The sequence below is a fragment of the Equus quagga genome, chromosome 19 (genome assembly GCF_021613505.1).
Source record: "Equus quagga isolate Etosha38 chromosome 19, UCLA_HA_Equagga_1.0, whole genome shotgun sequence".
Taxonomy (NCBI): domain Eukaryota; kingdom Metazoa; phylum Chordata; class Mammalia; order Perissodactyla; family Equidae; genus Equus; species Equus quagga.
In genome coordinates, this window is record NC_060285.1 from 19,559,705 (window position 1) to 19,848,062 (window position 288,358).

Below are 288,358 nucleotides of genomic sequence, written 5' to 3' on the forward strand. Positions count from 1 at the left end.
AATAAGGGCCTTATCTTAGTTTCCTGATTTGGAAAAGTGGGGTGAATGACATCTTCCCACCTACTAGAAGGAGTCCACTCTCCAGCATCCAGCACTCACTCCTAGCCCATCCCCCTATTTTCTTTTCTTCAGAAGGCTTAGTGTCTAAACCTATTTGTTTATTTTCTGTCTTCCTTCTAGAATGGCAGCATGCCGGGGGGGAGACAGGGTCCCCTATTTCATTCACTGCTGTATCCCCAATGCCTAGAATACTGCCTGGCACACAGTGGAGGTCCTCATTAATTATTTCTTATCACCTACTTTTAAACAATATCTGCTATTTATCCTGTTGAACTATATGACAGGAACTGTACTAAACATTTAATGAATTACTTCATTCTTATTCTTACGCATATTCTTAAAATATCCTGGCAAGGCGGCTCTACCATTCTCTTTTGGGTGCTCCTAGCAGTTACGAAAATAGCTGGAGGACACATGGCTGGATTTCAGTCCAGGTCCCGCTCTTACTTTTGGTCTTTAGCAGCTGTGCTCAGTGTTCATAAGGTCACCTATATGTAGTTTCCTGAAGCGAAAGCACAGAAAGCTAGTCTGCTTAGCGGTTAACAGAAAGGACCAAAAAAAAAAAAAACCAAACATATCTAAATTAGGATCCTGTCTCTTCTTCTATTGGGGGGGGGGGGGGGGGTGGGGCGGGGGAGAAAGGATTATTTCTCATGATTGTAATCATCAGGCGGTGGCAAGTTTCCTCCAATAGCAGAGAACCCCCTTCCTAGGCTTCCGAGAGTCCGGGAAATACTAAATCTGTCTAATTGCCAGCGCACACGTGGCCTTCTCCCTGCTTAGCCTCTTCCTCCATCGAGGGAGGGCAGCCAAGGCTCGCCTCCCCGCCCCCGCCCCTCCCCTTTGGAGGACCCAGGCCAGGTGACCTGACCTGGAGCCACTGCGTCAGGACAACGCCCCCCAGGGGGCGTTCCTGTGGTCCTTCCGCGACAGGAAACACCCTGGAAGGTCTCCCGTCCTCCCTAAGGCCAGGTTAAAAACCTCTGCACCACGTGGTGTTTGCAAACCTGCCTGCTCCCTGGAAGCCAGCATGTCAGCTGTGGTCCTAGAAAACCGAGGCTTCGGCAGGAAATTCTCCGACTTTGGACAGGTGAGCCAGGACGGAGCGGGCCTCCCCTGCGCGGGACGGGAGTTTGGCCTCCGGTGGAAAGAGGGCTGAGGAATACTGGTGTTTCCTACTTCCGTAAACTCACCACGAAGCCTGAATTCATTTGAAGGTGATGAAAATGTCCAGGAAATCAACAGATACCACATGTACTCCACGATTGTTTCCAAGTGGGAGGACATCTATCCTGTGTGGCTTTCAGGGGGAAAGGCACTGCCTTAGGAGTTGGGGTTCTAGCTTCCAGAGCAGCCACAAACTAGCTGTGTGTCTTTGGATAAGTCACTATCCCTCTCTGTTGTCTGCTTTTTCTTTTGTACCCTGAAGGATCTGGTCCTTAATGATCTTGACCAGGGGATGGGGTTCTCCTAGATCCGCTCTTCTGTGATGTTTATAAAGTGCCCTCAGCCAGGTATCGAAATGGCAACATTGTGAGAAATTGTATCCTTTTCTCATCTTTGGGAGAAAATGAGGCATGAAGAGGTCTCAGACTTACTCAGACCTGGGAAGGAGAAAATTAGAGACAGAGGGAAATGAACAAGAGCTAGCCCTGGGCTGGAAGGTGAGAGCACTCCAAATGTGACTTGGGGATAATGCCCAGGGTGCATGCCAGTCTCGGGGGATTGTTGCCTTTCTCTTAAGGTAAACATTTGCCAGATACATTCTTTAATTGTGGCATCGCATTCCTGAATTCCAGGGTTCAGATTTAAAGCCCAGCCAGGGGAGATACTGTGAGTCCACAGGCATCTGTCATCTGTAGGATTACTGAGAATGACCCAGACAACTGGAGGCTGGAGAGGAGAAGATGGTTGCTGTTTTAGTGCAACTAGAGAGGCTACAGGACTTTGGACGGACTTTTTTGTGTCCTCAGAGAAAGTCTACCTTTGAAAATGGTATGCAGTGCTGGGGAGACAGAACTTGATGTGAAAGAGGGGTGGTGTGGGCGTCAGACAGATTCCAGAATAGACCCTGGCTCTGTCATCATATATTTTCTGTGTTGCTGGCAGTGGGGCCCCCACAACCACAGGAAGAGGATAGGGGCAGAGATTTCGTCAGGGTACTGTGGGAGCTTAAAGTTTTCTTTATAGAGCACTTAGGAGATTGAGAACCACGAATTGTCACTATTGATGACCAGCGGTAAGAGCTGAGTTTGGAGCCTGCTCCGGTACCTCCAGTGCTTCGAAAACAGGTTATTTAACTTCGCAGAACCTCAGGTTTATTCATTTGAAAAATTGGAACAAAAATACCCACATCCTAGGGTTGGTGTGAGAATGAAATGGAATAATGTCTGCGAAGCTCTTAGCACAGTTCCTGGGGCATAGGGAAGTGCCAGTGGTGTTACCCAGAGCTGATTTGTTTGTTCAACAAAATGTGTCTGGAACACTGGCAGGAGGGACAAACACTGAGTCAGGTCCAGTGGCTGGTACAGCTTCATCATGGAAGGATGCTGGACATCAATCAGCAGACCTGGGCTCTCATCCTTGGTTTACTTAAGCTATGTATTGGGAAAGTCGCCTAACTGGGGTGAGGAGGCTCGGTTTGGTATCTGTAAAATTGGAGGGAGGGTTTGGACTAGAAAGGTCTTTAGGATTCCTTCCAGCTCTGATAGACTGCAAAAAAGACACAGTTTATGCCTTCTGGAAGCTCCCAACCCAGATAAACAGCACACACTGGACGTAATTCTGCTAGATGGTTAGAAGGCATAGGATAGGTCAAGTGGTCTATACACACAACAGGCACAGAAATCCAGCAAGAGGTATTGGGCTCATTCATTTACCCAGCAAAGACTTATTGAGCACATACTGTGTGCCAGGCACAGCAGAGATTCTGCTCTGGTGAAACAGATTCTAATGAAGGAGACAGACAATAAAAACATTAACGAAGTGAACATATAAGGTCATGGGGAGATAAGTGCCATGAAGAAAAATAGAGCAGGGCGATGGAATAGAAGATGACGGGAACTCAGAAATCACAGCTATGAATGGTGAAGCTGGGGTTCAAACTCTGCTCTGACTCTGATGCCCTGCATGTCCCCCTATCTCCCTGCTTCCTCCTGTAGACAAATGCTGGCACAGAGGTATAGTGTGTCCATGGCAGGATGTCTGCATGTTGTTTTCAGTTGTCTTGCACTGTAGCTGTGTGTGTGTATACTCACACATGCAAATGCACCCCTCCTACCAAGTCCGCTAAAAGCAATAAGATTGAAAGTCAGTGTCCCTGGAATATCCTTGCCAAAGAGTCTTACTGCTTGTAATTTTGAAAACTATTATTTTCCAAAGATAATGAGTATATTTGTTAGACACAACCAAAGAGAATATATTTCTATTGTGACATGTATTGCTCAATGTTCAAAGTTCTTTCCTTCCCGGTTCCTAGTAAAGTTCTTTCTCCCTGTTCTATTTCTTCCTATATAGTTTCTAAGCTGCTCTTCTCTATCTTTATCCACACTGGGTGTACATGTGTTTCTAAGTCAACTCACATGTCTATTGGAAACAAATAAGGTATAGGTTACGAGCCAACAGAAACATATTCTGGAAGAGATTTGCTCTAGGTCCCAGGATGGATTAACAAAGCAGGGTTGGAATCAGAATCCATCTAAGGCCACATCATTTCACAAACTTCCATGAACTTCCTTTTATTTAATGTCCCTCAGTCTTTGAAAAGGGGAGTTGTTGTCCCAGCTGGGTCTGTCACTGGGAGGCAGAATAAAGACTTTGGAGTTTTGGGACTTGGGGTCAAGTCCAGGCTCTGCCACTCATTTGTTGGGTGCCCTTGGACAAGCCACTTAACCTTGCTGAGACTATTTCCTCATTTGCAAAATAACAGCACCCACCTCATGGGGCTATTGTGAGGACTAAATGAGCTATTACATGTAAACTCTTAGAACAGCGCTTGTTGCTACCAATGATGATGTTTATTAACTGTGGAAAGTGCCAAGAATGGCTCCTAGCACATAGTGGGTACTCAGTCAATGGCAGGCTGTACTATTAATAGTAACACTAAAGAGTAGTGACATCATATGGTGAATGTGAGTTTGCAGACACATTTGAGAAAAGTCATAATTTAAAAAAAAAGGGTGTGGGGGCCAGCCTGGTAGCGTAGTGGTTAAGTTCACGTGCTCAGCTTTAGCAGCCCATGGTTCGTGGGTTCGGATCCTAGGCACAGACCTACACACTGCTCATCAAGCCAGGCAAAATAGAGGATTATTGGAACAGATGTTAGCGCAGGGACAATCTTCCTGAAACAAAAAGAGGAAGACTGGCAATAGATGTTAGCTCAGGGCCAATCTTCCTCACCAAAAACAAACAAAAAAATAGGCTGTATATTTATTAGTAGTTTCAAAATCTTCCACAGTTAAGAATCATCTGGAAAGCTTTTGAAAAATGCAAAGTCTAAGGTCCTACCCCAAATATTCTGATTTGATAGGGTTAGGTGGGGCCAAGGAATCTGCATTTGAACAAGAGATCACCAGGAAATTTTGGAGTGGAGATCCAAGGGACACTTATTGAGAAGGCTGATTTAGAAAGTATCTGGGGAGAATGGAGAAAGTGAAGGGGGAAAGGCATGGGTGACATGTAGGCTGTTAGGAGTGGTATTGAGTAGCTGTCTGGTAATTAGACCAGAGTAAGGCTCTTACTCTGCAAGAAACAGAGACCTTAATAACGTTATGTCCATAGCAGAGGAAATTGTATAGATTGACTGCTATTTAGGAGCCTGAGCTCTTAACCTCCTACCCACTACCTACGTGACCTCAGGTGAGTCGCTTTCTCTCTTTGCCCCATAGTTTCCCCACTTGCAAAATGAGGGAGTTGAGGTTCTAGGCACTCTTCATTTCTGATTGGCTCTTTTTCATATTTTCTAGTTCTTTGTTGAAGTTCTCACTGAGTTCATCCATTCTTCTCCCAAGATCAGTGGGCATCCTTATGACTATTAGTTTGTGCTCTTTGTCAGGTAGATTGTTTATCTCTGTTTCATTTAGTCCTTTTTCTAAGGATTTGTCCCCTTCCCTTATTTAGAATGTATTCCTTTGTCTCTTCATTGCATCTTTCTCTGTGCTTATATCTATGTATGGATAAAAGAAGATGTGGTATATATACACAATGGAATACTACTCAGCCATAAAAAGGATGAAATCTTGCCATTTGTGACATGAATAGACCTTGAGGCTATTATGCTAAGCAAAATCAGTCAGAGGGACAAAGTCAAATGCCATATGATCTCACTCATAAGTAGAAGATAAAAGTAAGAACAAAAAAATCACATAGAGACAGAGATTGGATTGGTGGTTACCAGTAGGGAAGGTAGGGGAGGAGGGTGAAAGGGGTGATTGGGCATGTGTGTGGTGATGGATGGTAATTAGTCTTTGGTGATGAACATGATGTAATCTACATAGGAAATGAAATATAATGATGTACACCTGAAATTTACATGTTACAAACCAATGTTACTGCAATAAAAAAAATGAGGGGGTTGAGCCAGATGAACTCTAAAAACGAGTTCAGCTCTGTGAATCATTATCATCAAGTCCCAGGTGGGCATCAGAAGCCATATCGAATGCAAAGATCGAGGAAGGATTGTCCTCCTTGGCTGAGTACTCACGTTTTCTGAGAGAAGTGAGATCCAAGAGGACTTTTGAGTAAGGGTGAGATATTTGAAAGAAGGGTGAGAGGGATGCAATGCATTTACTATAATGAGGAGTTGAAAAGGCAAGGAAGAAACCAGTTTGCTGGAGAGGAGGTTCCTAGGACTAAGGGTCATCAGTATCCATGCAGAGCTTATTATACCAAGTCACTGATGGTGCCGGCCCAGCACAGCATTCTCACTGAGATGATGTAACATCCATTCCAATAATTTTATTAACTTACTTACAAGAGAAGCATTGCTGTGCATGTTTTTTTCTTCCTAGTTTTAGGTACATGCTGTGGGTGGGTGGGCCTCAGGAGGTGAGGTACCAAGGAACTCTTGAATATCAAAAAGAGATATTTTATCCTGTTGGCCATGGGGAGCCTTTGAAGACCTCTGAGCAGAAGAAGGACATGAGAAAATTCTGTTAGGGCTGGATCAATACACATCACGCAGAGCTGGATTGCTACGGTGGTAGTGGGAACTAAAGAAGGACCTGACCCCCAGAGTCATTTCTGGAGGAGGTTAGATTGGACTTGGTAATTGGCTGGACATGCACAGGAGTGGGGAGGTGGTGGTGATGGAGTTTTGAGTATGGTGCATTCGAATCTGAATTGCCCCAGTCGTAGGTGACATCTGTTGAGGTGTATCAGGAATATGTTACTTTTCTTGGAGGCCAACAGGAGAAGAGTGTTGCCAAATGAACTAGAAATGGAAATCTTTTGTCATTTCAAGGAAACTGGAAAGGGCTAAGGGCTTAGTGTTCTCTGGACAAAGAAGAAGACTGATGTCAGAGGCTCATTTACATATTTCAGCAGGGTTTAAAAGAGGGAGAAGGTGGGGTGGAGTCCGCAAGAAGTTGTGATTCATAGACAGTATGCTGGTGTTGAGTGGCGTGGGTTTCGATCCTGGCTCCTCTGTGTAACATGGGCAAGTTACTTAACTTCTTTAAGCCTTAATTTTGTCATCAATAAAAGGGGGCATTTGGAGGATAATAAAAATTACCTTCCAGATTATTATAAAAATTAAATGAGATAATTCAAATCAAGTGTTTATTACAGTGCCTGGGGCATTTTAGGTTCATAATAAATGGTAGATTTTTTTTTTATGAAAGGTAACATCATGGTCTATAAAGAGAAATATCTAACAGTTTGGTCTTCCAATTCATATGAAGCCCCTACTAATCATATTTACTGATAATTTTGAGTCTTCCCACACATCTCTGTTTTAGATGAGGTTCTGGAGGAATCTGAATTTCCTGAATTCAAAGAATGTTGTACTGAAGGTCATCAGTATTCATGCAGACCTTATTATACTGAGTCACTGATCGAGCCTGCCCAACACGGCGTTCTCATTGACATGATGTAACATCCATTCCACTGATTTTATTAACTTGCTTACAAGAGAGTAGTTATTCTACATGGCTTTTTCTTCCCAGTTTTAGGTACATGCTGTTTATTTGTGGGTACACATAAAACTTTATATTATTTTAAAACTTAAGCAAATGTTTCATCAAACTCGTCCTGGAATGCCGGCTCTAATCCCGCCTAGTTTGCTGTTACATGCATGTAAAAAGTACTCGATCCTTGACAGTATTGTGTGCTCTTACGTATTTTGTGACTGTTCTTCAACAGTTGGGTACCTCAGATCCCAGCATATGGGAACAAGTTTCTGCTTCCCTGAGATCCTTGCCAAAGGCCAAGAAGCCTTCTTGCGTATTTATAATATTTCCATCATTTTTACAGACGTCTCTTAATATTCTATTTAAACTATTTTACCTTTGTCTATTTTTTTCGCTATCTGAATACTGTTTTGACCCAGTTTATTATTAGCATGATTTTACAGATGAGGAAGATAAGAAAGTTAAGTGGTTTTCCCAAAGTGCTCCAGCTGGTAAACGGAAGAGAGAGGATTCCAACCCAGGGCTTTGGGCTCAAAAGCCTGTGTGTGTTCTATTTTTAGTACTTTCCACCTTGTATTTCTCCGTGTTTTCCTGGGATGCTTTTTGAACTGTATTATACCACCTCTAATAAGGATCTTTCTCTGGTTATCTGGTTTGTTGTGTATGAATGTATCAAGCTAGATTTTGAGCTACTGAAGGATAAGGCATTGTCTTATTCATCTTTGTATCTCTCAGAGCCCTGTTAGCACCTAGCACCTGTTAGGTACTCATTAAAAGGTATTGAATTTGTTGGATGCCTGGTGACATCAGTGAATAATTGAAGCGTCCTAACATGAAATCTGACCTAAGAGCATCATTGAAAATATCACTGCCCTTGACCTACTTATTTTCCATCACACAGTCTATACTTCTATATAGAATATATGTAGCTCATTGTATTCCAGCGCTTAACCAGAAGAGAAAGTTCGTGCTTGCCTCTTCCTTGGAGATTCCTGGGAATGAATTGCTAAGCTGTGGGAAACATTTTAACCAAGTGCATTTAATCCTGTAGGAAACAAGCTATATTGAAGACAACTCCAATCCAAATGGCGCCATATCACTGATCTTCTCACTCAAAGAAGAAGTTGGTGCTCTGGCCAAAGTCTTACGCTTATTTGAGGTAAGTGCTTTGTTCCTTTCTGCCTTATGTAAGCATACGGGACTTTGTCATTTTTTAGTTGGATACAGGGAAAGGAACATAGGATCGGGAACTGAAAGACTTGATTTTGAGCTGAGGCTCTTCCATTAACCAGCTGTGTGAGCTTAGGTAAGCCTTTCATTCTCTCTGAGCTTCAGTTTCTCCATTCGTAATCTGAATCATTCAGAATCACTGGTGGCACACACAGAAACCAGCACTGGCCTCAGACTTCAATTATAGAGCCTTCCTTGAACTACGTACTATCTTCTCAGTGTTCTCAAAGCACGTTTGATTTTTCACTGCAGCACTGGTTTGCCTTGTTAAGTGTGTAGATTTCTGTCTGGGCCTGCGGATGCTTTCTTCAGGCAGAGAACCTTGGCTCGGTGGTCTTTATATCCTCCACAGACCCAGTTTTATATATTTTAAGTGTCCAATTAAGAATGAGATTAAATTTAAATATGACCAAAGAAAATTAAACTTTTTCTTACTCTTTTGCCCTGGATTTTAAGAAGGAATATTTTTGAGCCGATTAATTTTTACCATGAATTCTTTAATAAAATTAAATCTGGTGACTGAATATATAAATAAATGGAGAAGAGACAAATCTCCCATGCAGAAGAATTCTAATTAATTTGAGGAGACATTCTGTACTCAATGAGGAGAGCATAACTGCCCACTTCTGGAGTGTGGGTGGTGCAGAGTGACTTTCCTCCAAAGAGGACAGGATGGAAAGCCAGGGAAAGAGTAAGGTTTCAGTGGAGAAACCAACAAACAGCAGCTTAGGCAGGTGATCAAGGTCAACATCAACAGTGGTAAGTCATGTGGATAGTATGTACCTTTGATACGATGTGATGAAAATGGCACTTTACTTCTGTGGTCTTCCTCCCCAAAACCCATAACCTCAATCTAACCATGAGAAAAACATCAGACAAATCTCAATTAAGGGACATCAGATGAAATACCTGACCTGTACTTCTCAAAACTGTCAAGGTCATCAAAAACAAGGAATGTCTGAGAAATTGTCACAGTCAAGAGGAGGCTTAAGTCCATGACAACTAAATGTAATGGGGTGTCCTGAGTGGGATCCTAGAGCAGAAAAAAGACATTAGATATAAACTAAAGAAATTCTAATAAAGCATGGTCTTGAGTTTATGGTAATTAATCAATATTGATTCATTCGTTGTAACATATGTTCCACACTAAGTATAAGATGTTAACGGTAGGGAAACTGGGAGCAGAGTCTATGGGAATTCTCTGTACTATCCTCTTAATTTTTCTGTAAATCTAAAAATGATCTAAAAAAAATAAAGTCTATTTAAAAAAATTAAACTTGGCTATCCAACGGGGAAAAAATGGCTGCCTCAATGAGAACAAGCAATGAGTGCACAGAAGAGAGACAAGTACTTTCTGAATGACTAACTGTCCATGAGTAAGAATGTATCTGTGAAATGCTCCTATGTAACATTTTACCCTTATGTTACAGTTAATCAGCATTTTCTTCTTGAGAGGTCAGGACTTAGTCAGAGTTAATAAATTAAATAATAGTAAATTAACAATGTGTTTTCTATCTAATAAATAAACCATAAGTAACTAAATTACCAGGACTGCATAAAATGCACCCAAGGGGTGTTTGTGTGTGTGTGTGTGTGTGTGCATGTGTGTACTCTGGGTGAACTTTTAAAAGCATTATTCAAAATCTCAACTGCCCTGGTCCATAAGTCTTGTAATTATACCTAATTTACAGAGGAAGAAACAGAGGTCACTGTGTTGGGTGATTGGTGAAATGTTGTTGTTAGTGTATATTGATTTTTTTCCTAATCTATTACAGAAATTGCTCTAGACGTTGTAGAGGCCAGCATACCTTCCACCCTTATTAACAGCCTGGCAACATGCAGTTAAGTTATAATCATTCAAAGTGCCAAGGGAAGGGAGAAAATAAAATTCTCGTATTTGTGGAACCACATTATATGACAAGCCAGGCACGGGTGATGCTTGATTTGATCCTCATTTAACTTGGTGGAGAAGGTATTACCCCACTTTATGGATGAGGGAACTGAGGTTCTCAGAGGCTGAGTAACTTGCTCAAGATCACACAGCAAGTGTGTGGTAGGGAAGGGATTGAATTCTGGAGCTCAGGTTCCAAAGCCCACAAGCTCTTCCTGACCCCACACCTCTGCCAAATACAGCTGTCTCTGCACATCTGAATCACTTCTGGAATTTTTTAAAAATGCAGATATTTTGGCCCCATCCTCCCAGTCTCTGGGGAGAGGGGAAACTGTTACCAGGTATTCTTTCTTTTGAATTGAAAAAAGCAATTTCAAATTTCAAATTTTCAAACTGAAAAAGGTACAAGAAAAATAACTACCTATATTTCCACCACACACAACCACCACTGTTAACATTTTGACATATTCACTTTCATTTTTTTTATAAGATTCACCTTTTTTTTTTTTTTTAAAGATTTTATTTTTTCCTTTTTCTCCCCAAAGCCCCCCGGTACATAGTTGTGTATTCTTCGTTGTGGGTCCGTCTACTTGTGGCATGTGGGACGCTGCCTCAGCGTGGTTTGATGAGCAGTGCCATGTCCGCGCCCAGGATTCGAACCAACGAAACACTGGGCTGCCTGCAGCGGAGCACGCGAACTTAACCACTCAGCCACGGGGCCAGCCCCTCACTTTCATTTTTTCATGTTTGATTACGGTTTCAAAAATTACAAGTGAACATATTGTTCCTTGATTATACAGCTATAGTCCTTTCTGATTTCCCCTCAATCCTGTCATCCTGCAAACTTCCTGGCCAAGGCAACATTATGATGAGTTTAGTATATTTCTTTCCAGCCCTTCAAAAAACGATATTGATACTGACATGTACCGTGCTATGCGCCTTATTCTGCAGCCTCTTTGAGTCAGTTCAGTAGAGCGGTCAAGAACACAGACTCGGGAGGGCAGGGCTGTGGCTTTGAGTCATTTGACTTCTCTGTGCTTCAGTTCCTCATCTGTAAAATGAGAATAATAATAATGGTGTCTGCTTCCAAGGGTGGTTCTCAGGATTAAATGATTTAATGCATGTAAAACCCTCAGGGTCCGTGCACATTGTGTTCAGTAAGAATTGCTATCTATATTTTTCTGAATGCAATGTTTTTGAGATATCTGCCTGTTAATACATACAGATCACATTCATAACCTTTAACTTCTGAAGAGTAGTTCTTAATATGTGTACCATATTTTATTTATCCATCTCCCTATTTTTGGCATTTATGGTGTTTGCTATTTTCTGCAGCCACAGACAATTCTGCAGTACTTATCTTTGTTATTATTATTATTATTTTTCCTATATAATATGCAATATTTCTGTAGGATTGATACCTAGAAGTGGAATTGTGCAATTGCCGGTCCTATGGGCATTTTCATACTAAGAAACTACTAAGTTGTTCTCCAAATATCCTGTAACAATTGATATTACCACTCGTTCAATATGGGAATACTCATTTCTCTATACCTTTAAGAATATTAACTTATTACTGCTTCTTAGTCCTGGGCAATATTATAGGTGAAATGTGTTAATTTATTGTTTTAATTTTCATTTCCCTAATTATGCGTGAGATGGGATGTCTTTTTGTATTTCACAATATTAGATTTTTTCTTTTATAAATTGTGACTCGTCCATTCAGATTGCCATTTTTTTCTGTTGCAAATCTCACTGATTTCTTGACATTTTATATAATCTGAATACTGTTATGTGTGTGACAAATATTTTCTCCCAGTCTGTTTCATTTTATTTGGGTTTATGCTATCATTTGTCATACTGAACTCTAAAAATCTAATGTAGTCAATGTTTCAGTCATTTCTTTATGGGTCTTGGATTTTTGTTTGTTTGTTTTTGAATTTTTTTTAATCCCATGATGACTCTAATGCCCAATCAGAAATGAGAACACCTGCTCCCAGCTGTTTCCAGGGACAGAGCCCGTCTTGTCACCGGGACTGTCCTCACCACTTTCCGTGAATCACGTCATACTTAATACCCAGCATACTTAATACTTTCAAAGAATTAAATCCTATTTAATACTCAGGGAGGGTAGGTGATACCTAGCATTTTAGGGACGAGGAAACTAGAGGTCAGGGAGTTCAGGAGCTCGCCTGAGGTAGACACTTAACGTGGTAGAACCACAGAAATTGACTTAGGTCTCGGATTCTAAAACCTCAGCCTTATCATTTTTATCAGAGAAGAACTGATTGTTTATAAGAAAGCAGAACGACACAACAGTTATTTTGCCTTCACCTTTAAAGGAGAGTAATCTTTAAACTGGCAATGCTGGAATAAAGTATTGAGAGCCAAGAGAGCGTGACTGGGTTTTAGGACTAGCCCTGACTCAGGGTTCTGTGTCCTTGGGCATGTCATGTCACCCCATCGCCAATCTGTTACTTCCAAGGAGATGAATTAGAGAGTATCTGGGGCCAAGATTTTATGAGGATTCAAGGGATCACTTATTTGTCTTTAGAAGAGGTCATATCTTTGGTTCCAAACATCATAGTAGCCACGTTGTGGTCTAAAGACTATGAGGAGGACAGACTTTGTCTTGGGGGGTTTGAATCTCAGATCTCACTGACTTTAGCAGGTCATTTAACTTGTGTGCCTTTGTTTACTCCTCTATAAAGTGGAGCAAATGGTGTAGACCTCCAGGGGGCCGGGAGATTACATGTGCCATGTCAAATGCATGGTATTGACTGAGCCCACAGAAGATGCTCCCACGGTGTTTGTTTCTTTACCCTTTGATATGTGACCTATGAACCCTGTCAGAAATCTCTGAGAAAGCGTGAAGATGACAAAGATGTTAGAAGACTGGAAAGAGTAAGAAGCCTTGATTTTTTGAAATATTTTTCCCCCAAAAGTAAAAAATCTGGAATATATTACTTAATGTAGTTTGTGAACATTTACAGGCAAGTGGTAATGACCAAGACTCAGGGCAGGGCCATTAAAGAAAAGCAGAGTAGCTTGCTGAACAGGGGGATTGTCATGGCTATAGTGCATTTGCATACTTAGACCTTTAATGAAATCTTTGTGAATGAGGTGGAGAAGCGAGTGGCAGATGAAAATACAGACAAAACCTTTATATTGTGTAGTTGACACTAAACTTCTGGACTATACAAAATGAAACCAAAGGTAACAAAAGGCAAAGCAAATGAAAGAATCTAAACTATACTTTAGAGCAGTGTTTCCTAAACAATATTTTATCGAATTTTACATATTCGTAGCTGTTTTATTAGAAAAGAGTTCCAAGGGGAACCATGTCTGGAAAATTCTCCATTTATATTTTGGAGAGCCATCACACACATAAACACATTAAAAACCATGGTACGCCCTGCAGTGAGGAAACTTACTCAGTGTTCCCTCCTCAGCATTTCCCAAAAGTATTTGCCCACAGGAACTTGTTCAAGGAAGACCTATTAATATCTTGCAGGCACTAGTGTTCCACTGAACTTCTGCCGTTTTAGAGTTATGAGCTCCAGACTACCAGTTACAACCTGGGTTTGGGGCCCTGAGGAGTAGACCAGCACCAGGGCTAAGACTGCGCTGTCCAGAACCAAACTATTTGGGTTCAAAACCCAGTTGTACCACCTATGAGCTGGATGAACTTGGGAAAGTTATTTAACTTCTTGGTAGCTTAGTTTTCTCATTTTGAAAATGAAGGCAATAATAAGCCTGTATTATAGGGCTGCTGTGAAAATAAAGTAAATTAATACTAAATAATAAATAAATATTAACTTAATTATTATTAAATAATATTAATCAATAACTAACCGATATTATCATTAAATAATGTTGCTTAATTGTAATATTAATTAACATTGATGCATGAATTAATACATGTAAAGTACATATAACAGTATCTGGCACATAGTAAAGGTTCAATGAATGTTTGCCCTCCTCCTTTCTATGCACCGTATTTTCAGAGGGTCGTGGAGCATCAGGGATTCTTAGATTCTTCGCTCTACGAAAAATAGTTAAAGTACTAGGATTGTTTGACTTGAGGAGGGAAGATGGGGTGAGGAAACAATGGTTTCATTCAAATGTTTGAAGGACCATCATGAAAGAAGAATACTACTTATTTCCTGTTACTTCAGAAGCAAAAGAAGACGGTGCAGAAATTACAGGGAGCATATTTCAAATCACTTAAGGGCAGCATCTCTACTGTGGATAGGTCCTGGAAGACATTCCTTTCAAGCATTGTTACTATCAAAACAGCCCACAAAAGGCAGGGCAGAATCAAAGCAAAAATTATGGTATAAACATGCTTACTTTCCTCAGTGGAGACAAAACATAAAAATTTATCCATCTCCTCCAAGATGGGCAATGGAGGGAGAAACATTCTATTTGGGAGAATCGCTTGCACCCTGTGAATCCCTTTGCTAAGTACTTAATAGAGTCACCTCCACATTTAATGAGCAGGAGCATCCCTTGATGGCTTGTAGCACAGCAGAGATACAGCTGGGACATTGAACCAAATCTTGATAAATGCTCAGAGTAATAAATGAGATACTAACAGCTATGTGAACCCTGGACGTCTGGCTCCCCTGGCCTGACCCCATACAGTGGAAGCTTTCTTAGCCCTTAACCAGTAGAAGCACATAGAAGGCATCCTAGCTCCTCAAAGGAAAAGCAAGGTCTGCAGAGCGAGGGCAGACTTCTCCCAGCATGGTCAGGTTGGTTCCCTCTGAGAGTCCATCTTTTCCTCAGATGATTAGCACTAAAATCACCATCCCAGTAAAGAATGGCATTCATTGCCTGCCAATGGGCATGTAGCTGTGTAGACCTCAGCCAGTAACAACATGAGAAAGCAATGCAATAGGTTTGATGTTTATAATAGAGGTACAGAGGTGCTGTGTTTCCATGTGTTGATGGGGTGGTGGGGACAACGAAGCAGCAGTTTTAGTGAACTGGGGCCTAACGATTAGGAATACACCAAAACTTCTACCTGCTAATCTGCAAACATCCCACTGTCCTCAGTTGATTGTTCCAACTCTCAATTCTTTGTGCATTTATTTAAACATTTTCCATAGCTCTCTATATTTTCAGCCTCTGCTAGCTCGTGTCCTGTACCTTAGAAAAATAGTCTTCTGAGAGTCTTTACTGCAAGTGGCTTAGTAATGGGCTATAAAATTAGAAGCAGGCTCCTGGGGAAAGTTGCAAAGAAGAGATCTCCTTTCCTCTGCCAGCGCTCCGCTAATCACCTTACTGTGTGTTCTCCAGGGAAGGGAACAAGCATACAGAGCTCCGAAGTGCATGGGTATGCTCAATTTGCATCATTTGAGTGATGGAGGCACAGAGGTTCAGACTAAGCAAGCTGCAGAAGGCTAGACACTTAGAGCTAGCAATTAGTTCAGAGTTCACTCTCCGTTTTCACAGTAGCCTAGCCTTCTGGAAACAAATGGAAAAGGCGCAATCTATACGTGTCTCATTCACTTCCTGTGAGCTCTCCTTCTGCCTGTGACCCACTTCTTCCCCTCATCAGATAGTCAATGAGCTCATACTCTCTCATTTATGCATTCGGTTAACATTCTTTTAGTACATACTATTGTCAGATCCTATATAGGTGCTGGGGAGCGTGGGGTGAGCTAGATAGTCATTCTTGCCCCTTATAGGAGCTCAAGTTTCCATGAGCATTCTTAACCATAACTTTAGACATAAGAGGCCGGGGGAGTTTCTTGCAGACATAGTTTAAGCTGAAAACTGAAGAAGTTGGCCAGAGGAGGAGAAAGGAGAAGTAAATTCCAGAATGAAGAAACAAATGACTTGAAGTGAGAAAATAAACAAGTGATCTGGTCACAGAATCCTCAAATCCTTTACCATCTGCCAACCTCAGCGTTCCTGGGGACAGAGGCTGGATTGCGGAGGGGACATCTGGGCAGATACATGATATTTATTGCTCTGAAGTTTGGACTTGAAGGCACTGCCTGTGACCCCCGGGCCTGGTGAACACGACAGGATCAAGAGTGAATCACGAGGACTGCTTTGACTTACCCCTCTGGCCTTAGGTGCTGAGCAGCCATGAGCAGTAAAATGTTTACAGGGAACATTTCTTCTCTAATCAAAATAAGAAGAGCTTTGAGCTCCCCTGGAAGAAAAAAAAATGCTCTTACAACCCTGATCACTTTTTCATTTTATTTATTCCCCCAAATATAATGATATGAAGAACACTCATGTAACTCACTCCCTGCTTGAGAAACAAAACATTGTGTAAGTGACTGAAGCCCCCGGGTGCCCCTTCGCCATGCCCTCCCTCCTCAGAGGTAGCTATTCATCTGAATTTGATGTATGTTATTCCCATGCATCTTTATATACTTTGTTATACAGAGAGATCCATTAATGACATGGCATAGTTTCGCAAGCTTTTAATCTTCATAAAACTGGAATCATATTGTAACTTTCCTGCAGTTTTCTTCCTTGAAGAGAAGGTGGTGACTACTGCTTTTGAGATTTGTCCCTATAGTTCTTGCTCATTCACTGTCCCCTCTGTATGTTCCATCATGTGATGATGCTTTATCCATTTCCTGGTGGTGGGATTTTAGGTTGCTTCCATTGTTTATCCACACAATGCTCCTGCACTAAACACTTTATGTAGGTTTGATGACCTATTTTTTGAGTAGAAGAACTTCAAATGGAAAACCGGCACTGTTTTTAGCTGCTAAACAGTTCAGAGAGGGGCATATTTGAGAAACAGTAACACAGAGCTTACTTTTTAAACTTTCATTATGAAGTGAGTTCTCACATTGTGAAAATTTAGACAGAGTGCTGTGGCCCATTGTTGGCATGTGAGTTGTGATTGGTCATTGGTAACCTGAGCTGAAAGAGGCCACAGGGCCTTTTTGCTCTTATTATTCTGGTGGCAAGAAAAGGTGTAGAAAGAGGAACACAAGGACAAGAACGTTCTTTTCTCTAAAGCCTTGAAAAGAGCCTGGATTAAGCTGCTCCCCAGCTCTGCCCCAGAAGGGATCTCCTCTGAGTTGGACACAACCCCGACTACATGGAAGGGAGGATGCAGAAGAAATAATTTAGTAAAGAGGCAGAAGACTGAAAGAAGAAAAGGCCAAGAGATTGCAACAGAGACACTCCCAGGGGAAGCAAGAGTGGGACCCCAAAAGATGGGCCAAGTGGTGCAAATCCTACTGAAAGTCCAGGCTGAACCCTCCAAGAATTCCTCCTCCACCATAGAGTGGAGGAGAATCTTGAGCTCCCTCTAGAATTTAATTGTGCTCCTCATACTTTTGGGAGCATTTTTGGTTTCCTGTTAATCCCAGGGGATTTAATTTCCACACTCTTGGTCACCCAGTGCTGTTCTGACCGTCACACAAGAGGAGATTAATGAAATATGTAAGAAGCCCTGCCTGCACCTCCGTGAGCCTCTTCTCCAATCTGTGCACCTGTCATTTCTCATCCCAAATATTGTAGTAGTAGCTCCCTTTAAAACATGAGTCAGAAGATGTCTCTCCTCTGCCTAATTACCTCCTGTGGCTTCTTATCTCACTTGGAGTAAAACCAAAGCTCAGATAACGGCCAACGATGCCTTCCATGGTCTATTCCCAGTTACTTTCCTGCCTCATGTCCTGTTGCCCTCCCTCTTGCTCACTCTGCCCTGGTCGCACTGGCCTCCTTGATGGTGCTCAGTCATATTGTGCACCATCTTACCTCAGGACCCTTGCACTTGCTGTACCCTCATGCTTATTCCCCCATTGATTTCAGGTCTATGCTTAAATGTCACCTGTTTATTTTTTGAGGCCTTCCTGACCACACTGTCTAAAATAGCTCCTCTATTTCACCCCTGGAATATCCAGTCCCTCGTTCCTGCTTTATCTTTCTCCATTGAGTCTGAAGACCGTATATTTTATTTATGTATTATAGTTACTGTTTGTCTCCTTCTTCAAGAATGTAAGGTCCAGGAGGGCAGCAAGTTTCCTGCTGTGTTTGCTGTTGTATCCTAGCACCCAGAACAGGGTTTGGCACATGGAAGGTGCTCGACAGGTTGAATTATTGAAAGCCTCTGTCCGTTTCCTTGAGACCAATGATTTGGGACATTCTTTATGAATGTTTGGTGTTGCCCCCAGAAACCTCTGGAATAGGCCAGGACATAACTTCATTTAAGCCTACTCTGAGGCAACAGAAGTGGTCCAAGAAGCTCTCCCTGCCCAGTCTAGTCTCATATGAAAGTATGCTCAGTTTCCCTCCTTCTTTTTGAAACAGGCATTCAGGAAAGGAGCTGAGAAAAGTTCAGGGTAAAGCAAATATTAAAGAGTAAAATGTCTCATAAAACTTAATGTGTTTCACCTCCCAGGGAAATGCGTATCTATACCAAGTTGAGAGATGAGTACTTAGTGAGTATCTGTGAATGAAGACAAAATTGGGCTGGGTGCTTTCCCTCTTTTTCTCACAAAGTTGCCAGATAACATCATTATCTTTGTTTTAAACACAAACAAACAAAAGTTTGGGAGGACCAGCTAATGTATCCAAAGGCAGCGAGTAGCAGAACCAGAATTTCAGCTCAGACTAGTTCCAAAGCCCACACTTTTTCACTATACCATTCTCCTTTTCTCAAGGAGTGAATGGAAGAGAGGAAGGGACTCTAAGCTTGACGTCAAAAAATGATTCAGAAGGACAAATCCATTTTTCACATTGTGAATTCTGTGTATCTCTGCTTTTATCTGCTTGTGACCAATCTCCCTTTGGAAAGATTTTTCTCAAGGATGGGAACAGAAAGAGGTTTCTGGTCAGTCTTTATTAAAATAGACTATTCATTTCATTTTGTTTACTCTGCTCAAGAGTTCTGATGAATTAAGATGTCACACTGCTATCTTTTATGCATAAATTAACTATTGGACAAATCATGAAATTGTCTTTGAAATGTTCACCTCTAAACTTTGCTTGCCTCCACCCTGATGTCCAGGTGGAGTAACAGAAAGAGTTCCTCTTTCTTTATCCCTCACCCAAAGATTCGGTGAGTGTGTATGGGTCAATTTGTAAACCTGCATAGAGCCCTTATTTAGAAATAAAAATTCTTTTCCTAAAAGGCAACTACGATCATAATCAAATTTGGAGGTTCATTTCTAAAGCCTCTCTTAGCAACCCAAATTATGGGTATCTAAGGATCCACACTGATAAGCTGGAATAACTCCAATAAGGAAATTGCCTGCCAAACTAGAGAGTTAATTACTAACAAATTGATTCAAATGGGAAAGAAATAGTTTAAAGCATTTGGCTGGGTGTTCTTAGCCAGAAACTTCACTCAATTTTAAAAGATATATTTTTCTTTTCGTTATATTGGTAATATTATAAGACTTTTGGCAAATAAATAGAAGTTACACATTGTCTCATCATAACTCATTTTGATGCGTTTCATTCTAGTCTTTTTATTTCTTTTGGCCTGGGCATATTTTTTTTAAACTTGTTTTAATTATCACATATCTCTATCCATCATAAATATTTCCCAAGTGATTGTCATTATAACCATTTAAGAGATAAAGTGAATTTTATTATAAACGTAATAAATGTTGTTTTTAGACAAGTTGAATTATGATAAAAAAAGAAATAGAAAGAAGGAAACAAAATCACCCCTAGGCCCATCATCTAGAGAGCACCACTGTTAATATCTTACAGTGATTATTGACACTTTATTTCATGCATGTTGTTGTTATTACTTGCTTTTTAGTGGTCGTACAATCTCCACTGAGTGACTATACTACAATCCACCTAACCAATCCCTTATTATGGGAGTTTAGTTTGCTTACAAATTTTAGTGAAAATTTTTCCCATAACTTAAGTCTTCAAAATTCTAAAAACTGAGTCACAGGGCATAAATTGTTTTACGGCCATTCCCAAAGTGAGAGGCTTCTCTCTGGAAGTGCTGTTGCGAGGGGTGGGGTGTGGGTGGTGAACATTAACAGCCTACGATCTGCCTTCCAGCCCTCTCCATCCTACACCTGCTCCCACCCCCTACACCACCCGCCTTTCTGTACTCTTCCCCAAGTAAGTGTGCCAGAGGCGTGTCCACTCCTGGTTCTTGGTTTGCTGTATTCTCTGCTTTACACAAGGCAGGGATTGGTTATCTCTTCTTTTGAGGTTTCAACTTAGGTAAATAGCAGGTGGAACCTACCCATTCTCTTTCTTCCGGAGCCAAGAAGGATGACATTGCTCTTTGCTTTTGTTTGGAAAGTTACCTCTGTTTGCCTAGAAGGCTTCAGAGCCACCGCAGTCTCACTGGCCTTCCCTCCTCCACGTTCTGTCTCTCTAGTCAGGGCCCTCACATTGGGTTACCTGGTCATCGCTGTCAGGGGTGTGTTCTCTGCAGCTGGCGCCTGTAAATAATGGTTCCATCATGCACCCTTGGGGATTATGAAGAAGAAAGAGCAGGAAGGGTGCCTGTGTGGGGTTACTTATTACTGTGTTTAGTATACCCAGAGGTTTTTGTTTTTTGTGGTTGGCATAATAGTAACAATAACGATAAAAGCTGATACTTGTAGAATGCGCACTCTGTCCCTGGCGGGAAAGGCAGTGTAGTTAGAAGACCAATGATCCTGAGATTAGAAAAAGTGGGCTTCTCTCTCCCGCTACCTGTAGCAAAGCACTTTCATCTCTGATTTCATTTTTTACGTCTCTCTTAAGCTCCTCAAAGGATTGTTGGGAAAGTCATAAAAAATAAGTCTAAACTGTAAAGTGATATTCAAATGCGAAAAGGTATCCTTATTGTAATTATTCATGTTCTCTTCAACCATATGCCATCGATAATCTAAGGAAAAGATATACCTTTTGAGCTACAAGGTTTTTGAATTTTGTTTTCTGAAATTGTAAAGCTGGTTAAGTTAAATATTATTTTTTCAGGGTACGTTTTGTCTGTTTAAATGTTTGCAGTGACCTCCGTTATTTGTTTGTTTATTTTAATAATGTGTAGAGAATGCTCCTTGATTTTCTCCACAAAGAATCGTACTGTCAATGAAATCAAACTTTCTGAATAAGTAGCAGATGACTGGCACACATTTAAATTTGTGGACCAGTTTAAGGAAATGATTCTCTTATTTTTTCATGAAAAACTCATAATAGCTAAAATATCACCAGCTAAAGACATTGAAGTCCAGTAGCTGCAGTAAGTGATCACTATTTTTGCAACATTTAATAAAAGCAGCCTGTACGTGAATCTTCCCTTCTCAATGAAGCCCCATGTGTCCACCCTATTAAATACTGCAGTCTGCCCCACTCCACCCCAGGACTGCCTGCCCCCTTCACCCTACTCTGCATAGTATTTTTCCTTAGCCCTTATCATTATAAAATAATACATAAATCAGTTGTTTTTTATGTTTGTTGTTTGTCTTCCCACGACTTGAGTGTAAGCTTATAAAGGGAAGTATCTTTGTCTGTTTTGTTCACTGGTGTATTCCCAATCACCTAGAAGAGTGATGGGCACCTGGTGGGTGCTTCATATACATTTGTTGCATAACTCGAATGAAAAGTAATTATGTAACAGTATGAATGGCAATTATACCAGAAAATTTTTACTAAGTATCTACCGTGTAACTGGCAGCGTGTATATATCGTCTCATCTGATGTTCCCAATAAATTTATGAAGCAGGTAGCATTCATTCCGCCAAATTGCAGATGGGGAAACTGAGGGTTAAAAACAACAAAGTAGATCCCCTAAGGTCTCATAGCCAATACAATTAAGAACTTTGATTTAAACTCAATAAGCCTGGCTCCTGTGAACCCTATTCAAGAGAACAATGTTGCTTCTACATTATTTATTTATTGAGATATCATTATTAAGATCTATGGGATTTCATTTGGGAAAGGAGGTTTTCCTATGTAAACATTTTTGGCAACCACTGTCCTAGATATTTGAACCAAACCAAAATCTTGTGGTTGCAACTCCAGGACTTTAGCAGATTTCCATGTAATTAAATTTCTGTGGCGTTTGAACTATTTCCCCCACCTCCTGCCATCTGTTACTTGGTTTTGCAGAAGAAAAAGTAAACAACTTTTGCGAATTTAAGGACTTTCTTTTGCTCTCATAAAAAAGAATCTTGTTCCTCATCTCTCTGTATTTCGTTGTGTTGTATGTTTTGCGTATGTGGTCTGTGTTAATTTCCACCACTGTCTCCTTCACATTCCCAACTCTCTTTTCTAGGAGAATGATATAAACCTGACCCACATTGAATCCAGACCATCACGTTTAAAGAAAGACGAGTATGAATTTTTCACCTATCTTGATAAACGGAGCATGCCTGTTCTGGCAAACATCATCAAAATCTTGAGGCATGACATCGGCGCCACGGTGCATGAGCTTTCCCGGGATAAGAAGAAAGACACAGGTAAGAAGTAGGACAATTTTGCAACACAAGAGACTCATAAAATAACGGCAAAAATCATATCTACCCTGGAAGACCACTGGGGAGATTAAACTAGAGGATGTAGGTTAGGGACCTAGATGAGTGCCTAGCATAATTTAGACGTTTGATAGATGTTAGTTCTTTTCCCCCTTTCTCAAGATAGCTCTTATATTAGTCCTTTTCTTTGTGTTGCTGCAATTTTTGTATATTTTTTGTTCCTGGGTTATTATGCTCTCAATCTCCTGTCTCCAGAGTGGGGCTGGTTAGGGTGTCCAGGATGCTTTCTATGTCAATACAACTTCAAGATAAATTCCCTAGTTATCTCGATTCCAACTAGAGGGCTCTCCCCATGTCTTTCTCATGATACGCCATTTCTGGAGCTGGGGATTTCCTGTCTCCTTGTTCCTAGGGCTTTCATTGTCATCGGACATCTCTTGATCTGTCTCTTCCCCTAGATTACGAGTTCCTCGCTCATAAAGAGAGTCTCTTACTTTTATTTGTGTCCTCAGAGTGTAACACAGTGCTTGGTACAGAATTTGTGAATGAACAATTAAATAGAGGATCTGTTGAGACTTGCTCTGCCCCCTTAGCTACTTACTGAAATGCTGCCCATTGATGTCCCTGGAGGGCAGTAGGGCAATAGAATGTAGGAATTACAAGTATGGGCTGGAGTTGGACAGACGTCCGTTCAAGTCCTACTTCTTCCACTTATTGGTTTTGAGACCCCTGACAAGCCTCTTTAATTACCCTAACTTCAATTTTGCATACAGATTTTGTGAGGATTAAACGAGAACACACCATTTAGAATAGTGCTTAGAACAGTGTCCGGCTCGATACATCACAGTATGTGGTTGTAGTTATGATTATGATTAGCCTAAAAAGAATACGGATGAACGAGGTGATTGCTTTTTAGGGTCCAAAGCATATTCAGATGAAGTATTTTTTTAATAGACTTTATTTTATTTTATTTTAGAGGAAGATTAGCCCTGAGCTAACATCTACTGCCAATCCTCCTCTTTTTGCTGAGGAAGACTGGCCCTGACCTAACATCCGTCTCCATCTTCCTCTACTTTATATGTGGGATGCCTGCCACAGCATGGCTTGCCAAGCAGTGCCAAGTCCACACCCAGGATTTGAACCGGTGAACCCCGTGCCGCCAAAGCGGAACGTGTGCACTTAACCACTGCGCCACTGGGCTGGCTCCTAGACTTTATTTTTTAAAGCCGTTATGTTCACAGAAAAATTGCGCAGGAAAAATAGAGAGTTCTCGTATGCCCCATTTCTCCTGCCTCTCCCTCCCTCAGTTTCTCCTATGATTAACATCTTACATTAGTGTGGTGCTTTTTTTTAAGATTGGTGAGCCATATTGATACATTATTATTAACTAAAGTCCATAGTTTACGTTAGGAATCATGCTTTGCATTGTACACTTCTGTTGGTTTTGACAAGTCTCATATCCACCATTACAGTCTCATGCAGAGTGGGTCCACTGCCCTAAAAATGCCCTGTGTTCCACCTGTTCATCCTTCCTTCCTTACCTGCTTCCTCTGGAAACCACTGATTTTTTTTACTGTGTCCATAGTTTTGACTTCTCCAGAATGGCATACAGTTGGAATCACAGAGTGTGTAGGCTTTCAGATTGGCTTCTTTCACTTAGCAGCATGCATTTAAGGTTCCTCTGTGTCTTTTTGCAACTTGATAGCTCATTTCTTTTTATCACTGAATAATATTCCATTGTATGGGTGTACCACAGTTTACCCACTGAAGGGCACCATGGTTGCTTCCAAATTTTGCTGATTATGGCTAAAGCTGTTATAAACATTCATGTGCAGGTTTTTGTGTGGACATGAGTTTCCAACTCATTTGGGTAAATGCTTAGGAGTGCAATTGCTGAGATGAACTATTTTTTTTTCTAAATAATCAAAAATTTTTACCATTGTAAAATCAAAAGGTTTTTTTGCCACAACACTTGACTTTAGGTCAAGAGGATTTTAGGCTCTGCAGCTGAAAATAGCATTTTAATAGGCAGAGATGTTTTTAAGTGAGACAAGACACCTCTTTGCACAGACCATTGAAACATTTTCTAAAGGATATCCCCAAAGATTTCCTAGGAGATCTCTCTTGTTTTCCTGCCCTCAACCCCCCGTGGCTATAACTGAGACAAGGAAGTCTATCCCAGGGTTCTGTCCTTGCTGAGGGTGGACATGCACCATGGCTCAGGTCACTCAGGGCGGGAACTTGGAATTCCAGCTCCCATCAATCCTATCTGCCTTCCTTCCCCTTCCACAGCCCGAGCTGCTTCCTGATGACTGCCTTCTTTTGCTTTTCCGGCCACCTGCTCCCGACAGGAGCTGCAGGCCCTCAGGACAAAGGGCCTGCCGGATCCTGGGGCAAGCTCTGCCTCTGCTTGGAGCAGGTGGAGGCCAGGCCAGCTGGGCTCCTGGGGTATGAAATCAAAGCAATTGACAGGCAGGCAGGCAGGCAGCCCCTTGGGGAGCCAGAGAAGATGTATGTAGATCATCTGAAGGGCTGGCAGCCTGAACTGGAGGCTCAGAAAGGAGGTTCTTAACAGGGATGTGAAGGAATAGCTAGGAGCCCAGAATTCAGAACCAAGGCACATCACACTTGGTGTGACTTTGGGCAAATTACTGACCTTCACGGTCTCCCACTGTATCAAATGAGAGTAACAAGAGTCTCTGCCTCATAGGATTAATGAAATAACACCAGTGGAGCATTGAGAACAGTGCAGAGCATGTTCAAGGGCTTAATAGATGCTCTCTATCCCTACCATTACCGTCACTGTTATTACAAACACTGGCCTGAGCACAGGAGCCATGAAAAGCCAGCCTGTGCACAACTACTTTTTCAGAGATCATGAGAACTGCAAAATGACCTCAGAGGTCATGCAACCCAACAGACTCCTTCATTTTTCATTGTGAAAAACAGAGGCCATGACTTGCCTCAAGGCACCAAGTGAATTCTGTGCAGTTGTGGGTAAGCGTGTGTCGAGCGCTGCTCTGTGCCAGGCACTGTGCTGGGAGCTGGAGAGAGAGGGGATTCAACACTGCCTGTTCTTAAGGAGCTCACAGGCTGACAAGGGCGACGAGACACCCAGGTGAATACAGGAAAGGGACAGGTGCCTTAATGGAGACAAGGCTGGTGGAATTTGGCCTCTTCTTCACTGCTTAACTCTGAGGACCCAGCAAGTGTGAAAGTGAAAAAGCCAATGTCTTCACACAGCGGTATCATGTGATCAGTGTTGGGCTTATCAGAGGCTGAATGTAGCACAGGCTTGATTCCCTGGCAGGGCTCAAAATGGCGGGGCGTCGATATCTGAAGTTGGGTTGACATTTTACCTACTGAAGAAAAAACTGCTAAGACTAACCCTTTAAAACAACACATGTTTTGTGACCCTGATTTCTTCAGAAGATTGGTTGCTCCATCCCACACTGGCTCCCATACTCACATCCCTCTCCATGCCATATGGTTTCCTAACTTCATGTCCACATAACAGAACAGCTGCTAGAGATGCAAGTGATGCTGAAATAGCACAGCCTTGCACCTGCTGAGAGAGGTGGGCCCTTTGGGTTTCTGGGGTAGTTTTTATGGACTGGAGTCTGAGCCCAGAAAGAGATCTTTTTAGGGGAAAAAACCATCCCTTTTCAGAGTTTTTCTTTCTGTAGAACTCAGAGGGAGAATGATTAAAGGAAGAAAAGCATCGTCATAGATCAGAACCTTTGATGCTTTCACTCAACAAAATGCCCTTTCTATTGAGGGTCTCAAAGCTCAGGGGCGAGTCTGACAGCAGGTTGAAGTGGGAGATCTGAACCCCTCAAATCAATTAGGCTAAACCACTTTCCATTCTAGTTTTTGAGCCATTCAAAAGGCCATGTGGGTGTTAGAAAATGAAACTTTTCAGTTTCTTAATTGCTAAAGTTCCCCACCCAAAACAGCTTAAAGGAAGGTTAATTATGGTGACATGGTAAAGAAACCCCAACCTTCTAAAATGCCTCCTGGAGAAGCTGATGTGAGTTTAATAGGATTTTAATCCAGAGAGTCTTTTGAATACTTGAGGTCTATTCTCCTGCTATCCTCTCTCCTGATGACCTCAAATCCGTCTTCAACCCAACATGAAAGAGCATTAATATCTTCCATCGATCAACCTACTAATCCTTTTACCTTTCCCTTTGAGTCTTCTGCATGACATGACATTTAGAGGGGGATGGAAAATTCCTACATGGAGACAGATTGCAGCCAGGAGAAGCAGACGGATAAAATGTCTTGGGTAGATGGAGGTACAGGATCGTCACCTTTTGAGAAATTTATCTGTTTAGAGTTATTTTCCAAGAGCAAATGGACATTGAGTGGATTTGCGTGTGTGTGTGTGTGTGTATGAGGAAGATTGGCCCTGAGCTAACATCTGTTGCCAAGCTTTCTCTTTCTGCTTGAGGAAGATTTTCACTGAGCTAACATCTGTGCCAATCTTCCTCTACTTTATGTGGGATGCTGCCACAGCGTGGCTTGATGAGCAATGCTATGTCCATGCCTGGGATCCAAACCTGTGAAACCCAGGCCGCTGAAGTGAAGTATGCAAACTTAACCACTATGCTACCAGGCTGGCCCCAACATTGAGTGGATTTTGTTCAAGTTGTGGTGATTATAAGGGTCCTGGTATGGAAGCAAGGGAGTCCAGCCTACCAGTACAGGTATATTTTCTATGGGGAGAAGAAAGGCTGTTTATTTATTTATTCATCTATCTGTCTATCTGTCTATCTATCTATCTATCTATCTATCTATCTATCTATCTATCTATGTATCCATCTATCTATCTTTCTAGCCTGGGGCACTTATGATTTTATTTGTCTATTTAATTTGGATCAACTCCTGAAGCAATGATTAAAGGGAAAAAATTATTGTGAGAAAACAAAAGCAATATCATTGGACTTATTCCTTCTGTCTTATATGCCCCCCACCCCCAGCCCTCTTGAGTTTTTTCTGCTTCAGTGTTGCTGCCCTGAAAAGCAGCGCTGTGATGAGACTGAACTTTCAACTCCATTGTGGGAGCAGGAAGGATAGGATTCCTTGGAGGAGTCTGGAAAGCCCCTAGGATTGCGGGCAAAATGGTACACATGCTTGTGCATGAGTATTTTTTAAGACAGAAAATTTTCAAAAGGGTCGCGGTTCCCACAGAGTTGAGAGCTCTTAGAGAGAAGCTGCTTGGTGTGGAAGGGGGCTCCAGATGGTTGGGGGCTTTCCCCCTTCCCACCACCTATGCCTGCTTTCTCACTGTCCCTTCTCCCCTTTGACCTCTTCTCAGTTCTATACCTTGTCCTGTGCATGCATTTCACTTGGCCCTGTGTGTGCCTCTCGGGGCTGTAGATGCTCGTGGCCCTGGGTCTGCAGGAGACCACGAATCTTCGTGTTTTAAAAACACACAGGATTGATGGCCTTTTTCAGTCTACCTGGATGCTTGCTGGATGTGTGGATGTTGCCCTAGGGCCTGGCAGCTGAGGATGGGACTTTTGGTTCGGCAGACTGCCTCATTGAGTCAAGCAGACCCGCAGCTGAGAGGATAAGCCCATTCAGGGGGAGGTGGTCCGAAGCCTGGAGCTGGAAGCTGGTCTACGGCTTGTTCCTTTGCAGTCTACGTACTGGCAAGGGAAGATCCAGAGCAAGTGCTTTTTTTGCAGCCCAGTCTGTTTACCAGGTCGCAGCTCTTTAAGCTAAGGAAGATCATAAAATTATAAGCAAGCCCTCATTCTAAGAGAGATTCCTCATTTGCATGCCAAATCCACTGTTTTCAAAATTCTTTCCCAATTAGCTTGTATCATGGAAGCCTTGCAACAGCCAGCTCAGATAGCTAGAGCAAGCAGATAACATTATTCTCATTTTCATCATTAGGAGATGAGACAGAGAGGTAAACTTGAATGGCAGCGTGGATTTTGGAGTCTTCCATCCTGGGTTGTAGCTGTTGGGCCAAGTTGCTTGCCCTCTGCAGGCCTCCCTGTTCTCAGCTGTAAAATGAAGATATCTGTGTGCTGGTGGTGGTGTGTGGACTCTAGGATATAATTCGCATAATATGCCTGGGGCAAAATGGTCAGCAAACTTACCCCTGAGTCTTTCCTAAGGATACCCAATGAATCTTATGGTTGAGGCAAGGCCAGAATCCCAAAGTCCTCATTGTTGAGAAGGAAAGGCCACCAGGACATGTTATTTGGGTCAATCCTAAAGATTGTGAAAGTTATAGGGAATTAGACTGGGGACGCCTTTTCTCTGAGTGACAGGTGTGCTCCCTCAATTGAAGGAGGCAGTAAGAAGATATGAAATGATTGTAATTGAATGTCAATTTGCCATTCATGTTGGGTTGAGGGAGTGTTATAGTGACTCAGAGAGAACAATGAATTTAGAGGTAAGAACCAGCTGTACCCTGCTAGCTAGATTTGAAATCCATCTGATCCCCTATCGGCTCTACCAACCCCCTACCCTCATTACCTGTTCTTCCTCATCTGTGCAATAGAGCTAAGATCTACTCTGCCACTTTCTTGGGTCATAGGGGGTAATCATGCAAGATACTCTGAATGTTATGGGGTTTGATGAATTGAACTTTCTTGAGTTTGAATAAGTCCCTGATCTTAGATATACTTAGGCCTCAGTAGGGAGTGAGCTCTATGATATATAACCTCAGCCTAATATCAGCCTATTTGCCACCACCAGCAACATGGGTATAGACACTGGGCAGGCTAATAATATATAAGGAGTTGGTGGCAGCCACCCCCTCATCGAGGCCAGCCTCCCCTAGCAGCCAGGGTGACAACTTCATGTATGGGGTGATATGAGGGGCCTTGGGAATAATCTCCCATTTCCAAATATTACTTCCTGTAAACACAGTTTTGATGCTTAACGTTGTTCATTTGGCTGTGTGTTATATTGGAAATAGCTTTGGTCTAGGAAATGGAAGGCCAGCTTCTCATGTGGGTTTCCTTCCTTCTTCCCTCCCTCCCTCCCTTCTTCCTTCCTTCCCTTTTTTTCTTCTCTTCTTCCTTACCATTCTGACAGCACCCATTACCAAAACCAGTGGCCTCTTTTTATTTCATCCTCTTTGAATTTTTTATAGCATTTGAGACCATTATCCCTACTAGAATTCTTTAGTATTTTATAAATTATGTGGCCCCTATTTGTTAAAATCCTAACTATTGGGAATTTCTTCCTTTTTCTCTTACTACTCCTTCTCAAAACCCACAGAGTCAGCTTTGCCACGTTCTTCTCTTTCATTCGCTTTTATGCCCTAATTCAGCTGATCATTCCTTCATGCAACTTACATTTATTGAGCACCCATTCGATGTCGGCTACATGATAGGGATGCAGAAGGGAAAAACACTTACATGGTGCCTGGACTCACATGTCTTAGAATCTAGCAGGTAGTTGCTATATGGCGTGATATACACAGGGATGGGGCAGTGTGGCATGCCTCAGGAACACTTAGGAGGTACACTGAAGCCAGTCTTGGTTATGGGGGGAAGAGGGGAAGCAGGGACAGGCAGGGACTCCTGGACAGAGATAGACATGTTATGGAAGAGGCTGTATACATTTCTACATATCTGTTTCATCCAGTGTAGGTTGGCCATAACTCCAGTTGTAAGTGGCTGGTAATCAGATCTCATTGCAATGTGAGCCCTCAGAAAACAAAATTTGGTGTTTGAGGATATAGTGGGCAACCTGCCAATAGATATGTTTATGAGACGTGGGGCATCTTAAAAAGGATATTGGGAAGAGGGTTCTGACTTAGGTTGCTGATTGAAATAAATGACCATGCAGGTCATTCTTTTATTTATTCATTGTTTAACTCATATCCATTCATTCACTCCATCCACTTGTTCATTTCAGCACATCTTCACTCTTTACTTCCTGCTAGGTCCCTTTTATTCATCTGATTCTCATTCTCATTTTCACACGTGGACAGAGAGATCAAATATTCTGCCTGTCATGTCAGCGATAAAAGTAGGCCTTGAACCTACCACACCTCTGCTCCGTCTAAGAGGAGGAGGGAGACAGCTTGGCACCATCAGCCAGCGTTTGACTCACCCATTCTTGCCAAGACCTTCCTGAAGGGCATTCCTTCTGGCAAAGAAAGTAGAAGCTCATTAAAAGAGAAAAATAAAACCCTCAAAAGTCTTCATCCTGTAGGATGTTGGCACGCCATCTCTTCTCCTTTTGGGAGAGCATGGCCAATGCTTCTCTGCGGGGCTGGAGGCCATTGCCTCAGAGAAGACACCCAGGAGCCTGGGAGGAGGGGCTGGAAGCACCCTTCTATTTTGGGCCTAGGAAATGGAGGATTTATTGCTCTCCCTGAGACAGACTGGAGGCAGAAGTCTGGGTGCCTCATTGGCTAAACCCTGGGGCTGATGAACGTCTGGTGGAGGGAGGGGGTTAGATGAGACTCAGCCTGCACCTTGAACTGCTATAAACTTAATAGGGCTGCTCTGACCCGCTGGCCAGGAAGCAGGCTCCAGCCTGGCCTGTGGGGGCCTTTTGCCCAGGAGCACTCCTGAGCCAGCCGCCCTTTGGTGTCCGGGCTGAGCAGTTGACCCCGACTTAATGAGCCCACGACGTGGGTGTCCAGGGCCAGCTCTCCCGCGGGCTGCTTCCCTAAGAGCCAAATCAATATTTATTAATGATCTGCGCCCCCTGGGTGCTTCTGGCTTCACAGAGAGCCTCTGTTGCACCAGCCTGCCCAAGTCATTCATTAACCGCCGGGCCCAGCAGCCCGCAAGGCCACAGAGGGGCTCACAGAGGCCAGCCCACCACCGAGGTATTTGCAAAGGTCATTAATGAGCTAATCTGATTTAACTTTTCAAAACAGAGGCCTGGGTCGCTGGGGTCAGTCTGTATTCCCAGCATTGTGAGCGAGACCGGGTTGGGGGGGAGGGTGGTGACCTTTGCTGAAGAAGAGAAAGGACATGTGAAGATGTCTTTGAGGCGCCGAGAACTTAAGCATTAAAAAGTGACTACCCCTAAGTTCAGGGAGGCGTGGGGTGAAGGTGGGGGCGGTCCGGGCTCTCTATGGGATTTTTTCACGTCCCTTTGGCTTCCTGTTGTACTGCACCATCTCCTTTCCTTCTCCAGGTAGGCGAACAGGAATCTAAAATTAAGGACCCTCCCCACGGACACCTCCTTATTCTAAGGCAGCCCAGCACGGCAGTTAAGTGCACAGCTGCAGAGTTCTCGTTCCGGCTCAGCGAGCTCAGTGATCTTGGGCAAGCCCCTTCGTCTCTTTGAGCCTCAGTTTGCTCATCAGTAGAGCAGAAATCATAATGGCTACCTCCTAGGATTGCTCTGAAAATTAAAACAGACAATGGAAGCAATGTGCTTAGCCCAGCATCTGGTGCATTGTAAGCTCTCAAAAAAATGTGACTTTTAAAGGGAAAAAGGTAGCTATAACTTTTTGGCTGGGAAGTGAACTCCAGCCCTGCCACACACAGTAGCCTGAGTGACCTTAGTTACCTAACCAGACAAGTGTGTCTGCGTGTGTGTGTGTGTGTGTGTGGTTCAAGGTTGACCTACTGTGGATCAGTTGCTTCTCATCTCAACCAAAGAGGCAGGTGAGGGATTGGCTGCCTCACCCATTTCACAGATGAGAAGCCAGAGATGCAGGAATGAAGTAACTGGCTCAGAGTCACATAGTTTGTGGGTGGGAGACATGAAACTAGAACACAGACCTGCTGGCCTCAGGGCCAGGATGTGCATGTCCTTTGTGCAATATAAAGCGTAGGTACAAATGTGGAGGCTTGGGCTTGATTTTGTCTGGGGTCCTCTGCAGCCTCCCTGCCTTTAGCCCCTGGTGTCCTCACACTACTTGCTTCACACCCTGCTCAGGTCGGCCTCTTCTCAGGAAGTGAGCCGTGTCAGGACCTCGATGTCCCTATCCCCCAACACCTAGAACTTGCTTGGTTTCCTTAAGCTTTGTCTCTGCTCTCCAGGGTCATAGCTGGTGAACTTCTCTTAGGCCTGGCCTGGGTCCTGCTTCTGCCCAGATGGCTGTACCCAGGGCCCCTGGGAGACGATGCTTTAGCCTCAAGTAGGTCTGGGGAGGGGATGGGGGAATAGATGCAGGGCTGGGCTGCTGCCTGGAGAAAGTGTGTCCCAGGCTGTCACCCCTTGTCATCACTTGGCTCCTACAGTGATGATAATGATAATAGTAACAACTCTACCCTATCCTTATGAAGCACTTGGGGTGTGTCAAGCACTGTTCTCAGCGCTGTTCATGCATTAGCTCATTTTAATCCACACAAAGTCGCAAGTACATACTATTGTTATAGTGGTTTTACAGATGGGACACTGGAGAACAAAGAAATTCAGGAATTTGCCCCAAAAGTCCCCAAGTTAAGATGTAGCAGAGGCAAGATTTGGACCAGGCAGTCTGGCTCCAGAGTCAATGGGCTTAGCCACCAAGCTGTGCCACTTCTCCAGCCTGGCTGTGTTCTGGGCCTTTTCTGCACGATGACAGGGCCCAGAGCCACTGGAGGCCCCTGGACTTGGGTGAGTGCCCCTGGCCTCACAGTGCCACCTAGGGTCCCTCACAGTCTGTGACAAGGACCTGGGACTTGGTGGGCTGCTTCGACCTTTGTCCCCTCTTTGCCAAGACTTGAAGCCTTCAGGTCTTTGCAACCTTCTCAAGTTCTTCGATTCCTCCCCCTCCCCCACAAGAGGTCTGAGCTAAGCCATGTGGTCCTGTTAGTGTTTTCCTTTTGGAGAAAGAAAAAAAAAAGTCACCCTGAGCTGAAAATTAGCTGGTTCTGCTGCCCTCTGGCGTTCAGTTGGGAGACAGCCAGCAGGCTCAGCTCTAAATCCAGCTGGGTGCAGAAAGGCTTCTATCTGTGGAGTAGAACCTTGTTTCTCTGGTGAGAGGAGAATGCAGAATGGTAGGGGCAGTGCATTTTGGGAGCTGGACATATGTAATGACTCTACTTCCAGAAACAAGTGAGGTTAACACATTGGTTGAACTGGAAGTGTATCTTCATGTGTCCTCTGGCCAGCCTCAACCCTTCACCGGATTCCACAGGTCTCGGAGCATGAAACCCAAAAGGGATTGCAGCAACAATGCATCCAACACCCTACATTTTATGGAGGGGGAAACTGAGGCCCAAGATGAGAAAGCCTGTTAACATCAGAGCTGGACTGAGAACTGGCTTCTGACTCCAGTCTCCCTTCTTTCCTCCTCCCCTTCCTCCTCCTCAATTTCTTCTTTTTTATCATCCTCATTAAAATCTTTGTCATCCTAAGTGATGAGCGCTTACTGTGGGCCAGTCACTGTGCTAAGATGGGTCCCATTTGCTAAAGCATTTCATGCAGGAATAATGCAGTGATACAGAAAAATAATTTCAATCCATTTTGTGGACAGAGAAATGAAGGCTCAGGAGATAAAACACTTGCTCAATTACACAGCGAAATAAGTGGCAGACTGTCTGGCATTGCTGGAAGACTTTCTACCCTACTCTCTGTGCTATGTTGTGGCAAGGGCAGAGTGACAAAAATTCCCTAGGGCCTGTAGCTGAGCAATAATAGTGTGCCAGGTCCTGGCTTCGGCAAATCACATGCATTAACTCATCTAACCTCATATTGTTCCTACAAAGTGGTGCTTTATAGTGCTATTATTATTTCTGTTTTACAGATAGGAAGACTGAGGCACAAGGAGTTTTAATAATTTGTTCTGACTGCAGAGACAGCATTCCAGCCTAGGCTGTCTGGCTCTGTGGCCCAGTCCATTAGCCATTGCTGGACTGACTCTCCCTGAGACAAATGGGGAGCCAGCTCGGGACTGAGGACGGCCCCTGGCTGTCCCAGATCCCCTTGAACTGTGGCAAGTCAGTGTCAGGTCACCAAGACACTCACCTTGGGGTCTGGAGCCAAAGGATGTCATATGAAATAGTGTCCCCATTCCGCTTCATATCCTTACAATATTTTCTCCTTCTTCAGGACCTTCCTGGCATTGTTATGTATTTAAATTTATGTATTTTGTATTTCTTGCCGCCCCCCACTAGAATGTAAGCACCACAAGGAGTGAAGAGTCCGTTGTGTTCGCCTCTGAATATCCAGGGCCTGGTTGTAGTAGGCACTCAGTGCATGTTTGTGGAATCTCCTTTGGCAAGTCTAAGGTTCCTCTGAGTCAGAAAGTGGTGCAGTGAGAAAGGGCTGGCTTGCCCTATTTCTGGGGGCAGCTGCTACTGCCGGAATTGTGGTTGATTCCCAGGCAAAAGAGAGACAATGAATGAGTGGGGAAGGGAGGCCTTGGAAGTGAGGTGATGGGATGGCAACGTTCTGGAGAAACAGGAATGGCCTCAGAGGAGATCCTGAGCCCTGGTTGACTATAATAGGATGTTCTTTCTCAAGCCCTTGCAAACCTGCATAGGAAATAGACCCCATTTTCAGGGCTGACAATAGAGGTCCATTGTGCAAGGCAAAGTGCTAGACTCAAGGAGAAAGGAAAGCTTGGGGAGAAGATTAGATGACAAAGTAGGAAGCCAGGTTCCCTGCTAGGTGAGCAGAGCCTGGTGCTGAGTCATCCCAGACTCCAAAGTCTAGCAGATGGGACCAAGGAGATCTGTGAAGAGACTTACGCTCTCTGTTCCTCAGTTTCCTCATCGGTATAAAATGAGGATAATGATAGCACCCACCTGTTGGGGCTGTTAGGGGATTGCGTGAGGTAGTGTATGTGAAGTGTTTAGGACAGTGCCTGGCACACAGCAAGTCCTACATAAGCCTTTGCTGGAATTACAGTGACAGCGTCTGCTCCCAGTAGTACTATCACAGGGAGCTGATCTTGAGAAGTGGACTGGCTTAGGGGCAGGGAACCTGCCAAGAGGGCAACTGCAAAGACAATCGGGCAGTCAGGCTCCAGAGGCGGCCCTCCTAACAGTGTGCTCTGCTCCCTCCATAAGTGGCAGGATGGGTTCATGGTCAAGACCTGAGACCACTGAGTCAGCCATGCCTGAGTTTGAATCCTGACTCTGCTGTTTCCTAGCAGTGTGTGTTTGGGTTTGCCACTTAACCTCTCTGTACCTGTTTCCTTGTTTATAATATGAGACCAATAGTACCCACCAGTACTCTTAATTTGGAACAGTGCTCAGTGCTGATTTTTATTATTAACATAGGCAGTAGAGAGCTTAGCATCTCAGGTCTATGGAAACAGGCTCTAAATAGACCTTTATGGATGCTGTTGAGATAAGAATCTCATTGTTTTGGTGGAATGCAGCTGGTTCCTGTCTGATGCTGTCATCTATTGACCACAGATGACATTTTTCCAATCTGGCCACTAGGTGGCAGGCATGTTCTTTCCTGCCCAAGCTGAGCAGGGCCAGAATTAGAAAGCACATGCATGAGATGGAAAGCAACCTTTTATGGGCCCGACCTTGGGCTGCACCCTTTGCCTACATTCTCATTTACTCCTGGCAGCAATCCTCAGATCAACGGAGATATTCCACCAAAAATGCTAAGCAAAGTACTTCGCGCATGGTAAGACTTCAAAATATGTTAGCTGTTCTTCCTATTGTTGTTGCTGTTATTCCAAAGTTTACAGAGTTGGGACTGAGGCACAGAGAGAATAAGTAGGCAGATTGAGCCGAAATTCCAAGCCAGAGTTGACTGACTGCAAGTTTAGCATCTTTTCCCCTAAACCTCACATCAGGGGAAGCATTGGACACCTTGGGCTCATCTCATGGCCCCCACCATGTCTACTTTTACTGTCTGGTTTCTTTCGGGACCTACCCCTCTCCTAGTTCCTGTGTAAGTCAATTATTTAGACCTTCAGAGCCTCAGTTTCTCATTTGTACGGTAGAACATAATGCCTTCCTTGTTTTACAGATACTTCCACAACAGCAATTAGACCAGAGTCGACACTCTGTGGGCGGTGGTTGCTATTGGTGCCTTACATCTTAACATAACAGAGTTCCTTCCTTCCTTCCTTTCTTCTTCCTTTTTGCGCTCCCTTCCTCCCTCCTTTCCCTCTGTGCACCTGGGAGTACGCTCATGTCCTACTGTCCACAATGTCCTAGTCTCTGTTCATTCCTGGGATAGTTCCACCCCCGGTGTGTCTTCTTTCCTGTAGGCCATAGGAATTTGGGTGCTAACACCTGCTCTTCCCTCTGAGGTCCCTCTCTGTGCAAGACCCAGTCACTGTAGGCCACACAACTCAGGCCCTGTCTTCTCCCCACTATGCTGATTCAAAAGCAAGCCCACAGATTCTTTAGGTCCTGCAAGGCACCGTCATATCCCAGACTACCTGACTGCATTCCCTCCGCTTCACCAGTGGCTTTCAAATTGGCTTTGGCATCAAAATATTTTGCTGGGGTGCCTGGAGGCCTGTGGGAGGGAGGCACAAGGTAGGAAGATGGGGCCACCAGATGGGGTCTCATGGGCCCACCCTTGTTTACACTAGAATAGCTCCATTTTTATCTAATTTATATCCTGGGGTTACATGTACTATTCTGCTGCTAAAGAAAATCATCAAAATACTATGATAGGTGGGAGGGAGATGAATTTTGAGATAATTCAGAGAAAATCTCCAGGAAAGAGAATATGTTTGGGAATGCTTTATACAGCTAGTTTCCGAGGTGCCAAGTGAAATAAGCCAGACAGAGAAAGACAAATACCACATGGGATCACTTATACGTGGAATCTAAAAACGACAACAGAGAAAGTTAAACTCATAGAAACAGAGTAGATAACTGGTTGTCAGGAGCTGGGAGGTAAGGAAATAGGGAGAGGTTGGTAAATGGGTGCAAACTTTCAGTCATAAGAGGAATGAGGTCTGAGGATCTAATGTTCAACATGGTGGCTATAGTTGACAACACTGTTGCATAATTGAAATTTGCTAAGAAAGTAGACCTTAAATGTTCCTACCCCTCAAAGAAGATAAATATGTGTGAGGTGATAGATGTGATAATCAACTATATTAAGGAATCCTTTCACAATGTATACATATATCAAATCACAACAATGCACACTTAAATATCTCACAATTTTATTTGTCAATTATACCTCAATAAAGCCGATATAAGAAAAAGAAATAAAATCAGTTTCCAAGGAAAATGGGATTTAACCTTTGAATTTGAATGATTTGGGGGTTATCAGAGACAGCACTTGCCACCGCCATTGACTTGACTCGTTGGGACTGATGCCATGCTTCTGACCCTGGTGAGGCCTTTGCCTGTACCCTGCCAGTCTGCCGCTCAGTATCCTGCCCTTTCTGTGTTGCAGTGCCCTGGTTCCCGAGAACCATCCAAGAGCTGGACAGGTTTGCCAATCAGATTCTCAGCTATGGAGCGGAACTGGACGCAGACCACCCGGTGAGTCCATGGCCCCTCAGATGAGATTCTCTCACTTCCTCCCCTCCCCCATACCACTCTCATCCCCTCTTTGGAACAACATGTCTTCCTTTGTTTGCTTGTACAGCAAACATTTATTGAGTGTCTACTCATCCATCATCACCACCATCATTATCATGGTCATTATGATTGTAGGAGCAAATATGGATCACTGTCCAGACACTATTGTTTATATATGATATATGTACGTAAGTGTGCATACACACACACACACACACACACACGTAAACTATCTTTATTTCTGACTTTGTACAATTACAGAGGTTTAATTCAAGTGCTTTGGAGACAGCAAATTTTGCTAACAACTCTACCAGGTACAGGGAGACAGTGGGGAGTGGTGACACTGGAACTAGATCTTAAAAACTGAGTAGAAGATGCTAGTCAAATAAGGAAAAGAGAGGGATTATAGGCTAAGGGAACAGTATCTGCAAAGGCTCGGAGTCCTGAAAGTATGAGGAATACTGTGGAATGGCTGGCTGGTGCATTGGGTGTGAGGGTTAGATTCTAAAACGTCTGATGTACCAGACAGTGAAGAACTTGGACTGTGTCCTGTGTCTGTGGACAGAGGAGTGGATCCTTGAATGGTTTCTGAGTAGAGGACCAGGGTGGGAGATTTTATCGGTCTTTTCTGTAGGGCAGAGGCTTCTGGGGAAGAGCAGCCCAGGCTGGGCTCAGGGCCAGTTCTGACAGCCTCTGTAGGGGAGAAGTGCCTCCATCTTGTTGACTGTCCTTGATTTTCTGCCCAGGAAAATGGCTCCTTGATCTTTAAGTGACTTGGAAGATGTTTTCATTGGCAATGGCTTAGTGCGACTCAATGGGGGTGTCAGCATGCCATCAGGAGTTGTTTTCTCCGCACACTTATGTGGGTCTTTATAGTCGCATAAGTTGGGAACTTGCTCATCACAAAGGCTCTTTTCAGTAATCAAAGCAGTTGTTCCCATTTTACAGACAGATTCATTGAGGCCCCTCGCAAGTAAATGACCTTTCTAAGGTTCCCTGCTAAGCTTTGTGTCTATAGACTCTTAACCGAGCACTCACAGTGCCTGAAGACAAACGTCTAGCCAGTGGCAGAAATTCAGGCCTTTTCACAGAAACAAACAGAGAGCTATTTCAGGAGTAGGTGGACAGTTTCAAATATGAGCACTTGTTGCTTGTTCTAATTCACATAGTAAGCCCCTTAGCGTGGACGTGAAAAACACAGAAAAGCATGAGAAAGAAAATAACGATAACCCCTAATTTCAGTTATTTCTCGTTTTCTCTTGGTAGTATTCTGCAATTTTTTTTTACAACAAGAATGTATTTTATAAACAGAAACCAAGGTGAATTCCCTCCCCATTCCCAGCCTTCAAAACAGAAAAAGAATCGTGTATAATCACACTGTCTTAAAATAATATTAACATTTTGGTGTGCTTCCTTCCTCCTCTCTCCCCCTTCCTTCTGTCCCCTCATCTCTCTCTCTCTCTCTCTTCTATTTATACATATATACGTGTATATATTTGTGTGTGTATGTGTAGAGATTTTTTTAATGCAGTGCCACAACTTACTAACCAGCCTCCAATGGCAAGTGTGTAGAGGTTTCCAATCTTTTGTTATTATAATAACTCTGCAGTGAATGTTCTTGCCTGTGCATCTTGGTGTGGACTCCCCATAGCTTCTTTGATACTTACTTGTGAAATCACTTAATCTAGGAGTAGAAATTGTATTTAAGGCTCCTAATATACATTACTTAAATATGCTCTCCCCCCAAAAAACCAAAGGTAAGGTTGGAGGACTTTGATCCCTGTTCCATCTTCCTGGGAATGGTGTAGCCACTTCCGTGGAGCCTGCGAGTACAGACGCCCCTCCAGGAGAAGCTCTGTATCTCCTTTGCCAGGTCTTCGTCTGGAGTCTCTTGTCTGTGGGGTCTGGGAGCAAAGCACCTCCAAAGATATCCTTTCTCTGGAAAAGCTGTCTTGCTGCCTTCAACCCGGTCCATGAGATCAGTCCATCAGGGTATTTTCTCCTCGTACAACCTCCCATCCTCCTGCCCCTTCCATTGGCCACCTCGGCTTATTTGGAACCATGGGGGATAAGGCCAGGCCACAGACATGGCATTTCCCTCCCTTATCCTTGTGTCACCTCCAGGCAGATGGGCCTGGCCTTAAAACCCTCTGGAATTGATTTCTCCTTATGGACCCAACCCATTTCTTTGGCTCCCTGGCCTCTCAGTGTCATGAATTTTATCATAAAAATACAATTTTTCCTGTACACAGTCCCTCCGATGAGGAGGCCAGGCTCTCTCTGTTCCTTCCTGTGGATTCTCATCAGATCCTGAGAACGGTTGGGCCAAGGACGGAGTAAACCATCCAGGGTGCTTCCCCTGGCCCTCCAGGCCCCACAGGCCCTGGCCTCAGTGTGCGAGGAATGATGCTGGTGTTCTTCCTGAAAGGACCCTCTGTTCCACTCTGTCCCCTGGTGTTCAGACTGATCTCATCTTCCCCTGACCCCTGCCCTTGGCAGGATGCACTGATGTTTGACCCAGCATCTCAACTTCAGGGCCTCCAAAACAGCCACGTTGAGAAATGAGACCAAGGAAGGTTGTTCCCGAAACAGAAGGTAAAAGGCATTTGCCTTCTAGTGTTAGTCAAGTGGGAAAATGAAGTAGGGTAGCTGTATTCTTGTCCGTCCTGTCTTCTTTCCTTTGCTGCCAGTCTCTTGCCTTCCCTTCTTCCCCTCTCCCTTTCTTCCTTCCCCAAACATTTATCAAGCAAATGATATTCATAACGAACGTTTCTTGAGCAGGGACTGTACGTAAGGCCTTGTGCTAAATGCTTTACCTGCATTTTTAAAACTTAAGTGTTAAAACCATCCTGGGAAGGTTGTACTTTCTCATTTTCAGATGAGAACTCTCAGGGCTGTGTGGCCTCACGGGTATGTGAACTGTGTCCGGGGCCAGGTAAAGGAAAGGGGGTTGACATGATTAACGAAACATGATCTCTGCCCTCCAGGGGCCTCCAGTTGTGGGGCAGAGGGAGGAAGTGTGTCTACTATTCCCAAAGGGAGGCCAGAGGGGACTGGGATACAACTGGAAGCTTGGCAGGCAGAATCCCAAAAGGTCTGCTTGGTTTCCATTTCTAAAGTTGCCTCTCCTTTCTCTGACCATTTTCCGGCATCTGTGCTCCTGCCCATGTTGTTTTCTTTACCGGGGTGCTCTTCCTTATCCTTCCACCTGTTCTCTCCCTGTTGGCAAACATCTATTTGAGGCCTAATTCATATATCTTGGCCTCCCTAAAGCCTTCCACCTACCTCTTCCCCAGGACAAGCTTTTCACACTGATGCTGTGGAACTGTGTGCATTGGGCTTTATACTTTTGACTTTTATATTTTTGACTATGATATTTGACTTTATACTTTGAGAGTATCAGAACAAAATATATTCACTACCTCATGACTTGCAACCTCATAGGAGGTACAAGATATGCAGTCAGCCCTCCGGATTCATGGGTTCCACATTGAAAGACCTATGATGGTTGTGTCCGTACTGAATATGTACAGACTTTTTCTTGTCATTATTCCCTAAACAGTACAGTATAACAACTATTTACATAGCATTTACATTCCGTTAGGTGTTATAAGTAATCTAGAGATGATTTAAAGTATATGGGAAGATGTGCATAGGTTATATGCAAATACTATACCACTTTATATAAGGGACTTTATTTATTTGTTTATTTATTCATTTATTTATTTCTGAGGAAGATTTGCCCTGAGCTAACATCTGTGCCAGTCTTCCTCTATTTTATATGTGGGTCACTGCCACAGCATGGCCACCAACAAGTGGTGTAAATCCATGCCCAGGAACCAAACCCCAGCCACTCAAGCAGAGCACGCTGAACTTAATCACTAGGCCATGGGGCCGGCCTATAAAAGACTACATAAGGGAACATCCGTGGATTTTGGTACCCATGGTGGGAGTCCTAGAACCAATCCCTCACGGATACTAAGGGATGACTATTTATACGGGTGAAGGGTCATATGCATGATTCCCAAACTGTAGTCTATAAAAAAAACTCATGACCAAAGGGAGAAATGCTGTATTCTAGAACCCCATTTTAAGTGTATACAAGTCCCATTATCTCCTTAGAGGCTTTGAAAAGTCCTGCAAAAATGAAGCCCCTTCAAACTAATGTTTCTCAAACTCATTTATCTATGGCACCCTTTTTTAATGGAGAACCTAGCAACATTATCTTGAATGGTAGTGTTCCATGGAATACAGTTTGGGTAATATTTGGCTAAACCATAATGCAAAAAAGTACATGATTAAACACCCAGTTTAATGAATCAGATGGCATGTGTTTTTAGTTCTAAGATCTGTATGGACTGGAATAGTTAGAGGGGACTTATGCAAAGAGGGAGATCTGAATTGAGCCCTCCAGCAACCAGGGTAAGCTAACAGTTTATCAAACAACCTCCAAATCTCCATGGCCTAACCCAATAAAAGTTTATTTCCAATGTAAGTCAATAGGGAAATTGCTCCACAAAACCTTGCAGAGATCAAGTCTCCTTCTAATGGCTGTACCCTCCTCCAAGTCCTTGGAACCCTCTGCATTCTGTCAGCACTTGGGAAAAGAGAGAGTGAGAATTGCTCCTGGAAGGTTTTTATGGGCCCAAATTGAAGGTTATGACATCCCTTCACTCAAATCCCATTGACTACAGCTCAGTCACAGGGCCGTTACTAACTTCAAATAAGACTTGGAAAAATAGTTTAGCAATGTTCTCTGAAATAAGGAGGGAGGACAGATCCTGGGGAGCTCTGGCAGCCTCTGCCATGCAGACCCTAAGCCCAGAGCTCCCTAGTCCAGTTTCCCTAACACCTGCACCTGTGACTAGACTGGAGATCTGCACTGGAGGGGCTTTCTGGTAGAAAAAATATCAGCCAAGACAACCATGCTTCTGTGTTTACTTCTACTTCTTGATCCAAGTCTCTCAAACTGCTTTTCAGTCCTTCAAAGTATGGGTGTTGAGTTTCTCTACTCTCCAAAAAGAGCCTTGCTCTTCCCCAAGACTGGGGCTCTACTTCCAGTACTTCTTTCCTCTTCCTTTTCCCTCCCAACCTTCTCCACTTGAGGGCTCTGTCAGAGTCTATTCTTTTTTTTTTTTTTTTAAAGATTTTATTTTTTCCTTTTTTTCCCCAAAGCCCCCCGGTACATAGTTGTGTATTCTTCGTTGTGGGTTCCTCCAGTTGCGGCATGCGGGACGCCGCCTCAGCGTGGTCCGACAAGCAGTGCCATGTCCGCGCCCAGGATTCGAACCGACGAAACACTGGGCCGCCTGCAGCGGAGCGCGCGAACTTAACCACTCGGCCACGGGGCCAGCCCCCAGAGTCTATTCTAAGGGTCACTTGGCCAGTTGAGTCATCAAAGACTTGTTGCTCTCCTACTAAGTTGCTCCCTCAAAGCATAATTTTCAAAAAGTTAAAAACAACTGTCATACAGTATATAGTGAGTGTCTGTCAAAGATCCATTGACTTAGTGGTGAGGGAACCAGCAAGATGACAAAGATCATGTAAAGGAAGTTACAAGAGACCAAAGTACATGTTATCATAGACAAATAGAATGCTGGAATATGATCACAAAGATGGATACACAAATTATTAATGCCCTATAAGGCAATCAAGCCATAATCACAAGTGATATCCTTTCTACTGGACAGAAGTCATTTCAACTTGATCATAAAATAAATATTTTGCAACTTATCATTCTTCTATAAGTCAGCATCTAACTTTGAAGAGTCACTAAGTAGTAAATTGCACATCGAACAAATATACAACCACCTAGAGCATACAGTGTCTGTGATCATTAGACAATGACCTACTATGACTTGGAAAAGGCACACAGTAACTTGTTTTGTCCTTTTTCCTAAGTTTTGCATAATTTTTCTTAACAGCTCCTACTCAGGAGTATGCTGAGTATGCTATGCACTGAAAGTCCAGTGATACGTAAGACAAATAGCTTCCTGAGTTTAGTAATTATTAACAAGTATAATGATTGTCTGAAAGGAGAAACACAGGTTGCTGAGAGAGTGTATTGTAGAGGGAAACCAATAAACTTTGGGAAAATCTTTGGGACTAGTTTGGACAAATTTGGAGACATACTATGAGGACAAGAGTGGTTTAGCCCAGAGTTGGAAATGTAGGCGGGGCCAGATCACATTAAGCCTCATGGACTCTGTTAAGGATCTTGGACTTTATCCTAAAAGTAATGAGAAGCCTTGGAAGGTTTTAAAGGAGGGGAGTGACCTCACCAGATTTGCATTTTGTAAGTCTGCTTGGGCTGAAGGGAGGGGATGGGGAGAGGAGACAAAGAAAGACTATTGGGAAAACAGTTATAATAGTCCAGGCAAAAAATGATGAGGGACTGAATTAAGGTGTAGCAGTGAGAATAAACTAAAAAAGATAGACTCAAGATATTTGAAAGGAAGAATGGACAAAAAATGATTATTGGATGTGAAGGAAAAGAAGAGGAAAGAAGTAAAACGACTTCCAAGTTACTGGCTTGGGCAACCGAGTATCCAGATCCTGTCTAGTACAAGCTCCTTGGCCTTAGTGGTGGTGACCATGGCCAGCAACACAAAGTGGGCAAGGGGAAGGGGCATGGTCAGCACCATCCTTGACTATTAGTTTGCAAATCTTTGGCTAGTGTCTACTGGATGGCAATGGCAGATACTTAAAAAATACTACTTGGAACCTTTTGTCTCCTGTGTACCATCCTTCTTCCAGTTGGCTTGGAATGCAAAAACCTCTCATTATTGGCCTAGATGAAATGCAAATAGCAGTGTAAGAATTCTACAGATGCTATTTAGAAAGCCTAAGGGGGGGCGATGGGGTTCAGTAACTGATTCCAGAGTGTATCCTATGTTCCGAGCCAGACTTCTCAGCTTTTGGATTTCCCATCATTTTGCACAAATGCTTCATTCTTTGAATGTCTCCTTTGTACTCAGAATTTCACTTGAGGCCCTGCCTACATTACCTAATCTAATCCACCTGAACCTGTGAGGTAGCTACCATTAACTGTCTCATTTTGCTGATGAAGGATCTAAGGCTCTGAGAGGTGAACTGACCAAGCCCAGGCCTTGCTGCTAGTGATTGGATGGCTTAGTAATCCAGCTCAACCTGTCTGATTTCTCCTCGCTAGTCCAAAGATGGCATTTCTGAGGTTTATCCTCAGAAATGATGAAATAAAGATCTCGGTCTAGAAGAATACTCAGAAGACTTTTCCATATAGTAACCCTCTCCCCAAAACTCCCACAAACACAAAGTCATGCACTTCAAAATCCCAAGTAACAAAAATTCTGAGATTCAGAAAAATGATTGCATGTAGACTGCAGGTGATGTTATAACTTTGCATCCTATAGAATTCCCTCCACTTTCTCTCATCCACCCCTCCCCTCTTCCCTCTCCCCCTCACCACTCCTTCACCAACAATATATTTTCCTGTCAAAACATACTTGGTTACATGCGGTGCAACCAAAATTGCTGCTATTAGCTTAATTGAGACAGAGTGATTACAAATAAATTACATGCAGTGCTACTGAAATTGCTGCTATTAGTCTAAATTGAGACAGGATGATTAGTCATCCCCAACTGTAGCTTAGTTCACAGGATACTCCACAGAGCTGCAGAGGCCCTGTGGTCACCTGGCAGCCCAAAGGATGCAAGGTCAAATTCCCAAGAGACGGACTTCGAGGCTACAGTTCTCTTCCATTGGTGACTGAGAGGGCAGAAATCCAGGCAGCCTAGTTGTTAGGGTCCCCTTGCAGGCTGATAATGAACTCCTTAGAAACTTTGAACTGGAAAGGACCATGGTTAGAAATCTTCCCTTCCCATATAGAAAATCTGTGTAGCACATTATATGTGTGTGTGTCTCAATGTATGAGTCTGCTGCCACATCCCATAATGATTTGAGATGTATTTTTAATATTATCTTACTTTTTTATAATTATAAAAGAAATCCACACTCACAGTAAAAAACTTCAAAAGTATAAATAGTGTAGAAGAATAAAATAGTCACTGTTTCTTATTTCCATGACATTGTTAGACTTTGGTATATTTCTTCCATTGTTTCATTTATATATATATATATTCCTTCTGACATAGTACATACTGGATCTACAATTTTATATTAAGCTTTTTTTTTTCACTGATGGAAAAATCTTTAAACTACCTAGACATTAAAGTAAATTAAAGATAAAGATAAAGAGCGAAATGAGGAAGAGAAATTGTCATGGGCATCCCATTCCTGGAGGCAGCATGATGAAGTAGAAATCCACTGGTTCAGGGAATTCTCTTGTCTCCGTGGTTACCTGCCTCAACCCTCAAACCTCAACTCACCAGCCTGGGTAGGACCAGAAAACTCGAGTGGAGGTGCTGGTTCTACAGTTAAAGGCCCTTGGCCAAATGGCTCTGTGGGCTTCACCTTCCTCATATCTAGATCAAAATACAGAAAAAGATGTTCTCCACGGTGTCTTGCAAGTGCGGAAGTCTATACTTTATACTCAGGGGCTAGAGAAAGCTATTTATTATTGACTGTTAAATAAGACTTGTTGGTAAGCCTTGTAATGGTCAAGCCTTAATGATTGACAAGCATTAAATGTGTATCTTGAGTCCTAAGTATGGAGATGCGTTCTTCATGCAGCCTGGTAGATAGGTTCCTAAAAGGGTGTGTTAGTACTGCTTAGAAATCAAATCATGGTGCCACGTTTTCTTACTGCATCATCCCAAAGCAACTTATCTTCACCCAGGAGAAGTGGGCCCAACAATAATGTTAAGTTCTCAGATTCCTAAGCTTTCCTACCAGTAATTAATGATTCGAAACCATTCAGTGCTTTAGAGAAAACAATGAAGTTATACTTTGTAGTAACCGTGTCATAGAATCTTTTCTAAATTGAATAATCACTCAATTTATCTTAGATTTAGGTTTGGAGCAAAAGAAAAATGTATGGTAATTTTACTTTGCTTTTCCAGTGTGAAATATTTGGATTTCTCTATTTTTCAAAATGTATCCTAGGAAACTCCTTTCTTCCTCCCTCCCTCTGATCATTCCTCCTTCCCTCTCTCCTTTCCTCTCTTCCCTCTTTCAACAAGTATTTGTAGTTCTTTCTGTATCTCAGACTCTATGCTAAAGATTCTCGGGTGAAATTACGTTATATGTCTAGATCCCTGGGTCTCTACTGGTAGAACCCGATTTAAAAAAACAATCAGCCAACCAGCCAACCAATCAAACCAGACAAAAAATAATATCTGAAATCAGGGAACATTTATCCTTTAAAAAGACTCCTTTAGTATATTAGGCTCCATGATACAAGCCCGTTTTGTATCATTCACACCTTATGTTCATTAACACCTTGGTTTGGAGGGATGATGGGGCAGAGAAATTGTAAGCTGAAGTGGTAGATTTCATGGCTTATTGGGAAATGCTTGGAGGGAGCAAAGCAAAGTTCTACAGTCATGATGCTAGTTTCTTGTCTTTCTAAAATTCAGATTATAATCAAATTTTTTGTAAAATACCATTTTTTCCAGCTTTATTGAGATATAATTGACATATAACGTTGTGCAAGTGTAAGGTATACAACATGATGATTTGATTCAGATACATATTGCCAAATGATTACCACAATTAGGCTGGTTAACACATCCATCACCTAGCATAATTACCATCTTTGTGTGTGTATGTCTGTAATGAGAACATTTAAGATCTACTCTCTTAGCAACTTTCAAGTATATGATACGATATTATTAACTATAGTCACTGCGCTGTGCATTAAAGTCTCAGTACTTATTCATCTTATAACTGGAAGTCTGTACCTTTTGACCAACATCTCCCCATTTCTCCCACCTCTCAGCCCCTAGCAACCACCATTCTACTTTGTTTCTATGAGTTTGGCTTTTTTAGGTTCTACATATAAGTGCGATCATACAGTATTTGTCTTTCTCTATCTGATTCATTTTACTTAGCATGAGACCCTCACAGTCCATCCATGTTGTCGGAAATGGCAAGACTTCCTTCTTTTTATGGCTTTTCATCCATTGACAGACGCTTAGGTTGTTTCCACATCTTAGCTACAGTGAATAATGCTGCACTAGACATGGGAGCAGACACCTCTTCAAGGATTTTCATTTCCTTTGGATATATACCCAGAAGTGGGATTGCTGGATCATATGGTAGTTCTATTTTTAATTTTTTGAGGAGCCTCAATACTGTTTTCCGTAGTACCTGTACCAATTTACATTCCAACCAGCAATACATGGGGGTTCCCTTTTCTCTGCACCCGCACCGATACTTACTGCTTGTCTTTTTGATAATAGCCATACTAACAGGTGTGAAGTGATACCTCATTAAGGTTTTGATTTGCATTTCCCTGATGATTAGTGTTGTTGAGTATCTCTTCACGTACATATTGGCCATGTGTATGTTTAGATCCTTTGCCCATTTTTTAATTGGATTATTTGTTTTTTAGCTGAGTGGTATGAGTTGCTCATATATCTTGAATATTAACCTCTCACTGGATATGTGGTTTGCAAGTATTTTCTCCCATTTCATTAGTTGCCTTTTCATTTAGTTGATTGTTTCTTTTGCTGTGCAGAAGCACTTTAGTTTGATGTAACTTTCCTTGCTTATTTTTGCTTTTGTTGCTCGTGCTTTTGGTGTCATATCCAAAAGATCATTGCCAAGACCAATGTCAAGGAGCAATCCTAAGAAAGAAGAACAAAGCTGGAGGCATCACAGTTCCTGATTTCAAACTATATTACAAAGCTATAGTAATCAAAGCAGTATGGTACTGGCATAAAAATAGACACACAGACCAATAGAACAGAATCAAGAGCCCAGAAATAAACACATGCATATACAGACAACTAATATTTGACAAGGGAGCCAAGAATACTCAATGGGGAAAGGGTGGTCTCTTCAATAAATGGTGTTGGGCGAACTGGACCTTCACGTGCAAAAAAACGTAATTAGACTCCTATCTTACACCACTCACAAAAATTAACTTGAAATAGATTAAAGACTTAAATGTAAGACCTTAAACAGTTAAATTCCTAGAAGAAAGTGTAGGGAAAATTCTCTTTTAATCAGTTGGGATTTCCTCCAACTAAAGGATGCCCCTCCCTACCCAACACTGAAAGATACACTTAAACTCTTTTCACTCAGAAATGTGCTGCTTACAAATTGTTGGGGAAAGGCTGCCTGTAAGTCAGCCTCAGAGAAGAAATGCTTGTCATCCACATTATGTACTGAGAGATTTCTCACTTGAGTCCCTGCCACATTGTAATTGTTAACGATAGTAAAGTGTAGTGCAAAGAGCATGGAACTGAGTAATTCAAATCCTGGCCTCACCTTCACTTGACTCCACTTCCCTGAGCCACTGTTTATTCTAGAAGGAAGAGGATAATCATATGGGTCTACCTTACAAGATTGTTGTGGGAGTTATAAATAAAACAAGTTCCTAGCACAGACAGACTGGCACATAGTAGGCACTCAATAAGTGATATTTTTATAAATTGCAATAGCAGCACGAATATCCCTGTTAGTCTAGCAAGAAATTGGAAGGCAGTGCTAGATACTTGCCATTGGCTAGGAATTTAGCAGATACTGTATATTTTCATCATAGACGTCTATCCACTAACTTTGCCTAATTTAGCAAGTTTACAAGTTAGAAATGCTGTAGGTGAGATTTCTCTTCTTTTTTATTGAGGTCACATTAGTTTATAATGTTATATAAATTTCAAGGGTACATCATTGTATTTTGACTTCTCTATAGACGTGTTCACCACGAAAAGTCTAGTTTCCATCTGTCACCATACACATGTGCCCGCTTACCCCTTTTGCCCTACCCCCATTTCTGTCCCTTCTGGTAACCACAAATCTGTTCTCCGTATCCATGTGTCTGTTTATCTCCCACATATGAGTGGAATCATATGATACTTGTCTTTCTTCTTTAAAATCTGTACATCGTTTGACTTTGGAATCCCATGGCAGAAAGGCTCACACTGAATTGAAGGTGCTGCCACTAATGTGTCCTTCATGATATCCAGTGGGAGAGTTTACCCTCAGTTTAACTGAGACTTTGTTTTCAGAGGTGCACGGTCAGACCTCAAGAGCCCCCATTCAAAGCACGTGTAGGTATGCCAGGCCCCTCCCACCCAAACCTTGAGAAATCAAGCGTCTCCTTTCTCCTAGGGTTTTAAAGATCCTGTGTACCGAGCAAGGCGGAAGTACTTTGCTGACATTGCCTACAACTATCAACAGTAAGTCTGCTCTGCTTGTTGAGGGGAAGACAAAAGAGCACCGGGGCTACCCTACCTGTCCCTTGCTCAAGGTTGGAAAATACCAGCATAGAGTGTCCAGCCTTCCGTGTGTAAGTGCGTGTATGTGTGTTTAAACCCTCCCTTTAATAACACGTGTTAAAAAAAAATTGCCGCTAGACAAAACAAAATTACCCACTGAGCTGGGCCCGGCTCTCTCTCCAGCTTTGTTACATAATTATGCAGTGATGTCTGAGGTAATTATAAAAGGCCCCAGTCCCGAATCAAACAGCCTCTGGTATTCTCCACATTAAACAGGGAAGAAGGAAAAAGAGAATCATTTACATTCAAGAAGGAGTTGGCTGCTTTACTGAAATAATGAATCATCTGATGTTTCAGGCAAGCCAGGCCTCAGCATTCGTTCTGCTTTTATCTGATCTGACCCAGCTGCGAAGGGCAATTTTAAGATGAGTTTATTTTTTTCTGTCTGGGATTCTCTACTCCTCCTCGATGCTATTTTAGCCAAAGGAAAGCGCAAATATCTAGTATGTTATTTGGGAAGAGAGCTGTTTTGCTATTTTGAGTCCTCAGGAACTACAGAAATGTTACTATGGGGAACTTAGTGTTTGGGGGCCTGAGCGCCATCCCTGAGACGTGCACAAGAAACTTAAAAGTTGACCAGAACACTGAGGTAATGGTGTTTGACAGGTTTGGTAGGATATGAGGGAGATAAAAGAGATGCTAGGGCTCTGTATACAGAATACAAAGTTACCCTCCAAACGGAAAGACTTCCAGAGAAAATGAGAACGTTTCCTGCTCTGAACGACTCCTGTAGTGGAAGAATCCAGAACTGTGATGACCTTGGTCAGATCCAGGCCCATCTGAGTCTTGCCTCGTGGCAAGCAGGAATCACAGAACATGGTGCCCCCTCTCCGCTGTCCCCATCTTTGCCCTGCGTGGTCAGGTGGACACCATCAAATCAGGTACACACAGGAGTCCTTCTGCAGATAGTCAGTAACAATCAGTCATATTTATGATCTCCTTGCTATGTCTGGGGCTTTGCTAAATGCATTGTTTATGTTATTTCATTTAGTTTTATTGATAACTCTCCATTTTTCAGCTAGAAAAACTAAAGCTTAAAGTAGTTAAGTAACTTGCCAAGGTTGCATGACTAGTAGGTGTCATTCTCCAGTATTGAACTTAGGTTTCTTTAACTCCAAAATCCTTCTTAACTGCTTCCCTGAGAGTGTGGGAACTCAGAGTCAGGAGACCGCGCTTCTCCATATAACCAGCTTGGCAAGTGCACTCACTCACTTCTTGGCTGTTGGCATTTGAGGAAAGAAACTGATCTTCCTCAACTTGCTTTCCATAAAAATGTTAAACTTAATGAAGAAACGTGGAATCGATCGAATGCCTCACCATCCCGGATGTTAAGCAAATAAATTAAATTGATTATTGGAAGCCATCCACACATGACTGGCTCTCAGAAGAGCATTAGAGATCTGCTAATCAATTTCCTACCTTTTATAGATGATTCCCAGGTGGTTAAGTGATGTGCTCAAGGTCATGTGGCTAGTTAGGGGCTGAACTTGGTCTCGAAGTCTATTTCAGACCTCACTTGAGCTCATCTCTTTTCAACTTTTGAAGCTGTTTACCATCCTTTCCTTCTTCGAAAAGGTCTCTTGTCTCGATATCTGGTACAGTTGATTCTCATTTTTCAAAGATTGCTTTCTTAAATTTATTTGAGACCTCCAAATCAATATGTGCGGTACTGTTCACGATCATTCCTAGACATGCACAGGAGGGGAAAATATTTAAGTCGCCTGATGCACAGGTTCCCGGCTGAGACAGAGCAAGGCCATACTAACTTTCTTCTTGTTTCAGCTCTTATATTGTAAACAAGTATCCTTTTTGAGGTCTAGTTAGAATGACGTTTGTCGAATTTTTGTCCTTTTTGTTGGTAATTTTGCTGTTTAAAATGCACCCTCTTCTCAGCACATTGGTGAGGTGCTGTCTAGAGGTCCTAAGCACAAGGGATGTGCCTGATGGAGAAAGCATGTGTGTTAGAAAAGCTTCATTCAGCCATGAATGATAGTGCTGTTGGCTGCGAGTTCAGTGTTAATGTCTCAACCATAGATATTCAATGAGGTACTTTAAATAGAAGCACACACAAAACAAGGTTATGTATTATCAGTTGAAAATGTTGTTACCAGATGCTCATGGGTCCCTAGCCCTGTATTTCCCCTAGGCACTATGGTTCAGTATTCACAAACTCAGAGTTCATGGTAACTTTCTGGAACATAACTACCACAAGTAACAAGAATTGACTGTATTCCTCCCTCTGCAGATTTCCCTCCTTCCTTTCTGAGGCTTCTTCTCAGTCTCCTCTGGCCTCTTCCACCCACCTCCAAAACTGTAACATCTTTCAGGCCTCAACTTTGGCCCTCCTCCTTGGCTTCCCCCACCCTCCATGCCAACAGCTTCCATATTTGGTCTCTGGAATCTTCCCAGGCAGTATTCCACATGGGGATCAAACTCCTGCTTCATGAGTCATAGAATCATAGGATCTTCATCAATTGATAAAATATGTCTGCTAAGTTCCAGAACCTACCCCAAGAGCAAGACCAACAAAGTCTATGTCCCCTGGAAGAATACTTGGAAGACAGATATAACAATAATGCAACAGGTATTACCAAAGTCAAAACACAAGTGTATGATGCCATGTAATTAGGAGCTTTGCTATAGAAGGGGGCAATGGATCAGAAGGAAGTGAAGGAGACTGCAGATGGAGTAGGAGTTTACCAGCCAAAGAGAATGGGAGTAGTGGATGAGAGGGTGGGTCTGGTTAGCTACAGGGCTTTTGTTTTGAGACGTGTATACTTGGGTCCAGAGCTGAATTACTGTAAACAATAAGGAAGCAGCTAGACCCTACCAAGGCTAGCCACCCTCTTCTCTGCCCATCTGCCAGGCAATGCTCTCTCTCTCCTCCTGAAGAATATTTAAGAATAAAAGTCTTAAAACATCAACTTGAAGAGGCACTGACAAATTACTATTACTATTGTGTTTGCAGCACCAAATTATTTATCTTGGTAATAGTTACATGTGTGTGGGGACTATGTTATTGGGAGGGAGTTGGGCTTTGAAATTTTATCTAATAATACACTAAATGGGTTATAGAAATTTGTATCTTTCAGCTACAAGTCAATTCAAACAAAAAGGGAGACTTTATTGGCTCCTTTAAGTGAAAAGTTTGAGGGGGGTTAGTTTAGGCACAGGTGGATCTGGAAATCAATGTCTCATTCTCTGTCTCTCTGACTCTGGTATCCTCTGTGTCGGCCTTGGTCTAAAGCATTGTCCTCATCTCTCTTGGAGCCAGACCCCAGCACCACCCAGCTAACATACCAACCCAATTAGAGATTCTGCCTCTTTCCAACAGAATCAACAAAAGCTCTCTAATTGAGGCTCACTGGCTCTAATTAGAACTTGGGCCAATCTCTCAGCAGTCACTCTGGCAAGGGGAATGAGACACTCTAATTGGCCAGATCTGGTCACATGCCCACCTCTGAAGGTAGGAGTGGAGTCTCCCTCCCAGCTGAACCTCACAGACTGAGACAGGAGGAGGGTACATTGCTGGAAGAATGGAGAGTGAATAGCATTGGAACCCTAAAATAGCAAATGTCAACGAGGGGGACATTTCAGTGCCCAGGATGTCACATAGCAATTACCTTTCTTTTTAAATAAGAATCAGTTATAATGATAATTGCCAATTACCCAATGGTTTTATTTGTCAGCACCAATGTTAGGTACTTTATATGTAGTATTTCACTTAATTCTCCACACCCTGTGAATATTTACTTATTATTATTCAACAACTGCACGAACTAGGCTCAGAGAGGTTTACTAAATTGCCCAGACCATATAGCTGAGAAATGGCAAAGCCAAGTATTAAATGCATCTCTGCCCATTTCCAAAGCCTGTTCTCCTCCCTCAGTACTTTGCCCTGAAATAATGGTGCATCCTGAGGCAGGAACTGACTCCATGTTCTTCTCAAAGTCCCTGCTGGCCATTACAGGACCTTCTGAGCTTGCCTTACTTTCAACTCTTAAACAAAAATCTGTCTTTTTTCCCTAATCCCTGCCCACCATTGTAGAACATAACAATGACTTTGCTTTCTTGTCCTTGGATGAGCTACAACTCTGAAAGGGCAGGAAGAGACCGAGTTTGGAGCCTGATGGTGATCCATAATTCTGAGGTAAACAGTCTCGCCTTGTCCCAGACACTGTGTACCCTATTAGGGATCAGGCCTGCAGCCCAGAGAACAATCACTGGTCCTTGGAGTCAGGCTTTGCTTGGTTTTCGTTTGTTTTCCCTGTTCAGAACACAGCTCATTCTCAGATGGTTTTCGAAAGGACTTTTCGAACTGATGACTCTAACTAGTGTGTCACCAGGGAGCTTATTGGAATCCAGATGCCTGGGCCCTCCCCTTCCCCACAGATTCAGGATCTATGGAGCAGGGTCTAACACATGCATTTTAACCAGTTCCTATAGTTCTGTTTTGTCATAACAGAAGATTCTAGGTAAGTGTATCTTATACCTAGCATGCATTTAAATACCTTTATAACTTCCAAGGGGAGAAATATCAAACCCAGAAAGGGCATGCCCACGAAACAAGGGGTCTCAAACTCATGTGCATGTATTAGACCCACTTTAGCCCACAGATACAATTGCTCTAGTTGACGTAATACAAAACACAAGGTTGCTTTACTTGAACTTGGATGCCTCTGTCTAGAAAGAGGCATTCTTCAGTTGTCTCAGCCCTCCTGTTGTCTATACCTGCTACTTTACACATTTATGTTCCCTGCCTGGCCCCTGAAGATAAGTGAATTTCCACCCTGGGTAAACAGTTGGAGAAGAAGGACAGCAGAAAAGCCAAGTGATTTCTCAAAGTAACAGCAAATCCTCAGTGCGGTTGGTGAGGTGAGAACTTGTGCTGTTGCTTAACCAAATCAGACAAATGTTTTCTATATCCTCCTTCAAATGACTTATGCAATCCGCTGTGTCTGGGTGGTGGCAGCTCACAGACTCTGGACCTGTCTCCCTCTGCTCACGTTCCTTTGTCCTCTACTCTGTCCCTGCCCTGCTGGAGAGAAATATTTTGTGCCTGTGTTCTAGTGGGCAGCCCATCCCTCGAGTGGAATACACAGAGGAAGAAAAGAAAACTTGGGGGACGGTGTTCAGGACCCTGAAGTCCCTGTACAAAACCCACGCTTGCTACGAGCACAATCACATTTTCCCACTTCTGGAAAAGTACTGTGGCTTCCGCGAGGATAACATTCCCCAGCTGGAAGAGGTTTCTCAATTTCTGCAGAGTAAGTCCACATCAGGGTCAAAGGCCAGGGGGCTGGGGGAATGGGAAGGGGAAGAAAAATAAACCGAGGCCAGCATGAGTGTGTTTGTGGTAATGCTCGTAGGTTGACTCTCCCAGGAAAAGGGGAATTTCACTGCTGTGTTCTGCCTTCTCTCGAGCCTCCGCCTTTAAGCCACTCTCATCCAAGGAAAGACATCAGGCGTGGGTTTTGCCATATCCATGTCCCTGAAAAGTATTTTTTTCATACTACTTAAAGTCCCAGGTTCCCAGATAGGGTTCTCCTTGCAACTCCTGCTCTGTTATGAGATGGCTACACTGTGGGTTTGTGTAAGAAGTGTGCTATTTGTGGGGCAGAGCCAAGAACCCTGGGCTCTAAGTCTATGCATCCATCTGATACAGGTATAGAAACCAGAGAGATAGTGAACAAAATGTCAGATTTATTATTGATAAAAGCAATTTAGAGAATGTGGCACAGACGTGCAGCCACAATGGACTTCCTATTATTTCACCCCTGGATTAGGTAAACTTACTTGCCTATTCATTGGCACCGCGTATAGTCTACTGCATGGCGAAGAGCAGACCAGAATGTACTCCTCTGTCAACAGACAGTCAAGAGAGAAAGGACAGAAAGAATCACATTGAGAATATTCATTTGTTTTCCCAAAGGCTCCAATCAGGGAAGTCACTGCTCCTCATGGGGTGGACTGTGTGAGGTGCAGCATAGAAGCTAGACGTGTTCCTTCTATATGTTTCCTTTCTGGAAAGTGGAGTGAAAATTCTCGCTGCACTCTGGACACAAGAGAAGCAGAGAATATGTGTTCCACTTAACAAGCAATAATGAAAGCTAAATTAATTGGGTGTTTCCAATGTGCCAGGCTCTGCACTAAGTACTTTTTATTTACTAGCTCTTTTGATTCTCAGAATAGCCCTAAGCAGAATCTATCCATAATTTGCAGATGAGGAAACTGAGGCTCAGAGAAGTGAAGTTACTTGGTTCAAATCACCCAGCTAGACAGTATTGAGGCAGAGATTTGAAGCCAAGTCTACTGCTTCCCTGCCCAAAGGTCTTCAGACCCCTCTGGCTCTGCTATGATGGGCTTTGAGTTTTCTTTCTTGTTTGCTTCTCAGCTTGCACTGGTTTCCGCCTCCGACCTGTGGCTGGCCTGCTTTCCTCTCGGGATTTCTTGGGTGGCCTAGCCTTCCGAGTCTTCCACTGCACCCAGTACATCAGACATGGGTCCAAGCCCATGTATACACCTGAACCGTGAGTATTGTCCTCCTGCTGCCAGTTGCCAGCCACAGTGAGTGTCATCTCTCCCTGCTCCAGGAACAAGGTTTGGGTTCACTGTGGCCGATCCACAAGACAAAGGATTTTCTCTGTCCAAATAGATCACACTGATTGGAAATTTGGGAATCTTGTGAATCAAAGATTCAGATCTCTGGGCTGGCCTGGTGGCATAGTGGTTAAGTTTACTTGCTCTGCTTTGGCAGCCCAGGGTTCACAGGTTTGGATCCTGTGTGTGGACCTACAGACCACTCATCAAGCCATGCTGTAGAGGCTTCCCACATACAAAATAGAGGACGATTGGCACAGATGTTAGCTCAGTGACAATCAAGCAAAAAGAGGAAGATTGGCAACAGATGTTAGCTCAGGGCCAATTTTCTTCACCAAAAAAAAAAAAGGGGGGGATTCAGATCTCTCTTGATGGTGGAAATAAGAGGTCACATTCAAGTTCTAAAAGAACTGTAGGAGTCAGAGCTATGAAGTTCCAAATGGAAACAGGAACAAGTGGCAGCAAGCTATCTCAACACCTCGTGAATATGTATCTAGATGATTCTCATCTTTCTATGCCTAGATCATGTCTTGGCTGGAGGTAGAGAATGACTGGCCACTATACTTCTTCTTTTGCATTTAGCCATCTTCTCAGGCAAATAGAACTTATGAAATTTATACAAAAAAGTCAGTAGGAGATCCAAAATGATTTTTCCCTGTTCACAAAGTTCATTACTACAAATCTGCAAAGACTGTTCGTAATAGACCTGGCACAAAAAGTGTTAAATAAATGTAAATTTTGTTCTCTGACTGACTGCTGTCCCCCTCCAGAATAAGAGAGGAGTGGCACTATTTTTTAAATTTTAGTTTTATTTCCCATGGGGAGTAACTGAGCACATTGTACCTACCCAGGACGTCAATACCACGGTGAAGATTTGGGATGGGAATTGTTCGTGACACACAGCTCATTCAGGTGTATGGGAGGAGCCCATAGGAGTATTGGCTCTTCTGTTCTGTGCCCCATGGGCATACACCTCAGACTCCCTGGCTGCTGTTCCATGCCCTACTCCTTACTCTTCTTTCCGCTTCTCTTTGGTCTCTTGTACCTTACCTCATCTGACCCCAAGCTTTGCACACCACTTATGCTTGAGAGTGAGGTCATAAGACTGAATGAGTTACTTCCTTTCTTTTTGCCCATTCCTCCTATAGAAAGACCGAGTCTGGCTTGGTTTATGACCCTCCTCCCCTCCAGTGTCTATACGTTCTGTCTTTCAGTGACATCTGCCATGAGCTGTTGGGACACGTGCCCTTGTTTTCAGATCGCAGCTTTGCCCAGTTTTCCCAGGTGAGAAACAGATCTCTTCAGCCTCCTAGTTACAGAGTTGAGACCTGGATTGCTCAAATGAATTGAACCCATTGAGGGGCCCTCATGTTCTCTGCAAGATTCAGTTCTATGATCCCACCTGAGATGGGTGGTTTGGTCCCCTGGAGATGACTAAATACCCATTCCAGGGACCACAGCATGGGATTGGTGAATTACTCATCCTCTGAATTATACTGTTAAATTCACTAATTTCACTTGCCCTTCCAGGTGTAGTTTAAGAGCTTTTCATCTGTGGAAACGTCCCTGATCCCCGTGCAGAAGTAACCTTGCCTTCTCCCAAGTTCTCCTAGCACATTTTCCATCCTCTTTAGGGCCTTGCCACTTCCTACCTTGTCAGGCAGTCACTTTTGTATATGCTTTAATTAAGTAATATCATATTTGCCAAATATCCAATGTCAATAGCTTGACTCATAGTTGGAAAAAAATAATGAGCCAGGTGTCTTGTCACCAAGATCAAAGCAGTAAGCTAGACCTTGATTCATCTATCATAACAATGAGGAGACTCAAAAAATGCTTTTTGGATGAGTGAAAGAATCCTGCTAATTCTCTTGAGCACTGAGAGGCAGCTTAGAACCCTGGTTGGGTAGCTGGCAACATCAGAGAGTTGAATGATGCACCCATAAGCCCCACCCTGCCATCAACCAGCTGTGTGGCTTGGGGTAGGTTGCCGGACCACCCATCTGATGCACAGATGTGAATCAGTACAAAGTCCTCCCTGCCTTTCCTCTTCCTCACAAGGAAAAATGACAATCAAATAGAATGATCCATGAGCAAATACTGGGCCAACTATGAATTTCAGAGTAATGGGATTGTGTGTGAATTTTACAAGCATTTTCCCTCAACTGGAAGAAATAAATATTGCCTCTGTTGGTTGAAGAGGCTACCGCTTAATATCTGAAACAAACAAAGAAAAAGCTGGATGAACTGCTTCCTATATAAGGGAGAACAGTACTTGTAAGATACAGCCTTTCCAAATAAAGAAAACTCGTGCTTTTATGTGGGGTTTTGGGGACTGTGATGTCCAGAGATTGTTGGACTTTTAGAAGTGGGTGTGTTCAAGGATTAGTTGAACTTTAACTGTGAAAGCGTCACCACTGGACTGAGGCTATTGGTGACCAGGTGACTTTCATAAGCGTGGTTCCTGCTACCAAGGTGTTGTTGATTGCTTGGGAAAGCTTTAAAACTGGGATATGTACTATGGCCAAAGAAAAATCAGTTTTTTCCTTGGAGAATAAAAGTTTTTTGTTCTCACCACCAGAAGCTATTCTGCCCAGTCAGAGGCTAAGTGGCAATCCTCTTTAAGCTATTTCCATCTTGGGGAGCCCCACAGAGGAGTGGACAATTACCTGAGTCAACGGACAGAAGCTACTGGGCCATCAGTGTCACATGAGTCCAACTTTGACCTGGCCAGTGCCAAGGCAGGGCATCATTTTGAAAGTTCCCTGAACACATTCTTTTTTGATCTAAAAGCAAGACTTGCTTTCCACTAGAGTGCAAGATGGGATGGGGATGAAGCACAGGGAAATCTTGAGACCTCTTGTTTTAGGCAAGCTCTGCCTACATGACTATGATGGCTTGGTGTCTATGAGAACAGAGCATCATTTCAATCATAGATTTATGAATGGCTTCTGTTAGACTATGGCATGTCTGGACGTTGACTTCTTTCCCTATCACATGCGGACAACCAATCTTTCAGAAAATTCCATGTATTTTACCTTCAAAATTTGTGTAGAATCTGTCCATTGCCCATCATGTCCACGGCAACCAACCTGGCCTCAGTCACTATCGTTTCTCAGCCCGGTTACTGCAGTGGCCTACTAACTGGCCTCCCTGCCTCTACCCTCGACGCCCATGATCTGTTCTCACTCAGCAGCCAGAGTAAAATCTTTGATGACATAAACCAGATCTTGCCACGTCTCTGCTTAAAACCTGCAATGGCTCCTCATTTCACTGAAAGGAAAATCCGAAGCCTTAAAATAGCCAAAAACGTCCTCCATGATCGGGCTCTAGATCCCTCTTTGATATCACCTGCCCCCGCTCTTACTCTGCCATAACTACACTGATCCCTCTCTGTTCCTTGAACCAACCAGTATTTCCCCTCCTTAGAGAGTTTTCCACTGGCTGTCCACTTGGCCTGTACACTGCTCTTCACCAAGATGTCAACAGAGCCAACAACCTCACTTGTGTCAAGTCTTTGCTCAGATATCACCTTCCCAATGATGCTTACCCTGGAACCCTATTTAAAATTGCAGCCTCCCTCTGCTCTCCTGACATTCTCAATCCCCCTTGTCCCATTCTTCTTTTGTTTCTTCTTTCTAAAGAACCTATCACCTTCTAACATACCTACATATGTATACTTATTATGTATTGTCTGTCTCCACCCACTTAAATGTAAACACCATGAGATCAAGGATATTTATTGACTGTGTACACTGCCAACCACATAAAAGGCACTCAATAAATAAATAAATATTTTTGCAATAAATGAATGCATATAATAGGGAAGACAAATACGTACATATACACACACGTACACACACACACACACTCATACTCTGTCTGATTCATGCCAGGCTGAAGCAAATGGTGTAACAGAGGCAAGGAGACCCCTAGAGGACTTCTGCAGTTGCAGCTGTGATGATAAGTGGTCTGTGACATTTCAGACTCTCCAAGTATCTATATACCTGTGCTGATGTCAAGTACTTCTCTGCAGTTCTCCGGTGGTGTCTTCGGGGTACATGATTAAGACTCACATAGTGCTCCAGGAATGTTCCACTTGAGCTGTGGAAGAATAACCACTGAGCTGGAGTCAAGAGATGAAGCTTTTAGACACGACCTATTATGTGGCCTTGAGCAGGTCATCTCCCTTCTCTGTGCCTCACTTTTCTCATTTGTAAAATAAATACAAAGAACCAAGTGTTGAGAAAAGGTTTCTCCTGATCTATATGTCTGTGATTCTATGATATGTGGTCAGGTAAGACTTGACAGAACAATCAGGGTCTTTCTGGGCCCTTCGGAAGGCATCTGGTCACCCATCACTTTCCTGTGGTCAAGTACCAGGCTGGGACTGAGGATATAGTTTGAAGGGCAGACCCCAGCCATACCAGTGACTTTGTTTCCCCACAATTACAGGAAATTGGCCTTGCCTCTCTGGGGGCCCCTGACGAGTACATTGAGAAACTCGCCACGGTAAGTCCCCTCTCTCCCTGGTGGATGGTGGGAGTGCCTCAGGTCTTTGAAACTTTGCTCCTCTCCTGAAAACCAGGTCATTTGGGAAACGAAAATCAGGATGCACTGGGTTACACTGGCACAAGTGAAATTTCACATTTTGACTTCTCCTTAACAGTTTGATTTTGCAATCAGCTGCATGCAGATGTTTACATGTGACTTTAAGCAGAGTGTCTTGAAAACACCAATAGGCTGTAATGATAGCCATTGAGAACCCTTAGGCATAAAATGTATGTGAGAAGTAGTCTGGATTCACTGCCTTGAAGAGGGAATATTTACTCTCTCCCTTTGTACTTGGAGCCAGAATTAGGATCTGTCTTTTCTCAGAACCAAGGTAGAAATAGGAGTGGGCTTTCCTCTTCTTACTAAACTCTTCCTCCTCCCCAGAGAATGTGATGGCACTCGTCCATTGAAAGATGGAAGCAGCAACTCTGCACACCAGGGGCTTATCTTTCCTATAGACTCCTTTCCAACTTGAGTACCGCATCCCCCACCAGCCTCTAAGCCACATTTTTATAATGTGCTCAGCCTGGAAGATAAAAAATAAAACTTTATAATGGAATTAGGGACCACAAAGGAATACAAATCTATCATTAGGATATATCAGTCTGGAAGTTTATGAGTTCAATTTATCAGAAGGCCAAAAATTCCCAGAAGGTTCTATCTCCCTGACCAGCTGCTCTGAGACCCGGAACGGTGGCTTTTGCTTCCCCATTTCCAAAAATGGATACAATAGTTTGTATTCTACCCATCTCGAAAGTATCATAAGAGTCTAAAGAGCTAACTTTGTGTGAACATGAGTTTTTTTAAATGCCAGATGCTATAGAGATGCAAGAAGCAGACTTAAAGAAGCTGCAGAGCTTGATAGAATGTCTCACTTGTAAGAAGATAATAAGCTTGGAACTCAGAGCATCATGTTACCTACTGTAAGAATGATAAAAGTACCCATTGCCAACCTAACTTCTCAAAAAAATCTTATTGTTGATATACTGGGCTGAGAACAGTCCTGGGGTTCTTGTGCCCTAGTCAGTAGGGTTATGTCAGAGTTCCAGGACAGTCTTCCCCAAGCCAGGCATCTAGGACTGGGAGCTGTTGAATATTTGGGGAGGATAAGTGCGGAGGTTGACAGGGGTAATTTAGAAACACCTCGAGTTTTAACATGGATGACAGGATGCCCTGTTATTGATTCTTTCACTACCCAGTCCCCTACTTCCCACTGCTAAGCCTGATGGGATTGCCTGGTAAGTCCAACCAACTTAGGACATCTCACTCTAGTGGATGCCACAGAGAGGAAGGGAAAAGTGGTATAAGAGTTCCTGTCATGGAGAGAGGAACCTGTTGGGGGTATCCTTTTGGGACTTCCTCAATAATCCCCCTCCACTGCTTCCCTTCACATCTTGCATTCAGCCAACTCTTGATTCAACAGGTGACTGGATAAGGTAAGACCTCGGACAGGACACAGAGAGGTAACCCCAGGTCATGCTGATTCAGAGAACAAACCTGCATAAACACCCACCTGGGCAATCCTTTCTTTGGCCCTGGGGGATCTGCTTCCCCTTCCTTGAGGTGTGCTCTCAACTTGACTTTCCATTCCAGATTTACTGGTTTACTGTCGAGTTCGGGCTCTGCAAACAAGGAGACTCCATAAAGGCATATGGTGCTGGGCTCCTATCATCCTTTGGTGAATTACAGGTAGGACCCTAACAGGAACCAAGGATGGATTTGAAAGTGATTGGTATAGGAGACCATTTTTTCTTCTCTTAGTGCTTTTTACACCTCATTTACATCCATTCTGAAATGCAACCTGAGGGCTCATCCTCAAGTAATTGGTACCTTAGCAGCTATGATTTGGTCACGACTGGGTATTAGAGGTAGAAATTGAACTGCAAGTATACAGGTCACCAGGGCAGAAGGATCTCCTGATCCCAAGGCTGAACGTGCATAAGGATGTATGCAAACACATGCCAAAAAAACGTGACTGGCTCCAACATCATCTGTTGATCACATTACTTGAAAATGGTTGCAGTGAATTACTCCTTTATGTCTTGACTGTGGGTTTTAGATAGGCTATGAAGGGTAGGATCTAGTACATGCACAATAATTTAGTTTACTGAATTTGGTGTGGAGGGAATCAAGGTGAGATGGGAGAAGGTGCAGCAGGGACCACTGACCCTAATTTAACTATGAAAACTTTCCACTTGGGGCCTGCAGTACTGCTTGTCTGACAAACCAAAGCTCCTCCCCCTGGATCTGGAGAAGACAGCTGTCCAGGAGTACACCATCACAGAGTTCCAGCCCCTGTATTACGTGGCTGAGAGTTTTAATGATGCCAAGGAGAAAGTGAGGTGAGATGGCGACCAAGGTGGGCCAGCAGCTCTTGGGACCTCTTGTCTTGGTCTGGTGCCACTGATCTGTGGGTGGTTGGCCAGAAGAGTGGACTCCAATGCCTACAGCAACAGTGGGCAGCAGATGGTTATCTCCCCAGCCTCCTCAGTCTCATCCCTTTCCACTCTTTGTTGGGAGATGTTCCCCAGCAGGACTTCATTTCACGGCTGATTGTCTGGACATACTGACCCCTGCAGACAACTCTGCCACCTGATCCTTGTTTATTGCAGCCACCAAGTCCAGGCCCTGAACTCTCTGATGTACAGAATGGCCACAGAAGTCCCTCCACCAAATCAGTCTTAGGAGTCTTCTAACCTGGTGCAGTCCCTTGTTCACTTTATTCTTCCAGACATCTGCATAACTCGCTCCCTCACCTCCTTCAAATCTGCACCCACATTTAACCTTCTCTGTGTGTCTTTCTCAAACCAACTTCTTTAAAATTGCTACCCAGTCCCACTCCCAGCACTCCTTACAGCCGTCTGTGATTTATCTTTCTCCTTAGAACTTACTAATGTCTGATATATTATATGATTTAAGCTCCACGAGGGTAGGGATTTTTGTCATTTCTGTTTCTTGCTCTTCCCCAGGCCCTAGAACAGCACTTGACACATAACGAGCACTTAATAAGTAATTGGTGAATGCACCAAATTCAGGAGCAGGTCAGCAAGAGGCTGACGAAGAGGTACCAGGACGCGGATACTCTCGGTCCTCTGAGCTGATGGCCCTGCCATTAACCTACTTGAGCAACTCTCCTCCCAGCAGGAGATGGGCAGGGCAGAGGGTCTACCTGAACGTGGCAACCCTGATACTCACCGATCGATCACCATTTCTTTGTTATATCTTAGCAGTAATGGATGATAGACATAAGGTGTATAGGCCTCTGGGATCCCATGAAGCTGGGCATGTCAACTTTCAATGCATTGAGCTTAGATAATGAAAGGTAAAATGCTGGCTACGAGTCTACTTGCTTTGGCCTAAGATGACTCCCTTTCTCTCCTGCTATCCAGGGCTTTCAAGTCCCTCCCCCCACTCTCTTCTAGTTCTCTCCTAAACCTCTGCCCCTTACTGGGATCCTAGCCTTCCTCTATCCCTAAAGACTCCACTCTGCCATTCCTAGCACCCCTTTAGGGTTATGTGGATTAGTGCGTTACAGCAACTGGGTAATAATAGCAAGTAAGATGCCCAGTACCCATTATGTGCGAAACATTGTTCTAAGTACTTTTCGTGTATTACTTCATTTAATCTTCAAATAAGACTCAAAGTTGCAGGTGGGGGTGCAGAATCATAGACACGGTAAGTAACTCACCCAGGGTCATACAGATGGTAAGTGGTGGCCCAGGGTTTGGACCCGGGCAGTTGGGCTCAGAGCCAGTACTTGTAACCGCCGTGTCACACTGGGATCACATGTGGGTGCTTCCTTCTGGAGACAACTCCACAACCCCAAAAGTGATCAGTCGCAGACCAGCAGGGGAGAGCTTGCCATGACCTGGGCCTCCCAGGCCTTTGAAATTCCACCTGCTCTGCCAGTGCCCATAGCCCAGAGGAGACACCCACACAGCCTCCATTCTGCTGAGAAGTGACTCACAGAGTCAAAGAGAATTCTAAAAAACAAAGTTAACAAAAAGGAAGGGATCTGGGCATCTCTGGGGTTCCCTCAGAGCACCTGGCTAAGAGAAACCAATGCCAACTATTTTCAGTTTCAAGATTCAAATTCTAGAAAGAAATAAGGCTGAGTTTGGTCATGTGCTCACTCTTTGGCTAGAGAAGGGCTGGGCCCTGAGACCGACTGCCCAACTGCAGTACATCCAGTAGGGGTACAGGCAGATTTTCCAAAGCAAGGATGAGGTGCACTATGAGAGGGAAGAGGTGCCGAGCGGGCCAGATCACAGATGCGCATTACATGCTTCACATCATCACCTGCGCTGAGAAGAAGAGGTGGAGAGATACACCTAACCACTTATTCTTCCCGAGTCCCCAGTGACTAATAAAAGATGAGAGCTCATGCTCTTGTAGGACTTACACTATGCTATAACAGCACTTGCTACAACCCTCTGAGCTACTCTTGCTCTTGTTCTATTTTATAGAGAAATAAGAAACTGTGGTGTAGAGGTGCCCTTGCCAGCGGCCAAAAGGCTATGACTGGCAGAGGCAGGATTTGAACCCAGGCAGTCTGGCTCTGGAGCATGGGTTTCCAGCCACAGTGCTATACTACTCTTGCCAAACTTGGAGAGAAACCGACTAGCCTCCCTTTTAATTCTCAGTATGGTGGCTTCTACTCCCACCAGAAGCCAACTTAGTACTATCATTTGTGATGTCTTTGCATTTGATAGGCCATTGGAAATATCTTGTTAATTATGTTGTTTGGTGTCCCTTATAAAGGCTCTCATGGTGCATCCCTCCCAGACCAGGAGTCATGCATCAGGAAGGCAGGGAAGTGAAGAGCACAGGTCATAATCAGACTACCTGGGTCCCTTCCCAGCTTCACAATTTACTGCCAGCATGGTCCTGGTAGTCATTTAGCCTCCCAGAGCCTCAGTTTCCTCATCTGTAGAGGGAGGATAGTAATAGTATCTTCCTCCTAAGGTTTTTATGAAGATTAAATTAGGAATGATAGTTGTAAAGACTATACAACAGTTAGAACTTAACATAGTTCTTGGTACATAGGAGGCACTCAATCCGTGATAAATTTCACCAAGAACATAGTGTTTTCTTCAACTCTCGACAGCTGTGTTTCCTTCTTTGCATTGATTGTCAGGCATCTCAGAGCTTATTTTTTTCTATAGCATTCTTTGCATAGATTTTACTTACTCTTTTGGTTTTATATAATGATAAGAATTTTGGCCTTATTGTATTCTACGCTTCTATTGTAGGCTACCTCTGTCTTGTTGGAGATAGATGGCTAAATAAATATGCACATATATGTGTTTGTGTATACGCATAGACACACACACAGCACACAAAGGCTGCCTAAGAGGACCTCATTAAAACACCACTGCACTTCCCAGCCTGGTTTCCGAAGCCTCTGTTCTAGTGAGGTTTCACCGCTACTAATAGCCAAGTGAAATGCCACAGAGAAGTCTTTTAAAATTATCTTTCCCCAAATGATGCCCTTCCCTGAAGTCTGTGATTTTGGTTTCAGGAATTTTGCTGCGACAATCCCTCGGCCCTTCTCAGTTCGTTATGACCCATACACTCAAAGGATTGAGGTCTTGGACAATACCCAGCAACTTAAGATTTTGGCTGACTCCATCAACAGTAAGTAACTTATACCCTAGGAGGCCACTCTCTTTCCCAGAAATAGAGGATTGTGTTTTCTCATCTTCTTCCTATAGGGACAATAAGAAATTTATTAAATATTGAACTAAGGAGAAAAGCATCTCCAGTAAGCCACTGGTTTATTGAGGGAAAGAACCTTGGCAGAAAGACCAGATTGCCTTTGAGTGTCCTTTCTTCTTTGACCTTCCTAGATTCCACCCCACCTCTTACCACCATGCCACCTTCAATATTGGGGGAGGGGTCCCCACACCAACAAGCAATTCTCAGGACACCAGCTGGGTGTCCTACAATTCAACTCAATTCTGACACTATCTACTCAGAGATGGCATCAGATTCCACAGGTTAAGGGTTCAGTCCTACAAGACAGCCCCCCTTCAAATTCAGACACCAGATGCAAGCCCAGGTTGTTACCTGTGCTTCTGACTGACCAGCTGTAGATTGGAGGTTCCCAGGACCTCCTCCTTGGACTTCTAACTCCAGTTGCAAGTCCAGGTTGTTACCTGTACTTCTGACTGACTGCTTGTAAATTAGAGGTTCCACGAGCCCCTCCTCAGATTCAATTCATTTGCTAGAGTGGCTCACAGAACTCAGAGAAACATTTTACTTACTAAGATACTGGTTTATTATAAAAAAGATATAAATCGGAACAGCCAGATGGAAGAGATGCATAGGGCAAGGCATAGGGAAAGGATGGGAGCTTCTGTGCCCTCCCCAGGTGCACCACTCTCCCAGCACCTCCACGTGTTCACCAACTCAGAAACTCTCTGGACCCAGGACTGGGTTTTATGGAGACTTTGTTACATAGGCATGATTGATTAACTCTTTGGTCGTTGGTGATTAATTCAACCTCCAGCCCAACCCTCTAATCATATGGTTCTTTCCACTGCAACCAGCCCCATCCTTCTGTGCTTTCCAGACGTGGCCTCATTAACATAGCAAAAGACACTTTTATCACCCTCATCACTTGGGAAATTCCAAGGGTTCTAGGAGCTCTGAGCCAGAAACAGAGATGAAGACCAAATATATATTTCTTATTATAAATCACAATATCGCATCACCTTTCCACCTGGCTTGTCACTGCCATGTTCCTCTTTCTCCTTTGCCTCTATACTCTTTTTCCTCTAAGTGTCTAACGGATATTGCTTTGCCTGGAATCTCAGCTCCGAGGTGACAGGCTCTGTTTACTTTATCAGACTTCAGCTCATCTGTTTGCCTTCCAGTCTTCCTAGACAATGAGGATATTATAATAGTTGCTTTTAAAAAAATCTCAGGGGTCCTTTGTCATCACCTGATTCTCTCTCTAGACCTTCAGACTCCCCTCTAGTAACACTGACTAACTCTTAGTTCCCATGCTCTCTCCTGGCTGCGGCCTTCGCTCATGCAGTTCTTTTTGTTCAAAATACTCTCCTTCTCATTCCCGTTTAGAGGTCCCAAACCCCGGTTCATCTTTTAAGTCTTTCATGGATATCTCTTCTTTAGGAAGCCTGGTGTAGGTATCCCTCCTATGTCTTGGCATTCCCACGGATCTCTCTCTCAGAATGCTTATCGTTATATTGTTTTGTAATTGTTTACTTTGTCTCTCCAAACAAAACCTGGACAGAGGGTCATGTCAGGTTCACTGTCAAATCCCCAGCATCCAGCCTTATTCCTAAAAATTGTGTTAGGTACTCAAGAACTATTGAATAAATGGACAAAACCACCAAAGAAATGAGCCCAAAGGGAGAAATTCTAGGTGTCAGGGGAAGGGCCTTCTACCTTAAGTAATGCTAATGGAGACTAAAAGGGCAAGTGGGCTTGAAAGTATCCCTCTAATACCCCTCTGATATCGCCTGAGGTCACTTCCAATATGTAGAGCTGGCCCTAGCCATTATAATCCTTCCCCATTAATGATGGCCACTTTCCCCGTTAATGGTCCCCCATTTTGAAAAAGCCCAAGGCTGATTCACCCCCATAGACTCTGTCTTGGATACTCAGCTGGAGTAAATCTGTTCACCAGAGGCCAGCCAAGCGCTCCAGAGTCTGAGATATAAGACAGGGATCAGGCCTTAGCTATTTTCTCTGAAAAGGCAAAAATAACTCCATAGGCTATTGTTTTTAAGAGAATTTTTAAAATCACATAATAACAAATTTAGAAACTGAAGCATCCTTAGAGCCATATGACCTTACTTAAGCCCCCATCACCTTGTTACACTTCTGTTCCCTCAGGATCTGGGAAGGAGGGAGGCTTGTCCATCTCCAAGGCCCCTTCCACTTCTGTGAAGAGTCTGTGTCCCTGTGGCCCATTGGCATGTGAAAACATGACATGAATCGGAGTGGCTCCATTGTACCTTAGTCTAGTGGTCTAACAATCTAGTCTGAGTTATCTGCTTAGACTGTGCATTCTCAAACCTAGTGTGTATCAGAACCAATTGGAGAGCTAGTTAAAAATTAATAGTCTTGAATCATAGCTCAGACTAAATTTACTAAATTTGTGGTAAGGCTTAGGGGTTTGTATTTGTACTAAGCCCCCAGGTGATTCTGACGCAGGAGGTTTGTGTGAACCACGCTTTTAGGTTCAACGGCTTAGCTCCTTGCAAATACCTATCGATGGGCATGTAAAAAAGAAACAGAACAACTAGTGATTTCCCTGGGGAGAAACCTGTTACTTACTCCCCTGAGAAACAGTGTAAGGAAAGAGGAAGCTAATTACATTAAATCTGTAAGCCCCTATGACATAACTGCCCAAATACTGTCATTGTAGCTAAGCTGTAAGCTCCTTGAGGGTTGGGGTGGCATCTGGCTTATCCATGGATGCCAATGATCCCCTAGGGCTTTGCACATTGTGGACACTTGAAGGATGTTTGTTCAAGATGTGAGTGGCTCATTTATTTTTCTTTGCAGGTGAAGTTGGAATCCTTTGCAGTGCCCTCCAGAAAATAAAGTGAACCATGGACAGAATCTGATCTGAAAACTGAGAATCTGTTGATGGAAATCCAATTACTTCTTTCATTACATCTAGAAAAGTCTGAAAAATCTTAATTTGATATGATAGCCTTAAATCCTTTTTGGCACAACATGGAGAATCAACAAAAAAATCAAAATAATCTGAAATGACAGCATATTAATGCATGCCCAAAAGCATAACGGTGTATCTTTTGGGGTCATCTTTGATTTAGAGATAGTAATCCTATACTCTCAATTGAGTTGAAATCAATAATCTGTCACATTTCATCAAAGTTAATTAAAATTTGTGACCTGCTTCATTCAAGCTTTATATAGGCTTTTGTTATTTGCCATAGAGAATTCCTAAAGGAGGATATATTGCTCAATGTAAAACACAAGACTGTCATTAGAATTGGGTTTTTGGACTTAAATCTTATCCTACAAAGGTCATTTTCTGTTTCAGTGAATTATGATTCTAATTACTGATTTGTTCTTTTGCCTACATGGGTTTCCTTTAATTCAGGAGTCCATTAAAATAGTTATAAACATTAAAGTCATAGCATAATATCAAAACATTTCTGTATATTTTATTGTAATCATAAATGCTGTTGTGGAAGGTGATACACCTCCCTACCTGACTCCATAAATTCTAGTATCATTTTCTGATGAATCATCAAGCTTGTTTTGGGAGACATTTTGAAGACAGTTATGACGCAATAGATGTTAACTAAAGGCGTGGCTGGTAAATATTCATGGGAATACATTATTAAATAGCAAATCCTCAACAAAAGTGAGAATTTTAATTGTATTAAAAAGCTTTAGTGGTAACAAAATTTTGCAGTTTCAAATTTTCCTTGGAATGAAATATCCTTCTTGTTGCCTTAGAAATACATTAGCTGGATGATCTTGTGACATAAAAGAGTGACCAGTCTCAAATTTCCAACCCAGTGCTGGGGCTCATTATGATAATCTAAGTAGTGTCTGAATAGTCAACAGGCTTTGACTTTTGTTGGTTGTGCATTTTACATGAACAGATGAATATCTGAGAAACAGTGGGGGGAATAACAATGTCTTTAAAGCTGTGCTTTGAAAATCTCACACCACTTTAACATTTTATTTTAGAAATAGTTATATCTTAAAGGATTTGCTTAGTATTTCTTCAAGTGTGATTCTCAGACCAGTTGTATTATTATCAACAGTAAATCCTAGGCACCACCCCAGCTCTACCTGACTAGAATACCTGGGGATGGGGCACAGAGGTCTGCATTTTTAAGTACTCCAGGTGATTTTTTTTTAATGCTCAGCCAAATCTATTGGGTACATTAAGTTTGAGAAAACCTGACTTCTGGTGGTCAGTAGTTATGCCACTTGCCAATTATGTCACCTTGGATAAGTCACTTCCCCTCTTTGCACCCTGGTTTTATTCTAACAAAGAGGGAGTTAAATTGGATGAATGAAAGTTCCTTCCATCCTTGAAATACGATTCAAATGCTAATGTGTCTTTAAACAGCTGTCCATAATCCGCTACTAGTGTGTAATAATACTCGCCTAATTATGCCAGCTGGGCGGAAAGAACAATTTGGTCTGAATGTGTCTGAGGTTTTGTTGCTTTGAAGTTGAGGTTTTCAAGTCTGTATCTATTTTGTCATGCCTTTGTAGAACCCATTGACAAGCACTGATTCTAAAAGTAGAAATGGACTTTTTCTCCCGTGTTCTAGAGCCCAAACACTCTCCAATGCGACTATTTTGATAAATGTTTCTTTACTTTACATTAAATTTAAATTAGAGAATTTCTTGACTTTGGAATGGAAATATTATATAGTATTTTAGGCTGGGTATTTTATTTTATAGTGATTTTTAGTTCTACTGAAGATAAATTATCAGTGTATTTAAAGTCAAAGCTTAGGTTTAGATTGTAATTTTGGCTGCAAGAAATTACATACTGACTGGAAGATAATTGAATTTTTAGTAATGTGCTACTCAATACTTAGCTCTTTTTATATGAATATAAAAGCCCAGCCTACAACAATGGGACTCAATACATTTCCATATGTTAGTATTATTATCTGTTTAATATCTAGTAAGTGAGCAGCTTTTTAGAAATAGGAGTAATGTTTTACTGACAGTTAATCCTGCTGTATCCAAACAGAAGAAATATATGTAAGAACATTACAAATATGTAGTATTAGTGTTTAGTATATTTCTGAAAGGAGAAATCTAAATTTTAATTTCAGATTTCTAAGTCATGTAATTTAGTTTTGTTTCAAAGAATCTACCACTAAAATGTCAGCTTCATATAAACAAAAACCTTGACTGTTTTCTTCACCTCTGAAAACCTTACTTAGCACATAGTAGGTACTCAATAATTTTTTTAAAAATTTTGACTGGAATCACAGAGAGTGTAGTGAAGATTATATCTCACAAATAAACTATTTTGCAAGAAAAAGTTAACAACTGTATTTGCAACTTTCCCTCTTAAAAGCTGTTGAAAATTTTGCATCTTAGTCTAAGTTATGATTTTTTAAAAGAAAGATATTCCCCTTTAACCGAATTTAGACTAGATTATGACTAGGTAGTTTGTATTTACACTGGTTCAACAATAACTGACATATGGAAGTGCTTAATAAATGCTTGTTAATTAATAAAAGAAACAAAATTGCATCAATGAAACTTCTCGGTTCTCTATAGTGGAGCTGAAATGATCAGAAAGCAATGAGTGACTTGTCTAACAATTGCAAAAAATCACAGAGGAGACAAAATAAGAAAGCCTATAAAAATGGACTTTGCAAAGGAAAGGGGGAAAAAAGTGATCAAAGCTTCCTCTTTACAGTGGAGTGTGCACCTACACAGACACACACACACACACACACACACACACACACGATCACTGCCTTTTAATAACTTGCCTGTGCAGTTTCAGAAACTATAAACAGTAGTAGATTTGATATGTGCTGGAAATGGCTCTAATAGCTTCTGTACTGTGAATTTTCTCCGTGTTTATAATCTTACATTCAACTCCACTAGCTTCAAGGCACAGTTTACCTTCTCATCTGTAGTAAGCATAATTCCTTTAGAGAATAGGCTCAGAGTGATAAACAATTACAGAGAAGATTGATTCTAGCTCCCCAGTGCATGTATACAACTCTCCTCTATAGCATTATTCATAACTCTTTAATAATAATTGTTTTGTATATTTCTTGCACATTGTTTTTTTAGGACAACAATCTATAAACAATTGAACATTCAAGAAAAAAAGAAAGACAAGCAGACATGCCTCTCTGAGAGACAGATGTGTTAAGTCTCCAAGAAGAAGCTGTTACTGCAGGAAACATAACACCTGCTTATTTCCCAATTTGCCTAAATGGATTAAAAAAGATGAATGACAATTAGCTTGAAATGCAGTCCTTATTTTTTCTCAGATCATTCTTATGAGACGGGTGATGCCCAAAGAAAGTAAGTGGATCTTCACTGAGGTTATTAAAATCACTTCATACTTTGGATGTGTATGGTTTACTCTTCCTAGAAGTAAATTAAAGATTATCAATTTAAAAAGAAATAAACTTAGTACTCCCTGAAATCTCTTTCTTCCTAAAGCTTCTCAAAGAAATATCGGCTGCATCCCATCCTTTTCTGCAATCACCTTGCAAAAGGAGACGGTGGTGGCAAAGGGCAGATTTCTATTATTCCTTGTGAGTGATCAGGCAGAGTGGAGCTTGGACTTAGAAAGGAGTGATTAGAACTGCATCTTACTTTGTGTCTTTGAGTTTCTCCTTTATGTCTCTCTTTTCAAAAGTGTGGCCCTTGGGTTTCTTGGAAAAGTCAGTCATCATCTCTCTCTCTCTCTCTCTCTCTCTCTCACACACACACACACACACACACACACACACACGCAACATTCCTTTGACTTCCAAGGAGCCACAAGATGAGTTTGGGCTCAGTTGAGGACTCCGCCAGTGAAGGCACAGAGCGGCCGGCTGTTCCCCTGAGCGTTTACCCACTGTTTGTGGGAGGATACATTTTAAAACTTTTCCTTAGAAGCTCTCCATCCCTTGGCACCACTCAGAAGTAAAGAATCAACCTGGAACAGCAGCATTATATGCAAAGGGTAACTGTTGGCCTAGGAAGATTTTAGAGGTCCTCCAGTGTCTGAATACTCCTACCCGCCACCAACCCTGAATCTGTGGAGCCCAATGAGCTCCGTTTCCTTGGCCTAACGAAAAAAATCAAATTTAGGAATGGGGAAGGAGGAAGCAGAACCTTTCCCAAACTTCCATTCCCAGAATGTCCTTGGAAAAGCCAGGGAGATAAAAGTCTCCTTTGCAGAGTCATTCGTGGGAAAAAATTTGCTTCCTGGCACAGAGGGCAGTCTGGAATTACAAAATAGCGGTTTTATGAGGGCGAACTCTACCGTAAGACAGTGTACCTGAGGCTGGAGAGGAGGGAGACAAGAGGAGAGTATTCACGCTTCCCACAGCCAAGTTTCTCAGCACCGCGGACAGCACTCACGCCCCACACGTGTATGGCGGGCGGGAGAGGAAGAAGGTGACAAAGCCCCCAAACCTATCCTTTTATAGAACAGAAGACAGGAGAGGGTAAGGGTCGAGAAAGAAGTTAGGGCAAAGACCAGGAAACACGATGCTGACCATTGTCTTGTTCATTGCAGACTTTAAATGAATTTTTGTTGGGTAAAGGAAAGACAGAATGGACAAGTGTGACATTAATCCCCTTGGTGACAAAGTGCAGCTTTTTCCAGTTTATACAGAGGAAAGCCAAGTACCGTATTTTCTTTAGCAATGCTCTCCCACGTGGTAGTATTTGAGACCGGGGAAGATATAGCATCTCTCAGTAGCACTGCTCTGGCGATCCTGATTCAAAGGCCAGTATTTCCATCAAGCTGAACATACTTGGACAGACTTTTAATCTTCCTGAGCCTCAGTTTCCTTCTCTGTAAAATGGGGAAGACTCATTACTACCTCATAAGATTGTCACACAGATCAAATAACATATTGGGTGTAGAGAAGCCTGTCAACCACTTTAAGTAGCATCTAGCAATTGTAAATGTTTATAATTCTGATATAAAGCACAAATGAGCTCCCATAAGAATTGGTTGTTATTATTCTGGTCATCTTGGTCCAGCAACATGATCCCAGTTGATCCCTCTTGCCGAAAGGATAGACAGTTGTGGGGATGCCCTACATAAAGACCCTCTGGCTTCCATTTGAGAAAAGAGTTTAGCCAATGCAGAATATAAACCTTTCAACACAGTTCAAATCTATATATACATATAAATTAATGTGAGCAATAAAATAATGAAATTTATATCAACTTGAAGCTACAACTGTACCTTAAAAAAGACAACTTTGGAGATTGAAATAAAGATGTGCTATTTGAAGCTAAAAGCAATAGACTTTCACTCTCCATTCCCATTTCTAACTATCACACATCAGTTTGCATTTTCCTTCTCTTTCTGGAGCTGTAACATCACCAGTACAGTTTTAAGTCATAATCTTCAAAAACCCAGCACTCACTCTGCTGCTGAGGACACTTGTTTCAGCTGGGAATATCATGTTGTGCTCATTTTATGAAATGATTAACATAAACAAAATTGTTTTAAAAATCTATCATTCTCCAGATGTACTGTTTTACTGAGAAACCAACACAAGAAAACATGGCTCTACTTTGCTGCCCAATTTTAAGGTCGCCTTGGGAAGTGAGAGTTGGGAGGCTTTTTGTCTTTCCAGGGGCAAGAAGTAGAGACTAATTTTTAAGATAAAGGTCGTTGGTACCACGGTCGAGCCATTTTCCCCTCTGAGCACTTAACTCCAGAGCCGATCCTAGGAAAAGCCAACGTAGTGGGCCAAATGGAGTTAATTCTTGTAAAATAAGGTAGGACAAACTGATCCCTCAAATACGCAGATGTGATGAGAAAGAATCCTGTTCCTCTAAGAGTGTTGCTCCATCCCCACAAATTAAAGGATTGTAGAATAAATATCACCCAAATCTGCCATTAGCTCCATAGTTTGACAGGGGGAAGATAGAATCAATTAAATTACAATGATTAAAAGTGCAACTTATTGAACTTTTCAGGTTTAATTCAACAAATATTTATTTGGCCATCTACTTCCTGCTCAGCGCGAGACCAGGAGCATTAAAATGGTTACTGTGGGAGCCACACAGCAACGCCTCTGTCGTCTCTACCGCGGGGACTTGGTTTAGCAGATCTATGTTTCTCCCTAGGCAGCATCCCATTCCTCGACTTCCTTTTCTCTTCCCTCTCCTGGAGCTCTCAGAACTAAAAGAGAGAGCCTTCCATTTCTCAGTCCTGGCTCAGAATCAGCTCAGATGGAACCGCAAACACAAGCTCCATTTTAAGAGGTTCAAACCTCACCGTTCCAAAGATCCAGTTTACATTTGAAGAAACTAAAGTTCCATCCCTTCGACAGACAAGCCAGGGCAGTGGGTTTTAAGCTAATCCCATACTCAGCCTGCCCTGGAACTACCAGAGCCAGCCTGGCGACTTGGAGATCAGGAGCAAAACTGGAAATGATCACGTGGCTATGCACCCCTCACCTTGCGCCGTTTCCGCCTAGATCAGGAGGTGGGGCAGGGGAGGGAGGGAGTCGGAGGAGGAATAGATTCCGGGAGAGAGAAGGATGAAAGTGAGGGAGGCATCAAAATAGTTACAGTTTTTTGAGTCCAAAAGGGAAGATGGCACTGAGGAGGAACATGAAAAGAAACTTTCAGATTCGCCCAGGTAATGACACGCTCAGGATGGTGCGGAAACGCAGCTCTCAGACCTTGCCTGCGAACCAGTTCATTAAAACAAATTGCTTCTCCACAGCCCCAGACAGATTCCATCATGAACTTTGGCAGAAGAAGGGCGGGCTGCTCTTGACCTTAGATACCCACCCGTTGACGTCGGCCAGACCACGGACAGCTCCCGCCCCACAGCTCTTCTGCCCTCCAAGCGCTGGGCAGTCTCCAGTTCCAACCGGCAGGACGAGGAGGTGGCTGCTCAGATCAGCCTCCTCTTGCTCTGCTCCCTCCCCAGTCACCCCTCGGGTGTCTTCTGGCAGCCTGGAGTCCGGCCTTGAGCTAGGTGTCCCACGAGGTGTCAGAGACAGAACCAAGAAAGGGGCGCCCAATGAAGACCTAGGTCAGCAGCCGCTGGGAGCTCAGCTTCAGCGCCCAAGAGGCAGCACCAGGGAGATGACAGCGGGGAGAAGGCGGCCGCGGCCCCCAAGAGACGACAGGGCGGATGTGGCTTTACTTTTCTCCCTGAGGGAGGCTGGCTTGTTAAAGACAGCCCAAGTTGTCAGGTACTGCTTCGCTTGGGGTCCGTGTTTGCTTCTGAGTGAGGGAAAGGTGAAAGAGTCTTGTCAGAAGCCTCTCTGCACATTGGAGGTGAGATTTCCCAAGGCGACAAGCTCAGTCACCCTCCGCTTTCCCCTCCACATCCCATCTTCAGTGCCTCCTAACCCAGATCTTTGGGGGGAGGGGTTGGCCAGATGTGGAATTCCCTCACCCATAGTCATCCTTCTCAGTGTCCCCATTTTGCCAACCACTGGGTCGTCTCCACACTCCCCTCCTCCCCTATTACCAGATTTGCCAATCCCCAGGTCCTGTGGAAAGAGCTGAGAGGAAGGTTGGGCTACCAGGGTCCAGCTGGGGTTGAGGTCTAGGGGTTCTTGCCTTTTGTTGGAAGGTGGAGAGGGAATGTGAGATCCTTCTGCTTCAGATTGGTCTTCTCTGCTGGCTTTCCTTCTAAGTATGGAGGAAGAGCTTAAGAGCAAGAAGTCTTCCTGCTCCTCCAAGACTGAAGAAGCTTTTCACAGGTAGAGCCTTTGTTCAAGGAGCTTGACATTTCTTTGTGTATGTATGGTTGGTTGGTAGGGGAAGACGGGGGGGGCATATTTCAATTCAACTGAGCAACACCTTCTAAAGCTTTGGTGAACTCAAAAAGGACTCAGGGCTAGCCCAGGAGACAGTGATCAGGGTGGAAGACTGGACTTATGTGAAGGTGGGAGAGGGGGAGAGAAGATGGGAGAGGGAGGAGGTTTTCTCCCTGATTGGATATTAGAATGGGAATACGGACACGCTGTTGCCTTTAGGGATTTATAGTTTCAATCATTGCTACTGGTTGTGGGCACCTAAACCAGAATCAGGAACGGGAGAATTTGTGGAAGGGTGACTAGGAATCTGAAAACTAAATACTCATTTAGGCTTTACCTGCGTAGTTCAAAGGGGGGAAATCCAAACCAGCTGACACCTTCAGGCAAGTGCTAAATGCTCTAAAAAGACACTAATTGAAGACTGTAAAAAATTTATTAGCAAATATTTTGAAACCACCCAAATGTCCCTCAATGAGAGATTGTTTAGATGAATTATAATCTATATACTGAAATACTGTGCAGGAGCTAAAAACAAAATGAAGTAAATCTGTAAATATTGACTATCAAGGAAGTCTAGGAGGTATTGTTAAGTGAAGAAATATGATCATATTTTCATTTTTTAAGAGAAGCTGTTAAGGGTGTATAGTCTATAGGTGTATTTCTATGACACGGAGGAATAAAAAAGACTGGTAAGTACCAGAATGTTGACAGTGATTACTACTGCAGCTGAGATGGGAGTTGGAGACTGTTTTAAAGAGGAGAAAAATGATATGATTAAAGGTAATTTGAACTTAATTCAAATTAAGTTTGAACTGAAAAGCCTCTTGTTGTTTTTATTTTATTTCAATGATTTCTGTAATAAAAAAAAAGTACTACTAAAATCAGAAAAAGCAAGTAGATGAAGATATCAATTCCTGATCCATCTATCCCTTCTACTCCTTTGAAATAAAGATCCACCATCTACAAGCCAGATCTGCTCCCAGGGCCAAGGGTGCTCTGTCCCAGCTGAAAACTTACATGAATATGACATTCCTAAGTCCAAGGTCAGCCTGTTTATTGATACCGAAAAATAAGAGCTTAGAGATGTGCCTGCTCACCCAGAAAAAAGAGGCATACCCTCTTTCTCTATGCAGACTTTCTGAATCAAATCTGAGCAGAGGTGAAGTTCTGCCATTTCCCTGGATTGGCTGTGCTCACTAACCATGTCTCATTTTAAAGGTACTTCCTGAAATTTCCAAGCGCCGCAGTCTATTCAAACTTTTGTTCTTTTAAACCTTTCTGTCTAAGGAGACAGAAGAACATAGTGATTAAGCAGGGGAGTTGAAGTCTGACTGAACCATGGTTTTCTCATTTACTGATTATATGACCTTAAGCAACTTATTTACTACCTTGTGCTTCTGTTCCCTTATCAGTAAGGTGGGAATACAATAGCACATAACTCATAGGTTTGATAAGAGTATTAACTAAGATGAACCTGTGAAGAGCTTAGGAGACTGCTAAGTGTCAGCAGTTATTATCACTAACCCTGTCTAGAAAACTGCAAATCAAGGGGCAATGGAAACCTCTTAGAGGCAGCTTGAATCTTCCTAGTGTGGGCAGGAGGGATGGAGCTGCAGAAATGGGAATAGATTAAGGATACTTAAACTACAGTCTGTATACTTAGATGGAATAAGATGATGAGTTTTAGATTCATACTTCCTTGGATTCAAGGCTGGGATCTACCATTTACTAGCTGTTTGCACATGAATAATTATATTACCTCTCTGTACATTTTGTTAACTACAAAATGTCAACAGTAATAGTGCGCATTTTATATAGTGGCTCTGATAATTAAGTGAATTCTCAGCATTTGTAAGTGTTAGCTTCTATTTATGTTTTGCCTTCTAAAAGCAAAATTGCTTCAGATGCTGTCAGTGACCCACTCACATCCCTTTGTCCTTTACACTTCAGTGCAGCTGCCAGCTCCTGTATTTTTCTTCCTGAAAGTTTTATCGGGATTCTAAGGCACTTTGCCTACACTTATGGTAGGTCATAAGTGCCTCAAAATTAATAATCACTCATCAGCCTTCTACCAATGACCAATATGAGTTGGTAAAGGTTTTTTTTACACTGATTCCCAGAGCTTCCTCAGAAGGATTAAGCTCAGTTGCCCACAATAATAGCTGCTTGATAACTTCTCCTTCCCTGTCTCTCTTTCCCATTTCTCCATCTTCAATTCACCAATAAACTATTTGCACTGGAATTCTTTTCTCAGGGTCTGCTTCTGGGAGAACCCAAACTAAGACAGAGGTCCATAGTGTCCTGTGGTGATGATGATGGTGGCATGTGTTGCTCATACAAGCTTCTGCCTTATTTCATTCCAAGATTGCCATTCAGAAGCCCATATCCTATGAAATTATTAATTTTAATGTTTGGTTTTGCTCTCTCTTAACTCAGATATCCCCACTTCTCTTTCTTACAGTTTCCTGGTTTCCAAGGAAAGTGCAAGATCTTGATAACTGCTTCTAATTGGTAACCAAATACGGTCCCCTCTCACCGTGTAAGAGAAATGCCCTTGTTTGTCTGAATTTCATTCCAGAACTTACTATTTACACTCTCCAAACTTCCAAAAGAGGATACCAGGCAGCCTTTTCCTCTGCAGTGAAAATAAATACCATCATGCAGGAATCTGACAGGCAGTCCTCTATCTTTCCAAAGAATATGGCTGGAAATGTGGTTATAGATTTAGGCCAATGGACATGTGCTGCAAAACCTCTAACCCAAGAGATACAAAGAAAGGTAAACTAAACTCTCCAGTTCATGAGTGCCTTGGAAGGAGCAATTCTCGTAGTAGAGTGGGTAGCCTGGAGTCAGACAGGCTGGGTTCTTATCCTGGCTCCTCCACAACTTAATGTGTAACCTTGAGAAATGTATCTAATGTTGCTAAACTCTGGTCTTCTCATTTGCAAATTGGCGATAATAATAATGTATACACACTTCACAGTTTTTTTTTCAGGGCTTTAGTATGCTAATTCACATTAAGAACTTAACACAACGGCATATCGTAAATGTCTAATAAATGCTAGCCCTCACTTTAAGTATTGAGAAAAATGACAACAACAGCATTTTGTAGAGGAACCACAAGGGACTATATGGTACACACTGAGTTTATAGAATCTGGAAGCTGGAAAGAGATCCTAGACACCCTCCAGCACAGCAACCTCCTAATCAAGGTAAGGTGAGGCAACATTCTGCAGAACACACAATTGGTTTCAGCAAGCAAGCAGTGATTTTTCAGTACATGTTAGACATGATTGTTGGTATTAGTATTGTTGCTGTTGGAACTGCAGGCAAAGCGGAGAGCTGGTTTTGGAAGACATTAGGGTTATAGGTCAGTGCAGAGCCTGTTTCTTGTCACCTAGTACGTAGCCACAGGTAACACCTAACACCAGCTGAAAATAGGGGACCATTTCTATCCTCCAGGCCAAGAATGTGGATAGGGACCTGTCTACCTTGGAAAAGGAGGTGGGTCTTCCTGGGTGCAGTTTGCCAGAGGGAAAAATAGGTGTAATTAGTATGGCACTGGGAGGAAAATACATAGAGACAGAGAAAAGAGCATGGTTTCTGCCTAGACAATCTCAGTGGGTGAGATCTAGGTTGGCAGTTGGTCAGTTCCCAGGGTAGAATGAGTATCCACAGTACACAGGTCACATTGCTGAGCAAACGCACCAGTGGAATTTGCCCTAGAAATTTCTGCCCCTTATCTCCAAGAACGCACATTGGAGGCTCTATCCAGAGTGAATTGCTGGAGTTCTTTTGGAGATTGTAACTCAAAGAAAGCTGGGCTGCCTTGTGGTCTATCTTATCACAGTACAGTCATGCACAAAATAATGACATTTCAGTCAATGAAATGTATGACGGGGGTCACATAAGATGAGTACCATGTAGCCTAGGTGTGTAGCAGGTCTACCATCTAGGTTTGTGTAAGTACACCCTATGATGTTTGCACAATGATGAAATTGCCTAACGACACATTTCTCAGAACATATCCCCACATTAAGCAATGTATGAAGGTATTGCTTTCTAAAGAAACATCATTCTCATGGCAAAGAAGCGTTGTTGGCAATTTAATTCTTGACTGGAATTTTTGGAAAGGGTGTTGAAGGGAAATTCTATTTCTTTCCGTACAGCAAAATAAGTACACTGAACTCCAGAAATTTCTCTCCTTCCTCTTCCCTGTATTTTCTGTCTCTCAAACTTCCAGCCTATGAGGGTTTTCTTTCTCTCTCTCATATCTACCTTCCTATCTCTTCCTGACTTTCTAGCTTTAAAGATAACACAGTGTTATGGTTCAGAGTGTGATCTCAGAATCAAATCGACTAGCTTTGAGCACAGCACTGCCCCTGTTTGTTTGTGGCCTTGGAAAAGTTGCCTAATAATATTAGTTGACTTTGTTGACTTTTACCTTGTGCGAGACAGGTACTCAGTAACTTGTCCAATGTCACTTAGCCAGTGAGTGATAGATCCAGGACTCCAGCTCAGGCAGCTTGATTCCAAAGTCCACACTCTTGGAAACTATGCTATTCCTCAGTTTTATCATCTTTAAAATGGAGATAATAATAATACCACCTCATGGCAGGGAAGGCAATATATCACAGAGTGGTAAGGTGGTAAATATATTAATTTCCCCTTGACATCAAATGTTCTTAATGGTTCCATTTTACTGAGTCAACTGAAGTTCGGAGAAGTTCAGTTACTTTCTTATGGTTACACTGGGAAATTGCTAAAGCTGGCTGGATTTCAATTCAAATCTAGACTAGGCATTTCAATCCTATACTCAGCCATCTGTGAATGATGTGATAGCGGGCATGTTTCTCTGCCTCCATGGGCCTCAGTTTCCTCATCTTGAAATTGAGGGATGACAATATCTGTCATGCCCACTTCACAAAGCTAGGGTAAGAGTAAAAATTAAATATGAAAATGAAATTTATAAACCTTCAAGTGGCATGGAAATCTAAGTTAAGTTACCATAGAAACGTTCTGCTAAGTGACATACAGCTGGGGAATGACCAAAGTTTGATGGACACACCAGACACACTAAGAATCACCTGAGGACACCATCGGTGGCCATTCAGTCTACAGGGGGATCTGCTAAGAGAACCTGCTGAGGAGTGGACAGAGGCATAGCTCCCAAGGCACCTGGAGCCAGAGACGCGGGAGAATAGGTGAGCTGCCCCTGCTGCACATTTGGGGATGGGAGGAGAATCTCTCTTCTACTGAAACAGTTCTGCAGAGAGCCTATTCCTGGGGACAAAGGAAGCCATAACAGTTGAGCTAATGGAGAATCCAGTTACCTACACATCCAATCTCCTCTCATCCCCTGTCCTAACAGAATCACTAGAATTGCCTTTCCTGGGGAGCAGTTGGCCTCAGTCATTTGTTCAACAAATATTTAAGTACCTATTATGTGCCAGATTCTATTCCAAAGAATACAAGTAACTTTCCTAGCTTTCACGGAGTATGCATCCTGACGTGGAGGAAGAGAGGCAGGAAGGGAAACACAAAGAAATAAAGAATATAATTCTTTTGTATGATAAGGGCTGTGAAGAAAATAAGCATCTGATAGTTCATTAAAATAATTTCTGATGATAGATCTCTATACACTTTTGGCAAATAATCTGAAAGTGTTCAGAGAATTGACATCACTATAATAAATCTATAAGTCTCATTTACCTATTTATGTCAATAAGCTTTATCAGCACCTACAACTATCAAAAATTTTTTGTATAGTTATGGTTAATAATTATTTGTTGTGGTGGTATGTTTTTGTGGTGGTGGTATATTTTTTGTATAGCTGTGGTTAATAATTATTTATAAATTGTGTATGAGTAATGTTTGTAAACTTTACTCAATCCAAAAGAAATATTTTAACATTTAGGACCCCTGGCCACAGGAAATTTTTTAAAATCAGACTTACTTTTAATTTATACTCATATTTTTATTGCAAAAATCAATAAAATGCTTTAGAGATAAAATATGTCACATTGGGATAAAATTCTATGTGCAATTTGGAAGGGAAATAGGATTCCAAGAGAAAAGGAAAAATAAAATTTCTAACTATTAAGTGTTTATTTGTGTATTTTGAATGGATTATGGTGAATATCAAATTGCGATGGAATTCAGATATCATTGGATACCTGTGGAAGAATAATCTACAGTTTAATTTTAAATGTTAATATTTTAATACACCAGGAACTATATTGTTTGCAACACATGGTAAAAATTTTCAGATGATAACTTAAAAGTATACGAAGGGCAAAAAGTTTTACAAACTTCTTTCAAGGAGTGTATGAGAGAAGTTTGATGACCTTGCATGTAATCTGTAGGCTGCACTATGTGTAGTGGCCCCTAGAGGGAGTCTCTTCTCGCTCATTGCCCCAGTTCTGCTTCAAGGACAATCTGCGGAGGCGGAAAGAACCTGGAGGGGAAGGAAATGTGGCCCGATGGAAATAGCACTAGGCCTAGTGTGAGTCTTGAGTCTTCTCCTAAATAGCTCTTTGCTCGCTGAACCATAGTTTCCCCACTTGGAATATCGGCATAAGAAAACCTGTCCTCTCTAATGCACAGTGTGGTTGAACATAGTGGTAAAGAACACAGACTCTGCGATCTGACTGTCTGGGTTCAAATTCCAGCTTTGCCACTTACCAGCTGGGTGACCTGATGTACGTTTTTTATTTCTCTGTGCCTTCTGTCTGCCATCTAATAATAACCATAATAGGAATAATAATAGCACCTACTGAATAGAGTTGTGATGATTAACCAAATTAATATTTATAAAGTGCTTTGAATAATGCCTGGCACATAGCTATTATTATTACTTATTACCTTAACTATTACTGTTGTCATAATCATTCACATGGCTGTTGAGAAATCGAGTGAACAATGCATGGGAAATGGTTTAAACCCTCTGGTTGTTACACAAATAAAAGAAAAACTGATAGAACTATATTGGTTATAGGGCTTTCAGGAGCAGATTACAAAAAAAAAAAAAAACTCTGCTATAATCTATAAGGAGATTTATTATTTCCCATAACAGTAAGTCTGTAGATGTGACAATCAGAGCTCCAATGCCATTGATCTCGTCTCTGCCCTATGAGTTTTTTATAAGAAAACTCATAAGAAAGTGACTTCTCTCATGCTCACAGGATGGCTGCTGGCAGAAGCTGAGGCCAAGTGTTTTCTTTCTGTTATGGTATGAATGTTTGTGTCCCCCCAAAATTCAGATGCTGAAACCCTCACCCCCAAAGATGACAGTAATAGGTGGTGGAGCTTTTGGGAAGTGCTTGGGTCATGAGAGTGCAGCCCCCAGGCATGAGATTAGTGTTCTTATAAAAGAGACCCTACAGACATTCCTCTCCCCTTCCCTCATGTGAGGACAAAGCAAGAAAGTACCAGCAATGAATCAGAAGGAAGACCTTACCAGAACTCACCCATGCTGTCACCTTGATCTTGAACTTTCCAGTCTCCAGAATTGAGGGAAACGAATATCTCTTGTTTAAAAGCTACCCAATCTGTGGTATTATCTTATGGCAGCCCAAACAGACTAAGATATCTTCCATCTAATTGGCCAACTTAAGTCGGGTGCCCATCTCTGGATCAAAAATATTTCTTAAGAGAATACCATGCACTAATTGCCTTAACCCAGGGTATCTGAACTGACTATTGGCAAATGGAATACTGTGACTGGATTAGGCTAATCAGGATCCAGTTCCTGAAACTGGGAATTGGAGTCACGTGGTGTCTTAGTCAGGGTCCCAGCAGGAAGCAAATGACATATTAAAACTAATTAAATGAGGAGAATGTAATAAAGAGACTTTTTAAAAAGCTGGGCAAAGTTTAGGGAACTAAACTAGGGATGGTGCAGTCCAGGGGCTAGCAATAGCATTACTACTCCTCAACCAAAGGAGTAGGGAGCTTTTACTAGAATATACGCATAGAGAGTAAGATGGAGAGGGCCACCCAAGAGGATCTTTGTCCATCCTTAGAGGGATGCTGTCAACCTGGAACTACTTAGCAAGGGAGGAATAAATACCCTAACCTCACTCTTCTACCATTTGCTGAAAGCCACAGTGAGGGAGCCATTAGTGTCATCAATGCACACCCATCACCAGATCAAGCACCCAGGCCCTAGGTCAGAGTGGAGAAGGATACAGATGCATTTGGAGGAGCAAATGGAATAGTGAGCACAAATGAATATTGAGCACACATGGGCTACGCAGGAGAGGGAATGATATCTAAACAAAATCATGTCCCGGTACGAGAGAGGAAAGAGGTGCTGGATAGACATCTAACAAGATTCGCTATAAGTATCCTTGTTCAAAATAAAATTCTGTTTCTTCTTCAAACAGAAATTATCTAAAGTTGCAGATGTCTGTTATTTGTAAGTAACATCCATCCTCCAGGGAGAGGCACAAGAAGATAACAAACGGCTGACTTGCCGCTACTTGATGAGAGATTCAGGGAAAGAGAGATATCCTGCCCTTTCAGGGAAAAGTGAAGAAACCCATTCCCATGAGGGGTTGCAAAGAGAAGTGGCTGTTCCCTTGATAAAGCCAAAGAAGACAAGCCTAATGAGGCCTAAGCCAGTTACATGGTGTAACTTACTAAACGGTGTTGGCTGCCTTGCAATGTTTTAAGGCAATTTCTTTGCAATACATGATCAGTAGGAAAAGATTTGGATGTTGCCATTTTCCGAAGGAAACTTGACTATGCTTAGTAATAGAGAAAAATGTTCTCCTTGGAAAGTCTCATATTTCTATGCAAAGTGGTACCCCAAGTCAGAATTTACACAACGCTTATTGTCTTGTGTATGAGGATCAGTTGATTAGTTCTGAACTAAATGTCAAGATAAACAAACAAATCCCGAAAAGACTCCAGGAAGCTCGATGACTAAGTGGCACCATCAAGGGCCCACCAAGGGCGAGGAGAGTCTACTCAGTGGTTCTCAGCACTGGCTGCACTTGGGGAACTTTAAAAAATTTCTGTGCCCAGACTCCACCCCAGAGCAATTAAATAAGAATCTTTCAGTAAGGTCCAGGAATTGTTACTTTTTGGAAAGCTCCCTAAGCCATTCTAATATTCTATCAGGGTTGAGAGTCCCTGGTCTATAGGATACTTACATCTCTGATACATGCAGCATGTCCAAATCAATGAGATCTCTTGCATTGTTGATTAACTTATCAGTTCAATCCAAATAGCCATCCTGACAATGTGTAGCCTGTGGCTTTGTTTTGCTGTGTCTTCCAGGCAGATAGCGAGGCAATTCAATAGAAGGGTTAGGAATGGGGGCTCTGAGATCAGGCTGCCTGGGTCAAATTCTGAGTCCATTCTTGGGCTATGTAACTTTTGGAAAGTCACTCAACCTTTTTGATTATTAGTTTCATAATCTGTAAAATGGGGGCAATGGTAGGAATTTGCAACATAGATTGTTTTGGAGATTAATTTAGAATTACTCTCATGTTTATGGAGGTCTTAGTGCAGGGCCTGGCACAGAGTGAACTCTCAACAAATGCAAACTATTATTATGGGTATAGATTTAAGCCAACTGGAAGTCTCAGAAGGATCCCTACATTCTGCTCAATTCGTTTTGTAGAATTCTCTCTGGCATGGGGGTAAGGAGACAGGGATGTTGAAGTAGCTGGATCTTATGGCCCCATCCAACTCAGAGTCTGTGGATCTATGAGATGCTTCAGAGTCACTCTACATGAAAGGCAAGGGCATTAACAATTAACAAACAGAAAACTATGGTTATTCTTGCCCATAACAGCCACTACTTATTGAGTGTGCCAGGCACCATGTTAGGTACTTTCCGTCGTCTGTCATTTAATCCCTTACAAGAATCCTACAAAAATAAGAAGTATCCTCCACTTTATTAATGAAGATCTTTTGGCCCAGAGAATACATATAGCTTTCCCAAGATCACCCAGCTAATAATTGACCAAATTAGGGTTTCAGTCCAGGTCTCTCTGGCTTTAGAGCTCATGCTTTGTCAACTGGGCCACTCTGCTTGTCTTTAATGACATTCCTCAACATTAGGACTGCTATAACTTTTTCTCTTGGAGAAAGAAAAACACCTTGCTGAACAAATGGGGCCATGTCTTAGGATAGATTCTCTTTAACTAGTCTCTTTCTTTCTAGAACAACACAGATCTGGAATACAGAAGTTAAGGGCAAACACTGTGGAACTGGCTTTGGGTTACAGAGAGGAAGTAAACCCCTCAGACAGTGTTGCTGGGTCCAGAACTTTCCCTGGAAAAAGAATTATCTTCCCCATGGGAATATTTTTTTATCCTGCATGATGGGCTTGTAGGAAGTGTAGTCCCGTGGGGAAGAAGGGGTAGCGTCTGCCTCTGGTGTTCTTCTGAGGACCCACTCTCATCAGTGGGGGGTGTTCAGTGGGTGGAAGGGCTTCTTACAGCCCACTTCTGAGATGTTGATATGAGTCAATCCATTACCACTACAACCTACTGCTCACTTGCTACTGGGCAGGGCACGAAAGCCATAGTGATCTCACTTTCCCCTACCCCAAATGAGGACATTTGGCCACACATGAGTTTTTCCTGATTTTGAAAAGTGCTTATGTGCCGACTTTTACAAAGAACAGTGTTGTAAATTGCATTTACATATGTATTTTTTAATAACCTCATTTCAAAGACAAAATGATGATAATAATAGCCTGGTTTTATTAAGGGTTTTTTATGGGCTAAGCTTCACATGTATTAACCCATTTAAGCCTCATCATAACCCTGTGAGGTATTGATCTGACCTTTCAGCTGCAGAGACTGTAGCCCAGAGAGATAAGTAATTGCCTGATGGATTCTGCGGTAGATCTCTCGTATCTATCAGGTACCAGCAGGAAAGAGAAGAGACCGTCAAATTGGGTAAATTGGGAGAGTTTAATATTAGGACTGGATACAAGGGATAGGCAAGGTGTAAGGAAATCCAAAGACATAAGCAGTCCCTCTACCCTACACATGAAGGGAAAGACCTCTGACAGAAGCTATAACCTTGAGTGGAGAGGGATAGCCAGGCCTCATGGCCCAGCAGGGAGGGAGCTGGGGGAGCAAATGCTCTCAATCACTCCCCTCCCTTCTTCCCTCCAATCTTCTACAGTGCTCTCCATCAGCTGAACCCAACTGGAAGTCAGAGGACAAGACGCTTGATTCAGTTCGTATAGGTTGACCTCCCTGGGGCACAGAATAGGGTCGAGAAAGGTGGAGAATAGACCTGGAGAAGCAAACGCAATATTTACATGTGATCTCACTTTGGTCCATCAGTTCTTCTCTCTCTAGAATTTGAATTTGGAAACAAAGAGAACCAGAAACTGTCATTAGAAGTGAATACCATTAATGTTCTTGACAAATGGCCATGAATTTCTGCTGCTGAGGAATTTTGAGCTCTTCTGCTTTCATTCCTTCTCCACATTGGGTGCTCAGCTCCCCAAGATGTTTCTGATAAGTCCCTTCTGCTTAACCCAATCAAAGTCAATCACTGTCGCTTGTAACCCAAAGTCTCTAACTAAACAAAGCCCATGGTTTCTCTCAGTCACCTAGTCTTCTCTAGTATTAGCATTTAGATCACAGCAGTTATACGTATATTCCCAACTGTTCTAAAAAAAATAGCTTATATTTAATAATAAGAATAAGGAGAAGAGAGAAGAAGTGGGGAGGAGGAAGTGAAAGGGGACAAGAACAAGAATGATTTTTAAAACTCTGAACATAGTTAACTTCTTTGACGTGATTCTGTTGGGAAACACTAGTCCCATCCTCCATTTCCTCATGTTGCTGTTCCAGAGAAAAACTTAATTTATAGGGTTGGAATTTTTATAGAGTTGGCTACTCTGGTTAATTGAATTTCCTTGTTAACTGTTCAGCACTTTTGAATTTTAATTCTAGATGATACCTTTGTTAAAATGCTGTTAGCTTATTTTCCTTCTTTAGTGAGTATTGAATCATCCCATAGAAAAGGGCCCAGGCCATATTGCCTGGAATTTTGTGTAGATCTGCAGCAGTTTCTCAAGTCCCCTAAACAGCAGATTGGAGAGACACTACTCACTCGGATGTGCTGCTCTTCCTTGTAGAGAAATCAATCAGCCAGTCATTTATTCTGCGAATATTTGTGGATCACTTACGTTGTGTCTTTTCATGGGAGCAATTTACAATCTTATCTTGTCTTCAAATTATTTTAAAACACATCTTGACAGAAAAATCATTTGTTTGCTTGTTTCGTTGTCTCTTAACTGTCCCTGTGGAGAGCTTGAGTTTTTAGACTCTAGGTTTCTGGTCAAAACCTTTCTGTCCACCCGGGGGCAGCATACCCTTACATAGAAAAGCACCTTGAAGGACGACAGCTGGCTTTCTGAGTGCCTGGCTTTCAAACACAAGCCTTCAGAGTATTTCCCAAATAATTGATCTCATAAATATTAATACAGAAAAATTAAACTTGAAGACAGCATTCCACAGTCAGATAAATTTGGGTGACTCTGGGTTAAGCAAAGTTAAAAGGTATCTTCCCTGCAGGAACCTTTAATATGCTTTTTCTTCCCTCTCAGAACCTTTAATATGCTTTTGTGGTTCAAAATTAACACTAGGACATGTTCACACTGTGCCTGGCACTGTGCTAAGCACTTTACCTACATTGACCTATTTAGTCCTCACAATAACCCTATGAGGTAGGCACTAACACTATTGTCCATTTTACAAATGAGGAAACAGAGGCACAGAGCTCCTAAGTGGTAGCTGAGTTTCAAATCCAGGCCATCGAGCTACAGAACTTGCATATTTGACCATTAAGCTAGAATGCTTTGCGGTGTGAGATGTCAAGAGGGGAAACTTAATAGTCAGTGTTTCCAAAATTTATTTGGCTTTGGAACTCTTTTCTTCCTTCTGGTCAACATAGAGGACTCATGTTTAACAGAGCACACTGTGAGAAATGCTTTTATAATGTGATGACTAACGTCATCCCTCTTTAAAATTTAACTGAAAATGTAAGGCCACAGGCCCATTATGTAATTGAAAGGTTAACATTTAGTTGAATTCTGATTTGGTGGGAAGGCTCCTGTCGTGTCAATCTCTATTCTCAAAGCTAATGCTATGGACCCTGGACTATTCACTGTAATTAAAGTCTGTCAAATACCAGTCAGAATTGGGTCTTCTCAAGAAGAGGGAAGAAAAGGTATGCAGTAGAGCTGTAAGAGTAGAAAGCCACAGGCTTTAGCAGGAAAGCTAAATATAGGTGGAATGCTCTGGGAAAATGAGGAGGTGCTCATCTCTTCATGAGAGTCCAAAATAAGACTGAGATTCTAAATAATGTGGAAGAATTAGAGCTGGAACAAGAGTGGCCCCTCTGACCAACATAAGGTCTTTCTAGAACAAGGTTAAAACAGCTGAGGGATAATCTCCCAGGAGGTTGGATACCAGAGAAGATTGGTGGTTATTTTAAGCAGTATTTTCTACACCTTAGTCATTTTTATACTAACTTCATGATTTTTTTCCTCTCAGGATCCCACTACTTTTATTTATCCAGTGTTTTCTACAAATTTTCTTATACTTTTGTATAAATTTATTATTATTATTATTATTATTATTATTATTATTATTATTATTATTATCATTGTTTGCTGAGGAAGGTTTACCCTGAACTAACATCTATTGCCAATCTTCCTCTCTTTTTTTTATGTGAGTTGCCGCCACAGCATGGCCAGAGACAGATGAGCAATGTGTTTCTATGCTCAGAAACAGAACCCAGGCTGCTGAAGCAGAATGCGCCAAACTTTAACCACTAGGCTGTTGGGATTGGCCACGTAAATTTATTTTTTTAAGAAGCTTAGTATTTGAGAATTTATGGTTTTGAAAGAATAATTATATTTTTCTAATATATACATTTAAAAATAAAGAAATAGTTGTCTGTATTCTGTCTAACATGCTGTGTGTTTCATTCTTTGGAAGTGCTTTTCTGAAGGATAAAAATCTACCTGTGTTGTGAAAAAAGAAAAAGGCAGAATTGAGACTGAGTTAAAGAAGGTGAGAATAAATTTGAAGAATAAAACAAACGGCAAGAGGTGAAATATATCTGTCCCTACTCTGAGATACAGTTTCAAGTTCCTTTCTCAGATTGTTCTAAAAATATTGGTAGTTCTTTTGCTTGTATTGTAACACAGTGGTTGAATAAATAGATTATCTACTTTTATAAACAGATTATCTTTTTCTTAGTTCTGTCTAATAACTGCAAGAAAAACATCAAATACACTTGATATAAACTGTCAAACCAAAAGAATGTTCATGATATGGGATATTTTATTTATGACAATCTATATCGCAGCTTTGTGTTGACATTAGCTTTATGGCTTTTTAGAAATAAATTTTGAGTTTTGAAAAACTCATATTTTGCTTTTAACAAGTAAAACATATATTAATATGCTGCAAAATCCACTTCATCAAACAGCATTTCATCAATCTGTAGGTTACCCATGGCACCAAACATTCTTCCATATCAGTATTGGACACAGAAATTCAAACACAGATAATTAAACCTGTTGCAACAAAATATGAACCAGAAGGTTATTTAATAAAAACAAGAACATTCCCTATAGCAATATTATCCAAGAGAACTTTCTCTGGTGATGGAAAAGTTCTGTATCTGCACGTGCAGCAAGTAGCTATTGAATTGGAATTGGCATAGTGTGATGCGGCCCATGTCCAAAGCATGAGCAATGATAGTCATGTACAAATCACACAATGGCATAACCAAAACTTTACCTGAATAACCTACAAATTTTCCGTTATTTTCTGTCTGGACCCCACATAGATAGAATAAATGCCAAGCTGATTTGGTCAGAATCATATACCTCTCTCTCGGTAATGCTTTTCAGATTTTCTAGTAGGCTTAAATTCTATTTCTTTTCTTTATTGCCACTTGGTATAAAAATTGCAAAAGCAACTCAAGTTCATTCATTGGATAAATGTTTTGCAAGCCTACTCTTGGCAAGATCCTGAAGATGCAGTACTAAACAGGACAGATGTGGTTCCTGCCTTCATGGAACTAAGATTCCAGCTGGGTGAGCCTTGTTGTACCATAAAGCTTCATCAGTGAGACAACAGCTTCATGAGAGCGTCACTCAGATAATCCAGAAATTAAGGTGCACAGAACTCCTTGGACATGTGTACCTAACTCTGGTACCTATGTGGGAGGAAACTAATCTAAACTGGAAAGTAAGAATCTATTTACAAAAGCTTTTTTTTCTCTTTTCCTACTTTCCAAGTGATGACCCCTTTCTGAGGGTGGATTTTACACCCCAACAGATTTCAACTTGGTGAACATATCACCTCACTTCCTTCTTTCTCTCCTTCCTTCCTTTCTTCCTTCCTTCCATCCATCCTTCTCTTCTTCCCTCCTCCCTTCTCTCTCCCTCCCTCTCTCTCTCTTTCTTTCTTTATTCATTCATTTATATAGATTGGCTTTACACTTTGTGAAGAAAGTTTCTAAAATTATCATGAACATATTCTTTGTATAACTTTTTGTTGATGGCTCTGCCATGCAGACTTAAAGAATTTGTTGCCCTGGCCTGGCCCAATGGTGCAGTGGTTAAGTGGGCATGTTCTGCTTTGGCGGCCCGGGGTTCACTGGTTCGGATCCTGGGTGGGGACATGGCACTGCTTAGCATGCCATGCTGTGGTAGGCGTCCCACATATAAAGCAGAGAAAGATGGGCATGGATGTTAGCTGAGGGCTAGTCTTCCTCAGCGAAAAGAGGAGGATTGGCAGCAATTAGCTCAGGGCTAATCTTCCTCAAAAATAAATAAATAAAAGAATTGTTGCCCAATAAATCAATCCCCTCAGCCTTTTAAAGTAAGTGAAGTCTTTCTCAGGGAAAAGAGGAGGATTGGTAGCAATTAGCTCAGGGCTAATCTTCCTCAATAAATAAATAAATACATAAATACATATATAAGTAAGTAAATAAAAGAATTTGTTGCCCAATAAATGAATCCCCTCAGCCTTTTAAAGCAAGTGAATAGGAAGTTAAGGCTTAGATCTAGCCAGACATTTACTGTTTATCACAGTGGATAATCTTAAATGATCACTTAGAGCATAGCCAATTGTGTACCTCAGACATACTAGCCAATTTGATGTGCTAGATCTATGCTTTGTAGGCGGAGAAGTTATAATTTATAAAACAATAAGATTTGGGGCTGGAAAGCATCGTAACATTTTTCTCATGGTGGATAATGGGTAACAATTGCAGGGCCAGGTAAGTAATACAAATGTGTGAAATGGACAGCACTTAAGACCCCAGAGGCTAAGCTGCTTGTATTCCTATCAAGCTAACTCTTGATTAATTTCACTGTCCGCTAAAATATTCTGTTGGCCAAACAAAATTAGGGCAGTTTCATCTATCAGGTGCTGCTAAAGACATAATATCTAAGACCTAAGATTTTTTTTAAAGCCTGTGAACATGTTTGAGACCTAAAAAAAAATGTGTTTTGGCTCCAAAACATAAAAAGAAAATATCAAAATTAAAATTAAGATTTAATCAGATGCTTATAGAATGTAACATATAAACCAATCAACTGCAATTCAATCATTTGGTTGCTAATTTCAATTATATTTAATGTGGAATGTGGAATATGGTTAATTTTAATATGTTTGATAGATTTGATGGGCCTACAAGCATAAGATTGCCTAGAGCCCTGAAAAAATAGAAATAGCAAACTTTTCTGGATGCCATGTTGAGTTGCCAAGTTGCCAGTTTGCAAGCCCTGAACTATGTGCTGGTTGTCCAGATCAGAAAGTTGTGTTCAGGGAGGTCATGTGAATTGGACAAGTTCCCACACTTAGGTGGAGGCATGTTCCTGACTAGAACTTTCATCTCTTGACTCTTGCATGAGGGCTTTTGCACCCAATGTCATCTGCATCTAATTCATCAGGATACTTGTTAAAATGCATATTCATAAGCCATACCATAGCTCTACTGAATTAGAACTCCCAGGTTCAAACCCAGGAATGTGTATTTTGCCCTACCTAAAGCTCCTTGTCATTTTATCCTTTTTCAGTGACATATTTAGCTATTTAGCTAGTCATCTCTGGTTAGTTCATTGAGTCAATGTATTTCCAGTGAGTTGATGAGCTGGATTCAGTTGACCAGATGACATAACGTGTATGTGATAAGTCTAAAAGTGGTTTCTTTTTTTTTAGCAACCCTAGAATGGATAAACAAGAATTTTTAGATTCTTTCCTCAACTGTGCCATTGGATCAAACATTTTAAAGCTCTCTTGGAAGAAGAACCTGGGACCTGTTGATCAAAATGCCAAGAAACAGCTCTGATGGAGGGGAACTAAGGACAGAGATGGAAAAGCTGACTCAGTAAAAGCTCAGGGATAACCGCTGCAGCCACCCAACCCTTTGGCCTCTCTACCTTTTTGACTTATTTCTTCTGAACACATTAGTTCAAAATGGTGGATGTACAGATGCATGGCATGTTCCAAATATGTGAGTGCCAGGCACTGTCCTAGGTGCTGAGAAATCCATGATGAGCAAATCAGACACAGTCCTTGTCTTAAATTTGCTTACTGTTGGCTCAGAAAAGAGCAAACAAGGATTTAATCTCAGCTCTGCCACTAACAAGCTGTGTCACCTTGGGTAAGTCACTTCACCTTTCTGACTTTCTGTTTTCTTATTTTGACCTTTAGTTCAGCAGAACCCCTATAGGAGCACCAATGGCTTTAGAAAGTGGTAGGCTACCATCTACATTGAGGTTTCATTGATGCTTGTGCCTCTATCCTCCTACCAGTCAATTCTTGTTTAATTCAGAGCTAGGCCGTGCCAGACCAGTGAGAAGGCTGTCTTCTCCACATGGCCCCACCCAGGGTCCCTTGGGTCCAATTACATCAACCCTTTCTCGAAATTCACTCACCAAATTAGCTGTTACGTGCTCTGGCCGTGTGAGTGGATCACATCCATTACCTCACAGATGTGATGGCTCCAGCAAAGCCCCCAGGGAGCTGTGCAGCCCACTGCAACCTCCTTCAAGGGCTTTCAGAGGAGCAGGAGCAGATGCTTCCCCTCTGCAGTGCTACTGGTCCATAAAAAGAAAAAAATGATCCCAGAGTCAAAAGATTCACTTTCAAAAGAGCCCCAGGGCTAAAACAAACTGTGGTGACAGACTGGCGGGAAGAAGAAGCTAGAACGATATCCACAGAAAAACAGAGACATTTGTGGATATTAAGAGAAAATATGCATTCTTCTGATCACCAGCCTAACCAAGTCTGGCAGATTCTGATGGGGGCATTTTTGTAAACATTTAGGTTTAATCTGCGCTCCCTCATTACTAAATTAGTCCGGAGTACGCACTCTGGGTGACACATAGGAAGAATAGTAATACATCTCACTGTTAATTTAATTAATATATATTGAGCAGCTATTGTGTGCTTGGCATCATTATGGGCACTGGGGATACAACAATGAACGAAACAGTGCTTGCTCTCATGGTACACATTCTAGTTAGGCAAGACAGAAAATAAAAACAAACTAATTAAACAAAAAGATATATGTGATATGATTCACGTAGTGACAAGTGCTATGAAGAAAAGGGAAGTAGGGAAGGGGACAGAGAACAAAGAGAGAAAGGACTGCTCTTTAAGTTGGGGGCAGGAAAGACTTCTTGACTGGGGTGACATTTGAGCAGAAACTTGAGTGAAGGGAGGGGGTGATCTAGGCAGATACCTGAGGAAAAAACATTCCACACAAAAGAAAGAGCCTAACCAAGTATCTGACAGGGGCTGGCTGCTATGTATTTTACACACCTTATAAATATTTTCTCAATTAGTTCATAAAATATGAGACAGGTATTTTCACTGACGTTTGAGAAAACTGAAGTTCAAAGAGTTTAAATGACGTGTCCAGGCCACACAGCAAGTTAAGTGGCAGAGATGGAAGGTGGCTCTACCTCAGTGTTCTTCACTCTTACGCTTAGCTGTTCCTGGCGTTAGTCATTCCTAAGCTTCACTTGAATCTGATTCTCTGTTGCCCCATATAAAGCACACTCTCCCACCTTCCTAAGCTTCTTCCAGCTCTGAGTTCTGGAATTTGACGCAAATTCCCTAGAGACAGAGTTTGGTATTATTGCCTGACTCCCATGAAAGGTTAGATGAAGAAGCCCCTGAGAAACCAGCTGAGGCATGTGCCCAAAGATGGCTGAGTCTAAAAACATCTGGAGGCATAGATGGAACTGTCCTCATCACGCCATGGGGAGGCCAGCCTCTCCCGGGCACTTACTTAGGTTGCTGACTCCATGTCTTTCTTTCTGGGGAGAATTGGGTATGGGAGGGTGTCAGTTACACCCGCCCTGACTAAGGAAATGTGCAGAATGGAAAGACAGCCATTACCCCAGGCTGGCCATTGCCTCCTTAGCAACAATAGCCATGTACACATTCACACACAAACACTGCACCAAAACAAGCAAAGGTCACTCTCTCTGGGCACTTCCAAGAATGATCTCAATTTTTCATAAAACAATGTTTATAAATTAGATGGAACCCCAGAGCAGTCCGGGAATAGAAATAACCATTTTATGAGGTTTCCTGCCATTACATTATTGCTTGTTTGCTTTGAATGAGCAAAATACAGTTTACGGCCCACCCCTTGCAGAGCCAAGCAAAGACATTTTTACGACGGCTCCAGCCAAGCGAGCCTGAATGGGGAGATATCCTTGGTACTAGTAGGGGCTTCCATTCATGGTCTTTTGACTGGAAGCACCTAAAAGGCAGGGCTGTGCTCTACTCATCTTTGCATCCCAGCACCAAGCACAGTCCCAGCACAACATAAACATTTAAGAAATGATTTTAATTGTTGAATGAGTGAATATGTGACTGAATCAATGAATGAAAGCATGATTGAATAATCTGATTGCTGGGGCTGGTACTAAAGAATGTGAGATAATTGACAAGAATACAAACACTTTTGAGCCCTTGTTAGATGTCAGAGCTTTATAAGTGATGACATCAAAGAAGTGTCCCATGTTTTTCAACCTACTTCCTGCTCTTGCTGGCTTTTCCTCAATCCCTCAAGGCCTCTGTGCTGCTTGCTACAGCCCCCGACCCCGGTTGCTCTGCATCCCTAACTCCAGAATTTACTTTGCATCTTTACCTATAAAAATTCCCATATCTCAGTCCCCCTGATGTAACTGGCTGGCATGAAGAAAAGCACTTGATAAACTAAATGCCTTAGTTGAGTTCTCTCAGAAGCAGACGCTGAGGCAAGGATTCAAGTTCATGCGGGTTATTTGGGAAGAGAGGTTGGAAGGTAAGACAACCAACAAAGGGTGTGTTAAGTGAGTTACCTCTATGGGCAACTGGACCTTAGTCCCATGTGGAAACTCTGAAAAATAGTGTGGGAAATATACCACCTTATTCCAAGTTATCCCATCCAGGGGCAAGGGAACCGGGGTATTTATGCACCATCTTGTCAGTCATAGATTGCGGGGTGTTAATTCTCTGGCGCGTCAAGATTCCTTGCTCATGGGCAGATTGGCCTTTCTCAGTTTCAGAGAAAAGTTAGGCAAAGTAATGCTGATGCCTATGGTTGGAAGTAACTGGGGCAAACTGGAGAGGAACAGCTGGAGGAATGTGGGTGGGGCACTGACAACATTGACCTCCCTAACTCTTACAGGGTGAAATGGCTGTTCACGTCTACCACAAATACCCTCCTAGAGGGATCTGACTTTCTAAAGAAGAGCTTGAACTGGATAATGCTCTAAGTCGAATGAATGCCTGTCATATTCAGTTCCGAAGTTGAGAGAGGAAGTTGAGACTTGGTGGTGGTGGGAGGGGGCAAATGAATCTCAACTTAGACATGGCAGAAGCATGAGCTTTTCTTGAGATTCTGGGTGAGGTGAGCTCCACTTTCATAAAGAAGTGGTAATGTAACTGGTATTCTTTCCAGGAGAGAGGTTAACCAAAGACTGACTAACCTTTATCGAACCCATGCCTGTAAGCTGTACCTGGATGCCTTTCCGTTACCAGAGAAATCCTGTGACTTCTCAGAGGACCACATCTCTCAGCTGCAGGATGTATCTAGACTCTTAAAAGACAAACTTCCTTCCCCTTTTCCCCCTTGCTTGCTCACAAATATACAAGAGAAAATTTGTAGTTTCATGGAATTTTACCTACGTTAAAACTAGAAGGAATCTTAGAGACCATCTCTTCCAAACCTGTCATTCTACAGAGTGGACACTGAGATCCAGAGTGGGGAAGTCACTTGCCCCAAATCACACAATGGTGAGTGGCAGGCTGGTTTTATCAGGCAGAGTTCAGCCAATAAAATAAAATCACTTTAGGTTTGTTAAGCAAAAAGAGATTTAATGTGGGGAAATAAATACTTACAAAACCATTGGAAAGGCTAAAAGGGCGAAAGTCAGGAGGATTGCACTAGCTTTTAAGCCATGGTTACAACAGTCCCAGAACTTCTGAAGCTGTCAAGAGCTTGGAAACCAGTTCTTTACGCAAGCCTGTGGCATGTAAATTTCAGAAGGCCACAACAAAACCTCTTGTGCACTGCGTCCCATGCTGCTCCTTCCAGAAGAAAATGATCTCTTTGATCTCTCCTCCACCTTCCACGTCATATGCTGGTACATCTTGCTGGTAGACTGGAAATCATATTTAGACTAGAAATCATGTTTAGACACCCTGGAGGTAAAGGAGTCTGGGAAATGTAGTTCTCTGGCTTCTAGTCCTGAGATTAAGGAGAGAGGATAAAATGGGTAGAAATGAATGTAGATGGCCACAGATGAAACAAAACAGTACCTAGCACTGTGGTGAGCACCAGTTTGTAGGTACACTTGAGAACCTAGAGGGGGCATCTGCTTGGTGGTATACGCTTCTCCCAATGAACAAGAGGGAAAGAAGGTCGGGAAAGAGGGCCAGCACTGGCCAGACTTCTGTACCTGGTCCCACCCTTGGCAGCAGATCTAGAGACCCTGACACAGGAGTAATTCCAATATCATCATTCAGTCCATCATGTTCATTGCCTTCATTTTGCTACCTCCCACACACGTCAGTCTACAATGCTGTATCACGGGTGTGCAGTGACAAACCTCAGGAGGAAACTGAGGGTTCTCAGGACCTGTGGTGGCTGCGAGTGGAAAAACTGGATATGGACATGCAGAAAACCTGCATTGGCAGAAGCTGTAGATGCTCACCAGGAACTCTCATTAGTACCTCACTGATGTATAGGCATTTGGAGTAACATGACTTCTTGATATCCATAGATTTGGGCTAACTCGGTTGGAGTTATGGCTCTTACATTGTTTTGATTCATGACTTTGGACAAGTTACCTCAGTTTCCTCATCTCTAGGGGGAATATTATTGGGCTACAATGTTCCAGTCCTAACATTCTACTATCTTGATATCAAAGCATCTTAATTGTAACCTTGTAAAACTCTCCTGAACCCCAAAGTATGGCAAAGTTTCACTCAAATCTGGAACTTTCTATCTTAAGCGGAACAGTTCTGTCTAGACAGTTCCTTCCCAATCCTCTCTCCCTCAACCAGAATTAGGACTGACCCTTTGAGGCCAATAGGGTCACTATAGTGTTTGGATCACAAATGTGTAAATTATAGTACACAGCATAATTGAGAGTTCTCCATCAGAAACCACCCAAGGCCCTGAAACCCGTTTTCAGAGCAATCCTTGCACCAGACTTTGAGAAAAGGCTTTTGAGATGACAAGATTTCCACTTTCTTTCAGAAATCCCATACCCTTCTGTTGTTTCCCTGTTTCAAACTCTTGTGGATGGAGGCATCTCATGTTCCTAGTTTCTTTCTCCCTAATCAAAGCTTATCAAGTGTCGCTCCTTCCTAGGCTCTTGTCCTTTGTTCCGATATGAGAGTGGCATTGTTGAGATAATCAAATCCCTGCCAGCTTACTATCGAACTAGTGTATTATCTCAACTAATTTGCAGAATATTTGAATCAATTTAAAATGTGGCATTTGTGGTGGGTTTACTACTATTACTATTATTGTCATTATTACTAAATAATAAATTATTACTATGGATGATGATAATGATGATAGCACTTTATCTTTGTAGAGAGTTTTGTGGTCTTCAAATTGGTTTATTACTAATTTTCTAAGGAGGGAACTAAAACTCAGATCAGTTCAGAGATTTGTCCAAGATCATCCAACCAATTAGTGGTAGAACTGGAAATAAAACCTAAGTCTCTTGGCTTCCAGTTGATGCTCTTTTCACTGCATATCTCACTGCTGGGAGGAAAACCCTACAAAAGTCTCAGAGCAAGGAGAACTGAGGAAGATGGATGAACCAAGCAAAAAGACTGATGCCATGGTGTGTCCCAGTGTGGCATTAGACAAACTTGCAGTCCTTGGCAGCAAAATACACATCCAAGAACAAGACCAAGTGGCTGGTTCACAGCATGGTCTGATTTCTGAGTTTTAGAGATAGTAAAACATTTATTTCTAAATAAATCAGTCTGTTTTTCTGCCTTAAGAAGCACGGCCAGGGCCCCCATCTTTGTGTAGGTTGGACCCTGCATAACCCTAGATGGTATCATTTACCCAATAGGCGCTGTAGATTTATATAGGTATTGTCAAAATTTCTGGAAGATGAATGTAGAATGTCTTGTTCTAACAAAATCAACATATGATGACAATTTTCTGAGAGATGGAAGTGAAGTGTCTTGAAGAGGCGAGCTCTTTTTTGTAATTCACTCAAAGCCAGATAGGTGAGCGAGTGTCAAGGACACAATCTAGGGTCCATATGGATGGAAGATATGAAATAGAAATTTGGCTTTTATTTGTTTACTTATTGATTGATTCATGGTTCATTTATTCATGCATTATGCCTTCATTTAAAAACCCGACTTTGGGGGATAGTCTGTACTACACATTGTGCCTGACCTTGGATGCTTAAGACTAAAATCTTGCTCTCTGAGACCTGTCTAATGGGAGAATCAGACAAGTAAATAAAATACCTTATATTAGCGTAGAGTTTCATGGGAACCCAAAGGCAGGAAATATAATCCAGCCTTGTATGGGATAAGACAAGCAGGATAGGGAGAGTCAGCGAAAGTCATTTTTCTACCTGAGTGGCATGAGGGTGTTCTAGGTTGAAGGAGCAGCGTGCACAAAACCCTGAAAGTAGTAGACTGTGTCCTCAGAACTTGCTATGTATTTGCTCTTTTAAATCTCAGAACAACCTTATCTGGCAGGCACTATTATTATTCCCATTTAACAAATGAGAAAACAAAGGCATAAAGAGATTAGGTAACTTGTTCAAGGTTACACAGCTGTTAAAGAACAAACCTGGTATTTGAACCCGGAGAATACAGCTACCGAGTTCACCTATTTCCTTCTGCCTGTCCAGAGAGCATGGTGCTTAGGAGAGCCCACTTTGGCCCATGAGTGTGAGGTAAGGGGAACCTTGGTGCCTGGGGGTGGTCTGATCCAGGGCTGGTTGTAAGAACACAAGCCACCTCTCTTCTTTAGCTCTAGCTGGCAACTCTACCTTTTCCTCTGGCTGGTCCTGGAATCTCCTGCCCAGTCCCCCAAGGGGCATATACCTAACAAATTGTGAGGACCCCAGGAAATTACTCATCTTTCCCATTCCATGTTTGTGCTGACTCCAGAGACATTTTCCAGAAGTTGCTTTGTCAATTTTTAAACTAAATTTCCATTCACTTGTTTTCTTGCTACGAGGCTCTTTTCCCTAAATATTGAGGGATGGGAAGGGTGACCCCAAAACTGAATTTCAGTTATTTGAGAGCTTGGGTTTAGACTGATTCCAGTTAATTGAGAGTTTACTCTATTGTGCTATTGTATTACGTAAATTCCAAAAAAGCTGGAAAGAATGCATACATTTCAAAAAATCTGCTACTTGCTCTCTCAGAACTTTTGGTCTATTTGGTCAAAGTCAAAATTTATTGTTGAGGGGTTATTAGAAAGAATTAAGTTAAAACTTAGCTGAAAAAAATAACCTATTCTGTACATGTTTTAAGTGTAACAGCCCATTAAAGTCACTATGCAAGTTTTTGCCACTGTTCATAGGGTTTGATCAAATGAGCAGAGAGCCCTTTTCTTGTTTTGGCTGTATCTTGGGTTCAACGATTATTTAACCATCAGATACAAATACTCAGCCGCTAAAACACCAGATCATTGCACGCACAAGTTACAAAATATGCTTTCATGAGCACTAGAGTACTTCCACGCAAAACATAGCAAAAAGATCTTAATAAAAATGTCCTTTCTGAAAACCAGTTCAGTGTGGGTATTTTGCTATTGATCATGAGAGCAAAGCTCTATCTGTGGCTTTGGTTCATCAGCTGTGGGGGTGAGCTCCCTCGTTGGAGAGGCAGGCACTATTGGAGAGGCAGGCAATATGGTGGAAAAGGCACCGGCCTGGGCATCACGGGGTGGGAAGGAGAACTTAATACTCACCCCAACTCTACCGTGGTCTAACCCTGGATGAGTCCCTTTACTGTGGGAAGCTCAGTTTCTTATCTAAAATGGATCCGACTCTGTGATCTCTGTTTGCCCCATTCCACAGTGAAACTAGACCAAAGCTTTCATACTGATATAGAAAGGCAGGCCTTGAGTAACCGTACATTTTCTTGAATCAGGGCTCTTAAACTTTGTAAAGGACCAGGTTGTGGACATGTTAGGCTTTGCAGGCCATATTCTCTCTGTCACAACTGCTCACCTCTAATGTAGCAGGAAAGCAGCCATAGACAGTCCATAAGTGAATAAGTGTAGCTGTGTCCCCAAAACACTCTATTTACCAAAGCAGGCAACAGACAAGGGGCAGGATTGGCCAGCAGACTCCAGTTTACAACCCCTGATTGAGGTGATGGCTGTAACAGAGAGTTGGGGGGTCAGCAGTGGGACCGAGCCTTGGCCTGTCTCAGAGACCTGATCGGGACAGGGGAGGCCACAGGAGTCTGCTCCCACCTTGCAAAGGCCACCAAAGCCACTCAGCCCATCCTACCTCCCCAGGGCTAGAGAACAGGCTTGAGTGCATTTCTCCCCCGGGGATGAAAGAGTTAAGGAGGCAGGGACAGACACAATCGTTTCTTTCTAGGGAAACTATTCAGACTGGGAATTTGCTCTGCCACACAGCTGGAACTCATTACTGCTGAAGTTTTTTAAGTTAAAAAGTTTTATTTAGGCCCCTGTGAAGGTTTTCTTAGGCCAAGAGTGAAAGCCTATGCTTACCCCACAGCTCTCCCGGCCAAGTGCCCCGGTCAGTGCCGCCCAGGGGCATCATTCTCCTGCCCTCCTTGCCCTCCAGCTGACCCTCCTGCCACCTTCCTGGTCCCTTCGGTCTTCCTTCTAGACTCTTTCATAAACTGTCAGTCCACGCAGATCCTCTCTGGCAAGCAGGGCTGGCCTGTTTCAGCAATATGGAAAATTGCATAACTGAACAATAGAAACATTCACCTTCTTGTAGGCTGGGATCCTAAAATGCTAATGTTTTAGGTGAACTCTAGAATCTCTCACCCAGAGCCTTGGGTACAAGCACAGAGGGTAGAGTTCACAGACCATCGAAGGTCAGGTACAACATACCAATTGAAAATCAAGTAGGAAAAATAAACTCTATTCCCTTCTTTCGGGTTGATTCCAACCAAGGAGGCAAAGGGGTGGTTTGTCTTGTGTGAATGAAGCAAAGGCAAACCTTAGATAACTAAACCCAATGTGAGCAATAGCCCTTAGTTAACTAGCACCTTCTTTCTTCTTTTCTTTACTTTTAGGATAAAAATTAAGGATAAGGAAACAGCCGGCATCAGGGCTCAATAAATAGAACGTTTATAGTTAACCTCCTAGCATCATTGTTTCTGGGACTCCATCTACAGGACCAACTCAGTGACAGTTGGGTAGAATGGTAACACTTTAGGTTCAGAGTAACCCCCTTCAGGCTATAGGTTTAGAATCATAATTCAATTGCATCCCCCATCCTGTGCATCATCTAAGTGAGAGGGGATCCCCAGACTCCTAATAGAATTGTCCCTAAGACTTTGGACAGAGGGCTTCTCTGGTGAGCCCCCTAATTCATCAGAAAACTGCTAAAAGGAGCAGCCCTTTCTCCAAGCACTGTATTAAAGACCCACTAACTTTAGGCAACTGTGGACAATCCTGGTCAGGTCAATCGTCCTTTTGGAAGTTCTGTGGCAGGGCTGCATATGGCTGAAATAGAAATATGGTACTGAGGTTCGAGAGGCAAAGATTTGGGTCTGAACTCTCATGGAATAAATTCAGCATTCAGTATGCAAATTTGGAGTAAACCCACTAAAGTATTCCAGAGTTAGGAAGGAGATAATAATAGCAGTTGTGTTAGTGACGACTGATATTTGCTGAGTTCTTACAATGTGCCAGGCACCACGCTAAGCACTTTCCAGGCATTATGTGAGGCATATATAGCTGCTCCCATTTTACAGATGAGGAAACCGAGGCTCAGAGAGATGAACCACCTTGCTCAGTGACTCACAGTTACACGAAGCAGAACCAGGATACAAGCCAAGGGCTGGCTGGTTGCAAAGCTGATGCTCCTAATCTCCACGCTCTGGGCGGGCAGGAGAAAGGATGCCTGAATTAGAACTGGGACTCAGATTCTAGTCGAAGCTGTGCCACCCAGTAGCTGGGCAAACCCTTTCTCTTCCCTGGGCCTCAAAACGCACCCTTACAACAAGGGGCTGTCCCAGCAGATCTGAGAGTGGTGGTGGCCTGGGATTCTGTGTAAAAGGTCCAGCTCTTCCTCTTCTCCATGTGCAGATGGAATGGACTTTTAGCTGTAACCACTGCAGGACTGCGGTCAGCTCAGGACTTCCTTGCCAGCCTTACTTTTCAGTTCCTGAGCACCCAGTACATCAGATACCCTTTGTCCCCAGTGCAGTTTCTTGAGCCATAAGCGCCAGGAATGGTCACCCTGCCACTGCCCACTTTGTGCTATGCATCCTTCCAGGGCTGAACCCACAGGCTGTGTCTGTGAACACTCTCCTAGGAAGGGCCATGGCCCTACAGGGATACCAGGCAGGGCGGTGATTCAGACAAGAGCCAGGATAGAGATGTTGTGGTTGTTAATATACTTAAATACATCTGAGCAACGCTACAAGCTTTCTGCAGTATCCACTATGATCTAGCCACTCTCCTGGTGCCCCAGAACATTCTAGAATCCAGCCACTGAAGAGTTGATGCCTGGTTCAGTGATTTGATCCAGTCCACTGCTGACATCAGAACTCATGGGTATATGCTGCCATAGCAGTTGTTAAATATTTTGAATATCAACCCTCGCTCCAAGCATGGACAGAGCAAGTGGCACTCTGAGAAACCTTTCCAGGTACATCAGAAGAGCAACTTTCTCCAACCACTTTCTAATGCTTAAAATCAGACAGAACGATTCTTACTACAGTTAGAAAAGAGTCTCATAATTTATTCGTTTATTCCTCCATCAGTGCTATCTTCTGAATATTTGTGTCCTCCTAAAATTCATGTGTAGAAATCATAACCTCTAAGTTGATGGCGTTAGGAGGTGGGGTCTTTGGGACATAATTAGGACAAGAGGACAGAGCTCTCATGAATGGGGTTGGTGCACTTATCAAAGAGACCCCAGAAAGCTAGCTTGTCCCTTCCACCACGTGAGGACACAGTGAGAAGGTGCCATCTGTGAACCAGAAAGGCTACACCAGACACCGAATCTGCTGGCACCTTGATCTTGGTCTTCCCAGCCTCTAGAACTGTAAGAAATATATTCTGTTGTTTATACATCACCTGATTTATGATATTTTGTTATAGCAGCCCAAACAGACTAAGACACTCAGATATCTGATGCACTCCTAAGATGTGCCAGGTACTGGATTACGTGCTGAAAACACATAGCTGGATACAAGGAGTTCAGAGAGAGAGAAAGAGAGAGACAGAAAGAGAGAGAAACAGGGAGAGAGAGAAAGATAGAGACAGAGTGAGAGAAGGACAGAGAGAGACAGAGAGAGAGAGAGAGACAAGGAGAGAGAGGAAGACAAAAAGAGAGACAGAGACAGAGACAGGGAGAGGGAAAAAGAGGGAGACAGAGACAGAGAGACAGAAAGAGAGAAATACATCACATGTGATACAGCATGACAAGTGCTTGAGGAATGTACAAGATTCATTTATTCGACAATAGCTTAGCCCTAATAATGGAGCAGGCTGTGTTCTAGCTGCCAGGAAACTGCTATGAACAAGACGAGGTCCCTCCATGCCTGGAGCTTCCTTTCTCATGGGAAGAGACAGACAGTAAACATGAAACACGTATGTAAATACAGCAACCCTAGAGAGTCATGGGTGTCATGAAGAAATTAAAATAGGATTAGGGAATCACTGGGGGAGGGGCCTGGAAGTTCAGGCTGTTCAAGGAGGGCCGCTCTGAGGAGGGAATATTTAGAATGTGGATTTGTAAAAAAGAGTCAGCCAGGAGATCTGGCGCAAGTGAGGGGAGCAGGGGACACTTGGCATGTCCCTAATGCTGCCAGAACCCAGTGGAGGAGCAAATCACTCTGCCCTGGGCTGGGTGCCTCCCAGCCTGCACAGGAGAGGTGGCATTTATCTGGGCTGTCTTGAAGGATGGATGAAGCTCACCAGGAAGAGGACGTGAGGGGATTGGGGGCTTGGTGAAGGGCAGCAGGAGGGGTAAGCTTCTGGCAGAGGGAACAGAATTGAGGCAGGCACAGAAGCCCAGAAGGGTATTATCACAGGGAGCAGTGTATGGGGTGGGGAGGACCCAACTCCTCCTTAGGAGGTTAATATTGCCTTAAATTCACACCAAAGGATAAATTACTGGTACCAGCTTAACTGTAAGCCCTTTTTGATAAAGGGGAGCATCTTGAGCATTTTATGGGGTTTGTGGGGGTAGGGGAGAAAGTAATGAGAAGGCTAGAGAAGAAAGGGGAGGCCAGAGGCGGCAGAACTAAGTGACCCTCTTCCCACACTGTCCTGTTGAGGCCCCACTGAGCCCATCTCAGGGTCCCTGCTGCAGGCCAGGTCACTCTGCACACAGCTGTGTCTCCTCTGGTGTCCTTGGAAGCTTGTGAGGGGACTCAACCCCATGGCCTGAGGCATTGAAGAGTTCCCGGTTCTTTCTTCTGGAAGGTTTCCTAGAAATCATCTTCAACTCTCCTTCCACAGAAGGGGGAACTGAAGTTCCTCGAGGTACACCACTTGCCGGAGATCCCACAGCCCAGCCCTGGGTCTCCCCTCAACACTCTCCCCTCACGCCACCCCTAATACCCCTCCAAGCTGCTTATTATCCAAACTACATGTTCATTATGTAAAGCAGTAGTTCTTAATTACTTTTTCCTGCCAAAGCACACATGGTGAGTGTCACTTACGTTTTTGACAGATGCCCTGGAACGTGCCAAGATCAAGCACTGTGAGATAGACGGCATCCATTGTGGGATATGTATAATATATGTATAATTCATTGCTGAGACTCAGACTCCACCCCTGCCACACTCCAGAAAGCACATTGCTATGCAAATGAGTGAAAGAGAGGCTATTATAAAAGGGGCCAATTTTGAAAATTATTAATGTGCTTTTTCTTTGCATTCTAATTGCAGCATTCTTAATTTCTCCTCTCTGCAGATGGATATGCTAAGCCATGTACTGGGAAATGCAAGAGTAAAGCACATTGCTTTTCAAAATATTACCCCCATTTCACTCTCCTCTCTCCTTGGTAAAGTTTTGCATACCCATAAATAACCTTTGCTTACATCTAAGGGTCACCCTTTTCCAAGTTGATTGGGCTGAGCTCTCTATCTAAAATCTGTTTTTCTCTCCATCCTGCAAGCCCTCCAATCCAGCCAGCATGTTCCTGGCCTCCAATGCTAAACATTCTTTGACCTGGGAAATGCCCTTGGGGAGAATTGTTCATTCCCCTCTTTTCCAACTTGGTTTCGTCTTGTTGCCCAGATGAAAAGGCCCACCCAGCATCAGCTACAGGATCATTTCACCTACCAGAAGTAGAAAAGACTCCAACACAAGTCTGTTGGCTCTCAACTTCATGTTTACCCCAAATGGGAACAGAAGGTAGCTTCAAAGAAATCTCAACTCAAGGCCACCTTCAGCCTGACCACAGTGCCCTGTCCAGCCCACTTTGATGTGGTGATGCCTCAGGATGATATGGGGAAGTCTGTGACTTGGCACCTTCCCAAAGCCTCAAATACGGAGTTAGAGACAGGAAACTCCCTTCTTTGATCAGAGCTATCTCTACTTCCCTAGTATACTTTCCCTTCTCCAGGCCAAGGTGGGAGATGGGAATATCGAGACACATACTCTACGTGCTTTGCTTTCTATCTCTACGTCTCTTACTCTTGAGATCAGTGTCTGGGTGTATAGAGACAGGGACGTGACTTTTATTTTGCACCCTTTTACGTCATATTCTATTACTATGAATTGTCAAGCTCCTGTTACATACACAAGGAGTACGTTCACCAACCTACGGGAGAAGTCTTAGAGTTGGTCTTCCAGGAATGGCCCGTACTAAAAGGGAGACAGAGGGATAGAAGCCCTTCTGAACAAAAATCCCAATTTCACGCCTTTTTTCTTGCTTTGAAATCTTATTTTGAATAAACATTATCTTCACCTTTTTTTTGTTTTAAAGATTTTATCTTTTCCTTTTTCTCCCCAAAGCCCCCCGGTACATAGTTGTATATTCTTAGTTGTGGGTCCTTCTAGTTGTGGCATGTGGGATGCTGCCTCAGCGTGGTTTGATGAGCAGTGCCATGTCCCCGCCCAGGATTCAAACTGACGAAACACTGGGCCGCCTGCAGCGGAGCGCGCGAACTTAACCACTCGGCCATGGGGCCGGCCCCATTACCTTCACCTTTTAACTGTGTACTCCTTTGTGACAACCCCACTTCCTCAGCAAATGGATGACCAGGTCAATTAGAGTGAAGGTCAAGTACATAGAAGGAAAAGAGAGTAATGCACATTAAACTTTTTAATGTTATCATCTCTGTTTTGTTATGATAAAGATGATCTTGCATCTACCTTCAATAGTTTAGCTGTTATTAGTAACAAACCGTTTGTTAACTGATAATGTCTACCAGTGTGACTGTTACGCCGGGGGAATGTGTTACAATAGTTTGTAGTCTAGCTGTGTAAAACCTCATAGTCTTCTCACTCATCACAAGACATGATGCAAAGTTTTCAAGAATAAATTGTGTCTATTAACTTTCTAACATGCATGAGGAGTTGGTGAGTGCCTGAATTTCTGATGCCTCTAAATCCTCTATGAGGATCAAATGAGCCATAGCTGCATTATTCAATTGCACTGGACACTGAAAGTACAGAAGCCTGAGCTGAAAGGGTCACCAGTTCAGTCAATAATCTTAGTTTTTTTGCTTCTCTCTGGTTATCATGCTCTGACTTGAGAGGGGAGCTTGAGAAAGAGTGGCAGCTTGGTTCTCCCAACTATGAATTTGATTGCTACACCTCCATTCAAGTGTCTGGGTTACTAAAGCAGACGTCCTATTCAAACAGGATTTCCCACCATGCCTTTGGGCAATCTGATGTTTAGAGCATAGATATGAACCTAGTAGCCATCTGACACTGTGCTGGAATTCTTCCCTTTTAGCTGCAGGTAAAGAACACTACTGAGCAAGGTAAGGCCTATGAGAACTAGTTTTGCCAACAACTTCATTCTTAAATTACCTGAAATTTGGGTTATCTGTAGGAAATGAAAATTTCTTTTCAAGACCATCAAACTTGGGTTGGGTAATCTCTCTATTGACAGCTGATTACTTTGAACCACCAGGAAAGTGTACTCATTCACTCAAATGGATACAGTATTTTATTTCTGCAATGTTCAGAGACATGATCTATAATCTATAAGTGTATTTTTATTATCTATTCCTTTTCATAAATATTGGAATCATTCAGTAAATAGTTTTTGAAAGCCAACTCTATGCCAGCACTGATTGCAGGCCAAAGATTCTCAAACTTTTTGGTTTCAGGATCTCCTTACACTCTTAAAAATTACTGAGGACCCCAAAGAGCTTTTGTTTATGTGGGTTATATTTATCAGTATTTACCAACTTAGAAATTTAAAAAAATATTGATCAATTGGTTTTAAGTTAACAATAATAAATCCATTACATATTAGTATGGGTAATATTTATAAACATTATAAAATGGCTTTATTTTTCAAAATGAAAAAACTAGTGAGAAAAGTGACATTGTTTTACATTTTTGCAAATTTCTTTAGTATCTGGTTTCATCTGACAGCTGGATTCTCATACTCTGCATTCAATTTGTTGTGGTATATGTTTTGGTGAAAGTATATAAACAAAATCTGTTTCTCATATAGTTATGTAGTTGGAAAGGGGAAAGTATTTTAATAGCCTTTTTAGATCACTGTGGATAATCTTCTTTGATGCTAAAATAAAACTCAATTAGGAGTAAGTTCCTAAAAGTTAGTTGCAAAGAGGAATTGGAAACTGTATCAATTAACTCTTCACACTCTGTTACATTAGAACACTTTGCTCTATCTTGCATTGGGAATGGATCTTTTAACCATGTATAGAAATAACCATAGTTTGACTGTTGGGCATTCTTTCAACTAACAATGGTGTTTCATGAAAAATACAGCTAGTGCAGTTCATAATCACTTGCATAAATGCTTTTCCTCAAGACAACCTTTATACTCTGTTAATGGATGCTTTCCTTTTATCATATGGAATATTAAAAAGATGTGTGCTCAGGGGCCACAATTTTAAAACAATAATTTTTATTGTTTCATCAAGGACATTCTTTAAAAAAATTTGCTTTTTGAACAAAGCTGGAGGCATCATAATCCCTGACTTCAAAATATACTACAAAGCTATGGTAACCAAACAGCATGGTACTAGTGCAAAAACAGGCACACGGATCAACGGAACAGAATTGAAAGCCCAGAAATAAAACCACACATCTACAGATAGCTAATCTCTGAAAAGGAGCTAAGAACATACAATGTAGAAAGGAAAGTCTCTTCAATAAATGGTGTTGGGAAAACTGAACAGCCACCTGCCAAAGAATGAAAGTAGATCATTATCTTTTACCATACACAAAAATAAACTCGAAATGGATCAAATACTTGAAAGTAAGACCTGAGACCACAAAAATTCTCGAACAAAATATAGGCAGTACACTCTTTGACATTGGTCTTAAAAGGATCTTTTCGAGTACCATCTCTACTGAGATGAGGGAAACAAAAGAAAAAATAAACAGGTGGGACTTCATCAGACTAAAGAACTTCTACATGGCAAAGGAAACAAGGATCAAAACGAAAAGACAACCCACCAGCTGGGCGAAAATATTTGCAAATCATATATCCGACAAGGGGTTAATCTCCATAATATATAAAGAACTCACACAGCTGAACAACAAATAAAACAAACAACCCAATCAAAATTTGGGCAGAGGATATGAACTGACATTTTTCCAAAGAAGACATACAGATGGTCAACTGACATATGAAAAGATGTTCAACATCACTAATCATTAGGGAAATACAAATCAAAGCTACTTAGATATCACTTCACACCCACTAGAATGGCTATAATCACCAAGACAAAAAATAACAAATGTTGGAGAGGATGTGGAGAAAAGGGAACTCTCATACACTGCTGGTAGGAATGCAAACTGGTACAGCCACTATAGAAAACAGTATGGAGATTTCTCAAAAAATTAAAATTGGAAAAGCCATATGACCCAGCTATCCCACTACTGGATATTTATCCAAATAATTTGAAATCAAGAACCCAAAGAGACTTATGCACCCCTATGTTCATTGAAGCACTATTCACAATAGCCAAGATGTGGAAACAGCCCAAATGTCCATCAACTGATGAATAGATAAAGGAGATGTGGTATATATATACAATGGAATACTATTCAGCCATAAGAATAAACAAAATCATCCCATTCGCAACAACATGGATGGACCTTGAGGGTATCATGTCAAGCAAGATAAGTCAGACAGAGAAAGACAAACACCATATGAGTTCACTCATTTGTGGAAGATAAACACACGGACAAAAAAACAGTTTAGTGGTTACCAGGGGGAAGGGGGTTGGGGGGTGGACACAAGGGGTGAAGTGGCACATTTATATGGTGACTGACAAATAATAGTGTACAACTGAAATTTCACAATGTTATAAACTATTATGACCTCAATAAAAAAAATTGCCTTTTTTTCTGCAAAGACGTTATAGTGAAGAACGCAATGACTATTCGCAGAGCTTGATGCCACCACTTGATTCATGCTAAGAAGCCAGCAGTTTTACCCACCATTGCTTTCACATAATCAATTGCAAAATGTCAATACAGTGAAAAATATTTAATGTCTTAGTATTATTATGAATATAGTTTGATCAGGAGTCCATGGACCACACTTTTGGAACTGCTGTTGGAAGCACTGAGAATACTCACAAAGTCCCTACTGTCGGGAGAAGACAACACACAAATAAATGAATAAGCTAATATCAGAGCAGTAAGTGCTAATCTGAAGATATAGCAGAGTGGTGTGCTAGAGAAGAAAGACTAGAACAGAGGGATGACCTTCTATTGGATGGTCAGGGAAGGCATCTTTGAGGTGATGATCCTGGAGCTGAACCCTAATTGACAAGAGTCAGTCACGTAATGATCTGGGGGAAGAAATTCCAGACAGAGAGAAGATTGTAAAATCCTGAGATGGGATTGGATTTGGCGTGTTCAAGGAAGGCAAAGGAGGCTAGTGTGACTGAAACCAGCAAATGAGGTGCCTAATGGCAGAAGATGTAGCTGTAGAGGTGACATCCATTCATAGGTCCACCTGCCAAGCGGCAAATTGGTGTGATGACAGCACGGCATTTGCATTCAAGTTCTGGTTCTGTTATTTGCTAGTGGGGTGACTTTAGTCAAGTTAATTAGAGTCATTAGGTTTTGGGTTCCCAGGAGTCAGGCTCTGAGGCAGAGATATGTGTGGAGGATGTTAACTGGGGAGGGCCTGGGGATCCACACCTAAGAGAGAATGAGGGAAGTAGGACGGGGAAGAAGCAAAAAGCAAACCGTGATGAAGTTGCTACAGGAGGTTCAGGAACTATGAATCTAGCATGGCCCTTTGGAGATGCCCTGAACTAAGGTAAAGGGTTGAAGATTTCTACACTTTAATTGACAATTCAGTAGATGTGGGCCACCCCAGGAGGGGACCTGACTTTGGGCAAGGCAATTCCCTTCAGCAGAGGTCTATTCTTGGGGAAGAACTCAGTTTGAGCCATCAGCAGCCTACAATTTCAGCTGGAGAAAGGGGAGCCTTGCTGCTGAGGGGAATCTGAGTGGCACACCACAACACCCACTACACTTAGCATCTCTGAGTGTTTTCCTTATCTATAAACTGGAGATGAAAATCAGAATAGTTGAGTGACTCAATGTGATAACATATAAGAAAGGACTTTATTGACAATATGGTTATGCAAATGGAGGTTGTTGATTTTAAGGGAATTTACATGACTTTAGTGCTTTTGTTATAAATCATTTATGACATTTGAACCTATTTGTGCAAATGTAGTAATATTTGTTTTAAATAGGAATTTATCTTCAGACTAGCTGGACTTTCTGAGATAATATTATTTTAACCAGCTAGCAGGTGAGCTGCTCTGGAATAATTTCTGAACGTCAAAACATAAATCATGTTTAGATTTTTCCACAGATTGCCCTCAATAAGGCCTTTCCTATGTGACTACAAACTATATTTATCACTTCTTGTTTTTCTCCTCTAGAGACCGCTGTCAAGAATTACTGGATCATGTTCTCATGTTAGCAGATAAAGCATTTGCCCAGTTCTCACAAGTAATTATTCTTTTGTTTTTCACCCGTTATTTTCTTACTGATAAATATAGAAAAATTAGGCTGGGAATTTCTCGGGGGAAAAAAGCATTCCATGATCAAATAAGTTTGAGCAACGGCTGTTTAAGCAAAGTTTAGTTTCTGCAGGACTTCTTGGGGCCTTTAATAATTAGCTAGTTGATTGTGATCTCTAAGTATGGGATGTAGTACGAAGTATAAAACCGTGTACAATGCAAGAATGCATAGACTTTTTTCTCCTAATAACCAGAACTCTCCAAAGCTGACTCTGAGACATTTTGGTTAAAATTGAATAAAGTGACTATAGGGCTTCAAAGTATCTCAAAGGGCATCCTATCTTCCAGTTCACCCACGTACCTACCCTCCCTTATGTTATAGATGTATAAACAAAGGCACATCCAAGAGTTTAGTACAGTGAGGTAATTCTGTTTCCAGGAAATAATTTCTAGAGAAACATATCTTGTGTCCTAGACTGAACACCATCCAGCATTCAGCCCATCCCACCGTCAGCCCCATCATCACCTCTTGGTCCAGAAAATCACACTCCCATGTGGTTCCTGGGCCATGTGAAGGGACAACATTTTCACTATCAATTTATATTTGGCTCCTCTCAGTACACCAGGCAAAAGTTTAAATTGTATTTCAAGATGTGAACTGTAAAAACAAATTTTATTCCAATCTGGTCCTAATCTATTCTAGTTTCTTTAGAAAATGCTTGGCTGTTGGCAAGCCACGACCTAGTCTCAAGGCTCAGACATGGTGCAGACAGGGCCTGGGATTAAGACCTACTGAATGAAGAATGAGTGAGGAGAAGAAGTGGAATTTGAAGGGAAAGTGGAGCAAATGTGAAAGAAAAGCAGGTATCATGTAATTTCAGGCTATCAGAAAAGCAAGCATGGAGGCTTCTGTTTCGCTCACTAGATTACTGGACTAAATTCTGTTAGGTCATCTAATGCTGATATTAAAATGTAGCAGCAGTAAGCGTGCATTGCCCATTCATGGTTGGTTTACATGTAAGGAGATAGGATAAGGGATATATGTTTTATGTCTCATAAAATTAGTCATGGATGTGCTGCCCTAGTATGAAGATGACACGATGGAGAGAATACCAGACTAGGAGTCAGAGTTGAAGTCATAGTTTTATCATGGATTGACTGGTCTCTTGGGCAGGTCGCTTCATCTCTCTGGACCTCAGTTTCTTCCTCAGTCCCAACTGGAGGCTGAACTGGATGAGGTAACTTCCAGCTCCTATGATCCAGTTTTCTTTGACTCCATGTCATTTTTATGTTCTTAAACATTGACCCATTCCCCTGTTTCTTGTAAGATCAAGGCCAACATTCTTTCAACTGTTCAAGGCCCTCTAGCTTCTGACTCCATCCTTCCTTTTCAGCCCCATCTTTCAAGCTAACGTATTCCTCTAATGACCTGTCTGCTTTCCTGCCACCTATTCAAATCCAGTTTATGTGTAAGGCCAGCCCAAAGTATTACCTCCTTTCTGAGTCCTTCCTGACTGACTGCCTCTTCTGGGAAAGCTCTCTACCCGCTCCAGTGCTGGTGGCCTTTGCTGTGTATTTGCCTCTCCCCACTTACTATAGAGTGCTCTTAGTATTTTTTTCCCATATAAATCTTTATCCCCACAAATATACTAATATACTGATAAGATCCAAGAGTACTTTTTAATTTTATGTTAAATATTAGGACCTGGTAATGAAGAAAACATAGTGGAAGTTTGTTAACTGATGTTTTTGATTAATGGATGATTTGATGGTTTCCTGTTATTTTTAGCCGTGGTGATGAATTCATTCACACATTCTAACCTGGGCCAATGTGTCAATAGTGGATTCTTTTATTAGTTAGGTTTTCTGGAATCAAGAGTGTGATTTTGGCTATGGAATGGTGATAAACTGCTCAGTTCGTGTGAGCCTCTTTAGATCCCTACTCTTGACAGTGAGGCCACCATCTCTCATTGTGCCTAAACGTTCTGTGCATTCTCCTCATATTCACCAATGCTTCATGAACATAATCTCATTCATTCACTATAATCACTTTCTGTGGTAAGAACTACTTTATAGATTAGGAAATATTGCCAAAGAGGTATTTCAGCAGCTTGCCCTTGGTCACACAGAGAGCATACAGGAGAGTTGATATTTGAGCCAGAACTTTCTGAGTCCACGGTCAAAATTCTTACTTGGAGTGGTCAGGAAAAACATGCAATAAGAAAACTTTATAAAGTACATTTCATATCCAATATGCTATAGGAAGTCTACTTAGAATGCTCTCATTTGTAGGATTTCTTTTCAGTATCTAACTGGGCTGGTTACAGGAAACCTCCTTATATCATTGGCCCACTCTGGGCAGAGAGTGAGCTAGAGCATAGAAAAGTATGGCTCTCCACTTTGGAAGGCCTAAGAGAAATTATGGTGGAATTCTGATAACTTCAGTTTGTAGGAACTGGTGTGGAAGGGACTACGGATTATGAGAGGTGGGAGGACTAGACCTGAAAGCTACTGATTTTAGGAGACACAGTATTATGGCAGGAGAAGCAGTATAAGGGTGCCCTGCAGTAACTGGTCAAGTCAGAAAGAGCAATGACTGTCAATGTGGCCTTGAGCAAGTTAATCAACCTCTCTAAGCCTTATTTTCCTCGTCTGTGAGGTGGATGTAGCAGAATCTGCTTCACAAGTTTGCTGAGAAAATTAAATGATACAACATCTACTGAACACGTATTGATGTGTGCTTATTATACGTCAGACACACTTTAGATCTTGGGGATTCAGCAAGGAACAAATTAGGCAAAATTCCTTGCTCCCAGAGATTGTTGATCCAATAAATGAAATAAATAAGCGTATATAGTATGTTAGAGATTGATAAATGCTAGGGAGAAAAATTAGGCAAGGAAGGGAGGAGGTAATGCTAGTATGTTAGGAAGGGTCACAGAAGGTCTTACTGAGAGGATCACATTGGAGCAAATCTGGAGGATATGAGGGAGCAAACCATGTAGTTAGGCAAAGAAAAAGTAAGAGTGAGGGCCCTCAGGCAGGAATGTCCCCAAGAAACAGCAAGGAGGCCAGTGTGACTGAACAGAATGGGTAAAAGGGAAGAGTAGTAGGAGATCAGGTTGGAATCAGTAGGGTCTTGCAGGTTACTGTGAAGTCTTTGGCTTTTAACTCACTCTGAGCAAGATGTGAAGCCTTTGGAAGGTTCTGGGCAGAGCAGTGATATGATCTGACTTAGGTCTGAACAGCATGACTTTGGCTGCTGTGTGGAGACGAGACTGAGGGGACAAGGTGGGGAAGTAAGGAGACCATTAGAAGATTGAGACAATAATACCAGCCAGATACAGGAAAGAGTATCATAGCAGCTGCTCTGTAAAACAACATAATTTCCCCCACTGTATTGCATGGACAGCTTCTAGGTACATGCCAATTTCCACATGCATCAGAGCACACTACACAGCTGTGGAGACAGACTTCCCTTCCTATTTTGTTGGGGCCAGATACAGGACCCCAAATGCCAACCCCAAATAAAGAAAGTTCTCTGAGTCAGCTAACCACTGTCAAGACGTGTTGGTGGCTTCAGAGACATTCATTCAAAGCAGGGAAGTTTCACTTCACGTGTAGAGGGGCCACACTCAGAGGGTTGTCTACTCAAGCCTTTCTCTCCCTGGGGCTACATGAGGGCCTTATGTTTGCTCTAGCAATCAAGCAGATCACCTTATAGATCAAATCAGATTTCTGGTTCACTCTGGGTCTAGGTTGGCACCAGCATCTTTGATGTAGTGCATCCTGGGAAGTCCCAGCCTGATCTCTCTTGGGAGCATAGTCACTGGACCACGGAAGGAAACAATGTGTGCAAGACAGTTTCCACTGGAGTGAAATTCTCCCTAGTTACATAGACTTGGCTCTTCTGCTACTGAGAAGCAGGTGGAAAGTTCTTTTATAAATGAAATTTTTATTATTAAAAAATATTTCAGATTACCTTAAACATAACTAGCTTCCTCCCACACTGACCAGCCATCTGGTCTGACCAAGTCGTTCCATGCTTTCAGCTGGACATACCTTGCATGAGGTCTTTGACATGGCAGCTATGTAGTTGGCTTTGCCAACCCTGACCGAAAAGCCAGGCACACTTACCCCGTGTTCCCTTGTTAAAGCACTTCATTTAAGGATTTGGTGAGCAATGCAGTGTGCCCCAGGTTATCCCAGACCTAGCAACCCACAACCATGCAAAAACACAGAGGCTCCCCCAGAGGCCTTCTGTAACAGTTCCATGGCCAAGTGCATTTTTGGCACCTGGAAACACAGCCTTCTACTGGAAAAATTTGCTTCCACCCACCCTTTAAGAGCTGGAAAATAAGGTCAAGGTTGCAGAGAGGCTGTACCCATTGAAAAGCAGCCATCTCAACTATCTCCCAAAGGGATGAATGTCCAATAACTAAAGTCCACATGGCACAGTCACTAGTCTATCTTTCCTTTGGGAGCCATCAGTCTCCTACATTGTTTTGAAATGGCTCCCATGTTGATTGGCCCTCTGTAGCCTCTGTAGGGTGGAGTGAAGAATGCAGCCCCATTTTTAGGACAGCAATTCTTAAGAGAAAGGATCTAGATTGCTTTTGTGTCCAAGACTGTAGCTGGAGAAGGCCAGTGGTTAGCGAGATGGCATCACTGTGTTTCTTATCCAGTAGAAGCAAGATAGAGATAGCTACAGTGGCAGCAGCAGCAGGATTGGAGGATCAACATAGACAACATTTATTTCTTCTTCCTATGGAAGTGTGCCATAATTAAAGACCACAGATAAGCTCATTTTAAATTCTGCTTTCTGGCTTAGCACACTAGCCTTTAAAATGATCGCTCTAACGTGCAAAAGTAAAGCGTGCACCCCTCCTGATGCTGCTGTCCGCTCTTAGCTTCCACACTGAGACTCCTCACAAGATCAGAGTATGCCTCATCTTCACTTCTACATGAGTCTCTCTTCTGTGGAGATTATGTGACTAAGGTTTTCAACATTTCCAAATCGAAGCCCTCAGCAGAGGATTTGATATTTTTCCAAGACAACTGTTACTTATCAGCTTTGCAAATGCAGGCACTCTACCTAGCAAACTCCGAAGCAGACATGTCCCTCTGTCCAAACCCATTTTTCACTCTGAGCCTACTACCTTCGAATGGAAATGGATTGTGCTTTGATATCAGACAGACGTGAGTTTGAATCTTAGCCCCTCCACCTACTAGCTGGCTTACATTGACGGTTTTATTACCTTTCAGGAGCTCCTCACCTGTGTCTTAAGGACAGTAATACCTACCATTATGAGTTGATTATATTAAAAGTACTCAGTATATGTCAAGTGTTTGCTACAATGAGTGGACAACTAAGTACTCAATAAACCTTATTATAACTTTCAGAGGTGAGTTATCTTTAAAGCAATCTTTAATAATCATAAAACTCAAATATGTCCATACAGAGAAGTATTTAAGTATGTCAGAAATAATTACCAGAGTGTTACTTAGGCCATGTTCAATGATAAAAGTCATTTGAGTCTTAATAATGAAGAAACATTCATAAGATTATAGAAACTAGTTCCCAAAGCAAGATGATTGAAGGATTAATACCAACCTGGAAGCAAGTTTCTAGAACCACTTGCCTGTCAATGATTTGGATGAAGATACAGAATGCATGTTTGTCAAATCTATAGATAGCTAGAGGCTCGGAGAGAGAATGAATATTTTAGGTAACAAAATAGAATCAGCAAGCACCTTTGCAGGTTAAATTGATAGGCCAAGATGAAATATAGTAAGGATCACTGCAAGCTCTTCTACTTGGTTACAACAGAATGAAAAATGTCCATCCATGTTGTTGCAAATGGCAGGATTTTCTCATGGCTGAATCATATTCCGCTGCATATATATATATACTGCATCTCCTTTATCCATTCATCCTTTGGTGTACACTTACGTTGTTTCCATATCTTGGCTACTGGGAATAATGCTGCAATGAATATGGTTGTATAGATACCTCTTCAAGATCCTAATTTCATTTCCTTTGGATATACACCAAGAAATGGTATTGCTGGATCAAATAGTAGTTCTATTTTTAATTTTGGGGAGAACTTCCATACTGTTTTCCAAAGTGGCTGTACCAGTTTACATTCCCACAAACAGTGAACATGGGTTCCCATTTCCTCACACCCTTGCCAGTATTTGTTATCTCTTGTCTTTTTGCTGATGGCCATTCTAATAGGTGTGAGATAATATCTCATTATGATTTTGAATCTCATATCCTTGATGATTAGTGATGTTAAGCACCTTTTCATGGTTTTATTGACCACTTATATGTCTTCTTTGGAAAAATGTCTATTCAGGCCCCTCATCCATTTTTTAATAGGATTATTTGGTTTTATTTGCTATTGAGTTACATGAGTTCCTTACATATATTTCGGGTGTTAACTCCTTATCAGATATATGATTTGCAAATATTTTCTTCTATTCCATATGTTGCCTTTCGTTTTGTTGATTGCTTCTTTTTCTGTGCAGAGCTTTTTATTTTGATGCTGTCCCACTTGTTTATTTTTGCTTTTGTTGCTTGGGGTTTTGGTGTCATATCAAGGAGATGTTTCCCTATGTTTTCTTCTTGAGGTTTACAATTTCAGGTCTTATATTTAAGTCTTTCACCCATTTTGAGTTAATTTTTGTGAGTGGTGTAAGACAAGGGTCTAGTTTTATTCTTCTGCATGTGATTATCCTATTTTCCCAGCACCATTTATTGAAGAGACTCTCCTTTCCCCACTGAGTATTCTTGGTTCCCTTGTCAAGTATTGGTTGACTGTATATGGGAAAGTTTTACTTCTGGGCTCTCAATTCTGTTCCATTGGTCTATGTGTCTATTTTTGTTCCTCCATACTGTTTTGATTACTATAGCTCTGTAGTATAATTTGACATCAGGAAGTGTGATGCCTCCAGCTTTGTTCTTCTTTCTCATGATTGCTTTGTCTGTTCAAGGTCTTTTGTGGTTTCATACAAACTTAAGAATTCTTTTTCTTATTTCTGAGAAAAATGCCATTGGGATTTCGATAGGAATTGCATTGAACCTATGTATGGTTTTGGGTAGTGTGGACATTTTAACAATATTAATTCTTCTGATCCATGAACATGGGATACTTTCCACTTATTTGTGTCTCTTTCAATTTGGAATTATACCAAGTGAAATAAGTCAGACAGAGAAAGACAAATGCTATATGATCTCACTTATATGTAGAATTTTAAAAAGCCAAACTAATAGAAACAGAGTGTAGAATGGTGGTTGCCAGGGGCTGGGGGGTGGGGGAAATGGAGAGATGTTGGTCAAAGGGTACAAATTTCCAATTATAAAATGAATAAGTTCTGGGGGTCTAATGTACAGCATGATGATTATAGTTAATAATAGTGTATCACATACTTGAAAGTTGCTGAGAGAGTGGATCTTAGATGTTATCACCACAAAAAAGGAATCATAATTATGTGAAGTGATGGAGGTATTATTTAACACTACTGAGGCAATCATTTTGCAACATCTGAGTATATCAAATCAACACATTGTATACCTTAAACTTACACAATGTTATATGTCAATTATATCTCAATAAAGTGTAAAAAAAGGAACATTATCTACCAGAGGAAAAAAACTCAAAAGAATGAATAAGATGATAAATGATGATATAACACTGGTACAGATGCAAAAAGCCTTAAGAATGTTAAAACCGAGTGAATTCTTTAGAAATACACACAGCAGTTTGACTGCCAAGAAAGCAAATGAAAACACAGATTGTACTCATAAAATCAGGGCATATATAATTAGAGAGTTGTATTTGAGACTGGCCCCCCAAACCTAAATGGGCACGCAGATAAATTGGAGGCAAATAACCAGAGTAGAAAATTAATTTTGCATAATGATATACAATTGAAAGGACTGGGGATGTTTGTTCTAATGAAGGCTGTGATTGTTATTTTCATATACTGTATATAGAGAAAGAACATGTATGGTGTTTCCCCAAATGGGATGGCTATACCACCACTGATACATGGATAATAATGTTAATTAATAATCCATTAATATAAATAATACACATAATTAATGGTACATTGCTAATGTAATTAGAAAAAATATAAAACTAACACATCAAACCTTTGATTTCACAGATATTATTTCTCAGTTTTGAGATTAAAATAGGTGTTTAAGTTACAATGAGTTGAAAGAAAAAACATCAAGTGCATGATAGTCTAAGTGTGTGGTATGACATCAGAGCATAAGAGCAATATGGAAACTCTAATTATGGGGATAGCTGATCAGATTTCTGTGTGACCTCAAGGGAGAAAATGAAAACCAATGAGTAGAAGACACCTGAAGCAAGTTTCAACTCAAAATATAGTATATTTTCCGATCAGCTCATTCCAGACAAAATGGATGACCCCAAGCATGAGTGAGTTCTCCAACCCCAGGGACATGAAAGCACAGGCTAGAAGGCCTTTGGTGGGGACAGAGCAGAGGAGATTCATGCATCAAGTAAACAGTTGGACCAGGTGAATTTCAGGCCCCCCTGGCCCTCTTATTGTGTGACTGAGTTCACACATCAATTCTCACTCAGCACAGACACTGGCTTTTCGGTGTTAAGGAAATCTGTTGTTTGTTTCACTTTATTTGGAAGATGGTGGGAGGGAATCAAGACTGCATTATCAGAAATGCCCAGGGTTCCTATTAGGCTGGGACTGGTAATGATTGCCTTCAGGGCACTAATTTCAGCTAATAGCCATGGTACCCACCTCCAGCTGCGACACATTAGGTAGAACTCATCACTTCATCCATTCTCACTTAGTTTAGTCTGGAAAAGAAGACTGTGTTCCCCAATAATAAAAATGGGGTCTGGGGAAAGAATGAGACTTCTCCTTAAAAGAGAAGGAAAATGGGGTGTATTCTCAGGCCACTGGTTCCTTTACTATCTGTGCTTATAGTTTTGAAGCCTTGGGCAAGTTACTTAATAGCCTTGAACTTCACTTTTTTTCGCATCTCTAAAATGAGAATATGATACCAAATGCCATGGTCACTAGGAAGACAGCAATTATATTTATCACATAACAGGAGCTTATTAATTCGTACATGTTCTTATTGATCCCCTTCTTTTCATCATGACTTTTACTTATGTAGCAAATGAAATTTCAGTAACAATACGTCTAATTAATTCCTCCACTCATTAATTCATTCAGCAGACATTTCTGAAAGTGCCAGTGAATCCAGGTGCAGGGCTTAGTAAGCCCAATGATATTCTCCATTCCAGAGACTGGAGGCCAAGCTTGGCAGCAGTACTGTTGATGAGTTGTTAAAGTATAATGGTAATGTACATTTACCCAGCCCTATGTGTCACAAAATACATTCGCATAACATAATTTTACTTAAATCTTCTTCCAAATCTGGAACATAGCAAGCTCCAGGAGGGCAGAGACCATACTTGTCCTGTTTATTACTATATTCCCCATTCCTAGCATAGAATCTGGCACATAATGGGAACTCCACAAGTATTGGTTGAATGAATGAAGGGAGGAATTGATGAACCAATAAAATAAACCAAAAAGAGAGATATTGGTAGCATTGTTTCACAGGTAGAGAAATAAAGTGTTGCTGGCTTTGGTATTTACCAGTCACTGAGTAAAAGGTAATTTCATCAACTAAACCACTTTTGGGTGAGATGGCATCTTACCCTTCTATTTTCTTGGACAGCAAAATGAGAATAAAGTAATGCAAAATAAATATAATATATAATAGCAGTAGTAGTAATAACAACCACAATAAAAGCTAATATCTACACAGTTCTTACCACGAGCCAGGCTTTGTTCTAGGAACTCCATGTGATCTTGGTGAGAACCCTGTTGGATGTGTTCCACAAGACAATGTATTTGCGACTCAGTGTATCTTCATCTGCTGAGGTCTTCCTGAGAACAAAGCGTGTGTAGTCCCCTCTTCACGTCTTCCCCCACCGGTAGAAATTGCAAACTCCTTGAGTGCACTCTCTGTCTTTTTCAGATCTGTATTCCCAGCATCCTGTTGTGCGTATAGCAGGTGTTCAATATGCTTCTGAGGACTAAGTGAAAGGATGATCTAATTGAAGGTCAGAAAAGGAAGTGCTCGATGAGGCCTAGAGTCGTGAGAAAATTTGAAGAAGGGCATACTTGAACTATGCTCAGCCTCAGTTGAACTTTGACAGACAGAGTGAGTATGACACATTGGGAGAACTGTAAGAAGGTTACACATCCTGCCTAAAGACTGGGACGGAGTGTGGGATGGGGTGAAGCTGGATGACCTCTCAGCCTCTTGTGGGATCTTCCAGTCCTTGGCACCATTGACTAGATATTTGGTTTCAGTCATCACCCTGTTCTTTTGCCCTTTTGTACCTTGGTCAGCTCTATTGATTTACTATTGCGTTCAATCTTTGCAAGTAAAGTGGAGCCATCAAAGCCTATGGGACAGCCCTTCTTTCATCATATGTGGAGCTTAAGGTAGGAACTTTGTGTTTTTTCCACTAGCATTGTCCAAAGTCTGCTGCACAAGCAGTTGTCCCAGGGGATGACATGGATTTATGAGAAAAGAAAACAGAAAAAGGTTCAGTGGTCAAATATGTGTGGGAAATGGAATTTCATCACTGCATAACTTCCCAGAGCCTTTACTAAATACTCTGATTCTGTAACAGGGAGCACGATGTGCAGAGGACTCCTAGCTTATTTAACCAAGGACCCTTGAAGGGGGTGTGTGAATGCAATACCACATGGCACTGGTGCTTCGCAGATTATATTCTATGGGAAGCACTGTCTTGGACCTCTTTATTGGGGAAGCATTTGCATATTTCTTAGAGCACTTGCATATTTATTAATCCATGGACCTTCTGCAGATACAACAATACCTTCCCCAGTCTTCTTCCAGCTGAGTTTGTTGTGAACACTCTCTGATCCCCACATCTGCCCATTTTGTACACTAGAGGGTAGTGTTGAGCCTGTTTAGAATTCCCCACACTTGGGACTGAGAAAAAGTATGATGAAATTGTCCTTCCTTTTCACATAAATCAGGGGAACTAAGTACCCAGCAGTTGTTGCTCTTACTGTAAAAACCATTGTGATGGGCAGGATTTTGTTCAAAATCCCTAAATTCAGAAGTTCTCAAAAACCACAGGCCAATTCTCCTCAGAAATTTCTGTCTGTACTTCTGTGCCTGAGAAGACAAAGTCGTCATCTGGGTTCTCTAGGGGCTTGTGAGTGGGTGCAAAAAAATGACAGAGTATATACAAAACTGAAAAAAGAGAGAAAAAGGGATTTTCTTGTTTTGTCCTGTCTGGGGTATTGGTAAAGGTTGGAATGGAATTGAAACATCCAAGAGTTCAGCCCCTGAACTACTTCTTAGTCTTTCTGTAGCTGCTGTATAAGCTCTTTTTCTTTAGCTGTCCTCAATTCTAGCCTTCTCATCTCCTACTCAATCTTCAAGACTCAGTTCAAACCCTACTCCCTCTTAAAAATTTAAAACCTGAGGGAGTCACCATCTCTGAACTCTTATGCTCAGCCCTGGATTCTTAGTCTTAGTATGATCTTTTAAGAGTTCTCATTGATGTTCCTTTTTATATCAACTATATTGTGCGGGCTTCAAGAATACGGGCCACATATTAATTACACTTGTCCATATTCCCTAGTAGGGATTTAGAAGCTTCACTGAAAGAAACAGACATCCATGGAGTTGCTACCATGTCGCAGGCAGTGAACTAGGTTCTTGCATGCTTTAGCTCAATTAAGATGGAATTTGACTGGCTGCAAAATTTTTGCCCTTTTCACAAAATTGTGGACCACTCAAAGAGTACATCTGAAAGGACAGAATACACAGGGCGACCTTATGTCCCAATTTACATTTGTTGTCCAGGCATAATTGTTAATAGTGTCTTCTTTCACTCTTAGAAGTGCCCCAGCTTGGTCCATAAATACTATGATAAACAGGCTCTGGGGTCAGATCTTCTAGCTTTGGATTCTGGCTCTGCCACCCACTAACTGTGTAACTTTGGGCAAATTACTTAACTTCTCTGGGCTTCAGTTCCCTCATGTAGAAATTGGGGGTGATAATGCCTTCCTAATAGGGTTATGTTAAAGGTTAAAGTTAATACAGTATGGTGCTTAGATGAATGGCTGTCACATAGTAAACACTCAAAAATGACAGTTATGATTGTCAAAGTGGACTTGATGATGGGAGCAAGCCCACAGTGACTGCCGTATGAAGTGACTCAGGGATGAGAGAGAAGCTAAGGACTGAGTGCTGATCTAAGGAGAAAAACAACGTTATGGGTGGTGAGTAGTGCTTTACAGCAGTGCCTCTCAAAGTGCCAAGCTTGGACCAGCAGCATCAGCAACATCTTGGATCTTGTTAAAAATGCAAATTCTTGGGCCCCACCTCAGATCTTCTGACTCAGAAACTTTGAGAATGGAGCCTGGCAATCTGTGTTCTAACATACCCTCCAGTTGATTCTGATGTGTGCTGAAGTTTGAGAACCACTCGTCTGGCACCTGCAATCAGGTCATCCTTTATTGGAGCTGAGGGGTAGTCAGAACCTTTGGTTTTCCTGGAAAGGAGATGGAACAGCAGAGAAGCTCCAACTAGTTACAGAACAACTTATTAAGCCAGAGAGGTTCAGGGTCAACATATCCCAGACCCCTGATGCTGAAGGCTACCCTAGGGAACTCTCATCCAGAGATTCTAAACGTGGACTCAGCCTGAATGTACTCCACATGTATTTTGTTCAGCCTGTTAAAAAAATCAGCCAGAAGTTAAAAATTGGAAAAATTTACACAAAAATCCAAATTTCTGGAATCCCTTAAAAATTCAGAAGCCTTGGCCTCTCTGGGTGGCATTGCCACCCAGCTACAGTTGACTGCCATGGAGGAGCAGCTGCTGCCTTAATGAGAGTATGCAGCCTCCAGCTTCTACTAATGCTCATCAGGCCAGCTGCACTCCTGTATATATGTTACCTGTCCTGTCCCTGTTTCCATTCATGACTTAGATGCCACATCCTGCTTTTAGATGAAAAAGGGTAGGACTGGAGAATGTAAGTGATTTGTGTAAGGTGCGTGGCTCAGGCCCTGGACATGACACTGTGTGTCAGGGGAGAGGGGGTCTCTGATCTTTTGAGCAGGGTCTTGAAGGAGGAAGAATTTGGTAAGCCTGAAGGGCTGGTCTTGCTGAGGTTCTCAAACTGTCCTGTGTATCAGAATCGTCTGGGTCAAGGATTAAAAATACACCTTTCAAAAGTCGCCTCCGCCTGAATCTGGTTCATCAGGGTTGGGGGGACTGGGACCAGGTATCTGCATGTAGAAAAAATCTCTCTTCCTTCTCCTCTCTCTTCACCCCAGAGATTCTGAAGCAGATGGTCCAGGGAACACACTTTGGGAAACACTGAGCTATTTGTAACATGCCTGGTGGGAGCTATACCTTGGCTAGGTAGGGAGGTGTGGGAAGTGCGGGATGAGATCTCATCACAGGCTGCGTGTGCAGAAGAGAGCTGAAGGCATGAGCGGAAGCTGGGTAGAGAGATTTAAGTGTGGTAGGGACAGAAATAGTTGGGTTCTAGTAACCTGAGAAAGTTGTAACCCATAAAATGTAAATGCCCCTGAGCCAGATAGGCTAGCCTTTGAGAGAAAGTAAAAGAGTGATAGGAGCAGAAAAAACACAGAGGTGAGATTTCATGGTGAGAGATGGCAATGAGTTATTAGAGCTGAAAGATGACACCAAAAACGTTAGTTGTTGAAGGGCTTAAGAGGAATATTATGCAAGTACTCTTGTAGGGTACTTTGATCATCCTTAACTATAAAGAATCAAAAAGAAGAGGGAGCCCTGGCCTGGGGTCTTCCCACCCTCCATCCTTGTCTTACTTCCCATCTCCTTTCCCTGCTGTTCTCTACTCTTTCCCATCTCCTTAAAATTGTGTTTCTTCTTCTTCTTCCTCCCCTTTTCTATCTCTTTGTCTCTCTGGGTCTCTCTCTGTCTCTTTCTGTTTCTTTCTCTCTCTCTCTCTCCCTGTTCCTTTCTTTCTCTGGATCTCTCTCCCAATATGTAACTTACAAACCACACAAATAGTCATAGCATCAAAAAATACTCAGGGAAAAAACCATCCATCACCATGGAAGGAGAATCCAGGGGAAGAAACCAAACCCCTGAAAAAAGTTTCTAAAGTAATAAGTCGTTGTCAGATTCCAACCAGCCTGGGCCTCCACATGGAGAGGCAGAGGTATTTTTCTCTTGTTCCAAAGCCATGAGCAGAGTCCCATAGAGCTCTTCCGCTCCCACTGTGCTTTTTCCTCTGACCATTGCTGTCAAATGTGCTTTGTCATGTCATTTTCACGCCAGGCCTGGCGCATTTCTCTATATAGTAAAAGCTAATGAACTGTACGGCTTTTGGCAACGTTGGGCAATATACATGCTCCATTTGGAGCAGAGCAAGTCCTTGGAGTCTATAGCTGTGTGCACAACCTCAGGCTGTCCCTTGTGCTTCACGGGTCTGTAAATATCATAGCTGTGATCACTGCTCAGAATTATTAATATTCCAGAGGCCTGCTTTGACCCTACCCCCTACAGAGGCGGCTTTGGTCACACACAGCTTCGCATTGGACCCCATCCAATTGGAATTTATGACTGGAAGTGGCAGAAGGCCCACATCATAGCAATGTCTCACCTTCAACTGGCTCCACAGCTTGGACCCTAAGGACACCATGGTATTTAATATTCAATTCAAAATCCATTTATTGTGTTAACGTGCTGAGCACTGAGTTTAGATGTTAGAGATGACAAAGATCTAAACCCTGCCCTGAAGAAAAGGATCTGGTAAGGGGAGAGGGACATGTAAATAAGATCCTTGTATGCTAATAGATTTCAGGTACAGTCCCTGGCAGTTTTGAGAGAAAGGCCACCCTTTCTTTCATTGGCAGTCCCTGAATCTTTACTACTCAAAATGTGGTCCTCAGACAGCGACAGTCCTTGAAGCTTGCTGGAAATGGAGAAGCTCAGGCCTCACCCCAGACTGAATGAGATTAAAGTTTGAGATGCCCTGATCTAAATCAGGGCTGCTCAAACCTGGTTCAAAAATCACCTGCTCCTTCCATTTTTTGTTTGTAAATGCCAGGAGAATTTTTTTCCAGTACCTATTCTTGTATCTAACTCTTAGAAATTCTGATGCACTAAGTCTGATGTTGGGCTGAATTTCCTTTATAAGCCTGCCAGGTACTTCTGATACAGCTGATCTGTGGACTGCCACGTGGGAAGTAGCCTCTAAACCTGTGGTCCTCAAACTCGTTTGCACATTAGAAGGAGGAGCTTTTAAAATTCTTGCTGCCCAGCCTATACTCTGAGCAATTAAATCAGAAACCGTGGGTGTGGGGCTGAGGAAGCAGTAATGTTAAAGCTCCTCCAGGTGACTCTAATGTACAGCCAAGGTTGACGACCATTGCTCTGAACCAGTGCTGCAATAAATTTTAAACTGCCTAAGAGCCACCTGGATGCAATCCCATAGGGTCGGCAGAGTCCCAGGGGTTCCTAACTGAAAAGGAGGTAGAACTATGGCTAAAATTCGACTTTCTCAGCTCCTAACCAGGGTACTTGTCACCTGCAAAACTGCCAGGAAGTATAGTGAAGGGCTATGTTGGGACTAGCTCTATCCCTAGTGTGGGACAAGTTAAGAAAACTCAGACCCCATAGTTCAAAAGCCTTAGTCCTTCTGGTCTTAGCTTGGACACAAGTTGCAATGGCTTGATCCCTGTCTTGTCTTCAGGGTAGAAGCCAGTATCCATAATCCTGCCCAGAGTCCAAGCTCCCTCAAAACAGTAGAATTTTTCTCAGCACACTGGGCTCTAGACATGTTGGCTTTCTTTCATTTTCTCAAATGTATCCTTTTCCTTCCACCTCAGGACATTTGCACAAGCTGTTCCCTCTTCCAGAAATGCTCACTCTCCTTTCCTCTCTTCAGGTACTCCTTTAGGAAAGTCCTTCCTGACTCCCTAAATGAGACCAGATTCCCCAGTGACACATGTACAGCACCTCGTACCTTTCCTTGGTCATACTTTTCACAGTTTTAAATTATGGATTATGTTAATATTTGAATAGCTTCTCTAAACAATTCCAATTAAGACAGAAGCTAAGTCTCTTTTGCTCAGAACTTGTATCGTGCCTGGAATACAGCAGGGACTCAATGAATGCTTGAGTAAACACACACCACTCTCCCCAGGCATTGGAGGTCCCAGGTCCCTTACATATTCCCCCACCCTACCTAAAATGATCAACATTTGCCTCAAACAGACAGGCCCCATTCTCATTCCATTTGTCAAGATGAACACTTCAGCCCCTACCAATCTTGGGGGCATATACCACCTCCTTCTTGGATCACCACCTGTTCCCAAATTCTAGACACTGTCAGCCTATCTGAGGCCCCTCCTCCATGTGTAGATGTGGGTACTAGCATCCCCACCCCCATCTCTGCAAGCATTCTGAGCCTCTAATGGACCCTTCTTCTTGATGCCACTCTGGCACTGGCCTGGCAGAGACCTCCAAGTCTTCAGTCTTCATCACAGCATTAAGCAGGAAATATTATTATCAATGCTAAGTGTCCAACATACCTTATGCCCCTCATGTATAAAATGAGAATAATAGTACCCACCTCAAAGGTTGATGGACAATTAAATGAGATCATCTGCCTCACTGCCCAGTCAACAATATTTCGAATTTTTATTACTACTAACAACTTCAAAAATCCCACTGGACCCCACGAAATGTATCAGTGCCGCTGTTTGTACTTATTGAGTAAGATGATGGGAAGCTAGTATGGATTCAATAACAATTTTAAATGAGCTCACATTTTAGTGGTTATGACAGCATTGCAATCCAATAGTACATCTAGGAGTGGAGAATAATGCTTATTTCCATTTTCAGAAAATATGTGACATGTCTAAGGATTTAAGGGTCTGTGACAAGTCCATGCCCACCTCCTCCCCATGGGTCCTGGCTTTCAGGTGGAGAAACAGCTTGAGACTGTAAGCTGAGAGTACACACTTTGGGAAATGTCACACATACATCCTCTCCTCTCTTATTTTATTTTTCTTTAAGTACACTCCATCAAACCAGAAAACAAGCTCTTTGATGCAGAAGTTACTGCTGTTGAGCCCTGTGAAGATCAGGACTTTCAGCCCATCCATTTTGTGGCAGGGAACGGGGAAGAGGTCAAGGCTGAGTTCTAGTAAGTATGAGGTGGGGGCGGGGAGGAGAGGAAGGGAATCTTGGTGTGGCTTCAATTCCACCAGAGAGGGTGTGGGCAGACTGGAGAGGAAAGTAACTCACCCATTTATTTTTCACTCAATGAATCTTTACGAAACAAGACTTCCTAGTTGTATGACCTGAGGCAAGTTAATTATTTTTCTCATCCTCAGATTGTCACCTGTGAAATGGAGATAATAACAGGGTTATAATAAGTATTAGCTGAGATAATATGCACAAGAACTGGCATGAGGTCAGTGTGCGATGAGTGTTAATTGCTGCTGCTGCCGTTCATGTTGAACAAGGTGAACACAGTGTTGCCATCATGATATTTTGAACCAAATGGGACCCAGAGAAAAGTACACTGGAAATTACAATAGCGATTGATGGGAGGAGTAGAGGGGGTGCTCTGAGCACGTAGGAAGGGCACCTAATTCAGACATCCTGGAGGAAATTTCAGGTTTAAACTGAGACATTAAGGGTAAGTAGCAGTGTTAAAAAAAATTGTTCTGGCGCTTAGTAAAGACAGCAAGGAAAACTTTATTCAAGAAGTACTACTGCAATGAGGGTTTGCAGGAGGAGAGAGACATCAGGCCCAACTCCGAATACCCAAGGGAGGGAGGATTTATAGCCAAGAAACAAGTGGTGGGGTTGGTGGATAAGAAATTTCTAAGGCAGTAGGATAATTCTTGCTAAACTAGCCAAACAGGATTCTTGCTGAAGGCACACCTAGGCGATCAGGTATCACCTGGGTGTGGTGGGGTGAGGAGGGTGATCAGATATTGAAGGTGACCAAATATTGAGGGGGACGGATTCTGGCTAAATTGACTTGCCAGGATTCCGGCTAAAAGTGAACTCTACAAGGATAGAGATGGAAGCCCCAGTCAGGCCTAGACGAGCAGAGGGCTCAGAGGGGCCTGACTAACGTTTGGCCAAAGAGAGAATATTTGGCAATAGTTACCCAAGTGAAGACGGTCTAAGTAGAAAGACTATCTCATGGGAAAGGCTCAAGGCGAATAGAAGCACATCCTTTCTTCTCCCACAGTGAACAGCCCATTTCCAAGGAAGAGATTAACCTTCACTGCACATTGGAGTCACCCAGGGATCTTTAAAAACTTCTGGCACCTAGATTCTACCCACAGAGATTCTAAACTAGTTGGTATAGTAAGGACCCTGGGCTCTCTGTTTGTTTTTTATTTTAAGGTTTATTGACATATAACATTGTGTAAGTTTAATGTGTACAATGTGATGATTTGACACACATATATAGTGAAATGTTTACCACAATAAGGTTAGTTAACATATCCTCATCTCACATAATTATCATTTTGTTCTTCTTGTTATGGTGAGAGCATTTAAGATCTTCTCTCTTAGCAACTTTCAAGAATATAATACAGAATTGTCAACTATAGTCGCCATGCTGTACATCAGCTCTCCAGAACTTATTCCTTCTATAACTAGAAGTTTGTACCCTTTGACCAACATCTCCTCATTTTCCCCACCCCCCAGCTCATAGCAACCACCAATCTACTCCATTTCTATGAATTCAGCTTTTTTAGATTCCACATGTAAGTGAGATCTTACAGTATTTGTCTTCTGTCTGACTTATTTCACTTAGCATAATGCAATCATAGTCCATCTGTGTTGGCAGGATTTCCTTCTTTTTATGGCTGAATAATATTCCATTGCATATATATATACACCACATTTTCTTTATCTATTCATGTTTCAATGGACACTTAGGTTGTTTCCATGTCTTGGCTATTGTGACTAACGCTGTTATGAACATACGGGGGCAGATATCATTATGAGATAGTGATTTCACTTCCTTCACATATATACCTAGAAGAGGTATTGCTGGGTCACACGTTAGTTCTGTTTTTAATTTTTGGAAGAACCTCCATACTGTTTTCCACAGTGACTGTACCAATTTGCATTCCCACCAACAGTGCACAAGGGTTCCTTTTTTCTTTACATCCTCATCAGCATTGTTTCTCCTGTCTTGTCTTCCTAAAAGGTATGAGATGATATCTCATTGTGGTTTTGATTTGCATTTCCCTAATTATTAGCGATGTTGAGTACCTTTTCATGTACTTATTGTCCACTTGTATGTCTTCTTTGGGAAAATGTCTCTTTAGATCCTTTGCGCATTTTTTAATCAGATTTTTTTTTTGCTATTGAGTTGTATGATTTCCTTATATATTTTGGATATTAACCACTTATCAGATATGTGGTTTGCAAATATTTTCTCCCATTCCATAGGTTGCCTTTTCATTTTGTTGATTATTTCTTTTGTCGTGCAGAAGCTTTTTAGTTTGATGTAGTCTCCCTTGTTTATTCTTGCTTTTGTTGCTTGTGTTTTTAGTGTCAAATCCCAAAAATTAATTGTCAAGACCAATGTCAAGGAGCTTTTTCTCTATGTTTTATTCAAGGAGTTTTGTGATTTCAGGTCTCATGTTTAAGTCCTTAATCCATTTTGACTTAATTTTTGTGGATGGTGGAAGATAGGGTCCCATATCATTCTTTTGCATATGAATATCCAATTTTCCCAGTGCCATTTATCGAAGAGACTATCCTTTCACACTGAGTATTCCTGACTCCCTTGTCAAATATTAGTTGACCATATATGTGTGGGCTCTCAGTTCTGTTCCATTGCTCTATATGTCTGTTTTTATGCCAGGAACATACTGTTTTTATTATTATAGCTTCATAACATAGTTTGAAGACAGGAAATATGATGGTCCAGCTTTGCTCTTTCCCAAGATGGCTTTGTGGGATTTATCCCTGGGAGGTAAGGATGGTTCAACATATGCAAATCAATAAATGTGACACACCACATTAATAGGATGAGAGATAAAAATCATATGATCATCTTAACAGATGCAGAAAAAGCATTTGACAAAATTCATCATCCTATCATGATAAAAACTCTCAACAAATTGGGTATAGAAGAAACACACCTCAACATAATAAAGGCCATATATGACAAGCCCACAGCTAACATCATAGTCACTGGTGAAAAGCTGAAAGCTTTCCCTCTAAGATCAGGAACAAGACAAGTGGGCCTACTCTATTCAACATAGTACTAGAAGTCCTGGCCAAAGCAATTAGGTAAGAAAAGGAAATAAAAGACTTCCAAATTAGAAAAGAAGAAGTAAAATTATCTCTGTTTACAAATGACAGGATCTTGTATATATAAAATCCTAAAGACTTCATCAAACAACTGTTAGAACCAAAAACTTAATTCAGTAAAGTTTCAGGATTCAAAACCAATATACAGACATCAGTTGTGTTTCTATACATTAACAACAAACTATCTGAAAAAGAAATAAAGAAAACAGGGTAGTTTACAGTAGCACCAAAAATGATAAAATACTTAGGAATAAATTTAACCAAGGAACTGAAATATTTATACACTTAAAACTATCAGACATTCACGTAAGAAACTGGAGAAGACACAAATAAATGGAAAGATATCTTGTATTCATGGATCAGGAGAGTTAATATTATTAAAACATTCTTACTACCCAAAGCCATCCATAAATTCAATGCAATCTCTATCAAAATTCCAATGACATTTTTCACAGAAATAGAAAAAACTCCTAAAATTTGGAATCACAAAAGACCCCAAATAGCTCTGGGGTTTTTAAAGCTCTCCAGATGATTCTATTGTGCAGTTATGGCTGTGAACCACTAGGTCTTTTCATAGCTAGAATTTGGCCTTTGCCTTAGCATATCAAGCTTTCTTAACTTGACTCTTATTACATCCAGAGGTACAGAATTATTATTTCTTTGGGGAGCCAATGATAATCATACTATAGTGGCAGAGTTCATGATTCTCAGGCTTTAAAGGGCATAGAATTCATCTGGTCATCTTGTTAAAATGCAGATTCTGATTCAGTAGGTCTGGGGTTGAGCCTGAGATGCCGTGTTTCTAACAAGCTCCCAAGTGTTGTTGATGCTATGGACCTCAGACTGGAATTTAAGAAGCAAAGACCTATATCTGAAGTTTTTCTACGTTTCCTAAATTTGAAATAATATGTTTTTAATTACATAGAAAGCATAACTGAGATAGAAAATTCCTAATGAGTGCTGGAAATACAAAGACAATAAAATATGGTATGATTATCCCTGTTCAAATGATATGCTCTATTTTATGAAGGCTAGTTACTAGTAAGTTGGCTGTAAAATGAATACTTATACAACAAACCAGGTTTGGGTTACTGGTTTTCATTAGAAAAGTGGAAACACATTCTCAGGGAAGAGCTCTCCATGGAATGTCTTGAAACGACTGAGGAAGAAGAGGTTAAGAATGCAGCCACAGAGAGACAAATATAGCATAATCATTACAAGTTTTGTCTCTGGATTCAGACTCCCTAGGTTTAAAACTTCCTTCTACCATTTTCTACCTGTGTATCCTGGTCGAAGGTAATAAACTTCTCTGTTTCTTAGTTTCTTCACTTATGAAATAAAGACAATAGCCTTTTCCTTGAGTTGTTGTGGAGATTAATCAAATAAATATTTGCCAGAAGCTGAGAAGAGTGTGTCCCTGGCGCACAATGTGCGATCACTAAAAGTCAGCCATGATTACCTGGCTCAGCCTGGGTATCAGCACTTTGTAAAATCGTAATGCTGTGATTTTTGTAAGTTCTCTGCTGGTTCACTCCCTCTTTGACACAGCAATCCACCCTAACTCTCCTTTATTATGGCTGCTCCTCTATCTTTCCTAGGTTTGGATTCTTCAACTCTTTGCCACATAGCTCTTCATTTAGCTACTACTATATGCCAATCGCTGTGCTAAGCACCAGGCTGCAAAAGACACATCTTCTGCTATCAAGAAACACAGGAAGGGAAGGTGAAAGAGCAGCAAGAATAATCATGATGTTTACTTGTGATTAGAGTGATCAGATAAGAATGGACAGAGGATTGGAGGGTCACAGAGCAGCTACTCATTCTACCTTATGTAATGATTGCCTTTGGCTTTCAAATTCAGAACTGCAACAATGCTTCATTATAAATGGTTGCCATTTGATCTATAAACTCCCCTTTATTTGCAGTTTTAGCTTCTGGAAAATTAAACAGCGTCACATTTTATTAATACTCTACTATTGAAGTCCCAGATTTTTAGTCTACTGAAAATTATGGACATAAGTTAATACCCACTTTCAGAGCATAATTCTATTTTCTCACTGTCATCTAAATCAAGGGTCAGCAAACTTTTTCTGTAAAGAGGCAGATGGTAAATATTTAGATGTCGTGGGCCATACATCTACTCAACTCTACCCATAGACAATCCATAAATGATTGAGCATGGCTGTGTTCCAATAAAACTTTATTTACAAAAGCAGACAGCTGGCCTACAAGTCTTAGTTTATTGACCCCCATCTAAGTGTTCATATTCACTTGACACTTTCTTCACTCAAATATTGTTGACAAAATAGTTCAGCACCTGAAAGATAAAATACTCTCACTATCTCATTTGCATTTGTTATTTTCATTTATTCATGAAATGTTTGTTTACATAAATCTATAAGATGCTTTATCCAGGAAGCAGTATTTCTAGCATTATTTTCAATACTATAATTTTGTTTAATATGTAGAACTGTTTCCTACAGTGACCAGAAAAACTGAAGAAGAAAAACTGAAAATATTTGTAAAAGAATTCATTTTTTTCTGGAAACTTAAATGAGAAAACCACAGAGAGATCACTTACCCTGACAGGCCTCAGAGAATAGTGGTTAAGAACGTGAATTTTGCTAGACCACCCGGGTCAAGTCCTGGCTCCACCATTTACTAGCTTGTAACCTTGGGCAAGTTCTTAACCATTCAGTGCCTCAATTCTTCATCTATAAAATGGGGATATTAGTATTCCTACTTCATAAGATTATGGTGGAGATTATCAAATGACTTATGTAATACGAATAGAACAGCATACGCAAAAAGCACTCAACAAATCGCTTTTGTTCCTTTCACTCCTGCACATGAAGGGCAACCTTACCTTGTGTTTACTTTTCCTCTGCCAAGAATATACTCTGAAGATCAAAAGGACCTTCTGGGCATGCTACAATTCCATCAGCTGCAGCATAGATGTGTTGGACTCAACCTAGAAAGTCAAGATGGTCCTCAACCAAATGAAAGTGAATTTGTAATAATTCTGCTTTGACCTTGAGAAAATTTCTTAAGCTTCAGCTACACATCTTGGGGTAGTTTTCATCTACCTTGGGATTTTTCTAAGGCAGTTAAATGAAACATTGGGAGGGTCATGCATGTTAGCACAAGCCCATGTTGAGTATTTGATGGATATTCTTACAGGTTTGTTTTCATTGTTATTGTTGTTAATTTCTCTTCATTTCTACTCTCGTTATCTCTACTGAGACACATTTTGTGGTTGGAGTCAAGGCCTCTTGCATAAGCATTTGGTATCATTTAATAAAGGCCCAGAAATCCTCTCGGTATACTCTCCGATTTTCCAGCAATCACCATGCTTTGTAGACTTGAACAGGGTTAGAACATCATATGGAAAGACAGTTTTGTCCAACAGACTGTCAAAGGGCATTCCAATTTTGCCGGATAGATAGCCCTTCAATCAGATATGCGTAGTGCTTTGACAACTGTGAAGCAGGAGGCAACAGTTATGTGTAAAGTACCTACTTTGTGTCTGGCAAATTCTAGGACAGCACTGTCCTATAGAACTTTCCCCAATAAAGGAAATGTTCTGTATCTGTGCTGCCCAGTACTCTAGCCACAAGCCTCGTGGTGCTATCGAGCACTTGAAATGTAGGTAGAGTAACTGGGGAAATAAAGTTTTAATTGTATTTAAGTCATTTAAATTTAATTGGCCACAGCGCAGTTAGAGGACACGTGGCATGTGTTAAAACAAAACAGCCTTGTAAGGCAAGTAGTATATGCCTGTTCCCCTTTAAAAAGAGGAGGAAATCTCAGAGAAGTTAAGGAAATTTCCAAGCATCACAGAGCTAGCAAGTGGCATATGGTCAGGCAGGATTTATACACCTCTCTCTTTCTCTCTCTCTCTTTCTGATGCCGTGCCTGGGGATTTTTCTTCCATAGCAAGCTGTATAGCACTGCATTGTAGTGTCATATTATATGTATTATATCATACTATATTACTATTATTCTTTTGAAATCCATCATTACATCAAGTAAATATTATTATATGGAGATGAAATTACTTTAACCCATTGTCTCCAGCAAAACAACGTTAGCTAACATGACTTGTATCAATGGAGAAAATTCATAATTGCCTACAGATAACTCACTTATCTTCTCCCCTTTGAAGACACTTCAGAGTAGGTCTTACCCTTGTTTTTCCAACCTGACCACTAAGACAATGGACGATGACCTCAAAAGAACAGTCAGCTATCATAGCACGCTGGTAGTTTGGGGGCAGCAGCTCATTTCTTCCAGAAAACTTATACTGAATTGATTTCCCAACACATGTTTATAGATTTGCTCTCCTGAGTTCCACACACAGAGAGCCATTTCCTTTGAACAGCTTGTCTGGTTACATCTTGTAGTAATTTATCTGCGTGCTCCCTGCCAACTGGTTCGTAGGGAAAACATGTTTGATGCATAACAATAGATCATTTGGGGATAAATCAAATTCTTAATGAAGTCTTGCTTCTCTTCAGCCAGGCATTTCGCTCAGAAGTCTCTCTTGGGCTCTAGTGACTTGAGGAAAGGGAATGTGGGTGCCCCAATCTGCGAGACAAGGAGGCGCATAGAAAGCTGATTTTCTTCAAGACAAGACTAACGACACAACATCCCTGGGGTCCCCGCTCATGGAGTCCAACTGAAACCACTGAAGTTGGATTGGAGACTAGTGCCTGGAGACAGTTCAGATTAGACCTATGTTTGGAAGAAATGAGAGATCTATTTTGCCCAAAGCCTCACACTTTCCTTGGAGGGACGCCATGGCCGCCCACACACCCTTGTCTTTCCCAGTTCCTGTAAGGAAAAAGAAAGTTACAAGGAGATAGAAAGTAACAAGAAAAGGGGGAAAGAGAGAAGAACGGACTGCACAGAAAATCTAAAAGAAAAAAGAGGAAAGAGAAATGAGGAAATAGTGGGGAGGCAGAGAGTAGGAAAAATGGAGAAAGAAAAGAAGAAATACATCCAAAATTTCCGTTAAAAATCACATGTATCATAAACATTGTTACTGATTCGTTCTAGCTGAATCCCTGTCATGTGCCAGACACCATACTAGGTGTTTCTAAACACTGCTAAGGATCAAATGAGGGTTAGAAAGCTTGAGAAAGCAGTGGTTAATCCCTGCAAAGCCCTAATTCTGAGCATCTATCCCACACATGCTACTAAGAAAGTATAGTAGCTGTCTTACAGCCATTTTACTTTGATTACGCAGAAGTGGAGGAGTCGGAGGCTGAACAGTGGGGTGGGTGGGGGGAGGAAGGATGAGAGAGTCAGAATAACTGATATAAAATTTTTAATCATATCAGCCTGTCCTCATTTCAGGACACACATCACCCTTAGACGTGATTAAATGCCAAGTAAAACACATCTTGCACTTTGAGTCTGAACTCATGAACTCCCCCCGGGAGCCCTGCAGAAGCTGGTATATGCTTTTCACAGAGTTGGGGGTGCATTTAAAGCTAGATTCTGTGATTGTTTTCTAAGGAGAAAAATGAGCTGTGCTGGTGCTTTTCTTCAGTGAATGAGGAACTCTTTCATCAAGTCAACCCCTTTCTCCAGTCTTCTTTGGCTCCCACTGCCTCTAGGATCAAGTCCAAACCCTTTGTCCTCAAATCCAAGGCCTTCCACAGGCTGGCTCCAGACGGCCTTATCAACAGTGTTTTTCCAACACTCTCCACTGTGAACTATCAACTTCAGTGAGACTAGTCTGCTCACTCTTCCCTCCCCCCAAACACACGCATACTGCCCCTGAAAGGACAATGAACGGCTCCTTCAGCTTCCTATGCATTTGCTCCCGTGTTTCCTTTCACCTGGAATGTGCTTGCTGCCTCTCACCTTCTTCTAAGTCCTATGTAAGTTTCAAAGCCCCATTGAAGGCCAGCCTCCTTGGGAAGGATTCCCTAACCACCCAAATCTACAGTGTCCTCTTCCTCCTCTGCCCCTTTATGATATCCAGTTTGGGTCCTACTGTAATGGCAGCTATGGGTTGTCATTCAATGATGCCTCAAGTCCCCGTGAAGGTGATTGTTCTCTCTGTCTGCTATGCTTCCAGTTCTCTTGTATTCCTTTTTGGTTTCTTCCCTTCACATCTGTCAACATTGTCCTGTCGTCAGTGCCTCCTTGTAAACTGCTCCCCTTCTATCATCTCTCCTGCTCATTTGCTAGGAATCCAGATTACCAAGCTGCTCCCAACCCCAATTAGCGAGAATCACTTCCTCCCCTCTCTTCCCTAAGGACTATGAGGATCAACAAGTATTTACTGTAGTGTTTATTTCACTGTGTTATTATGTTATAGCAGTTTGTGTACATTTCCTGTCTTCTCCATTACATTGTAAGCTCCTCAAGTGTAGGGATTTTGGTCATCTTTGTTTCCCTCTCGGTGCCTACCACAGTGGACCGTATACAGATGATATGCAATAAATGCTTATGAAATGTATTTTCATCATTATTGCATTTCTAAGTTATGCCTTAAATAAAGGCAAATATGCTTCATGAAGGCTTAGAGAGCCTGAAATATTTGGGGTAAGGGTCTTTTCTCCCCTGTACATAGCTCCTTCTCAGATGGACTTGTCTCTCATGGTGGAATGGCTCCTTAAGGAAATTCAGGGTGTTATTTCTCTAAGAAGAAGAATGGATATAGGACAACTGGGACAAATTTCCCTTAACTCACGGACATAAAAGGACTGAAAACCAAGTATGTCAGGTCTCACCAGAACTAGAATTGAGAATGACATACAGGGGCCAAAGCTGCACTCTTAACCTTTCAGGGCCACCTGGTGTCTTACTGATGCCTTTTTTGGTGCACAGTTTCCATTCTCCTCTCTCAATGGGCCTGTTCGACCCCACAGCTCATCACGTGGAGCTTTGGCTTTATGTGATGCTAAGTGCATTTCATAATCTCTCCACCTGTCTCCCGCACTGGCTGGCAACAGCTGCTCGGTTGTCTAATTCCAACATTCTGAGTGAAGAATGTGATTACCTTTTCTCACTTTCCCTTGCTGGGCGAGAAGTCGTTAGCAAGCTTCAGGATGGGCCACCTTTGAGTCAGGTGCCATCCCTGCTGCAGTCAGCCTCTGCTGAGAAGTGGAGGTGTTGAGGGAGAGGTACCATCATAGAAAATATGGCTGCCTAAGCCTGCCCCATCAACAGAGCTGAGGGCAGGTACAATTCCCCTTTCATTGGACTTGTCTATGAAGACAGATGCTTTCATAACAGGTAGAAAGCACAAATTCTTACAGGGGTCATACAAGCAATATAAATGAGTAAAGCAGTCTGGTGTAAAGCAATGGGAAATGGTGGCTCCAGCAACTGTTAACACAGGGGAATGTTGCCAGATCTTTCCGTTTTTAAAGAGAAGCCTTAAGTATGCATTTTGGTGTGAAGTGCCTGAGTTTTAAAACATGATGCAAGCCCAAACCAAACCTATCTGTGGGCCAAAGTAGGCCTGCAGGCTGTCAGTTTGTGGACTCCACTTTAAAAACTAATGTACAGCACAGATCTCCTAAAAGTAAGGAAATGTCATATGAGCAACTAGCCCATTATTGTAATTCATTTCCTTTCACTATAGTTATTTGCTTATTAATCGCTTATTAGGTATCTATTGATTGACTTATTTAAGTTATTTGCTTCAGATTGTCTTGAGAGATTAGCACTTGCATTTGCATCATTTTAGAACTGCCCGTCTTCTTGCCCAAGTTCATGTGATACCATCTTCAACCAGGAGAAGACAAGGCTCCAGGGGGGTTTTAGCTTGAGGCTTCATAAAACGTCACTTTGGGGAGATGATCCCTTGTTAATGAGCTTCTCCTCAGGTTTCTCAAAGACCATCCAGGCCTCTGACTTGAAGGACTATGAGCCAGCAGAGTAACCAGGAAAAACCAAACCTCATGTTTTGGGAGCCGTAGGGTAGATTTTGCAAGGTTGGTTTCAGAAGCCAGAACAATGGGCATGTTTATATGTGTGAGGAGATGGCAGATGAATGGAGAGTGGAAATATGATCACTGAGTTGACCAAGTTGTTCACAGGATTGATCATGCTTTACTGAGAAATCTCTGTGATGCCCATTAGTTAGGGCAAGTCTCAGAGGCAACGAGCCTTGGTTGTTCCTCCCAATCAAGAATAAGACTACTGCATGGGGTTGTATGATGCTTAAATATTTCTCCAAGAATATGGATGTGGCCCATGGACTATTTTCTACAGAAATACCTGGTTTGGGAAGAATCAGTGTCATATCCATTTGCCAAACATTGTTTTTATACCATAGGATTGTGGAAAAAGAAATCCATGAGTGCCAGTCAAATGTCATATTGCAGAGATGAGCCTTGAGAAATGGAGCCAATGCAAACCTCACCTAAAGCATACCTGCGATTGTGGTCCTCCTCCTTCTTTCTAATATGCGCATGCGTGTTTCTGTGTGTGTGTGTGTGTGTGTGTGTGCGCGCGTGCGCGCCCACATGTGTGGGTTGTCTTGAAATATATTTGTATAGGAAAGAACACACATTTGTTAAGTGTACTGCTGAATAGATTATCGTAAAATGAACACATTCATATAAACACTACCCAGGCTAGGAAATAGAACACCATCAGTAGTTCAGGAGCCCCCCTAACAAGCCTCCTTCCAGATATTAGCCCCCTCTAAGTCCCCAAAGATAGTCACATCTTGATTTCTAATACCATAGATTAGTTTTGCCTGTTTTTGAACTTCATATAAAAGTCATATTATGTAAATACTTTTGTGTCTATTTGTTGCAATAGTTGATTCATTTCATTGCTGTATAATGTTCTATCACATGACTCTAACGCAATTTTTCTGTTCTACTATTGATGAAAATCTGATTTATCTCTAGTTTGAGCCATTACAAATAATGCTGCTATGAAATGCTTGTTCAGACTTTAGGTACCTTAGTGTACTAATTTCTGTTTGGTTTATATCTAGAAGCGAAATTGTTGGGTCATAGAATGGGTCTATTTGATGAGTAGATACTGTCAAATAATTGTCCAAAGTGGTTGTACCAATTTACACCAGTGCACAAGAATTCCTGTTGTGTTGCATGTCCACCAGCACTTGGTCCTGTCAACCTTTTTAACTTGAGCCATTCTGATGTATGTTTGCATGCAGCAACTGAGAGCACAGCAGTTTTTCAGTTTTATCAAATTGTGCAAACTTCTGGTTGTACGTGGATTTGTTGTCACTCAAGTATAGAATCAACATTTTGTTTTCGCTTTTACTGTAACGTTTTTAGATGACCCAAGTAGAACATGTTTACACAGCATTGCAAACAAAATCCAGTAGGCCTCAACCTGAATATCTGACAAAATGAAGAACTGACGTCCATGCTCTTGCTCCTGCGCCCTCTTCCGCTCCCTGTGTTCTTCCCACGGTCTTTAAACCCTCTCGTTCTTTAAATATAAACTCTACCCTCTACCTCCCCTTCAAGCCTTCCTTGATTACACCAGCACTCATTTATTGCCTTCCCTTTGAAAGTCCTATAGCACTTCTAGTGCTTTCCAAAATTTTCTGATTTTGAGTCACCTGAAGTATTTGTTAAAATTAAAAACTTCTGGACCCTATCCTGGGGAAGGGTCTGGGAAAACTGCATGGTTTATAAGTGCTCCAATCAATTCCGATCATCAGAGGAATCTGAGGACCAGAGATGCCATAGAATTTAAGAGAAATAGGTAAAAGCAGTCCCAAGTTATGACTACTTCAGTTAGGAACAATACCTAGATACGACTGGTTACTTATTCAGCTCCACTAAATATTATCCTCCTGACATCCCCTCACCCTGCCCACCCCCAGCCCAAAATTTCAGAAGATGCAGAGTCTAGAGGCTTCACCTGTTAACCAACCAGTTGGACAACTCTGTAGCGTTGCTGCTCAAAGTGTGGTCCCTGGACCAGCGGCATCAGTGCCACCTGGGAACTTGTTAGAAATGCAGAACCTCAGGCTCACTTTGGACTTACAGAATCACTATCTGAAATTTATCAAGATCCCCAAGTAATTTGTATCCACATTAAAATTGAGAAGCATTGCTTTATTATGTGCATGTGGGGAACTTTACCAGGTGGTCTGGGGATCCTAGCACCTCAGGAATATAGAAAGGGCATGAGCTTTGGAAACAGACAGTCTTCAATGAGTCCCAGGTGACAAGGAAGTTACTTAATTTCCGTATCGTCTAAGGTCATCTGTAAAATGGAGCTAATAATCCCCACCACGCTGAGATACTTTGAGGATTGATGAAGTAACCTAAGTAAAGTACCTCTTAGTTAGTGCTCACAGTTAGTGCTCAACCATTTTGGCAATTTGCTTTGCACAGTGCCTGGCACAATGACAAGTGCTTGAAATGCTGTTACAGCGGCTGGTCTTGGAGGAGGTGGTCTAGACAATGTTGTTCTTTTTAACCTCAAGGAATTTACAGTGTAGGAGAAGGGGATGAGGCAAACACATAAAAAGTTTAAAGAAGATGAAATATTATTATGACAAAGGGATCCTTTTCCAAGTTGGAGATTCTATAAGAATTAAGATTCTAAGCATGTAAATATTAAATAAATTTCAAGGTAGAGCAACTAACATATCCAAGCACTTGGCTTATGCCAGGCATAGATTAACATTATCTCATTCCATACACCCAACTGCAAGTCAGGTAGATACTATTCAAATTGCTCCCATTTTATAAATAAAACAATTGAGCCTAAATAAGTTGCCCAAACTCACCTGAATATTAAGTGGTGGAGCCAAAATTTGATCCACTGACTCTAGAGCACAATATACTCTTAATGGTGGTGATGCTGAACAATTTTCTTAAAGTGACTTAAGATTCTTCAAAAGCTTAAGGAACCACTGTGGCTGGAGTGAGGTGTGGGACTTCAAAGAGGAGACCATGCGCTGTACAGACTTGGTAGAATCAAACAGAGCAGTATTCAAGAAAGACACATGCTCATAATACTGGTAACACCTCAGATATATGCTTACGTCTTGGTTCACAAAGCGTGTTCACAAATGCTTACTCAGGGCTACCAAGATGGAATGCAAATTGCCCCTGCCTTGATGATCTTAATGTCTGTAGCATCTACTTAATCCTGCAAGTACCACATGAAATTGGTATTGTCTCCATTTGGCAGAGAAGGCAAAGAGACATCCAGTGGTTTGCATAAGATAATGGAAACAGTAGGTGGTGATGCCGGAATTTGAACTGAGACCCTCAGAATCTAAGTCTAAAGCAACTTTATCATTTGCTCCTTTAGGAAGATATAGAGGCTAGAGTGACCAACCGTTACAGTTTGCTTGGAATGGGAGAGTTTCCCAGGATGCAGGAGATATAGGAAAGTCCTAAGTAAGCCAGGATAAGCTGGCCTCCCTAATAGAGACCTAAACACAAAATCCATGCTTGCAGTAAGATACTTCCTTTGGCTGAACTGAAGAGTTTAGTGTGCTAAGGTAGGGTGTGCTGTTCTCATTAATCAGAGACCCAGTACTCCGCACCTTGCCCACCACCTGCTTCCTGCTTAGTTCCCAGAGACAGGATGGCTACAGGGACAGGCTTTCCTTCTCTGAGCACTGACTGCACTCCAAATTTTTCTTTCTGCTTGCTCGTTCCCTCAGAACTTGCTGCAGTGTGTGTGTCTGGGGTGTAGACCCGTGTTTCTCAACCTTTAGTATACAGACAACCACTTGAGGGTCTTGTTAAAAGGCAATTCTGATCAAGTAGGGCTGAGATAAAGTCCCAGACTGCATTTCCAACAAGCTCTCTGATGCGAATGCTACTGGCTCATGGACCACACTTTGTAGAGAAAACAACATCCATTTTGACAACGGGAACAGGAGCCCTCAGTCTTACACAGTATTTAAATTGGTTGAATCCAAGAAAACAGTTGATTTCACTCTCCTCTGAGACCTGCCTCTGGTGTCTTATAAGTACAAACTCCTTCTCAGACAGATCTGGAGTCAAGCCTCCCACTCACTAATTGGGTTACCTTAGGCAAGTTATTTAATTTCTCTGAGCTACAGGTCCCTCACCTGTCAAGTCAGGCAGTTATCCCTCTCACAATCTTATTGCGATGAATAAAGATAATGTCTTTTAAGGACGCACCACATTCCCAAATAAACATAGATTATCTTTACTCTTCACAAAAAGATGGTGGTTAGTGTTGCTGTCAAAAGTTTCCCTTGGTCAAAAGGATGAAATGCACTTCCAAGACCTACAGGGTCATGAGTTGGGAAGGCCAAAAGTGATACCCATTTCTCAGAAATGTTTGCCTCGAAGCTCTGATGACCCGAAGAAATAAATCTCCAAATGGCAGCATTTCTAGTTTCCTTTATCTGTTTATTCAGCAAGTATTTACTAAGGCATGCAAACACAGTAATGGACAAAACAGGTAAAATTCTTGCTTTCACAGAGCTTTCTTTCTTAGCTGGAATTTAAAAATTGCAGAAGGGGAGAGACTCTGGAAGAGAGAGAGAGAGCCTTCAAATCATATTCCAAAGACTTCCTGAGACCCAGAAATGCATCCTGGTTCTAATATTGGGAGTGCCATTGCATAAAAAGACATCATCCTTTGATTGCCTCATGGTTTGACTACTGAATGTTCCAGTAGAGTAGTCAACAGGCTGACCTTTACTTTCTCAATAAGTTCTGATACATGTGAGGCGAATATAGCATCTTAACAATGTTGAAAAGGAGCCACTTCTAGAGAATGTTTCTTGGGAGAAAATTCTTTTCTTAGTCTTCACTGCACAACACATGTATATGGGCATGCCAGGTCATGCTGGATATGTTTCCATGTGATAAATGTCACCAAAACTAGTTGAGGTGCTAATGGGTTAGGTAAACAGTGGTATAGGCAGGGGACAGTGATGAGAACATCTCCACAGGGAGGTCAAGCTGCCTTGGTTCTTCTACCCCCACCCCCCCAGGAGTTTTGGGCTTAAAAATATGACTCCCACAATGTCTTTATGGATGAGGATTGAATGATCAAATTCATGCATCACTGGCAGCAGCATGAGCGAACATCCAAAGGACTCATCCTAGCAAATAGGGAGGATCCATTTCAAGTTCTACAACTGACTAAAGCTTGGCACTCCCTCACAAATGTATTCCAGCTGGTTCCAATCCACACGAGACACGAGTGTGTGTGAGTGCATGCGTGTGCACGTGTTTATGTGTCTGCATGTGAAAGACAATGCACTTGGTAAGCAGGAGAGCTTTACTTCATTTTCCTTTTGCTGAACAGCTATCTCCCAGGAAGGAAGATCCATTAAACATCAGAAAGCATCATAACTCCAGGCGATCCAAGGAAATGAGGTAGGTAGCTGGCTTTTGTTTTAGGGAATTTAGAGGATTATCAGATCACCTAATTAGAAGAGATTTTGTTAAGCTCTACCTGCCAACTTTTCTGTAGATAATGGTCAAGCTGTGGGGCCATGCTCTGGACCGTGAGGAAAGCAAGCAGCCATAGCCTCCTCTCAGCATGACGCATCCTCCAAGTTAGTGGAATCTAAATAAACAACCGATTTTGCTAATCTCAGAGGCCTCCCTCTGGTGCCTAATAAGTACAAGCTTCCTCTCAGCCTTTGCCTCTTCTCCGTGGCTCCCTTATGAAATGTGATGCTAGCTGTAGAGTTGGAAGGACAAAGGGACTGAGTAAGTGTAATTTATTATCCAGGATTGTTTTCAACCTTTTTCCAATTATACACATTTTTCTCTTGGCTTTGGCAGACCTGGGTTTACGAGGCTGTTCTTCTGGTCACTAATAGGCTGAAAAAATGGGCCCCAAGTATTCCTTAAGGGATGTGTTACTAGCCTTTAGAAATTTGCCTATGGCATTAGCTCTGTTGAATGCAGTTAATTAAGTGAGAAAACTAATACTGACTCCTGCTTCCCCCGCCCCCCTTTGTCAGCCCTCCCACCTTCCACGTACACCAAGGCTTAACATGGGATCGTTTCACTTAGGGACTAGAGAGCTGTCAGATCAACAGAGATGGAAGCCCAGATTGGGTTGGAGTCCTCTCCTTGGAATTGCTTATTTGTTCTCACCTGCTGGGGAGAAAACATTGGGCTTAGGAAAGACAAATGGCCTTCACTTTAAATCTGTGGGGCAAAAAGCAAGGGGGTCAGGGACAGGGACCCTGGTTTATGCCTAGGTTGCATGGTGATTTGATGTATGACCTTGAACAGGTCACTTAGCTCTCTGTAGTTCAGGTTCCTGATCTGTAAAGGGGATCGGAAATGATACCCACCTCTTGTCTACTGGATTGGTTATGGATCGGAGGCTTGTTTCTTTATCCCTCCCGCTTACCTGTGGACATTCTCCATGATTCAGGGTGTGTGCTCCATCTTTCTATGTTGCCCCTCAGTGATCTCACTCCTTCTCATAGCTTTAGGTCCGGCATCTACGCAGGTGACCACAAAATCTGTATCACCAGCTTCGACTTCTCTCCCAAGTTCCAATCTTATAAAGCCAAAATGTCAATTGGATACCTTCTAGACGGATGCTTTGTTTATAAAATTTCCTCTTCTATCAAAACTCAATTAGGCCATGCTTCACTCTTTATTTAAAAACCACAGCCATGGCATAACAGGATGTAGGCTTTGAATTCCAATCTGCTTGTAACTCTGTGACTTGGGTGAGCCACCTGTGCACAACAAGCTTGAAATGGTAATGGTCAGGCTACCATATGGACAAATCTTGGCAAACCACCTGTTATATCATAGACATTCAATAAATAATATCATTCTTCCTATCCTTGAGCTCTTTCAGAATTTCTGTAATGCCTTTAACTCTCAGATTATCTTTGATGTCTATTACACAAGGTTTTCAAATACAGAAAAAAGAAGTACATAAAAAGTTGACTGTCCAGGTACATTCTAGACATGGAGCCTTTGTTGTCCCAGTGAGTTCCACTTTTAATTCGGAGATAAGTTCTACTGGAGACAAGAATAACTTTAAGTTATCCTGAAACTATACGTAAGAATGCAGTGAAGTTTCTTAAGTACAGAAGAACCCTGAAAATTTTGTGATAAAACACTAGTATTAGTGCTGGTGGGAATGCAAACTGGTGCAGCCACTATGGAAAACAGTATGGAGATTCCTCAAAAAACTAAAAATAGAACTACCATACGATCCAGCCATCCCACTACTGGGTATTTATCCAAAGAGCCTGAAGTCAGCAATCCCAAAACTCCTGTGCACCCCAATGTTTATTGCAGCACTGTTTACAATAGCCAAGATGTGGAAGCAACCTAAGTGCCCATCAACAGACGAATGGATAAAGAAGATGTGGTACATATATACAATGGAATACTACTCAGCTGCAAAACAGAACAAAATCATTCCATTTGCAATAACATGGATGGACCTTGAGAGAATTATGTTAAGTGAAATAAGCCAGCGAGAGAAAGACAATCTGTGTATGACTCCACTCATATGAGGAATTTAAAACTATGGACCAAGAACAGTTTAGTGGATACCAGGGGAAAGGTGGGGTGGGGGGTGGGCACAAAGGGTGAAGTGGTGCACCTACAACATGACTGACAAACATTAATGTACAATTGAAATTTCACAAGATTGTAACCTATCAATAACTCAATAAAAAAATAATAAAAAAAATTAAAAAATCAAAATAAAATTACAAACCATAAAAAAAAACACACTAGTATTAGCATTCGAAAATTCATCATTCACATAAAAGCATATGGAAACTGAAAATACCATGTCCAAACTGTGGAAAACGATGCAATACAGAACCATGCAATTCTTCTTATTGACTTTGGGTAAATTTCTTATTAATTTTAAGGTGCAGTAGCGCTGGTGGTTTTATAGCTAATCAAAGCACAGTTTATATCAGCTTTTTTTCCCCAGCTGCCTCAGACCTTGTACAGTAATGGCCTCTCTTCAGAAGCTGTGCTTATACTTTTGGACACAAGATATAGTAAAAAAACAAACTAAAGACCCCCGAGGAGGGAAGTCAAGAAACTCAACATGCAGAGACAAGCAGAATTGGTCTGGAAGGCCCAGAGCAGTCACTCAAGTGTGTAAGTAAAATTTCTAATGCTCACCTGGCCTTCTGAGAGCCAGTGCTGGGGACGAATGCCTGTCCAGGCATTGTCTGTCTTTGCTACTGTTGTTGTCGTTTTGTTGTGATTTCAGAGCTTCGCTGTTTACAGAAATTCAGTGCTCCAGCATTGACAGTAAAGCAAGTAACATCATACAATAAACATATTTCTTTCAAAGTAGGCTCTGCTCTGTGCTGTGTATGCAATATTGTAATAGAAATATAAATATTGACACGAGTGAGATTAATGAGCGCTAGTGGTATCGTAATCTTTGAAATTTCCCTATGGGAGACAGAGAAGATATAAATTACTCCTTTTTGTGCAGCTAGGAAAACAATGAATGACCAGTTATATTCTTCACTCACAACAATGAACATTATGAGGCCTAAGTGGTACCTTGCTGGTATGATCAACCTGAGAGTCATAATTTTTCTGTAAGAAAAATACGTGGAACACACACACGAACATCCTTGCACATATATCCCTAACCAAGATATGATGGCTTCAAGGAAGAATTGATAGAATAACACAGACTTGCTTCTCTAAGAGATGAAAGACCTTTTGACACTGGAAAGTTCTAACTTTAGATCTTCTAAGCTCTGATGGGTCTAAGAGCCATTTGGCATACGGTAAATAGACTAGAACCTCTACATCGAGGAAAGGAAAGTGTATTTACAGAATCTTCCATAGAGATTCTCTAGTCTCTAGCTTAACTTTGATCATCTCTCTCTGTATTAACAAAAAATGCATCCATGAAATTTATGCTAGAAATCTCCTGTTTCTCTGTCTTTTACACAGTTATTGTTGCCAGTACTTTCTTATATTCTGGCGGGAGACGTTCAAAGAGTGGCTGGATATTGTACAAGTGATTCAAGCATTAAAGTTACTGGGTTTGATGAACTTGGAGGTCCTTGTCCACCGTAAGAAGCTGTGATTCTATGGCTTCCTTTACTTTTTCACTCAGCTCTGATGACAGCATTCATGCTTCCACGTTCTAGAATGTCATTCCTTTAGTAGCATGAAAAGTGGAAAACGTGTGTGTGTGTTTGTGTGAAAATCATTTAGGAGAAAAATAACAAATTTTTAGATTTTCTAGGAAACAACTGATTAATAAACTAACTTCTCTTGGCATTAGAACATTCAACTCCACAGGACACTGTGTAAACCCATCCTTGTCAACATCACCCAGAAATCTATGTGTCCAATACAAGACAACCAGAATCAACACTTTTTGGGGGGCTTTTTTTGTTTTTTGTTTTTTTTGGTGAGGAAGAATGGCCCTGAGCTCACATCTGTGCCAATCTTCCTCTACTTTGTATCCGGGACGCTGCCCCAGTATGGCTTGATTAGTGATGTGTATGTCCGCGCCTGGGATCCGAACCCATGAACCCTGGGCCTTGGAAGCAGAGCGCGCAAACTTAACCACTACGCAACTGGGCCAGCCCCCCAGAGATAATACTTTTATTTTGCAATTAGAAAAATGAAAACTAGAGAGGCAAGAGTTAAAGGCAAAGGTTACGTGAGGACCCAGGTCTCTGGTATTTGTGTTCCACAATTTTCTTGGTAAACTCCCATTTCTTCATGTTGTACTACATCTGATTTGTTGAGAAAGATCATTTAGGGCCAAAATTCCAAATTGCATAGGATGGTCATCATGATGGCATGTGGGAACTCAGGACAAGATGGTATTCACTGTAATACAAAGGAAGGTAAGTCGTCTTGAGTATATTTCAGTGTTATTTACATTTTGTCCACAAGATGGTAGCGTACACTTTCCATTTAACTTAAAGCTGGCCTGCGATCCTAATTTCCCGTAAAGTAGAGAATGGTTTGTGTTGAACCGAGGTCAGCCACTCTGGATATCATTCAGTATTTTTTTGTTGTTGTGATGAATTGTTGATTTAGAGTATATTTAGCTCTGCTATAGCAAGGCAGAGATTCATCTGAAATAAAGAAAACCCAGAAATGCATTACATTCCAGCTTCTTAAAGGGAATTTGAGAAGTGGGAATACTTTGGACATCTAAAACCACACACCAAGGATCAGATACTGACATTTTTCAAAAACACTACCTTAGTACATCATGCAAAAGACATTCAGCACGTCAAGTTCGATTAATCTTGGGTGAAATTTTGCACAGTAACAAAGTTCCTTCCATGAAACTGGTTCAAGTGGGCTAGAGGTGGTTTCCCCTCAAATCCAGGGGGAAAGTTAGACTTCAGATGCTATGAAATTTCCATGAGCTAAATAAGAGGGCAGAATCAGCAAATTGGCCTGCTTTTCTGTTGTGTGCCTCCCTCCCTCATCTAGCCCTCACGCCAGAAGGGACAAGACACAGATGGGGAAAACATCTGGTCTCATCTGCCTCCATTGACCAGAGGGCCTTCTTTGAGGTTCAGGCCCCAGACTCACATTGTGTTTTTTTTTTTTTTGAACTCTTTTAAAAATGAGGAGCTCAAGTGGGATTTCCTTTCATCTTACTATATTATTTTCAAATTAAATTAGATCTAATGCTCTGTATCAGAACCACAAAAGCAAAGCTCCAGGGCATTTAAGTGACTTCCTATTCTGTTGTCCAGAACAGCTGAGCTCTCCACCCACAAAGGAAAGAGGGAGATGAGCCAGGAGCAGAAGTTGGGACAAGATAATGACAGGGGGACAGGAGGGGAACTCTTGCTGTTGCAACTCTAAGGTTGCCTTTCTCATAGGCTCCAGAACCAAGTCAAGACTTCTCAGCCCTCAACAGTCCAGGCCCATCCTAGCTTTCCATTTTATACTCCCTACTCTCCAACAAGCATCCTCTGATCTAACCTAGAGAGATTGCCTCACTGTCTCTTTGATTCTCACTGCCTTCAAGCTGGACCGTATCTTTCATATTCTTTTTGGCTCCACTAACTCCATCTTGAAGCAGAAATCCCATGGCTCCAGCTGGCACAAAAGGAGAGTTCATGAATCAATCTTTCTCCAAGAAGCAATGCAAATGGTGGATGTGGTGGATTTTTTTTTCAGGAGATAAAAGAATATAGAGTGACGATTAAGAGAGAGAGAAAGAAAAGAGTACTTTAAGACATAGAAATACGCAATTTTCAAGACTAACCATGATTATGATTAACTCTTCCGTTCTCCATAAAAACTAGATATCTTCTCTAGGTTAACATGTTTCATCATTACATCTGCCTAATTATATGGCAAATTCAGTGTAACCTGGTGGGGTTTTCTGTTCCTCTTACTCTTGATAGGTGTGTTTTGCTATAATAATACCTTAAATACTTTAGAAAGAGGAGTTTACTTTGACAATGCCCTGCTCTGAAATCTCTGGAAGCCCTAACCCTGCTCTTGTGGAGGACTGTAAGGATCTCTAAATGCCAGGGTAGAGTTTGGATGCTGCAGAAATGTGCAAGAGGATGGAAAAACCATGGAGATAGAGAGAAAGCAAAGAGAGAGGGGGACCAGAGAAGAAAGAGTCCCCAGTGACCATCCATGACTCTGTGAATAGACTGGAAGGAAATAACAGTGTTGTACCGTCCTCTGAATTCTCTGAGTTTTGTGTTTGAGTAATAGAAAGATTGTTTTCCTTGTAGAAATGCATTGTCTTTCTAGATAGTATAAAGCAAAGCAGAGGGTTATAGAAACACATCTCCTGAGGGTGGAGTTAAGTGTTTTAAGGAGCTCTTTAGTGTTTTGAAACACTCGTCATCCCTCATACCCACTCACTCACTCTCTTACTCACTCACTCACTCTATCTATCTATCTGTCTGTCTGTCTGTCTGTCTATTATCTATCTATCTTATATCTATCATCTATCTATAGCTGTCATCTATCTATCATTTATTTATCTATCAATCACTTATCTATCTATTATTTATCTATCATAAATCTGTCTATCTATCTGTCTATCTACCTACCTATCTATCTATCTGGATTGTACTATAGTGATTCAATAATTGTTTCTAAACTAAAATCTTAAATAGTTGCATTATATTCACTCACACGGAAGCACCAGTTGTTTTATTAGCCATCCCTTATAGTTGGGAATTCGGATGTTTAGCAGCAAATTCAGTTGATTGAAGCTGTCTGAAGACAGAGTGAATGATCTCAAAGGCACTGCCATCTCCTTGCCCATGGAGAAGGGAAAACATAGGCTAGGCTGCACATGTTGAGGAGGAACATTAACCCTGGATGGGTGATGGGGCCACACTTTTCCACTCTGAGACCCCGAGACTCCAGCTGACTGAATGAGCTTCCAGTCACCCAAGCTGGAGCACTGCAGGAGGAAAAAGCAGACTGACATCATGACCATGAGCTGTTGTTCAAGCCTCAGAATTTGTGGACTTTTTCCCATTGGAAAGGGAGGTCTTGGTTTTATGTTCAAAAGGACAACATGTGCTTGGCCTCATAGTCACCTATGAACACAAGTATCAGTTGACCTAAGTCCACTCAAAGATTTATGGGTGGGAAAGTGGTCCTGCATGAAGCCCACACTTAAGATTCGCAGATGTTCTGCATATAATATCATTCCTTTATGTGGTGGAAATGAAGAAAATGTTCTGTTCTTAATTGAGAATCTAGGTGGAGTCACTCAGCAGGAGGCATAGGACAAAGAGCCCATGTATGTGGGCTGTGGGCTGGTGCCTGGACACAATCACTTGTGCAAAGGAATGAGAGCAGACTTCATAAGGCTCTTTGTGCTATGTGAAAGGTGGAACAGATTCTAAGTCTTCTTCTTATTATTATTAGATGCCCTCATTTCCTCTTTCACCTCAAATTTTGTCTTTTTCAATAAAATATAATTTTTTCTTCCATTGTTCTTGAGGTGAGGCATGCAAACAGATCAATAGGTTCCCATCTATCTATACTATCCCTCCCCCAGGCACCGTGCTGAGGTAGGGAACAAGCAATATAGGAAAGTCCAAGTGGGCTTACGAAGGTGCTTGTACTCACTCAGGAACAGGGAGGGGGGGTTAAAGTTCCAAGAAGAATGAACCAGAATGTGCCTTCTGCCACCACCCTCATCTTTTAAATCTGAGGTCCAATTTAAATCAATATTTACCAAGCATCAATTCTATGCCAAGGACTGCTATGGACTTGATGTTTTGTCCCCCCCCCCAAACCCCAGATTCATATATTGAAACCCTAATCCACAATGTGATGGTATTTGGAGATGCGACCTTTGGGAGCTAGTTAGATTTTGATGAGATCATGAGGGTAGAGCTCCCAGGATGGGATTAGTACCCTTATAAGCAGAGGAAGGGACCAGTGTCCTCTCTCTCTCTTTCTGCCATGTGAGGATATTGAGAAATAAATGTTGATTGTTTAAGCCACTCAGTCTACAGTATTTTTGTTATAGAAGCCTGAGCAGAATAAAACAGACTAAGCATAATTAAGGAGTGATAACCAAAGGCAAATTCATTTATTTATTCATTCTACAAATATTTATTGACTGCCTACTATAAGTTTAGGCACTGTGATGGCCAGGCGTTGGGAAGACAATGGTGAAAGGAATAGGTGTAGGATCTAGGCTGTCAGGAGCCTTTCAGTCTAACAGGCACTACGGATATTAGATTAAAAATAATTTTAGCATTTTAAGAAGTCATATCTTTATACCACTTTCTTTCTCACCCAAATTCTGAATCATTTAGAGAGATGAGGAGTCAGGCAGGTGGAAATCTGACAAAGGACCAACTTTATGGCTGACAAAACAGGTGCATGTGGCTTACTCAGTCAAGAGAGCTTTCTAACATGCCCTGGGACTGAATTTTCTCCACAAAACTGCAGGCCTTCTTCCCAGGAGAGCATTTTAATCACGTGACTGAGAGTCCTTTCAGAAAGACAGAGCCAAAATAATTTAGGTCCTCTGCCAATAGCATCCACTCGAACAATCTATGACCGTTTTCACCTTCTCCTGTCTGACCAACGGCTAACCCAGGATGGACCTGCCAGTTGGCTGGTCTCTTCCCCTGAGGGTAAGAGCCACATCCTTGGCTAAACCCAGTTGGTTAAGAGAGCAAAAAGCTGAGATGGCACAAGAGACCAAGATTATTACTCTAGTGGATATCCCACCACATAAAGCCAAAAAGTGAGGGCTAAACACTCTCCTTATAAACGTGATGAGTGCTTCAGAGGGGGAAGCCCAGGGTATTATGGGAGATTACAAGTGGCAACCTAACTTACACCAGGGGTGGAGTGTGTGAGCAAAGCATGGTTCCTATTCTCAGGTCATTTGTAGTTTCACTAACAGGGAGAGAGGATCATCATAAGACAATGCTGATGAATTCTGTACTAGCTGCATAAGTAAACGAGGGACACGGAAGGGGCAAACTTAGATGTTTAGTCACCATTGTTTACTCTGCATCTTTTCAGTATGTCTCCTACCTCTGTTCTCTATAGTATTAAGACAATATCACGCAGAGGCTGTCTTTCTATTATTTCAATATGAGAATAAGTCAATTATAAAGATTTCAGTGATATTAGGAACAAACTCCAAGTCTCGGTGTTTGGAGTTTTGGGTTTGTTTGCTTTATTTTGTGTTTTGTTATTAGCTCCTATGCTTGTCTAAGAAACCAAATCAATTGAGCTTTATGACATCTTGTAAACAAAACCCTAAATCCACTCAAAGTGCAAGCACATCTGAAAATACTTTTAAAAAGCTGTTTTTTATTATAAAATTAGTGCATGTTGGTTAAATATTTTAGAAAATGCAGAAAAGTCCCACCATTGAAGCTTATCCATGCTTATCACTTTTATACCTCCTTTGCTTTTATTTATTTTTTCTTCTATGTAGTGTTTATTTTGTTTTCTCAGTGGTTTTGTTTTGTGTGCATAACCAGCTCTCAATTATCTGCGGTCGATTAACTAATCTGTAGATTGTCTATCATTAAATCTAAGACAAATAATATGTGGGAAAATATTAAAGCTATCACAGTTCAGTGAAAAACTGTTATTCAACAGATATCTACTGAACACTCCTATTCTGTGCCAAGCACACAACCACAGAGCGATCAGCTGGCACACACAGAGTTACAGCAACACGAGGAAGCCTCATCTCCTAAGGGAGCAGAGGGTCCCTCTTCCCCAACACCCCTGCCCAACAGGGGTCAGTGGCTCAACAAAGGAAATACTTGAGATGCTCTGAATTCTATAAACTCAAGCCTGGAGATGCAGGGATGAGGTGAGGGATGAGGGATGAGGAAGAAGAGAGAGGGAGCACACCTCAATCCAATCCCCTATGTGAAGAAAGGCAAAGCATAGATAACAATCCCATTATTTCATTAGTTAACCTCTTGGGCATGTCTCCCCGAACAATTAGTGTGACATGATTCTTAATTTATGTGATAATTTTTAGCATTTAGATAATACCTACAGAATGGTAATTGAATTCCTAAATATGGAATGGAATTTTAACTGAATAAGTTTATATTCAGTCCATTTCCTATATTTTGTGGCCAGTATAGTTTCGACCATGATTTGAGGGTTCTCTATGAGCTGCTTTCCTAAAGTCCCACAGATGAGGTTTATTGGGAGTTGGCTACATGGCTACAATTGTGACTGTTGAAACAGCCTTTGTCTCTTTTTTTGGCAAAGATTCTTTTTTTTCTTTTCTTTTCAAGGAAGACTGGCCCTGAGCTAACATCTGTTTGCCAATCTTCCTCTTTTTTTTTTCCTCCCCAAAGCCCCAGTCCATAGCCATATATCCTAGTTGTAAGTCCATCTAGTTCTTCTATGTGGGACACCACCACGGCATGGCTTGATGAGCAGTGTGTAGGTCCACACCCAGGATCCGAACCGGTGAACCCTGGGCCCTGGAAGTGGAACACGCAAACTTAAGCACTATGTCACTGGGCTGGCCCCAGACTTTGTCTTTTTAAAATAACATTCTTGTAACTAAGATGCTACTAAGGTCCATTTCTAAATAATTTTTAAAATATTGTTAACATTATTTCTGGATCCAAGATAATATAGGCTCATTAAAGGCAATTTTGGAAAATACAGATATAGTGGCGTGTCTGGTGAGGTGGAAATTAATTTTATTAAATTCTATTTTTTCTCAAGTGAAATATTGATATTTGGAACCTGATGATTATTGCAGAGGGAAGAAAAGGAGTCCAAGGGATTTAGGGTAAAGAAAAGATCAAGACCTTGACCCCTTTTCCCAGATTATGGTAATTTATCAGGTGACCCAGGGAGCCCCAAACCAGAGGCAGAGAAGTGGGCCAGGAAAATGGGGATTCCAGCTCAAGGAGACCACGGGTCTGACATCTCATCAACCGGTAAGATTTTTGCACTCCAGATGACTGTTCGGAACATTTTGTTAAATTATTCTCCATCCCTCTCCCCACAGAAATCTTGTTTGAACTTTAATCTGGTTTATATTGACTCTATACATTGATTTGTAAACAGTACTTTTTTCCCCCAATATTTGCTCTACGTCCCCTCCTCTTCCAGAACATACACCCTCAATTTGTTCATGTCTTCTTTCATGCCTGCAGTGTATATTTGTAGTTTTCTTTGTGTAAATGCCTCTTAGTTCATGATGTATTTTATATGACCAGTACTTCACATGTTTTATACATTCATATACATACAATATTGGGCTATTATATCCTATATATAGATGACATATGGTTATTATATCCTATATATGAGATATATTTATATATTTTATATATATAACAATTGATATATTTTTCATCCTATTTTCAGGTTATTATATATTGGAAAGAATTTTGATTATTTATGTCATATCTGTCTTTTAAATCACCAATTGTTTTTCAATTGATTTTTTGAGATCTTTAGGTAGAGTATCAAATTTTCTGTAAATATAATATTCTTTCCTCCTTTCCAATGCCTCTGCCCTTTATTTCTGTTCCATGTCTCATTGCCTCAGCTAGAACCCTCAATATAGAATTATAGTGGTGATATAAACATATTTCTTTTGATCTTAGTTTTAGTGAAATATTCTGGTATTTTAAGTGCTGTCTTTAGTTTAAGATAGTTCCTCTTTATGACGTTAAGAAAATATTCTTCTGGTATTAGCTTTTTAGATTTTAAGAGGAATACACATTAGAATTTATTAAATACATCTCCAGCATTCATTTAATGATCAAAAATTTTCTTTTTTGATCTCATATATTAATGGAATTCATAACTGTAAATGATACTTGCATTTTTTTGTATAAATACTACTGGTCAAAGTGGAATTGTACTATACAATTAAATTGACTAATATACTAAATATCCTAACACTTTATGTATATCAATTATATATTAATTAATATACTTAATATTATTAATTAACTTATAATTATAATCAACTTAATATAATTAATATTATTAATTAATACATTAATTAATTCATACACTTATAGTTTACTGATTAGAAATTATAATGTATAATTTACTTATATATTATGATGGAATTTATAATTAATTATGTTAGTCATATATGAATACTCTATACATATATATGTGCTCCATATTTATGAGAAGTTGGCTTATAGTTTTCTTTTACTGATTTGAGAGCAGTTAAACAATGAGTTGACTAAATAATTATTTTGAACAACTATTTTAAATACAATTAAAATAAATGCAATGTCTGATTAGATATCTCAATTAATTACTTGCACTCATTTTGGACATCAACTTTATGAAACTTTACAGATCAATTGGGAAACTTCACTTCTTTGCACACACAGAACTTTTTTTAATAGTATAGGCATTATCTTTTCTTTAAAAGTTTGAAACAATTTAACAATAAAAATAATTGGCATTTCAAACTTTTATAGCATTTCTTTGATAACTTTTCAAAATCTGCGTGGATATTAAACTTTTAATGCTTTCTATAACATCTTGACTCAATTGTGTTAATTGATATTTTTATTAAAATTTTTATTAAATTTTTATTAGGGGCCAGCTCTGTGGCCAAGTGGTTAAGTTCGCACACTCCGCTGCGGTGGCCCAGGGTTCGGATCCTGGGTGCGGACATGGCACCACTTGTCAGGACACGTTGAGGTGGTGTCCCACATCCCACAACTAGAAGGACCTGCAACTAAAATATACAACTATGTACAGGTGGGGTTTGGGGAGATAAAACAGAAAAAAAAAAAAAAGATTGGCAACAGTTGTTAGCCCAGGCGCCAATCTTTAAAAAGAAAAAAAATTTTTATTAAAAATTGTTTATATTTCATTGAGGTTTCTAATCACTGTAAGATCACCTTAAGGACTGCAGAGGGAAAACCTAAAAGGGGCGTGGGTCCTTGAATGACATCATGGGCTGCCTTTCCAACTCTGAGCTGCCTATCACCAGACTTCTTTTACATGAAAGAAAAATAAACCTCATCTTATTTAGGCTGTCATTATTTAGGTTTTTTGTTTTAGATAGCCAAACAAGTCCCTAACTAATCGGTGGGTAATTGCTGTTATTGTCACATTCCTTGTATGTTTTTATTTTCGCTTATTTGGAATTTAGCAGTCTTTTTGGAATGGTGTGCTAAAGACTTTTCCTAGGCGAAGAAACTGTAATGATTTTTAGTTTGACCTCTGTTCTCTGGCTTCCATATCCATCACTTGCATTTCAAAGCAAAACTGGAGTGCAGTTAATCAGCCCACTAGCCGATGCCGAGCAGGAATTCATCTAGGCCCACCGTGGAATGTGTCCTGCCCCTGCTGTGTGGTTCTCTGAAGCTGAACCGCACCGTTAGTGCTGTTACCTGAGCTGCTGGTGATCTGTTGCAGTCTTCTCTACAGTGCTTTGCTCAAAGGAACTCTACCCCTAGAGTGCAAAGTTACAGTGGTAACCAAGTCACCACCACCACTATCGCCACCATCCCACGATTTCCTACCCTGCTTTCTGGAAGGAACACTCTGCAAAATGACATTGAAAGATGTATCAGAAGTGGGATGGTGTCTTAGTCAGTTCAGGCTGCTATAGGAATACCATAGACTAGCGACTTAAACAACGAACATTTATTTCTCCCAGTTCTGGAGGTTGGGAAGTCCAAGATCAAGGTGCCAGCAGTGTCTGGTGAGGACCTGCTTCCTGGCTTATAGATGGCCATCTTGCTAGTGTATCCTCACATAGTGGAGAGCAGAGAGAGGAAGCAAACTCTGTGTCTCTTCTTATAAGAACACTAATCCCATTACAACTGTTCCACCCTTATGACCTAAATGCCCCCCAGAGGTCCATCTCCAAATACCATCTTATTATGGCTTCAACAGATGATATTGGGGGAGACTCAAATAGTCCATAGCAGATAGAGAGGAAAATAACTATGCCTTCCTCAAAACATAGCACTTACCTCATTGAGTCATGGATCCCTGGTTTTCTGATGAGTCAAGTTCTGGGAGTCACTGAGCCAGAGGACAGACACTGGTAAAGAAATGAAATATTCTCCCACCTTGTCCCAGTAGTTGAGGATTTCTTAGTCTTGCTGGATGATGCATTGGTAGGGCACTGATTGATTTTTCTCATTCCAACTCCACTGACCAGAAAATCTGGAAAATTAGCAAAGATTCTGGCACTAGGTTGTATGTCAAGAGTCATGTTCAATGTCATATTTTTTTTCTCCAGGCACACCACCATAAAGTTTTATTTCTTTTCCTTGAAAAAACATACCACACATTAATGTTGTGATTTTTAAATACATTGTATAAGTTGTCATTGTGTTTTTAAAGACAACTTGGAAGAGACTCCAGCAGACACTTTAGAATAATAAACTCATATAAATAACCCCATAGGGGCCAGCCACGTGGCTGAACAGTTAAGTTCACGTGCTGTGCTTCAGCGGCCCAGGGTTTTGCTGGTTCGGATCCTGGGTGTGGACCTAGCACTACTCATCAAGCCATGCTGAGGCTCCATCCCACATAGCACAACTAGAAGGACTTACAACTGGAAAATACAACTACGTACTGGGGGGCTTTGGGGAGAAGAAGAAACAAAAAAACTTAGCTCAGGGAAAATCTTTAAAAAACACAAAAACCCCAAATAACTCACAAAGGGGCAGCCTATCTTATTTAATTATTTAGTTAAACATTCAAATTATTTATAATTATTGCTTTTACAAAATAATTCTAAATATCATGTTATTTTCTCAAGAATGGTTTCCAAGAGTGAGATTATTTGGTAAGAGTTAGGACTGTTTAAGGCTCTTGAGATATGTTAAAGACAATTGATTAAGCATCTCTAAAAGGGATCATCTGACTGCCCCTAAAGTCATCTTGATTCTTTTTTTTAAAAGATTGGCACCTGAGCTAACATCTGCTGCCAATTTTCCTTTTCTTCTTCTTCCTCTTCTTCTTCTTCCTCTTCTCCTTCCTCTCCTTCTTCTCTTTCTCCCAAAAACTCCCCAGTACACAGTTGCATATTCTAGTTGTGGGTCCTTCTGGTTGTGCTATGTGGAACGCTGTATGGCCTGATAAGTGGTACCTTGTCTGTGCCCAGGATCTGAACCGGTGAAACCCTGGGCCGCCAAAGTGGAGCACACGAACTTAACCACTCAGCCACGGGCCGGCCCCTTCTTACAAACCTTTTTTTTTTTTGCAAACCTTGCAGGAAGATGGAAGTCTTTCCTGGATAATTTATAATTCTCCTTTACCTAACTTACTCTTCCTAGTAGCTTCATAAGATTTCCATATAAAACTGTGGTTCAGAGGGGCTATTTGCCCAGGATCACGAAGTAAATAAGTAGCAAATTAGAGGCCACTGAGTTAGAGCTATCTTGGGAAGCCCAATCTCGTAACCTCAAATCCAACACTCTTCCATGCCACTATGCCAATTTTCAAACTTTCTTACTTTGCAGATGAAGAAACTAATACTCATAGATAAAAGAACTTGTCGAAGTCCACACAGGTAGGCAACGAAGTAGATCCAGGGCTGCAATTATTTATTAACAAGATAATACTGTATTCAGGACCAATTGGTAAAAGCAAACTATTAGAAATAATGTGAATATTATTATATTAATTAACATATTAATTATATTAATCTGTCAAATACAATATGTGGAAATTTTATGAATTATTATGAAGTCTTTATGTTTATGATTCTAGAGCCCCTAACAGAGTTTCTCTCAGCTTCTCCCAGTGCACTTGCCACTTCACCTTCCTTCTCTCAAGAGAGCATCATGGAGCTTGAATCCATCCCCCATTTGAGTCTAAAGTTCAAGGAAGGGGCAATCAAGAAGACAAATTCAATGACAAAAGAATGATGAAAAGGAGAGCATCTTTCCTGTGCACCACGTGTGTGCGGGGGCCATTTGCCCAGCTTTCCCGGTGAAAAATCTGTTCTTGGAACACCCCTTTCTACAAAAATGATTGGCTTTCCCATCTTCTTTCCAAAATTCATATACTTGTCTTTTTATATGACTATGAGGGAGGGGTCTCAAGACGTTCCCGCCTTATCTTTGGACTCTCTCTCTCTGTTGTCCACACTGTGCTTTGAAAAATAGAATTCCTGTTGTAACGAGTGGCGAGCAACTCCAGAGGAGTTTTCATAATTTCCCAATTATAAAACCTGACTTTGCCATAAAAATATCTTTACGAAGACGTAAATTAGGAGGCTAATGTCACCATGACCGGATCCACCCCTGCTACACTTCCCATCTTCAGATGGTTAAAGATAACAGTAACAGTTGTAAAAAAGTGAGTCATTCAGAAAGCTGCAGCAACTTTGCTGAGGCTACAAGATAGAAAGGGGATTCCCACATCACAGTTAAGGGTTTTGGGGTTTCTCTCTCTCTCCCTCTCTCTCTCTCGGCCCCATCCACCACTCGCCTAACTTACTCCTTCTGTTCCCCACACACACCAGATGCTACAGCTGCATTGGGAAACTAATGAGTGATTCCCCTACTTTCTGCATACATTCCTGTCTCCTTCGATCATACTGAATCTTCATCTGAAATACCTTTTTCCCATCTACTGAGAAAAATCTTACCCATTATGATGTTCAACTTAAATTTTATCTCCTCTTCAAAGCCTTTTTAAAAACTTGCATAGAAAGAACTAATCATTTCCTCCTTTATAATCTCATTCTCATGCTTCACACAATTAGTAGAGAGATTTCTCCACTATTCTGGTTGTTGTTTTCTTTGCCATCCTCACCCTAGTCTGTAAACCTTTGAGAGAAGGCACAATGATGAGCACAGCTTTATAGTCTAAGCGTCTAGCACACAGATCAGCAAACTGTTTCTGTAAAGGGCCAGATAGTGAATATTTTAGCTTTTCTGGGCCATAGGATCTCTGTTGCAACTACTCAACTCTGCTGTTACAGTGCGAAAGCAGCTGGTACATAAACAAATGGTGTGGTACCCAATATTTTGTGGCAGCCTGGAAAGTCAAACCAATCTATATCCATTCTTCCATGGATTTGTGAGTTGTAAATCAGACTATTTTATCCAAAACAGGGTTGACTAAAAAATTAATTTGAAAATGGCGTTCTATAAGGGCTACAACTCTTGTCTCAGAGTCCTTATAATAGTTTCTTATTGATGCTGTAACAATTAACACAAACTTATTGGCTTAAAAAACAAAAATTTATTATTGTGTAGTTCTGAAAAAGGTGAAAATCAGTCTCACTGGGCTAAAGTCAGGTGTCAAACAAACTGCTTTCTTCTGGAGTCTTTAGGGAAGAATCAATTTCCTTGCCTCTTCCACCTTCTAGAGGCTGCCTGCATTCTTTGGCTCATGGCCTCTTCCTCCATCTTCAAAGCCAGAAACATAGCATCTTCAAATCTCTCTCTGACACTCTGACCTCTGCTTTTGTCATCACATCTCTTCCCCTGATTGTCACCCTCTTGCCTCCCTCTTGTAATGACTTTGTGATTACATTGGATCCACCAGAATAATCCAAGGTAATTCTTCATCTCAGCATCCTTAACTTAATCTCATCTGCAGAAGCCCTTTATTAAGGTAGCATATCCACAGGTTCTGGGCATTAGGACATGGACATCTTTGGAAGACCCTTATTCAGCCTACCATGGTATTTAGTACTAATTACTAAGGGGAGTTCATCTTTGCCTCTGCATCACTTGAAGTACCATTTTTTGCTGTCAACTGATTCCTACAGAAGATGTTGCTCTTTTCTGCAAAATGCTGACTACTACCTTTGCTGTTAGGGAGAAAGACTGTGTGAGGCTGCAGTTCTGTCTTTCCCAGGTACACTCGGAAGCTGAGTTCTCTTTGAGGACTAAATTTACTTCCAGGAACTGGCGTTTTCCACCGGGACATTGGGCTAGGATGTGCATTTCAGACCCTATCTGGCAGAAACAGGACATTTTTCCTTGGACTTGGAGCCAGAAACAGATTCTCTTTTTGTAAAAAATATGAATATCATCCACTTTCTGTGAAAACACAATTAGAGACCTCCCCTGCCTCCCACAATGTTGTTAAAGTTACAGAGGCTCAATCAGAAGTATATTTCTTCCTCTGTCCAAGTTCTGAGTCAATTAAGAAATCAAGTAGCAAGTAACAGTGCCGGCCTTGTGGTGCAGTGGTTAAGTTTGCACGTTCCCCTTTGGTGGCCTGGGGTTCTCTGGTTCAGATCCTGGGTGAGGACGGATGCTCTGCTTGGCAAGCCATGCTGTGGCAGGTGTCCCACACATAAAGTAGAGGAAGATGGGCATGGATGTTAGCTCAGGACCAGTCTTCTTCAGCAAAAAGAGGAGGATTGGCAGCAGATGTTAGCTCAGGGCTAATCTTCCTCAAAAAAAAAAAAATCAAAATATCACCTTTGTTGTTATATTTGACAATTTTGTCTGAAACACTAAGAAAATAGGCTTCCTAATACTAAACTCCAGAATTAGATTGCTTCACTCACCCTATGAAAAGAAGCATATATACCAGAGGTCTCCACATGTGGGGGCTTGCTCGGGGGAAAACTTATGGCCTGGAGGCACAGAGCAGAGCATGTGGTTCCTGCAGGCAGCTCGCGCCAGCAATAGAGACTAGCTGAGCCACACTTACCCAGTTCCTCTCCCAGACTCAGCAATCAGATTATTTACTCCACCTCCATGGAGAGGAGAAAGAAATAGGACAAGCTCCAGGAATGTCCCACTGGTGGAGCTCCCTCACCTGCCAGGAAACTACAGCAAGGTTGGGACAAACTGCCACCACTGCCAGTTTCCCACTCAGCCCAAACAGGTGGCAGTAGCTGACAAGCAGCAGAGAGTTACCATCGAATCAAATGGCCTGTAACAGCGTTGCTAGGAATTGCTCAAATACTGAAGTGCTATTTCTTTTTGATTGTTTATTTTTTTAAAAAGTTCAGACATGATAAGAAGTGTCAGTTATATATAAATTCACTCATAAGGGATTGAACCAAATCACAAAAACATGCTCTTATTTTAATTTTAATTTAATTATATTCAATTGCTTATGCGTAAGCTCAGCTCACTATGAACAGTTTGCTTTAAAAGGCGCCAGTGTTATAAAAATGTACGAAATTGAGAACATGAATAAGAACATAAGGACAGTGAAATGACACACGTTTACCCAGTCTCCCTGACTCCAGTCTCTTTCCTTCCTGATGTTCCTACAAGATTAGTTTACCTGAAACATTCTCTGACCACAGCGCTCACTCACACAACTTCCTACAGAGAGAAATATAAACTCAACTTGGAATTCAAGGTCTCAATCTGTCTCCAACCTTATTTCTTACTACTTTTCTTCGCATACATTTTGCTTCAATAGACAGCCAGCTAGTTCCTGTCCCTTTACAACTTGTCACACTGTTCTCTCTTTCAAAGGCCATCTCCTCCTCCTACATTCCATGTGTCCTGGTCCTATGTCCATCTTAACACCCAAATCAAATGTCACAACCTCTCAGCTGAAATGAATCTTTCACTCCTCCCGCTGCCATTTAAGTCCTATCTAGGCCCTGGACTCTAAGTCTCTTGAGGGCAGATACTACACTTTGTTTATAGGTTGGTACCCCCTCCAGCAGGAAGGCCATGGATGGTCGGGCAGGTTGTGTATGATGGCCCTGCCCTGCAATATCTGGCAGACTGTCTTGCATGATAAACGCTTGATCAATAATTTCCAATAAATTGAATGAATGACCATGAATTAATTGATATTGGCATTATCCTCAATTACCAATATAATGAACTCAGATCTTAAGACACTGAAAGTTTGAAGTCAGAACTTAAGGAGAAATATAACAGATAGGCAACACTACAAGGGGTTTAAATCCTTCGTCAGATTAACTCTGGGGTCTAGACTCTCTTTTAGAGAGTCTGACGAGAGCACATTTCCATCACACATACACCCTCACACACACACACACACACACACACGGCCCACAATTCCTCCCTAGACTTGCAGATCCTTCTCTCCCAGGACCATTGTATGATTGTGATAGCTGTGCAGTGTCTGTGGCAGGCCTGTGCCTGGCCCCTTGGTCACGCTTTTCCCTATTCCACCCCAGCCACACAGCCCTGCCAGGATCCCTTTAGTGTGAGTACATCTTACCACTCAATTTCTGTAGCCAGTACCAGGAAAACTGCTACTAGAAGCGACATCCAATGCCAACACAGTGATTTCTTTTCTTGGGAACCTACCTGGCTTTGTGAAGAAAGAGTTAGAACATATTGTAATAACAATAACGCTGAGAGCCTCCATTGCCAAGAGATCAGATTCTGAATAAATGGACTGTTTTTGAGCTGGATGGCTGCCTTGAAACACAGCCTGCTTATTCAACAGAACTTTGCCCCAGAATAGGTATCACCGTCAGCAGAGGGGGAAAACCTAGATAACAGTACTTTCCAAATGAATCCAGGGCCCTGACCACTTTCACTACCACTTACGTAGCCAATTGAGATGAATTCACAAACCAAGGTGTCCTGATGCGGGGTGGGGGTCACTTCATAGCCAGATGGCCTGAGTGTTAGCGTCCCATCTCATCGTTCTCTTACTGACCTCAGTGCCAGAATTTGGAACACATTCCACCCATGCAGACAAGTGACACAGAACCCAGATAAGAGCATTATTGCTTAGTATCGCAGATTGTGGTATCGCAGCTTACAGCCGTGGGTTTGAATTCTGATGCACTGCTCACAGGGAAAGTGAACTCTTATTCATTCCCACTCCACCATTTGGGGTTGTGCAATCATGTGATGGGGGAGTCTGAGCCAAATTTCCTCTGTACCCAAGGAGAGAACAGTACTGATTCTGGAGCCAGATAGACCCAAGCTTCAACCCCAGCCCTGCCACTTACTACTTCACTTCTCTAAGCTTCAGTTTTCTCATCTGTAAATTGGGATTGCTTGTAATAGCACTGAATTAAGAGGTTTGATGTGAGAGTTACATATGATAATGTTGGTAAAATATTTGGTACAGAGTAAGTCCTCAATAAATAATTGCTCCTATTATGGAGGAAAAAATGGCATACAATTCAACAAAATTCCTTCCCCAAATACTACCAAATTAGAACCTACACTGATTTTCTCTTTTACCCCTTTCAATGAGCTATTTTTGTTTTAAAAGGTGAATAGTCTCTATCTTTTCAAAAATTCCTTTTCAGTTCACATGGTTGGTGACCTACTATGGGCATGGCCAGATGACACATTTAACAAATGGAATCTTTTTTGGTCTTTACTGTGACAACATGTCTGTGAGGCATATATTATTACCACGACTTCATAGTTGGGGGAACTGAGGCTGGGTGACTTGCCAAATGCCTTAAGTAGATATATTTGAACCCAAGGGTCCTGACTCTGAAGTTTCCTCAGTCCAAGACTAATTTATCCTCCAATAGCTAAATGAGAATCAAAATATCAACTTTATCAATGACCTAATAAAGTGGAAATTGAGATCATTTGGCAAAAGGCATTGGAGAACACAAAATGAAGCTTTCTACTCTGTCTAAATCCCAACCTGGAGACCCCCCTATAGCGAGAAGTACGTCTACACGTGGTCCTAAAGCCTACATTTCCAGACACTGACAAGCCCACCTTATCTGCCAGCCAACCCGAGGAAAGAGTAGTCGGAAGAGGCTGGTGATTCCCCGAGGCCTCTGTGCTCTCCACGTGGAGAGAAGAAACACCGGGCAGAGGCTGGGAGTTCTTGCTGCAACATCAGTAAGAAACAGAGTGGGATCTAGGACTTTTGACAGTGACTCCACCCAGTAAAAACAAGGTGGCCTCGGGTCTCTTCAACCAGATTTGCCACGTCTCCTCAAAGAATGAAGGGTGTACGAGTAAGCAAGTGCAGAAACAACTGAACAGTTCAGCCAAGACTCACCATTTCTGTGAAAACCTGCTGGAGGAGTAAGGGGAGGTGAACAAGGATGCTTTCGTAATGATTCCACTGCCAAAGCTCATTTCATGCCATTACATCTGCCTGTCCTAGGAATGTACCCTTCCGAACAGATATGCGACTTTCTTATTACAATTTGTACAGCTGTCAACACAGCTGTTAAAGAAAATAAAGCCCCCTTTTGGTCAACCCACCCCATGGGAATGCCATCAAATCCTTGAAGAAACCTCTAAAGAGAATAAAGGGGAAAGATGACTTACAAATACATACAATAGTGTTTTCGTCTCTCTGGATTCCCCAGATGGGAACCCTGTTATCTTAAAAATTGTGAAGCTAGATTCCTTCTACAAATTATGAGCCTTTCGGTATGGTGGTTAAAAGTATGGACTTTGTTGTTAGAGAGATCTGGGTTTGAATTCTGACTCTGCTGTTTAGCTGTGGAGAATCATTCTTTTTGGCTGGCTAATATTTAAAATCTCTTGTAATGTTTGGAAAATGCCCTTCCCTGTAGAAGTCTTCATGGCAGGTAAAGCCTACATCCCAGTACGGAAACCAGATTGCATCTCTTCAACCTCCCTTACAACTGCACTGTGAGCTGGAGGTCAAGGATTTGCATCTTCTTCAATTTCTTTCATCAACATCTTACAGTTTCCAGTGTACAGATCTTTCACCTCCTTGGTTAAATTTATTCCTAAGTGGTTGGTAGTTTTTGGTGCTATTGTCAATGGATTTGTTTTCTTTATTTCTTTTTCAGATAATTCATTTTTGACAAATAGAATCACAACTGATTTTTGTATGTTGATTTTGAATCCTGAAACTTTACTGAATTCCTTTATTAGTTCTAATAGTTTTTTAGTAGAGTCTTTAAGATTTTCTATGTAAAAGATCATGTCATCTGTAAACAAAGACAATTTTATTTTTCTTTCCAGTTTGGATGCTTTTTATTTCTTTTTCTTCCTGGTTACTCTGGCTAGAACTTCCAGGACTATATTAAATAGGAGTGGTGAGAGTGGGCATCCTTGTCTTGTTCTTGATCTTAGATGAAAAGCTTTCAGCCTTTCATCATTGAGTAGGATGTTAGCAATAGATTATCGTATATGACCTCTCTTATGTTGAGGTATGTTCCTTCTACTTCCAATTGTTGAGAGTTTTTATCATGAATAAATGTGGAATTTTGTCAAATGCTTTTTCCACATCTATTGAGATGATCATATGATTTTTACCTTTCATTCCATTAATGTGATGTATCATGTTTATCGATTTGTTATGTTGAACCATCCTTGCATCCCAGGGATGAATCCCACTTGATCATGATGTATGATCCTTTTAATGTGCTGATCAATTCAGTTTCCTCATATATATATTTTTTAAAGTTTGGATTTACATTCCTCAAGAATACTGGCCTGTAGTTTTCTTTTCTTATAGTGTCTTTATCTGGCTTTGGGATCAAGGTAATGCAGGCCTTGTAAAACGAGTTTGGGTGTGTTCCCTCCTATTCAATTTTTTGGAATAGTTTGAGAAGGATTGACATTAATTCTTCTTTAAATGGGGTTTGGCAGAATTCACCAGGTAAACTATCTGGTCCTGGGCTTTTCTTTTGGGGTGAATTTTGATTACTGATTCAATCTCCTTACTTGTTACGGTCTGCTCAGATTTTCTGTTTTTTCATGATTCAATTTTGGCAGGTTGCATTTTTGTAGAAATTTATCCATTTCTTCTAGGTTATCCAACTTGTTGGCATCTCATTAGGGAAATGTAAATCAAAACCACAATGAGAGATCACCTCATACCTGTTAGAATGGCTATTATTAAAAAGACAAGAGATAACAAATGCTAGTGAAGCTTTGCAGAAAAGGGAACCCTTGTGCACTGTTGGTGGGAATGTAAATTGGTACAGCCATATGAAAAACAGCATGGAGGTTCCTCAAAAATTAAAAATGGAACCACCATTTGACACAGCAATGCCACTTCTGTTTATGTATCTGAAGGAAGTGAAATCACTACCTCAAAGAGATATCTGCTCTCCCATGTTCATTGCAGCATTACTTACAAGGGCCGAGACATGGAAACAAGCTATGTGCCTATCAACAGATGAATGGATAAAGAATATGTGGTGGTGTATATACATATATATATATATATATAGTGGAATATTATTCAGCCATAAAAAAGAAGGAAATTCTGCCATTTGCAACAACACAAATGGATCTTGAGGGCATTGTTCTAGGTGAAATAAGTCAGACAAAGACAAATACTGTATGATTTCACTCATATGTGGAATCTAAAAAACACGACTTTTTCTTTTTTTTGGTGAGAAATATTGGCCCTGAGCTAATATCTGTTGCCAATCTTCATCTTTTTGCTTGAAGAAGATTGTTGGTGAGCTAACATCTGTGCCAGTCTTACTCTATTTTGTATGTGAGATGCTACCACAGCATGGCTTGATGAGCAGCATGTGGGCACCCAAGATCTGAACTCACACACCCTGGGCCACTGAAGCAAAGCGTGTGAAATTAACCACTATGCCACCAGGCTGGCCCTTAAAAAGAAAACAACTTATGAACAGAGAAAAGATTGGTGGTTTTCAGGGGTAAGATAAGGGGGAGGGAAATAGGTGAAGATGGTCAGTGGGTACAAACTTCCAGTTTTAAGATGAATAATTTCTGGGGATGTAACGTATAGCATGGGAACTATAATTAACAACACTTTATTGTATATTTTAAGGTTGCTAAGAGAGTAGATCTTAAATGTTCTCACCACACACACACACACACAAATTGTTACTATGTGAGGTGATAGATGTCTTAACTAACCTTATTGTGGTAATCATTTTGCAATATATACATATCTCAAATCATTACACTGTATACCTTAAACTTACACAGTGTTATATATCAATTACATCTCAATCATGCTGTAAAAATAAAGTAAATAAAATTTAAAATAATAATAATAAAAAGGGAGAATGGTTATTTGCTTAGTATCATATGGAGTGACCCTTGTGTTTTATAATTTTGGAGCAAAGAAATTCAAAAACTTATTTCACTCCTACTAAATTCCGGAATATGCCTCTTACCAGTAGTTTATAAACATATATATTTTTCCATTCATTTTTATAAAGCATTCAGATTTACACAAACACTTTCATGTAGGTAAAAATAGTGGATCAACTTAAAATGCTTTCTCTCTGCCACAAGCAACAGAAAACAGTGGCTTCAACACAGAAGCAGTTGCTTCTTTCACACATCAAGAAGCCAGGAGGAAATTTTTCTAGAGTGATGTAGTTGTCCAACAATGCTGTCATGGATTTAACTTCTTTCTAGCCTTCTCCTGCCCTACCCTTAAAGTAATGGTATTGTGGTTTTTGCCTCATGGTCACAAGATGGCTGCTGCACCAACAGGAATAAAGTCCATCTGCATTTCTCTTGGTAAGTAGAAGCTAGAAAGAACTAAACGCCAAAGAACCATGCTTTCTGGGTACCGTTCTTTGAAATAGTTTTCCCTAAAGTCTCATCCAGTGACTTCCGTTTGGAGTTGACTGAGTTCCACACGCATCCCTAATGAAATCTCTGGAAGCTCCTAGGAGAAAGTGAGCTGCAGAAAGAGAGAGCTTCAACTTATAACAAAGACTGAGGACCATGTATGACGAATAATAAGAAGAATAATGTAATATAGCTAGCAATAACCGGTATTTATCTGGGACTTACTATGCACCAGGCAGGCACTGTTCAAAACACTTATATACATTACTTCATTTAATCCTTGCAACTACCTTATGAGGTGGGTATTATTATTATTCACATTTAACTGTGAGGAAACCAAAGCACAAAGAAACTACCCAACCTGAAGATGATCTCTTGGTGAATAAGTAAGTGCTCAGGCAACAATTGAAACACAGGGAGCAAACATTGTAACCCAGGTTTACTAAGAGATAAGAAAAGGATCTTTTGCTTTTCTGACCTTCTACTTATAATAAGGTCTTCCTCCAGAAGTCAGCAAATGTTTAGCTACCTAATGTGAGTCTGAGACTTAAATTTCCAAACTCACATGACCAAAAATATCAGAGCAAGAATACCAGGCAGTTCATTATTTAGCACAGAATCCATCTGATTTGGCATTGGTTATCCGAAATGGTGGTCCAGCGGGGTGAAATTTGCCTTGACTATAAAATTACTACCAATTTTATAATATTATTATATACTAATACCAATATCAGCAGTGTTACTAATGTTAGGAATGTTCTATCTGTAGGCCTTCTATACCTACAGGTACGAAGGCATTTTAGAGCACAGCAGATACAGCGAAGGAAGGGATTATTTCCATAAAGTGGAGACATCATCTCTTCACTACCAGAAGAAACCATCCATATGCCCCAGAGGGCCATAAGTCCCATCAAACACCACCAGCAACAAGAAGTCCAGATTTAAGTTCACCTTTCATCAGTTTAAAGTAGTGTTTCTCAATCTTTTTTCATTATTGCTCCCTAAGGAGACTGGGTAGACATTTTTTCTTAATTGCCCCCTCTATGACATTTAAATACTGCAAATATACTATCTGTTTGTGTTGAGTGGCCCTTAGGAAGGCTAAAAGATATAAATGTTTTCCCACTCTAAGAACCAGTTTTCATCCCCTTGGGGTGATATTACGCTTGTTTAAAGTGATTGATTTATTAGTTTCAAAGTCAGTCTGAGAAATGCAGCTGCCTCATAGCCTCACTAAAATTGTAATAATAGACAAGATTGCCTAAACCACTTCAATTGAAGCCTTGCTGCTCTCAGTGTAGTAGTTATTATTGCTATCAATACTTTTGTAGCACATAGTTAAGACTGCAACACACCCCCATGGTTTGGGGAGGGCCATGAGTTCTAAGTGAAATGGTCGTGCATCACTTCCGGGCCAGAATATTCTACTGCTATTTGGAACACCTAGGATTCTCTTTTCCTCTATCCAGTGATTCAAGATGGTGGCTGCTTTGTCAGCCTGGATTCCCAAGTGAGGAGGTGTGGAGCAGAGCTCCCAGCTTACCTGCAATGCATAAGAAAGAGACTACTAAGATTTCAAGGTTGCTTGTTATTGCAGCACAACCCAGCCTACCCTGACTGATACCCTGTCTCGTTCATTTACTCATTTAAATGAATGAGAACCCACAATATGCCAGACACTGTCCTAGGACTGATAATATAACAATAAACTAGACAAATCCTTGCCTTCATGGAATTTATTTTCCAGTGGAGGGATCTATTGAGCAACTCTTCAGTTCAGAAAGGACAAGGTATACTGTAGAAGAAAATTAACTCTTCTCCTTGAAGATAGGGTCAAATCACAAAATTCCAGCCTGTGATATAGTCTCAACAATCTTCTCTGAAATGAAGCCAAGTCCAGAGGGCATTGGTCCCTCGGCTCCTCCCCAGGACACCAGAGGGATGTTAAAATCCTATTTCAATTTTGAATTTTGAAGTCTAATGATTTGGGAAGATTACAGAAGGGAATTCTTGGAGAAGGAGCAGCATTTGGGAACGTGTAAAGGTGTGGAGAGATCTTCTAGATTGCAGAAAATAAAAGGCACAGAGACACAAAAGTGCAGATTCTCCTCGCTCAAACCAGATGGACCACAGAAGCACCAAGTTCAAGGAGGAACTAATTGACCAAAAGATCAACTTGAGCTCTTGAAAAAGTGATTTTCTTTTGCCTAAGACCCTCTATTACTCACAGAGAGATGTTCATTTCCCACAGGATGAAGCCCATTCTTCCTTGAGAGGAATCCTGAGCAGATACACAAATAATTAAACTGAAATAGACCATTTTAACCCCCCACTGCAGTTCAAACACCCCAGCCATCAAAGCTGGCCAGCCAAAACCAGCTGCTTAAGATCATCCTTTGAGGTTCAATGAACTAGGGCTTTGTTAGACCAGGAGTGAGAAAGGATTTCAAAGACAAGGGCCCTCCTTGGGAAATGATTTCCTGATGACCTCTTCGAATTACATGCTTTTTCTCATAATACAGTTAGCCCCCTAATCCTTATTCCCTCTACTGTGAATCTCTCCTAAGCCCCCAGCCAGGATAGAAGAAAATGATGGGAGGAATGGCCTCATCTCCCTAACCCATGACAAAATTTCATGAATTAATCTTGCACTCATAATATAAAAGGAACAAGAGGCAAACTTTCCTCTGTTTCTGACTCTGCAAGTTCTGAATAACTTGAGTCTGTGTCTTTATATAGTGGTCTAATTTCAAAAACAAAAAGATGCTAAATTTTAAGCTCTCACAACTACGCTACTTTCAGTGGCATCATCGCCACTGTCTACTTTAATAACTCCATCTACAGCTATTTGTGAAGGTTTTTAATACTTTGGTAATTCTATTTGCATTTTTCAGCTAAAAATAGACACACATGTTTGACTTATAGCATCAGGTGCTGCTTTTTTTCTGTAAAGTTAAGATTATAACAATTTTAAAAAGGATATATATCATATATTCTGTTGTAGTAGCTCAGAAATCTATCGAAGGGCATTATACCTAAGGAGCTAAAATTATAAAACCAGAAGAGAAAGAAATAGGAGTAAATAAATATGAAGCAGTTCTAGAAGCAAACACACACTCTCGGACTCAAATATCATCATGTTGAGAGTGTTTATTATAATCTGTTGTTAAACAAAACTTCCCTGAAAAACAGGATGGAGAGTGAGAATTCCGTTTTCTGACATTAGCTTGTTGGATGACCTCAGGAAAGTAACTCTCTGCACTGACTGCCTGCTGGGTATTGTACGAAGCATTTTTCATGAATTAACTCGTTTACTCTTCATGTCATAACCCTTGTGGGAAGTATTATTATTATTCCCAGCTATGAGATAAGGAATCTGGTACACAGAGAAGTTAAATAACTTACCTAAGATCACAAATTTCAAAAGCAGGTTCTTGCCCTTAACTCTTTCATCTCTGGTTGTTCTTTGAAGTCTCACACAGGTTTAGTATTCTAAGCTTCCAAAATCTTTAGTTCCAAAGCTACACCCAACTGCTTCACTTCTAAAACTGTGTATAATTCTACCAATGACTTCATGTGTTATGCTTTTCCTTTTATAAATATTTTCTTTTGAAGATTTCAATCTAAAACCTTAAATGAGATCCTTGGCTTGGGTCAAAATTTGAAACAAGCAGATGAAGTATGAGGAGGGGAGAAAACTCCACTGATTCTTTCTTGAGGCTTTGGCCATAAGGGAGTCACTCAGAGCTCTGTGCAAGTCTTACTGGTTTTTCTCAAAGGGATTGGGGCATCATCAATCCATTGAAAGAAGCCTGAAGAGGTAGAAACCTACAAGAATATGTGATGCATGTATTTATTCATTCCACTGAATGTAAGGAAAAGCTTCACAAAGAGGTTGGTCTTTGATGGAGCCCCAGGCAGTGAGGAGACAGTCACTAAACAGAGAAAGGGAGAGATGATGCTCAATGGAGAGAACTAGCAGGAGGAAACGCAGGGAGGCATGAGAAAGGACGACCAATGGACTCTCATGGTCAGAGCTCAGAATCAACTGTGGGGATGCCAGAATGGAGACTAGATGGAGCCAAGTTATAGCTACCATCTTAGCTTGTTCACATTCAGGTCTCAACGTGATAAGAGAAATTAGCGATTCTTAAAAAGTTAAGAAGGCATTATGACATAAGGAAAAGAGTATGCATGGGTTTGGTGCCAGATAGACCTCGTTTGAATCCCAACCCTGCTATTTACTGAGTGAACTTTACCAAATCTCTTAACTTTGGTGGGCCTCAATTTCCTTATCTATAAAATGGGTTCAATACAACTTACTTACAAGGTTGTAAAGATTAAAGATGATATAAGTAAAACACTTAGTATATTACCTAACACATTAGTGGTTTTTCAATTGAGTGGCCCTTATTAATAGTATCATTAATGTTTTGAGATCACAATGCTTCATAAGAACAGATTTACTGGCAACCTGCAGGGCCTAGTAGCACTAATTATAATAAGTGCAGGCAATTAAATGTCAATACTATGATTCCCCAACAGAAGGAATTTAGAAAGGCCAAGAACTATTGTGCTGAGAAGATGCATAATCTCCAAAATAAGAACATCAACTAACATCTGCATAGCAAATTTCCATGCGTGAAGCACTTTTCAGGGGATTAACTCACCTGCTCATTTCAGCAAACTTCTGAGAGAAGTTGACATTATTGTCTCCATTTGAGGGCAAAGACTCTTCAGAGAAATCTTTGCTTCAGAGAAGTTCCCATAATGGCAAGTGGCAGAGTTGGGAGGTTCAGTATAATTGAAAATGTAGACCATGTCTTTGTCTATTCCTTAAAAGATTGGACACAGAATTTGTTTTGAAGGTTTAGGAAGTTGTAACCTGATGGGCTCAGCTAAGAATGATAATGCAGGAGATTACCCAATCATAAAATTTTATGTCAGATCCATCAACAATCATGAGTCTCGGCCTTCTCATTTTGCAAAAAAGAAAATCGAGAAAAGAGCAATTAAATGACTCTCCTGTAGTCATTTTGAAAATTCATGGCTGTGCTTCTAGTTAAAGATGGCAGATTTAACATATGCTTTACATTACACTCTATCTCCAAAACCCACTAAAAAGACAGTAAAGGGATTGATTTTAAAGACATTAACCCATAAGGACAAAAAGAATGAGAAGGAAAACAACAACAACAATATTTTGGAAGATAGAAAACAGATGGTTGAGTGGTAACTGGTTTAGCAGACTCATGAAGCTGAAATTTAAGTTGACAGTAGGGAAAGCCCAGAAGCCACCTGATTTGCACTGCAAAACCCCCCAAAAGCTCAGAAATTGACAGCAAGAAATAGCCCTGAAAGTGGACATGCATCTGAAGCTGATATAGGATTTGCTAACAGTCTGTTTGAGAAGTAATTTCCTCACCCTCCTGGCAGAAGACTGAAGACTGACTCTCCAGAGGCTATAGCAGAAAGATCCTGGACAGAGGGATGCCAGGCATTACTGAGGGCAAGGATGCTCTACTGATAACAGAGAGATTCATTAAAAGTACACATTCTGAATGATGAGAACCCCAATCTCCTGTCCCAACTTGGCTTCCGAAACACTGACAGCCATGCTTTTAGCCCCTGGGTTGAAGACTGAACAATTCTGGTCTAGGGACTCTGATCAACCCAACAGTAAAGACTTAAAGACACTGATGGTCAGGCATCCTCTAATGAAATGGCCCAGCCAGACCACCTTAGTGATACCCAGGAGTCACTATCCATGCACACAGATCTTTCTTCAGCTGCTCTGTGCTCCTCTCTTAAGATGGCCAGATTCAGCAAATAAAAATGCAATATTTGGGATATACTTATACTAAAAATATATTTGTTGTTTAAACAATATTCATGTTTAGCTGAGTGTTCCATACCTTATCTGGCATCTTTATCTTCTCTTAAATAAAAATGGACATCCAAGAATCACCAAACACTTGAGGAAAGCCTCAACATGAAAGACAGTGGCTAAAATATACTAATTGGGGGAAAGGAGCATAAAGACAAAAAAGTGCAAAGAAAAAAATAATTTAAAAAATAGAGCCATTTGTTTTCTCAGAAAGTTAGGAAAGTATATTGTACCTTTGAAACAAGATCAGTTTGTTTTAAAAAGAAAGAAAGAATAATAAAGAGATATTGTTAATTAAAGTTATGATAGCAGAAATAAAAAATTCAATATAAGAGTTTTAGGGGAAAGCAGTGTTACAAAAAAATTAAACATACGAAATAGAGGAAAAGAAATAATTCAAGAAAATTTCCCAGAACTGAAGACCATAAGTTTCCACATGGAAAAGACCCTCTGAGCACAAAGGATGACAAAATGCCCTTAGTAAGGGAAAAGTAAAAAAGAAGAAAGGGAGGAAGGGAGGAGGAAGGAAGGAAGGAAGGGAGGGAGGAAGGGAGGATGGATGGGAGGGAGGAAGGAAGGAAGGGAGGAAGGAAGAAAGGAAGGAAAGAAGGAGTTGAGCTAAGATATATGCCTATTTTACCTCCAGGTGGTCAGGATGAAGGATGCTCGGTAAATATTAAGCAACTTGTTTATAGTCACTCTGGCCTAGAATTAATACAGGAGTTTAATAAACCTATCAAGCTTTAATAAATGAGGTCTTGTAATAATGGTATCCATGAATAAGCACAACGTAGTGAAGAGAATTCTAGATCAAGAGTTAGTGGCTAGAGGCACGCATTCTAATTCTGTTTCTGCCTCTCTATGACCTTAGACATATCACTTCACGTCTCTGGAGCCCAGTTTTATTATCTGAAAACTGAGGATTTAGATTATAAAATTCTATAATTCTGTTTAATTAAATAGTCATGAAATAAGGACGTTATCATAATTGACTACATAATTAAAATCATTTTAAAATCCATATCCCAATGATACTTGTTAAACACAATGACTTCTTCTTTCTCAAACTGCATTTCCTCCTTTTTTTCTTAGATATTACATATTATTTTATTTTTCTGTAATAATAAATTCACATTTCTATAACACTTCATAGGTTTCATGCATTCATACATTCCCAAAATTCTAATTGACATCATTTACAGGTACAAGGTATATAGTAGTGAACTATACAGTCATGGGACCTGTCTTCATGGAGCTTTCATTCTAGTGGGGAAGATAGCCAATAAAAAAAATCAAAAAACAAATAAATACATTTCTGTATAGGGTAAATGCTGTAAAGGAAAATAAGTTTCTATGAAAGAAAATAATAAAGGGAACCAATTTTAGACTTGGTGGTTAACAAAGGAATTTCTGAGAAAGTGGCTTTTAAAATGAGGATAAATAAGAGTTTAGGTAGGTGAAGAGTAGAAGAAACAGTTTACCAGGAAGAGGAGAAAGTACAATGAAGAGCTTCAGGGAGAAATCGCGCTTTCAAGGAAATGAAAGTTGGCCAGTATCGAGGTGTGAGATTCTCCAGAGGGAGAACGAGGTGAGAGGAGGTTGACAAGGAGGCAGAGGTTGGATCATGCTGGGTCTTTGAATCCATGAAAAGGGTTGGATTTTATTCTAAGGGTGACAGGAAGACATTAAATTATTTTAAGCATTGGAGTGACCTCATCTCATTTACAACATATGATCACTCTTGCTGTTCTTTATCTTTTTGGATCTTTGATATTGTGCCTTCAGATAAGCAGTGCAGATATGCATCTCATTGTTGAGAAAATGAAGCACGGAGAGGTTAAGTGGCTGCCGTGTGAACAGGTCCAATGGTTAGTTAGTATGTAGCAGGCCTGGAGCAAGACCTGGACTTTCCAACTCCAATTTCTTAGTACGTTGGTTGACACATAATAAGAACTCAGTAAATATTTGTTAAATGAATGTACATCACACTAGGACATTCTAATTATGGAGATCTGTGGGTCTTTTGGTAAAGAAAAATGTGTTAAATCAGCCACCAGAGGGAGTGTATACTTCCCCATGTAATAGAAACATTGACCTTGGCAAAGACAACTGGCAGGAAAAAAAAAATCTTTAACTGAACAAAGTGCTTTCTCCAGTTTATACCAAAAAAGATTTCATGAAATAGAACTGGCAACATCACAACAGACCCTTTGTTATGTGTCTGAGCCGGCCATCTGTCCATGAGACTCAGCTATGGACAGCCTCCTGACTTAGAGTTCTCCTGACTTCGTTAAAAAAAAAAATTGTTCCTCCAAAGTGAAGTGTAATGGGATGGAAGTAGCAATATTTCCTGACACGATTCAAACTGTACATGCTGAACAAAAGACTTCTTATTTTTTTCACCCAACCCTGCTGTTTTGAATTTCCTTGAACTCCCTTCAAAATAAAGTTTGGGAAAAAGAAGACTTTGCCTATGGCACAGAAATGGTCCAAGATGGCTAGAGGAGTCTACCAGTTGAAGAAGGCTCCAATCGCCCCAAATGAGATAGAACTGCTTGTTTCCATTCTGCAGCCAGAGCAAAAGTACACACAAATGCATCTGGAAACACACACACACACGGTGTAAAAAAATCCCATTATTTTAAAAGACTTGGATCTCCTCTACCAACCACACTTTTTCTCATTTAACAATCTTGAATTTTGTCAACAATCAAGTGTTTGGTAATATTTTGTGTGGTTAGTTCTCAGCCAATACATGGCTCTATATCCAGGTTTGGTCTACACATGTTGTCAGCTTTCTCCTGAGTTGAGGGATCAAGGAAAGTTTCCAAAAGAATTCCTTAAAAACAAATCAACTATCTATAATCAATTGATGAGGACTCAGTGGTCATTCACTATGTGCTCAGAACTGGATTGAGTCCTGTGGGAGAAACAAACAAGGTATTGACACGTGGTCCTTGCACTCAATTACCAACTCTTTTTTGTTAGTTATTGAGGGTATTTTCCAAATATTTCATTTTTTCTTTAATTTAGAGAGCCAATATACAGGTAGTTGATTAAGCCTAATTTTTTTTTTTTTTGATATAGAGAGTCATGAAAAATTAGGCAAAGACCCGCAGGGGACCCTCTGAAGATTCTGTGGTCAGATGTATCTCCTTCTGTTATTTCTCTTTCTTAAATCCTCTCACAGACAGACTGTAGGTGAAGAGGGTTTGGTATTGGGAGATAGTTTAAGGGACTTTGTACTTAGTAGCTTGGCTGTCTCATTATGACAAAGCTTTGGGCATTTTTCTTTTTTAAAGATAAGTACTGATTCTATAACATCATGGCCCAGAAGCTTCTGAGTGTATTGAAATCAGATATTTATTTTCTTTTTCCACGAAATTATTTAAATAAGAATTCACAATCACTCTAACAATGTTGGTGAGAATGGTAATCTTTGTGCAGAAATGAGTTTGTTGTGAGAATGTTTATGTGAGGTGACCAGTTTCTAGTATTTTCTAGTCATTAATTAAAATAAAAAATAAATACAAGAAAAATGTTAAAACCTTTCCAAAACACAATATAAGAAATAGATTATAAAGTTTTTAAGAAGGTGATGATTTTTTTCATTCAACATTCAGCAAATATATATTGGGACAGATCATGTAGAAGGTTCTGGCCCAGAAGCTGCACAAGATTCTAAAGAGGTCTATGATATATTCTTTGTCCCCAAAAGTCTTAGAAACTGGAGAGGAGAGAAGTAGAGAAATCAGGCTCTCAAAATAGGCGATATTAAGCTGATAATGTTCAGGAACACACAGAAACTCAAAATAAGTTTTGTAGGGATTCAGAAATGGGCTGGATTCTACAGGATTTGAACAAAAGTGCTTTTGGAAGTGCTGAGTGAAAGAAAGAATATTAAAAAAAGGGACTTAAATTGGAAATCACTGGGCATAACGGAAATTGTGTCATCTCATCTGACTAGAATATTACAGGTATATTATAGGACAGTACTGAGAATCAAGCCTGAAAAGATCTTTTAGGGTCAACATATGGAAAGCCTTGGATGGCATTTTAAAGAGTCCAAATTTAACTTAGCAGAGAGGAGAAACCATGAAAGCTTTTCAATGGAAGTGGGCTTCAGGAAGAGATATTTGGCTGAGGTGTATAACACAAATAGGAAAAGAGGACATGAAATCAAAGAGATAGCCACCTAACAGGCTGTTGCAGGAGTCCAGACAAGAAGAAAAGAATGTGTAAATTTGGGTGCTAACAATTGCAACACAAAAAAGGGAGTGGAGACAAGAGACATTTCAGAAAACAGCCAAACATAAAAAGTGAGTTAAATAAATGGGGTAAGGTGGAGCAAAGTGTCAAATATTTTCAGTTTGCATGACTAAGGTAATATTTGTTCCATTTACAAAAATCAAGAGGCCAGAAGGCTGAATAGGTGTCAAGGAGAAAAGAATAATTTTGGTTATTGAGAACTCTGCTGAGATGCCAGCATGACGTACAAAAAGAGAAGTCCAGCAGATTGTTAGAATTATGGGTCTGGAATCCAGGAGGCAAGAGAGGTCTAGAGGAAAGGATGTGGGAGTCAGTTCTATAGAGATAAGAGGTAGTGGCTGAGACCATGGCAGTGGGTGGGACTGTTGAGAGAGAGAAGAGGATGGGAAGGAAGAGAAGGGGAGGAAAGAAAGAAAGGAGCAGAGGAAAAGAATCTTGGGAATGCAAACCTGACTCAGATGATTTGAGAGTCAAAGGTGAAACATTATTTCACCAATTATTATAAAACTATTTCAATCATGCCATTTGGGCGTAAGTCAGATTGCAAGGGTGTAAGGAATGAGAGGGATGGAGAATAGGGAGCCAGCCAGTGTAGACTACGAATTCAAGAATTCTAATGAGGAAGGAAAGGAGAGGGTGGCATGCTAGCTTGAGGGTGTTAAGAGGGTATTTGTGTTGATTTTACAAGCTAGGAAAGACTGAGGGTCCTTCCTGTTAGAAAGGATGAGATTGCTGGAGAGAGGAGAAATTACGTGAGATCATTGGGTGATATTTGATCATCAACATAGGGGAGGAAGCATTTGATTCAGCAAGGAGGATAAACCCTTGACACCAAAGGAGAGGAAACCAGAGTGGATAAGAACAAAGCTTTGAGGTGGTGAGTGGGGAAGTTGGATCTTCTCAATCAAGTGGGTGTGCCAGGGGCCTTTTTGAGAGTCAGGTGGGGTAGATGGGTCTGAGAGTTTGAGAATCATGGGGAAGCATTAATATAACCCCTAGGGTGGAGTCAGGGGACACAGTGGGAATAATAGGTGAGGAATTAAGGGACTGGTAAGCCCCAAAGGATTTTTCTCTCTGGGCTCCTTGATCCTCAGGTTTCTGTGGGTCTTGACTTTTAGACCTGTGATTGCTCACAACCAGCCTTCAAAGCCACAGGGTTGGAGCACTTAGCTTGGTAATTCTGGGCATTAAGACCATGCCACATGAGGCTGCTGTGAGATGCTCTTCCAGGGGCCCCTCCTGCAGGAAAAGAGACGCCAAGGAGCAAGGCAAAGAAGTGTCACTTCTTGGACACAGGAGATTGGACCCCAGCCATCTTCTCACTACTCACTGTGCTGACACGTCAGAATCAGGGAATGCCTGACCTTGTTTCTTGGGCAGTGAGGTGTATATCAAAATACATAAATCCTAAAAAGCTCATTATGAAGGCCAGAGTCTTAATAATTTGTATTTTGATAGCTTTTAAATATTTTTAAAGTGAGTGCTTCCAGGGTAAGGTAAATAGTCCCATTTTGTGGGACGTTTGATTAAATTCCAAACATATCAATGTTCCGGGGTGTGCCTGGTGACTCTGATACCTCTCAGCAGGTTTGCCAGGAAAGTACAAATGTGAGAGGAGTCTCAGTGAAACAAGGAAACTATTCTCCCAGTAGCAGGTTGCAGGGCTGTGCAAGGGAGAAACGCTCAGACTTTCGTCTCCCCAGTGAAGAGGAGATTAGAATGGAATAAATTAGCAATGTGGGCAAGAGCTGTTATAATATAACAATAACACTTTGTGCTCCATTCAAGGAACTCCAAGCCCTTTGTCAGGACTCTTGCTTTCTCATTGGACTCCAAGAAGGCACTTGCTAAGCACATCCCAGTTCCAGAGGGAAGTGTGTCTCCCCACCTACTTACAATATTCTCACTCTCTGCTTCTTCTCAACCAACTTCTTGTCTTCCCTTCCTTTCTGCCCACCTCTGACCACTACTCATCACTAAGAAATCTGCTTTTGCCCAGGAGCAAGCAAAATTGCATTGAGCATCCTCTTGCAGTAGCATTTGAGACATTTGCTTATTGAGTTCATTATGTGATCTTCACCAAAACTGTATAGACAGGTGATATTCAAGTGATGGACAAAAATATTTGACAATTGGTTTGGCACAGCTACCAACCAATCAGAAATGATATGAAGTTTGTACTGGAACTGGGTATGAGAGACACCCACTGGACCAAACATTACCTCCTAGTTACTGAGTGTGGAAAAGTCTAGGGGTCCCAGGACTGGGTGGGGCCCAGATGCCCAGAGTAGCAAGGATGGCGGACACTTGAGTGGCAGGAATTTTTACCAACTGGTACAGAAGTATTTCAATGTTTAGACAGCCAGTACTGTTGAATCTTATCCCTGACGTATCTCCATATTACAGATAAAAAGGGGGCCATAAGGGTTTTCAATACCTCCCCCAAGGGCATCCATTGAGTAAAAATTTGGGACCCAGTGACTCTACTGCAAAACCTTCTCCAACAGCCTTGCTGGCTCATTGCCTCCTTTCCTTCATCTGTCATTTTGTGCTTAAAGATGGGAATATGTAGTGTCCTGAAGCGGGCATGAAGGACACCTGAAGACTCTTCCAGGAAAGCTACACCTTTTAACTCTGCTGGTCCCATTACAAGTCTTCTCAGTAGTGGCAAGATGGGGAGGTGAGGGAGGGAGGGAAGAAAAATTGACTGAAGAGAAAGTCTATTATTTCCTCTTTTCCCCAAAAGAGGCAAGAACCTTGTTTATTTTGTTCGTCATGATACTCCCAGAGCCCAGCACGTTGTTGACGCTCAATACAATTTTGTTGGATGAATAATGATTTCTTCTGATTCTATAACACTTTATATTCTTGTAAAGTGCCTTTGCACCTGATCTCACTGGACCCTCAAGAAGTTCAGCAGAATTGTAGGGGAAACATTGTTATTTCCGTTTACAGAGGAAGAAGCTGGGACACAGAGAGCTAAGGCAGTTTGCCCACATCACAAAACTGACCATAGTGAGCCAGAATTGGGCCCTGTCAATTCCTGGTCTAGGGCTCTTTCTCCCACACTGTAGGGTCTCCTAAATACGAATAAAAGTTAACATAATTGGAAAAGCAAAACACATTATAATTTATAATCTGTCACATACTTGGCGCTACAGTGAAGGAGCAGGGCAAAAAGGAGACTGAGATCTCCTTCTCTCATCTTTACCCCACTCCCATCCCAATTCAACAGATCTCCAGACACAAGGATGTCCCCCATTCTTTCTAGGGCTCAGCCACGTCATCTGCATGTGGCACCTAGCTTTATCTTTTTGTATCTTTTTAAGTGAATTTGCCAAGGGAATTATTTCTGTGGCCTATACCAGCTAGCACAGGCCCTTCCTTACTCAGCATCCTTGCTAAATCCACATATGGTACGTAATGGACAGAAAGACTAACATCCATCAATATAACTACGGAAAATGCCTACTCACCAACCCCCTCTTCCAGGTCTCCAGAAGGCAGGGGGAACTGGATGACTTTGGGCAGTTGTTATCTTCTTTGTCCTCTTTTTGCTTGTTACAAAAGTCCGCCAAGTGTGGTTTCTGGACCAGGAGTATCAGCATCACCTGGGAACTTGTCGGAAATGGCAAATTCTTGAGTTCCAGGCCTATTAGCATTAGAGGCTCTAGGGGTAAAGTCCAGTGATCTGTGTTTGATAAGCTCTCCAGGTGATTCTGGCGCATGCAAAAGCTTGAGGGCTACTGTCTTATTGTATCCTATTTTTTCCCTACCTGAGCCAGGGAGTCACTTCCTGTTCCCATTGGGTCCTCCGGGGAGCTCTTTGCACACTCACTCAGTCCTCTGATCCTTCTTCTCTCCACATAAAAGCCTGTAGTAAAGTCTCATTAATGACAATATTAATTTACCTCCCTGGAGTGAGGGCTGGACTACATGATCTACTGAGATTTTTTCAAATTGAGAAGCTCTGATTCTTCAGGGGAACCACAGCTGAGCAGATGGTCTCAAAGAAGGCAGAGCAGGACTTCTGCCTAGCAAGCTTCCTTTTGCTGCAGGCCCCAGGCTGGAGTGAAGTGAGGACATAGGCCAGTTGCCAACTCTTAGTTACAGCCCTAGGAGATCTTTGATGTTCTCCCCTTGCAGTCTGGGGTCCCTGTTTTCAAGAATTTATCAGAATGACCCAGACTTAGCAAACTTGCTCTATGTATCTTGGACAAAATAACCGCTGAGTCAATTCTGTGAGGAGTCTTGGCTTGTCAGCCTAAAGACCTGTTTACAGTTGATTTCCTCTGGCAAACTGCTATCAGATGCAAAAAATAGTGTCATCCATTTGGCATATACTGGATCATTCTCGGTATTTGCATTGGGTAAGTAGTCAATGTAAGAGAAGGTAGCAAATATGAAAAATAAATAATCCAGTCTCTGCCTCCATAGCTCCTTCACCCCCAGTCCTCTCTTCTTTCCCAAATCTCCACCCCTGAAAAGACAACCCAAGGACTCAAAAGGAGGACGATTTATCCACATTCTGGAAATTCTGACACAGTTAAGAAAGAAACAAATCCTTGTTTAGTTGCTGGGTTCTGATATCCTTTTCTTGTTTAAGCTTCTACCATCTACTGCTCATCAATTCATCTTGCCAACCAGAAAAATCACTTAACTCCTGACCTTTACTTTGCTCCGTCTTCTGGGTTTTTCAAATTATGAAATCACAATACGTGAATGGAGAGATGCTTGAGTAGGATAAGACAAAAATGTTACACTCTCCATTGAAGACAACAGGTGAAGGCCCCAGACTTGGAGTCTTGAGACTTGGGTCCCAGCCAGGGCTTTGCCACTGTGAACTGGGAGGTTTTGGTAGGCTATTGCCCCACTGTGGGTCACTGCAAAGCAAGGGGCTTGAGCAAAACAGATCTCTAGGCTCTTTTCCAACTCTTTGATACCATGAGTAGGCAGATATGACATAGCTATGTCCTTATTTGGGGGATTTTATTATCCCTGTCTGAAAACCCAGGTTTCAGGACAGCAGGTAGACTTCAACTTTCTTTTAAAATTTGATCAATTGGTGTTAACTGTCTGAAATGTGGGAAAGGGTGTCGTGATTGACTAAAGGGTCTGTGATGGACTTGATAGGGAGAAATGGGAGGGCTGGGGGTTACGTTTTCAATGCCTGATTTGTTTCTTTCATAGCTCATTCACAACCAGCATATGTAGATAGCAATGGTGGGGAGGAAGAATTTTACTGGGATTCAATGAACACTCCTTTTGGATGTTACTTTCTTTTAGAATGTTTTCACTGAGAGTTTGAATAGGTGGCAATTAGCTTGAGAAAAGATTCAAAAGGGAGTCTAGCTGCTCCTTATTGCTCTGATTTTCCAACCACCAGGTGAATTTTCCTTAAATCTTGAAGACTTCATTCTGCTCCTCTTCACTCTCCGTTTGTGTTGGAGGGTGTATATTATTATAGTTGGGTATTAGGCTTTACGGAAGGCTGGGAGAGAGGGAGGCGTTCTTGGTAAGCTTGGCTCTGTGGCTTGGCAGTCACACAATAAAATGACTTTATCCCCAAACCAGATGTTCAAGTTGTTTTAATAATATCTTATGATCCCTCCTCTAAATAAAACAAAAAATCACTCTATCAGAATGTTCTCTGGGATTAGAAGTGCAATCTCTGCTATCTGGTCTTACCCACCAGAGGGTAGCACCAAAACAAATTTGGGATAAATCCCTGGCAAAACTCGGACTTGCCTTGGGATGATTCGCTCTGGATTCTGTCCAAAAGTACCTGAGAACATCGAGATAAGTCCCTAAATGCCTCATAAAGTTTCTAGGTAGACATCGGTCTCTATTTATTACCAGGAATAATGTTGGAACATTGAGCAAATCCTCATAAACTGGTACTGGTTTGCATTCCCCTCACACAATTAGTTTACCTGGGATCTTCTCCAGTGTATGTGAAGTTGGATTCAATGATTGTGGGGTCTCTTTAACTCAACAATTCTAAGACTTTTTCTAAGAATAACTTATTGACTTGCCTAGACTTTCCAAATTTGCATTCATGGCCTGATATCATCAGTGGCGGCTATTGACTCAGGGGCATACCCTAGACAGTCAAAGAATGCCCACTTGACCCTTTGGTAGGATTATGAGTTTTCTCTGGAACCCAGGGAGTCTTCTGTTCAGTTATACATTTTTACATAGCACCTCATGCATTTCTCCCTTAGCAGTATCCCGATCTGTAATTAGACAATTCTGATTAATGTCTAGCACCACTCCCTCCAGTATCCTATAAGCCTCTTGTGAACAGGAATCATGTATGTTTTATCACTCCAGCTCCCAGAAGAATGCTTAGCATAGATATGTCTTTCCTCAATAAGTATCTATTGAAAAAATTAATAAATCAATGGATGAAATAACCTATGAAAGAATATAGCACTAAGCATTCTTATGGTAAGGGTCTTGAGAAGTTGGGAGGACATTGCAAATTTTTTATTAATTAATTAATTAGATAAATATTTCTTGAGTGACGGATTCTAGGCACTGAGAGATGAAAGTTTCTGTCCACAAGGAACTCACAAACTCGTGGGGGAAACAGAAAGGAAATGAGACAATTACAATTGATGCCACATGAAAAAGGAAAGCAAAAGATTTTAGAGAAATACGGAAAGCAACATCTGGCTCAGTCTGGAAGAGATCAAGGATGACTTCCGAGAGGGAGTGATGCACAATCTTGAAGAGTAGGTGATGGAAAATCAGTTCAAGGAATGTCTGTAGCAACAGATCTTCAGCACAAGGGGTGAAGCGTATTTATCCCTCCTTGTGCAAAAACCTCCTGTAGGGTCAATAGCCAGATAAGGGAGACAATAGAGCAGAGAAGTTAAGAGCATAGTCCCTCAAGGCAGACTGCCTGGGCATGGATCCTGCTTCTACCCCACCATAAGCTATGTGACCTTGAGCAAGTTACTTAAACTCTTTGTTTCTTAGTTTCTTAATTTTAGAGTGAGAATAATAGTATCAGCCTCATGGGGTTGCATGAGGAATAAGAGAAATGAAATGTGCAAAGCACTTAGAATAGACCTTGACACATGGAAGGACTCAATAGATATATTAGTTATTATTATTACCATTGTCATTGTTGTTGAGTACTTCCTGGATGTGGCACATGTTTAGGGCATGATTTGGGGACAACAGGAGAGAGAACAACAAGTTAGGGAAGGACCACACTGATTTAAAAAAAAAATAAGTATATCAACTGTGTCTAAAAGATGACCACTAATTTTGGCCCACCCACCACTCCTTCATGGGATAGTTCTGACGTTAATAATTGTCTGGAGAACAAAATAGAAAATCCATGGATTTCAACATGTCACTTTCAAACTTGCCTCTCAGTTCCTTGAACAGATTGGGAAGTTAAATCATCATCACCATCACCATTATCAACATATTTTTAAATATGTTAAGACCAATCCACCTTTCCAAATTTGACATTGATGGTCAAATCCATTTAATCCAACTTTGTTGGGCACCTTCCAAATGCACGAGAGTCAAAGATGACTGTAACATCATTCCTGTCTGCAGAGCTCAGAGCATTATGAGGCAGACGGATGTATACACGGAAAATTAGAAGATAATAAATGTGAGAGTGCCAGAGGAGAAGTCTACACAGAGAGCTACTGAAGCTTAGAGAAGAGGGCAATATGTCCACCTAAGAGTCAGGAAAGTTTCCACAGAAGATAGATAGGAATATTGAACAAACATGGGAAAGGCAACATCTTTTCTAGTCACTCTAATACCCACTAGGCTTAGGAAAGTCCTTTGTCACAAAGATGCTCAAGCAATCCCTACAAAATCACTAAATAGATGAATAAAAAGGCAGGTTTTTCCTACTGCCCCATTCTTCTCCACCCCCTCCTCCCAACTACATCTTCCCACACACTCTCAACCCCAAGGGGAACCTCCGTTTCATTACTCATCCCTTTCCCTGCCTGGTCTTTTGCAAACCTCTCAAAAGCCTTCTCTATTATTGCTCAACAAACACAGGTGTCCTGGGTGAAGCATACAACATTTAAATCATGAAGAAAGCCTGACACAAGCGAGCATTTTCCACTAATTTTTCACTGGAGAATGCGAAGTGCCGAATCAGGGGAGGACAGTGTGTGCTGTGTGGTCATTGTAATAACCATGCCATGTCCCACCTGGCCTTTTCCCCTGGACCCCCCTCCCCTTCCCTGCCAGCAGAGAAGAGTGTCACGTCTGCTGAGTTTCATGTCTACCTACACAGACACAAAACACAAGCTCCCCATGGTGCCAAGAGGGCTGAACCCAATGTGTCCTGTGTCTCCCTACCACCTCATCAGAAAGAAAGGAGACCCTAAAGGAATCTAGGAAAATGGGACCTCCAAACCATCCCACAGCTGTGAACAATGTAATGCTTCGCTGAGGGCCAGACCCTGCATCCTGTCCAGTCCATCCTTCTACTCTATATAAGCCCCATTCCCTCTCTATCCTTTCTGCACCCAGATTTTATTCTCAGCACTAGACAGCCAACAGTATAAAAGTTCTTCCAAACAAAAGCACATTTCCTTCTCTTTTCATCCCCAGAGCGTGGTGTATCCAAACCACGTGGCAACTTCACTCCTCATAAATCAATTGTCTAATTAACAAAAGAGAAGGTTTGTTTAGAGGCTCACGAAACTCAAAATTTCATATGACCCATCTTCCACAAATGCCCAGAAGACCTTAACAGTCTATTGTTTTCCCAGGAACTTTGCAACTTCCACGGTCTGGAGAAAGGTCAAGTGCCTGCACTCCAATTTTCTCCCTGTTTCTCTGGTCTGAGAAGACAAGAGGATCATCTGGGATTTGTGGTCAAGTGTAATCTGTGTGGCCTCTTTGCATGAGGATAGATGGAATGTTTGGATGAAGAGTTTTTTTTCTTATCCATAGATTGCTCACAATGCTATGAAGAAACTCTCCAAGTTTTGGAGTAAAAAACAAAAACATAAAAAACAAACTTTCAGATATTTGAGGGAGCATTTTAGAAAGTGTTGGGGGAATAGAAAGTAGTAAGATTACAGAGGAAAAGAAAAGGAGAGAGGAAGGGAATTGAAGCAGAAGGGAAAAGGGGAGGACAAGAACAATAATGAGAGGAGGCTTATATCCAGAAGCTTCTTCCTTTGAGCAGGTCTTCCACTTAAATAAAACTTGAAGTTCAGAGAGAGGGTAACCAAAATCTGTGCACTGATTTCCATAGGATCTTTTAGAATATCATGGAGTGAGGGAGCATCTAAGAAGTGAGAGGTGATGTGTTTCAGGGAGAGCTCTGCTATTTGGTAATCAGAAAATTTGGGCTATTGTCTCAGTTCTGCTGATACAGTGAGTGATCTCGGGCACATCTTCACCTGTCTGGCCTCAGTTTCACGTCTTGTATCTCAGCCCAAGTCTAACCACATACCATCTTACCTCTGACCACTCTGGTCCTCATCCCCATAATCTTCCTCCTGGGGAATTACAACAGCATCAGAAAGGACCAGAAAAGTCATCCAGCCCAGGATCCCCAATTCTGGACATACATTATAATCACCTGGGCAGCTTTTAAAAATACCAAGGCCTGGGCCCCACCCCAGCCCTGTTAAATGGTGAAATGGCATTTCCGAAGGGTGGCCCTGGGCACTGCATTTTTAAGAAGCCCTTCAGGTAATTCTAATGAGCCTCCCAGAGCTGAGAATCACTATTCTAGCCCAATCTTTAGGAAATCACTTATTCATGTATTTAAAAGATACTCCTGAGTGCCTACAGGGTATCAGGAACTGTGCAGGGTATTTAGGAGTGAACATGACAAGGTCCTATGCATGCTCTTTTACATTCAACTGGGGGAGGAAGACAATACACAAACAAATAAATAAACCACATTGATCCAGGTAGTGATATCTGCTGTACAGAATATGAGACAAGGTGATGTAATAGAAAGTAACTGGAGGGGTACTTGAGTGGTCAGAGAAGCTTGCTCCCAGGAGATAATTTGTAGATTGTGAACTGAGTGAGGAAAGGATCCTGCCAGAGGATCTAGAAAAAAGTATTCCCAGACAGAGAGAGGAGCAGCAAGTGCAAAGGCCCTGGGGCATATGGCCAAGAGCCTGAAAGACCAGCACGACCAAGCAGAGTCCTTCAGTAAAACAGGATGGTGACACCTGCCCCCAAAAATATCACACTGTTATGTTGCAAAGATGTATGAGGTGTCAGGAAGCATTTGGGAAAGAAAAGCCCAATAAAAATACAAGTGATTTGCTGTTTCCTTGTTTCTTTTCAATGTAACTCAATGTCCCAGATACCAGATGACAGCCCCATGGCATCCCACTGACTTAGCTGTGTAACCCAATCACTGCACTGTGATGCAGTTGAAGAATCCAGGCCTGGATTTTTCTGGGATGTCCTGGATGGTTTTTTCAGGGGTGCAGCTGTGTTCCAGAAATCTTCTGTGATAAAATGCTGAGACAGGTTTCCATTTATTAGACTCTAATCTCCTGGTGCAGGAGACAGATCAAAATAAAAGTTGCAAGTCCTTAAAAATTCTCTGAAGGAAGATGAGTTACTGTGCTGCCAAACCGGGTGATGGGCGATCAAGATGGCCTCCTTCCAGGGCAACGTGGCTGCTTGCCTTCTGCAACATTCCACACCTTCACCCAGGGACGGGAGTAGAGAAAGTCCAATCATGTTATCACTTTCTACTGCCCCTGAGCCAGAGACTTTGGAAATAGGAGGTTCATTTTTAGCTAAAACTTGGTTCATTAATATTTTTGATCATCTTTAATCACGCAAATGATAGATACTTACATTTTCCTTACTATAAAACTAAAATATTATAGAGAAGGCAAAAGTCTCTTTGAATACTATCCCCAATCCCCAGAAGTAGCTATATTAACAGACTGTTTCTACACATTTATGGATGTACATATGTGCCCTTGTGGTGGAAAATGTGCAGAAATTTTTTTCTTTTTATGTAAATTGGATCACAGCGAATGTCTCCAAAGAGACCCGCACGAGGATGCTTACAGCAAACATTGTAAAGTAAAAGGCCCAGGCATGGCTGTCGGTAGGGAATAGTTGAATGCTCTGTGGTGTGTTCAAATCATGGGGCTCTTGGCAGCTGTTTAGAAGAATGATGTAGCTCTAAATGCACAGTTAAAGCTTCAAGACGCATTGTTGAGTTTCCTTGTCTTCTTTTGGACATGGTTTTGCTGTTCCCTCACTCATGGCTCAGGGCTCGAGGAAGTGTGGCCAGTTACATACAGCCAGTCGAGGCAGCAGTGGGGGAGACAGGAACAGGCCCCAGACTTCCAAGAGAGGTGAGGTGCGGAGACACACAGTGAGAGAGTAGGTTCAGTTTGGCAAGTGCAGCATGGCATCCAAGGGCACACAGCAATCTGGTCATGGTTCTGGCAAATTAGGAGCCATCAGTGGGAGGTGAGTTCCAGGAGCAGTTGAAGCCCAGAGAGGGAGAATTTAAAGTGGATGCTGCTCTGACATGCTCAGCAACAGACAGTCCTGTTGGTGGTAGCCTGGTTTTGGGACGAGGCTGGAATTAATGGTCACAATTGCCAGTCCTCAGAGGGAGGCTGGGAAGAACAAGACAAGGCCACCATCCTTTGTTTTATGTATGTATGTATTTATTTATTCGATTATCATCAAGCATCTATGTGTTAAGCACTGCTCTGAGTGCTGCAGATACAGCTCTTAAGAAGACAAGCACAGTCCTTGCCATGATATAAACACACAAATAATATACTTTCAGAGAGTAAGAAATAGAAAGGGACTTAGAGAGGGTCAAGTGCAGACTAATGAGACAGAGGTCATGGCAGGCCTTTCTGAGGAAGAGACATTGCAACAGAGACCAGGGTGAAGTGAGGGCTAGATCCAGATAAACGAATCTAAGAAGAAACAGGGAATGCTTAAAAATAGGGATAGTCCAAGGGACTTGGAAGGCGACGGATCACTTCAATCCGCCTTGCTTCACTCATCATTCATCTGTCAAGTATTTGTGAAGGGCCCACTGTGTCAAGCACTCTGTGAGGACTCAGGGATACGATGATAAACAAGGCAGACAGTGTTCTGCCCCCATGGAGCTTATATTCTATGGAAGAGAAAGATAAGGACAATGTGTGCAAAGGCCAAAGGTATGAAAGGGCTTGAGTGTTTGAGGAACTGAAAGAAAGCCACTGTAGTTGGGACCTGGTGGGGCAGGTCTGGGAGAGTGACTGGAGATCAGAAACATTGATAGGAGCAGAGTCTTGGAGCATCTTATAAATCAGGACAAGGAGTTTGCATAAATTCAAAACATGGTGAGAAGACACTGAAGGCTTCAAGCAGGAGATGGAGAGGGGATGACATGATACAGCTTATATTTTAAGAATACGACTCTCATTAAATACAGAAAGGATTGGAGAGGGGCCATATGGTAGCAAGGATATGAGTTGGGATACTTTTGGAATAGCCTGCACTACAGTGATGGCAATAGAGACAAAAAATAGTGCTGTATTTAAGAGATAACTCAGAGATGGAATCTGAGGACTTACTAATAGATTGGAGCAAGAGATGAAAGAGAGAGAATAAGACAGATCAACTTCAAGATGGGTATCTGACAGAGGAACTGAGTGGATGCTTGCTCCGTATCTGAGATGGCCAAGGCCGTGGGGGACTCCACTGCCTTGCGTGTATCTCTTCTTCTATTTCTCTGAATTACATCTACCCTCCTATAGACAGTGTCTTTTATAAAGCCAACAAACTACCTAGTACCATACTATAGTACCTTAAGATATTTTTAAAATTAATTTTATACTTTATTAGTAAGTGATACATTCACATAGTTCAAAAAATTCAAATGATACAAGTCTTAAAGAATAAGGTATACACTGAAAAGTCTAGCTCCTACTCCTGTACCCACCTACTCTGTTATCCACCCATCTCATCAAATTTAGATATCCACTCGTTTCAGCTTTTGCCATGCCACAAGCTTAGTGGCTTAAAACAACAGTATTTAGCTTGTGATTCTGTGATGAGCTGAATATTTCCTCTGGACTGAGTGATCTTCGTAGAACTCTACTGAATACAGTCCTTGCTTCTGGGGTCAGTTGGCCACTTGGCTGAAGGCTGTGATCTAGGTTGGCGTGGTGGTTATATTGCATTCACTTAGCTTAACTGCAAGTATGTTTCTTAGAATCCCCTTTCCTGTATAATCCTGGATTAGAGAAATGACACAAGGCATTTGCATAATATTTGGAGGGTAGAAGTGAAGTGGCAGCCATTATGTTCAGAATATCGAGGCAGGGCCCCAGCTACCAATGCAGCTCATGCACTTTGTCATTGATCCACTAGCTCACCCTTCTGCCGTGGGGTAGAAGCAAGACCCACAACTCCTCCAACTCCCGTGGATCTTCTTCTGCTTCCCTCCGTCCTGGGCCAGGCACATGTGCATCTCCACAGCAAAGGGATTAGATGAAGTGGAAGACAGACACGGATTCCAGTTTGTCCTTAATCTCTCTTGCTTTGTGTTCAGATTTTCTTTTTGACTACCTTCCCCGCTGACTTCAGTGACTCCAGGAATAGCATCAGATGCAAAAGCAGCAGACTTCCATAGACTTCTTTACCAGCTCTCTTTTGTGGTCTCTGGTTAATGACTTTCAGCTGTGCAAGATCTAATCCCTATAACAAATCCCTAATTGCATACCACCCTGCAGTTGATAAGCTGAGGGCTACGTTACAGGGGTGGGAAGCCACAGGGGTGGGCAGCCGGGTCATGTGTCTCTCATCATCCATCAGGCTAGTCTGGGCCTCTTCACATGGCGGTCAGGCTTCCATGAGCAGCAAGACAAGGCAATTCCCAAATTCTGCCTGTTTCACATTGGCCGAAGCAAATTGCATGGCCGAGCTCACAGACAGTAAAGCAAGGCACTATCCAAACAGAGCGAACAAATACAAGTGCGAGCATATACGGCTATTACAGTAAACAATATGTCACACCACTTTTTTGGTTTCTTCTGTTATCTCTCCAGCATTTCCTTGTGGGAATACAAGCAAATATGAAAACACATTTTATGCTTTCCCTTTTCTCACGCAAAAGACAATACACTATATGTACTGCTCAGTACTTTGGTTTTTCCACTTAACAACATGTCTAAGCAGCATATAGTTTTCTATTATTTTATACAGCTTTGTAGCATTCCTTGTGTGAATGTACTGTAGTTTACTTAATACCTCATATGTGGACACTTTTGTTATTTTATCAATGCTGTAAAGAATCAACTTGTATCTGTGTCATGTTTATTCATGCTGTTGCCTTTTTATTTTAGCATATTTTATAGTTTTCTCCAAGAATTGTTTTACAGAGCTGAGATTTCTTTCTTATCTTGTATTTTTCATGTTGGTATCAGACAGTCTGGATATCTAACTTATCTCTTGATGCTGGACATTGGGAAGGACATCTATGCACTACCCTCAGTGCAATCATTTTCAAACTTTAATGTACAAACCATTCACCATTCACCTGGGGTTGAAGGCTAAATAAAAATTCATATTCCCGGGTCTCAGTCCCCAGATCCTCTGAGACGGTAGTTCCAGAGTGGAGCTTGGAATTTGTATTTTAAATAGGCACCTCAGATCATTAGGAAGCAGATGATCTGCCACACACAGAGAAGCAGGTTTTCAAATATTTGTTACCTGGAACTATAGAATGGCAAGCTTACCAAGGGCTCAGAAGAATATAATTCTCCAGAAAAAACAGCCAGCAAGTTAAGGCAAATGTTGCATTTGTTGCTTCATTCATCCTGTCTCTCTTGATAATGTCCAATCCCCACTGTGGACTATGAGGTGGGAGTTGTTACAGTGACGGGATAAGGGTACAGAACTAGAAGGTGTTTGTGAATAATTGTTTAATTTGGAAGGAAGCCCAGCCTATATACAAGTGGGTTCTGAGATGCCAAGAGGCAGCCTGGGTTCAACGAAGACTTCTAAGATTCAAGCCAGACTGGACCCTCTCTTTGCTATGTTCTCTCAGCTACTCTGGGAAAGCAATACTATAGAATGAGTGGAGTAAATCCCAGTGGTGGTTACAGAGCCAGAGAACAGTCATTAATTAGAAAGCCCAATACTGGGGCCAGTGGTGTAGTGGTTAAGTTTACACACTCTGCTTTGGCAACCCAGAGTTCATGGATTTGGATTCTGGCACAGACCTACACACAACTCATGAAAGCCATGCTGTGGTGGTGTCCCACATACAAAATAGAGGAAGATTGGTACAGATATTAGTTCAGGGCCAATCTTCCTCACCACAGAAAAAGACAGAAAGAAAGAAAGAAAAGGAAGCCCAATACAAAGTGCAGAGTGAGAAATAAGATTCAGGAATGAGAGAGGGGCTCTGTTATTCAATCAAAGGCTTTGGATGGAGTTGGACAGTCTTCCTCTGACTACACCCACATTACCTGGGCCTCTGTTTCATACTTAATCCATTATTCATCATATAACAATTACTAACGAAGCTCCTATCTCACGCAGTCTTACAGAGCAGTGGTCCTTTCCTCTAAAACACTTATCTCACATCGTTTCACTGTGGTGAGTTGATTACTGTCTGTTTCCATCTAGATGGCTGAAAGCAGGAGCGTGTCTGAATTTCGCTTCTATTGCTTATCAGGCCAACTCACTGGTGTTACATCAACAAGGCACAAACCAGAGTGGATATGTGTCTGGATATGAACGTGTCACATGATGACTGGGTAGGAAAGGAGAAGCCAGGTTTGAATGGTACAGAACCAGAAATTAATCTGTTGGAGACTTTTCTGATCATCACACACATAAGGCTGTAAGCAGAGGATTCAGTTCTTATAGATGCCTACTTACAACAAACCGAATAATGCAGTCTATATGATTGTAAATGCCACATGCATTTTTTTATGGGAAAACAAAAGAAATAGAATTTATCATTGCACCTATGTTTGTAGGGCACAAACCCATATTATGAGTAAAGTTTGATCAACAAAAAGACAGTATTTTTCTATTCTCTTTGCAGAAAATAGTATTACTAAACCATTGTCATATGAAGAAGCAAAGAACATTCAATTAAAAAATTTTAGTTAGAAAATGTATCATATCAATATGCCAAGCAGCTAACAAAAATCTTATTTTGTGATATATGTGTGTTGTCAGCTTTTAAAATCCGTAATTTGTTGAGATTTCTTTTCCTATAATCACAATTTTATATTCATTTTCTTAATGAGAGTCCCTCCAAACCAGGATTCACCTGTAGGCATTCCCATGATATTGCTGTGTGCACTTAGGTAATAAACAATTGTACAATTACTTTAAGTTGAGAACATAGTCTCAGTTCAGAAAGTTTAAAGAGAGTCCAAGATATTAAGAAATTGGGGCCAGCCTTGCGGCTAAGTGGTTAAGTTCACGTACTCCACTTTGTTGTCCCAGGGTTTCGCCGGTTCCAATCCTGGGCGTGGACATAGCACCTCTCATCAAGCCATGCTGAGGCGATGTCCCCCATAGCAGAACTAGAAGGACCTACACCTAGAATATACAACTATGTACTGTGGGGCTTTCGGGAGAAGAAGAAGGAAAAAAGGAATGGCAACAGATGTTAGCTCAGGGCCAATCTTAAAAAAGAAAAAAGATATTAAAAAATCCCAAATTGATTTAGGGTTAATTCTTCTTTCCTTCTTAGTCTGAGCATATTTCAGATTGGAAAATTGCAGTAGGAAAGGGGAAGTTTGGTTGATTTTCTTCTATATTTTTCTACCCTATGTTTCTCTTCTCCACCCCCTCCTTAGCTGGCCAGCAGTTTCTTACTTCTCATGGGTCAGAAGGGAGTGGTAAAGAAAGGTCTTAATGGAACCACATCAGCTGGTTTCCTGTTCTCTGGGCCTGGCAGATTCTCTCTCTACAGGGGTATTTCCATAGGCTCTCAGGTGATTCTCCCCTGGTTCCTCTCTCTACAGATCCTTTGAACCTGGAAGATATGGATATACATCTTTTTGGAGTGGTTGCTCCTGAATCCTTCCTCACCAAGGTGTTCATCTCCACATTCTTGTTGCTGAGATCCCTCTGTATCTCAAGGATCAGAAATGACTCATCTCTCTCTCTCTCACTTGGTCCACATTTGGTCTTTAGGAAATCCTCTTGTATCCCTTGCCCCTACATGCTCTGAGAGTACAGGCCAATTCCAACATGGAGTTCTCTCCTGACTCCAGCACCAAAACATTGGACAGCCCTCTTTGTCTTATGGATTCCCCAGGCACGGATCAGAGTCTGCTCCCAACTGCATGATGGTTTCCTGAAAGTGTCTTCTCACTAGACTGGAGGTGAGGGAATAGTAGATAACTTACCATTTCTCCCTTTTTATAGCCTTGACCTGGTGGAAGGGTGAGAAATTCATCCACCAGTTCCTCAGGATCATTTCCTTTGTAAATATGCAATTGGAGATTGGGTACCTCTTTTTGGAATTTCCCATGATTATATTTTGGGACCTGGTCATAATTTCAATTTTAATATCCTGTTACAGTCTTAACTTACTTTGCTTCATTTCATAGTATGCAACTCCTTTGTTCTTTGAATCATTAAATTGACTAGCTATAAAGAAAGTCTTTTTAAAAATGTTAGTGTGTATTCAAATTAGCTCACTCTTCCTCTCTCATTTGCTCACATTTAATTCTTTTGGAAGGAGTCAAATGGAACTGAAATATTTTTTCCCAATGGATGGGGCTATATAAATGCAAAATTAATTAGTTCATTTCTTTAACAGCATGAATTGAGTGTTTCTTTCGGCGAGGCACAAAAAAATCAACACACAACAGAGACTGTGAAGAGAGGTTGTGTGAATCATTCTACATCTATTTCTCATCCCATCAACCATCTTTTTTTTTTGCCTAAACTCTTCCCAGACTCCAGAGAAGCTAAAGCCAGACTGGAAAGAGGGTGTTGCTAATGACACATCGATGCCTCCCTTTAATGTAGGATTAAAGTCTGAGTAGATTAAAACTGAGAACTGATCTCACATGTTCCCAAAAGAGAATTATGTCCTGAGAGCTTTTGTTCATCATCTCACAGGTGGTAGATTCCAATGTGGTGGTCCTTCTGCTTGAGAGTGCACTATACATCCAACGTGAATTTCCATCTCTCCTGGTCACCTGAATCTTCTTGATTTCCCACCTGGACTCTCATTTGGAAACTGGTTGTTTTTGATTAAATAAGACCCCTTAGGTTGCATGATTTGGGTGGAATTCTTCACAAGTCCAATTGCTAATGCAAGTTGGTGACTAAATCTCAAGTCTTAGAAAAAGATCTTTTTCTATCTTGGGGTTGGGTTTGGAAAGGATCCTTTTTGAGAGCCCTGAAAGAAGACAGAATCCTTTACTTGAAGCGTTAACTTCCTCAATCAAGACAGGCTCTGTTGAGAATTGGATCTCTCCCCCAATGTTCTTTGCTTTAGATGAGGGTGGAGGCGGGAAAGAGGGTAAATTGCTTTCCTGGAACCCAGGAGAATAAGGAGTGACCTTAGATGTTTCCTCCTGGAGACTTCTGGGAAGAAGTTACAGCTGCCATTTTAGTTTTCCTACAGACAGTATTCTGTGTCTTTTTTTTTTTTTTTATGGCTTCAAGGAGTAAAATCGAATATATCTTCTTTATGACCATGCCAGGTTCTGCATTTTGCTAAGAACTAAAGGTTTTCTTAGGTCTTAAAACAAGTGTCAGGGGTTTTAATTCTATAAAAAAGAAAGAACTGGATGTTCCAAAGGCAGACCACATGGTCACCACTTAAAAGTACAAGTTTATAGCAAATGGCTGAAACTTTCTAGTAATGCTGAAATGATTCTGTATAAGTGTACTGTTTCCAAATATTTTTCAGGATTCATTTGGGAATGATTAAGCTAACGTTACATCTTTTCAGTATTATGAAAAAGATGACTTTCGATTGGAGAGAGATTTCAGAAGATCACTAAGGAAATAAAACTGACCTGGTCCTTTTCTCTCCCCAGTATGTGGAGGGAATGGGCTTTTGTTACTAGGGCACCTCAGGACACTCTGGGTGTCTGTTATGTATCCAAAAGAATGAAGAACATGCACCCTCTGGAATTCCTTGGGGTGTTTAGAACTGACTTTTAGTTAAAGCAGGGTATTGCTATCATGCCCATGACAACCTTGGAACTCTCAGAAGGCATGCCACCAATTTGCTCGGCAGGCCCAGCAAGGATATGCTTCATTGCATTATACAAATATACAAATGAAATGAAAAGGACTGGTCAGAGCCATCTGGGAAGAGGTCAAGAGAGGAATCTGCAAGGCGCAGGCAGCCAACAGTTGAATGGGTGTTATGAGGACAGTGTGCCTATTAGGGGGACCCCTGCATGCATTTGGACAACCCCATGCTGACAGGGAGGTCTCCTGAATGTTTTATGTACTGGCTATGTTCCCATGAATGCTAGCCTGAAGTCATTGATACATGATGAAGAGAGACACAGCTCACCCAAAGTAAGATCCAAGAGAGGAAAAAACAAAGCAGATGCAGACAAAAGATAATTTATAAATCTTTGGGTTGGTGCCCTCATTGGTTCAAGGAGGGAATGAGGCAGGGCTAGAGGGGAAGGTCCAGGATTGCTAGAAGACATTTATAGACTAGTCTTATTGACTATATTAATCTGACTCCAACTTAATATGGTCGTATAAATCTTAAGGACATGCTACTTTATGGATTCACATAAAGTGTGTGTGTGTGTGTGCAAAGAGATTTATTATAAGAAATTGGCTCACACAACTATGGAGGTAAGCAAGTCTCAAGATCTGCAGGGTTAGTCGGCAAGCTGGAGACCCAGGAGAGCCAACAATTTGGTTTAGTTCCCATCTGAAGGTCAGTAGGCTCAAGACCCAGGAAAAGCCAACGTTTCAGTTTGAGTCCAAAGGCAGAAAAAAGTCAATATTTTAGGTTGAGGGTAGTCATTCAGGAAGAATTCCTTCTTACTCAGAGGAGGTAGGCCTTTTTGTTCTATTCAGGCCTTCAACTCATTGGATGAGGCCCACTCACATTAGGGAGGGCCATCTGCTTTACTCAGTTTACTGATTTAAATATTAATCTCATCCCAAATCGCCCTCACAGGAACATCCAGAAGAATGTTTGACCAAATATCTGGGCACCCTGTGGCCCAGTCAAGTTGACACATAAAATTAACCATCACAACTCCACCCCTTGTCAACTTGGCACCCAAATGCATCTGCTTGAACCATACTTGATCTCCAAATAAAGACAATAACAAGGTTATAATTTCATCTATTATGATACAACTGTCCTGCCTACAATGAAAAATGCACTAACTCCTTCCCCAGAACAGGAGATAAAATCCTTGATTGAAATTTATTCTTCTTTTCTCCTTGATATCCCATAACTTAAATACTATGACGTAAAGTTAATAATACTTAAACACTGTGTTACAAAGTCAATACACCTTATGTAATGTGATAAGGGGATAAGAGAAGGAAGAAAATAAATATACATACACACAGAGTCATGCATCACTTCACAACAGAGATATGTTCTGAGAAATGCTTCATTAGGTGATTTTGTCGTGTAAACAGCATAGATTGTGTTTACACAAACCTGGACAGTACAGCCTACTACACACCTAGGCTGCATGGTGCTCATCTTATGGAACTACCATCGCATATACAGTCTGTCATTGATCAATATGTCTTTACGCAGTATTCATAACAAAACAACGAGGAAATATTCCTGACAATTACAGTCCTCATTTACAGTTCTCATTCTGTAACTGATCATGTGGCTGTAACTAATATTTATAACTACCTTCATCCACTACTCATTCTGTATTCCCTTTGTCTTCAGCAAGTATTTCAGTTGCTCATAGTCCTTTATCTGAGGGGATGACCCAAACTTTTATTCCTGAAGAGTCTGGGCCATTGGTAGTCCTACTTGGATTGGGTTGTTGTAGTTTTCTATTGACCTTAATCAGGGCTTGGTGATATTAAGAGATGACCTAGGGGATCTCCTGTACAGTATTCCAAAAATACTCTTCCTTACCTTTATTGTGGAGTAGCAGTCCAATTTCCCCTTGATAGTCAGGATCAATCACCAAGTCGGCACAGTGACTCCGTTTTTTGGCTGTTGATTCAGAGGCATGAGGAGTCCGAAGTGGGCAGGCAACAGGTTTAACTTCCAGCTGAATGGAATCATTGTGTCTCCTGGTAGAAGTGTTTCTCCCTTTGGAGCTAAGTGTTGTAGGCCAGGAGAGCATAAGTTCACAGAAACAGGAGGCAAAAATTTTTCTAGTGGTTCACTAGGGGTAAGAGTGAGTGGTGCCACTCCCATTTCCACGTCTTAATTGCTAGACCTGTGCACCTTGGCTATTAGAGAAACAGCACCATATATTGGACACTGATTCAGAGCATAAACAGACTTCTGGATAACCTTGTCTTGCCCCTGCAAGGTATATCCACTTAGCTTGCTCTGTAACTGAGTCTTCAAAAGGCAATTCCACCATTCTATCAAGACAGTTGCTTCAGGATGCTGGGGAAGATGGTAAGACCAGTGAAATTTATGAGCATGGCCCCATCGCTGCACTTCTCTTGCCATGGAGTGAGTTCCTTGATCAGAAGCACTGATGTATGGAATATCATGATAAGGCATTCTCTAAGATCATGGATGATAGTTTTAGCAGAACCATTGCAAGGAGGAAAAGCAAATTCGTATCCAGAGTGTCTATTCCATTAAGAACAAAATGCTGCCCCTTCTGTGATGGAAGGGGTCTAATGTAATCAACCTGCCACCAGACAGCTGACTGATCATCCCGGGGAATGGTGCCATACTGGGGACTTAGCCTTGGTCTTTGCTGCTAGCAGATGGGCACACAGCACTATCCTTTGCCAGGTTGACCTTGGTCATAGGAAGTGCATGTTGCTGAACCCATGCATAACCTCCACCCCTCCTACCATGGCCTCTTTTTTCATGAGCTCATTGAAGGTGGCTGGGGAAAGAGACTTACTGTATCCACAGAATGGGTAATCCTATCCATCTGATTATTAAAATCCTCTTCTACTGAGGTTACCTTTTGGTGAACATTCACATGAGAGATAAGTTTCTTCATGTTTTTTGCCCATTCAGAGAGGTCTATCCACATACTTCTTCCCCAAACTTCCTTGTCACTAATTTTCCAATCATAGTCTTTCTAAGTTCTTTACCATCCAGCCAAACCATTGGCCACAGCCCATAAATCAGTATGTAATCTCATGTCTGGCTATTTTTCCTTCCAAGAGAAATGATCAACCAGGTGCACTGATCAGAGTTCTTCCCACTGGTAGGATTCCTCTTCACCATTGTCCTTCAGCGATGTCCTGGAAAGTGATTGCAGTGCTGCAGTTGTCCACTTTCAGGTGGTGCCTGCATATCACGTAGAAACATCTGTAAGCCAGGCTGGAGTCTTCTTTTCTTCTGTCGACTTATTGTAGGGGACTCCCCATGAGGCCATAGGTACAGGCTGGGAGAGAGTAGGTAGTATAGCGGGAGCGAAGACCATGGGGATTTAGGCCACTTCTTCATATAACTTATTTGTGCCTTCAGGGCCTGCTCAGGCCTGATCATGTACATAGCCACTTCCATTTGATGATGGAATGATGCTGTGCATGCCCAGCTTTATGGCTTGGTGGGTCAGATAACGCCCAGTTCATGATGGGCAACTGAGGTCACATGGTAACTCGGTGGCCCATGGTTAAGTGCTCAGTCTCTACTAAGCTAGCAGGCCAAGAGCTCTTTCTCAAAAGGAGAATGGTTATCCACAGAGGATGGCAGGGTTATGCTGCAATTCACTTATAGGGACCTGCCAAATTCTCCAGAAAGCATCCTTGTCTGCCACTGACACTTTGAACACCTTTGGATCTGTGGATCATGTAGCTTAAGTGACAGAGCAGTTGGCACAGCGGCCTAGACCTTTTGCAGAGCCTTTTCTTGTTCTGGGCCCCACTCAAAACCAGCAACTTTTCGGGTCACTCAGTAAATGGGCTAGAGTAACACACTCAGATGAGGAATATGTTGCCTCCACAATCTAAAAAGGCCCACTAGTCATTGTGCCTCTTTTTTGGTTGTAGGAAGGGCCAGATGCAACAACTCATCCTCCATCTTAGAAGGGATATCTTGACATACTTCACACCACTGGGTCCCTAGAAATTTCATTGAGGTAGAAAGCCCTTGAATTTTAGTCAGATTTATTTCCCATCTTCTGACATGTAAATGTCTTATCAATAATTCAAAAGTAGTTTCTACTTCTTGCCCACTAGGCGCAATCAGCATAACATCACCGGTGTAATGCACCAGTATGATATATTGTGTAAGGGAAAGGCAATCAAGATTCCTGCAAACTAAATTATGACACAGGGCTGGAGAGTTGACGTACCTTTGAGATAGGACAATGAAGGTGATAGCCTTGCCAGCTGAACACAAACTGCTTCTGGTGGGCCTGTGGACAGAGATGGACAAAAAGGCATTTGCCATATCAATAGCTGCATACCAGATGTCAGAGGCCGTGTTAATTTGCTCAAGCAATGACAACACATCTGGCACAGCAGTTGTAAATGTAGTCAGAAACCGGTTAAGTTTACAATAATCCACTGTGATTCTCCAAGATGAGTCTGTCTTCAACACAGGCCACATAGGCAAGTTGAATGGGGATGTGGTGGGAATCACCAGCCCTGCATCTTTCAAGTCCTTGATGGCGGCACTAATCTCTGCCCTTCCTCCAAGAATGCTGAATTATTTTTGGTTCACTATTTTCCTAGGTAGAGGCAGTACTAGTAATTTTCACTTGGCCTTTCCCATCATAATGTCCCTCACTTCACAGGTCAGGGAACCAATGGGGGGAGTCTGTCAGCTGCTGAGTATGTCTATTCCTCTTGTGAACTCCAGAACTGGGGAAATAACGCCAGGATGAGTTGAGGGACCCACTTGGCACACCGTTAGACCGACTTGAACTGAAACTCCATTAACCATTTGACCTCCATAAACCCCTACTCTGACAGGTGGACCGTAGTGACATTTCAAGTCTCCTGGATTAGTGTCAGTTTAGAGCTAGTGTCCAGTAGTTCCCAAAAGGTCTGATTATTTCCTTTTCCCCGATGCACAGCTACCCTGGTAAAAGTTGTAAGTCCCTCCGGGGAAGACTGGGAGAAAAATTAACAGTATAAATTTTTGGCAGTGTACTGGGATCCTTCCTCGATGGGACCCAGCTTCCCCTTCATTTAAGGGATTCTGACTCTGTAAACTGACTCAAATCTTGCAACTGACTTTCTGTTTTCATGATTCAACTTAGACTTTTTGTTCGCTTAACAATAACATTGCCTTATTCTTGGTGAAACTGAGAAGTTTCTTTTCTATCTTATAAATCTTGGTATCTTTCTTCATAGGAGTTGTATTTGTTTTATAGTGTATGGTGATCCCATGGGCTTTCCCAATATCATAAGATCTAACATTTATCCTGTGCCTACTATTGCCAGGTGCCATTCTGAGTGTTTTACCTATATATTATTTATTCCTCATCCAACTCTATGTAGTAGATAGTGTTATTTGTTATACCCATTTTGCAGATGAAGCAATGGCACACAGAGGTAAAGGAAGTTGCTCACAGTTGTGTGGGCAGTAAGTAGTGTAACTGTCATGTAAACCCATCTAGTTCCAGAGCCAATGCTTTTACCCAGCCTCTCCAAGCTGAGCAGGAAAGAGGATAGAGAGAGACTTAGGAGTCTGCTGTTCCTGGGATCTTTCCTCTGTTTTCTGGATAGTGTCAGACAGTCCATCAACTGTAAGGCAAGTTGGCTGTTTTAAATTCCAGTTAAGTTGCTTATCTATGTCAGCCCCCATCATGCCCTCATGTCCAAAGGAGGAAGGTCCCTCCTTCTTCTTTCTTCCATGCTTCCACTTCTCTCATATTTGTTTGTACATCTGCAACCCATGAGGGCTGTTCAAAGATTTCAATTATTGATACAACAACCTCTTCTTGAGCTAGTCACTGTTCAAAGCTCTGGGAACACAACAATGAACAAACCATATGAACCCTGTCTTCAGAGTGCCTACATTCTAGTGTGGGGGTGGATTTATATTTCAATAACTGTTCGTTGAATGAATGGTCAAATATTTCCACAATTTAACTTTTAAAGTCCTCCAACAGAAGATGCTATTGGATCCCAGTAATTTACCCAAGCACTTTAGTCTCCCTCCATCACAAGAAAAAACCCTACAGAATCCTCAAGAACATTTTCAACTTGGAAGTCTCCTGCCCTAGTCAAGAATCCAGATACTTAAAGATGTCACTGAATGTGATGAGTAATGATGATGCTGGTGAAGAAACTAACCAAATATTTATAAATGTAATGATAGGAACGCAAAGCCATTCTGCCTTAAAGAGACCTGCATTTTCAGAATTGCTCCAGAAAAGGTGAGAGACAGGGAGGATGACCCAGGTGATAAAATTGGCCAGTAGCAAAAAATTAATAAATCAATCATGTGTGGTATGCAAGTATAAGTGACACCAGGAGGGTCTGCGGGGTTACAATATGGCCTGCTACAAGGTGTATATCCTGACCCAAATGAACACGGTAAATCAAACAGCCAAAGGCAGACTTTAAATAATAATCTTAATCAAGTAGCTATTGTGCATCTACTGCAAGGTGGCCTGGTTGTAGGTCTGATGATCTGAGGACAAGGAAGAGATGTTCCTGCATTGTGCCTGCCCACAGGAGCGTGTGGGCCTCAATTAGCAAAAGCAGAGATCCCAACCCAAAGCGTTGAGAAGCTACACTCCACCTGGAGTGTGACACCTATGCTCTCCCTTGCCTTTGGAATATGAGGTAGGTATTATTATACTTACTTGCACATGAGGACACAGAAGTTCACAGAGATTAGGTGACTGTTTCAGGTTCACACCTTTAGCAAGTGGCAGAGCTTGGATTTTAAACCCAGGTTGGCCTGACTCTTAACACAATCCATGTGCTGAGTCACTGGCACAGTCTCGATAACTTGAAGGGTTAGGCATTCCCAGACTCGAGAGCATGGGATCTGTCTTCTCTGAGCAGACATTTGAGCCCTCTTTCTCAAAAGGGAACTGATCAGGCAACTGTGAATTTCTGGAGATTAATCCGTGATCGGAGTTTCTTGTCTATTTCATTCACCTAATGTGCGTTCAGTTGTGTTATAAAGGATTTGAACATGCGAAGGCTTTTGAAAACAATAATAACAAGAAAAAGTTCTCCAGCCCACACTTGCACTTGAAAGCCTGAGCCCCAGCCTGAGGCAGGATGTGAGAAAAAATATAATTAGCATCCACTCAGCCATAGACTCTCAGGCCACAATTTCTTACCCTGGTATTAATCAACGCACATTTAGCCCTAGCCAATGTACACAACCCTAGGGCTCATAGCTTCTCCCTCTTCTCCACCCACCCCCTGGCTCGGATACCCAGTGGAGCTAAAAAGAAGTTTCAGGTATTGCCCTGGTCCCATTAGCTCACTCCATGGCAAAGACAGGGGAAAGTGTTTGGGATGGCAAGTTTTCCAACCTTTGGGGAATCCAAATCCAGACAGACACCTAGAAAGCGGCCAAGCATTCTTTGGTGGAGAGGGTTCCAGAAGGCAGCTTCTTAACTCGGTAATCGCTCATGTGCCATGTGGGGCTCCTCTTCCTGAGCTGGGACTCCCTAGCTACAGCTATACTGTGATGTCCTCCAGTCTAGATAGATGGAGCAGAGAGTACCCCTCTTTGGTGCGTTCCATGAACACCATTACCGCCAGAGCCCAGGCACAAGCAGAGATTCTTAACTTTTTTGTCCCCTTTGGCCATAATGTTTTTTAGTGCTTAAAATAGAGTGCATATAATTACAAAGCAAGCTAGTTATATTAAAATAATTATCAAATATTTTAAAAATTAAATTTGTCATGGAGTGATATGTGTGCTTAATATATGCATTTAATAGTGAATTAAATAATATCTCCCTCTCCCTTTCTATTTAAATCAGAATTAAGTTTCAAGGTAAAGAAAATTAATCTCAACAAACATAACTATACCCAGCATTTTTTCTTACGGTGGTAAAATTTTAAGGCTTTCACTTCCCTAATAATGTTTAATTTGTTCTTCCATACTCATTCATTCATTTATTCATTCATTCTACTCTAAAATATGTACTGAGCAAGGCATTATGATCGTTTCTGAGCAGTGGTCAGACAATGATGCCCATTGGAGAAAGCTGGCCACGCCCACTCGTTTACATTTGCTCTGTAACGGCTTTCACACTACGTCAGCAGTGCTGAATAATTGTGTCTGAGACTACATGGCTTTCAAAGTTAAAAGTATTTGCTCTCTAGCCCTTTATAGAAAAAGTTTGCTGACTCCTGAACTAGGCATAGCCTTTAACCTCAGGGATTTTCCACAGTAGAAGAACGATAAAAACGAATCTCAACACAATGTCATAAATGCACCAACAATAATGTCTAAGGTGTAGAAATTACTAAGAGGAATGAAGGGAGAGAAGCATGGAAGGTTTCCTAGAAGAAGTAATATTTGAGTTCCTTTTAAAGAATAGAGGTTTCGTACAGGGACCAGCTCTCTGGGCAGAGGGTATCACATGTGTAGAGGCATAATCAGATAAATAGCATTATGTTTCTGGAAATTATCAGCACTTCACTATTACTGAAATATAGAGCTTTAGAAGGGAGTGACAAGAAATGACTGAAGAAGAAAGTGGAGATCAGACAATAAAAGTCTTTATGTGCCATACTAAGAAGGTCAAATATTCTTCCATAGATATTGGCAGTGCTGTCCAATAGAACTTTCTGTGATATGGAAGTGTTCTATAGCTGTACCACCAATATGGTACCCACCTGCCACATGTGACCACTGAGCCCTTGAAATGTGGCTGCTACAATTGAGGCACTGAATTTTTTCTTTTAATTAATTTAAATTGAAATAGCCACTTGTGGCTAGGGGCTACCGTAATGATTACTTCTAGATGATGGAAATTGAATGGATTTTCACACACTGATGTAGTGTGAAAGCAGTCACAGACCAAATGCAAATACATGGGCATGGCCAGCCTTAGCCAGCAGGCATCATTGTCTGACATCCTGGTCAGAAATGATCATAATGCCTTCCTCGAAACACGTTTTTGAGTGGAATGAATGAATAAATAGATGAATGAGTACAGAAGAACAAAACTATACATAATTAGGAGAGTGAAACACTTAAAATTGTAGTACCATGAGAAATGATACTGGGTGTAATTATGTTTGTTGAGATTACTTTTCATGATCTTGAAACTTAATTCTGGTTTAAAAAAGAGGGGAGGGAAGTCTTGTTATTAATCCACTAGTGAAATCTACTACTTAGGGGTCGCCTGGTGGCATAATGGTTAAGTTCACTTTGGCAGCGTGGGGTTCACAGGTTCAGATCCCAGGTGAGGACTTACACACCACTCATCAAGCCATGCTGTGGCAGTGTCCTACATACAAAATAGTGGAAGATTGGCAACAAATGTTAGCTCAGGGCTAATCTTGCTCACCAAAAATAAATAAATAAATAAATCTATTTAAATAGACAAATGGGCTATCAGATCTCCTCTTTAACAAGATTACTCTGGCTGTGGATGAATTGAAAAAAAGCAAGACTGAAAGACCATTTAGAGACTAATCGATAGTTCTGAAGAGAGAAGATCAAGATCTGATCTGAGGGAGTAGTGGTTGGAATAGAGAAGAGGATAGTTCTGAAGTATGTTAAGAAATAGAATTTACAGATGTTGGTGATCAATTAATCTTGGAAAGTGAAAGAATTTCTAAAAATGCCCCATTCATTCCTAAGTGTGACTTGACAGGGAGGCAGATGCCAAGATAGACACTAAGGATGAAGAGAAGTCCTGGTGGGAGGAAGAATGGATAGGGAAGATGATGAATTGAATTGAAGTTGCCTGTGGGCAATGTGAAGATGAGTACCTAGGTCTATTGAGAGGTGTGGGTTGAACACACAGATTAAGCACATTAATTAGTGAAGAGAATAGTATTATTGAGCCAAAAAATTTATCTTCCAGTCTTAGTTCTCCCACCACCCAGCTGGATGATTTTGGACATATTGTTTCTGGCCTCAGTTTCATCATCTGTAAAATGAGAGGATGTTGGACTGGAAGAGTGGCAAATTTTTTCTCTAAAAAGACAGATAATAAATATTTTAGACTTTGAAGGCCATACATGATCCCTGTTGCATAGTTTTCTCCTCCTCCTCCTTCTCCTCTTCTTCTTTCTTCTTTTACAACCCTTTAAAATGTGAGAAAACACTCTTAGCTTATGTTCTGTACAAAAACAGAGCTATAATTTTCTGACCCCTGGGCTACATAATCTCCAAGATTCTTTTCAAGCACAAATTGCTTTGGTAAGGAAACATGCGAGCTTCCCTTAAAAAAGCAGTCTTTTTCCAGTAGTTTAAATATATTTTGAAGGGAAGCATAACACCTATATAGAAAAGTACACAAGTCTCGGGGGATATCTTGATGGATTGCTGCAAAGCGAATGCACCATGTAAACACCACCCAAATCAGGAACTAGAACATTATTAGCACCCGAGAAGCTCCTCTTGCTACTTCTCAAGGTCATTACTTACCTCCTCTCCCTAAAGGCAGACACTATCCTGACTTAACAACATGGATTAGTTCGGAATCTTTTGAACTACATATACTCCTTAATGTTGGACTTAAACTCACACTACATTTGTGAAATTCATCCACATTGTTGCATGCCGCAGTAGTTTATTTCCATTGTTGTATAAAATTCAATTATGTTGATATGACACTATTAATTTATCCATTTGATCATTGATACATATTGGGACTGTGTTTTGTTTGGGGCCACTATGGATAGCGCTGCTATGGAGATCCTCAGATCTGTCGTTTGATATGCAACTGTATGCGTTTCGTTTTTTTCTTTTTTGAGGAAGATTAGCCCTGAGATAACTGCTGCCAATCCTCCTCTTTTTGCTGAGGAAGACTGGCCCTGAGCTAACATCCATGCCCATCTTCCTCTACTTTATATGTGGGACGCCTACCACAGCATGGCTTGCCAAGTGGTGCCATGTCTGCATCCAGGATCTGAACCAGCAAACCCCAGGCCACTGAAGTGGAATGTGCGCACTAAACCCCTGCACCACTGGGCTGGCCCCGTATGCATTTCTGTTGGAAACAGAATTGCTGAGTCATAGTAGTGTGTCCATGTTGAGCTTTTTAGATACTGCCAAACAGTTTTACAGAGATATTGTGCCATCTTATACTGCTTCAAGCAATATACAAAAGGTCTAGTTGCTCCATACTGTGACAACACTTGGTAATGGCAGTCTTTTTAATTTTAGCCATTCTGGCAGATACATAGGAATATATCTGTAGATTTATCTGTATTTCACTGATGAATGAGACTGCGCATCTTTTTATATATTTATTTGCCGTTTAGATCCTCTCTTGTACATTTTTCTGTTGGCTGCTTGCTGCAGAAGTTCTTAACATATTCTAGATACAAGCACTTTATTCAATATATGAATATTACATATATCTTCTCCTACTCTTTGACTTGCCTTTCCATTCTCTTAAAGTTATCTTTTGATGATGGAAATTCCTAATTTTAATATAGCCCAATTTACGAATCTTTTTCTTTGTGGTTAATACTTCTCATGTCCTGTTTAAGAAATGTTCCCCTTCTCCAATGTCTTAAAAATATACTCTGTGTTGCTTTATAGATGTTTCATTATTTTATCCTTAACAAGTAGATATATTGCACCTGGAACTGTGTACACCGTGAGGTGGAGGAGTCAATATTTTTTTTCCATATGCATAGCCAATTGACCCAAGGGCATTTATTGAAAAGACTCTCTATACTGCATGCAGTGTTACATAAGTCATGCGTTGTGATAATGTGTGTGTGGGTGTTTTTCTGGAGCCTCCATTTTGTTCCACTTCTCCAATTATCTACCCATGAATATAGTATATCCCTCTACTTAGGTCTCCTTTAGTTTCCCTCAAAACTATTTTGTAATTCTCTCTATAGAGGTTTCACACATCTTTTGTTAGATTTATTTCTAGATATTTGATATCATTTGATGCTATTGTCAATGGCATCTTTTTAAAATTTTCATTGTTTCTGGAATATAGAAATATAACTAATTCCTTGTATTCAATGACCCTGCTGAATTCACTTACTAATTCTAATCCTACTAATTTTTAAAAGCAGAATTTAATTTTCTCCACAAGTGGTAGTATAACCACTATGTATTAAGAAAGAAAAAGATTTCTCTGGGTAACTAAAGTAAGAACAAATTCCTGATTTTAATTTTCTTCCTGCCTTCATCAGCACAATGGGTTGGCATTTGAATGAACCACAACTGGATTTTAAGGATTCATCCAGCCCTTAGATGTTCTCATTGCCCCTTAAGGTCAGCAATTGTGACACGTAGTGTAACAATGAAACAGTTCTAATCCAACCTTAGGTGATCTCAAATTGTTAATAAATACGTCTATGCTTGCAGGTGTATTTAATTTCAAGGGAAAACCACTTGCATAATCACAAAATTTAATGATCAAAAAAGCAAGGTTTTGTGTGTGTGTTTTATTTTGTTTTGCTTTTTGTAGTTTCTTAAGGAATTTCCTCGGTGGAGGACAGCATCAAGTAAATGGCAATGATTACTGGTGAAATTTCATTTAGCTGGCTAGCTCTATTAGACAGTGTGATTATAAAAGCAGACAGTTGTTAAGATCAAAGAGGTCTTAGAGATAATCCACTCTAATACGCTTTTTGTTTTTTTACAAATGAGGAAATAAACCCAAATAGGTAGTGACTTACTCAGAGTTTAAGGGTTGGTTAGCAGTAGAGCCAGAACTACAAGCCAGATTCTCAGTTTCTAGCCCAGTGCCTTTTCATTAAACCATACTCTCTTCCATGCTCAAGAAGAAGGTGCGGGTGAGGACCCGTGGAATGCTCATGTTTGGAAGGTGGGTGGAGATTTCCATGATATATAATGAGGGGAGCAGGAGGCTAACACTCATTAGGTATCTGCCACAGGGAAGGCAATAGTCAAGGCATTTTCCACACATTATTTTATTTAATCCCCCCAGAAATTTATAAGCTAACCACTACTATTCTCACCTTACAGATGAAGCAATGAGTCTCAGCAATGTGAAGTGGCTTGCACAAGATCACATGTCCAGAGAACCACAACACTAATCTAGAACTGCTTAACTCCATCCCTTGAACTTTTTCTACTGTTCAGAAGAGGAGACGTGGGGCTTTTATACCATAAAAGTTTTATTTTTTATGTACTGTCAAGAATGACCAGAATTACAACAAGCCATGAAATTGACCAGCATCCCTATTTCTAGAAATGATTGGTCACTTGGAGATTTTGAGAATTCTGGGTTTGAGTTTTACCCAGCTCCATCACTAGACTATCTATTCACCTGAAAGTCCACAGCAGCATTGCTGGAACATATGGCAGGACTCCAAAATGACTGATGACAAGAGGATAGCAGCTAGAACTGAGTGTGTTATGCTTTGATTATTTATAACTTTATAATTACCCTGTAAAACAGAGATTTAAAATTCAACCTACCAAATGATTAGACAAAATTATGTCTTTAGGAAACATAGATATCCATCTACCTATCCAAGCTACCTTTTCATTCTGCATGAATTAAATAGTTTAAGTTAGGAAAAGTCTTCCCTCAATAATCTGGGACTGTCTACCAAGCACATGATTAAAATCCACTATAGGATTATGTCTGTAGAATACTAAGCACAGTGCCTTTTCCTTCCTTCATTCATTTATTCATTCACACTTTTATTACTTGAAGACATTAGTTGAGCACTTATGATGAATCAGACCCACTAATAAGTATTGGGGAGACCCAGATTGATAAGACATGATCTTTCTTTGGTAATAACGTGTACATTTATGTGGAGACATGCAAGCAAGCATATCACTACTCATGACTCAACGGGTGGGTTCCCAAAAGAGGCATGTACAAAGGGCTATGGGAACACTGAGAAGGGACCAATTATATCTGCTGGTGGGAGGGAGAGGAAATGTCAGGAAAAGTTTCACTAAGGAAGTAATCTTTAAACTGGGCCTTGAAGAGTGAGAATTATTTCATCACTCGCCTCTTACCTGGATGGCCTCACCTGCCTTTTCAATGGCCTCCCTGACCTACCCTTGCTGCCCATCCCATCCACATAGCAACTGCGTGATCCTTAGAAAACAATTCAGACTGTGTCTTTGCTAAAGCTCTCCAATGGCTTCTCAGTGAAATTAGCATGAAATCTAAATTCCTTACACAGTCTTCGAGAGACTCTACATGATGTAGCTCTTGGCTGCCTCTCTTCTTGTTTCACTCCAGTTCCACCTTCCCCGTCCCCCAATTACTACATTTCAGTTACTCTGGGTTTTTTTCTGTTTATCTATGAGTTCTTTCTGGATATCACATTTTTACTAAAATAAATCATTGGGCCTTCAAAATATTTACTGTTGAAGAAGGATGCAACACCTTTCACATGAATTAAAATTGAAATTAAAAATCAAAGAATCATTTCCTGCTTCTTATCTTAGGAGCTTTGCACTTGCTGTTCATTCTACGTGGACTGCTCTGCCCCAGAACTCTGTAAAGTTGTGTCCTTCTCTTCATCAGGATCTTAATTACTGAGAGGTCTTCTCTAATCATCTTAGCTAAATCACCGCCCCCCCCCCCCCCGTCACTTGCCATACTCACAAACTTCTCTCTACTTTGTTACCCTCTTTTTTCTCCTTCATGAGCTTACTTAGGCCCAGATCGTTGTACTTATTTGTTTTCTATACCCACTCACCTTTGTAATTAGTATGCAAGCTCCTTCAAGTTAGGAACTACGACTATTTCTCTTTATTTTTTCCCCAGGACCTAGAATAGTGTTTGGCAAATAATAAATGATCAACAACAAATGATCAAATGGAGAAGGGGTTAGCTTACATTAAGAGTTCTTAAAGACCCTACTCTTATTATTGAGTTACATAATACATTTGTTTTGTTGGTAGCAAAAGTTTTAGGGAGATACATGCTAAAAATACACAAACTTCTATGCAGCAACTTCTTGAGCCTTTCTTGTTTGAGATGACATCAGTTCACCGGAATGGTTGAGGATACAGGGAATGCATTTTCCCCATGTGGATCAGGAAAAATCTCAAAGTAAATCTTGGCTTTTTGATTCTGTTTTCCTTGAAATTCCCTGATTTTAACAGCCAGTTGCCCAGCCTTCCTGTAAAGCATTTTAGGACATCGGTATGATGTTTTTAGGAAAATGTCAAAATGTAAATTGATATCATCAGAGGTTTTCAACAGTCAATCCCTATGAAGCAGTAAAAGCCGTGTTCATGGCTCAGGTGTCACAAACTCCTACCAACTCTCTGCTGTGTGCCTTGTAAACCTTAAAAGGCCTTTTACCAGTTTTAAATATAAACTTATGTTCTCGTAATGCTCCCCATATGATCCCATATGAAATCATAAACATAGCGAGCTGCCCTTCCACCTGCCAAGTTTATCACAGATCTTTCCCCTTGTACTGGTCCTTTTAAGGTTCCCAGAGCTGTTTATTATTCCCTTAATGACCCTATTCACAGTAGAAGAAGTGTCTGGTAATCTCCCACAATCTGGGCAGTAGGTGTCTCCAGACTTGGGGTAAAGGGGAAGGAATTGAACATGAATTTTGGCTTGAAGAAATCTTTCCAATGTGTATTTCCAATCTCATTCACAGCTTTGAGATGGAAAGAAATTTCAAGCAGTTCATGAGAAGATTAAACGAACTAAGTTATAGAAAGTGATCAGCAAAATCCTGATCACAGTCAGTGCTCAACAAATGGTAGCAATTATCTATGATTGCGTCTATATTCTACCACATAATCCATGGTGTTAAAATCTGATTATGTGTCTGTCTTCCATCAAACCAGAGACTAGAGGTCAGGGGATTGATTTCTGCAGCACTAGAAATTAGCAAAGGGTCTGAAATATATTAGTCATTCAATTTATGCTTCCTGACCTAGACAGAGCACTGGCTTCTGGGTCCCATTCTATCACTGATGAGCTGTGAAACATTGGGTAACTTAGCTGAGCCTTACCAGGTCTCACTGTCCTCATCTGTAAGAGGAAGAGATTGGGTTTTATGGTCTCTAAGGCCCTTTCCAATTCTAACATTCCATGGCTCTACTAAAGCAGTACTATTAAGCTAAGGAGGATTATTAGGAACTGTTGGAGCCAAATTCCATTTTCCTTCTCTTGTCCTGACCACGTCCTCTACAATGATAAATTATCCAAGCTGATTTCCAAGCAATCCAAGTGATTGTTTTGCTGCTATTAAGATTCCATTCTAGACTTTCAGAGTTTATTCCAACCCAGAAAACATGATGGAAGGTGGAGATGGATATGAACCAAATGTTACCCTGGTCACTTTGCCCCACTCCACTTCCTAACTGCCTATGCATGGTTCATGGAGGCCCATGGTCTCAGGTAGCAAATAATTATTTAATAGTTTAGTTAAACAATGGTTTAATTGTTTAAAATGGTTTAACTCAGCTCAGCAAATAACTGTTTGTGCCTGCTGTATGCCAGGTACTGGTTAGATTCTATAGATACAGATTGAATGAGAAAAATCTAAATGTACCATGACTAAAGAATGCTATCTGCAAGGCTGACGCTTATTCACAGTCTAATTGAACATGTTTTCTTTTTTCCAGATAAAGACAGCTAGCTGTAGAAACCCAAGGCCAAACCAGTTAAATCCTAAAATGAGTGAAACATAAGAAATATAGGTTTCTTAGGTTCCAGACAATCACATATAAACAATTACCACAGAGCCTAGAAGTCAATAAATGTTATTTTCCTTCTGCACCTTGTTTGGTTGACATGTAGAGATCATTCTGCATTCCTTGGCCACTTACCCCCAAGTTGTCAAGTCTGCCTTCTTAATATTGCTGGATTTCAGCCACTTCCCTACATTTTAACCTAAAATGATCTTCAAGCTTCTGCTCTCTCTCCTCTGGCATTAATCTGCTAAATTTTTCCTAGTGCCAGTCTTGCCTCCATTAATCTGCTCTAAACACTGAGGCTTGAGTGGTTTTTCTGAAGTTCAGATTTGTATGTTCCAACTGCTTAAACCAGAGATGGTAAGGAAGGGACAGAGCCAATAAATATTTAGTGATGCAGCAATCAGTAATTGGTGATTGAGTACATTTAGGACGGAGGGGTAAAACTTATGAAGAAAGAGTCAGGAATGAGTTATACTTTACAACTTCATTAAATAGATGGGTAGTCGTGACACCAAAAGAAAAAGAACAAAGGAGGAGCAGGTTTGGTGGAGATGATGGTGTAGGGAATGCTATGGCTCATTGCCCAGGATTCCTCCAGTTGCTGGAAGTGTGGCTGCTGATGACTCATTCTGAGACTCTCCCAGGAATGGTCATTACCAATTCCACCAGTGTCTCTCCCTCAGCTCACACCTATGCTTGCATGAGAGCTCCTTTTGACCAAATGATGGAGGAAGAAAAATGCCAAACTAGGTTCATGGTTGAGTCACGTTGACATGTGGGTGCAAGTCAAAAATGCTTGCTGCTTTGTTGTAGCTCCTCTCAGCATGGCTCTAAACGATAGTGGTGAGAGAAAATCTTCCCAATGAGCAGAACTTTAAATGGTGCGTTTGATCATCTACTTTGTGTAGAAAGGGAGGTGTTGAGAAAAGGTTATTTATGGGTTAATTGATGGTGGTAAATAACTTGTCTGGTTGGCCCAAGGTCTAGAAGAAGAATATCTGGAAGATCAAGAATATTAGCAAGCAAAAATTCAACCAAGTAAATTTAAAGATCTAATTGGCTTTACTCAATGATTCATGAATCTGGCAGCATCCCCTCCAGTAAATAGAAAGGCACTCCAAGGAATTGTACAAAATGGAAGGCATTATAGGCAGAAACTGGGAAGGACAAAAAAGTTATTAGCAAAAGAAAAGAGAGAATTGTTCCGGGTGAGGTCACCTTTCTTTTGGGGAAGGACAGCAGGGGTCTTATCAGACAGATGACCTCACTAGTGTTGATAGGATTTCCAGACCTCTGGTTTAAGGTCACATTCCTGGGAGGGGTTAAAACTGCAATTAATTCTTTGTTTGCTATTCTGGGGGCAAGTGACTTTACCTTGGGCCTGTTTCTTTTTTTTTTCTTTTTAGCAAGAAGAAGAAGGTCTGGAGAAGAGGTATATGGATTGATTTATGAGAATGAACACAAAATGTGAATAATTTGTATCATATGTTAAAACCCACCAGAAAGCATCCATGATAGAAGAGGCACTAAACAACTAAGTAGACAGCACGACTTAGCCTGTTGACATCAGTTATTGGTCACTACACTGATGGGACAATAGGCACATGAACAGAGTAGCCATGGTGACAGCTGTAGAAGCTATGCATGGGCTAACAGCATGGGATCGCATGCTTCAGGCTGATCTAGCTTCCATCATTGCCAAATGTCCAGTCTGCCAACAATAGAGGCCCAACACTAACATCCCAATATGGCGCCATCTCTAAAGGAGAACAGTCAGTTGCTTGGTGGCAAGTAAAGTACATTGGGCTCCTTCACCCTGAAAGGGGCAACAGTTCATTTTGACTAGAATTGACACATATTCCAAGTATAGGTTTACCTTTAATGCCCACAGACCTCAGTAAGCGCCTCTATCAGAGGGATTAAATATCATGGAGTATATAGCCTTTTCAGATTGGCTTCTTTTACTTAGTAATATGCATTTAAATTTCCTCCATGTCTTTTCCTGGCTTGAGAGCTCATTTCTTTTTAGTTCTGAATGATAGTCCATTGATGGATGTACCACAGTCTATTTTCCATTCACCTATGGAAGAACATCTTGGTTGCTTCCAATTTTGGCAATTATGAATAAAGTTGCTACAAGCATCTGTGTGCAGGTTTTTGCACAGGTTTTCAACTTATTTGGGTAAATACCAAGGTGCACAATTGCCAGATCATATAGCAAGACTATTTTAAGTTTTGTAAGAAACTGCCAAACTGCCTCACAAAGTGTCTGTATCATTTTTCATTCCCACCAGCAATAAAGGAGAGTCCCTGTTGCTCCACATCCTTGCCAACATCTGGTGTTGTCATTATTCTGAATTTTGTCTATTCTAACAGTTACTTAGTGGTATCTCATTGTTTCTTTTCTTGTGAGGAAGATTGGCCCTGAGTTAACATCTGTTGCCAAGCTTCCTCTGTTTGCTTGAGGAAGCTTGTCGCTGAGCTAACATCTGTGCCAGTCTTCCTCTATTTTATGTAGGATGCTGCCACAGTGTGGCTTGATGAGCAGTGCTATGCTATGTCTGTGCCTGGGATCCGAACCTGTGAACCCCAGACCACCAAAGCTGAGCATGTGAACTTAACTACTATGCTACCAGGCTGGCCTCTCATTGTTGTTTAACTTTGCATTCCCTGATGATATGTGATGTGGAGCATCTTTTCATATACTTATTTGCCACTTTGACATCTTATCTGGGGACATGTCTGTTCAGGTCTTTGCCTATTTTTAAATCAGGTGTTTTCTTATTGTTGAGATTTAAGAGTTCTTTGTACATTTTGGATAACAATTTTTTTATCAGACATGTGTTTTCTCCTACTCTGTGGCTTGACTTCTCATTCTCTTGAAAAAAAGAAATCTTTAAAATGGAAACTGTCATTGAAATTAAACACACACACACACACACACACACACACACACAATGTTGGTTAAACAATAGTATAGACACAGTAGACACAGCTGAAAACAGTGCCAGAAAATTAGAAGACAGATCTGAGCAAATCACCCAGAGTTGGAAAATATTTAAGTGCTATTAAAATATGTGAAAAGAGTGGGAAAGTCAAACAAAAGTCTAACAGGAGCTCAGTAAGAAGTGAACTGGGGAAATGGGCAAGAAGTGATCATCAAAGTAATAATGGCTAAGAATTTTCCAGAATTGAAGACACAAAATAAAATACTCATCTCTATACACTGTTGGAACCTACAGAGTGTCCAAGATAAAATATATTAAAAGATAAAAAAGCCAAAAGATAGATTTTCTACAGATGAATGAGTTCTATAATTAGACCTATTGAAAACTTCTCATCTGCACTAAATTTGTCAGAAGACAATGAAATTATGTCTTTGAAGTGATGAGAAAAATGATCTGTGAGAGTAGAAGTCTATATTTAGCTAAACTATCATTCAAGAATATGGGTAAAATAAAGACATTTTTTACATGTAAAAACAGAAAATTTACTAGGCATCCACCTTAGAAAAATTTACTAAAGGCTGTAATGCAGCAATGAGAAATTGAACCTAGAAAGGAGTAGGACACAAGAAACAATAGAAAGGAAAGAAATAAGTGCTGACAAAACAATGACATATTGCTTATTTTGAGGGGGGGGTCCTGGATGAGGAATGTTAAAAGTCTAGTGGAAATATTTTTTTCCAAATGAATAGCTGATTTTTCTAACATTGTTTATTGAACAAACTATGTTCCTAATAGAAGTGAAATATCATCTTCATCATATATTAAATTCCTATATACACAATTTATTCTGGACTTCCTATTGTCTTCCCAATGAGCTATTTGCCTTTTGACAAATCCGTACCACACTATTTTGATTATAGTAGCTCTATAATATAGCTTAAAATCTATCTGAGGAATTTCATATTTTTACATTTTTTTCCAAAATTTTCTTAGCCACTTTTATTATTCATGCTCTAAACCAGGGGTCAGCACACTTTCTCTATAAAAAGCCAAACAGTAATTTTTAGGCTTTGAGGGCATAGTTTCTGTCACAACTACTCAACTCTGCCATTGTAGCATAAAAGAAGTCATGGTAGTATGTAAATGAATGGGTGTGGCTGTGTTCCCATAAAGCTTTATTTACAAAACAGGCAGCAGGCTGGGTTTAGCTGGTGGGCAGCAGTTTGCCAATCCCTGTTCTAAACCATTTCTTACTTCCAATTTTTTTCAATACTAACCTGTCTTTGTCATATTCCTTCTGGGTTCTGCCTTCAAGGTTTATTACTTTAATTATTGAAGTGTCAGTCTTCCCTATGGTCTTGGATATCTCACTACTGTAATACATCACAGTACTTTGAAAGTCTGTGTATAGGACTTACTTAGTTAAAGGCAGAGACAATCCCTTCCTCTGCTTTATGATTCCAACATGGGTTTATGACTCCAAGATCTAATAGAGTGTTTAATACAGAGTAGATGCTCAATGAACACTGTCAGAAGAAGGCAGAGAGAGGAATCTGGAATCTATTCTAACCCTCTTGTTTGATACTTTGGAAACATACTGTCTCAAATTTATAAAATAAGTTAATGACAAAAATGGGGAGACAAGTAAAAAGACAATTATAGTACAGAGAAATAAGGCAATGGTAGTACAGACAAATAAGGACTCGGTTGGAATTAATATGGGAGCTCTATGGGAGCTTATGTTTGACATATGGAGGTCAACGAGAAAGTCATGCTTAAGTAAATATCTAAAGGATAAGCAGGAATTCAGCTGGCAAAGGGGAAAAGAAGGGAGAATGCTCCAAAAAGAAGCAAAGATACACATAAAGGTTTAGAAGTGAGAGAAATCATGGCTGATCTGCAATAGTTCAGTGGAGCTGGAGCTTGGAGTGAGAGGTGGGATGGAGAGGGAAGCAGAGGACAGATGAAGTAATAGACTCAAGTGAGTCAAAGGGTAGGGAACAACCTCTAACTGAAGTCTAGGCTTGGGAATAAACTGCTCTAATAGAGATTTCCCAGGCTGAACAAGCAAAACTCTGGATGAAGTACAGGGGATGGGTATATCCAAGCAAAGAAAGATACTATAGTCTTGGGCAAATTGTGATTTGCTTGAAGCAAGAGAATGACATGAAGTGCTGGTGTAAGGGGCCAGACAAAGAACAGTTAGCCAGTTGACAACATCTGCCCATAGCTGTAATAGGAACAAAAGAAGAGGGAACACACACACACACAGACATCCAGGAGCTCGCCTGCCGAACAGTCATCAGTGTGGGATTCTCTTGTTCCTGCTGTTACTCTCTGATGAAACACACAGCAGCAACACGATGTGCTCTCTGGGGCAGACAAAAAGGTTTCAGCAATCGGGGGGTGGGTGAGTTGGGGGGAATGATTGGGAACATCTGCTCTGTGAAGACACTTGAAAAGTAATCTTCTAATTGCTTGGGGAAAACATCTGGGCTGCACACCCCAGACCACCAGTGGTGCAGTAAGTAGGGAAAGACTGGGGGACTTGATGAGGATGGAGGCAGAGTGGATGAAGAGTGAGCTGTAAGCTACAGAGAAATGACATGGGCTCTGGGAGAGTTGGTGTGGCTTGGGGACTCTCTCTTGCAATGACCAAAGGTAGGTGGAATTTTCATCCACTGAGCTCACTGAAAAGGCTGACTTGGTCCATGCCATTTGGGAAACCATCCCTAACCCTTCAGTCTTCAGAGTGCTAAAATATCAAGTGGTGAACAGCTACCATGAGGAAGAAAGAATAAAGCTTCTAACAGTCTCATTCACTTTTAGGAAGGTGTGTGTGGAGAGGGAAGAGAAGAACCAGAACAATTTTTGAGATGAACAGACAGGGCTCCTTGAATTTGGCACGTTTCTCATGCATTAGCCTCTCTCTCCAGTCAACTTATTAATTTGGAAAATTCAACATGAATTCCTTGAGGTGGATTAGAACATCATAGGTTTTCTTCAATTCATCCATTTACAAGTATATTATTTTCTTTTTTTGGGACTGTGCAAGACTCTGAAGCCAGTTAAGAGAAACAACTTCTAGTAAATAGGAGTTGTATAGAGTTTTTCAACTTTCAAAATCTGGGAGTTGAGGAAAATGACATATAGGGAGTAAAATTATTTTCAAGAATCACATAACTGGTAAAGGAGTAGATCCTGGACTGGACTGAGTTTTCTGACTTTAATTTTTTCTATAAGCTCATGTTTTCATTCCTCTGTGAAAAAACAAAAAAATCCTTTCTAGTTGGAAAGGTAAGATGGCCAAGCAGGGAATAGTTAGAGAGATATTGTAAAGCTAAGTCTGGAACAAAGAGTATGCTTCAAATCACATGCCCTTTCAACACTGGGAAAAGAGAGAGACCAGTGGGGAGAATAGAAGGAAAGAAAAGTTCTTCTTAGAGAAATGAACCTGGGTAAGGGGGACAGGGCTGGTCTTTCCCTACATCTGAATAAGCAACATATTTGTGCTCCAATCTCTCATTTCTGGAACTCCAAGGTAGAATAACAGGCCTCCTCTACACACCTGGGGCCCATTGCAGTTGTAGGAAGTAAGGCTGCAAAGGAAAATCCTGGAGCCAGTGAAAGGCATAGACATAGTTACTTGGTATTGTGCAATCACTGGGTCAAGACACTGTGTTGGGGTTTTTACATCTTCATAACAACCTTCTAAAGTAGGTATTATCTCCCTCACTTTATGAAAGAGGAAACTGAGGCTCACAGAGGTCTAGTGAGTAGAAAGGGAAAGATAGATGAGGTCTCTGAACTACTCTTGTCACAGGTGCTTTGTATGATGGTGGTCATCCCTGTCAGAGTTCATCACACATGTCTTATTATTAGAGAAATAAATTAGAGAAGTTATAGAGAAATTACTGGAGAAAAGGCTCGAGTCACATCACATCATGTTACCCATATGTTACCCCTGTTTCTCTCTCCAACATTTTACACTGGACAAATCAGGATAAAACGAACCAACAAAGAGTGGCAGAAGCAAACAAATCCCCGAAGGGCAGGTTGGTATGTATCTGAAACTGATTAGGCATTGCTCCGCTCATTGCTGCTGGCAGTACGGGGAGTTGGGAACGCAGGGATCTGGAATCAGAACCATCACCTGTGAAGAGTGAGGGTAGGAAAACAAGCCCAGCTGTGAAAGCTGCAGGGGAGTAATTCAATGTGCAGAACGGCACCTTAAAGAAATGGCAACAGACAACAGGTGGTGGGTCAGTAAAGCAGTGGGGATCAGTGGACACCAAGTCCAAGGCAAAGCACTGCATGTCCCCACCCATGGAAGGAACATATTGAAAGGAAATGTTGGGAACAAGTAAGCACGCATACTTGAACTTGCTTGACTAAAGGATGGGACTTCTGCCTAGGCACGCACAGCTTCAAAGGAGACACATTTGGAGCAAGAAAGGAGAAGAATTAGCAGAATACAAGAGCAGGCTATGCCAGGAAACCCAGGCAAACAAGCAGAGGCAGCTGGCACCTGGAGAGCAGAGGCCCACCCACTAGAGATGATGATTCTAGTTCTTGGGAGGCAATTGACAAAACAATGCAAAGCCTGCAGCACAGAGTTTAGCAAGTGACAGGCTCATACGGAACAAGATAGGAATTCAGTGCCCAAGAGGACAGTGTAAGCCTGCCTCTTTACCTGAGTTTAACCCATTCCTAAAAACCTGTTGGATAGCAAATGTTTAGACAGTGGAAGCTTATAGTCCCTTATTTTGAAAGAGAATAATAATAATAATAATAATACCCTTGTGTCCTTCTTTAAACCCCAAACAATATCCCAAAATGTCACAAAGCAGCCATATTGTAATCCATTATGGATTTCTGCCCAAATAAACCGATAGTACTTTAATAATTTTTCTATTTTCTCACACATAGAAAAAATTATATGCATGACAGATGAAGACAAAGTTATGATAAAGATATATTTTTTATGCAGTCACCTTTCGCAATATACTTTATTTACTTTTTTTTGAGGAAGATTAGCCCTGAGCTAACCACTGCTAATCCTCCTATTTTTGCTGAGGAAGACTGGCCCTGAGCTAACATCCATGCCCATCTTCCTCTACTTTATATGTGGGACGCCTACCACAGCATGGCTTTTGCCAAGCAGTGCCATGTCCGTACCCGGGATCCAAACTGGTGAACCCTGAGCCGCCGAGAAGCAGAACGTGTGCACTTAACCGCTGCACCACCAGGCTGGCCCCTTAATATGCTTTATACCTTCCAATCTTTCTTCCAATAAATGGACTTTCCAAAGCATCTCAAGCCCACCAACTTTCTTTTCCATTTTCCTATGAAACATCCTCACTTAATGTGGTGAAGATGACAGTAATAATGCATCATGTGTTGAAATAACGAGATGTAATTATATTAGAGCAACTGAGATACAGCTGCAACACATTGTGCATGTTCTCTCACCTACAATCACAGGTGACTGAAACAATTTTGCTGGCATACATGTCCTGATGCGCTTTTTTTTTTTTGATAAATATTTGAGTAATGAGAGTTCAGGTAGTGAGAGATTCCTGCAAAGGAGAAGTAGGTGTTGGAAATAACAACCGTAAAGGCAAAAACTCTGATTTACAATGTTTGAATCCTTTTGATGTGCCAGGCATATGAAAAACAGTACAATCTTGCTATCAGGCTTTGGGTAGCGTCTAGTGAATTTGTAAATCATGGAGCTGCTTTGTTTCAAGGTCAGAAAGCCTGTGCAGCCAACTGGAACTCCTGCATCCAGGAATCAATCCCCAAATATCCAAACTTGAGTGGGGTGAGTAATCACAAGCTGTTACCATCAAGTAGACACCTTATTGCCTCCATTTTACAGGTGAGAAAACACAAGTGAGATGGTTAATAAATGGCAGAGGCTGATGTAAAATAGGATCTGTAGGACCCAAAGGCTGTGTGCTAAATGCCAGACTTCCCCTTGAGAACCACCTAACTCTCACTCTGTCTAGTTAATAGGCATTTGATGCCTGATTAGTCTTAGTCAAACTTGGGTGACGTAAAGTGTCTTTGAAGACAGGCACTGGCCAATTTTTCTGTAAAGGGCCAAATACTAAAGATTTTAGGCTTTGTGGGCTGTGTATTCTCGGTTGTGCCCACTCTATTTTTGTAGCCAGAAAGTAACCACAGACAATACATAAACAAATAGGCATGGCTGAGTTCCAATAAAACCGAATTTACAAAAAGCAGGTGATGAGTCCGATTTCGCCTGTGGGCATAGTTTTCTGACTTCTCTTTTAAAGGAAAAAAACTCTCTCCGACACAGATTTATTTTAGGATCCTCAGTATCTATGGACTTGAGTTTTAAAAATTGTGACTTGAGGAAACTCTTTTTTTTTTTTTTTTTTTATTCCTGAGGAAGCTTAGCCCTGAACTGACATCTATGGCCAATCTTTCTATTTTTTTGCTTGAGAAAGATTAGCCTTGAGCTAACATATGTGCCAGTCTTCATTCACTTTATATGTGGGATGCCACCACAGCATGGCTGATGAATGATACAGGTCTGCACCGGGGATCCAGGCTCTGTGATTAGTAGCTTCACACAGGTAGCTTGAAATTCATCATGGTGGGAGTATGTTTACCATGGACATGGGAAAATACTACAAATCAGAGCTTTTTAGTCCAAACAACAGTTTCTTAAGCATCATTGTCACTGGAGAAACCCCAGTATCCTTTCTTTTTTTAATATGGCTAGATTTGACGTAATATTTTGTTGAGGATTTTTGCACCTATGTTCATGAGGGATATTGGTCTGTAGTTTTCTTTTCTCGTTACATCTTTCCCTGATCTTGGTATTAGAGTAATATTGGCCACATAAAACGGGTTGAGAAGAGCTCCATTATCTTCAATTTTCTGGAAAATTTTGCAGAGAATTGGTATTATCTTCTTCTAAGACATTTAGTAAAATTTGCCAGTGAAACTGGCAAAAAAATTTGGCCTGGAGTTTTCTTTGCTGGACAGTTTTTAATTACCACTTCAACTTTAAAATAGATATAGGACTATTCATATTTCATATGTCTTCTTGTATGAGTTTTGGCAGTTTGTGCTTTCCATGGAATTGGTCCATTTCATCTAAGTTGTCAAATTGATGGGCCTACCATTGTTAGTATCCTTTGAATTCCTGCAGAGCCTGTAGTGATATCTCCCTTTATTCTTTATATTGATAATTTGTGTCTCTTCTGTCTTTTTTATTTTTTAATTTTCTTGGTCATTCTAGCCAAAGATTTACTAAATTTATCGATTTTTTAAGAAAAAACTACTTTTTGTTTTATTTATCTTTTCCAATTTTAGTAATTTCTGCTCTTTATCATCTTCTTAATTTCACTTTCTTTGAGTTTAGTTTGCTCTTTAATTTTAGTTTCTTGAGGTGTAAGCTTAGGTTACTGATTGAAAAGTGATATTTTCTAATATAAGCATCTAATACTATAAATTTCCTTTAAAAGTACTTTCCATAAAATGCTGTATCTTCATTTTCATTCAGCTCAAAAATATTTTCTAATTTCCCTTGAGGTTTCTTCTTCAACCGACAAGTTATTTAGAAGTGTGTTTTTTAACTTCCAAATATTTATTAATTTTCCAGATATCTTTATATTATTGATTTCTGGTTTATTTATGGTTACAAAACATACTCTATGATTACAATTCTTTTAAATTTGTTAATTTGTTGTTGTCCTTCTTCCTACGGCTCAAAATATGTTCTCTCTTAGTGAATGTTCCAAGTGCACTTGAAAAAAATGTGTTTTTCACTCTTATTGGGTACTCTATTAATGTCAATCAGGTCGAGTTGGTTGATAGCGTTGTGCAAGTCTACTATATTCCTGCTGATTTTCTCTCTAACTTTTTTTTACCAATTATTGATAAAAGAATGTTGAAAATTCCTATAATTGTGAATTTTTCTATTTCTCCTTTTAGTCCTATCAGTTTTTGCTTCATGTATTTTAAAGTTCTGTTATTTGATCTATGCACATTTAGGATTGTTATATCTTTTTGGTGAGTTGGCCCTTTTTTATTATGTAATGTTCCTCTTTATCCCTTGTAATTTTCCCTGTTCTAAAGTCTACTTTGTCTGATATTAATATAGTCACTCCAGTTCTCTTTTTATCAGTTTTCATAGTATATATTTTCTATCCTATTACTTTTAACCTCTCTATATCACTATATTTAAAGTTAATTTCTTGCAGATAGCATATAGTTTCACCTTTAAAAAAAATACATTTCTGTCTTTTAATTGATTTAGATTTAATGCAATTAGAGATATGATTTACATCTCCCATTTTATAAGTTTTCTGTCAGTCCCCTCTGGTTTTTGTTCTTCTATTTACCCTTTCCTGCCTTTTTTTATTTGAATGTTTTTATTATTTCAGTTTCTCTACTGGCTTCCTGGATTTATCTCTTTGTAGTACTTTTTCAGTGGTTGCTCTACAGACCACAGTATTCATGCATAACTTTGTACGGTATTCTTAGAGTTAATATTTTACCACTTCAAGTAAAATATAAAAGACTTACAACCAAAAAGATCCCTATAGTCTCCTCTTTCATGTTTAGTCATCACATGTATTCCATCTATTGTGTATTACATCATACATATTACATATATTGAAAATTCCATCAGACAATGTTATAAATGTTTGTTTCAATAGCCATACAAATTTTTAAAGATTTTTAAGATGAGAAAAAAAGTCTATTATATTTACCCAGCTATTTACCATTTCTGTTGCTCTTTCTTCATTCCTGAAGTTTCAAGTTTCTGATGTAATTTTCCTTCAGGCTGAAGAACTTACCTTAGCATTTATTTTAGAGTAGGTCTACTGGTGACAAATTGTCAGTTTTACTTCATCTGAGAAGGCTTTCATTTTGTTTTCATTGCTGAAGGCTATTTTTGTCGGATGTCAAACTCTGGGTCCATAGTTCTTTTCTGTCATCCCTTTAAAGATGTTGTTCCACTTTCTTCTAGTCTCTGTGGTTTCTGACGAAAATTTCACAGTTATTTGAGTTGCTGTTCTCCTAAACTTTGTATTTTAAAGCCACTGAATTATGAGGTGGTTTGTTACATAGCAATAGAGTATTGAAAGACCCTCAAACTCTATATTCCAGTCACACTAAACTTCATTTAGTTCTCCGAAAGCCATTCACTTTCTTCCTCCTGGAACTTTGCGCGTTGGTCCCTCTCCATGGGGACTGCACCCTCACACGCGTACACACTCTGTTGCACTCTCTCCAAGGTGCCATACTACCTCTTCACCTTTCAGGTTTCAGATTAACTGTTTCTTCCTTCAAAAGGAGCTCCCTTGACCCTCCTGCTCTATAAGTCTACATCAAGAGCCCCTCTCACACATTCTGGTAACACCAACCGTGCTTTCCACATCATAACTTTTAAAATAAAATGAAACAAGTATTGAGCACTCACTACATGCTTGGCCTTGTTCTAAATGCTTTGCACGCTTTGCATGAAACAACCCTGGCATTCCCTCTATTTCCCAAGGAGGAAACTGAAGGACAGATTGGCTAATTTACCTGCCCATAATCACAGAGTACAGTCAATTAGTGGTTGAGCCAGGATTTGACCCAGACAGTGGCTTCAGAGACTTGTCCTTAGCCACTATTTCAAGCTGCTTCCAACTTTCCCCACTGTATTATAGTAACCTTTATACTGTTCTGTATAGCCAATAAGGGTCTAAGCTTTATAAAGAAAAGAACTATGTCTATCTCGCTCATTTTTGGTATCCTTAATGCTTAGCTTAATCCACGGCACACGGTGATCAATAAATATTTATCAACTACATGGCATCAAAACACTATATTTTATTTATCATGTTATGTGTACATGTTGCCTCTATACTATGAGATTCTAGAGATCAGGGACCTTCAATTTTCATCGATCTATCTTTCTATTTAGAGGCCTGAACTATGATAGATTCTCAGTAAATATTTCATGAGTGCATGATTGTCAAGTGAAGAGAAAATATATAGTGCAGAGGGTTAACATGACTTATGGATCACAAAAAGGCGCAGAGGTCCTTCTTAGGGAAGCCAGGAACTCAACATCAGTGGAACATAACTAAAAGTAAGTGCAGAAAAAAAAGGAACAGGACTTCTGGAATCACTTTTCTATCAAATATTATAAAATTTACTAGTAATCCAAGAAATAGGATTTAAAATAGGAATATACTATTTTTGGTCTACTAAATTAACAAATTGAAATTAATAATATACAATGGTAGCAAAGGTATTGTGAAATAACACTAGCATTGTCTTGCTTGAGGAGATTTAAATTGGTATATTTATATCAATAGTCATTAAAAATATTTATACAATGGAGACTTTAAATTGTTTTGTGGGAATCTATTCCAAGAAATAATGAGGAATATGAACAATGATGTAGGTGCCTATGTTAGCTAAAATAATTTTAACAAATAAATATCAACCAAAATTATGTAGCCATTAAACTTTTTTTAAAAAGACATGGAGACTTGCTTACCGTATATGCATGCATAGAAAAAAGCCTGAGAAAAACTGCTCTAAAATGTCAACAGTGGTTAACTCTGGGTAATGGAATTATGAGTAATTTGAATTTTCATTTTTATATTTCCCTGTATTTTTCAATTTTTCAACCATTGGCATGTTTTTTTCTTTAATCAGATGAAAACAATAAATGTTACCAAAAAAACTGCAAACTAAGTTTGCAGCTGACCACAAGGCCCATCATAAATAAACAAGCTGGAGCAAGCCATTTCAAGAAAACAGACGTAATAACTGACAGGGTGGTGGGAAAGCATACAAGCCAAAGGCGCTTCTCCTTCAGCAAAGTAAAGATTATGTTGCTAAAGACACCCTGGGAAAGCAGTGCAAGCATCAAGGGACACACGGATCCAAGAGTTGTTGGAAGGAGAACATATAGGTTTACATCTGCCTATTAAATCTATCTTGGAGGAAACTTTAAAGCAAATAAATCCCAGCTCTCCAGTGGTCTAAGCGAACTGTCAATCCACAGCCAGAGCCAATTCAAAGGTCAAGCTTTGGAACCTTGACTTGAAGGCTCTTAGTGAGAAGGGAATTGGAGACCTAAAAACTTAATTCATATCCCACACCTCTTCATGTGCACTTTGCTTGGCTAGCACTCTACTGAGGGCCTGCTTGGATGATAGTTTCAGGCTGTTGACCTCCCTTCCAATGCCCTGATTGTGTCTTGTCACCAGACATTTAGGAGATGATGCAAGAGCTCTCTCCAGCTCTCCATCCTTGCCTTTGAATTGTCCTGCAGGAAACTAACATATTTCAATACATCAGAGTCTGATGCATAAAGAATAGTCAGGATTTCATTTCTTCTTGAGTCCGTACCGCAGTCTGACAAGGCCATGGATATGCTTCTTCACAACTATATTGTGCTAACAATGTCTAATATTTTATGCTTAGACATTAGACATTTAGTCCTCTTTATTTTCCTATGGTGCCAAACCCAGTTCTGGGCAATACTTTATTCAAGTGATTGAAGAAGATCAATAAATATTCATTTATTGATTGACTGATTGATGGTTTTCCATTTTCTGCAGATGGGGTGGCAAATGCCTTCATTGGACCAGAGTTGCCATTCCTACCCCAACACCATCAGTGGACATCAAAAGTCATTCACAGCACTTCCTCTGAAATACACAAGGGGACCTTATAAAGCTCCCCAAATGGTCTTGAAACAGACACTACCAATGTATTGGCACACAGATAGAAGTCTATTTTTCATCCATCCTACAGGAGAAGGTACAAATTTCTTAGGCTCCAACAATCTGACCGAAGTTTGTCTCCCATTACAGGACCACAGGCCTCCTATCTCCCTATACATCCCCAAGCAATCATCACACTTTCTTGCCGTTAAGTCCCTAAGTCAAATCTCTCCTCCTTTTCTGCACGTAGCAGTTTGTTTTTAGTTCAGTTGTAGCATTTATTTAATTCAACTTTGGAGTTGTATCCATGTTAGCATTCGTCTTTGAGAATCAGAATTCCTTTCTTTAACTTCAAAAACATTCATGGATTCCCTCAATATACAAGAATAGGGACTGTATCTGTTTTAATCACGCCTGTAACTCCAGTACCCAACACAGTGCCTGTCCACATTGTAGGTGCTTAGTAAATATTTATTAATGAGCAAATAATATTCATTAATTAAAAAGTATATAATAATCAAAAGCTACTATGAATTGATATTTTTTCATGAATTTGGATTTTAAAAATTACATCAACATCTACATGTCTTTTAAAGAAAGATAACCAAGAATTAAAATGATAATAAATTTTCTCTTTGGGGGTGTTTTCTGGTTGTTAAAATACTTAGGATAGTTTCGTATATCTATGTTATTCAGAGATTACTAATATCCAAAGACTTTGAAGACAATAAAACAGACTTAATACTAACCTTAGACTGAATATAATTTCAGTTTCCTACGATGATTCAGAAGGCACTTCATGACCGAGCAGTACTCTAGGGCCAGCATTATGCATAATTACTCCTTCCAGCAATAATTGTTAATAGAAGATTCTGGTAGTTAAATGCCAGATTAACAAGCTGTTCCTGCCGTTGGAGCCCATGTGTACATAGAATCTGCCAGCCCCAGACTGAAGGAAGTATTTCTTGATTCTACTGCTTTTAGAGTTTTCCCAGTAGAGTAATTCAAAGTCTAATTGCATTTGGGGGAATTTCAATTGGTCTCCAACATGGCCAGTTTCTACACCCACCTCCAAATAATAAGAAATCATTGATTTAACATATTACGATTGGCATTGGATAGTAATCCCAAGCTGTACTTTTTGCAACTCTGGGTGGCCTTGAGAAAGTCACTTAACTTCTCTCTTGTGTGGTTCTCTTATTTTTTTAATTTTAAATGCTTTATTATTGCTATTACAATTATTGTCATAAACATAATCATCCCCTTATCTTTTAATAGGGGTAATCATAGGCTCTACCTCATAGTATTATTGCAAGGGCTACACATATTGAAAACACTTGTCAGATAATAGCTGCTCAGATAGAACATAACTATTGTTATTATAATATAATGTTGTTTATTCTCTGCCCACCATTGAATAAAACTCTCAACCAAGAAGCATCATCTTCTACCCACCCAGAAACCCTTATTTATTCATTCAATTTTTTAAGCATTTATTTTGAGTGCCTGCTGTGCTCCAGTCTCTGAGCCAGGCTTCAGTAAAGCAAAGATAGAAGAGACTTGGTATCTGCTCTAAAGGAGCTCATAGTCTAATGGGGGAGACAGACATATAACTGGACAGTCATCAAACAATGCGGGATGTGCACACCCACTAACAGGGATAAGGCTGGATTCACCAGGCTCAGGGAAGACTTTCTTTGGAAATGATGCTTGTGTAGGATATCAACAATAAGACGTTTTGCTTATGAACTAATGAGCGCCAGCAGTAAGTCTTTGGGAGTGGATTGGGTCTGGGTTAAAACTCTCAAGAATGGAGGATTCCAGAAATGTCCATTTGACCTGGATTGCCCCCTTCTTTCCCCAGTTAAGCCTAAAAGCTGGTCAAATAAACATGTGTAGGTACTGAGTCTCTAGATCTTTAAAGAAGTTCTGAGCAGACTTCTTGCTTCATGGAAGCTGTATGTGAAGGCCTGGCCTTAGTCTACCCATCTCAGTTGTCCTTAAAAGCCACCAGAGCTTCCCCAGGATTTAGGGCATAGTCAGTGGAAAGCCAGGGGTCTATGTTTACAGACTAGTTAAGGGTGTTATGCTCACAGGTGCCTCACAGGCCCACAACTCATGACTTGTGGCCTTATATTCCAAGAAGTTCAGCATCCCCACAGCTCAGCCAACTTTGGACATAAATGTCCCAAAATCAGCAAATAAATGCTGTACTGTGGCCAAAGCAACAGCAGCTGCTTCTGAGAATATAATGGGGGTAAAGAAGGGACACAGAATGCTTTGCTGAATTCTCTTTCTACAGGAAGCTTGGAATTAAACTTCCAATGCTGGGTTCTTTATGGTTAATAACTCTTAATAAAAGAAATGTATACCCTGTGTTTATGCAAAGTAATGTGGATAACTGAGTTCTTGATCTACATGGTTTTAGCCAAAAAAATTTTTTAAAATATTCACCTACAATATTTGGATGATTGAGGGGAAACATCATTTACTGTTTGAATTATCCGAAGTTCTCCACATCCCTGGACTGTATAGACAGAGTTCTGAATTACATTTATCCAAGAAATGGGGCTTTGAATAAAAAGCTCGACATTTGAGAGGAAGAATGGACCTCCTCAATGCAGTCCAAGATTTTTTTTTAAACAGCTTCGGAAAAATCAACAGGGAAGGAAAGGGTGATACGAAGTGCTTTTAACTTTACTGTCATTCTTGAGTATGTACAGATCCCCCCATCTCCACGAAGTAGAAACATGTTCCCTCAAATTCAAAGCAGACTACCTGAATGATCACATTTAAATCCTATTTAATCTGGAAGAATGTGAGCAATGCGCCTGCCAGGACATCAATAATGAATTTGGTCACTTGGGCCTAGAGTAAGAAAGTCATCCAAAATTGAAGAAGGATGGAGTCTTTGAAGGTGGCCATGATGGAGGCCGTCACCGTGTGTTAAGGCTCTCGGAAGCATTTCTCTAGAAGCCAAGGCACACATGGATTTGAATTTTCAGAGAACAGATAATCCAACCGAGCAATATCAGCTCAACGACTGTAAGGATGAAAGCCAGGATGTTAACTATTCTTCTCTTTTTTCAGTGCCCTGGGTCATTCATCTAACCCAACATTTAAGAAAAATTTCAAAGCATCAGGAATGTACATCATCTATGGACAGTCGTCAAGGGACTAAGGGGGTATCATGATGGTCCAAATTATCTGGTCTTCTTGTATCTCTTCCATATTTAAACTGCCCCAGTAATATACTCACTCACCCATACACAGACATACACACCAGACAATGCTAAGTGCTATAATTCTTTTGAAACTTGTTCATGGATTATACCAAAGTATAACTCTATTTTTTGGTCATCCAGAGACAGTCAGATTGGGCCTTCAGGTGCCTGGCAGCTGCACAGTTCTCTTCACACAAAATCTCACTACTAAATAATATATACTGATCTTCTATTTGTCTCTGGTGGTTAGGTTTCTCTAACCATACTGGAAATTTCTGGAATGCAGACTGGGGTTCTACCCTCTGTTTGTCTCCTCCGTAGCACAGTACTGGTAATGAAATGGACTCAATGAAAATTATACGTGAATTGATTGGTATACATAGAAACATGTTTTTTTATGACATGACCCGACATGTTTATGATGTGGTCCACCCAGACTAATTAGTTAAAAAAGACAAAGGGTTTAACAATGGCTGTTGTAACTAAGAAGTTGGCATCTTGAGGGTAATTATACATCCTTAGTGAAGAAGAGACTTGGCCGGGGTCGCTGTAGCTCTGAGCCCCAATACAACTCATGCTATACTCGTAGATTGTTATAGAAAGAACTAGAGCTCAGAGCTCAACTTCTAAAGAGTGCAGGGGCCCTCTCTGTCCTAAAAAGCTGATTTATATTTTGTAATTGTCAGTTTTGGCACATTTTGTTATGAGAACGCAAGTTCTGAAATCCCAAAAGAAGCCCGGAAGATCACCAAGCTAATCGACAAAGCAGAGCTGGCTTTGGTACATATAAGGGGATACATCCGGGGAATTTTGCAAAGCTTGAATATATGGAGAAAGAAGCTCTGGTGATTCCAAAGAGGCCAAGGGAAACAAGTGAGGCTTTATTTGGGGTTATATAAAATGAGACCATGTCAGGGACATAAATCATTGGGGGAAACATTTCAAATCCAAGGTAAACCATAGCTAAATGTTCTCTGTCTGGATGGCTTGCCCTCCAGGAGATCTGAATTTACCCAAGGTCAAATGGAGACCAAGGTCGGAGGCAGGACCTGGAATAGAATCCTTAATTCCCAACTTGTAGGCTACAGATCCAAGTCCAGGGTAAGGATTACACCCAAGGCTAAAACAAGCATTGTATCAGAAGTCTGTAAGCCTTTCGTAAAAAGAAACAAGTTCATTGAAATCATAGAAATCCTATCTTTGAACAATTGGCTTGTAGGATTTGATGAGCCGGAGGGGTAAGAATGGGACTACATCATGTTTGTAACATGAGGGACACCTTCGGAGGAGTCTCTGAGGAGAAGTCCTAAGGAATAGGCAAACTACCAGTGGGTATGGTGAAAACTATGGCTTAAGATCCTCCTCAGAAGACTGAAGCCAGGCAGATCCTCATGCTGACATGAAGCATGAAAACTGAACAAAATAAAATGAAAATGGATTTCTGAGTAACTGAGAGGAAACTGGATTTAATGCTGTGACCAGACATCTTATAGATATTGTCCAAATCTGGAAATGACAGGTGATACCGAAAAATAAATAGAACTTTTTTTAAAAGCCCCTGGAAATCGAATGAACCTTGTTGGTCTTGACGGAGCCTATCTCTATCTTATGATCCTCTGGGTTACTCAGAAGAACCTATCTTCTTAGCAGCCATTGTTAAGGAAGGGGGATGGACCCCTTGCCTTTGCAAAGAAAGGGAGCTTAGAGATAGTTGGAGTAGGAAAGACACAATAGTCTGATTAAATAGAAAGGAGATGAAGGGAGACCCTTTCTAGATTGAAGACAACTGATCAAGGTACTCCTTAAATACTGATTATCTATAAAAGCAGCCTTTACTAGATTGTGTTCTAAGAAACTCTCGCCCCATGGTCAAATAAATTTGAGAAATTCTAAATGGTATTCTCTTCCCATTGGCTCACAATATATGGCAGCATATTAAAGGCACTGAGAAGTCCTGTGGTGTGGAGACCTGTTTCGCTTTAACAGCATTTAAATCGGCAGAACTGGGATTCAAACCTGGTCTATCTTTGAAGCTCGTGCTGTCACTCTGATGTACTGCTCCATTCTAAACGCATATTTTTTCTTTTCTTTAATTTTGAAAAGCTTAAATAATATTTAAAAAGAGAAAACAATAAAGCAAACACATTCATGCGCCCAATACCAGAAATTAGCAAATGTTAATATTTTTGTCATCTTTGTTTCTTATTTTTACATCAAAAAAAGGGGACATTACAGATAAAATTAAAGTCCCCTTTGCTCTCCTTGTCAGTCTCCTTTCTTTCCCGGAAGCAAACACTATGCTGAAATTGGTATGTATCTTATAGTTTGTTTTTCTATTTTATAATAAATATGTTATATATATATTTGCTAGATAAATAATATCTAGCATAAATACATATCTAGATAAATAGTATCTGGCATCTATTTATCTATACATCTAGTATCTACATAAATATTATTTAGAGTTTTACTTTTTAAAAATGTATGTGTGGGCCAGCTCCGCGGCCGAGTGGTTAAGTTCGCGCGTTCCGCTGCGGCGGCCCAGGATTCGGATCCTGGGCGCGGCCATGGCACCGCTCATCAGGCTACGTTGAGGCGGCGTCCCACATCCCACAACTAGAAAGACCTGCAACTAAGATATACAACTGTGTACAGGAGGGGTTTGGGGAGATAAAGTAGAAAAAAATAAAAAAAGATTGGCATCAGTTGTTAGCCCAGGTGCCAATCCTTAAAAAAAAAAAAAATGTTATGTTAATGCTATCATGCTACATGTATTATTCTAAAAAATTTTTTCACTCAATATCATATTTCTGAGCACTAATCTATTATTGTAAATGTATAACATTTCATCTTATGAAGAGAACATAATTTATTTGCTCATTCTTCTACAGATGCACATTAAGTTGCTTCCAAATTTTACTATTATCAAACAATGCTGCAATAAATATTATTGTTCATATATCCTTATGCACCTGTAGAGAGAGTCCCTGGGGTGTATACCTAAAAGTAGAGTTTCTGGGTCATGGAGTTGGCACATTTTCAGTCTTACAGGCTATTGCCAAATGACTCTCCAATGACCTTATCCTTACTCTGCTTAGGCCACACACCCTCCCAAAGCACAGGAGAAACGCCATGAGAAAGGTCGTAGGATTTTGCAAAAACAGTTAGCAAACTGGTGTTCTAAGCTCCAACTGTGGCCTTAAGACAGTCACTGAAAATTTCTGAGTCTTAGTTTCCTCAACGGTAAAATAAAAACGGCAGTACTTTTCTGACCTTATTCCCTGGACTTCAGTGAACAAATACAATCGTGATAGTGAATGAGCTTTGTAAACAAGGAAGTGCTGAATCATGTTAATTATTTTTGTTAATCACACACACATAAATCAGTCCCCTTCATTCATCAAATATCTGAGCGTCTACTGTGTAACAGGCACCAGATGAAGCTTCGGCTCCTACTTAAAGAAAGTTAGTAACTATACTTAATTTTTTTCAAATTTTTAAGTGCCATGAGGCTACGCGCTTTATGGGCAACCCCTGGTTGTTTATAATTCTAAAATTCACTTGTCAATTGGTTGTTTGCAATTCAAAACAAATTTTTCAAAAAGACGCTAAGATCAAGTGATCTGGATCCGGGCTTGCTTATAAATTAAGGGTAAGGGAGCTAACATATACGGAGTACTGGCTATATGGAACACAAGTTGTGCTAAATAATTTTGTATATATTATGTAACATGTTCTCCCTAACAACCTGGGATGTAAAGTTTTAGTGATGTCATCTCATAAATAGGGAGCTTGAGGTACAGAAAAGTTAGTTAACCTGCCTGAGGTCACACAATTAGAAAACAGTGGAGTCAGAACTGGAACCCAAGACTGGAGCTACTATTTTATATTCATATGCAGTGCTAGTTCACCACCTATAACTCTAAGTCTGTAGCAAAGTGAATTCCAGTAAATGGCAAGAAAAGGTGGTGGTAGCACACAGAGAATGTGTGTGCCCCTGACCAGAGCCACCTCAATTTCCCACTAACTCATGAGCAGTAAATGCGACAACTCGAGTGTTAGTTCTCTTTCTAGAAATGGCCCCAGAAAGCATTAGTAGAAAGAAGGAATTATAAAGAGAAAACATATTTCCCTGGGATTGGAGACAGAACTATTTCTCAATCCTGTTACAGCAGAGCAGCCATTCTCATAATGACTAACATCTGTATGGTTCTCTATAGCTTACACACAGAGGTATCTGTAAAACACAGAAAGATGAAAGGGAATCTTGATGGATGATGGTTGGGACCCTAGAGATTGTTTTCTCATCCTTTTTTTTCTTTCCAAATAAGATGCTCATAAATCAGAGTATATGTCTACACTATACACATTACTATAAACATGAAGTTGTGAGAGAACTATTGAAATCAAGCGTGAAGCTAAATAAATCCCTTCAAGGAAAAAGTCTCTTTCTAACAAACTCCATTAGGTTGTGCTGATTTCAGAATTGTTTGAAATAGCAAGAATTTTTTTGAAGTAGTGATAACCAGTTAGAACAAGTAACAGGAAGAAAGTTTCCATTCACGTTAGCAACCAATGAATAAAGTTAACACAAAAAGAAAAGTATATACCAAATCTCACTTATAAACATAGTCTGGTTTTGATATCATTGTTAAGCTAGCCTTACAAAATATGTTGGGTGGTTTCCCACCTTTTTAAATTGTTTGGAACAGTTCACGTAAGATGCAAATTATCTGTTCCTTGAAGGTTTGTTGGAACTCACCCATAAAGTTATCTGGGTCTGGTGCCTTTTCTCAGGAAACGTCTTTGGCTTCTGTTTCCATTTCTTTTATGTTTATTGGCCTATGTTGTTGAGCTGTTTTTGATAATTTATATTTTCCTTAAAATATTCAGCTTAGTTCGATTTTAAATTCCTTGGTACAAAGTTCTTCATAAAATTTTCATAATTTCTTCATTTTCAAGCATTTTTGTTTGTGTCTCTATTTTCATTTCAGATTCTGTTTATTTGTACTTTCTTTTCTTATTGGTTTTTTTCCCCAGAGTATTGTTTATTATATAGGACTTTTCAAAGAACTACCTTTTGGTTTTGTTAATCAATTCTACTTCTGGTATTTTTAGACTTTTATAATTTATTAAATTTTGCTTTTAGCTCAGTTTGTTGGTTTGTTCTTCAGCTCTGCCCAGCATGTTATTTACTGCACGTAATGAATTTTTATTTTCTTTGTGTATACACAAATACACATGCACATATACATATGGGTATACATGCATACATACACACATACTTCCTCCCAGGTCTCTAATAGTTTTTCGGGGTTTTTTAATCCACTTGTTCCTGTTTTATAAGCCTTGCTCTTATCTCAAGATTTCTTCCTTTATCTTTTTAAAGATCTTAAATTGTTTATTTAAAGTCCTTTTCTGATTGGTTTATTAACTCTATTTCTTAAGATGATAGCACTTCTGTTTGTTGGGCTTGCCCTGACCCTGTTGAAGTGTGGTTGTTTCTCATAGGTTTAGTGATGTTTGGTTGTGAGTTCATCTGCAACAGAATTCTCATCCCAGTGTCCTGAGCTTAAGCGTTTTCCACATGACTTGTGGCCTTTTAGCTTGGATCCCTGCCTGTAAGTGGCTTATTGCAAAAGCAGTTCTAACTTAGTGCTAGGAGCTCCACTCTCCATTTTCTTCCATAGGTTGGAAGAAATCTGTGGACCAAGACAAATTCTTTCCTCTTTTCAAATATGATTTTTTTTCAATGTTTAAATATATCTTTTATCTTATTTGTCTAGGTTTGGGCTGAGAAGAAAAGATTTCAGTGCGTGCTCCTTCAATTTTACTTGTATTTCTAATTGTCTTTGCCTAATCTAGTTCAATATGACACTATTTAGCAAGAAAGGGTTCATGATAGCTATATCTTTATTATGTGTCAAAAATAATTATTCATCATATGTAATCCTTTTCCTTGAACTTTGTCTTGAAATTAGTATTATAGTCTCTGTGTTCTTTCTCATTGAATTTTGCAACATCTACCACTGCTCATAATTTTACTTTTAAACTTTTAAGGTGTGTTTTATGTGTTCCTTATCAAGAAACGGATAATTAAATTTTTAAAAATCTAGTTTGAGACTCTGTGTTTTAATAAAGCACATTTGTCCATGGATACTTTTGGTTGAAACTAACATATGATCTGTAATCTTGTACTGTATTGTCTTGAAGTTTTCCTGTTATTAATTCTATAAACTCCTACTTATAAGATTTTCAAAGGCCTTTTGTAACCTCTAGCTATTATTATCTTGGTTAGAAATGAGAAAGTATCTTTAACCCTTTAATTTTCTCCCATTCTTTCCTCGTTTCTTGGTCTTTGTTGATATCATCTTGAATTTTAAATCCAAATTATGTATAATATAATAATACCATTCATTTTATATTTGAGAAAAATTAAAATTTACATTGAGTTCTATAGCCATCTTTATGGTAGTTTCTTCTTATCTACTTTCCGCTTTCACTAGCTTCAATTCTTACACCCAAAACTTTTATACTGTTACTTTGCCCGGCTTGATCATTTTGTTTTGCTTCATTTTTCAGTAGGTTAGAGAATGTCTTCAGATACAAAATTTTCTAGAATGGCACATGGTTATTGTATTTTCTCAGTTTACATATACATATATATATGTCTTGTTTATCTTTGTATCTAAAGGGCCTGGCATCTAACAAACATGGCCATATTTGTAGAACAAATTAATAACATTTTAGTGTTTTCTCATATGAAAAAGTAAAATAACTTGGTTGGATATAAGATTCTTGGTTAATAGTTATTATTTTCTCCCTCAAAGTTCTGTAAAAAGAGAATTTATTGCTGTGAAGAGGAATGAACCTAGATTTTTCCCATTATTGCTTTTTCTGCCTGGATTTTCAACAGATTTTTCTTCATCTTCCTACTCCAGAAATCTTACCTGAATGAATGTCTTTAATTATGTTTTCACTGATTTTCTCCTGGAATGAAGTGAGCCTTTAAATATTTAATATGCCTCAATTCATGTCAGTTAAGATTGTTTCATCTTAAATCTTTAATTAATAATTTGATTCTATTTGTGCCTTTTTAATTTTTTTATAATAATTTATTCGTTTTTGGTTCCCTGCTTTTGGCTTCCACATCTGTCATCTCTTTCAATTTTTAAATTTATTTGAGCTTTTTTTTCTGTATTCAAGGAGAATAGCTCAGATTTATCTTTTATACCAGTTACTGGGTTTTGTACAGCATCAATTATGCTCTCTACTGCCTTCAATGTGGATTTTAAGGGTGTTGTTAAACTAGTTTCAAGAGCAACTTTATCTCATTATTTCCTTTTTCATCTCCTTCTATTCTCTTTTTAATTTTTTTATCATATCCTGTTGCATTTCGTTGTATCCTGCTAATTTCATATTTGTACGTTTTAATTGCTCCCTGCTCTTCCTGAAGGATTTTCTCTTGCATCTCTCTGCATATAGCATGGTGCTGGTTAGCCAGTTTCAAGCATGGCTGACTAGGGCGGTGTTCAGTGCTGTCCAAAGTGTGGTCCATAGACAGGTATAAACTGCAAACGTTTGTTACTGGTCAGCCATAAGATAAGTATGCTTACCTCTAAACTGTTAGCAGTGCACAATGAGATAAGATGCACACTCTCCATTTCTGCACTTGTCTCGCTGTAGACTGGTGACAACAGTCCCAAGACTATGGCTGGTCTGAAGCACACTTTGAATGGCATTGCTCTAGGTGATTGCAGAGTCACAAGACAGAAGGCCTCCCTGACATTTGCTTTTCCATCCTTGCCCACTCTGCCTCCAGACCATTACGTGAAGGAAGAATAAAATTCTATGTATTTTGAAACACTGCATTTTGGAGTATCTTTTTGGCAGCATCTTTGCTTGCACACTAACAAACACACTTGAGTAGATCATTTTCAGAAATAGAGTCTTTCTTAAGTTTTCTAATATTCGTCCCTTTCCCTTATTCTATAGTAGTTTTTTCATAAACCCCGTATTAGATTTTTCCATCTTTTTTTATTTTTAAGCGTGGAAATGTGTTTTCAGATACAGTTTGTCCAGGGACAAAGTGTGTAGTTTGCCTTATACACTGATGTAGGAAGAAAAAATCTCCTTTTCAACTACACAACTGTGGAGAGGGGAGAGTGGAGTGTAGGGGTGAGGTTAGGTCAGTGCTTCATTCCAGTTCATCCTCAGGTTCTATTACAATTTCACTTAACACATCTCATCCCCTATACTCATCACCTTGTTCTCTGATACTCTGAGCTCATAGTATTTATTTAAAACTCAATTTCCATCGTCCACTGTTATTAATGTTCTTTATTTCAGCCTCTGCTCCCTCTAACACACACACAGACACACAGACACACACACACACAAAACATGCACAAAAAGCCTTTACATTTTGCCAGGACCTGTGTGTTGGATGGGGAAGGATGTAAACTATCAGGATTGTGCATGAGGTGAAGGACACAGGAGGGAGAAGGAGCTTAGAGGAGGTTGCTCGCACTAAATCATACGTCAGTGGGGGTCCTGGTTTGATTCCTATCATCTTCATAACAGGATTTGGTGACTGACTGGATACTAAGGTGAAGAGAGAGGGAATATCTCAAGATCACTCTCAAGTTTCTAGTTTGAATGACTGAGAAGATGGAGTAAGTGGTATTTACTGAAGAAGGGGCAGATTTGGCTGAAAGAGGATGATTTGGGTTACCTCTGAGATACTGTTATAACGTCCCAGTAGAAATTTCTAGTAGGGAGATGTTTGTACATTCTGGGACTATGGGCTGAGCATTTAAATTTCAAAATCATCAGCATATGGGTAATAACAGAAATCATGGCCATGAATGGGACAACCTTGAGTAGAGTGAGAGAGAAGGCAGCCCAGGAATCACCCTAAGAAAACCATTAAATGGTTCAGTGGGGAAGGAGGAACAAGGAAAATGGACAAAGACGTAGCTAAAGAAGTATGAAAACTATCAGAAGAATATAGTCATGGGAGCCAAAAGAAGAAAATGCTTCAAGAAAGACGGAATAGCCCAGAGGGAGAAATGCCATTCGGAGGGTAAGCCAAATAAGTACTAAAAATCAACTCTCTTGATTCTGGAATTAGATTGACTACCGGCCTAAATTTTCAATGTTATTGCGAGTTGTTTCTAAATCCTTTAATTTATATGTATTTTTGTGGGAAATCAAGAAATTCTGCAGCTGAAGCTGTTCACTAGCTGACTTTCAAAACAGAAGTCTACATGAGTACTGGGTTTTCTGTTTTGTTTTGTTTTTAGTATTCTTGCAATCCTTCTTTTTTGGTCAAGGACCATTTGGTTGCAAATAATAGTATCCCATTCAAATTAGGGTAAGCCAAAAGTGGAATGTTTTTAAAATAATACAAATGTAATTCATAGAACCCAAAGTCAGGAAGTCTAGTGAGGCCTCACGGGAAACTTGGAATGAGGAACTGGACAGTTGTCAGGGACCAAGATAGCTACTTTCTCTCTGTTTCTCTCTCTCCAGACTCTGTGGTCTCTTGTCTCTGCTTTTCTTTGTTCGTCTTCTTGATTCATTCCTCTTTGCAGTCCAGATCTCTATTTCTCCATAAACAGGAAAGAAAATGGCCCCCAAGGCAGTTCTACATATTCTTTCTCTTTTAGCACCATCTGAGCCTGCATAGCATTCCTGGGTCCCTAATCCAATTTTCTAGGAGAAAGAAATTGATTGGCCAAGTTTGGATCATGTGTCCATTCCTGGTCTAAGCAACTGTGAGTAGGGCAAATCACGTATCCTTTCCCCATTCTGAGAATGGAGAGTAGGAGCACAGACTCTGAGAACGAGGTACGGGCAGGTAAATTAACTAAACCGGCTGCTGCATCTTCCTTATCTCACCCAGTTCCCTTTTCTGCTCATCTTATTGTCTTCACATTTCATCTTGTTGTATTTTCATTTCAGGATGTTCTCTTCTCGGGAGTCTCTGCTCTTATCTTTAAAAAGCCCATGTTTATGTGCATCTTATTAAAAATTCTTCTGGTTCCCAATAAAAAATCGTGTTTGAAGATAATGATCTTCATCTTCCAATCCTCAGAAATGTGTTCCCTTTTTTGTCATAAATTTTCATAGGCCTACAGGATTCTTCTTTTACAGGGTATATTTTCATACTCCTTGGAAATTCCTCTTTTCTTCTCTTGAAAGGAGGAGAGATCCATAATTGATCTTTGCTAATAATAGGATATGTGGCTTGCACCTGCCCCACTCACAAAGGTTTGCAAGAGTCCCCCAGTCAAAATACTAGAGGGCAGGTGGTAAGGGGGAGAAGTTGATGTGAACGACTTCTTGCCAAAACACCATCATCTACCAGACCTTCTGATGTTGCTCTAATGGACTTGAGAGACGAATTTCTCCACCCTGGTGCCTTTACCTGCTTCTTCTCTAAACTAATCAATGGTGGAAAAATCTACAGTTCCCAATATGCACTCTCTTTACAAGCTCCAGAAGATCAAAATCCTTCAGATATTTTTATCACTAATCTGTTGAAGCTCCATAGAGTTTATAGTAGATGTGCAATAAAGGTTTGAATTTGACTCTTTCTAAAATGCAAATTTGATTATGTCATTTACTTACCTCCTATAATCCTTTGATTATGTCCCTAAATGCAGAGAGAATTCAAGTTTCTTAGTCTGAAATTCCAAATCCTTAATAAATTGGTCCCTACTTCTCTTGCTCTTGGGAGAGAAGCTCTAGCTATAAACTCATAGGTATCCTAATGGGTCATATCAATTGACCTGCAATTCCACTATAAACAATGCACTCTCACACTTCCATGTCTGTATTATCCGTGTCATTCCCTCCACCTCAAATCTTTCTTCCTTCCTCCTTCTGCCTGCATGGTAAACTCTCACTGAGCCTGCCAGCCTCAGGTCCATCATAACCTCCAACATCTGGGGCCACTGTCAGAGTTCGACTCGCATTATCTCGTCCCCCACAGCACCTGCACCTAAACTTCTATTAATGCACCTATTGTACCTTGTTGGAAGCACTTCTTTAGTTTTGACTTGTCTATTTCCTAACTAGACTGGGAGCTCTTTGGAGAGAGGGACCACATATTATTCATCTCCGTAAATCTAGCTCCTGCTTGGAACCAAGTAAGCACTCTATAAATGTTTGATGAACAAATCAATTAGCATCAAGGTATTAAGCCTGAAGATATAAAACACAAAAATATCTAGGTTGGTAAAACAACCTAAAGTCATTAGTTAAATATTACTTAATTGACTAGCTAACTGTTCTGTGTTACAAGCTCGATTAATTTTCAAGAAGCTTGAGTAGTCACAGAGCTTATTAATTCTAATTCACAATAACACATCTGAATCCTTGAACACCAGCCTGTTGTTAATTATGTGCTCAGAGACAGGAAGGTAAATAAAATGTGTATTTATTGGCAAAGTTCTTCAGCCTTCCCTTTGTGACATGAACCAAAAAAACCCCAGATCTTTCTAGTAGCTCATGGGGGAAATACTAATAAATACTTTTTCATTTGTATAATATTTTGAAGCTTACAAAGTGCTCTCACATCCCCTGTAATCCTTAAAACAATCCTGTGAGTTGGAGTATCATAAACTTACCTTACAGATGTGGACACCTTTAAAGCTCAAGGGGTGAAATGATATACCCAAATATGGCTCTGTCAAAAGGTGGGGAAAGCAGTACTCAAGCTCCAATCTTCAGCTCTTATTTAAATCAGGTGCTTATTTCATTTAATCAGTTAGCGGAGAAATCCAACCAACAAATACATTTCACAATGTGATTCCCAGACAACAACAATATCAATAACGATTTATTTGGTTTACAATATATATGGTATTCAGAAGGCTTTACATCCTTATATTTGCCTCATACAATACCCTGCAAAGAGATTGGACAAATATCCTTTTGCCTCTTTAGATGACAAGAAGTCTGAGGTCCAGTGAGACTAGGTGACTTTCTCCAGGTTTTTACAAAGTTGGTCAGTGACAGACCTAATTCCTGATTCTTTGCTCTATCCATTCCCCTTGTAACCAATATTTTCGTATAATTAAAAGGCTCAACAGATATTAGAGACTTAACTCACTCTTAAGAAATCAGAAAAGATAAATAGAAATAATTAGCTCATGTCTAGACAGCTCCAGACTCGTCTCAATGGCAGTGATGCCCTAGCATGCAGTCCCTCTTGTGCTGATTCCTCAGGGGAGTGTCCGAAAGGGACCTGTCACAGCCCCGGTTATGCTTTATTCAGAACAGCTTAATGTTGAGTATGAGATGCATCTCTACTTGAGTGGGAAGTCCTATACCATTAGTCTAGGGTACATTTAAATGGTTCCCCTTTTGGGGGATGTATTCTGAGCTCTATGAATTCATACATTTCCCTCAATTCAAATTAAAGCCTGGGATTCGGATATTTCTTCCCTTCTACCCAAGCACACACATTCCCTAATTTACATGCTCACTTCTGTGCTTGTACACACAGACCACAAACAAATATACACGACTTTGCATAATCACCCCTTGTACACACACACACACACACACACACTTTATTTAGACACAGACACACACATACATGCATCTTTTGATTATACGCCAACAGGAGGACATAGATGGACACATAAGACATACACATAACCTTCTGGATAATGTCTCTCCTCCTGCTCACACCCTGCCTTACACTCCTTTAACTAAACATACACACACACTTGTACTCACACACAAAATGCCAAGTTTCACAATGATCAAGAGTCATGTCAACGTTCAGCTCCTGGATGTGCCTGGTAAATTCTTTGAACTTCACCCTACGGACTGAGATTGCTGCTTAAGCAAGAGAGGAGGGAGGATTTTCAGACTCTAGAGTAGGGAGAACAGGGCAGCACAATCAGAGTGTAAGATGCGAGACATCCCTATCAATAGAGTCAAAGCCAGAAAATAGTCTCACTTGAGGGTGTCTATTCACAAATATCTCCCTGACTCAGATGTCTCAATACTTTAGAAAATTTCCCCAACAAGCTGAGGTTGAACATCCTTAGGGTCCTCTTTCTCCCTGGAAAACAGTCCACATGGAGTGGAGGAAAGACCATTGAGCCCTGGAGACAACGACCTGAGCTTGAAGCCCAGATCTGCCTCTTAAAATTTTCTGAGCTTCAGTTCCCTCATATTTAAAAAAGAGATGATAATACTCACCACTTAGTGTTGTAGTGAAAATTAAATGAAATGTGTCAACATATATGAAGTGCCATCACAGTCTCTGACACATAGTGAGCTCTCAATTAACGATAGGATGAATTATACTCTAAACAAATGAGAGGATACACAAAACCTATTTGTCTAAGGGGTATATATGGGGAATTCTTGTAAAGAAATGGCATTTCAGCTGAATTCCTCATTGCAACATTTAAAAATTTGGAGGAAAAAACAAAATTTGGATTCTTGATAAAAATTAGTCAAGGATTTAGGAATTCTTTGCATGAGGTTTTGATTTCCAAATCGCTGGAAGAAAAGATTTTTGTTCTGCTGGGAAAAGTTCAACTTAACCATATAAGTTTTGCAAAAAAAGTCCCAGATTTCTCAGCAAAGATGGCAAATAGGAAAAAGAATCTGGAGATGTGAGCTCTTTTCTAAAATGGTAGTAACCTGGAAGTTACGTGAAGGTAGAAAGAGTATTCCCAAGCCAGATTTGAGAGTACCAACAAATAGCCAGTGGGACTATAACCTCAGAATGCACTTTCTCAGTAGTTTTTATGTTGACTGTAGAAAAGTAAGAAAAGAATGTCTCAAAGATCAATTGATAACTTGAATGACCTATGCATCAGACCACCAAGCAGTGAGGTCTCTGCAAGAGAATGAGAAATAAATTGGACTTGGAATCAGATGCTTGGCAAATTTACGTAAGCCTTAGTTTACCCATCTATAAAATAGAGTTAATACTAGTACTCATCTAGTATCTTATTATAAGGATTAATGACATATTGCATGTTAAGTGCTTAGAATAAGGCTTGGACATCTATTAATGGTAGTTGCTATTAATTTTTATCCACCTCATAGGTTTATTGTAAGGATGAAATAAATACACTGTAAAATATTTTTAGTTTTATAAAGCATACTTAATATTAGCATATATAAAGCATAATTAATACTCGATGTATTTTGAGCAGGGGGAGGGGCTCCTAACTCAAACATTCACTTTCATCCAAAGCTAACCTCCACAAAATTTTTTATTTTATTTTTTGCATCAAAAAAATTAGAATGTGGGGTGTGTTCCCTCTTTCTACTCTCCACTCCCCTCCTCATAATCACCCAGCTCTACTGGGCTTCACTAAATAGAACCACTTCCACCCCACCTCCACAAAATGTCAAAATGAAACATGATTTTACCCGGAAACTGCTTACCGGTGATATTTGCAAAACATTTGTGCTCATCTGTCAGACTTCATGGCCAAACATGGCCATCCTACAAAGCTGTAGTAAAACATGAAATAAACGTTTCCTTAAAACACTTAATAAAGCTGTAAAAATTAAATAACTCATAATAAGCAATCATATAAAAGCATGTAGCCCAGCTCTTGGTCATTAACTTTCATTAAGGCTTGCAGGAAAACCCAAGCCATTCTTCGAAACTGCCCAACTTACAGTGTGGAATTGAATCAAGGGTATTGTTCTCAGGACTCTCTTCACTTTGAAGCCAGAGGGATTTCTCAATTGTTTCACTGAATGGAATCTAAGATGATCAGATTCCTCTCATTGAGGTAAAATGTATTTGAAGGAGACATTGAATGTCTTGGAATTCTTGTATTAGGTTCAAGGAGAGAATGGAATTTCTTTGCTTATTTCTCTGTGATGTTAAGCAAGAAGAGGGTGTGTCTTTGGCTGCCCAGCATCCAGTTCTCCTTCCTAACAGTGCCCTATTTCCTTTCAGGGACATTTCGTTTTATGGATTGTTGGAGGTTTGGGGTGTCCTGAAAGATAGGCCCCACCTTTTCCCAGACAGCATGGAGCATGTGACTGAGCTATGCAAATCACATCTTGCCTCCCAAGACTCCTGTGAATCTAATCAAAGTGGTAGCAACTGGAGGGAGATAAGAGGTAAACAGGTGGTGCTCAGTAGGTGTCTCATTCCACAGTGGCTTCCTGATGGATTTGTTCAATTGTTCCTACTGCCCAACCCATAGACTTGCTCAGATTCCTCTGCTTATGAGAGTTCAATCTTCTAGCCCTCTCTTTGATTTTGTATATATCCTTCTAATAAATTCCTTTTCTGCTCAAGTTTTCTAGAGATTTTTACTATTGTTTATGCTGAAGAATCCTAATTGCTATAGAGTATCAAGTAATAATTGTCATTGATTCTTATTTATTTTCAAGAAAAGAAACACTCATTGAAACATGCAAACAGTTAGCCATTAATGATTAAGTAGCTAGTAACTAAAGTTTTTTTTCTGTTTTGCAATTACTGATTATAGCTTTGAGTTGTGCCCCCACCCATTGTTAACTGTGCTGTTTAGGCACTACGCTATTTGACTCCCACTAGTTTCCTGTAGATAACATCTCCCTGGAGCCTGGGTCACCATTTCAGGCTGGTGGAGAACACCAACTCACCGAATGGGCCTGCACAGATGTTCAATAAGTGACCTTTTGACATCAAGAGGCTAAAAACCACGCTCAGAGCATACTCATGCTGCCATTTTGTGAACATGCATCCTGGGAAGAGGTGTGAAGTCCGACTACACTTGCGCAGATCATCAATTACCTCACCTCTCCTCACCACCAATCACCGATCTCCACGTTTCAGACCACCCTGACCCCCATCCCATAAATATCCCTGAGTCCTTATTTTTGGGGAAGCAGGTTCAAGACCCATTCTCTCGCTTCCGCACTTGGCTGCCTTGTGATTAGATCCTCTCTGTGCTGCAATCTCATCATCTCGGTGTTTGGCATTCCCAGCAACGGGCAAAAACCAACCTGGGTTAGGTAACAACATGGCACAGGAAAACACCACCAAAAGTAAGAATAATGCAGTGATGATCTGTCCATCTCACTATTCTCCCAACCAAAACGAAAAAAATCTATCTATTTTTGTCTGTTACAACTCATATCTAAAAGAAATTAAATCAAATGGCTATCAGAATTACAGAGAGCATTCAAGAAAAGGAGAAGTATAAAAGTCATATCAAAAAATTTAACTGAGGAGGTATAGACAAGAAGTTTCTATTCCATGCAAAATGATTTTTAAATCTCCTAATAGCTGAGAACTTCATATAAATATTTGTCTAATGGCCTGAAAGGCACTGAGAAGAAATAAAACCCCTGTGAGTTGAAACCTTATAGATTACAGTTGGTGGCTCCAAATTGTTTGAGGTTAAGAGGATTTATGATTTATAAAAGACTAGTATTGTTAGCCCTTACATAAAATGGCTACATCTCACAGGCTCATTTGTACCAGGAGCCATTCCCTGGAGCCAAAATGATATGCAAAATGGAATGCCAGCTTCTATACTTTGTTCAAATCCCTTCACCTTTCAGGCCAAGTTATCTTAAGTGAATAAAATCAGTTCGAAATTTGGGAAGTAAATTGGTATTTAATACAACTCCATCAGATCCTTTCCTTTCTCCCTGAAATCTTACTCACTGAAGAAATCTTAAGAAGAAGGCAAGAAACTGGTCTAAATGCACATGTGATGTTTTAAATATCTGATAGACCGTTTGCACACTGACCTCACCAGTGAGCTGCATGGAACACAAGCTTGTATCTAGGCTCAAGGGCAGCTTGTAGCCATCACCACTGAAAAATGGGTGCTGTCTTTTTAAAACTCTTGGAGGTTCACATTGTAGATTTCCTTCCAGTTTCCAGTGGTATGAGAGACATCGCCAGTATAAATCTTGTTGTCACAAAAGAACAAGTTATAGTATATATTCAACCACACACACAAAAAACCTTTCAAATAACATTAACTTAAACCCACAAAACCAAGGAGAGGCAGAAGCGAAGCTGAAAGCCTGTCCTCAAGTCACCCTCATGGTGTTTAGATCGCGGAGGATACCAACCTCGTCATGGGTTATCACCAGAGCCGCGTCTACACTGTATGAAGACGGTAAGTCAAACTGCTTAAAAAAAAGAAAAGAAAAGAAAAATCTTGTAGTTCAAGTCCGATTGACAACGAAAATATAAACCAGTCTCCTTCTGTGAATTTTCATCCTAATGTGTGGACTTAAACACTCTGTCCAACCCCCATGGAGCAGCAAATGCTGAAAGAATGGGAAGATGAAGCTGGAAGATTTCTTCCCCAGCATCGTGGGTTCTAAGTAAAGCTTTTTATAAAACAACTGTCACTATTATCTGTCTTAACAATGTATATCCTCTCTTGATTCATTCATGAATTGAATCTTCCATTTTTCCAGGATCACTTGATCTAAATGGTTAGGAGGCCTGCTATCCTTGGGAATCCATTCCGAAGTACTACAAGCATTATCAAATAGGAAACAGGAATGCTGTTTGTGAGGCAGTAAAGCATAGTGGTTAAGGGCTTCAGCTTTAGGGCCAGAGAGACGAGGGTTTCAAATGCAACCCAGAAGTCACTTACCGGCTATATGACCTGGGGCAGGGCGTTCACCTCTCTGAGTGGTGGCTATTTCACCAATAACATGAATAAAGTAACACCCACTCACAGGGTTGCCAGGAGAATTAGAAGAGATATTTGTGAAGCCCTTAGCACTGTTCCTGGAGCATGGTAGCCTTCCATGAATGGTACCTACCTCTGTGAGCATCAAACATTTCCAAGGAGGAAAAATCAGACAAGGCCTCTTTAAGAGCAAGATTGGAGGATGCTGGAGGTTTCTAGATGCAGAAAGAATTTGCTTTCATTACATGAAAAGTAACTTTCACACAGAGAAAAGGCTACAAAGTGAATCATTCATTCCACAAATATGCCAATTATGTGCCAGGCACTGGGGAATTCGAAGATGAACGAGATAGAATTGGCCCCTGCCCTCCAGAAAATAACAGTCTAGAGGGCATGCAGACAGAAACGGGCAATTACAGGAAGGGGTCTGGTCAGTGTCCCTCTCTCACACAGCGCCCTGGTGCCCCCCAACCCCACTGGAAACCACACCAGCCCCCTCCCTGAGCTCATCCCCCACTTCCTGTCAATTCCAGGATAGGACTTGAAACCTTTGACCTCGGCCTTCCTAGGCCATCAGAGCTTCCTAAGATGAGCAAACAGCTTCCAGTCAAAGACTGACCTTTGCCTGACCTGTCCTAGGCTGCTGTTATGAACCAAATTGAGTTCCTTCAAAATTCATATATTATAGTCTTAAACCCCAGGACCTCAGAATATGGCTGTATTTGAAGATAGGAGCCTTTACAGAGTTAAAATGAGGCCATTTCAGGGTGGGCCCTAATCCAATCTGACTGATGTCCTTATAAGAAAAGGAAATGTGGACACACAAAAAGAGACATCAGGGATGCCAGCGCACAAAAGGCCACGTGAGGATACAGTGACAAGATGGCCATCTTCAAGGCAAGGAGTGAGGCCTCAGGAGAGACCAAACCTGCTGACACCTTGATCTTGGACTTCTAGCCCCTAGAACTGTAAGGAAATAAATTTCTGTTGTTTAAACCACTAGTCTGTGCTGTTTTGTTATGGCGGCCCTAGCAAACTCATACAGTTGCTTTCCTAGTGAAGCAGGGAATGCAGTAGAAAAATAGAAGCCTTGTGCCCAAGAGGAGATAGAAGTGTACTGAGTGAATGACAGAGCATGTTCACGCTGATTTCAAAAGCAAGTGATGCCCAGTGAAATGGGCCATCTCTCCAAAAGGTTTACTTGTTAAGGGTATCGCCCAACATTACTTTTAACCATCCAAGCACCTACTCACACATAATTACCCACAACTGGTTCAATGAGATATTTTCCAAGTCAAGTGAGCCCAACCAGGAGACTGCACAGAATAGTGCCAGGTACATAATAATAATGACCTATATTTTATTGAGCACATACTACATGGCAGCCACAGTTCTACGCACTTTACGTGTATTAACACAGTTAATCTTCACCACAACCTTATGTATTATTTTCCAAGGGCTGCCACAACAAATGACCACAAACTGAATGGCTTAAAGCAACAGAAATTTTTCTCTGAGTTCCGAAGTCCAGAGGATAGACTAGAGGCTGGAAGTCCAAAATCAAGCTGTCAGCAGGGCCGGGCTCCTTCTGAAATCTGTGTGTGGCAGGGGAATCTTTCCTTGCCTCTTCCAGCTTCTGGCGGTTGCTGACAATCCTTGGTGTACTTGACTTGTAGCTACCTCCATTGTCATATGGTGTTCCCTCCACATGTTTCTGTTTTCTTATAAGGACACCAGTCATTGGATTAAGCCCACCCTAACCCAGTATGACCTACGTTAATTTAACCAATCACATCTACAAAGACACTATTTTTAAATAAGGTTACATTCTGAGGTTCCAGGTGGATATGAGTTTTGGGGGATGCTACTCAGGCCAATAGAGGTAGGTACTATTACTGTTATGCTACTTTTAGAGATGAGAAGACCTGGGCACAGAGATGAAACAAATCTTCAAGGTTGCCTAGATAATCAATGACGGAGCCAAGATATAGTCCCAAAGCCTATGTTCTTAACTGCTAGACTATGCTGCCTCTCAAAAAACAAAATTCCTAAGTAAATGAATGAAGTAGTCATAAGTGGTGGAATGCCAGCATGCTCCATGTTGCCACCCTAATTTCACTCCTCATCATCCCTTTCTAAGGCCACTGCACCAGCCTCACAAGTAATAGCCCTGCTTCTACTTCCTCCCTTCTCAAGCTCACCCTCCACGTGACCACCAGATGTGTCTTTTCAAAACTCAAATCTGATCATCCTACTACACTTCTTGAAAATTCAAATCCCTAACTTAGCACAAGAACCAATATCCTTCACTCATTGGACTAAAAGCTCCATGTGGACAGAGACTGTGTCCATTTTTGCTCACCACTGTATACCTGACAACAAACACAGGTCCCTCGCATACAGTAGACCCTCAAAAATCATTGTTAAGTGAATGGAGGAATGAGTGAATGAATGAATGAATGAATGACCTGGGTCAACCTACGTTTCCAGTCTCAGCACTTGCTGGCTCACTTACAACTGTTCTCCTCCTCTCACCCCTCCTCACAGCCTTCTGCATTTTCAGTGTCATAGTCCCACTCGGCAGCTCATATCATGAACCAAACTGATGCACCTCAACACCTTTGCTTCTGCTGTGCTCTATGCCCGGTGTTTCTTAATCTCCCTTGAGGGCCCAGCTCAAACCTCCCCTCTCCATTAGGTGCATTTAGATAACACACACATACACATCTCCCATAAGTAAATTGCTTCTACCTCAAGAGTACCATCAAACTTTGTAACGTCACCAACACTGCATTTAGTTTGTTCTACAACATCTAGGGGTAAAAGGTTTCTTCCTGACTCCACTCTTGAGAGGTCCTTGGGGACAGGGGCTGTGCCTTCCCCGCTTTATATCATCAGCATCCGGCACAGCGCTTATCAGAGAGTGGCCACTTGATAAATGTTTGCTGGGTAAATGACTGAATGTATAGTCTAATGTCAATGTGTACATAAACCCAGCTTTTATTTCTATTTTGACTAAGACTTGACTGTGCATATACAGAATTCAATTCCCAAATGATGAGCCAACTTCTTGGCTTTCAAAACTACCCGAGCACAGATGTCACACAGCTAAGAGAAGGCTGAAGCCAAAATCTTGGTTCAAAAGCAGACATCCTAGGGGCAAACTTACTACAACACAATGGAGGCCCCAGCCACTCCCTGAAATCCTATTTGTCTCTGTGCCGGGTAACTGAGGTGAAGAAATGAACAAATGGATGGCGTGATCCCAGCATTGAGCATTGCTTTTACACAATTGATGTAGCTTTATAGCTTTGTTGTTTTTTAATCCCATCTGGAGTCTATTTCAAAATTAATAAGCCTATTTGCTTGCTTCCCATTAATATAATCATGAAGATAGTATGGTGTACGGGTTGAGAGTATGGGCTTTGGAATCAGAGAAACCAAACGTGCCCTAGTATCTCCCACCTTTAATATGCATGTGCACTTGTAGGATTGTGTGTATACACAGATGTCCCTCCCTTGGCCTCGCATCCTTCTCTTCTTATCATATCATTTCATTTCAATGATCTCCTCTACAGCAAGACTCTCTAAGGAGTTATCTATGTATGTTTATACATATGCCCCACTCCTCACCTTGCATTCTCTCCAGAGCCCGAGTTAGGCTTCTGTCCCATCACACTGAGGGCCCTCACGTCAAATTCAGCAGCCGTGTACTGAGCACCTACTATGTGTTATAACAAGTCACTGTTTGAGGTGGTAGAGTTACAGCAGTGAACCAGACAGGCATGGCCCTGCCCTCACGAAGCTTAAACTCTGGCTTCCTAGCTGGTAGTGGGGCAGACGACGAACAAGCCATGTTGTCACCTCCTTGACCTTACCTTATTTGACTTTTTAGCAACAATCCACATACAAGGACGACTCCCCTTAGTTTGAAGCCTTTCTCTCCTCTCTTACCCTACTTTCTCCTAGTTGTGCCTCCTCCCCACCATCTCCCAAGCTGTTCCTTTGCCATCCTCCTCTGCAAATTCCTCTTCCTTCCCCTGACCTCAAACCCCTGTCACAACCCAGGACTCAGGCCAGGCTTTCTCTGCCTTTCTATCTGTCTCTCTGCCATTTGATTCTGTCCAGTGACCTTAATGCCATACGTATGCTGATGCCTCTGACTGTCCTGGCTTTGTCCCTGGAGTTCTCACTCTGTAACAGTTCTCTTGCCAGAGAGAGGCAGCATAGACTAGATGTAAGCATGGGCCCCAAAGAGCCAGAATGCCTGAGTTTGAATCCTTACACTGCCACTTATTTGCTTGAGAACGTTGGGAAATTTATGCAACCTGTCTCCTCATCTATGAAATGGGGATAATGCCACATAGTGGTCTTGAAGATTAAATAAGTTGATATATTTAAGGAATGTATACCAGCGCCGAGAACATGGTAGGTACTCTATAAATAATAGCCATTGTTCTTACCAGTTGTAGCAATAGAAGCATCTTATCTTACGTATCAAGGAGGCATCTCAAAGTAATGTTCCTGAAACAGAATTCTGGATTCACTTATTAAAAATCATTTCTGCTTTAGTCTTCTCACATCTCTGTCACATTACCTTATCTTATTTTCTTCATATTACTTACTACTGTCTGAAATTTCCTTAGTTATGGCTTGTTCGTCATCTGCCCCACTACCAGCTAGGAAGCCAGAGTTTAAGCTTCGTGAGGGCAGGGCCATGCCTGTCTGGTTCACTGCTGTAACTCTACCACCTCAAACAGTGACTTGTTATAACACATAGTAGGTGCTCAGTACACGGCTGCTGAATGAATGGATGGGTAGATGAGTGAATAAACAATTTGACTTGGATTTGGTACCTACGTTCAACACTTGCTAATTATAGGACATTAGGAAAATATTTAACCTGTGTAAGCCTTAGTTTGCTCATCTGTTAAACAAGATAGCAACACTTCCTTATAGGGCTACCATAAACATTAAATGCACTTACTGTGCCTAGCATAGTGCCTGGCCCAGAGTAAGGCTTCATTATGTGGTAATGAAAAAAGAAAATGATCATTCCTATGAACCACAGAATAGTCTTTAAGAGGAATTGGAATCTAAGTAAGTTAAGAAATTGCAAGAAAATAAAAAGTGTAGTATGTAGAATCATGGACTTTTAAACTACGAGGAACCTTCAGGAAGAAGCTTTTTTATCCATTTCCTCTAACAGATGTGTAAACTGATGCCTGAGAACTAGGTGATTTGTCCAAGATCACAGACACGACTAGACACGGAACCAGAATACAGGTCTTCTAACTCCAAGTCCGCTAAACATGACACATTGCTCTACCTTTTCCCAATTAATTTGATTTGATAATTAATCTGCATGAACGTACCTCATACATGAACTTCAGGTTGAATTGCTTTTCATATAAGAATATATTGTAACTATTTGAAAAGTACTTGTGTAACTGGCAAGATATGAAAAGATGTACAAATGTCAACATACACATGCCCAATATATCTCCCTCCATCACATCTTCATTCATCCTTTGGCCACCCTGCAGTATGTTCAATGCTGTGCTTGATGTGGAAGAAAACAAGCTGTAGACACAGTCTCAACTTTCAAGGGGTTTTGTGGACAGACTAGTGAGGAAGACACTTATTCCTGTTGGTTACTCAACAAATTCAGTTGGTTACTTAACAAATTTATGTTAAGCCCCTGCTCTGTGCCAGACGCTTTGCTAGGTTCCAGAAATGCAGTGGTGAGTTAGAGTGAGGCTAGGCTGCTGTAACAAAGAGAACCAAAATAATTCAGTGATTCGAAGAAGATTGAAGCGAATTTCTTTCTCTTGTAACAGTTTGAGGTAAGGTTCGGGTTCGTGGTAAGGTTCACGTTAGTGGACAACTTTATTCCACTTGGTCGTTTGGAGACCCAGGTTTCTTCCCTCACCTTTTGTCATGCTCTGAGACTTTGCCATCCATCCTGCGTATGGTGGACACTGGGTCACAATTGGTTCCAGCTGGAAAGAGCAGGAAGGAGAAATAGAAGTGATATCCATCAATTGTGTCCACCTTCTATTTGTAGCAACTTAATTATGTGACCACATATAACGTCAAGGGAGACTAGGTGATGGAGGTAGCTGGGCAGCCATGTGCCTGGCCATAATTCTATCACTATGGAAAAGAGGAAAATGGGCTTGCAAAGACAGCTGGCCGTCTTGACCTCAGTGAGCAAAGCCTAAACAGTATCCCCACCTTTGTGCATTCACAGTCTGGGAGGCAGACAGAAAATAATCAAATCCTTACGAACTGTGATGAACATCATGAAGGAAAAGCATCTGGACCTGAAAGCATAGAATGGGGGGACTGACCTGGTGAAGTCCAGAGCATTCAGGAAGCAGGAATAGCCTACAGAAAGGCCTGGTAGCAGATGGAGAGGGACAATTTAGAAGTTCTGACTCTGGAGTCAGACTTCCACGTTCAAGCCTTAACCCTAAAACTTGCCAGCTACATAATCTTAGATGAGATATTTAACCTCTTGTGCCTTAGTCTTTTCATATGTAAAATAATAATAATTATCATTGTTATCGCATATTATAGTTATTATTATTATTATGTCATAGGTTCCTTTGTTATGAGGATTAATTGTAAGTGCTACCGTACAGGCACACGCCAAATACAGCTAATACCACCTAGGGCTTTGGGGAAACAATTCTCAAGAGGTCAGGAGTTTACAAGTAGTAATCGAGGAGAGTTACCTAGTGGTGGTTACTTAGGATTTTCTAAGCAAAAGCACAAGCATTCATTATGCCAAGTTAACTCAAGAGCTTCTGTGTTTCTATCTCTTAGTCTGTGAAAAAGCCAAAGTCAACCAAGTTGCCCCATATACTGAATGAGGAGAAATGTCTAACTGGTAAATCTTTGAACTGCTGCCACCAGAATAGGTGCAGATAATATTATTTGTACAATGTACATTGGTATGGGAAGTATCAAGGAGTGGCAAGTGGGAACCCCAATCTATACACTCGGGTGGATATTCCTACTCCTTTGTGACTATTCCTGTCTTTTAAAAATCAACTAATTTCAGTTCTAAGTCCCTATTACACTGTGCAGCTGGAGTATTCAACCATGATCATTTTGGGGTCTCCTCTCACACCTGGCACTAGATGGGTGCTGGGGTCTGAAGTAGCACCCTGAAGAGGGGAAGCCTCTTTATTCACTAGTCACTATAGAAATTAATTGGTTCTGATTTCTATTTTCTCTGTTCAGATGGTGCCCTCAGGTCGTGGGATTGTGACATGGCTCTGGGGAGCTCAGTGTTTACTCTTGGGATCCCTTCTGGGATCCAGCCACCTCCGTGGAGCACTGCCAGGGAATGATGGCAGGAGAAGGACATTGTCCACTCCTCACAAAAGCCACAAACATATGCCCCCTTCTGACAGTCTGAGAATTATTTTTTTTGTCTGGAAGAATCTCATTCTTTACAGTTTCCTCAGGACCACTCCCTCTCTCCTCAGACTCTCTAGACTCTACCCTAGAAAATTTCATCAAAGGCATGGAATTTTGAAAGAAAAGCCAGGAAAGGTAGCTGTTTGCATCCTTTGTTCTCTGCCACATACCTGCTTAAGACAGGGAAGCAAGATCCCATGGGCTGTACAACTGTGGGATGGCAAGGAAGAAAGAAAGATATACAGAAAAATTATCCTGCTACAATGGCACCTGTGTTTCTGTCCAACAGAGGAGCCATTTTCATCAGAAACTCTTCCAAAATTCCCTCTCTCAGAGATTATTGTTTTCCTCTCTGCCCCAAGACAATAGGACAAAATGCAGGACTCCAGCAGCAGCCAGCCTGGGACCTGAAAAGAGGATGAGAAGCAGAGTGCAGTGTGTGTGTGTGTGTATTTGTTTTAGTTTGCGTTCATTTGTTTCCATTAACAGTTGAACTAGTTATCAATGATTAGTACTCTGGAGTTTTCATGTTAAATCTTGGTGTCTGGAATTTCTTTTGAAAGAAAGAAGGAAGACGCTTTAAATGCTGAGCATGTATTCCCAAAATGGCAACACTAGAGCTGTGTAATGGCACCCCCTTCAGATGGATCCCTGGCCCTCCAGTTTCCCACAGAACCCAACACTCCTAACTCCCTAAAATCCAGACATGGTGCCGGATGCCAGGTACCATCATAATTGTGACGTCATTTTCAAGCTGTAGAGTTAAGAAGAAAATGACTATTTCATGCACTCATGTTCTATGTATAGAAATTAATAATAGAAAAGAGGGCATCTTTGCTTTAAGAAAAGTAGGAATGAGAACACATTTCCTTTTGCAAGTGAAAAATATTCCTACATGTGTAATATGCAGATGAAGTATGTCTGGGTCTAAGAGCACAACTTGAGAGGAGGGTTGACAGATAAAACATAGGAAAAGAGTTAAATTTGAATCTGAGATAAATAATGCATTTTTTTAGTGTAAGTATGTCCTAATTATTACACAAGACATACTTATACTGTAAAAAAAATCATTGTTTGTCTAAAATTTAAATGTATCAGGCATCTTGGGTTTCTTTGCTTGTCTGTTGGATCCAGCAACCCAACTTAAGAGGCCATTAGAAAACACACCTGTCTCTTCACTAACCTGTCTTGTCCACTTTCTGCTGTGGTTGTAAAGGGAAAGGGGAAGAAAAGGTCCTAGAGAGTCAGGAACTGTCAGAGAGCATTTGGCAGAGTGCTGGAGAAAAGTAACTTCCTTCAATAAACTCTTGGTGAAGACTCTATTTCAAATCTGGGCATGGACATTGAAGCAGTGCATATAAAGAGAATGAGGCTTCTTTTCAGTAGGGAGCTTGGTACTAGAGGTCATGAGTTTTGCATGAAAACATCAGAGACCATAAGAACATAAGGCTCCAGAAGAGGATCAGCAGGAAGTGGACTATTAAAGGAAAAACACATCTGGACCAGACCAGAAGAGAGATGACTCCCTAGCCACACCTGGCCGAGGAATTTTAGCAAATTCTGTGTGGGAAGCAACTAGAAATTGATATCTGCAATGCAGTCTCCATGATCCCATACGATTAAATTTGTGTACATTGCTATGTAAACTAGACATTCCAAAGAACCTGTTCAGTCATTTTCAATTAAACCTGAGCTAAAGAATCACTTTACAGGGACTGTTTCAGATGTATTTCTGGTTCTATCCGGGTGTGTTTGGGTTCTACCTGAGTACTCTAGTCAAGATTTGGGTTCCCAGAGTGAATGGCATTTGGGTAATGTCTCCCCTCACAGGTGGCTGATTAAGAAGCTGATTCCTGTCTTGCAGTATGGAGTGGGAATTTGAAGATAAGAATGAGAGCATCCCTGCCATCCTGTGACCTACTGGCAGACAAGGACATGTGAATAAATTGTTGCAACACAGTGGGGTAAGTCCATGATAGAGGTAGGTGTGGATGCTACAAGGGAGGGAATTCTGTCCAGGTTTGAGATATTCTTGGAAGGCTTTCTTTAACAGGTAACACTTGAGCTGAATCTTCAAGAATAAATTGAAGTTAATCAAGTGAGAAAAGTGCAAAAGTGCTTTCCAGGCAGGGAGGTCATTTTGAGCAAACCCAGAGGTCAGGAGAGCCCTGGTGTTGCCCAGAAGGCAAGTGAGTACCTGCCAAGTACAAGGCAGGGAGAGGTGAGAGACAAGATTGGAGAAACAGGTAACAGCAGGTCATTAGGGCTCATGTGGCCATGCTCAGGAGCTCAGACTTTCTTTTGTAATCACTAGCAAGCTACTCCTTAAGTAGGAGTGACTGGGTCTAATGTGAATTTTAAGTCAAATGTACAGAAAGAGCTGACAGAGCAGCTGCGGAGAGACTACTTACCAGATTATCTCAAAGGTCAAGGTGAGGGTTGGCCAGGGCTTGAACTACAGCAGTGTGAGAGAAAGGGAAAGAATGAATGGATTTAATACGTAATTAGGAGATTAAACCAATAGGATGTGGCAACTGATTGAATGGGGGAATCTGAGGATTCTTGGATGAGATCAAGAAGTCAAGGATGACTTCCAGCTTGGGTGACTGGGTGGTGCCAACTAAAATAGGGAATACCAGACAGGGAGGAAGATGAATTTGTCCTTGGACACGCCAAGTTTTAGATGCCTGTGGAATATCCAGATGGAGATAATACAGGAAGCGGGGCTGTTTGTAAGTCCTTCAAAGTCCCAAGCACTCTTATTTCTGGAAGCCCCATCCCACATCATAGCTAACATATTAAAATTTACCCACATCCCACATTAAATCTAACTTTGCAATTAAAATGTGAGAGAAATTTTATAATTTTTATTTTTGAAATTATTTGCTACCCATTTAATTTTTGATGGTTATCATCTTTTCAATTGTTTACAAATTGAACTTTTTAAATAATAAATTTACTGATATAACGAAATTGAGATAAGGTTATTTTTTAAATAACTCCTACTACTTTAGGTTTTGCAAGGTAGTTTTTGTATTTTGGAGTTCATTATTCATTTATTTAGGTCTCACAGGTGTTGGAAGGCCTTTGAAAAGCTCACAGGCTGTAGCACCAAGCCCACCATGCCTGATAGAGAACTACCTTGTGAGACAGTTGAATGTATGCAAGTGATGCACAGGAAAGATAGAGTTTTATGAGACAAAAATATATAAGTTCTAGGTAAAACCATAAGAAGAAAATATATATAAATTTCCCCAAGAAAATATATAAATTGAGAATGAGAGCAGAGAACCAAGGAAGTAAAGAATATCAAAAAGATCACAGTTGATCGTGGAAGTGATGTCACATGAAGAGGAGTGGTGCATCCAATAAAACAAGGACTAAAAGTGTCTTGAAGATTGGGCTAGTGACCTTAGCTGGTGTGGGGAGGCCACCATAGATCTTCCAGGGAACAACTCCAGGGGCAGGGAGTGGCAAAAACTGAGGGGTGGGAGGGTTGAGGAATGAAAGACAGATGAGAAAGTAGGAGTAGTTACTGTAGCAATGTGGAGAAGATAGGACAAAGAAAGATAAGCCAAGAGTTGGAGTGAGACTTTGCTCGATGAGGTAGTTGGTGTTTGTTTGCTTAAAATAGGAAAATTTTGAGCACTCTTCTGAGACAAGGAGAAATCTCCAAGATGGGTGGAGATATAAAAGTTAATAGAGAAAGGATGAAACTGGTGAAACGATAGCCCGGTAGAATGGAATGGAGTGGAGCAAGAGCCCAGGCCAGTGTCTCCCTTGATTGGGTAAAAGAATGTCTTAGTGGAGGGTCTATAACCTAAAGGAAATTGAATCCCCCTTCCTAATCAGTTACACATCAATCATCTGTAAGTTTATCCAAATACTATTTGGCTCTATTTATTGCACTCATTCATTCAACAAACATGTGTGGGCTTGGTATTGAGGTTCTAGGTTTCTCGGGGAAGTGACAAATTCTGGATGAATACTATTCAATTTATAACACTCCTTTTTGCCCTCAAATGCTTCCTTTGAATTTCGAAGGGTGCCGCACTGCTCAACGGCCCTAGAATTTGATGGACAGTTCTCTGCTGACCCTCCACAAGCTCTTCCTCCCCACCGCGGAGCAGATACAAACACAGTTTGCTTTGAAGACTCTTGGCTTGGCTCTGGGAAGGGAGTGGGTTTGGATTGGTTGTGTGGCGTGAGTTGCACAAGATGAGAAATGAGCATACTGACGTGATCCTGTATTAGTCAGGAAAATTCTAAGAAACTGTTCCCAAAGAGAAGCGGTAAGAGGATTTTTTCTCCTCTATTAGACTTATATAACTCGTAAAATAACAGGCTGCCATTTTAGAATAGTTGGTGTTGGCATGCTGTTGTTAAAATTACATGAAACTATTCTTTTTAGAAAATATTACTTCAGGTTTTAGGTTAAAGCTTGATGCCAAACACAGATGAGTAGTTGGTTTACACAATTATCGCCTTTTTCTTAGAAGTAAGGGCAAAACCTCAAAACATGCCACAGCAGAAAAGCTATTTCTGTCACTGGCTAACAATGGAAGGACATCCATAAACCTTTGGAAATTAATATCCCCCAGGAAAATCTATTTGACGAAAGTCACAAGGAAGTTATTAACTAGAGTTAAGTCACTGACAAGAGATATTATTAATGATCTCATCAAAATTTCAAGTGCAGTTAACTATCACATTGCAAGCCTTATTATTGACGACTCAGAGAATATTAAATTATTCTACAGTAGTTACTTGGCTAGAGATCAAATGAAAAAAGATGAAAAGCTTAAGTTCTAGGTAATTCCATAATTCTTTAGGCTTCACACAATTAAAAAGTTAGAGTCATTAGCCTTTCTGTCTCCTTCTTCCCCAAAATCTACTGATTGCTAACACAGTCGGTTTCTTTTCATTGTTAATTGTTCCCTGTTTCTCTTCCAAATGCTGACGCAGGCAGGATGAAAGTCAGAAAAATCCTCCAAGCCTTGGTTTTCCAAAAGCAGTTCAAGAAGCTCAGTTTATTTTCAGATTGGAAGAGGCACTTTCAAGTACACTGGGTCTTTAACTGCCATCCCTCAAAGACGTTTTCCACAAGGGAAAGAAGCATTCTCCTTCCCACTCAATTCTCTCTCTAAGATCTTGACCCAACTTTCAGGTTGACACCAGGCTAAACTCCATGCTTTGCATTTGTTAATGTCCTCCATAAGTGCTGGTGCTCCACCATGCACTGATGTTGGGTAATAAATTTTAGATGATTGATAGATAGATAGATAGATAGATAGATAGATAGATAGATAGATGATAGATAGATGATAGAGCTAGATTAGACAGATGATGATGATGATAAGTAGGTGGATAGCTAGAGATATAGATTTTTTAAAAATCTTTTCAGAAATAGAGTATTTTATAATGCTTACCTAAATTGTAAGTTTGTCTGGTTACCCAAGGCAATTTTCTCCTCACTTTAGAGCCCCTACTTCAACAAACATTCACTGAGTTTCTATTACTCATGTTGCACTGTGCTGGGAGCTGGAGAGACAAGGTAAGCGTGGGATGGTTCTTAGCATTCAAGGAGATCCAGAAATAAAAACAGGTCCTTCCATCGACTATAAGGATGATACAAGTGGTAGGATGCAAAGTCTAGGACACAGAGAAGAGTGCAGTACCTAACCCAAAGCGGAAGGAATGAGGGAAGGGCAAGGAAAGCATCCTAAAGGGAGGGATGCCTATGCTGAACCCTGAAGAATGAGTAGGCATTAAGAAGGAAGGAAACTTGCATTTGTTGGTGTCTACAATGGGCATGTAGTTTCCACATGGTTTTCCATGAAATCCTTTCAACAACCCTAGGAAACATTATTATGTTCTCCTATTTTTAGATGAGGAAACTGAAGCTAAAAGAGAGCATATAACTCCAGTCAACTTGCAAATAGCAGACTTGGGATTCTAAGCTCATGCTCATAACCACTGTAGTCTGCCATCTCTGATGTTAGCCCCCGTTCTTGCTTCCTAGGTCTGTCATTCTGATCTCTGCAGAACTTTTAGACAATCCTTCTGTACACACAGACTTGGCAAACCACTTCCTGTAGTTTGTCTCAGCCAGTGTTCTGTGGGTCATTGTGGGTGGCCATAGAACATCAAGCGTTCTCTGAGACAGAAGCCCTCCTGCAGGCTCAGGCATCCCTCTCTACCATAATGGATAGAACTCAACACATGGACCACATCCTTTGGCACTTTATTAAACCATGCTTCTCTTGCTAATTGAACCATTCATTTGTAATAAGATTGAGGATATGTTTTTTCCTCTATTCAGCTGGCTAGAACATTGTTTCAGAGGAAGGACCATCCTTGATAGAAAAATGTCTTGAGTAGCCATCTTGGGATAGGTGAGTCTCCGTGGGGCATACAAGTCAGCTGGTGTCAAACTTTCAAAGAAGGGAGACTCACAAATTCATATAAGACAAAGAGAATTTAGTTGAGCCTGAGATAGTAGAGAAGGAAATGGAGGGTAAAGTGAGGGGGAGTGTAGGGGAGGGGGGCAAGAGAAACACATGGTATGATGTGGCTTTTCTGTGACCTTCAATTTTCCACCTAAATCTCTTGTCACAATAAATGTGCAGTGAGATTATTGGACTTCTTGTGAAAGCCAGCGAAGGAGCAGCTTCTGTAAGCAGAAGCCTAAGCAGAAGTGGTCCCAAAAGATAAGCCATAGTTCCTAAGAAGATAGCGAAGAGGTAGAATGTGTTTGATTTATAGAGGTGTGTTTTGATCCAGCACAATATTTTCTTACTATTGCCGTTGTTTTTAATCTGAATGGATTTGATGAGGTTGTAAAATTCAGCAGATCTCACTTTTAAAAACTAAGACTTTCAGTTTTTCTTGAAAAACAGTAAACAGTGTGGCAACTCTGGGCCCACAGCCCCACAAAGAAATAATTGACAGGAATGGATAAAAGCTTGCCCTGTTAGATGAGGCACACACTCTTTGGTTTGCTGTAGTCCCCACCACTCCATATTACCCTATGTAACTGAGTGAACCCAACCAGTTTCCTTCATTTATGTTATCTATCTGGCCTCAATAGGCTTTTGAGTTTGTAACCCCAGCTGTAAGACTGACAAACTATCACAGATCTCTTGGTGGTAGGAATTGGGGTGGCAGGCAATTTCTTCTTGAAGTCAAGAGTGGTATAGTTAAGCTTTGTTTCAGCAGCTAGGGAAGGAGGCTAAGAACCATCAATTGTTAATTATTAAGTAGGTAATTTAAATATATTGACTCTTTTAATCCTCACAAAAACCCTGATAAGTAAATATCACAATTATGTATATTTTACAAATAAAGAAACTAAGGCACAAAAAGATCAAGTAACTTGGCCAAATCCAGCCTTCTGTAGATGAGAATTGGGATACGAATCTGGAGCTCCAAGGACTCCACTCTTTCCTCTGTCTTAGCCCTTCTCTGGACTGTGAGGTCCACTGTCTTTTGTGTTCTCCCATATTGCCCCAACTAATCACCTAGTGGGTAGACAGCAGTAACCCTTGTTGAGGCAGCTGAGGGAAAATTGTGAAGAATGCTCTGGCCATGCTCCAGTCCTTTTGGCTCTGAGTCAATGGAGAGTTGGCAATTTCTGGTACCCTTTCCAGGGATTCTTTCCTTTTAGTCTATGGCGTGTGCCTCTGTGTCCATGTTTTTCCATAACATACCTGAGATTTGGAATAACACAGGGTAGAGGGAGGATATAGAGCTTGGGATGAGCTTGGGGAGGCATAGCCAGGGGGACCAGCCTTTGAAAGCCATATAGCCTTGAGAACAATAACTGAGGAATAATGGTTGAAATGGAAGAAAGAAAAAAAGAGAGCAGAAAGAGAGAAGACTACTAAATAAAAACAGGGACAGCATAAAGAAGAGAGAAAAAGAGAAGAAAGAAAGAAAAGTATGTAAGAGTAACTGAAGGAGACAATTACCCAGGAAGATAACACAAAACCTTCCACGGGACAGACAAGAAAGAGCTTGTAAGAGAGAGAGAGAGAGCTCCTCCCTTGGCCTCGGACCATCTTTCCCCTCATCTTCACATCATGATGCTATGCAAATCTTTTCCTTACCCCATTTACCATATTCAACCTCCAAGGGCATTCTGTTCCTCTTTCCAGCCCAGGACTGGATAAATCTTCTGAATTTTTAAAAAAACTTTATTAAGTACCAAGCAGACACAGAAAGAAACATACAAAAACATGGCAAATGGCTAATCATACCACTAAACATTCTAAGCTTAAGATAGCTAAATCTGCAAGTTGCCTGATCCAACCTGAATTCCGTCTTTCATCCATTCAATCAATATTTCTTGAGTGCCTATTATGTGCCAAGCATTGTTCTAGGTGCTGGATATAAATCAGTGAGCAAGACAGGGACATCCCTGCCCAGACTCCTCTCTCCTGTGATATTTTGGCCAGGCATCCCATATGACCAACTTGCTATATCTCCTTCTGCCTATACTTGCTTAGAATATTTTGTTTGCAAGTGACTGAAACCCAATTCAAACCAGCTTAAGTTAAATTGGGAATTTATTGGCTCATATAACTAACACATTGGCTTCAAGTGTGGCTAGATCCAGCATTTCAGTGTTGTTTTTAAGGAATCTTCTCTTTCTCCCTCTCAGTGCTAGGCACCTCTTTTTGGCTTCATTTCCAGACAGGCATTCTTCATATGGTGACAAGATGGCTGCTGGCAGCCCTAAGCCTACTGTGTCCTTACAGTACCTATCCCTAAGAGAAGGAGGAAGTGTTTTTATTGATAATGCCCATAAAAGTCCAGTGGAGATCTCTGATTGGTCTAGCTTGGGTCATGTCACCATCCTTGAACAAAAGAAATCAATTTCAGTCTCACATTATCCTAACTTAAACATACAGTGGCAGTCACACACATGAAGCCACGAACAACCATCAATTCATAATAGATATCCTCATTCCTTCTCAATTAATTAGGTTCTAAGAATCAGAAATTTTTGAACCTCTCATTTGGAAATCAAAGAAGAGTGGGCATATTCTTGAGCAAGATGAGGTTTAAGAACCCACCTCACAGAGAACAGGCTCACTAACCCAGCTCCGATCTACCTTCTCAATGTTTCAAGGTCTCCTCAGTTGCCATTGGTGTATCTTCATCTTTGCATCTCCTAGAGAGCACAGCATGGTAGTTTGCCTGCAGCAGGCACTCCAAAAACACTGGCTGAATTGCCCTGGCAAATGCAAGACAGAGGGGAGGAAGAGAAGAGGAAAGGAGAAAGGCGGTAGGAAGAACTAGGGAAAGGAGAGAGAAAATAAAAGAAGGCGAAAGGGAATACAATGCAGTGGTCAGAGCCCATACCCAGGAGTTAAACATCCTCTGGTTCAAATCCCACACTGCCATTATCTTGAGAGCTTGGACAAGATGTCAACTACTCTGAACCTTAGTTTCATCATAGTATAATGAGCATAACAATACTTTCCTTTCTGGAGATCTATGAAAATTATGTACAACAATGGTTGTAAAGCTCTATATCTCAGTTCCTGGCACATCACATTTATTTAATGATGACTTCTAACATTATCCTTCTTTTATGCCCAAAGTTACTATTAGGGGTGGGGTTACACAGAAGGGCAAAGCAAGGCCCACCAGAACCTCAGATGCCTCTCAGAGGCCATGAACAGCTCTCTAAAGAGGTTCAAAATGTGTTCTGGAAAAAGAAATGTCTGCAACCAAAAAACTTAGCCCATTTCTAGAATCCAATCCAAACCAAACCTTCTTGAAGGTCATAACGTGTTCTGAGGTTTCATTCCACTATTTTTCACTTATACAGTCCTCAGCCCTGCCAGGGCTGAGCTAGGATTTGAGCTCAGCATAGCCAAATACCACAAGGGGAAAAAGAGCCCAAGCCCTTTGCCCTGAATGTATTTCTAGGCCAACAGAGAACTGAGAGCCCTGGAAAGTTCTAGGCATCCAAGACCCCAGCAGCCACCTCTTTCTGGGCTTTGGGGTGCTGGCCGCAGCCTCCAGCTGCTCTGTTACCTCCATAGCCACAGATGCAGAAAGGACTCACAGTAGTCCTTGGGCTCTGGTGACCCGACCACAGGCTTGGTAAGAAAAGAAGGCTGCCAGAAGTGGGATAAATTGACTGATTTTTCCAGAAAGTATCTTCCCTACAGTAGAGCCAATGTAGAGCATAGTCACAGAGCTGAGCCATGCCCACTTTCTCTGTGAAAAAGGACTCTCCAGTACTCAGTACACAGTGTGTTTAATAATTCACTTTTGCAAAAGGAACTGTATGAAGGGTGAAATGTGGTTACTTAAGTGGGTCCATTTAAGAAACTGAGTAAGACAACTGCTTATAGAAAGGGGACAGGGGAAAGAAATGGGAGAATGAGGGAGAGAGGGAAGGATTGAGAGAGAGAGAGCTAGAGAGAGAGAGAGGAGAGAGATCAGAACACTGATGTCTATTGAGGTGAAATGGAATACAGTGTGCTTATAACATCTTGTGCTTTCCAGTGACCCCCATAGATTTTACTGGAAATGTGGAGAGCAGTTGCACAAAGCATAGGTTCTAACGAATAGCCTTTCTGAACTTAAGATGAGAGGAAGGATGGATGAACTGAGAAACAGGAATCTCTTACTAAGATGGGTAATAGTCATCGATTAGGCCAATGTTGAAATCACTGATAAAATGTGTGTGTGTGTGTGTGTGTGAGAGAGAGAGAGAGAGAAAGGGTATTTTTTTTTTAAGAGTTTATAGCTTTCCCTATATTTTCAGCACTATAACTTAGTGGTTTAAGAGTCTAGAAACAAACCTCTCAGTCTGAATCCCAGCACTACCACTTACTGGTTGTGTGACTTTGAGAAAGCTATTTAACCTCATTTGTCTCATCTGGAAAGTTGGTATAAACTAGAACCTATTGACAAAGATTAAATGTAATCACATATGTAAAGTACATGGTGCCAAGAACATCATAATCATTCAATAATTAACTGCAATAATAAAAGTATTACTAACAATATTATTCTGAAAGAGACCTATGACTCAAAAAACAGTTATGAACCACTTACCTGGGTAGTTGTCAAGGCCAATTCCAGTTCTAGTAGTCTGTATCTTCCTACCCCAAGTTCTCTGCCTGCTCTCAGCCCAATGTTCTTCCCACTAACTGAGAAAAGGGAGCAGACAAAAGCCGCATGCTCTCCACTCTGGTCTTCCTCTTTTCACCCCCTTCTTCAATATCTACACACACATATGTACACCCCTGACCGAGCGCTGTGATTCCAAGAATCATTTATTACATGTCTGTGCTAAGCACTAAGATCAAAAACGTGAGGAAAACCTCTATAGAGAGGTGGGATCAGGACAAGAGCATGACAGTCATGGTCCATAGAAGTGGTTGTCAAACTTGAGTGAGCATCAAAGCCATCTGAAGGGCTTGGGAAAACACAGATCACAGGTATATCCCCAAAAGATTTGAAAGCAGGGTCTAGAATGGGTATTTGTATACCAATGACCATAGCAGAATTATTTACAATAGCCAAGAAGTGGAAACAACCTAAATGTCCATCAGTGGATGAGTGAGTTAACACAATGTGGTATGTACATACAGTAGAATATTATTCAGTCTTAAAAAGGAAGGAAATTCTGACACGTTACAACATGGTCGACACTTGAGGACATTATGCTAAGTAAAATAAGCCAGTCACAAAAGACAAACATTGCATGATTCCACTTATATGAGGTACTTAGAGTCGCCAAATTTATACAGACAGAGAATAGAATGATGGCTGTCAGGAGCCGGGGGCAGGGGAATGAGGAATTGTTTATGAGTATAGAGTGTCAGCTTTCTAAGATGAAAAGAGTTCTGGAGATTGGTTGCTCAACAGCATGAATATACTTATCACACTGGACTGTACACTGAAAAATGATTAAGATGGTATCTTTTATGTTATATATATTTTATCATAATGTTTTTTTAAAAAATGGAAAAACACAGATCACCAGGCCCTACCCTCAGAATTCCTGTGTCATGCCCGAGAACTCACATTTCAAACAAGTTCTTAGGAGATAATGATGCTCTAACTTGGGGACCACACTGAGAACCAATGGTCTAAGGATTAGAAGAATTACCCCCGGCAACAACTCAGCCACTGCAGTGGGATGGTATCTTAAACATGGGAGCCTCTGTAACAGACCTGCAGTCACAATCCTCTGGGATTCTATTCCAGGTGCTGGATTGGCCCTGAGGCTCTTGAGGTGCTGGGAAAGGAAGGTAGAGACAGCTAGCTAAAGTGTCTATTACAACTGCTTCTCAGCACTGAGCTTGGAAGCCCCTCAAGACCAAAGACTGAGACCCCCTCCTTGCTTCTAGGAACAAATTTTTACACAGTAGATGTTAATTACTATTCATTGATTCGATCAGAGGAGGGACCTACCTGCAAACTGAGCCATAAAAAGCAAAATATAATCACTCAATAAATACTTATGGAGCATCAACTTTGTATAGGCAAGTTCAAAGGGATCTAACCCAGCTACTACTTATTGATTATTACCACTATTATTATGCACAAAGATCTAGTGCAGTGCTGAGCACATAATGAATTCTCCAGGAATATAATTTTCCTCCCATCACTCTGTTTACCAAAGCTCTATTCCAGCCTCCATTGTCTTATTCCGGGGTCCTAGCCATCTTCTCCTCTTTGGGCAAATGACTTTTGCTAACACTTCTTAGAGATTATTACGCCAAGGCTAATCCTTCCACCTGTCCTTTGTTTAACCCTCCCTTTAGTCTTCTCAGGCATTTATATCCTTCCATCATGCCCCTCTTCCTTTTAAATCTTCAGCTTCTCTATGTCTCCTCTGATGCCCTCATTTCAGAAAATAAACCCATTCTTCAAAAACGCAAGCAAACGGGCCAACAAGATGCCCACTCTCTACCCTCCATCTGTGTGGTTCCTGCTCTATCCTTCTCTCTCCCTTCCCAGGCAAGTTCTTGGAAATCTAGGCCACCCCTTGCTGATTTTACTTCCTCCTTTCCTTACCCACAGCAGTCTGGCTTCCAGCCACCTTCCACTCACTCTGTGCTTGTCAAGGTCACATTGACCTCTGTATTTACAGATCCAATGGTAGCTCCACATGCCTCACCTTACTTGACCCTCCTATTGCATTTGGCACCAGGAAGCACTCCCTCCTTGAAACTCCTCTTCCACTGAATCTATCCCTACTTCCAACTGCCTCCCACATACCTCTGCCAAGCTGTCCAAGGAGCGCTTCACAATCAGTGTCAAGACTGAACTCTTTGTCTTTCCCTCAAAACTGAACTATCTTCTTCTATTTCTTTTTTTTTAATTTAATTGAGGCCATAATTGTTTATAACATTGTGAAATTTCAGTTGTACATTACTATTTGTCAGTCACCACGTAAATTTGCCCCTTTACCCATCGTGCCACCCCCTAACAGTCTTTCCCTCTGGTAACCACTAGTCTGTTCTCTATGTCCATGTGTTAGTTTATCTTCCACATATGAGTGAAATCATATGGTGTTTGTCTTTCTCCGTCTGGATTATTTCACTCAACATAATACCTTCAAAGTCCATCCATGTTGTTGCAAATAGGACAATTTTGTCTTTTTTTATGGCTGAGTAGTATTCCATTGTATATATATATATACCACGTCTTCCTTATCCAATCATCAGTCAATGGGCACTTGGGTTACTTCCACTTCTCGGCTATTGTCAATAATGCTGCAATGAACGTAGGGATGCCTAAGCCTCTTTGAATCGTTGACTTTAAGTTCTTCAGATAAACACCCAGTAGTGGGATAGCTAGTTGGTATGGTATTTCTATTTTTAATTTTTTGAGAAATCTCCATAGTGTTTTCCACAGTGGCTGCACCAGTTTGCATTCCCACCAGCAGTGTATGAGGGTTCCCTTTTCTCCACACCCTCTCCAACATTTGTTATTTTTTGCCCTGGTATTTATAGCCATTCTAATGCGTGTAAGGTGATATCTCATTGTAGTTTTGGTTTGCATTTCCCTGATGAATAGTGATGTTGAACATCTTTTCATGTGCCTATTGGCTGTCTGTATATCTTCTTTTTCTATTTCTTATTCTTGGTAATGACACCACCATTCATCAACTCACCCAAACCAAAAACTTGGAAGTCATCCTCAATTTTTCTTTCTTTATTCTCCATATTCAATTGTTCACTGAATTATCTGCATTCTCTTAACAGCTTTGGGATTCCTCTGTGCCACTTCTTTCCACTACTGATGATTTTTTTCAGGAAATTACAACACTCATCTGAATTATTCCAATGGTCTCTGGTGGTAGGAGCATCTTTAGCCACTCCTAACAACAATCTGCCATAGACTAGACTGCAATATAGCATAGTGACAGACCGCCTTTGTTCAAATTTAGGCTCAATCCCTTACCAGCTGTGTTATATTGAGCTGGTGATTTGTCTTCTCTATGCCTCAGTTTCCCTAACTGTAAAGTGGGGATGATATTCTTTCTTTTAGTGTTCTTGCAATAGCAAATGACTTTCAAGTGCTTAGAATAGTGCCTGGCAAAGAGTAAATATTCATAGGTATTAGGTTATTATTATTATTACTATTATTTACTGCTGCCAGGGTAAATTTTCAAAAAAATTAAAATTAATTAATTACTCCCTCCTATTAAAATAAATTGATTCTGCAACATGGCAGACAAGGTCCTCCATGTTATGTTTCCTACCTGATCTTTCATCTCCATCATTCAGGGTCCATACTGTACACAAAGTTACACTCCAGTCTTACAGTGCAAACCATGCACTCAAATTCCTGAAACTCTGTACATGATTATCCTGTACCTGCTTTGCTCTAATCCTTCTTATGTGCCACAAAAACTCCTATTCATCCTTCAAATCCCCTACATTGTCTGTGAAATCTGGCTATTTTTTACCACCTCCAAATAGATAAAAAATCACTTTATTTCTATATATAGTACTTCCATATCTTGTATATACTTGTATGTAAATATATATGTGTGTGTGTAAATATACATACGTTATGCTGTATCGCATTTGTGTATTTGCATGTCTCTCTTTTTAGAATATAAGTTCTTAAGGATAGAAACTCTTACTTACCTCCAGCTAGACAGATCTGACATCTAATGTGTCTTTACAACATTAACATTTTCATTTTATATTCCTGTGTCCCTCATAATTTACAAAATGATATTTTTAGCAGATAGCCTCCAAAGATGGCCATCATCAATTTCTTCCCTCATGGCATATGCATGCTGCTCTGTCTATCAAGAGTTTGGAACTTTTTCCTCTCCTCTTGAAGGTAGACTGGCTTTGTCTCTGCTTTGACCAAAAGAATGTGGTGGAAGTCACAGTTTGGGACTTTCAAGCCTAGGCCTTAGGAGAACTGGCAGCTTCTGCTTTCCTCTTTTTAAAAACTAGCCACCATATCAGAAGTCCAACCACTCTGAGACCACCAGGCTGCAGGGAAGCAAGGGCTGTGGACAACCACAGGAGGCTGTCTCCTCCCCATCTGCATCATTACCACCATCCAGAGGGAAAGAGCAGCCATGTTTCAGAGCCACTCGGCTCCCTTCTTTAGGTAGGTTGACCAGCTATCCATATTCACCTGGGACCTTCATGATTTTGGCACTGAAAGTCCCATATCCCAGGAACCTCCTCAGTCCCAGGCAAACCAGGACAGTTGGTCACCCTTCTTTCTGGATTCCTACCACTGTTAATATGCTCTCCTGGATCTCTGGGGTGAACTGTTCAACTGTTGCCCCCAGCAGTCTCTTGGTTGGAAAAGGACATTTATTACCTCCAAGACCAATTTCCTCATAGGCCAAAGAATCACTCCCTATTCTGTTTCCCGTATTCTCTTTCTCATCTCCAATCATGCTCAGCCACATGGTTCAGTAGAGCTTGCCAGAGGTTAAACAATGAACTCAACTAATACAATGAAGACTATTGCAAAGTTTTGTAACAGAAACTCTGTCTAATTATTCAATTCCCAGTGAAATGAAAGCCTGAAAATTAAACCCCAAGTGAAGTCCCTTTTTAAAGCTCAAAGTACAAAAAGTTAAATACATAAAACAAAAATCTTCTCCTTTCCAATTTCTGTCTCTGTTCAGTCTCAGCCAGAAGGCATTTGGGTTCTTTCAGCATCTCCTGCACTATCTTCCTCAAGAATTAATAAAGCTTCTCTACCTCCTAAGGTCACAACTTCAGCTCTGCCACCACTACACCCTGTAAAACCACCACAGGCAAATCTGAACACCATAGTTCTGATGACACAGCACAGTGTTCTCCTCCTTATCGTGTAGGTAATTTAGACCTACAATGTTGTTGTCAGTCAGTTGTACAAAACACCACAGAGACAGGGCGTTCTCTAAGAGAACAGGGTTCCAAGGCAGGAACTTGAAAGGTGGTTCTTCTCATCTAATCCAATGAGAGATGGAGGGAATTATCCCAGGGATCTTGTCTTAGTTTGTGACTCTCCAAGTCCAATGTCCAGGTAAGATGATTTTACTCATTTCCTGTCCTTGAAGGTCCATAAAATTTCTCTTTATATTTGAATTAGTTTCTGAGAATTACTGTTCCCTGCAGCCAGAGAAGATTGCCTGAAACACCATTCTTAAGAAATTACTTATTAGGGAAGGTACTTCTCCCTACATCAAAGATCCCATTCATTTGGTTCCCCGAATTCTCATCTTACACAGATCAGAGAAGCTATCAATAAAACACACATTAAATACAATGTGAAAATGAATTCTGAGAACATAACTGGGTAGATAAGAAGCATGAGCAGAATTTTTAAAATTTTAATGACTAAATTGCATTTTTACTCATTTATCAACTTTTTAAAATATTAACACTGTTGGATCTATAACAGCATTTCTATTTTAGGGGGAAGCTTCCACAGACATGTATCATGGTACAACTTAAGATTTATGGAATTCCAGAATGCTCTGAAATATATCTGCCCAGAAATATAGCCCTTACTATGGTTCCCAAACTGCGAGCATGTGAAATAGACGAATATACAACAGATGAACCCAAGGACATTAAATGTCTTTTTTAAATAAATAAAACCCTGGATGATTCAAGGATGACAGTGAAGAGAGAGTCTCCGTATTCAAGTGGGAGTAGGGAAGATGGATCTCATAACCATGGTACTTATCCCCAAATTCACCATCCCCACGAACATGTCTCTCTAAGAACAATTGCCGCTACTGTGCTAGCCCAAGGAGGTGGAGGGGCGCTTCTCCCTCCTTCCACTTTCTGGTCCAAGTGTGGACACTTGAGCCCTCCCTTCATAGTCTGTACTACAGCTTGAGACCAAGCTGGAATGTTTAAACAAGACTTTTCTAAAGGCTCAGAAATAACAAAAGGAAAGAAAATGCAGATGTAAGCTGAAGCTCTCCATATCCCTTTGTTCTAGAAGAAATTCCTTTAAACCACCTACTACCCTCCCTGCGCCATCAATCACCATGGCCTGGGAAAGTCCGGAAATTATCAAGACCCTACAGCCTCAGGTCCCTTCTGCCTTGGGTGTCCTATTCACAGATGCTGCTTCTGCCTTGACGCTGAATCAAACAATACGCAGAAATCAGCATCTATTCACATTCCCAAAAGAGCATTGTGTGTGGGTGCACGATCATACGTACATACAACACAGCACCACACAATCTAGACTATTAAAGATTCTCGATAGGAGCCCAGGAAAAGAGAGGGCTTATATCACATCTACCATGACAAATCCCTTCTTGAACATTTGTTATTCCAAAGTCCCCTACCCATGTGCGGGCCAGCAGGCATCTCTGTCTCACTCTTCTCCTTAGCAATGCCCAGTCTCCTCCACTCATTTCTCATCTCCCCTCCTTTCTTGTGTTCTCTCAAACCCTCATCCCCTCAGGATCCATGCAAGTTTCTTTCCCTGTCTTATGCACAGCAATTTAGCAACCATCTTCTGCTATTTAAACATACCCTTGAGATCCCATCCTCCACCTCTAGAAATTAATCAAAGAATTTCTTCTGCATAGGTACAGTGTATTTCTAAGAATAATTCTGCTGTATAACACTTTCTCTGTCTTTGTACAGAAATAAACCCAGAAAATAATATAAAATTAGAGAATCTACTTTACAAATGTTACCTGCCTTCAATGGTCATAGACCTGATCCTATCCAAACATCGGGCCTGCCTTTATGTGGTGGGCATCGTGTGGAAACCACCACCATCCAGCCGCACAAGTCCCTCTAGACCCAAAGGACTACAACCAAGACAAAGAAGCTTAGGACCCATTTTTCAGTATCTAGTTTTCTATCTGATGATCCATCTATTACTCACTTGATTGACTCAGGAAATCTTTCCTTTCCTTCTCAAGTGGGCATGACTTTACCCAGTAGACTACACATGGTCACACGGTAGTGGCAGCATCAGGCATGTGACCTGTGCAATCACACAAGGTGGCATGCTTGGTTTAATGTTCTGCAGTCACCATATTAAAATTCGTAATCACCATTGAAGGGGCCCTATATGGCACTTTCATTTTGCACTGGGCCCCACAAATTATGCAGCTGACCCTGCCCGATATTTATATAAGAGGTACACACACAGAGAACAGGGAGCAGGTCTTTTCCTAATAATAGCCTTAGAAATAGTGGCAGAAATGATCTTAGTAGTCATTACATAAAAAGCTTCTTCATCAGATGAGAAAATGGAATCTCAGTGATGTGAAGTATGTTAATGGTCCCAAATCTTACAGCTCATTGGTGGGAAAGCCATTGCTTTACACAACTCTGGGGGCATCAGCCTCCTTATCTGATAGCTGCAGAAGTCACCATCCACCTTATTTTCTACGTGAATAGTGATCCCTAGAGATGTGTCACACAATGACTCAGAACTAGGTCTCCAAACCGGCACACTTTCCCCCAGCACCATCCCAGTTCTGGAGCACACCCTACCTTCCAAAGCTTTTGTTCCCTTTCCTGAGTCTGCTAGGAACATGGACTTGAGCAGAGGAAAGGCACAATGGTAAATGGACATCTCAAGGAACAGGTGCCTGGAGAAGCAGGGAGGATTCTAAATGGTGAAAGAAACCAGAAATTCGTAAAGAAAAGGAGGCTCAGGGAACATTTTCTGTTATAAATTAAATTTCATAATGCTGGCAGGAAGATGAAAACACTAGAAAGGCAAAGCTGGAGTGGGTGGCTGACAGCTGTAGGCAGCTGGAGCGGAGAGAAAGAATCGGGAGACCATTAATGCACAGCAGTGGGAAAAGGACCTGGAAATAATGAACATAAAACCCTACCGAGGAGCGAGGTGACACAATTAGAGACACATAATGGGCCAGTAACACAGTTACTTAGTGTCTTTATTCTCTGCTACAGGAGTTTTCATTTCCTCCTAAGAATTCTGATGTGCTAACATGTGCTGCCCCAGGAAAGGAACACATTGTTCAAATCTCAAGGTCATCCGAGCTAGGTTTTGAGACTTCTCCAAATAGGGCACATCTGAGTCCACCTCTGGCAGGAGGTTGGATTGAGGCAAGACTTGCCTCAGAGAACAATCCTCCTCTAGTCATGTGCAGTCATTGGCCCCTGCGGATGCCTCTGCTGTTTGGGAATTCTCTTTCTATTAGGAGATTAAAAGAAAATTTTAAAAACTTACAAACTAAAACCCAGATTAAAGCTCAGCCCCAGGGGGTAGTATCAGATGGGAAATATGAATTTAGTGAAAAAGCATCTGAACATTTGGAGTAAATTTGAAAACAGAACCATCTGTTAAATAATCGGATCCAGTAGACACCACAGTTTGTACCACCAGCTGCTGTCAAATAGGAGATTATGAAACCTTGTAATGAAAGCTCCACTAAGCCTGTTTTCTTGTTTCAGGGTTAAGTTGGGGCAGGGCTGCAAGGCCGTGGGGATGAAATTCTGGAGTCCTTTTATATAAGCATTTCTTCCAGGTGTACGTATTCCTTTCCAAGTGGGTGTAGAAGTGACCCCAAGCCCAATATGTGAGGCTCGAAGAGAGGCATAAAAAGCGAACTCCACATCTCTGCTCCTTCTTTAGTGTAAATTCTGACTTTCTCTCCCATCCTCCCTAGTGTTTCTCCAGCCATCTTTCATTCTCTGCTCCTCCATGGCCCAGCATGGTGGGGTAATCTCAGAAAGGACACAGGAAGAGAAATAACAGCCAAGATTGAAATGGATGTAAGGATCAACGTTTTAGGTCCTTTTTCCTTATTTCTGGATTTTCCCACAGATATGAAGAGGAATTATTGGGGCAGAGGAGCAGTTGATAATAATCTCAATGAAAAGACAAGAGGGAAAGAAGCCAGAACATTCTCCCCACCTCTCCTCTGCAGCTTTTTAAAATTTCTTCCGTCCACCTCTAGGTCCCAAAACTCTTGTTCTGAGAAGGTCTTGCTTAATTTGATGACTGAACTACTTCAGGTGTGGATGAATGAAAGGTCCCTGTTGATTGCAGCCTCACAGGAGAATGTAGACCTCTGAGATCTGGAGGGCAGAGTTTCATTCAAGAGCTTCCTTATATCTGACCAAAATGCCAGAGTCTTTCTCAGCTCCTCTCTTTCTTTCATTACCCACATCCAATCCATCAATGAGTCCTTTTGCCTCTGTCCTCAAAACATATCCCAAATTTCTCTCCATCTCCTCCTCACCTCTGGCCTGGATGGGTATCTCCTACCTGGTCTTGGCCTGCCCACACTTGTCCCACCTCAACCCTTTCTCCAGCCAGTAGCCAGAGGGGTCTTTAAGAAGCTTAATTCAAAAGATGATGCCCTTCTGCTTCAAATCCTCCCATGGCTTCTTAGTGAACCTAGAATAAAGTCAAACTCTACCAGGTCCTATGTGACCTGGAGTACATGTCATGATCACTTCAGCCTCATTTGTTATCACTCTTCCCCTCGCTCACAGCACACAGACCCACCAGCCTTTTTGTTTCTTGGTTGGGTAGATTGGTTTCTAGCTAAAGGTCTTTGCACTAGCCATTTCTATGCCCAGAATCTTCTCCTCTTGGGTCTTCCCATAGCCTCCTCTTTCTTGCTCCGACCACCCATGTAAAGTAGCTGCCACCTCCTGCTCCCCAAGTCACTGTCTCCCCATCACCCTGCTTGTTTCCTTCATAGTACTTAACACATCTGGAATTAGAGAGCTTATTTTTCTGGCTATTTGTTTCTTTGTTTGCTCATTGCCCATCTTCTGTCACTAGAGTGCAACCTCATTGAAAACTGGGAATGTTTCTGAATTGTTCCCTCCTGTGCCCCAGCCAGTGCTTAAGATGTGCTTGTGAAATGAATGAATTCCTAGTGGGAGATGCCAGAGATTTATGACTGAGGTCACTTAATACAGTCTATCGTTTCTCAAGGCTTCCAGTTCAGTGATTTCAGAACATCATTTGAAAATTTAGGACAATATATTGCTTTTGTTCAACAATTACACACATTTATCAATGGAAATGATTTTCCTGGCTGATGCACACTCCGTGGAGAGCCCACTTTCCCACTGACATGCAGTTATAATCATCACAACAACTCCCGTGTTTGTGAAGAGCCCAAGCGTTTTCCAAGTGCATCCTCCCAACAACTTTCTTCACCTTTTCATAGCATCCCTCTGGTGTCATCAGAGGAGGAAGGACTCCCATTTCACCATGGGGAAACTGAGGCTTGGTGACATTAGCTGACACCCCAGAAGGGTTCAGAGACAGGGAGGAAACTTCAGCCCACGCCCTCCGGCTTCCCACTCTGCTGGGCCGCCTCTCATTGTCTCATAGTCTGACAGTATCCCTTGGGAAGTCAGAAGGGCAGGGTTGTAATCCCTGTGACATTCCAGTGAAGTCTTCACATTGCACATGTGCCTGCCAACCCTGGCTGGGAAACCCCAGTCTGCACAGGTCAAACTGGGAAACAGGATTTCAAGGGGCTCTCAATGCCACACAAGTGGCAGGGCAGGCTCTTCTCAGTTGCTGTCCTGTGTGCAGCACATACAAAAGATGGACCCATGCTTTCTCCAGCACCACCTACCCCAGCGTGCAAGTCACGACCTTCAGTATCTCTCGGATTTCCCTCCATCCTTTGCCACCACCCACCCACCCTACCCACCATGTAGGGCAGTTCTCCCTCCAACCCAACATCATCTCCTCTCTCGCCCCACTATTCATTCCTTAGTTGTGAGTCAGATGACCTGGACTCAGATCCCAGCTCTACATGACAAGGTGGTGCGTGGCCTTGGCAAGTTATCTAACTTCGCTGTGCCCCAGCTTCCTAACCTGTAAAACGGAGGGGAGACCGTAGCCCTGATCTCGCAGCAGTGTTAGGAGTGCTAGCTTGCCCACGTCTATAAAGCACTCCGAGCAGGGTGCAGAGGGAGTGCCATGGAGCTGTGAACTGTAACTAGTATCATTAGTCTTTCTATGTCCTTGTTAACACTACTCTGGATTCTCATTTTAGTCTTCAAACAGGACCCCCAGCTTCTGTCTTGCCCACCCTCCACCCCCCCCCACCCCCACTCACCACAGAGCTACTTAACATGTAAAAAGAACTGTATCGCTCCTTGGCTTAGAACCCTCAAGGGCGTTCCACTCAACTTTGATGCAATTCAATTGCTTTACCCTAGCCCACAAGGTGGTGATATGGCCCCTTCATCCTTATCCTACCTCACCTTATGCCACCTCTGCTTTGCTCATTTGGCTACAGCCTTCCTGGCCTTCTGTCAAGTTCTATAACACACTAAACTCTTTTATACCCCAGGCCCATTGCACGTGCTGTTCCTGCTGTCTTAAACTCTCTTCCTCTTGTTCTTCTTATCCTCCTGGTCTCAGCTCAAAGCAGCCTTCCCTGTCTACCTTATTTGAGATAGGTCACTCTCAAATGGACTCTCTCAAAATCACATCTATGATTTTCTATCTTGATCCTCAAGTAATTTCTTAACAGCACTTATCACACTTCCCAACTATTGTATATATTTGTTTCTTTGCTTATTTTTGTTGCTCTTTTCTCCCTCCACAAAATGAAAACATCATGAAGCCAATGACCACATCTATCTTATCACAGCATCAGAACTTAGAGCAATGCCAAGACTATAGTAGATGCTCCATAAATATTTGTTGAGTGAATGTTGAGTCTGCATAATCATGAACTAAGAAACATTTTCTTCCTGCTTCTGGATAGATGGATTTGAATGCCATGCTATAAACATTGGAACCTATCTGAGCCTGTAGACAGGACTATAGGAATGACTATATGTGCATAGAGCTGACACTATTTCTAATTCCATGGATTTTATTTCTCTTGTAGTTTTGGACAAAAGCTTCTATTTTAGAACAACAAGTAGAAAGGGAAAAGTTTCAAAGATGCTTTAAGAAACCAGCTTTGAAAAATTCATTATTCCTTGATGCCACACACACATACACACATTTTTATGAATAAAAAATAAAGCTTCTCAGAGAAAGAAACAAAAAGAGAGGGGTGATAGTTATAGACATATAAAGGGGCCTGAATAATTCAAATGTCACTCATGAATTTCACTAAAGAGAAATTAAAGGAGAATTTGTTAAATTCTCTAAGTTTTAAAGGAAAGAGACATGAGGCCTATTAAAATTGATTGTGTTACTCAAAGGTGAAGCCATTGCTGAGTGTGTATGTGTGTGTGTGTGTGTGTGTGTGTGTGTGGTAGGAGGAGGGAGGTTGACCCACTGGTAAGCCCAGCAAAACCTCATCAACAGAGATGCCATCCTACTGATTGGCACATGCACTTTGAAGATTTCTTATAAGTTGGTATCTTCAGAAAAGAGCCAACTCATTTTAGTCACTTCCTTGTTTTCTTCCCTCCTTCCACAAATCCTGATTGCACTTCCTCTATCTGTTAAATCAAAGGTGATAAAGACCTAGCACCCACACTCAGGAGACCCACTCATCTGTAGAGAAGACAGCTGTGTAAACAAGCAAAGAGCCCAAAACATCATGGCTACAAAAGCAGGTATAAACCACAGTAGCAGGGTGAGGAGTTTAATTTAGGGGTGGCCAGAGCATAGGGTTATGGTAAGGAAGGCTTCTTGGTGGTGGTGACAACTGCATTGGGCTTTGAAGTTTCCATAGGAGCTTGGTGTATGGTCAGGTAAGCAGGCATGCCTCAGGCACAGCAGAGGCAAGAGCCAGGGTAGAGCTCCTATACTGCCATCCTGGATACTTCACGCTACCACATTTGTTTACCTGATCATGAGGGCAGCCCTGCCCAGGCTGACGCTAGGAGGGATACAAATGCCCCTTGAGAGTTAAAATCTGCTAAGGAAATACAAAACAGAAATGGCTGTACCTTGGAGAGAATGTAAGCAAGCAAAAAAAATAGGATCAGAGTAGGGGAGAGTATTAATGTTAAAAGGGGCCTTAGGATTCTCCAAGCTCTGTGTCTTCCCAATGAGAAAGGGGACTGACTAAGAGAAGGCATTAGAACCAATGCAGGGCACTTTCCCCGGGTCACGTTGCCCCTTCCCTACCATGCCGTCTCAGGGGCTTGGGGGGTGGCTCTGCGGAATCACCCTTATCTCTGCAATTGGAGAAAAGTGCACACTCTCCGCAGCCAGTTCAAGCTCAGGGCTTCGTGGCTTCCTTGCTGGATGATTCTAACCAAGGTACTTGACTTTTGTGAATTTCACTTCCCTCATTGCTACAATGAGGGTGAGGATAGTACTGATCCACTTTGTAAGACTATGTGAGCAAAGCAGAGAGCAGGCAGTCATGTGTGTAAGGCTGCACTCACACTTAATAAGTCTTGTAAGAAAAATCTATACCCACTGCAAACTGCAAAATGGCAACCAGGAGTGAAGGCCCGGGCTGCCCCACGTGGCAGACCAGGCTGGGCTGTTCCCACCTCAAACGCTGGAAAGTTTAACAGCCAGAGTACCCTTCGAGAGGGGCCTGCTGAGCCCCTCAGCCCACACGTGTGCTTCACTCTGACACAGACTTTCCACGGACCAGTGGTCATGCTGCCCTGCCCTGGGAATGCATCTGCCTGGGATCACAGAAATGTCAGGGGAAGCCGCTCTGACTCGGTCTCAGGCGC

At 41.1% G+C, this 288,358-nt stretch overlaps 2 protein-coding genes across 3 annotated transcripts; both read left to right on the forward strand.

Moving 5' to 3' along the window:
* The first annotated feature begins 1,000 nt into the window (after window positions 1–1,000).
* Window positions 1,001–70,553, forward strand: PAH (phenylalanine hydroxylase). Of its 2 annotated transcripts, none has more exons than XM_046645998.1 (13): window positions 1,001–1,150; window positions 8,239–8,346; window positions 22,529–22,712; window positions 37,983–38,071; window positions 50,328–50,395; window positions 55,565–55,761; window positions 56,889–57,024; window positions 58,309–58,378; window positions 61,550–61,606; window positions 63,242–63,337; window positions 63,857–63,990; window positions 67,170–67,285; window positions 70,187–70,553. In XM_046645998.1, exons 1-13 carry the CDS (start codon window positions 1,091–1,093, stop codon window positions 70,228–70,230), a joined length of 1,359 nt encoding a protein of 452 aa, XP_046501954.1. In that variant the 5' UTR covers window positions 1,001–1,090; the 3' UTR covers window positions 70,231–70,553. The 2 variants fall into 2 exon arrangements, with proteins under 2 accessions (XP_046501954.1, XP_046501955.1); XM_046645999.1 differs by having other exon boundaries at window positions 1,145–1,277.
* Window positions 70,554–70,937: 384 nt separating this feature from the next.
* LOC124230192 (uncharacterized) lies at window positions 70,938–150,613 on the forward strand. Its single transcript, XM_046646001.1, has 9 exons — window positions 70,938–83,324; window positions 92,106–92,180; window positions 93,094–93,368; window positions 95,349–98,454; window positions 114,930–114,999; window positions 125,059–125,244; window positions 129,634–129,770; window positions 132,151–132,280; window positions 139,947–150,613. Exon 1 carries the CDS (start codon window positions 76,937–76,939, stop codon window positions 77,864–77,866), a length of 930 nt encoding a protein of 309 aa, XP_046501957.1. The 5' UTR covers window positions 70,938–76,936; the 3' UTR covers window positions 77,867–83,324; window positions 92,106–92,180; window positions 93,094–93,368; window positions 95,349–98,454; window positions 114,930–114,999; window positions 125,059–125,244; window positions 129,634–129,770; window positions 132,151–132,280; window positions 139,947–150,613.
* The last annotated feature ends 137,745 nt before the right edge of the window (window positions 150,614–288,358 follow it).

What these genes read in the sequence shown, in the direction of transcription:
- LOC124230192 (XM_046646001.1), top strand. Translation starts at nt 76,937, where the DNA reads ATGGCACTGAGGAGGAACATGAAAAGAAACTTTCAGATTCGCCCAGGT.
- PAH (XM_046645998.1), top strand. Translation starts at nt 1,091, where the DNA reads ATGTCAGCTGTGGTCCTAGAAAACCGAGGCTTCGGCAGGAAATTCTCC. An exon ending in GGATAAGAAGAAAGACACAG is followed by an intron (nt 22,713 to 37,982) that starts GTAAGAAGTAGG and finishes TCTGTGTTGCAG; the next exon opens with TGCCCTGGTTCCCGAGAACC. An exon ending in CATCCTTTGGTGAATTACAG is followed by an intron (nt 63,338 to 63,856) that starts GTAGGACCCTAA and finishes TGGGGCCTGCAG; the next exon opens with TACTGCTTGTCTGACAAACC.